The 288,358-nt window shown below is 41.9% G+C and overlaps 5 protein-coding genes and 1 pseudogene across 5 annotated transcripts; 2 read left to right on the top strand and 4 right to left on the bottom strand.

The window, feature by feature from the left end:
- Window positions 1-162,431: 162,431 nt before the first annotated feature.
- Krr1 (KRR1 small subunit processome component homolog) lies at window positions 162,432-173,906 on the top strand. The gene is made up of 10 exons (XM_041677221.1): window positions 162,432-162,558; window positions 165,332-165,504; window positions 166,950-167,084; window positions 167,329-167,454; window positions 167,536-167,619; window positions 168,729-168,785; window positions 169,609-169,779; window positions 172,329-172,406; window positions 172,489-172,582; window positions 173,404-173,906. Exons 1-10 carry the CDS (start codon window positions 162,477-162,479, stop codon window positions 173,544-173,546), a joined length of 1,143 nt encoding a protein of 380 aa, XP_041533155.1. The 5' UTR covers window positions 162,432-162,476; the 3' UTR covers window positions 173,547-173,906.
- Window positions 173,907-174,312: 406 nt separating this feature from the next.
- On the bottom strand, window positions 174,313-204,681 carry Glipr1 (GLI pathogenesis related 1). Its single transcript, XM_041677234.1, has 7 exons — window positions 204,616-204,681; window positions 193,575-194,075; window positions 183,910-184,149; window positions 179,124-179,236; window positions 177,258-177,343; window positions 174,582-174,608; window positions 174,313-174,495 (listed from the first exon to the last, which is right to left on the bottom strand). Exons 2-7 carry the CDS (start codon window positions 193,746-193,748, stop codon window positions 174,338-174,340), a joined length of 798 nt encoding a protein of 265 aa, XP_041533168.1. The 5' UTR covers window positions 193,749-194,075; window positions 204,616-204,681; the 3' UTR covers window positions 174,313-174,337.
- Window positions 204,682-210,160: 5,479 nt separating this feature from the next.
- On the bottom strand, window positions 210,161-211,320 carry LOC121464435 (annotated as a pseudogene).
- Window positions 211,321-212,243: 923 nt separating this feature from the next.
- Window positions 212,244-226,414, bottom strand: Glipr1l2 (GLIPR1 like 2). The gene is made up of 6 exons (XM_041676059.1): window positions 226,181-226,414; window positions 222,120-222,371; window positions 220,135-220,238; window positions 218,429-218,514; window positions 212,602-212,628; window positions 212,244-212,518 (listed from the first exon to the last, which is right to left on the bottom strand). Exons 1-6 carry the CDS (start codon window positions 226,412-226,414, stop codon window positions 212,244-212,246), a joined length of 978 nt encoding a protein of 325 aa, XP_041531993.1.
- A 6,990-nt stretch (window positions 226,415-233,404) lies between these two features.
- Glipr1l1 (GLIPR1 like 1) lies at window positions 233,405-243,533 on the bottom strand. Its single transcript, XM_041676045.1, has 5 exons — window positions 243,342-243,533; window positions 242,857-243,099; window positions 235,486-235,586; window positions 233,844-233,929; window positions 233,405-233,412 (listed from the first exon to the last, which is right to left on the bottom strand). Exons 1-5 carry the CDS (start codon window positions 243,531-243,533, stop codon window positions 233,405-233,407), a joined length of 630 nt encoding a protein of 209 aa, XP_041531979.1.
- Window positions 243,534-248,902: 5,369 nt separating this feature from the next.
- Window positions 248,903-282,159, top strand: Caps2 (calcyphosine 2). Its single transcript, XM_041672230.1, is given in 17 exon segments — window positions 248,903-249,001; window positions 250,926-250,975; window positions 253,361-253,406; window positions 253,493-253,618; window positions 254,823-254,996; window positions 255,561-255,683; window positions 259,449-259,516; window positions 262,774-262,893; window positions 267,499-267,573; window positions 268,235-268,330; window positions 268,428-268,521; window positions 270,096-270,214; window positions 271,041-271,117; window positions 272,972-273,126; window positions 276,540-276,665; window positions 278,485-278,581; window positions 281,144-282,159. Coding segments are annotated over 17 exon segments (1,821 nt in total). The 3' UTR covers window positions 281,320-282,159.
- Window positions 282,160-288,358: the final 6,199 nt, after the last annotated feature.

The following is a 288,358-nucleotide window of genomic DNA, read 5'->3' as shown; positions in this document are numbered from 1 at the left end:
CCTGACATTTTTTATTGTGAGAGCTAAAGACAGAAAGACATGTTCAGCTTGATAGAGGTCCTGTGAGTCCCAAACCTTAGCTCCTCTATAAAAACCAAACTAGAACTTCTATGAAATAACTCATTAAAAAATGTAAAACCTTAGACAAATAGTCTGAACTCAGTGTTTTTGAAGGTGTAAGTCCCATTAGTTCTGTATGATAAGGTATGAAATTCATGTTGTGATCCAGCTCAAGCTGGATCAAGCATATATACCCAGGGAACTCTGTGCCCGCAACGGAATGGGAGGGGCCAGAAAGGGGATACTGTCAATCTGGGGGCTACATAGAGAATGCACTCATCTCATTGGCCCGAAGGTTGGATCACACATCCTACAGTTTTGCAGCTGGTAGAACGCATGGCGGAAGCATACGTTACATATTCGTTGGCCATATGTAGAGGACCGTCCTTTAAACATAACATGACGCTAGTGAGTGGTTCAGATCCACTAACCATAGGCCTGCGTTTGGCTTTGTTTGTCTAACAATGAAAATAAGTGTGCTGGCCTGGGGTCCTACTTCCACCCTAAAGGGTGAGTTGCTCAGTTGCCTGGATAGAAAAAGCTTTGCCGTTCGACTGTATAACAGAGGATGCCCAGGTAGGCGGAAATCCTGGACCCGATCGCATTATTGCTGAGCTCCTGCCCATGAAAATAACTGTGCAGGGATTCTAACCTCCATTTGATCCTTATCCTGGGATGGGTCCAAGTCACCTACTCAAGGCCGCAGAAACACAAAGCAGTGGATGTTCTGAAGTCCGCTCCTTTCTCCTATGTGTGAAGCTCATTCCTATGCAGCATAAAGATTTGGACCCTAGCCTCACCTCCTGATGTCCCCTCTCTTCTTCCTTTTTTCCTAGTTTCTTCCTGGCTTTAGGGAAACATAATAATGTTGTTGCATAGGGCAATGAGTATGGAATTGCGAAATCAGAATTTGAGGTTTAGCTTAGCCATATGTTCAGGCAGATTTCAATGTCTTGGGGCCCCTTGTAGTAATAGGAGTGGCGGGGCTGCGTCCCCAGCACCCCGGCCGCCTGCTAGGTTATGCCCCGAAATAATTACACAGACACTGTATTCTTTTAAACACTGCTTGGCCCATTAGCTCTAGCCCTTACCGGCTAATTCTCATATCCCGATCAACCCATCTCTAATAATCTGTGTAGCAACAGTCTTTCCAGGAAAGATTCTAACCTACATCCATCCTGGGTCTGAGCTTCATGCGTCTGCCCAGGAGAGGGAAGCATGGCCTCTTCTGAGGCGTCTGCTCCCGAGAGGAGAGCTGTCGAGTCTGAGCTCACTTCCTCTTCCTCCCAGCATTCTGTTCTGTTTTCTCCACCCACCTGTGTTCTAACCTATGAGGGCCAGCCAAGCAGTTTCTTTATTTTTTTAACCAATGACCTTCCTCCATCAGCCCCTGACTATGCATCTGTAAAACTGGAGTAAAGAGTGTGGGATGGAGAAGAATAATTAGCTGTAGAAATAGAGGGACTGGGTTTGAATACTGGTTCCTTACCTCCAGAGGCAGAAGACGAGAGGTGAGTATCCATTTTACAGGAGGACTGAGTAGTCTGTCTCGTGAGTCAGAATGCTTGAATGGAGAGGTGTGGACCTATCTAGCAACAATGTCTATAGTGCTGCAAGGAACACATGAATATCGTTTTATTCATGCGTCCTCTGTGCAGTTTAATGGGGGTCCAAATGCCTTTGATTTTTAGGAGCCAAGGTCTTCTCCTTGTGTTGCCAATAAGCTCTTTGAACTGAAGAATTAGGAGTGGTCAGAAAGCATTTACTTGCCTTGCTCAGTGGGAGGGAATTCTATGGGGCAGACACCTAGAAAATCTTGTACAAACAGCTTATGGATAGTACCTCATGTTCACTTTCTTGGCTTCATTCACGGTGTGCAGTGCAAAGTTGCAGTGAACTCGGTGTGCAATGCAGCTTCCCCATTGGTCTCTGCGCAGGCATCTGATCTAAACCCCTGTGCACACAAACCACCCTGATAGAAGCATCCGGTACAAGCTTTTCTTAAAGCCCACCCGCTTCAAGCATCATCTAAGACTTGGCAAGCCTTTACCTGGGTTCTCAAGTTTTCTGGGCACTCTTTGGTGAAATTCCAGTGTTTAGTGAGATGAGGGCTTCCTGGGGGATATTTGCCCTGCTTGCCCTACTGCACAGGGAAGGCAAGAAGAAGCAGGCTGCTGTCCTGGAGACTTGCAGCAAAAAACAGTTAGTGACTTGTTTTCAAATGCGGGTTCTTGGAGAGATCCCTACCAGGAAATGGCTCCCCAAGCGTTCCTAAATTGCACATAATTATTGTTTTTCTTAAGCTGGTGAACTACTGAGCACTCCTACCAAGGCACTCTGATGCTTAGGGGTGAGGTGAAAGACAGATGGAGGGATAGTAAGAAGGGAGAGCTCTGGAGACAGTTGTTCCTAGAGGAGGAACGGGGAAAAGAGTAGTTCAGGAAGGAGAGGATGCTCAGCTGTGTCAGATACTGCAAGGAGCAGTGTAAAGACTGAGAACATAGATCCGGCAAGGCAGTCATGTCCGTTCCTCAGTGTTGGGGTCAAGAGTCACTGGGCGAACTTCTGAGAGAGTGAGCAGTCAGGACACTTATCACAGACAGCTCTCAAGTTGTGCCGCGCTCTGACTTAAGCTGTACTCGGTGTACAACAGCTTTTAACATCATTCTGTCACAGACAGTGACTTCCTGATCGAGAGCTGGCGTTATCTCTGGTTTTGTATTCATCATTTCTTGCAACAAATACAGGTCCGCAGGAGAATGTATGAAAACCAAACATAGAGCAGGAGAGATGGGTATTTCAGTGGCTACAAACACCTGCCACTCTTGCAGAAGACCCAAGTTTAGTTCCCAGCAACCATGACAAGTGGCTCGGAGCTGCCTGTAAATTCAGCTCCAGGGGGATGGCTGTCCTCTTCTTAACTTGGCTGGCAGCTGTGTGCACATGCACATGTGTGAGCATGCACACACACACACACACACACACACACATAAATAAAAAATAAAATAAATCTTAAGAAAGAAAGAAAGAAAGAAAGAAAGGAAGAAAGGAAGGAAGGAAGAAGAAGAAAGAAAGAAAGAAAGGAAGGAAAGAAAGAAGTAAAGAAGGAAGAAAGAAAAAGCCAACTCAAAATGGCTCCAAGATCTCTCTCCTAACTGACTTATTTTGGTGAGTTCCATTTCCATCCACTTCCTGCCTGATTGTCCTCTTGGCAGCTATTATTTCTGTCAAGCTGGTACAGGGACAGATCACAAAATCACGTAGGAATGTATTATAAGACTCTGAGGGCCAAGGGACTTGATACAGCTTTTTTAAAAAAGTACCTTACCCAAGACATGCGTCTCTAGCTGCCACCACATCCGTCTCTGTGGAGTCCTATTATACCAGCAGTGGAAGCGGGCAATCTAGAGGCTGCACCTGGGATTTCCTCTCTTTCAACACGGGAGACCCACATTAAAGGTCTTTGAGGTGTACCTTCAGGCATTTGCCCAGGAGGTGATGATGCTACCTACACTTACAAGATGTTTTCCAGGCTGAACAGTTCTTCAATTCCCCGGAAAATACGAGTAATAGGCTGTCATGTTATAGAAAAAGAACCCATTTTCCTATTTATACGGCACTTGCTGATGTGTATTTTTTTCTTTTTTGAGCATTTCAATCTCTTTCCCTGCTGAATTCATTTTTTTGAGATCAGCCTTTCTAAAGTACAGTTCCCCCGTGTCCTGTTTCGTGTCACTGCCTGCTACGGAGAAGCGCGTCCTACATGCAGGCAGCCTGTTTATCATGGACAGATCACTCCGTTTGCAGCAAACTGCATTCCACAGCAGCCCTGGCACAGCTGACTCTCAAATGGTCTCTTTGTTTGCTCCCCAAACAGAAGGCGGCCAAGTCACCCAGTGTGTTCTTCCAGCGCTGCAAGGGCATTCCCATGCACGTCTCCAGCTTTTGCTTAGAATATTTTTTTTTTTTTCCCTTTGAGCTGCTGTTGTAAAAGTTTAGTGTGCTTTGGGATGTGTCAGCTCTTATTTTTTTTTTTTTATGGGGTCAACTGTGCTGAGTGAGAGAAGGTCAGCTCACCCAGCTTTGGGATTTCATTTCGGGAAATTCCAGGCCCGCAGCCCAGCTTCCTCTGTGTGCGTCCACCTATGGAGTCGCAGGCAGCGCTGTTGTTGCAGCTGTCAGGGAACACAGGGCTCATTTATTTCCCCTCAACTGGCGCTTCCTGTATGTGCTACGAAGCAACCCAGATGCTTTTCTTATTGCTACTCAACTGAGGGGTTTTTATGCCCCTGAGATTTATCACAGCGGCTTTAGCGTTACAGGGATGTGGGCTATATACCTCTAAGGTCTGACCACTCTAAAACTCAGGCGGAATGCTTGCTGCAAACTCCAAGACAACAGCCGCCCCTCTTAGCCCACTCTCTATCACTCGGTGGGTAGTTCCATGCAGAATAGGGAAAGGGGGTGAGGATCTGAAAGAACACACACACACAGTGCCTTTCCTTATATCCTGATCTCAGCTGTGCCTCATGAGAGACAGAAGGCGAGTTCAGTCAGAACCTTGACACCAGTTCTGTCGTCTTATGATCAGAACTTCAATGGTCATGTGTCTGATCACGCTTTTACCCTCATATAATGCTTTGGCTACGTTTGATCATGAGTTATAAGTCTCAAGACAGCAAACAATACACAAGGAAGAATTTCTATCACAAGGGGATATTTATTTTTATAATTGTTTATTTAGGGGTCTGGGAACATTATGTTTAACGGCAATAGCTTTCATATGATCTGTTCTTTCCGATTTTGTCAGAAGTCTGTATTTTATAAAGATAAAAATTCACATTTCTATTCTAGCTGCATGAACACTCATGGGCACACGTTTATATTTGCTTGTATCATTTGTCTCTATATAGTTCATTTGTCTTAGGGGCAGGAGGCAAATGTATCCGGGTTCGCAACATTTAACAACAAAGTAGTAAAAGAAATTATTCCAGTGCACGCTGAGGCACTTAAGTTTTAATAAATTAGGTCTGTTGCAAGCAGCAAGCTCATGCAATGCCCCCATTAATCTTTGGGAAAGTTGGGGCAAAATGGTTACAATCTAAAATAAGAAAGAAGGCCATGGAAAAGCTCCTGCTTCCCTCCTGAGCCCATCTTTCCGCTTTGCCCAATAACATGCGTCGCCATGGATGGGCGTTTTGCTGTAAGTCCTGTGAAATAAAAGGTCTCTGTTCTTCTCTCGGGGTCACACACCATTTCTTCCCATCATCCCTTAGAGATGTTGGAGCTCTTGGCCAAGTCTAGCCCCAAACTGACAAGCCACACCCTTTGCTTATTGCCCAAACACTATCTGTAAGAAGGGCAGTTGCACTTTAGAGAAACTGCCCCACCCTAGTGGTGATCTGTTTACTTACCAGAGTTTAGAATTGTATGCTCTGGAGCCAAGATATCCAGGTGGGAATTCAAGCTTCCCTCTGGTTCTAGCTGGACCATCTGGGACTATTTATCTGGAGCCTCAGCTTTTACATTTGTGACAGTCTGAATACTAATGACTCCTCTCTCACCTTGGGATTATTGGGAAGTGCAAATGAGATATAAAAGCCTTAAAAACCTGTGGAGATGCTTGCTTTCTGTATCTGAGGATAAAGTTAAGTCTTTTTAATTTGAGAGAGATGCCTAGATTAGTGGTTCTCAACCTGTGGGTCATGACCCCCTTGACAAACCTCTATCTCCCCCAAATATCTACATTTTGATTCATAACAGCAGCAAAATTGTAGTTATGAAGTAGCAGTGGAAATAATCTTATGGTTGGGGGATCAGGGGTCATCACAGCAAGAGGAACTAACTGTAAGGGTTGCAGCGTTAGGAGGGTTGAGAACTACTGCATGAATGGAACCAAAACCCTTAGGCTGTCTGCACACGTGTTCGGAGGTGTTCTGAGGGCCTGTCAATCATGGGGCCGTTAGTCTGTCCTGTTTTCTTGACTTTTAAAGGACCAAAGGAGAGCACCTTGTTATCCACCTGAGGATATCCATTGGCCAGAATTGCTGACCTGGGTCACTTACTGAACAAAAGCCATCTTTCTTTATTCATATCCCAACTTCCTCCCCGGGAAGGAAAACAATAGTGGTTTGTCAGCACCTTTGTCTGAGGTGCTCTCGGCCTAGATAAACAGATCAACAGAGCGATGCCCGGGTTTCTCTTCCTTTCTGCCCTTCAGATGAGTGCAAACATTATCCCTCCCAAGGCCCCATTTCTTGGACTGATAGCCCTTCCTGTGGACGGGATGCTCACTCCTGTGTTTTCCCAGGAAGCCAGCTGCCTCCTCCTAGATGACCACTCCTAGAGTTCTTTTTCCTTTTAATAAGGTTTCTTGATCATCATATTAATTACCCAGGTCGTGGCTTCTTTGGCTTTTAGGGGTGGGGAGGGGTTTAGTTTCATGGAAGCTACTCAGTGCATAAAAACATTTGCTGTTCTTGCAAAAGACCCAATTTTGGATTCCAGTACCCAGATCAGGTGGCTCCTGACTGCCCTATCTTAGCTTCAGCAGATCCTACACTCTTTCTGGTGTATACACACACACACACACACACACACACACACACACACCCAAAGGTCTTAAAATATTAAAGTTATCTGAATCAAGGTAATATGACTAGCATAAAGGAGACTCATTGATTTCATGGCAACTAATTTAGTGTAATAGAAAATTACAATACTTTTAGGTAGCTAAAATATTTATAATTATGCCGGGCCAGGTGGCAACTGCTGTGAATTCATTGGTGTGGTACCCATGTCATATTCAGAAGACTGCATCCCACAGCACCCCTACCGATCCTTCAGCCTTCTCTTCTACGATGATCTCTGAACCTTGATGAGGATAGGGGATGATAACGATGCTCCATTTAAGGCTGAGCACTCAGTACTTATTCTTAACGCCAAGTCCATTTTCTGAGGGTAAAGTTTATATGCTTTGAAAGTGCACACGTTTGGAAGCTGGAGATAGCTGTAGAGTTCCTTAGCGCCATTCAAAGGAACATTGTCATCTCCTGAGAAAATCCTCTTGTGTTTGTTCCTGGAGTGTGCCCACCTCACTTCCCCAGATGTGGCCGCTCTCCTGATTTCTTTTTATTTTAAATTGGCTTTCTAGGACCTCACATATGTGAAATTGTACAAATTTACTCTTTCGTGTCTAGTCTGTTTTGCTTCTAAAATGTCTGCAAGATTCATCCAGTGATACTGGGAGACTCAACTGGCTTGCTTGCTTCTCAGCCTAACGTGGGTCATGGAGAGAATATTCCATCATGAAAATTGTCAAATATTGCTTATCTTTCTGTTCTTTGCAGTCAGCTGTCAACACGCCACTGCAGACCTTCATGTGGTTGGATGAATTGATAGTACAGTCCTTTATATTGCCTGGTAGCATTTCTTGACTCCATATGCCTTTTCTGTGTATGCGTATATGTATGTGTGGTGTATGCTGGTCTCACTGTTTATATTTGGGGATAGGCATTTACCTTTGTCAGTCACTGTAAAGAGTTAGTGTTGTCCTTGTCAATGGGGCCTTTGAAACTTTCATTAATGTTATTGATGAATAGTATTAATTATTAAATGCTAATATTTAAGATAAAATATTTATTTTTAATGTATGTGTGTGTACACATGTGTGCACATACTTGTGTGCACACCATGGGTATTCAGGTACTGAGGAAACCAGTAAAAGACATCAGATTCCCTGGATGTAGAATTACAGGCAGTTGTAAGCTTCCTGATGTGTGTTGGGAACTGGACTCAGATCCTCTGCATGTACTACAAGTATTCTTAACCATTAAGCCATCTCTCCAGCTAGTAAATGTCATCATATTACTTTTAGTCTTACCTATCCTTTCATCTTATATCTTCTTTTATTCGAATATGTTTCTTATATTTAGAATCCTGCTGAGACTTGCTATTTAAATCCATTTGAATAGTTCATCATTAAATTGAAGCATTTAATACTTAAGTTTATTGTAATTTAGCTGCACCTGGATTTAAATCTACCATCTGATCATATGCTCCCTATTTGTCCCGTCTTTTATTTCTTCTCCCCTTTTTGGATGATTTTTAGTGATTTTTCACTTATGCATTCATTACCTTGGATGTTAAATAGTGTTCGTGGCAACCTTGGGATTATAAAGGAAGCCTTGGATTATCAAAAATTAACTGTTACTTTTAGTGCATTTTCGGAAGCATGGTAATCTTAGAATATCTTAATACTGTTTACTTTCCCCCAAGTTACTTTTGTTGTTAGTTTGAAATATTTTATGTAATCAAAAATCAAGGACATTTACTCCCTAATTTACCTCCCCCTTTCTCATCCCTTCTCTTTTCTCCTTCCCTCTTCCTCTCCCTTTTCTCTCTTCTCCCTTTCTACCTCCCCCTCTTCCTCACCTTCCTCTTCTTTCTCCTCTTCTTCCTTTTCATCTTTGTCTTTTAACTTCGTCTGCTTATTTTCTTCTGCCCAAAATGCCCTTGAGTATTCCTTAGCATCAGCCTGCTGGCAGTGCATTCTCTGAGTTTTTATTTCTCTAAAAGTATTAAAATGTTACCTTCACTTGGATAGCAAATTGGCCCTGGTGTTAGCTTTTCATTGCTTCACCAGGTATCTGAGATAGCGTGAAGAGAAAATGTCTACTTGGACTCTGAGGTTTCAGTCCCTGGTTGGATGGCTCTGGCATATTTGGGTCTCTGGTGAGGCTGAACATCCTGGCAGGATCTCCTGATGAGTGTAACATCTCACCTAGTGGTGTCAAGAAAGGGAAAGAGAGAGAAGAGCTGGAGGGAAAAACCCCCTATGACTGGAAGATCTTCCCCTGGGCCTCAGCTCTTTAAGGCTCCACCTCCCATCACTAGCAGCCTTTAATGGATGAGTCTTGGAGAGGGTGGTTTAGGCGCCAACCATCACAACACTAACATTCAGTGATGCTCAAGCTCAGGTGCCCTTAACAATATACCAGACTGAGGGAATGCAAATATTCCTTTTCTCTTACTTGTGGGCAATCAAGCCAATGGCCGATGGGTTCCTGAAGAGGACTTGTTTTCCCGGTACAGAGAACGCATGCGCTCTGATGTGGCAGCAAAGATTCTGGTGTTTCTTCATTTCTTAAAAAGTATCAGCTTGATCACAGCCGAACACATACGGCTCACAGTATCGTGTAGAGTCCTGACCCTCTGTTCTTGCAGAGAACCCAAATTAAGTTCCAAGGATCCAAATTCGGTTCCTAGCATCCACGTGGTGGCACATAACCCCTAGTAACTCTAGCACCAGGCTATCTGATGCCCTCTTCTGGCCTCAGGTGGCTCTAAGCCTGCGCATACAAGCACACACATGCTAGACATATATATGTGCAGAAGAGCATTCACATGCACAAATAGGATAATCTACCTTCTTTAAAGAAAACCTTGTGTTATTCTCTTAATCTTCATTAGATTTTAAATTATTTGCGAAAATTTCAGGCCATATTAAATGATAATATCCCCAAATTTCTGACCAATTATGTAAGCTCTTTATTCCCGAAGATTGGGTAAGAAATGCTTACTGATCCTATGGCATGCATCTTATTAAATTTTTAGTGAGAACTAAATAATATATAAGTATTTTAGATGACTATATATTATATAGAATTTTGCTAAAATGCAACATCTTGTAATTTCCCTTAATTTCTGTTTTATGAATTAAGTAAACTTTTATTGAAACTCACGTTGTGAAACAGAAATATATTTCAACTGGTTAGAGAGAAATTTCGACACCAATTATGTTTTCTTTCTGAAGAGAGAAATTTTGACACGCGAATTTTTCCTAATCTGTCATCCTAGGGTATTTCGCCATTCAATCTACAATTTTCATTGATCTGGGCTTTGTTCCATATAAATTTGTCCAAGTTTCAACATCAGAATTCTTGATTCTACTAGAGGTCAGGAGAAACAAACTAATAAATATCATAAAAAATACTGGGGATACTGTTCAAGAATAAATGGTACCTTAAATGTTGGTCCAACTATCAGGTACTCAGCTTATACAGAGTCAAATTCATGACGCTGATTGACATTTCCTCAGTGAAATATTCAATCAGTAGCATGCTTAAAGTCAAAATAGTATCCAAACATCTAGTCTCAAAATGAGTGGATTCTTTATTTAGAAACAGAAAAAAGGCATTTATTCCATTTATAAATACAGAAGGGACAAAATGTCAGTATATCAATCCAGAAAGTGTCAAGAGAATATTGTGATGACAAAAATCATGTTGAGTCAACTCTGTTCTTTCCTAAGCCGTCTAAACCTCACAATCTGCAGGATAACAACTCTTGAGGGCCCTTATGTCTGGACTATTCCTAGGGAATAGCTTCAGAATGTTATATCTCATCCATTCATACATTCTGCTACATGGTATCTGAATAACCTGAATGGGTATCTGAATAACATACAGTTCATTTAATTTAGTGATGCGATGTCATAATGAAAGGAAGACCAGGGCCTGGGATGTAACTCGGTTGGTAGAACACTTGAATAGCATGCAGAAAGCCCCGAGTTTCATCCCCAGTGATATGGTGGTATTTGCCTGTAAGCCAACAATCCCAGCACGTGGGATTTGGGAGTAGAAGGACCAGAAGTTCAAGGACATCCTCAGCTACATAGTGAGTTCAAGGACATCCTGGGTGCATGTACTATGTTCAAGACCATACAATAAGATATAAACTCAGAACAGCTCAAATGCATCACAGTTTTTAAGACTTTAAGACACAAAATGGAAAGCATTTGATCAGCTGTGACCTGAAGTTTGTAGTATTTCATTGGTGGAAATTAATAGCAAATGGTAATGAGAGCTGGAAGGGAAATACTGAGGGGAACGTCAAAGGTGCCCGGATTTACTGAGTCTAGGGCATGGACGATAACTCCCCAAACTTAACCCTGGTGTGAGGAATCTTTTCAGAGTACCACTTAGCATGTTAGTAAAGACGTGACACTCCATCAGAGGCTAACTACTGAGGAGCATTGCGTAGCCTTGCTTCCCATCAAGGCCAGCTTCTCCTCCATCTATAATTCTTAATGGGTTTTCTCTGCTAATCATTACTAGAGATCTTTAGGTTTTTTTCATTCATTCATTTTCTTCACTTATCTTCCAAAAGCGCCTTTACCAATTAAAAGAAGGCCACATCTTCATGCCTCTGAAAGAAAAATAAGCCTAGGTACCTTCTCTCCGCCTTTCCCTATTTGGAGTATAAGATTAGTATATAAACCCACATGTGCCAATTGAAAGGGATCTGGGGAAGGAGACAGCATCGTGAGGGAAGAAACTAAGGGACCAGAAGTGCAGGGATGATGGAGAAACTAGTCCCACCCAGATGATGCCTGGGAAGACAAAGGATGACAAGGGCAGGGTCGACGAGCAAACTCTTCCCACACAGATGATGACGGGGATCATTTTCTTAAAGGACTCTACTTGAGGAAGAAAAACTTTAATTGCTGTTGCAGAAAACATTCATACAAAGTAGAATCGGTTTTTTGATAACATTAAGTAAAGAATATATTGCAGAATGTAGAACTAACTGCTGGTAAATTCCTGTCAGCAATTTGATTGAGTAGTCCCAAATAGTTAGCTCAGGCCAGTATCTAATGAGGACAAGAGCCTCGTCTCTGGGGAACTCTGCAGAAATATCAGCCTGCCCCACACGGGAGCACCGGACAGAAATCTCAAGGTCCAAATCAGGAGCAGAAGGAGACGGAGCACGAGCAAGGAACTCAGGACCACAAGGGGTGCACCCACACACTAAGACAATGGGGATGTTCTATTGGGATCTCACCAAGGCCAGCTGGCCTAGGTCTGAAAAAGCATGGGATAAATCCGGACTAGCTGAACATAGCAGACAATGAGGAATACTGAGAATTCAAGAACAATTGCAGTGGGTTTTTGATCCTACTGCACGTACTGGCTTTGTGGGAGCCTAGGCAGTTTGAATGCTCACCTTACGAGACCTGGATAGAGGTGGGCAGTCCTTGGGCTTCCCACAGGTCAGGGAACCCTGATTGCTCTTCGAGCAGATGAGGGAGGGGGACTTGATCGGGGGGAGGGGGAGGGAAATGGGAAGCGGTTGTGGGGACGAGGCAGAAATCCTTAATAAATAAATAAATTTAAAAAAGAAAAAAAAAAAGAAATATCAGCCTGCACAACCATATTGAATTTTCCCGCAAGTGTAAAGTTTCATATAGTAGAAGGATTTTTCTTACATACACTTCAGTTTCACTGCAAACCTGGCATAGAATACCTGAACAAGGAAAAGATCATTTGTGCAAGATCTGGAATCCCTTTCAAGATCAAACTCCGCTCCAGAACAAGCGTGAGGCTGGCCTGGGAAATATGAGACTGTCTCCATATAAATTACATCTCAATATAAATTAAAGCTCAATGTCATCTCTTTCTGCTGCTGCTATGGATTAATCCAATCTTTTCAGGTTCCCCCTTTGTGTTAGAATTTTATATTATTTTTAAAAAATAGGATTAACACTATTTAATTAGATTATATCAGTGATATAATTATATAGTCAATATAATTCGATATACTAATGATATAATGATGCTATTATATCCTTGATGTTTAAACTTCAAATTGGTTACACTGTCTCTACACTCAGGGCTTTCTGCAACTACTCCTTGATGGTAATACAAAGCACAGGCTGAGTATCAATGTTTCCAAAACAGCCAACCCTTCTGTGGTGGTTTGAAAGAAAATGGTCCCCAAAGGGAGTGACACTATTAGGACGTGTGGGCTTGTTGGAGGAAGTGTGTCACTGTGGGGGTGGCATTTGAGATCTCTATTTCTCAAGCTTCCCTCAGTGTAATAGGCAGTCAACTTCCTGTTGCCTCTGAGACAAGATGCAGGGGTCAGTTCCCACACCACATCTGCCCGTATGTGGTCATGCTTCCCATCCTGATGATAACGGACTGAACCTCTGAAACTGTAAATGAGTCACCCCAATTAAATGTTTTCTTTGTAAGAGTTACCATGGTCTGAGTGTCTCTTCACAGCAATAAAAACCCTGACAAAGACAAGTTTTTATGTGTATTCTAGTTTTGTGCTATTGGGGTTTTTGTCATTGTTGTTGTTTTTGTTTGTTTTGTTTTTTTCCCTAATCAGTTCTGCTCTTTCTGGTTCTTAGAAAAACTGATAAAAACAAAAATTGTTGTTTTTTTGGCAAACTGAGATATTTAAAACCTTGTGTCTTGCTGGGCTGTGATGGTGGACATCTTTAGTCCCAGCACTTGGGAGGTAGAGGCAGACAGGTATCAGTGAGTTTGAGGCCAGCTGTAGTCTACAAAGCAAGTTCCAGGATAGCTAGAACAAAGAAAACCTGTCTCGAAAAACAACAATAACAACCAAAAACCAACCAAGCCCAAACAAACAAACAAGCAGAACCACTGAAGTTTGTTTCCTTTTTTTGCTACAATTTTTACTAATTTAAAATAATAAGATATAACAAGTTATCTTTTTTGTGCATGCGTGGAAATTGAACATGAGTCTATTGGAAATATAGACAAATACGGTTCAGTCTCTTGCTGCCATCCATTGTTTCCCAGGTGAGACTAGACTCAGTGCAGGGCCAGCTACACTGGGTTGGCACACGGTTTTTAATTACTTGAAAGATTATCATTAAAAGTTGTGAAAATAGTTGTCTTTATGTTTTATGAAATGCCCAGTTCACGAATTATGAGCACACTCTCTTTCAGACTTACTGAAACTCGATTTCAGTCTCCATCCCGTTGTCCCTGTGTGAGCCAGCACATCTCAGAGTTCAGAATGCACTTCTGAGGACATAGTTTATGGACTGTCTCCAGAGAAGGCGAAGGACACTGACCCCCGTCTCTGACTAGAGAAGGAGCTGCCTGAGGATAATGAGAAATCAGTCATGTGGAGGAACGAAGGCAATGCATGCTCTTGTGCCGTTTTAACCCTTTAATATTTTTTTTAATTGGTGACAGTGGGCATCCTTGTTCTAGACTGCCAAAAAGCTTTCAGGTGTCCCTAGTCACTATAGCATTAGCTCTTGCCTTATTCTATGGCTTTTTTGTGTGTTGATAAATCTAACTTTTATCATTGATATGCTCAGAATTTTTGACATGAACGGTGTTGGTTTGTTACCAAAGCCTTTTCTCCATCTATTGAAATAGTCATAAATGTTTATCGTATCTGATAAGTGCATCATATTTATTGATTTGTAGATGTTTGATCATCCTCATATCCCTGGGATGACTTCCTACTGATCATGGTGAAGACCTTTACATGTTAGAGTCAGTTAGTGAGTACTGGGATGTCTTAAGATGCTTTAAGCAGAAAGTACCAAGGAGTATTCCCCGTCTGTTAGTAACTAGAATGTGAGCTGACTCAGCCTGGGTCTGACCTGAAGAAGTGGAGCTCATACACTTTGTGGGAATTGCTCATAGAATTGATGTGACCTTGTGTTCATTAATTCTGCTATTTCTCTGGAAGCCTTTGCCACAAGCCATTGAAACATGGTAGAGAAAGTGACAAACACTACTGTGTACCTGTGATGATCGCAGATTTTCTCAGAGGTGATAAATCAATACTAAGATGAAGGTATGGGCTGAAGTAGTGGCTGGCAAAGTTGGTTTTCATTGTTTCATACTCAGCACTCAATTCATACTGAGATTCCATGGTTAAGATGTATTTTTAGCACAAGGATAATATTTACATTTTCATTTTGGAGGCTTACAAGAGTCAGTGAATAGGTGATAGTAGAAATAGTGGTGGGCAGACCCCCCCAAAAATGGATATGAAATTGGGGTGACAGGAGAAATGGGTAGCCTATCCTATTTTAAAAGTTTGCATCCTCAGGGGTAACATCTTTTCTTCCCGTAGTTAATAAAAGCTATAACTTTCATCATAAACTCCTTACTCCATGGGTTTTTAAAGGATGGAGCATCTTGTGTTTTTAATCATTCATGCTCTCTCTCTCAAATTATAATTATGTTCTTAATCCCTGTCCTGTGAGCTGGCAATTTTCTGATGGATTGAGTTTTCCTTCTTCTCCATTTCATTAATTGCATCTTGTAGAGCGGGTAATAATAGAACCTACGGAGAAGCACTTTGCCAGCCGCAAAGGTTATGAAATGCCAGCGAGCTCTTTTAAACAGCTGTCAGCTCATTACCAGACTTCCCAGGGTTCCATGGTCCGTTTTAATACTCTCTTATTTTCTACATGGTCTTATGTGAGAAGTATTTTCCGAGATGATCTTGAATGTCCTTGGAAACGAACCGTTCTGCTGGCTTGCTCTATGTGAGCATGCTTGCTAGTCGTCCTTTTTATTTCAACAGCTGAGTATGGTGTTCCAGGTCTGCATTCTCTCCAGGGCAGCCTTCCAGTGGCTGAGCCAGATACTCACAGTAGAAGCAAAAGAAACCAAGGCAAGGAAAACTACTCTAAACCACAGTGGGAGGGCTTTCCATTGGACGCCACGATTGGCTACTTTGTCACGATTGTTGTGTTTCGCCTTTTTTTTACGATTCCTCTTACTTTCTTCTCTTTGTTCTTTAATTAGATACAATAGAGCTCGCCCCCACCACCGTTGTTTCGACTAGTACACTGCAATTATGCCATAATCATTCCATTGTCCATGTAAATGCTCTGTGATGCCCAGATTTACTGCTTTCCTTTCTGTCTTCACTGTATTAGAAACGCTCTCGCGGAGGAAATGAGTATATCAGTTGAGAATGGACTTTATGAAACTGCTATAGATGAATCTCCTCCATCAGAGGTTCTCTAAGCCATATCACCACCCTGAAAAGGGTCGGGATGCTTTAGGGGGTCAAATGACCCTTTCACAGGGGTCACCTAAGACCACCAGGAAACAAAGATATTTATATTATGATCCATATCAGTGGCAAAATTACAGTTAAGAAGTAGCAATGAAAATAATTTTATGGTTGGGGGAGTCCTCATACTATGAGGAACTGTATTAAGGAATAGTAGCAATAGGAAGACCGAGAACCATTGAAGACAGAAGCATTTTATCTTTTTTTTTTGTTTGTTGTTGTTGTTGTTGTTGTTTTGAGACAGGATTTCACTATAGTTTTAGAGCCTATCTGGAACTAGCTCTTGTAGACCAGGCTGGCCTCAGGATAACCTTCCTGGCCTTCAGTAGTATAAGCTGTGTCTTCTTGTATAGACCCCAATGTGTCCCTTCTCAGTTGCTAAACACGCCTGTATTAGAGGTTTGTCCTATTTGCAAGTAGGCAGAATGAGAATGGAAGCGGAACCGGATGCTAGAGATCATTGTGCCAGCCACCTCTCAGTGTCCCTGCTGCAAACGCTTCCTGCAGAGCAACCATGTTTGGTTCACGGCTGTAGATTGGCTTTTCTTGCCTCTCTTTTGGGTCTTTGAGATGTGAACACATGTTTATAACTCTTTCAGTGCGGTCTTCCCAACCTAGTCAAGGATGCTTATGTGAGTTATCGTGCCGCGGGCTGGGTGGCTCAGATTTTGTTGTGTGAGAGCCTGCCTTTCTTATTACCTTCTAGATAGGGAACCATTTAAGTTACTAACTGCCCAGGTCCACAGTCCAGAAGTTTCTTTCGCACTTCTGATGCCCTTAGCAAAATTGGTTCTGTGAACTGATATGATCCAAAACCCTTAAGAATATTTACAGTGAGCATTATTATTATTTAAATATTTTGCATTTGTGTGTATGTATGTGCGTGAACACACATGTGTGTTTGTGTGTATGCATGTACAAGTATGCCATCAAGGTCAGAGGACAATTTTTTGATGGAGGAAGGTCATTGGCTAATAAAGGAACTGCCCTGGCCCATTTTATTGGTTAGAGGATAGGTGGGAGGAGTAAACAGAACAAAATGCTGGGAGGAAGAGGAAGTCAGCTCAGAGACTACACAGCTCTCCTCTCGGGAGCAGACGCCTGAGAGAGACGCCATGCCCCGCTCCCGGGATGAAGCTCCGACCCAGTATGGACAACCCAGTATGGACATAGGCTAGAAGACGCCTGAGAGAGACGCCATGCCCCGCTCCCGGCATGAAGCTCCAACCCAGGATGGACTAGGCTAGAATCTTCCCAGTAAGACCGGTTCTCACAGATTGTTAGAGATGGGTTGATCGGGATGTGAGAATTAGCCTGTAAGTGCTGGAGCTAAAGGGCCAAGCAGTGCTTGAAAGAATACAGTGTCTGTGTAATTATTTCGGGGCATAAGCTAGCCGGGCAGGCGGCTGGGGTTCTGGGAATGCAGCCCCGCCGCCCTTATTACTACAGTTGGCGCCCAGACGTGTGGACAACTAAACCCATTTAAAAAACCTGAGAAGGCTTAAAAATAAGGGAGAGAGAGTTTAACACAGATTTTTGCTGTTTGTTGGTGGCATGCTGTAGAGAGATTTCCTGATTCGGCAACAGTAGCAGAAAAAACGCTGTGTCATTTTAAAGCGCGACTTCCTGGGGCTGTGCCGCCATTGCGATCTCTGTCTGGCTCCTGTGGGGGACAGAGCTTTTGAATAGAGCATTTGGAGTAAAGTGCTACGATTTGTTTGATGGCAACTAGACTCGCTGTGTTCTCGGGCCTGCTCTGCTTGTTAGAGGCAAGCATGCGCTTTCATCTAAGAGAGGCTTCCTGACTCAGCTTTAGCTGCAAAGCCTGCAGCTCATTAAGAGGTCCTGCCACGAAACACTTAAACAGTGTTGACGAAAAGCTGAACACATGCTTTTCGGTTTTTAGCCGTAGCAGGAAAAAAGCTGCACCGTTTAAAAATGCCGGCTTTCTGGGCCATCCTGCCAGGGCAAACTCTGACTGTTTGAGGCAGGAGGGCCGGCTACCTAGAGAGGACTTGAGTGTTGTCTGTTGTAGCTCGCTGGCTGGCAGGGACCTTGACATGCCATACAGTTGTTGCAGTAAACATGGCTACAGCCTGTATATCCGCCATGAGGCTGGAAAGCTAAGGAATGGACTGAATCTAGCTGGCAAAGCCACGCCTTTAGTCCTACTGAGATTGCTTGGTAAATTAAAGATTCATGTGGTCAGAAAAAGAGAGATATACAGTAAAGAGAGATTCAAAGACAAAGAAAATTTCTAAATGGTTTACTGTGTGTTAAAAATATATGCAGACTAAAAGTTGAAGTTCTTAAAGTAAAAAACATAAAAAAAGGAAGAGAGTTGTTGTGTGTGGTAGCACACGCCTTTAATCCCAGTGCCTAGAAGGCAGAGACAAACAGATCTCTGTGAGTTCAAGGTGTAGTAGTATACACCTTTAATCCCAATGCCTGGGAGGCAGAGACAGGCGGATCTCTGAGAGTTCAAAGACAGCCTGGTCTACAGAGTTACTTCAGGTCAAAGATACAGAGAACCTGTCTCAAAAAGCAAAGAGTTAAAAGTAAAAATAAACAAAATAGAGGTTAAAACACAGCTGCACAAAGATGGAAAATACACAGAGAATTTTGATACTGTATGCTATTATGCTCTCTTTGAATTGTTTGAATGCTGAGGAAGGACAAACAACTGCTAAAAGATATTTGTTTATAAATGCTGCTGAACTAATCCAACATAGATACTTTGAAAATGCCTTAAATTTGAAATTTGGATCTAAGGACATGATACTTTGGAAAGGAGTTTCTTATTTTGTTTTCACAGAGGATGAGACGCTGTTCATTTCTTCTATTCCGATTTGGTATGATGGACCACGCCCTCCTGAAGGGTTGGTGTGAACGCCTTCAAAAAATTGCTTCGCTCAACTGCCAACTGAGATGAAACTAGCACACAGGTTATACCATGAAAGACCAAATTAACGACGCCCCCATTCAGCAGGAAGCAGTTTGGAGAGAAATAACTGCGCCCAAATTCCCAAAAAATGTTTATAAATGTTCTTTTACATTTAAAGGGGGATATGATATAGATATGAATAATTTACATTAGTATAGATTTTGCTTTATTGATAGCGATTTAAGGTCAATTTTGTTAAATGTATGTGTATTTCTGATATTGATTAAGGTATTGTGATTGTGTAGTTCATTTAAAAATGTAATGTATATAAGTAGTTAATAGATAATCATAATAGTCAAGTTTGTAGTCATGTTAGTTAGATTTTCTAGATATATAGAGATATATTTTAGATAGACATTCTTCATGTCTTTCAAAGATTACAGAATAGGACATTTAATGTTTTAATAACTGAGGACTTTTCATGACAATGAGACACTCTGCTCCTGGCAGCACCAATCTATTTCAAGAGGAAGATGGGCATCGAAGAGGCTTGTTATGGAGTTTTGATAGCCATTTGGGCAAGAAACTGCTCTTGCCTGGACTATTGCATAAACTGGACACAGAGAACCCGCAGAGAGAGGACTACTGAACTTGCCTAAGGTGAGATGATCTTTCGGGGTTCCTGATTCATTTTGAAAGAGTCTGCGAGACATTCTGCAGGACACAACAGATAGTGACTGAACTGACTTTGAATTTTCCTGCTTTATGGAAATGTCTGCTGGATACCATGGGCCTGAAGGCTGAAGATGGATGCCCCAACGGTACAAAAGAACTTTGGGTGACTGTCCAGGCAGCGAGATGTCTTTGTCATTTCTAGAGTTTTAAAAGTTGCTTTTTTCTTGTTTGCTTAGGTCGTATTGTATCTTTCTGGAGTCTTTGATGGAGTTAAGAATAGTTAGTTATAGTTATAGTTTTCCTTAGTTATGATAAAGATTATTGTAACTTTTACTTGATAACTGTTTTGTTATATGTAATTTTGCTATGTTAAAGCCTTTTTTTTTTTGTTTAAACCGAAAAAAGGGGAAATGATGGAGGAAGGTCATTGGCTAATAAAGGAACTGCCCTGGCCCATTTTATTGGTTAGAGGATAGGTGGGAGGAGTAAACAGAACAAAATGCTGGGAGGAAGAGGAAGTCAGCTCAGAGACTACACAGCTCTCCTCTCGGGAGCAGACGCCTGAGAGAGACGCCATGCCCCGCTCCCGGGATGAAGCTCCGACCCAGTATGGACAACCCAGTATGGACATAGGCTAGAAGACGCCTGAGAGAGACGCCATGCCCCGCTCCCGGCATGAAGCTCCAACCCAGGATGGACTAGGCTAGAATCTTCCCAGTAAGACCGGTTCTCACAGATTGTTAGAGATGGGTTGATCGGGATGTGAGAATTAGCCTGTAAGTGCTGGAGCTAAAGGGCCAAGCAGTGCTTGAAAGAATACAGTGTCTGTGTAATTATTTCGGGGCATAAGCTAGCCGGGCAGGCGGCTGGGGTTCTGGGAATGCAGCCCCGCCGCCCTTATTACTACAATTTTTGGGAATCAGTTCTCTCCTTCCACCATGTGGGTCCTGGGAATCAAACTCACACAGTCGGGCTTGTCCACAAGAGCCTTTCCACGCTGAACCATATCACCAACCTGAAAACTATTTCCCATTAATTTTATTCAGAGGGTTAATTACTTGACATTTAGTTGTCAGAGCTTTAGCAACTAACCTTTAAAAGCTATATTCCAGCGTCTTGGTTCACTCTTCTAATCAAGACCACAGAGAGGGCACCTGCCATCCAGAAAACAGCTGTAATTTCAGGGCACAATAGTTTCCTCTCATATGGTTGCTCTATTAGCTTTCTAGTTCAATGACACAAGAGCTGAGGAGATTAAGAAAGGACAGGGTTTGTTTCTGCATGTTGACGCAGAGGCTTCAATCCATGGTCACTTGGCCCTTATGATTTTACCCATGACAGTGTAGGTCATCGTAACTGAAGTACTGGGAAAGGCTGCTCATCCCATGATGGATGAGAAGTAAGAGAGAGACTGGGGTTCCAATATAGCTTTCAAGGGCACATCCCTCCTTCCACTAGGACTCATTCCAACAGATTTCACCTCTCCAATATACCACAAGCTATGGACCACACATGTGACATACATGCTTTCAAAGAACATTCTAGGTCCAAACTTTAGCAGATGCTATTCATCACTCATGACATTTAGAATGTTTAGTTTTAGTATCTTCATTTATGAAGGGATTTGATTTAAATAACATAATCCACGTAAAGTATCTCTCACCGAGTTTTTTTTTGTTTAAACACTTTCCACAGTTATATGTAATTTCATTATATATGTCATGAAACTAGTTATAGAAATAGTGCTGCTAAGGGTCCAAAATTTAAAATGAAAAACTTTAATGAACGTTTACTTGGAGATTTCAATGTGCCTTAAATAGGAAGGACTATGGAGAAGGGTAACTTACAAGAAAGACCTTTTGAAATAACCATATGGAAGTCTACTAACTATGGGCTTCCTAAATATATACATATATTAAAAAATTTAAATGTCATTTTCCTATAATGGGGGAAGAACACCTTTGATTAGATGCCACATGCTAGCCAAAAAGAAAAAAAGGAAAAAGAAAGAAAAAAAAAGAAGAAAGAAAGAAAATACCAGTATCAGGAATGGTTTGTCTCTTATGGAGTTGTTACCAGTGGGGTTCCACAGACTCCTAAACATTCCAGACTGTTGGCAAGTCTCTTTATTATCATAAGACCCTATTGCTGAAGACACAACATTCATGAGTCATAGAACATGTAGAACATAGACAAATCAATTTGGTACTGACCTGAAACTTTTTTTCCTATGGTCCGACTTTCATAATGCCGCATGGTGCTATGCATACTCCAGGAAAAGACAGGCAATCTAACAATCTCACCCAGGTGTGACCACAGAGAGCTACCACAATGACTGGTTTAATAGGCGATCTCTGCTCGTTCAATAGTGGCCCAAATGTTATAGGAGTAACCAACCATTTTATGATTGAGTCTTAGGCTCATTGCATGATATAGAACTCACATGAGGCACTGTTATTAAGGCCAAAAAGCCTGGGTCTACCTATGTCATAGGCCCTATGGCCTAATACTATTACTCTGCTAAATGGATATAATATTCAAATGACTCCCAGTGACTTCTTGCTACACTTGATGTATCAGTGCCTCTCTCAATGGCGGTTAACATAAGCTCAACTGGTCAACGTATAGAGAATAAGAGCTGTAGAGGGCTCAGCCCTAAGTGGGATATACAAATAACACCCCTTTCACCAAGAATTGGGAGTCATTGCAGAAGAGGAGGCAGAAAGATCGCATGAGGCACAGTGGTAGATAACTTGAAGAAAGCAGTACTTTCCAGACCTAACAGGTCGGTTGCGTACATAAACTCAGAGAGGTTGTGAGAACATATACAAGACCCGGGCAAGGTTAAGCCAGAAGAAATGCCAACATGGAAGAAGGAGGCATCGAGTCCCACACCTTGCTGAGGAACTGTTGATATTTAGTAGCTGCTAGAAGAGGGAGAATCCATTTTCTTTAATGTTGTGTCCCTTGCTAGTTTAGCCACACTCCAAGGCAGGTCCCATGACCATGAGTAGCTGGGCAACACACAGTGGATTTGATGGGCTTGGGGAAAAAAAAAGAAAACTCAGAAGTTAAGTGGGTAGGGAGGTAAAGGTGGGGGAGTTGGGTCTGGGTACAGTTTGGGCAAGGTGAGGTTAATATTGATTAGAATTAATTGTATAACACTTCCAAAGGATTAATAAAAATATCACCACATCTCAAAAAAATATAGATATAAATACAACTATGTGTGGCATTCTCATCAAAATTGGAAATTTGCAGTTCTTGCGATTTTCCTTTGAAAACTGTGTTTTATTTGCACAATGTTTATGTTTCTGCTCCTAAAATACAAGCTGTGAGAAAATAATAGTAATTCGCCAGCATTTATTTTCAAATAAAACATTTTGTTGGGACTCGTCCTTAATCCTAGTAAACAAAAGACAAATATTATTGGCAAAATGTTTTCCCCTTTAACAAGATTTTCTAGAGCTGGAGTCTTCTCCGTGTGTCCTGTAAATATTTGAATTAGTTAAATGCAGTCTGTGAATTTGGGAAATAAAATGCTGAGAAAATTTATAGGCTTATGTTTTCACCATTTCTTGTAAATGCGTATTTCAACATCACTGGGACTCATGATTCCCGTCTTTAACTAATGAGCCGCCCCAGATGTAAACTAAACAATGGGTAATAACAAAAACTACTTCAAACTCCGTAAGGGTCCAAACCACCATGATGATGCGCTGTGACTCAGCACCCTTGGTACAAGTGCATTAGATATTCTAGGGAAGACTCTGAGATCATCCTCGCTGCTTACTACATGGAGTCTCAGGGCAGGGGCATCTATAACGACTGCTTCAAGATGCAGACATGCCCAGAATCTGTCTGCAACCAGTCTATGCCTGCCGCACTGATTTTGTGATAACGTTACATGATGGATACAATTTCTGCCATGAAGTTCACTGTTGCCAAAACCATTTAGGCCTCGGAAAAGGCTGGACAGCTCCACTGGTCATAGGCATGCTACAAGTGGACCTATTCTTTTCTTCCGTTTGTCTTCTCAAAGCAAAGTCCTTGCAGAACATTTTCTCATTTTAAGAAGATTTGGGGTTGGAAAGATGGCTCGGCAGTTAAGAGCCTTAGCTACTTTCCCAAAGGACCCTGCTTCAATTCCCAGCACCCATATTGTGTTCACAACTACCTGTGACTCCAGTTCCAGGGTATCCAATAGCCTCTTCTGGCCATCGAGGGCACTACACACACGTGGTGCATAAACATACATTCAGGCAAACACTTATACACATAAAAAGAATTTTGAATGTTTTTGAGATTGTGGCAAAAAGAAGGGGAATGCTACCTGTGTGGCCCTTCTTAAAATTCCTATCGCTATTCCAAATCCCTAGAGATTCCTTTTGTCATACCTCCTTGCTTCATTTCTAGTAGCCGGGGATAATCGACCTTTACACAATCACTTGCATTAGTGTACCAGCATTTAGGTTCTTGTGATGTTAAGTCCCTGATTCTAGAAAAAGGACTAGATACTTTTATCCTTAGGGATGGAGATAATCTCCCAGCCTACCCCTTCTTGTGTTAGAACTGACCTCTCTGAAGACTGACAGTGGGGATGCCATTCTTTTCTTCCTTAGGGAATCACTCCCCTCCTAGTTTCTAACACGAGCTCTCTGCTGACACAAAATCCCAATCAAGCCAAATCAAAGCAAACTAAATTAAAAGATATCCAGGTTTAATTGGACTCCTGTGCTTTCTGGTGACCTCAAGGGGAATGGGAAAGCTGCCAATGGGACCACCAGGGAAAGAACATGTGTTTATCTGGGGGGGGCAGTTTAAATAGCCTGGGGGAGTGGTCTTGTCCTTTCCTGGGAAGGGGTCAAGGTTTGGTGGGCTACCTTGACCCTCCTCTGGGAGGGCTCAAGGTTCAAGGGACACAGGAGCAGGGCCTCCAAAGATGGGCCAGGATTTAGACCACTTTGGGGTATATATCCAAAGGATGCTCAATCGTGCCTCTGTCATATTTATAGTTTAGACAAAGTAAAATGATGTGGAATAGAGAGGGTTGGGGGACAGAGGCAGAGATAGTGTAGTGGTGCTCGGAGGGGGGACTTGGGAATTCACTTTTATATATTTCCAGCTGTGTGCCCACTGTCTGTCTTTAATGTTTATATTTGCTTGTCTATCATGGGCTTTTTTACTACATAACTTGTTTGGAAGGACATAATTTGGAGACTGGGGAGATAGTTCAGTGGGAAAGAGGGCTAGTTCCACAAGAGTGAGGCTGAGTTTGAGCCCCCAGAACTCATATGAAAAGACTACACATGTAAGGTTAGGGTCTGTGATCCTAGTTTCCCAACTGGGAGATGAGGGGTGGAGACAAGAATCCCAGGAAGCTTGTGGGCCAGCTTGCCTGGCATATGCGGCAGGGGAAACAATAAAGAAACCCTGTGTCAGGCAAGGCACAAGATGAGGACCTACACTCAGGGTTGCCCTCTAACCCATGTGAGAACCTCCCCCACACAGCCACACACAGGAATGCACTCATTCGCACACACACAGCATGTGTGTGCATGGGTATCATTTATAGTACATGACATCACAAGTATTTATACTCTGTAATAGTCAGCAGACATACTCAATGAATTTCTGGAGACACACACACACTTACAAAATGTAAAATATCTTTATCTGGGATAGCTAAGAAAAATATAAAGCGGGAGGCCTGAGGTCTGATCTTGCTTAGATCATTACCTATGTATCTAACAATTAGACCCCAGGCTTCCTTTGCTTGCTTGCAGTTATACCAATAAAGGCTTCTTACAGAAGAAGTCAAACATATCCTATGAAAGACTGTCATGTTCCCTAAGAAGTAAAGATGCCGAAACCTATAAGGAAGAGTAATAGCCCGAGCTGGATGTCTGGGAGGCTAACATTCCCAATATCATCTACCTTACCTTCTGCCCTCTCATCATCTAATAAAATATAAAATAAAGAGGCTGTGCAGGAAGTTGTTTTTAGATTCCTTCATTGTATCCTACCAATGTAGGAGCCTTAACATACATATACATTGCCTTGTTAAATTTCCAAAGGAATCCACTAAACAATAATTCTTCCAATCCATGGATTGCTGTGGCTCTGTGACTATTACTTTCTCTCTCTCCTTTCTCTCTCTTTCTGTCTAGTCAATTTTTGATTGTCTCAGATGTGTGCCTTCTGCTTGGATGTATCCACACAGTGTTTTAGAACAAACTGCTTAAGATTCACCCAGGAAGCAGTGCTTGCTCGTAGCTTTCTGTGCGTTGTTCCTCTGCTCCCCAAGACATTTCCAGTAATAGTGTTCTGTAGGACTCGGAGACTGCCGTGCTGCCTGAAATGTCTTCTCTTGGCACTTGGCTTTTAAGTTGCTACCCAGAGCACCCATTCCCCAGTGCTGGGGCAGAAAGGAAGACAGACTTCTGTCTCCTTCCTAAGGCTAAGCAAACAAGGCCAAGTTCAATGAAACAACCGGGGAGAGTCAGGCTGAAGAGGAGCCTGGGTGTCTTTCAAAGCTAGACCACCTGCCTTTAGGCAATGCACAGCTTTCTGTTCTCGTGCTGTGTGATGGATAGATGTCTGGCAGAACAAAAAAGGGATATGGCAAGTATGGACAAAACATAACTTCTTTTCAGGGTGAAGCATCGCTTTAGTGGAGGGCCTGCTTAGTCTCATCTCATTTCAGCCTCCTAGGAGAGAAATACAGGGCTGTTTATCCACAGCCATACCGTCTGGGGTTGGCGTGTTGAACACGCTCTTTTGTGCATATGTGCGGTTTCACTGAGACCATTAATCACCACTTGGCGTACGTGTTCTCAGTCTGATCCAAATTGATAAGCATAGCGGTAGGGGAATCGATGTGGAAATTCAAATTTCCAAAGGTTTGGCAGTTTCTCATTAATTGGTCCTTGGAGGACCTCAGGTTTCTCTAATTTATCTTTAACTAGCTGGGTAAAATTCTGGCAGTAGAAGCCGTATTGTCTGGCTCCATACATCAGAGAAAACCAACACGCAAGCACCTAAGTAAACCTCTTGAAAATGTAGATCATGATATATCCCCTTCCAAACAGGGATGAGCCCCAAAGTGCCCCCAACCACAGACACAAAAGTCATTCTTCAAAGATAAAAATACGCCAGCTGTGTTTTTGCTCGCTGCTTTGACTCTGCTCTTACAGGCAAGAAATCACACTTCTAAGCCAAGGAAAACAGATTCTAAAAGGAATTACGTTCAAGCTGTGATTCAAGGGGCCAAATGAAAAACGATGTTACAAAGTATCCAGAGTGCCTTCTGCATGGGGTCACAACCAAGGGTGATAGTGCACTTCCTGAGGGGTCATTGTTGGAAATGTGCTTTTCTGGGTGGATGCAGGTATTTAGAAAGAGCCATGGCAAAGAACTGAAAACGACGACGTCATTTATAGAGACGTATCCAGGTTACAAACTTGGACTCCAGAGTTGGACAGACCTTTCATATCCTTGGCTATGTCATTCAGTAATTTTATGACGTAGTTTTCTTGTTTATAAAATGAGATCATAACGAGCCCCCTTAGTCAAAAAGCTGTTCTGAAGAATTGAGAAATACGTATAAGGCACTTGGTGAGTATTCAACAGCGTGTCAACAGTCTGTGCATGCTATTGCTGTTGCTACTAGCAAGATGTTCTGGGCCTGGACTTGGTCTAGTTCCAGAATATTCAGCACTTGGTGAGTATTCAACAGTGTGTCAACAGTCTGTGCATGGTATTGCTACTAGCAAGATGTTCTGGGCCTGGACTCTCTCCAGTTCTAGAACATCCAGTCATGGGCTGAGCAAATCTAAATACTGCAGTGAGCTGTACCCCACAGGTGGCTATTTTGTGTTTTTCAAAGAACGTGAGCATTGTCGAGTTATACTTATCAAAGATGCTTATAGTAATATCTCTCCTCTTGTGTGCTTGTAAGAACATGGCCTGTAGACGACACCCATAAAGAGGATTCTGACTTTGGATGGACTTGTGACTGTGTCAACTAACAGAGAATGGAGGTGACATTGACTTGAGAGATCAGGAAGGGCTGTCACTTGATTGACTGGGAGTGCTGTCTGTCTTCCCTGAAGATGCCAAGTCACACAGGGGCGCCTCCTGCCAGTGCTCTACACAACGGTCTTAGCCTCTGAGTCATTCCCGCTTGAACAGGATCCATATGGGTGAAATCAGATAATCCTAGCTGGGGCAAATGATTTTGTTACAGTCTTCGTCTTCTCATTAGAGACTCCAGTCCTCATGGCACAAGGCCAGCCCCAGTGTGCCCTTTCAAACTGCTGATCATCTGTTGGGTATAGCGGCTGGTAGAAGGTACCAAGTTCTGGGGTAGCAAATATAATTGGGGTAGAAAGTCTTCCTTATCTGGCCAGGTCTCCATGTATAAATTTCCCCAAGTATTCAGTAAATCCAGTATCTACCATGCGTATAGTTTGCAAAATGCCATGCTATAACAAGTATAATACGTGAACCACAAACTGAAGCACAGGGCACACTGGTTACTGTTTCTGCCGTTGAACAGAATACCCATCAGTAAACAGTGTAAGGAAGGAAAGATCTCTTCTGGCTTACAGTTTGAGGGATCCATTCCGTGGTGGAGGGGTAGGGGTGGGAGCAAGAGGCAGTGGTTGAAGCAGAAAGTGAACAGGAAGTAGGCAAGGCTGCAAAACCCCAGGGCTGCCCCCAGTGCTCACTTCTTTCTAGCAAGGCTCTGCCCCTAAAGGTTCCACAACCTTCCAAAACGATGACACCAGCTGGGGACCAAGTATCCCACACATGAGTGAATCTATGGAAGACATTGCACATTCAAACCACAACCCAGAGGAAATGAAACTATTATAGAAATTGTGGGATAGAGAAACAGATAGGCGTTGGCATAAGCACATAAGAGATAATCATAGACCTTCACGGTAAGGAGGCTTGCACTGGGCTCTGAAGAACAAGCGAGACTTGGGTAGCTAGGAAGGAGAAAGAGACCAAATCCGGGAGGAGGGGAAAATAACATTTGAAAAATGAGGTTTGGTATTATGTCTTAAGATTCATCTTTGAGTCACATTTATCTTACTTGAAAAATAATATTTACAAGGAAGAATGCTTTTAGCTGCATTCCTAATTCTTTAAAGAATTTATTTAGCAATTATACTTTGTACAGCCTAAATTGTATCACCAGTATTTTGAATTAAGTTTTGCAAGATTGATGAGCAAACTCTGCCTCTTCTAAAAAATAAAATTCCAACTATGCTCTGAAAGCTGAAATTTGCAACAAATTCCTAGAACTGTAAAGCCATACTGTCAATATTCACTGGTTTAAAGTTATACATTAAGTATGTTATTATTATTAAGTATATATATATATATATATATACACACACACATTAACCATTAAGTCATACAATGCAATGACAATGTTGCTTTTCTCTCTTAAGCAAAATACTTCCATATGACTACAAGCTAAATCTGATGGCCAATAATAGCTAAGCAAAATATTCATAAATATTCATACTTTGCACACACACACACACCCGAGCAACAAAGAATTGCTACTAACTTCAGCCTGTTGTTGTTGCTGTTGTTCCTAATGTCTTAATGACACCCCTCCCCACCTCAGAATCATCAAAATGTATAGATAAGCTCTAGATTTAAGTATAATTTCAGATTTTGGAAAGTGAACTTTTTCTGTTTTGAACACAATTTATGGTGGGAGTTCATGACTTCTTTGGTAATAAATTTCTCTGAGCTGCTCAACTTCTTGCTTTTGCCTTCACTGGGGCCATGTGGCTGCCTTCAAATTCTGCCTCTAGATTTTAGCCCTGCTCTTTGCAGTAGTGGGGAATAGCCTGGTTCCTTCTCCCACATGGCAAACACTAAATGACTTGAAGGCAGCACCCATACGATCGTTCTCGGCTAACGATTTCATGGTCTTTCTCTGTTCTGATTGTTGTCTTCAGAATTGTTCTGTCTTTCTTAAAGTCTTGCCTATGTCAGCATAATGTTCTAGCTGGTGAGGAAGATGACCTGATTATCAGAGAATAAATACTCACTTCAATTTTTTTTGAGACTCATTACTAGGATATATTTTAATGCTGAGAAGGTGTGTGTGTGTGTGTGTGTGTGTGTGTGTGTGTGTGTCTGTCTGTCTGTGTCTGTGTGTGTGTTGGGGGACCCATACATACATGAGTGTGTTGAAGCCATAGATTGATATTGAATCTGCTTCTATTATTCCTGGAGGTAGAATTCTCACTAGACCTGGTCAACTGTTCCCGGTGATCCTTCTGTCCCCGCCTGCCAGTTCTGGGATTACAGGCACGCTATGCAGTGGATGACTTTTTCTGCCATGGGTGCTTAAGGATTCTAAGTCAGGTCCACATGTTAATATAGCAAGTACCTTACCCACTGAGGTACCTACTGAACCCCCCTCTCATGTTTTAAACTAGTTCAATAGTGAGGATATGTTCATCTGCCAAACTTCATGAGGACATTCCAAAATGCTGAAAATTCTTAATTGCTGAATCAGAAAGAATCTCGGAAAATCTGGCAACACCCTAGATACTATGGAGATTTTCTTGGGCTTTTTTTGTTTGTTTGTTTGTTTTGGCTCAAATGAGTCAACTCATGACTATCTAATCTAAAACTTTCTCCTTCAGGTAACATAGAGTCTCTACAATGCAGCCTGCAATTAAAACCCAAAAGCTGGCAGATAGACCAAGATAAGACTGCAACATAATATTTGATGATTCCAAATACTGTAGCCACTAGCCACTTAGGGCTGTTTGAATGATATTTCAAATTAAATTACAGTTTCAGACCCTGAGATGTAGGAGGCACATTTAAGTATTCTGCAGTTCTGTGGCTATTGTCTTGAATGCCACAGTTCAGGACTTTTCTGTCACTGTTAAAGAAGAAAATTGTCTTCTTATCGGGTAGGTAAAAGTGCTGATGTGACACTTTTAATATCGTAAAAAGAAAATAGTGTGATAAATGGCCATAGGATAGAAAGATATAGATGCCAAAACATTACATACTTTATTATTCTGAATGATTCCTAGTCCAGTATTCTGCAGGGGAAACCTCTCGGTTAAGAACTTAGGCTTTGGAGATTGATTGAGTTCAGGTTTTACTTAGCTGTCTGGCCGAGTGAGTTCTCTGTAAAATGGGTATAACAAGTTTCTTGTGAGTATTAAGCTCAAATGAGAACACTTGTCCAAGTATTGAGTGCAGAGTCTGTATATACAAGCTGTCCATATAAATCGTGTGCTGTTGCTGCTATTACAGTAGAGATGAGCATTCTGTGCCTGAAGTACCAGTCTCAGACGGTTCACACAGCAACAATGTAACTCTATGTCCCACGAGAACAGCAACAATGTTACTCCTTATCAGATGAGAACAGCAACAATGTTACTCCTTATCAGATGAGAACAGCAACAATGTTACTCCTTATCAGATGAGAACAGCAACAATGTTACTCCTTATCAGATGAGAACAGCAAGATGTATCTCCTCATCAGAAGAACTCCACCTGAGGGAGCCGAGCTTCTCCACCCCTGGCCCTTTCAGTTTGTCCTCTTGATGTTTGTCTGTCCTTCCCTTGAGTATACCTCAGGCCTGCTCCATGGTTTTGCAATGCCGTGTTCATTATCACCTCTAAGTGGTGAAACAGTCGTATCTAGTTTGGTAGAGTTCTTATCCCCCCATTCTCACCCCTCCCCTCTCACTTTTGGCTGCTTCTTAGAATACTTGCCCTTTTGCTCCATCATGTGCGGTGGGTATAATTCCTTCCCTGGTAGCCCTCTCTTCTCACTCCGCCCTTAGGGACATTGAATTAGCTTCCGTAGTCAAGCTTTTTTCACGATTAAGTCAGATAGAACAGAGCATGGCACAGAACATTTGGAGTACCTGGGTACAGGGTTCTGGATGGTTCTCCGGCACATTCTTCATTCAGGTACGTTGGTTGGTAGGGGGAGTACACACGCCTCCTGCCTCTAATATCACTGTGCTAAGGGATCCAGAGTCCTGATTCCCAGCACCCACGTGGTGGCGCATTACTCTCTGTAACTCCAGTTCCATGGACTCCAACACATTTTCTTGGCCTCTGAGAGTACCAGGCACACACACATGGTACACAGACAAACATGTAGGCAAAACACCCAACACATAAAATAAAAGTAATAAAATTTTAAAATATTGTATAAGAAAAAAAGTACAAGTCGTGAGCCCAGCTTTGTATCTGGATGGTCCAAGGCTTATTTAACAAGCAATCCAGGGTCCCAGCTCCGAATTAGTGGTGTCTACTTAACTGGCTTGTACCTCACTGAGCTCGGTAATTAGGCTTCTACTCATATTCTAAGATACCAGAGAAATCCACTTAATATTTTGTAACCATGCTTCTCATGGATCCTGGAAGATTAGCTTCTCAGTGGACAGCATGGAAGAGAGCTGATTTTCAGGCTCCCAGGACTCAACGCTTTGAGCTGAAGGATCTAGCTGGACTAGACTTCCGGTGTGCTGCCAAGGACCAGGAGCAGGGAGGGTTTGGTGTGCAGAGGTCCCAGACACCGAGCCACCAGAACAGTGGCGCCGGCCGGTCTTCCTGAGCCCCTAACAACCTTTCACACTGTGCCCTTTTCCTGCTTAAGAAAGACACTGTTCTTGAGTTCTCAGTAGTCCTCATTGTCCGCTATGTTCAGCAAGTCCGGTTTTATCCCAGGCTTTTTCAGACCCAGGCCAGCGGGCCTTGGTGGCAGTTTGGATGCTCACCTTACTAGACCTGGATGGAGGTGGGTGGTCCTTGGACTTCCCACAGGGCAGGGAACCCTGACTGCTCTTTGGGCTGACGAGGGAGGGGGACTTTATTGGGGGAAGGGGAGGGAAATGGGAGGCGATGGCGGGGAAGAGACAGAAATCTTTAATAAATAAATAAATAAATAAATAGTAAAATAAAAAAAAAAAAGACACTGTTCCCGATCTCCAACTTTTCATTTGCAGCATTGGTCAGGACATTCATCTCTGTTTCATAGGAGGCATTAAAAACGTTGATCAGGCAACAGAGACAAATGACCTATTCTATTCCTCAGCCATAACAGAGCTTGCGAATTCAACAGCCCTGCTGAAACTGTGCTAAAACAGCGTTTTGCAGTACCCCCCGGTGAGCACAATGCCATGCCCTCCTGAGCCCATCTAGCCATTTTCTCCTGTCTCAGGGACACAGCTGGGACTTAGTAATTCCCACAAAGGCTCTCGTTCTGAAGCGTATGCTTCTTCTAAGTGTTCCTCTGAGTATACCCTGCTGTAATCTGCTAAATACGGTTGTCTAGAATGCATTTATCACTGACGGAATTTAGCCGCAGCTTAATACAAATGAAGTTTGCATCTTTTTCTAACTCAGACCTCATTATAAAGAAGGTAAACACTGTTAATATGCTGGTATTGGAGGAAACTTGCAGCTTCACTCGCGTTCTGAGAATTCCTTTCCTGGGGAGTCATAAGCAATGTCTACCCCCCCTCCTTGTAAGGTCAGTAACAAACAAAAGTACATTCCACCGAAGTTGGCTCTGGGGGATCGGGACTTTCTTATAGAGCATGGATAAAAGGTTGCTTCCAGGAGTGTGGGTGACCCCAAGGCTGCTGAGCCAGATGTCCTTTACCCAGCATGGATTCTGGCTTCCCTGTGGCTTCGTCGATGAGGCTTCCATTTCAGTTATGCTTCCTGTGATGACCAGTTTTATGTCAGCTTGACACAAGCAAATGTCAGCTGAAAGGAAGGAGCCTCGACTGTGAAAACACCCCAGAGGATCTGGCTGAAGGACATTTTCTTAATGAGTGACTGATGAGGGAGGGCCCAGCCCATTGCATCCCGGGCTGATGGTCTTGGGTTCTTTAGGAAAGCAGTCTGAGTAAGCCATGAGGAACAAGCCAGTAAGCACTATCCTACCATGGCCTCTGCATCAGCTCCTGCCTCCAGGTTTCTGCCCTGTTTGCGCTCCTATCCCGACTTCCTGCACTGATGTACAACAGTGACGTAGAAGAGTAAGTCAAATAAACCCTTTCTTCCCCAACTTCTTTTTGGTCATGGTGTTTCTTCACAGCGATAGAAAGCCCCAACTGAGACATTTCTCCAGCCCATGGTACTCCATCACCTCCTATGACCTCTAGGTCATGTTAATCAGGGCAGAACTGCATACAAACAGCTGGGAGATACAGAATACAGAAGCTGGAATCTCTGGCGAGGGAGCGATGATTCTCCCACCTCCTCTTTCTATTATAGAATGTTAATATGGAGATGGTGTTGAAATAAGAGCGGCTGGGCTGCGTCCCGCACCTGGCCACCTGCACGGCTAGCTTTACCCGAAATAATTACACGGAGACTGTATTCTTTTAAACACCGCTTGGCCCATTATATCTAGCCTTTTCTCGGCTAACTCTCGCACCTGGACAAGCCCATTTCTTATAATCTGTGTAGCCCATGAGCTGGCTTACCAGGAATGATCTTAACCTGCATCTGCCTGGAGTGGGAGAATCATGGCGACTCCTTGACTCAGCTTCTTTCTCCCAGCCTTCTGTTCTGTTTACTCCTCCCACCTATGTTTTAACCTATGAGGGCCAAGCAGTTTCTTTATTGCTTAACCAATGAAATCAACAGATTGATATATGACACTCCCACATCAAGATGGTCTTTTAAAGTAGGCAGCTGCCTTAGATCAGAGGACAGTTCTACAACAATCCACTATTCATGAACTTGGGAGAAGTCTTACTAATCAGGCACTTGAGGGGCAAGCAACCACAAGTTTTGTTATCTGATTCAAATAAACAGGGAAGAAAGTCATCTCAAGAATTTGCAGGTGCTATTTATAGTTCTCAGAAGAGCTAACATTTGGAGGAACAGAGACCATTTGACTGCTGGGTAAATTAAACTCTTGATTCTGGAAGGCCCTGTTAGGAAAAAGCTCCCAGAGATGACCTGGGAAGTGGCCCTGATAAGAACACTGTAGTCTCAACACAAGTTCCGTTATAGATGCAGATTTAGGCAGCTTTCTGTGCTTCAATTTCTCTACCCATAAAAACAGGACCAATGCTCAGTAAAGATTTGATAATTATTAATATAGTACATATAATGTAAGCTAGTTACTCTATAAGGTTTTATGAATGGACCGGTCACTGTTGGAGACCCAAACAAGACCTAATCTCCGTCCTACTCTCATTAAGATATCTTGACAAGTTGATTGAATAAAGCTGTATTTTAATTTATAAGTTGTCTTGCAGAAGGTGGTGTCTGCCTCTTTAGACCTGCAGAAAATTTTCCCCGAGCTGAGACTCCTAAGCCTTCTTCTCAAAGATTTTCCAGAGTGGGCTCAGTTGTCCTTCCTCCTGGCTTCCATTCAACTCCAGCATTTACACTGTGTGAATGCCAGCTTGCTCTCTGCCTTGCGCAGAGACGGTTTGATTCTGGAGAGGACCATTCCCGGTGTCCTCAAACTACTAGCCGTCAAAAAGCAGTCCTCGGCTTCCCAAACTCAAGACGTAGTGGTACTTTTAGCTCTTGGTTACTTCAAAATCCTACCCAAATGTAGCGCTAATGGCCCAATTGCCATGCCCCCTTTTCTAGATTAGGGGTGCTTTCTAAGACTGAGTCATTTTCAGATCTGAGAGTTAGTGTACAGATAAACAGCCCCATAACAGCCATGGTTATGAATAACCATGGAAGCCATTGCTAGTCCTGGATGCTATACTCCCACTCTCTAACTGCTGAATTACAAGAATGGGGAATTATGCCATGACACTCTATGCCAGGGCAATCTGAAGCCATCATCCAAGAAACTTTTTAATTAACTATATCTACATAGAATCAAATATTGCCCACTAGGGCTATAAATGATTGCTTTGTCTTCTGTGTAGGAATATTGCTGGTGTCTTCTGTGTGTTGTGACCTTCTAGGACATTACTATCACAAGTGCAAAGCAATTTCACGGCTTAGTAGCTATTGGCCTTTAGAAACTAGTGCCCAGTATTGGGGTTCTTGACTCTCAGCCACAGGGCAACATTATGCAATCTACAAAGAAACCCACAGTGCAAGATAAATTTGAGCTTTTGCAATGAAAATTCACCACACTCTTGCCTAGAAAGAAAAGTATTTAGGCTCCACTGTCTGTTGTCTTGGAGATGAAGCCGACTGTGTGCTGAGTGTTCTGACGTCCATTGCTGCGGCTTGGCATTTGCTGCAGAGGGCTCCTCTGATGTGCAAAGCCAGCAGTAAGAGCACAGTATCCATTTGACTTTCCTTCCACTCTTTGAACCGGACCCTCCATTGTTCCTATTCTCTTTCTGCAAGCCTACAGTTACAATGCCTTAGAGAAAATGTCCATGTGGATGGCTCCCCCCCAAGGTCTGGAGTTTAATGTTATAACTCTACGAAATAAATTATATGATATAAAGCTGGTCTTTGAGATCCACGGATATTATATTATTTTATTAAGTATACACAAATAAATATTTTTTTTCAGTTGAAGTATTGGAGTTGGAGGAGAGGACAAGAAAGGAGTTGGAAGGGGGAAAGTAATGCAATTATATTTTAATTAAAAGGTTTTTAATAAAAAAGCAGAAGCTCAAAAAAGGAGAAGAAAACGATCAAATTATGGTCCTTCAGAGGAATTATTAACACGAGTTATTCTTACATCAGTCATATCGTGATGTCCCTTTAAGTCCAACTGTTACTCTTTATGATTGCTTTGAGATGAAGTCTCTTGACAAGCTACAATAATTTAAGAAGATAAATTCATGTTCTGTGCCTATACGTACATGAGAGTCAACCACTCCCTGAAGAATGATAGTTTACATTGTAAGCAGTGCTTTCGAAGGATCCTTCTATATGCGCTCCACATCTCTTGTTTCTATGGAATCTTCAAGCCAGTAAAAGAGCCGACTTCTTTCAGATCCTCAGGAGACTTCAGGGCTGCCCTCCTCCTCCTCTTCCTGCTTTTCCTCCTCATGTTCCTCCTCCTCCTCCTTTCTGGTGTGGACACAAAGACTAAACTAATTAGATTCCCTCTCAAGATGGAAAAGGCTACAGCCCGCAGATTTCAATTGCAAACCCTGGTTAAGACGGTGGCCTTTGCTGAACTACATTAATTCTCCCAGCTGCTTAAATAACATTAGTCAAAGTAAAAATCGAACTGTGACGGCAAATTGTAAGCAAGCCATTTTTAGCAGGGAACACGTGGGAGACGGTTAATGTGTTTGTTGAAGAGGTCAGTGTCATAGGTTCTCGGAGCTGTAGTTGTGTTTAGATACCCACTGTACAACACTGAGAATGGCAAGGTCAAAAATATTCTTTGCTGATTCTGTAAAAGCCTGGGGGAAGACGTAAATGTGTGTTGATCTAGGCACTGGGATGGCTGTTAAAACACAATTGCAAAGGATCTCGGGACTCAACTCCAATCAGTGTTGCAGCTGTCTACCCAATTGCCCGGAGGAATTTCAGCATCGAGTAAGGAAGGAGGTAAGCTTGCCCGGTTCTCTGAAGTAATACATGAAAGACTGAAAATCGAGGCGTATCCATCCTGCCGGGCAAACACAGAGCTTTTGAGACATCTTGAGAACCCGTACAGAGTTTTGTACAAGCTGGAATTATGTGGAGAGTTGCAGTCAAGATTAACATCAAGATGATCTTGAACGGATTTCCCAAGTGATTGCATGCTGGTAAAAGTACAAGAGGAAACTGTCTGTTCAAGTACCATAGTAGCTACCTTCTGTGAAGCACCAAGCAAAGACTGCGTACAAATTAGACATAAATACGTATTTCACAGCCCTGTGATCTACCTTCAAACTCTGGTGAATTAAATGAGATGACTCCAAGCAAGTGACAGCTGAAAAATGGGAGGAATAAAGGAAGGGATTCTTTTCTAAACAAGAAACAAGTGAAGGCATTGAACAAGCTGGTTCATTCATAGCAAAAACACAAGCAATACTTTATAGATGCTAATCTCTTGATTTCGGCGATGCTCGAGTTTTCAAATTGTATCATAAAATGCAGCGAGCGTCTCTGGAGAGCTGGTACAAAATATTCTTGAATGAACTGGGACACGATCAAAGTATAGGAAGTTTTCCTTTTGGCTCAGTATCTAAAAGTATCGGCACTGGCATGAGGAAGGTTTCATGAAGGAAACGGTGACTGTATTATTTTTGGCAATGGAGTTTGAACGATGTATTTTCTAAAACTGTGCCAACTCTTAGCCCTTTGCATGGAGTTCTGGGAGCTTCATAGTATGAACCAAACTTACTTCTCCAGTTCTCTCTTACCTGCATGTACCAATACTCGGAATGTTTTCTTTTCTGTAATCAAAGGAATCATTGTCTGTTGTAGGCACACCACAAACCCTCCCGTCTGTGTTCTGGTTTATCCTGTTGCCTGTATGTCCAACCCTGATACTCTGCACCCAGCCCATAAGCCCCTCCACCATGGCACATCTCCAACTTCTCCAGTCCTTTTACCTTTATAATAGTTATTAATCTGCACACCTCTCTTTCCCGTGAAGGTCGAGAGTCTTCTCTGATGGCTCTGCCTAGGTTGTGTAATAATTCTACCACTAATAATCTCATAAAGAAAGCTCACAATATTTATTAAACAAATGTTCAGATTACAAATTAGAAAGTTTGCTATAAAAAAGATATAGGGAATCATTTTTTTATTATTCTCCAGCTGAATTAGTTATTTCTTGCCTTGTGACAAATGACGCCATGACTTAGCAATTTATAACATACACACTTATTGCACTGTTTCTTTGTGCATATCTGGAGGCACTCTGCTGTGTCCTTGGAGGTATATTCCCTCAAAAGGACTGAAGCCTCACCTGAAGGCCTAACTGGGGGAAGGATGACAGATTGAGGGCTTTACCTCTTGCTTTTTATCGACTAGACACTCACCGGTTTCTCTAACACAACAGCCAGTTTCACCAACACACATGAACTGGCAAGGCAACAGATGGTCTGCTAGCAAGATAGATGCCACCATCTTAGGTAACCTAAATAGGAAAGTAGCCTACCTACCTGTATTGGTCAGGGTTCTCTGGAGGGACAGACTGATAGAATGTATCTATAGTAAAAGGGGATTTATTAGAATGGCTTACAGGCCGTGGTTCAGCTAGTCCAACAATGGCTGTCTCTGGATGAAAAGGCCAAGAATCTGATAGGCTGGATGTCTCAGCAGGTCTTCAGGATATGCTGGACCCCAAAAGGAGAAAATTCTAACATCAGCGAAAGAGTGCTTCCGCATCGGGATAGATGAACCTGCCAGCAAGAGTGAGGGTGAGCGGACAAAAAGCAAAAGCTTCCTTTTTCCTGTGCCCTTTTCTGTGGGCTGACACCAGAAAGGAGCAAAGCGTGGTTCCAGGCAAGCAAAATTCCTCAGAAGTCTGCCCAGCTGCTTGGGTTTGAGCCGATTTCAGGTTGTCAAGTTGACAACCAGCATAAGCCATCACCTTACCTCTGCCAGAAACTATTGACTGGAAATAAGCCATAGGCGACAATCACATTCAGATGAAAGTGGTACACCAGGGTGTATATCAGCAGGTGGGATGGGAAGGGTCTCTTATGATCTTAGACCAGAGGTTCTCCACCTTCTCAATGCTGTGACCTTTTAATACAGTTCTATAGGTTGTGGTGACGCACGATCATATTTTATTCTTTTCATTGCTGCTTCATTATTGTCATTTTGCTTCTGTTATGAATTAAAATGTAAATACCTGATATGCCATGCCCCAGGGGGTCATGACCCACAGGTTGAGAACCACTGTCTTAGAATGTGTCTACGATATCTGCCTGAAGATTTGCTACACACATGCCTTTTGATAGAGTTTGTCATTAATCATACATTAATTCTTGTCTTATAACAAATTTCTTCATTATTGTGCACATCAAACTCTTACCTTCTCCTGAAGGTAGTTGATGGAGGAAAGTCATTGGCTAATAAAGGAACTGCCTTGGCCCATTTTATTGGTTAGAAGATAGGTGGGAGGAGTAAACAGAACAGAACGCTGGGAGGAAGAGGAAGTGAGCTCAGACTCGACAGCTCTCCTCTCGGGAGCAGACGCCTCAGAGAGACGCCATGCTCCTGGCTCCTGGGCAGATGCATGCTATGAAGCTCCGACCCAGGATGGACATAGGCTAGAATCTTCCCGGTAAGCGCACCTAGGGGTGCAACACAGATGATTAGAAATGGGCTAAATTAATATGTGAGAATTAGCCTAGAAGAGGCTAGATAGAAATGGGCCAAGGAGTGATTAAAAGAATACAGTTTCCGTGTAATTATTTTGGGTAAAGCTAGCCATGGGGGCGGCCGGGTGCTGGGGATGCAGCCCCGCCGCCCCTATTACTACAGTAGTATTTGATACCATACACTGAGAATACTTCTTTCTTTCATTATCTACCCCAAATATATCATCATACCCTTGTTCATGCTTCACACTGTATTTTGAATTCCCCAGGATTGGATATGGTCACCCTCTTTGGTTTTTTTTTCATAGCAAAAAATGGAAATCTTGAAATGGATATGAATGGATATACTTTCTGAAGTCTCAGTCTCTTGGACACTCCTTCTTGGGTGAAAAGATAGACACTGGGAGCTGAATTCCAGCGAGCACAATGGAGCTGAGCCAAGATCGTCATGTATGTTAGAAGTTTCGGATAGTAACAACTCCTAAGCCGGTCCCAGTACAGTGCCTGACAAGCACACAGTGCGAGTCCTGTCAACAGTCGGCAGCTTCCTTTTCTACTTTTCTCCCCCCATTCCCAAACACACTGTAATCGAAAATGCTACTCTAGGTAAAATGTCGTGAAAATCTGAAGTGGAGCCCACAGGATTTGCTGACGAACTGGGTGTGGGTTATAAACAGGAAGAGGCAGTAGATGATCACCTGTAGGGTTTTGCCTGCGTGACTAGAAGAGGGAAATGAATCGGAGATGAGCTGCTTCAGCTGGTTGCCTGGTGATGGAGCAAATAACTGGTTTAGTTTTGCAGATGCTAAATTGAGATGTCAAGTGGGAGGCTCTCTGGAATTCGGGGGAAGGGGTGGGGTGGGACTGTGCTTTCAAAGCACAATTTGGAACGCAGACAGCTCCGTCCCCATTGAAGGTGAATGCATCTGAAAACAGTGTATTTCTTGCAGGCTGGTTCTCAGGTAGAGAGACCTACAAGACTTTTGTTTTCTGGAATAACGGTCACTCTGTTGGCTGGGGGATGGTTTCTAGAGTGGGTGGGAGCAACAGCTGGCTTCTGCTCCTCCCGGGTAGAGAAAGAACCTGAAGGAAAATATCTAGTAGAGGAGCCCCTTAAAGGGGAATCGGATGCTCCTCTATGAGTTTCTTTGAGGCCAGAGGTCCCTACTTACCTGTAGGCAGGTCCAACCTTTGGCATTATGACCCAGGGTCATCATCAATAAAGTTTATGCTCAAGAACTCTACAGTGAAGTTACAAAACAAACAAACAACAACAAAACCCTCAATATTTTAAGTAAGTTTACAGTTTTGTGTTGGGCCATATTCGCAGCCATCCTTGACCACATGTGGCCAGAGGAACACAGGCCAGACATAATCTGTTGAAGCACAACTAATGGGAGATGAATTCCCAGGAGCACTTTCTACAGGAGAGAACCCATCCTCCCAGCTGGACTCTGGCTACATTTAACTTTCTCTGATACAACCTCAGAGAAGCAAACATCACAGACAAAAAAGAGACAGTTAAAAATGGCCTAATAATAATTTATCAGAATAATACAGTTATAGACAAAACAGTGTAAAATAGCCAGGTGGTGGTAGCTCATGCCTTTAATCCCAGTACTCAGGAAGGCAGAGACACATATGGATCTCTGTGAGTTTGAGGCCAGCTTGGTCTACAGAGCAAATTCTAGAACAGCTTGTGCTGCACAGAGAAACCCTGTCTTGAAACTCCCGCCCCGTCCCCCAAGTAAGAGACTAGTTTGAATGATAACTATGTCTACCAAAAATAAAAAAGAAAGAAAGAAAAGAAAAAGAAAAAAAAGGAAAATAAAGTGAACCATAAACTAAGATCATTATGATAACATATAATTTAAAACTAAAGGTCAGAGAGAACAAAAGAACAAACCAACAAGCTAATGTGATTAAGGAAAAAAGTAAACAATGATTTCAAAGCCCAGGAGGTTGGCTAATCAACACCAGCTGAACTAAGTAAGTCACACATGGTCCAAAGACTAGTGGGGAGTGTCCTTGGGCTCCAGCCAAAGAGCTGGGTGCTCCTGCGGTGGCCTGGGTTCCACTGGCCACTGGCTGTCCTCTGTGCTGAGCAGAGGCCCTGACTGCTCACCAGTAACCTCAGCTCTCTCCTTCCTGGCTTCCTGTCCCTAGGGCTCTGTTGCGGATAGTCCCTACTTTTCCTGGTGCAGGAATGTCACCCTGTGCTCTTACCTCTGGCTTAACTGAGAGAACTGTGTGTGACCCCGAAATGGGTATCTGTGATGAAAACTTGACTCCTGCCTGGCTGCTTTTAATAATAGTGACAACATTAATATGAAAGAATGAATATTTATTGAAGACTTTTGTGCTGGGTATGAACTTTTGTCTGTCAAGTGAAGTTACGACAGACGAGGAAGCTGAGGCTGCACTGGGGAAGTACTGTGCCCAATACCACGAGTCACTTTCAGTATTTGGGCTGCGACACAAAGTCCTTTGAACAGATTTGCGGGTTGTGGGGTAGTCATCTTTGGTCCATCGTGTTAGGAGAGAGCAAAGAATGGATTGACCGTGAGGTAGGCACAGGAGTCACCGTGGTTACATGTGTGTGTTCCATTCCAGAGATGGAGACTGAAATCTTCATAGGCAGCTATCTGTGAGGAGGTAGAACCCCATACAGACCTCTGTCGAGCCTTGGTCTCAGCCTTCTCAGCTAGAAAGGAGAGAAGCTTGTTTCTCCCATTTCTGTTCCATCTGGCCAGTGGCACTGTGTTACAGTATTCCTAGGGGGCTAAGACATCAGAAAAAGAAAGGGATATTTCAGAATTTTTCTTTGGCTTTTGAGCTCTGTCCTCTCTACCGTAGGTTGTGAGCCCTACCTCCAGCCCCATAAGGCATCTCTCTCCATCCTAGGGCTAAGCTGATCAATTGAGTTTCTAGAACATGGACAAACCCTAACCAATACTAATCTCATTCTTTGATGTGGACGTAAAAGCATCTCACTGTTCCAAACTTCTCTTGTATGTCACACCCTGGCTGCTGAACGGTGATTAAAACATGCTTTGCCATATGTGACTCTCAATCCCCATATATACAACACTCCACTAAGACAGATCTTTGAGTCAAGTCAGTTAATAGATATTTTTTGCTCTTAAGGCATTTTAGATGTTTTGCAAATGAAAAAGCGTGTTAGGTCAATTGATACAAAACTATGTAATTCATTATTAAAATGTGGCTGCCTCCTAAAGTTAATAACGAGGAATGATTAATAGAATATCTTCCCAGAGTCAAAAGGCCAAGTATTACATATGAGTCCATTTATACTTAATATCCAGAGGAGATAAATCTTTCGGCACAGAAAACTCACTGACAGTTGCCAGGAACTGGGCAAGTAGAAGATTATATTTTAAAAGTATAAAATGTTTTTAATCTAGGCAGAGGTGATGGCTGTGTAATATTATGAACATACTAAATTATCTGAGTTGCTGCTTATGTAATGGTTTATTTGGAATTTTACTCCTGTTATTATTAACAACAGAATTCTAAATTGAAGGGAGAAGCTTCCTTTCCATTGAGGTGTGAGGGACTGAGGTCATTGTGTTGGGGACACCAAGTCATGTCTGTGCATCAGGGCAGGGACTTCTTGACCGCTGTCCTGTTACAATGACTCCTTCATCCACAGTGCAGGCCACAGACAGCTCTCAGGAGCGGAGCATGGCACAGCGAGGCTTCCTTTGCTCCGTTGTCACAGACAGTCTGTGAAGGATAAGGGAGGATCTGAAGAGACTGCCACCATCCTCCAGCGTCCTGAGTGACTGTATCTTTCATGACCTCATGTAAATGCTGGGGGCTTTACTGATTTGCAGAACCCTTAGCCTGGTTGAGAAAGCATGCACGGTTCCAAGTGTATGTTTTTGTTTTTTTTTAATTTATTTATTTTACATATATAGTGTTCTGGGCACCAGATCTCATTATAGATGGGTGTGAGCCATCATGCGGTTGCTGGGAATTGAACTCAGGACCTCTGGAACAGCAGTCAGTTCTCTTAACCTCTGAGCCATCTCTCCAGCCCCCAAGTGTATGTTTTGACGCCACTGAAAGACACTGAATTGTAGCCTAGGAAGCAGGTTTGCATCATAGAAGGATCAGACGGTGTCCTCAAATGGTTGAGATCAGCAGTGTTCTCATTGGCCCTTCTAGAAAGTTCTGCTTGGGAGTTTAGTAGTGAAGGGAAGCAGCTTTCCCATCAAAGACTAAAGAACTAGTTCAGGCAACTGTGGAATGACACCTTGTGGGCTCAATACTGACCTTCCTTCCAGGACACCACCACCTTGGATACCTGTCACAGGTCCTGAACGTTTTACTCATCCACGTATAAAGTGGATCATTTAGCAATCTTCGACTTTGGCAGGAACAATGACCACCCCTGACATTTGGACCAAACTCCTGAGGTTGTTTCCTCCTTAGTGACCTTAGAAAATTCTTATTTACAAAGTTCCGGTGGTTTTTCATTCCCTATTAAGCTCATATTTATCAGATAGAATAATCTAGATGACTCATAGGCTTTCATTCTCGAGAAGGAGATGGAAGGTGGAGTTCGGAGAGTTTGATGGGCTCTTGCCGGGGCAAAAGAAAGGTGGTGAGCAGAAGTACTCATTACCTTATCCCACAATGCCCCATGGAATCATAAGGTCCAGGCTTTCGGATCTCTTGGGATGACATATTTTCCACTGTTCTAACGGGGAAGAAATGAAGATGCTGGGGAGCCTTGGCAAGGTTTTCATGTAGCATTTTGTGTTAGCACAGTTCAACAGAGCAAAGACTGGGACTTTGGGATGGAGTCCTGTCCAGGCCTTCATTCTGCCTGTGTTCCTTTAGCACATGGCCTCACTCACGCTGCTCCTCCTGATTGCTTGGGTGGCCTCTGCTCCAACACCTGGAGAAAAGGGGAAACTTGCATTTCATCGAGCCCTGTGCTTCGTTTGTGCTGGTGTTGTGGTTTTACTCTCCTCTCTCTCTCTCTCTCTCTCTCTCTCTCTCTCTCTCTCTCTCTCCAGGCTTTGTTTTGTTGTTTTGTTATCCTGTTTTTAATTGCTCTCTCTGTCTCCCCATAGATCTCTCCCTTTCTCTCTCTCCTCTCCTTTTATCTCTCTCTTCCTCCTTCCACCTCTCCCTCCTTTCTTCTCTCTCACCCTTTCTCTCCTCTCTTCCTCTTCTCCCTACCTCCTTCCCTTTTCTCCTCCCTCTCAGACCAGAGAATATATGCATCTATTTAATGGCCTACTTCTTTTGCAATTGACACTACATTTCTAAACATTTAAAAACTTAATCCTATTTATTGTTGCTGTGTGTATAAGTACCGGCGGCATGCTTGTGGCATAAGAAGGCAATTCTGAGGGGTTGGTCCCCTCCTTCCACTTTTACAAGAGTTCTAGGTGTCACACTCAGGCTGGTGGTGTCGATCAACCTGGAAAGCAAGAGCCTTTCTCACTGGGCCATCTCACTGGGCCTACACATAGGTTTTAATATTTGACAGAAAACCTTATCATCGCCATTTCAAATGGCTCTCTGTAATTTCCTTATTCAAACATCATGGAAACCATCTCTTAAGATGTTTTTATATTTAAAGAGAGAATTCACTTTCAGTTTGATTTTGGACAGTTTGGCTGTTAGGACATAAAGAGTTGGCTCTGGTGGCATGTTCTAGAACAATATCAAATCTCTCTAATCCCTCATCTATAAAGGAACACTTGGTAATTTCTTTCAGCTATCATATTCCTCTTAAAAATGTGTCTTTTCCAAGGCAAACATCCTCAGTTTGTTCATTGTTCCTCACAAGTTGTGGCTTCCAGATCCTTCACTAGACTGTTTGTTCCCTTCTGGATGGGCTTCAATTCGCCAGTGTTCCGTGTGAAGTGTGGAGCCAGAATTAATTACTGTAGTAACAATAACCATAATAATACCACTGTTTATTCATGGTGCACAGTGTTCCAGGAACCGGGCAGAAAGCTTAGCTCACTTAATCCTCACAGAGCTCCCTAATGTTCTGCTTATTATCCTTATATTTCTAGATGAGGAAATCAGTTTAAAATGCTAACTGGTTTGTGCAAGGTTGTGCAGATAGGAAGCGACAATGCTAGGGTTAAAATATGCTCCATGTTGTGAACAAAAGTAGCCTCTCCTCCTCCTCTTCTTTCTCCTCCTCCTCCTCTTCTTTCTCCTCCGTCTTCTCCTCTTCCTCCTCCTTTCCCTTCTCTTCCTCCTCCTAATTCATCTCCTTTGCAATTTTATTTTTATGTTCCATGTGTGGGTGTTTTGCTGGCACGCGTGTCTGTGCACCGTGTGTGTGTCTGGTGAGCATGGAGGCCAGGGGAGACTGTCAGAGCCCCTAGACCTAGAGTTATAGATGGTTGTGAGCTGCACTATGGGTTCTGGAAAGTGAACCCGGGTCATCTAGAAGAGTAGCCAGTGCTCTTAACCACTAAGTGATCTCTCCAGCTCCTCTCTTATCTTTCTCTGTGTGTGCTTGTTTGTGGTGTATATTGTATAAGCTTGGTGCAAGCTTGTGAGTGAGTGTGTGCGTGTGGAGCCCAGAGGAGGACACTGAGTGTCTTCCCCTGTCAGTTTCACTTTGGTGACTAGACATCCACCAGAAGCTTACCACTTCTGCTAGGCTGGCTGTCCAGTGGGCTTCTGGTGTCTCCCTGCCACTGGCCCCGGTGCTGGGATTGCAGGCACGCTCTGTCATGGCCAGCTTGCAGAATGAGCACTCTTACCACTGACCTGTGTCTGTAGTTCCTGTGTTGCTCCAGAATTTTCTGGCCAGGCAAAATTCACGGTCAAGATACCAAATTTTTATGTGAACACCTTAAGAGTTTTGGATCTTTTCTGGTGCTTTCAATTTTATGGAAAAGATGACAGAGCTTGATTCGTCTAAGACATGTCTCAAAATTCCTATTTGCCCATTTGTAAAATATCTACTGAATCTTTGTTTCGCGTCAGATACTACTTTAGGAGTTGATCGTATTGACGTAAGTAAGGTAGATGGAGTCCTCCTTGCTGACATTTCGTTGGGAGAAACTAGCTAAATGGTTCTCAAAATTAACTAAATGATTTCAGATGGTTCCACAGCATAAAGAAAATAAGAAAAGCATGTGTTAGAGCAAGATGAGACATGGTAAGATTAGGGGGTAGGACAGGCTTCATGCGGGGCAGTGCCATTGAGTCATAGACAGGAATGAGAAGGAGGGACCAGTTATACGAAGAATGGAGAAAAGAGAAAGTAGGCTCAGACATGGCAAGGGCTAAGTTCCCAGGCATGGAATAGGCTTAGTAAATCTGAGAAACAAAGAAGCCTGTGTAGTTAAAGGCTGAAGGATGATGGGAGTGTGTGGAGGAGGGAACAAGATACAGGCAGAGATAGATGACATAAGGTCCTGTGCTCCATGGTAAGGAGTCTAATTCTTATACAAGGGTATAGCCCGATCTAATTCATCTTTTAAAAGGTGGCATCATCTATGAGGGGCAAGGACGAAAGCAGGAAGGTGAGGCAGGAGGCTATTGGAAGAGTCCTGTGAGAAATGAGGGTGCTTTAGTTCAGGTGGTGGCTAACCCAGGTGTGATCACTGGAAAGAAATGGATGAACATAGAACAATAACAACACCACCAACCAAAAAGGTGGATAAGGAAGTTCTGGCTAATTGAATGGAATGGGTAGGTGGGCATATCGAACCTACTGTGCATACATGTGGGTGTGTGTGGATATACACAAATCGACAGATAGATCATTGATATTAACTAACGCTTACAAACACTCTATGGTATAAGTAGTATTTTCTTTGGGCTATTTCAAAAAAAAAGAATCTAAGATTGAGATAGGCTAAAGATCTTGCTTCGAGTTAGTTAGATAATAGATAGGGAAGCTGTGGTCTGAACTCAGGAGTGACTGGCATCCAAAATAGCTCTTTTTTTTTTTCCGGTGCCACCCCTGGAGCCTTGATAAAGATTACAAGTTGCTACAAGCTTCGATGAAATTAAAGAATCCCACAGTGTTTCTATAGAGGATACATTCTATTACCAGGCCACCCCGGTGTGTTCTGGCCTCCCTCAGGGCCCCCAGTTTGGGGACAATGTTTAAGGGATATAGGCACACTGGTGAAGTCAGAAGTACGTGGAATGATTAAGCAGATGGAGAAATAATTTCTGGGGAATGATAAAAAGATTGCAGCTCAGCCCAGTCCTGACTAAAGAGGACAAAGGCCAGGAGTGGGAGAAAAAAAAATAGGAGAGAATTCTGCTGCTGCTGGAAGGTAGAAAGAAATATCATGACAGGACAAACAAAGACCTGACTTTATAGTCCTCCAATCCATCCCTTCCTCTATGACGGTGGTGGGTGGTGTGGCCGTGTGTATCTGAGTTTTCATTTCACAGATTGAATGCAAACTAAAAAAAAAAAAATCCCAGAAAACATCCCTTCCTTCCTCCAGTCCTTTGTGTGATGGTGACCTTGGGGGCCTTCAGCTTTGCCTAAGACCTGAAAGAGGACCACCGAGAGATAAATGTAGGTGTTTACAATTTGAGGGCTCATTTGCAACGAAATCTGTTTCTGTGGAACAGCGATGGTAGGGACATTTCCTCACAGCCATCGTCTAGCTGGCAGCAGAATTCCTTCCTCCCTGGACCACAGGAGCACTTGTGGCGCTCTGGAGGCTGGAGAGAGGGGAGAGCTGGGGCCACTGCTCACTGTCGCCTGGCTGCGGCTCCACCCAGAAGCACCGGGAGGCTTGGGTTTCAAATGCCGCCATGTCTGCACATTTGCTAGTGAAATCAGAGAACGTGGCTGCTAAAGGCCACAGGCTCAACTGGCCAACACAATGGGTGCGTTATCTTCCCAGAGGCACGATGAAGATGATACCGGGACGCGAAGGCGGAGAACCTTGGGGAATCAGCCACATCCGGGTTGGACACAAAGCTCCCGCTGCGGAGGGAAAGACTTCCTGAACCGCACACCTGTCCTTTTGAGACATCTCTCCAGGGTCGTGTTCGTTTTCCTGATGTTTTTGGCCTTGTGCTCTCTCGCTTCTCTTGCACAGTTGGAAGGCTGTCCAGTGTTCTGAAAGTTACAGCGAAAAAAAAAATCCAAGAGGATGTGTTTTCTTAACCTAGGCTGGGATGCATCCCCACAGGATGGGCCTCCCTGCTTTCAGTCTCGCATATGAGAAAACACACCTGCAAAAATGGGACTTGGTCCATCAAGGAAGGGCACAGCATTTTGCTTGAATGTGCAAAAGATGAACTGGGTGTTGTCTGTCCCGCGGCTCTGAGCAGTCTTGTGGGTAAAAGAGAGCCTTCCCTTCCTGTGCGCCCTTTTGAAACAACATGAGTCACACATGCATGGAGAGAATGGGGCACCCACCTTTGTTTGGTTCTTTGTGGTTTAGGGGTTGCTGGATGTGTCTTAATGGAAAGCTTGATTGTTTCCCCTTGTGGGGCAATTTATTAGCATGCGCTTTTAAGCTAACTACATCATTCTTAATTCATAAATCCATAACTGGAGTGTATAAATAGAGAAAATTTCTACGGGCAAAATAATTCTGGTCACCAGGAAGCACAGCTTGTTTGGAGAGTGTGAACGGGAGAGCTAACTTTGAAAAGGGCGAACATGACTTAATAATGCTTGCTTTGTGTCAGCCACTGAGCTGGGTGGGTTTTTTTTTTTTTTTGAAGGTGATTTCTTGTCCATTTTAACATCCCCTAAATGCAAGCTTCTAACTGCCTATCTTTATAACACAGCAGAGCAAGGGCCAGAGACATCAAAAAGCCAAGTCACAAGGCACTGAGCAGGTCAGGGAGCGGCTTCAATGCATTCTCATTTCTGGGTAGCTGTGGAGTCTGAGTTCCCTCCATTACAACTTGACGCTCCAAAAGTGTCTTTTGTGACAAGCAAAGTAAGAAGGGGAACAGCATCCCCCCAAACCCATATTTATAAGGAAACCATTTCATAGTTCTGAAAACGGGCCTAGGTCTCCTTATATGTACAGAGATGGAGAGGCATTTGGGTGCTGGAAGGTCATCCACGATGTAGGGGACTTTAGTGGTTGTTCCTTCCAGCTATGCGGGCTGGCCTTGAGACTCCCAGCCCTCCAGCACCTGGGAGGATTTTCTGTCTCCTGCCAGGGCCGCACAGCCCATTCTGGCTCAGTTGCCTTTCTTGAGAAGTGAAGGGGTAATTTATTAGTCAGATTCTGATGTAGGCTTTCCCAAGAATCCCCAGGCTGCCGAGGGGAAAGGAGACATATTTAATGGCAAAAAAGGGAGGCTTGTCGGGAAAAGAGCATCTGCCCGATGCACTGGGATCGGAAATGATGGCTGTACCGACTTGCAGAGCCGGAGATGGAGTCACGTGGCTAAGTTATGAAGGGCAGGTTCACACTTTGTCCTTTCATTGCCTCTTGAAAACCGGAGGGACCACACTTATGCCAAATTCAGTGTGATGTTCCAGGGCTTCTACATATTGTACAGTCTTTGCTTTCTTGCTGTTCCGTTTGCGGTTTCATGCTCTCATGACGGGGACCACCGTGAGCCTTGGAAAGTAGGTCCTAGTGGAAGGAAATTATTTTAACACACTTTGAAGGAGATACCAGGACTCTAGCCCCTTTCTCTCTTTTTTTAATACCTGTTTTTGAACCTGTCACACAGTTGCTTCTCCAGACCAAGGAGTTTAATTGATTCGCTGAATACATCAATCATGCCAGACTGGCCTTGAATTCATGACCCTCTTGCCTCTGCCTCCCGAGTACTGGACACAGGAGTTGATCATGCACAGCAGTGTCTAGACATTTTTATTAGCTAATTATAAACTACCAAATCAAAAGAGAAAGCCAGATGGATTTCTCAAATGAAGCTGTTAGTGATCCCGAATACTGTGCTGTCCCGATTCATTCACGTCTCTATCTCCCAGCTGCCCTGGGTGTCCCCAGGTCCAGGTTGGAGGGCTCTTGCCTTTACCCGGTGTTCTGTTTTCATAAGCTGTCATAATCGATCTCCCGACCAAGAGACTCAGCAAGATGACACAATACTAGGGCCACCATTCAGCCCGAAAGAAAGAACTGTTTTCCATCGGCAATCTTGTATGCAGTCGTTGCTAGGTCTCCCGGCCTTCCTGCCCTTCAGCTCCCCTAGTTTCCCCTGCAAGTTTGCCGGTTTCTGTTTCCGGCCAGCAGATGCCATTTTTCAATGAGCACGTACTTCGTCCCTTTTAGGATTGTAGCAGTCATGGGTGTGCATGCTGTCATAATTCACAGTTCAAACTGGCCTTAGCCATATGATTTATAAACTCGTTGGAAGCTCAAAAGTTTGCAAGATTTGCTCCCGCGGCACGACTGCCCCAGCAAAGAGCCGCTTCATTCCCCTTTCTCTGACTTCCAGAAGGGCAGTCTCATGCTAAGGCTTTCGTGCCCCTGTCCCTGCAGAGCTGACACGTACCAGGTCTGTACACTTCTGCCACCCAAGCAGTCAGATACCATTTACTCCACCGCCCCAGCAAACCTCTTTCCTCCCTGTTGGCCAAACACGTGGATCCAGACAGTGGGAATAATCTAATTCTATCAGTTTCTAAAAGTATGCCTTTTAGAAAGAAGTCAGCATCATTAGAGCTCTTGTCTTCCCCTGTGGCAAAAATGGGGGTAAGGAAAGCAGCCTGCCTGTTGGAGAGGCAACCTCAAGATCCATCTTGTCAGTCAAGTCAACCTGACCTTCCCTGCGGGTTCCAATCCCTACAGCTGTGGGATTAGCTGTAGCCCTGTCTGAGTGGATAAGGCTATCTATCTATCTTTACATTAAGTTCAGGTCTACTTGAAAGTGGGTTGATCTCCCTGCTACTCACTACCTCCTGGTGACACTTATTCCTCACCTATATACATCCTGTCTTCATGGCTTTCTCCCAAATGTGGCTCTGATAACATCATGCCCCACCACTGAGATCTCCTGGAGGCCCTAAGACAGAATCTGAAATGCGAGAATATTGAGACCTTAATCACTCAAGAGTTAGGATATTGAACAACACATTGTTTTCTTTAAATGGCTAGAAACTGGATTGTTATGGCAGAGAGTGGAGTCTAAACCACAGTGGATTGACAAGAATATATATGCTAAAGGTGGTTCAGGCCAGATTGCCAGGGCTGATCATTGAGTTTTAAAGAATTTTATGAGCAGGTTGGTTAACAAGCCATTATTAAATATTGAAGCATATTAATGTACAATGAAATAAATTATATGTATTACAAAATTATTAGATGCTTCGAAATCTTCCTTGGTCTGCTGCACCTCAGTATGTGTGGCTGAGGCTGTGGAGTAAATACTACATAATACTATGCCCTGGTGCACCACTGTGACACTCTCTTCAAGTCTGTATTCAGTGACAGAAGGCAGTGAGCTGGATGTTGCCCAGTGAAGGAGCAAGGCATCATGGAAACTGGTAGGAATTATTAATTAAGGTTTTATATACATCAGAAATGATAACAGTATATTCATTGTTAGCTTTGTATGAGAAGCTCTGTCTTGAAAAACAAACCTGTTTCTTGGGCTGGAGAGATGACTCAACCGTTAAGAATATTCACTGTTCTTGCAGAGGACTTGGATTGTGTTTCCAGCACCCACATGAAGTAGTTTTCGATGTCCCATAACTCCAGTAACTGATACCCTCTGGCCTCTGAGGGCACCCACGTAGGCATATGCACACATGAGGTGCACTCACACAGAATTCATTAATTGAAAAAAAAAAAGAACAAAAAGAATCTGGTTCTTAGTAAACCAATAAATCTTGGCTGTGACAATCTCCATATCTGCCTAATTAATATAATGCCTTATATTGATAAGAATATATTAAGCGTCAATATAATCTTGAAGTGCTGACTCAGCAATCCTTAGAGTATGAGGAAACATTGCACTGAAAGTTGGTATGAAACCAGGGAAAGATAAAGGATATGACAGCATCTCCTAACGCCTGTCCAGGGCAAGTGTGTCCCATCCCGTCATCTGAAGACTCTGAAGATGGTAGCACTCACTCACTCACCCAGAAGTTTCTACTGAACCTCCGTCTGCTGTCACCGCTCTGTTTCCTTTTGTTTCTTTTCCTCTTCCACCTTTCACCTACAACATGTGCCAGATGTGATCTGTGCTTTGAACCTCAAAGGCTTTCGAGGTGCCACTCTGCTGTGCCTTTTGCCTCTTATCTCCCTTCCCTGAGAGCCGGCTCCTGCCTCTCTTTTATCACTGGGGCTGTTGTGTTCATGCCAAGCCCCCAGGGTTGGTGCTGTATTGTTCCCACTTTCCTCTCTTCAGCTTTCTGTTTTCAGTCCATCTTTTCTTCTTCCCTTCTTGTCTGCTTTAGCCATGCAGGCTTTGCTTAGGCTTAGCACAGAAGAGGAGTCATCTGGAAAAGCTGGTTTTTCTCTCCTACTTGTTTGACTGATTCCCCAGAATTATTTCTTACTATCATGCTCACCTCCAGTATGTGGACTACAGGCATAGGGTGCATGCCCAAATTGAAATTTGGTTTGGACAAGTTTGACAAGGAAGTTAAAGGAATGAGATGTCCTCAGTTGGTAGACTGCGTACTTAGCTCGCTCAAAGCCCTGGGTTTGACCCTCAACACACACCAACCTGTACATGTCTATAATAGTAGCACTCTAGAGGCAAGTGCAGAAAGATCAAATGTTCCAAGTCATCCTCACCTACAGAGAGCATTTGAGGCTAGGGTAGGCTATGGAAAACCCTATCTCCAAAGATATTTACAAATACAAACAGAGAGAGGATCACAGATCATAAGGCAGTGAGAAGGGGAAGGCGCCAGTGAAAAATGATCACTCAGGTTGTGGTTTAGGAAACTTGTTAGAAGGTTGGTAATACTGAGAAGTCAGAAAAGTAGAATTTTAATTTATATCGTATCTTATGCATTAGTTACTTTTCCATTGTCGTGATAAAATATCATGAACCAGGCACCTTACAAAAGAAGGAGTTTATCTCGGCTTACATTTCTAGAGGGTTAGAGCCCATGATGGTGGAAGGAAGATGTGGTTATCAGGAGCAGGAAACTGAGGGCTCACACCTTGAACCTCAAGCATAGAGAAGAGAGAGCAAACTTGGGATGGAGAGAGGATTTGAAACCTCAAAGCCTGTCCCCAGTGAAACACTTCCTCCAGCAAGCCCACACCTCCTAATCCTTCCCAAATAATTCCACCAACTTGGGACCAAGTATTAACACCCGAGATTATTAGGAACACTGTCTTTTAAACTACCTTAGCTTATGTGCTCCTAATTATTTCTTGGGCATCTGATTTTTGCAAGCATACTGTCGTATAATTTCATTAAAGAAGGAGACAAATCCAGCAACCTAGCATGATTTCATTTTTAGTAAACACATACACTGAAAGGTAACTTAGAACCTCATGTATTAAGAGTTTACCATAGATCTTTGTTGGATGAAGAAGGTAATAATTGATCCATGACTCAGTTTGAAAATGATAGTCTCTAGGGAGGTAAAAATCCCAACTACCTTTTAGAGATTCATATAAACACAGGGATGCAAATGCCTTGACTTATATGACTAGTGTTTCTCAGTTGTGTCAGAAGAAAATGGGGTCACACTGCAGTAGTGTGTGTCTTGTGAATTTTGCTGAGTTGTGAGGTTTGGGACTAATGAAACCTGACTTCCTTAGTGTCTGAGAACTCTTTGAACAGATTGCAACAGCAGTATCTTTGTAAATGCTGATATGTTGCTGGTGGTGGGCGACTTTCCAAGGCTCCAGCTTCCTGACCCAGTGGAAGGACTGTGCACTTTCTTTACATTTATGAGCACCCGAGAGGCAAGTTAAACTTGTCTACATCCTCGATACTTGAGCCTTTTCCTACCAACTCTTTAGATTCTTTATTCTGACCCCCAGTCTCAGAAAGTTGGGTTACTGGCTTATTAAGGACTGGGGCATTTTATCCAGCAAGTATGTTTGAGGAATTGTTCTACGCCAGGAAATATATCAAGGACAAAATGCAAACAAGCGTAAAACATTAGATATAAAAGTTACTGATTGATACAGAGCTTATTCGTCTAATATCTATTGAAGATGGTATGTATCATTACAGCTGAGGCAGACAGGGCATCCAGGGAAATTGTAAGGGACAGGCATTCTACAGAAAGAGTAATAAAATGAACTGATTTGTTTTGGATGTTAATAAGAAAGTAAGGTTAAGGTGTGTAATATATATACACACACACACACACACACACACACACACACACACACACACACACGACTAAGACCCCTGTGATGGAAGGTGAGAACTGATAAGGACTATATGCTATTGAGCTCAGAGAGAAAGTAAGAAAGTGATGCATCATGGGAATGGTGGGGAAGATGATCCAGTAAAGGAGAGGGAGAATCCAGGAGAGGCTGGAGAAAACTTAAGACAGGGCCATCACTCCTAAACCTAGGGGAAAGAGAATTCAAGGGTGGCAATGATAAATGCCTTCGGTAAACTGCTCAGCTTGGGTAGTCTCAATGGTGAGGCGGGATGAGTGACATATTGAGATGGCAGAGCAGATGCGGGAATTTGGGTTAAAGAGCCATGTTTTGCATCCTGGAGAGTGAGGAATGCAATGATTTGGACAGAGGCAGACAAATCGTGACAACCTAGTGCCTACCCTGAGCCTCAGCTGGCAACTGCAGTGACCTCACATTTCCCAGCTCCTTCCATTGTGGAAAATGTATCTCTGGAGGCTTTCTGCTTGACTATTACTGCTGGCATGCTGCCCTTGAACACCAAAAGACCCTTTAAGGATACTGCTTTTGGGTGACCAGCTAGGACCACCTCGTAACCATTCCACTACTGGTTCCTGATGAAGTTGATGCCCTCATGATCCAGCACCTCTCAAGGCCCTACCTTGGAAGAGTGTATTGGAGATCAGGTATTTGTGTCTTCTTATCCAAGCTATAATGAAATCTAGTCTTAAAAAACAAGAGGCTTTGTTTAAAATACATTTATTTGGTCAACAACAAAGCTAGGAAGAATCACCGACAGGGTCACAAGCCCGTATTTGGTTTATTTCTTCCTGTTGTCAAATACAGCATCTACAGACATTCAAATTTTACACCTTCAATTTTGGTTTGAAGGATTCTAAGGAAGCATGGCTTTGAAAACCCCAAGAGGGCCTAACTGTGTCTCCACAATGCTACTGAACCTTTATGTTTTGCCCAGGTTGTAGTTTTGCTGAGATTCCATTGAGCCCACACTGTGGTGGGAAGTGCCAAGCTGGCTTAGGATATAAGACATTTGAGAACTGTTTTTATTAAGGAAGCTTAATAGGCCCTTCCCTGGGTAATACCAGCCAGAAACAGCAGGATGTTCTTACTCCTACGTAATGAATATTAATGCAGGAAGATCAATACTAAGTGCATCTGCTTCTCAGCTGGCATTGTACCTTGTGGTGATTGGATGCTCAGAGCTGCAAGCAGGGGGCGGGGCCAGCTATAGGTTTGCTCTCTTCCTGTAGTACTAAAGAGCGAAGTTGAGGAATGGTTTTCTCTTCCCCATTCTCTGCTTGCACAGCAATCATGTGGGCAAAAAATCCTTCCTGAGCTCTCCGGAGCCTCCCCGGTGGCACTCCATGTAGGAGCGTCGGCAGAATAGCGGACGTCTCAGCGGGCTGCAGTTTGCAGATATGCAGTGCGCGCCTAAGAAAGGAAATTTAGCCTTTGCACTCTGGGAATCGACTGACCTAATTAGCGGATTCAGACCTTTCATCGTGAGAGAACAATTCAGCCCCACTTACAGCTAATGGAACAAACGAGAGAACGGGAGCTCGCGGTGAAGAAGCCAAATGAATGGCGCTGGGGCACCCGCCTCCATGCCGCTTTGCACTGATGAAAGACTGATTTTATGCAGTAAAAATTATGATTAAAGAGAGAAATGTCACATTATATTCAAACGTGAATAACTTTCATAACGAGGAGGAACAAGCAGAGGTCTCATCAGAATAGACAATGCTCTCTCTAAATCATACATAACGCTTGCTGGGTTTGCTGCTGAAGTAGCAGATAAAACTCCCCTCTAAACCAGCCAGAGAAACTCGATTCTCTCTGGGACATGCAGAGGTAGCTGCTGCATTTGTTGCATTTGTGCCTTCTTCACCCAGCAGTGCCTCGGTGTCGTGTAATGCACTGGTTTTGGTGATGAGGTTTCAATACCAAATAAAGAAGAAAATAATCCTTGTGGAGCTTCAGGGGCAATCTGTGCAAAACAAGGAAAGTATATATATATATATATATATATATATATATATATATATATATATATATATATATAATTGAGGATTTAAAAAAATAGAAAGAGAGCAAGGAGACATTGGAGGAGAAGGGAGAGGCCAAGATTGGAGGTTTGAATACAATGGTTGGCAGAATGATTTTTGAGCGAAGGCTTGAGGGTCATCAGAAAGCGAGCTTTGTGTACCCCTTAGAGAATGAGCATTTCAAGCTGAAGAAAGAGCCAGTGCAAAGACCCAAAGACAGGAACACACTTGGGAAGTTCCAGGAACAGCAAAAACACTGGTGTGGTTGGTTATGGTGTGTGTGCCTGTGATCTCAGCACTCAGAAAGAGGAGCATACAGGTAAGCAGGGAATTCGGAGTCACGATGAGCTGCATAGCAAGACCCCATCTTTAAAAACCAAGGGCCAAAGAGATAGCTCGGTAGCAGAGGCTTGCCTAGCATGGACAAGGGCCTGGGCTCCTTAACTAGCATCTCCAAAAAGAGTAAGAATAAAAATAAATAAGAATAAGAGGAGAGGGGGAAGAAGAATGAGGAAGAGAAAGAGGACAAAGGGGGAGGAGGAGAGGAAGAAGAGGAAAAATAAGTTACCGGTGTGGGTAGGATTGGGTAAACAAGGGAGAGGTCTTGTGAATAAGAGAAATAGTAGGAATGGGGCTCCAGATTGAGTAGATGATTCTGAGGAACCCCAGTGATGTCCTGGACCTTGACATGTATGTAGTAGAAGTGGGCTTATGAATTCTGTAGATTAAACATGAGATCTGGGCAAAGCCTGTATCTGTTAGCCAGTCCACAGCATGCTAAGATGAGTCCTTAAATACTCCTGGCTGAAAGAGGTGATAAGGGGAGGCCCGCCTGGGTATCTGCAATTGACAGCCTCATTCCCGGGCAAAGCTGCTCATCAAAAGTGACCTGATTAACGGAGAATACAAACTCCCCACCCCAGGGAGAAGCAGCAGGAATTATGGGAAGAATTTCAACTGATGGGAGAATGGCAAAGATGATCGTAGTCGTGGTGTTAATATTATACCAAAGTATATGTCGTTTCATACATTTGAGGAAATCTGTTATATTAGAATGGCGAGCTTATAAATTAAGTTTAACAAAATAATTTATTATAGTGACTATTACTATGGATATAATATGGTCACCTCTCTAGAAGTTGTGGGACCTGGGAGCTGATAAATGAGGCAGACTAGAATCTCATGCTGTAGCCAACTTTATTTAGAGCCTGAGACGGTTTATACTCTGAGTGTTAAGAAGAGTCACATGGATAAAGTTCTCATGAGTCCAGGATCAGGAGAACCAGTCACACGTGACAAAAGTATAGTTTTCCACACAGGCCTATAAAGAATCGTTTAAACACTTAACTGAAAAACAGCAGCAAGCAATAATGAGTATCTGAAATAAACTCACTCCTATCCGCTACACCCGTGAGGAGCTCGAAACACATTCCAAGTCCAATTCTGTGTTTTGACGAAACGGGGGTTCCAAGACTCTTGTTTCTTAGAGTGTTCTCACAAGCACACAGAATTCTCCTTCCACGGCTCTGTTCTAGACCGTGTTCTGATGATATATAGCACTAAAAAGGAACTCAGATTTCATAGTCATACAGTTAATTCAATTTATCTGAGCTGTATTGTATTTCAGAAGAGCTTGTCAATCAGACGTGTTGACTTTGTAGTGAATGGAATGTATTGCGTTTATAAACAAGGTCTGCAGTATTTGAACATGTCAGATTGCAAAATGTGTATACCAACGACATTCCAGTCCCTTTCTTGCCTGGTTCTGTCAGATCGATTTTCTTTTAGAGCAAGCTGAAACCAGGTGTGATCATGCATCCCTGTTGTCCCAGCATGGAAAGAGGGAGAGCGAGGAAGGAGAATCACAAGTTCAAGACCATGTTCAGCAACATTATAAGTTCCAACTGATGCTGGGCTGTATGAGGCCCAGTCTCACAGAGAAGAAATGGAAAAGGAAAGGGAGGGTGGGAGGGAGGGAGGGAACGAAGGAGGGAATGAGGGAGGGAGGGAGGAAGGAAGGAAGGGAGGGAGGGAACGAGGGAGGGAATGAGGGAGGGAGGGAGGGAGGGAGGAAGGGAATGAGGGAGGGAGGAAGGGAGGGAGGGAGGGAGGAAGGGAGGGAGGAAGGGAGGAAGGGAGGGAGGAAGGGAAGAAAGAAAATATTAAAAGAAAGGAGACAGGTAGGCAGGTGGGAAGGGAGGCAGGCAGCAGGAAGGAAGGAAGGCTGTCCGGAAGAAAGAAAAATACTTAACATGAGAGTTCCATGAGGAACTGGGGTTCCATTTATCTGACACTTTCCTGTAAAGGGCAGTAATAAAATGTCCTGAAGCAGAAAGGTGACAGACAAGCGAGATCTTGCATCTCCTTTTCTCCACTGTAAACCACCCTTATGCTTGTCTAGGGCTCAAAGCCCTCAGCAGCCTGAGGAAGGGGATGGTTCTAGAAGTCCATTTTCTCTGGGACTGTCTTTGCTCCTTTGGCTCCCACTCAGCCTTCCGACTCAGCATGTATTTTAATGAGATTGCTATGAGTAAAACACTTGCCAAGGGGCCGGGGATGTTGCCCCATGGTAGGACATCACCCTACATGGGATCTGAGAACTCTGGGTCACTTCTAGGGCGTGTGTGATGACACTCAACATTCCCCATCCTGCTGTTGGGGGACTTCCTTTGGGTAACTGTGGATCTGGAGTACTGGAACTCAGCCCAGGCGGATTCCTTCCTTCCTGGAGTTATAAATTTTACAATCTTTCCTGGAGCAATTACTTTCCCATTATGTGTCCTATTTCTTGAAATGTATCAATTTCCGGCCAAAAACTGTACCTTGGGTAATTAAGAGCAGCACGCTGCAGCTTATGTCAGGTTAATGAGGCAGCAATTAAAGGATAGGATTCTTCCACCTGAATTAATCAGATAATCTCTTTACGCCACTAGCAGTGGTGGGCAGGGAGTCTTCAAAGTCCTGGAAGTTACATTTTAATGTGCACGGAGAGTTTCCTGTTTAGGCGCATTTAAACCACGTGTGATAAATCCTTTATTTTGTTTGTACTTCAGATCCACGTTTGAATTACCTTTTGGGTTTTTTAGGATTTGCTTGTTTTCTTCTGCATAGCTATACCCCCCAAATATAGGGAAAAGGATTGTAAATGCCCCCAAAATGAGCTCACACACAGCTTCAAGGTTTCATGATCATGTCCTGTAGTTCTGCACGCAATTCATTGTTTTTGTCTTAGGTTTCGTGAGTTGTTTTGTGTGCTGTGGAGGTCACTCCCTGTAATAAGGGGAGGTGTTTCTGCTGGTCTCTGGAGAGAGTGGTGAAGGAGGCAGCAACTGGAGGGAGCCCTGCTTTTGTTCACCCAAGTGAAAAAAACCTGAGTGTTCCGAATGCCTGTTCTAGTTATTTAGAAGTTCATTGCATTGTAGAGATGTTGGATCTAATTGATTGTGGCGTGTAATATTTAATTTTTTGCAAGTTTTTTTTATAATAAAGTATATAGCAATTGTCAAATACTACCAAAAACTTGGAAGTGCTTTTTTAACAAACAAATAACAAAAGGATTAAAATATTTTTCTAAATGGAAGGTTTTGGGTTTTCCTAAGTTTTTACCTATGCTCGGTTTGTTGTTGTTATTTTATTTTGTTTTGTTTTTTGTTTGTTTGTTTGTTTGAGACAGGGTCTCACTATGTCTCCCTGACTGGCCTGAGACATTGGGTAGGCCAGGCTAACTTCAAACTCCCATAAGTCCACTTGCCTCTGCTTCCTGAGTGCTCGGATTATAGGTACACACCACCATACCTAGTTGATAGGCTCTTTTTTTTTTTTTATTTTCCTGGTAGTTTATTTGTCTAAATTGTACTTCTGTCAATTGTCTCTACCTGCAGCATCCTGTTTTCTTTCTTATTTTTTTTTAAATTTATTTATTTATTTATTCTTAAAGAGCACGACCTTGAACCATCCAGATTTTCTCCTGGGGAAAGCACATTTCCTTTATCAGAGTCCTGGTGGTTCTCCTGCCTCACCTCCTCTCCTCCTAAACCAGGCAGAGTCGCTCCATCATTACATTGCTATGGAAACTTGAGCCTGTCTGCTAGAACACAACACAAAATATCACTATTGAAGTGTTTATTTATAATTCTCTATCCGATGGGGAAATCTCTAAAGGTGAGAGCTATTTAAGCACGTGAGAGGGTAAAAATGATGTGGTGTGGGCTATAAATATTATGTGATGATTAACTGTTATTAGCCATCTGTTCCAGAAATTTGTACAGATATCCCTGAACTTGCTTAACAAGCGTTTTTTTTTTTTTTTCCCCTCGACATTGAAATCTGTGTTTACAGGCCTGAGATTTAGTAGTCAGGCAAAAACTTTAGCAATGACTTAAAATCATTTATTTATCTATCAGTGAGTACATGTAAGTGCGTGCGTATTTAGAGGTGCAAGCACGGAGGTCAGAGGGCAGAATCCTGTTCTCTCCTTCCAGGACTGAATTCTGAAGCCTGAACTCAGGTCATCAGGCTTGGTGGCAAGCACCTGTACCTGCTGAGCCATCCTGTTTGCCCGCACAACCTTGGTTTTACTTTTCTTTCTAATCAGGCAAGATGTTGGATCCCTGGGAGCCCATAACGTAGACAACTTGATTTAATTTCATGTTATTTTTCTTTGAGTTATTTACAGATTATCTAAACTCTATATGATTCTCTTCTGGGGGTGGTGCAAACGGACATATATATTTGTTTTCTTAATACTAAGAGGTGAGAGGTTTTGCTAGCAAGTTCATTGGGAGTCCACCCAGGGAAGAGGCAATAAGAGACAAGTTTCGGACTACTAGGCCATGTAGAGAACTGTGTACTTTCTGGAAGCTTCCTTTAGTTCGGGACGAATAGGGTCACTCATCCTTTAAGGTCATTGTGTCAGATGCTCTTATTCTCATAACTGAAATAGCCCAGTGAGAAAAGAGGGGGTGGTGACAAGGGCAGAGTGGAGGAGACATATAGAGACTGAAGAAGAGAGGAGGAGCCTAGGATAGATGGAGCTGGGTGGGAGACACCGAAAACAAACATAGTCTGCTGAATTGTTGAAATCAGGATTGACACAAAGGTGAATTCTCTATTTACCGCCTACTGGCCACCTACAAGACCTCAAGGTTTCCACCTTCACACTCTCAACTGCCCCAGAGGCCCTGATTAGTGTGGACCCAGGCTCATTAGCGAGAACTCGTGTCAAAGGGTTCCAGCGTCAAAGGTGTACGTTTGGAATTTGTATTTCAGAAGGTTCATCACTTTTTCTGATTTAGGGTAACACTACCCTCGCTCTCCTTGAATGTTAGGGTTTACATACTATTCTCACTTTTCGTTCTCTAACCCACCTCTCCCTAATACCTAAATCGGAGTCCTGAGGAAGTTTCAGAAGACTTCTAGCCTTTTTTTATTTTTATTTTTTCTTATCATAGTTGTTGGCAGCCGACAGTGAGTCCATCTGGGCTACCAAACAACTCCATAATGAAAATCTGTGAGGGACAGATGCTTCTTGTTAACATTCCCCCTGCAATATCATAACCCTTTCTCTAAGAGCCTTCCACGACACCTTCTTCGACACTCAGCCTAAGTTTTTCAAGTTTTGAAATTAGGGCGCTGTTTTGGGAGGGTGCAGAGACAGACATTCGTTTGGAAGTCACTAAGCCAGATCTGGCAGCATGTACCTATGCTCTCTGCCCTTGGGAGGCTGAGCAGGAGGATTGCTGAGAGAGAGAGAGAGAGGCCAGTCTGGTCTACAAGAGTACACTGCCTCAAGGCCAAAAAAGAAAAAAAAAAAAGTCTCTGACTTCTGGATGTTTTAATGTGTTTATGACACACATATGGTTGAACCAAGAATCAGCCAATCAGCTAGAGTTATTTAGATCTGTTTGTTGATGCTGGCCTTAGTGAAGCCTGATATCCAAGGACAACTTGGATTAGGGGCTGATGAATACAGTGCTTCATAGTTTAAGTTAAAAACAACCCGACAGAAATTACCAGGGTTGTGTGAACGATGGTGCTTTAAATCCAGTTGTTTGAAATGTCCAGCCGTCTCTTGTGCTCTGGCTATGGGAACAAAATGGGACAATGTTGCGGCATGGGTTAGATTTTATTCCACGTGATTGGGGACTATGCTTTTTTTTTTTTTCAGAATGTTCACATAACTTACACCATTTGTTTGATAGTTGCAGAGCTCAGAGCAGCTTTTCTTCCTAGATAATTTCATGCCCAGTTGACGACACTGCACAGACTTTACCATCTCCCAGAGTTCCAGCTGTGGTCAGCCTCACCTAACCCACAGGGATGCAAGAGGGTAAACAAACGGTTTGCCCAAGGAAAAGTGGATTCCATGTAGAATGCCAAGACTGAAAATGTCCATTTCTTTTTCTTCCTTTAAAATTTTTTCCATATTTTCCCCTCCCCAGCTCCTTCACGCCTTCCTACCACCTACTGACTCTCTGTTAAATACCAATAGTATTATCAGTCTGAAGGTTGTAGATACACTGGGCCCTGTGTTTGCATTCTGGTTCGTGTTGGGGGAACATTCGAAGGAAATTCTGGGCCTCCCATTGTATCTTTGCTCTTGTCATCCTGGACCCCAGAGCAGGAGAGCTGATGTTTGGGCTGCTGCTAAAAGCTACCAGAGACTGCAGGGATAATTTTGGTAGGCCATGTGACCTTTCAACATGAAGTTTACTTTGAATGACTTAGGAAGATACGATTCTATAAGAAATGATGCACTTCCTAAAAAAAAAAAAATGGAATTTGTGTATAAAATCACTGCTGTGGTATAGATATGTAAAGTGTGATGTTTAAAATTATCAAAGAGGCACAGCACAGCTTTAAAAATATTAAAAGGAATCAAATGAATGACATGACTCATCTATTTTATTTAACTGGTGCATATGATTTCAGCATATGTTAGCTATAAAATTTATTGATGAGCTTTTCTCCCTGTATCAGATCTCCAAATCTGACCTATATTTTCTCCTTCTCTCCAATCCTAACCTGGACTCAACAGTTCTCAAGAGTTTACTAGCTGTGTGCTCCCAGTGGCCACACCAGCACAGACACAAGCCTCATCTCAGCGATAATCTCCAGAGAGCAACTGCTCATACATTCCTACATCTCAGACTGCGGTGTCTTCACAGTTCATGTCTGGGAAGAAGGACCACAAATTACTATTCCTTTCTTAAAACAAGTCATTGAATGTCAGGTTGAAGTTCAGACTTCAGAGTTGCATGCTCCTCCCTCTCCCCCCCATGTGTGTCTGTCTGTCTCCGTGTCTGTGTTTTTCTTTTAAGTCTCACATCTTTCCATACTGTTTTCATTTTGTTTTGTTTGGGGGAGCTGAATGAGTTTGATACCAGTTTCCCTACTTTCTTTGCAAAAATGATAGCCTGACCTACCTGATATGAGCCAATAGGGAGGGACTCTGGCCATCTTTGCTTTGTAGACTTGGGCTTCTGTCTTCCCGGATGTCGCTAAAGAATCTCTTAAGGAAGAAATAAAAGACATCTTTTCCCAAACAGGACCCAGTTTGCTTTTTAGCCTCATGGTTGATAAGATCATTTAACGAGACTATAAATGTTCCTAAAGCCATGTGATTGATTATTTCATAGTCAAAACGTTGATTTAGCCCCCTATAAAGTTGCTCATCCTCCATATTTCTCCAAGAAAAATATTTTGTTGATAAGTATTATAATGTCAAAATTAGATTTAAGTTTTATCATAATATATAATTCTTATATAAAAATATTTATATAACACATTATAGTAAAAAAGAAAACCAAACCATTAAATAACTGGGCTTTTTGTTTGTTTGTTTGTTTTTTCTCTAAATCTCGGTGTTTACCAGATAGTGATCATTTGGCATACAGGCATTAAGAGTAGTTTTCAAGTGAAAATAGAAATTCTTTTGCTACAATTATTTTGCCCTTTGGAACTGCTTACCAAGACTGTTAATGATTGACCACCCCAGGAATGATACGTGATACCTGGGCAAGCTACCTGTTCTTGCTGCCCATATTCATTTCCCATGGCCGAATGACAAGTTGCCACAAGCGTATTAGCTATAAAGTAAGCTATTATCTCAAAGTTCAATCGGAAGCCAGGGCAGGTCATACCTCAGTTCTCTGTTCAAGATCTGGAGAGGATAAAAATCAAGATCTCAGCTGAGGCTGCTGTCTAATCTAAGACTTAGAATTCTTCTCTCTCTCTCTCTCTCTCTCTCTCTCTCTCTCTCTCTCTCTGTCTCCCTAACTCTCCTTTTCATTTAATTCTTTTTTTAATGCTGGGAGTTGAAGCTGGGCTTTGCACATGCTAGATAATCCCCATATTCCACTTTTTCCTCAACCCTAGTTTTACATTAAACGGAGTCTTGCCAGGCGGTGGTGGTGCACACCTTTAATCCCAGCTCTCAGGAGGTAAAGGCAGGCAGATCTCTGAGTTCAAGGCCAGCCTGGTTTACAGAGTGAGTTTCAGGACAGCTAGGGTTACACAGAGAAACCCTGTCTTGAAAACCTAACAAAACAAAACAAAAAGACTGAGTCCCACTGAGTTGCCTAAGCCAACTTTAAACTCACTCTGTGTCCGAGACAGGTTGTAACTAGCAAACCTTCTGCCTCTGCCTCTCCAGTGTCTGGGATCCCTGACTGTGCTACCGGAACCAGCTTGATGTTACCTGTCAAGCGTATGTGATCATTGGCAGGGTTCATTTTCCTCCAGTTGTCAGACTTAATATCTTCCACACGAAGGAAAACCTCTTTCTACACCATGTCTTCTCTCAGGAAGGGTACATCCCCTCTTTCAGGATCACCTATGAGGTCAGGCTCTTTTGTGAACTGAAAGTAAAGGATTTAAGAGTTTTGATTACCTTAGTCTTGTGTCACTGTGGGAAGTGGCGATGTGAGAACCATCTTGAATTCTCCCTGTCAGGTTCTCCTCGTGCTCCGAACCATCTCTCTTCACTGACGTTGATTTTTGGAGCCCCATCTTACTGAGGTTGTCTGAACAGAACAAAGCCAAAAAAGTCCTTGTGGTGAGACTTCAGGGCTGAGTCAGAGGAAGGGCAAGAACTTGACTTCCCAGATGAGCTGCCGGAAGAAAGCATTTGGGAATTGTGAGGTGAGGTGTGGGAGCCGTGGGAACTTCTTACTCAGTCCAGTTCTTTGCTCTGATTCTGGGAATTGCTCCTGAAGGTGAGTCTTGAGCCTGTCTCCCCGGCCCCCACAACTGTTCTCTAAACTAGCTATTCGGTAGTTACAACCTGCTAGTTATGCCTATTGTTTCTCAATAAATCAAAAAGAGCTGTGGCAGAATAGGCCCAGTTATCATAGCTCCTAATATTCTTTGGAGGAAATACTACCTTTCTGATAAGATGGAGCTCAATTAATTTTCCCTGGTGAGAAAAATTAATCTCTGTGTTACTAGAAAGGGTTGTATGTATATTTACCCTTTATTATTGCTCAAAGTCACAGACACGGTGCCTGCTAGGACGTAGGGGTGACCTGGCTCCCTGGTCATCACAGTGAGCTGATATGTCAGTCTTAGCAGATCTCAGACACCTAAAATTGGATTCACAATCTCTTGATTAATTAAATTGCTAAGATATGTTTTTTTTAATTACTCTAACTAAACCAAGGTTAACAATTCTTCAGAGTTTATTTTCTGATTATCTATGTTCTAGGTACAACCTCTTCCAAGGGCATCCTGGACAGTACTGTTGAGCAAGGGTGGCCTGGACAGTATTTATGAGCTATCTCAGTGGTTGAGGCAATATGGTTGAGCAATCTTAGTGGCCTGGACCGTATGGGTGAGCAATCTTAGTGGCCTGGGCAATATGGTTGAGCAATCTCAGCATCGTGAACAGTATGGTTGAGCAATGTTAGCAACCTGGACAATATGGTTGAGCAACCTCAGCATTGTAGACAGTATGGTTGAGCAATCTCGGCATCATGGACAGTATGGTTGAGCATTGTTAGTGTCCTGGGCAATATGATTGAGCAATCTCAGTATCATGGACAGTATGGTTAAGCAATCTCAGCATTGTGAATAGTATGGTTGAGCAATCTCAGGATCGTGGACAGTGTGGTTGAGCAATCTCAGGATCGTGGACAGTGTGGTTGAACAATCTCAGGATCGTGGACAGTGTGGTTGAGCAATCTCAGGATCGTGGACAGTGTGGTTGAGCAATCTCAGGATCATGGACAGTGTGGTTGAGCAATCTCAGGATCGTGGACAGTGTGGTTGAGCAATCTCAGGATCGTGGACAGTGTGGTTGAGCAATCTCAGGATCGTGGACAGTGTGGTTGAGCAATCTAAGGATCGTGGACAGTGTGGTTAAGCAATCCCACAGTGTCAGAAGCTGGCAGGTGACCTCCCCACTTCTTTTTTTTGGGGAATGGCTGGATCACATTTCTATTCTCTTTGCTTGTTAGTCAAGGCTGCCATTTAGTCCTTCAATAATTAGCAGAGATGATACGTGTGTCTTCCTATGATAATCGATAAACATCTCCCTGAATATCCCTGCACTTTTCTCTTCCCAGTTTGTAGGCTAAAGAATAATTTCCAGATTATTGACAACTATATCTTGTACTTGGAAAGTCATAAAGGATCCCAAGTCTCTGCAATCTCTAAATCAGAAGTTCTCAACCTATGGGTCACAACCCCTTTGAGCTCACATATCATATATCCTGCATATCAAACATATACATTGCAATTCCAAACAGTAGCAAAGTTACAGCTATGAAGTGACAATGAAAATAATGTTATGGCTGGAGGTCAGCACAACATGAGGAACTGTACTGAAGAGTCACAGCGTTAGGAAGATTGAGAACCACTTATCTGAACTATTTGAAAGCAGCTAAACCAGAAAGGCTCATGGGAGCTTTAAGTGAACAAAACATTAGGGAAATGAAACTTGAGGGCATCATATATTATAGCAACTCTTGTTACCTTTATTCAGTTAACTTACACAAGGCAATAGACGCAGCTACCACGACAATAGCTACTATAAGGATCTGCTGAATATTTATTTAGCATATATCCATGAATGAGCCCTCTACAGGGGCTGTGATACCTTAAATAATGCCTCCATGTCCTAATCCCAGATGTTCATGTATTACTTTTCATGCTAGAGGGGAAATGTGGTGTCACAGACAGAGGACTTTAAATGAAGAGACTGCCCTGAATTTTCCAGGCTCTGTGTACTTATAAAGGATCTTCCGAGTGGAAGAGAGACACAAAAAAGAAGATCAGAGTGGAGTCACTTTAGAAAGATTCACCTTCCTTTGGTTAGTTACGCAAATAGAAAGTAGAAGGCAGCAAGGTGAAGAATATGAGCGGCCCCTAGGAGTTGGGAAGGGTGAAGAGATAGCCTACCCAGTCTACAGCAAAGGATTCAGGCTCTTGCTGTCTTAATTTTAGCTGATGCTTTGGATGTGATGTGTTACCTTAATCTTAACCAGATTGACCATTTACATAGGATAATAAGATAGGCAAGCACCACCAGGCTTGACTCTATTCTCCCTATTATAATATATCCCCCTTCCTCGACAATTAATCTTCATTGCCAACTCAAGTGGATTTAGCTCCTGCCTTGCCGAAGAAAATACAGTATACTGTTTTAAGGCATCGTATTTATGATAATTTGTTATAGCAACAAGAAAAAACAAATAGAGCGACCTCTTGCATATTTGGAAATTTATTTTAATTGTTAGAGTTATAAGAAAAGATTCGTTGGAAAGGAGACAAGAATGAAAATAAACAAGTTCACAAGATACCTGGGCTAGTTCAATTTTTTGATACAAAAGTAGAGTCACTTGGGAAGGGGGAACCTCACCTGAGACTATGCCTCCATCAGATGGGCCTGTGTGCATAACTGTGGGAGAATTTCTTGATTAGTATTGATGTGGGAGGGCCCAGCCTGATGTGGGCAGTGCTAGCCTTAGGGATTCTGATTCTTGCAGGAGGTGAGTCAGTAAACAACGCTCCACTGTGGTTTCTGCTTCTAAGTCCTAGCTTGGTTTCCCTCAATAATGGACAGTAGCCTGAAAGAGGAAAAAAGTGTTTTCTGCCCAAAGTTGGTTGAGTCCGTGCCCCATCACAGGAACAGAAACCTAACTGGGATAATGCCCAGCTGAAGGATGAAAGTAGAGGAGTAGAAAATAGGAGAAATGAAGGTAGCAAAATCTTTCCAGAAGAAAGCATGGTTGATACAAGAAGCCCAGAAGTAACAACAAGCGTTGAAAGTATTTAAAAGCCGAATGGAATTTGAGATAACACATGAGTGCTGAACAGGGGTAGGATTAGTAAGAACTTAGACTTTCTACAGGTAATGATGGGGCATCATTGGTGGGTGGACAAATGAAGAAGCTGGGGTTTAAATGTTGTGTGGCTGGGCTCAAACACCTAACAAAAAGCCATGGGAGAAATATTTATTTCAGTTCGTGGTTTACCAGGATGGTACTCAGCATGGTGGGTAATTAAAAACAGGAAATGCTGGTATTCACGTGTCGGCTTCCATGTATGTCGATCTATAGGATGGTGCCTCCCATACTCAGAGTTGGACTTCCCACGTTCACAGTGGATTCTACCTTCTCAATTAAATCTCTCTGGAAACTCCTTTGCAGACATTCCTAGAGATGTATCCCCCTGATGGTTCCAAGTCCAGTTGAATTGGCAATCAAGGATGAAGGATATGTTATAACAGAGGGGATAGAGTCAAACAGGGCGACTTTTGCCGACGATCCTTGGAATCATAAGATGCTCTGGTACTTGGGAGTCTGAGGCAGGTGGATTGCTGTGAGCTCAAGGCTAGCCTGGAGTACAAAATGAAGCTATGTCAGAAAATAGAGAAAAGTATGGTAGGCAGGATGGATCTGGCAGTAGGAAGGTCGGTTAGGAAGCAGTCTTCTGTAGGACTTAGGGTGTGCGGTAATGAAGAGACAAAATGTGAAAAGCAACACAGAGACAGCAGGATACAGAGGACATGAAGTCCAAAACCAGATCCCGACGGCTGGATCAGAGGCTCCGGCACGGACACAATCTCAATAGTGTCGAGATAGAAATTTAGGAAGGCGGTGTGTAGGCAATGGAAGCGGGGAAGTGATATGTCTATTGCTGTTACTTCAGCCTCCTCATGACCGTCATCATATTGATTATGACACTGACTATGACGTGGTTCTGATTGAAGACATCTCCCAATGCACGTGTCTATTAATGGGACAAACAGGACAAGCAAATAAACGAAACACTTATCACGTTCATCAGCTCGGGGAGCCCTGTACCCCAGTTCTTTCACGAACAGCATTGCAGGTTCTCCTTTCTGTACTATACAGCTAAGACCTCTCAAAATTGCCTCGTGGCCGTCGAGGGCAGGAAGAGCTTGGGACACTCAAGAGGGGAGAGCTGAGCTGCTGACCCCAGCAGGAAGAAGGTCATCCTTGTAGTCATGAGATGAAGAACTTCAAAGAGACTATTTGAAAGCCATCCCGATCGGATGCGTCTTAAAAGCATGGCTGCGTGTCCAGCAAAACATAAAGGACACATTTTTTTTTTTTATTTCAACTTCCTTTCCCAAGCGACTGAATAGCAGCACTATGCTGAATGGAAGAGCCAGGTTTTCTCATCAAGAGCTGGAGGCTGCAGCAAGACCTGGAGCATGGTTCTCGCTGGAGCAATGCCTGTTTGTCTTTTTGTGCACATCAGGCACTGTTTTAACGCCAAATTCTGAAGGCCTCTTTTAGACAGTCCATTTATCTTGATTTTCAGGATGAGAAAACAAATGGAGAAATCCCCAGGCTCAAATGCAGATGTGTCTGATTACCAAGGACATTATTTTAAGAGATGAATCTTATGGGTTCAAAAGATGCTTTTAATTTCTTTCTCGAAACCTCAAATGCATGACTATTACTTTGCTATTACTTTGTGTTTTGACGTGTCTCTTACACACACACACACACACACACACACACACACACACACATTTGGTTCTTTGAGACAGGATTTCTCTGTGTAATCCTGAAACTAGCTTTGTAGATCAGGTTTGTCATGAGCTCACAGAGATTCACCTGCATCTGCCTCCCACATGCTGGGATTAAAAGCATGTACCCCCACCTTCATCTTATCTTGTATATTTTTACAATTTTAAAATTTACTCTTATGCAAAGTAAAAAAAAAAGAATTGTATCTTAGTGTATTTATGAGTTCTGTGGAATAGTTACCTGATAATTTCCAGGAAAGAATTAAAAATGCAGGGCTGAAGTTCAAGAGGAAAATCTTGCCTGCAGATATGCCTTTAACCATCCCTGGCATTTAAGTCACAATTGAGAGTAGTAGAGTGTGATAAGGCCATTTGGTTAGTGTCTCGGTAGCAGTTCATCACTGAGGGAAGTCAGGGCAGGAACTAAACAGTGCAGGAACCTGGAGGCAAGAGCTGATGCAGAGGCATGGAGGGGTGCTGCTTACTGGCTTGCTCTCCATGGCTTGCTCAGCCTGCTTTCTTAAACATCCTAGAAGCCAGGGCAGCCTCACCCACAATGGACTGGGCTCTCCCACACCAATCACTAATTTTATAAGCGTCCCACAAAGCCTGATGACAGGCCAGTCTTACAGAGGCATTTGCTTAATAACTATGTTTCACTCTTCTTAGATAACTCTGGTTTGTGTCAAGTTGATACAAACAAACAAGCAAGCAAGCAACAACAAAACAGGACAGGCGATGAACTTTAAATCCATCAAGAAAAGATACTTTCATGGTGACCGACTACGCATTTACATGCCTATCAAACACAAGGCATTCTATTGTTTTCAGTTTTATTTTCTCCTTAGGAATTCTACTCAGTTTTTAAATGACCCTTAGACTGGTTCCATGATGCCACAAAAGACTCATCTGTGGAACTTAACTCTCACTGTCTTTAGTCAACTGAAGCAGAACGTGCAGAAAGGTGGCCACTAACGATTATGGCAAGAGAAAGGTTCTCTTGGCAACCCATTTTGGCACGTACATGCGCTATGCTTAAGTAAAACTTTAGATCACACATATTCCAAAAATCTGAACTTTCATATTCTTTTGAAAAATGGGTAATCTCTGTTAGTAGCCGTAGTCTCTACTGGCTGCGTTGACTGAGCCAGGAAGAAGTTGCATCCTGCTTCCTCGTGGTCTCAGCCACCCTTTATCTCGTGACACTAAATATCAGCAGCTACTTAAGACTGGCCTTATGGGCCGGAGAGTTGGCTCAGCGGTTAAGAGCACTGACCCTTTTTCCAGAGGTCCTGAGTTCAGTTCCCAGCAACCACATGGTGGCTCACAACCATCTGTAATGAAATCTGGTGCCCTCTTCTGGGGTGCAGGTATACATGCAGTCAGAATATTGTATACATAATAAATCCATAATCTTTTTTAAAAAAAAGACTGGGCTTATGTGTTTGCTAGTGAAAAGTACTTCTTTACTGCGTGCATGATGGGAAATTAAAAAGAGAACCTTGTGATTATTCTCTCATATCAGTAGGATCCTGAAAGCACTGGAACCGTGCGTGACAGTGAGGACGGGAAGACAGTAACAGTTTACAACAGAAGGTAAAGCTGCCTAGAAAGATACTAAAACTATTAGCAGCAAATCCATAAGCCTATAATATTAAAACCCCAGGGGTCAAGAGCATTCAATACAGGCCGAATGGTTTATTTAAGACAAAGGACTATGTGAAACTAATTAGCAAAACTGTCAAAGAAGATCCTAATCTCCTCTGATGACTCATCTCAGTGCCTGACCCCTGCTGACAAGAGGAAATATAAGTAAAGGATTAGAGAGAGAGAAAGATGTCTGTGGAGCGAAGGGTTAGCAGTCAAGTATAATGGAGGGAGGTGCTAGCTATAGTATCCATACATGATTTTCCCAATGGCACCTTTTAGTTGATTAGGATAGTGATCCCTCCTCTTTTGTTAATCTCATGTGGGATACTGTCCATGGGACAGGATAGCCGTGGATGCCCTGAGAGGCAGCTGGGATTGAGCAGTCTGTTGTGAGTTTATCCACCCACTGGAAGATCTCAAATTATTTCCCACGGGTGGAGCTGGCTGGCTGGCTGGTCCTAAATTCAAATGTGACATGAACTGGATGCATGGCAGCGCATGCTTTTAATGCCACAGTTCAGGAAGCTGAGGTATCACGACTGTATATATTCAAGGACAGTTTAGGTTATAGCCCTGATACTTACAAACAAACACAACCCCATAACCCAGACAATCAAATAAACTAGGTATGACAATATTTTTTCCCCTGAGCCAGAGTCTCACTATGTAGCTTTGGCTGTCCTGGAAATCAATATGTAGACCAGGCTAGCCTCAAACTCACAGAGATCTGCCTGTCTCTGCTTCCCAAGCACTGGGATTAAAGGTGTGTGCCATTGCACCCAACCGTAACATTATTCTTAATCTTGCAGTCTGACCAAGTCTTGGCTACTCATTGTAAATCATTAAAGTAGATAAATCTTAGTCTGTTGGTGTTGCTAATAAAATATACCACAGGCTGGACAGCTTATGAAAACAGAAATTAATTTTTCATGGTTCTAGTGACTGTGAAGTCTAAAAAGCAAAAGCATGAGAAGAATTGGCAAACAGTCATTTATTGATTTACAGTTGCTTCCTTGTTCCTGGAGCCCTTATGGTAGCGGTGGGAAGCCATCTTTTAATTGGGCCTCTTTTATTTTCAAGACCTTGCCTTGCCATTGTCTTGGTGGTGCTGGAGCCTGAACCTAGTGCTTGGCCCACACTGAGTACTGGCCCACTGCATCCTGGCCCAAGACTTTGACTTTATTTTATTACTCCTTTTAAAGTTCTTGCCTTTTTATTCCATCTCTTCAAGGATTTGAATTTCAGTGTCTACATTTTAGGGGAGTAACCACAGACGTTCAGTTCATAGTAAAATAGGAGTTTGAAGTCCTAGGCATAAACCCTTGGATATGTTAGGTTAGACTGGGAAGTCATTTAATATTCTGCATTAATTAGGGCTGTCCTTACAGCATTGCCAATAATATCTCATTTGAGAAAACTAGAGGTGCTAAATTTTAATTGCCGCGTGAGGGGGAAAAAAAGTCAGTAAAATATTCCTCAGGAATTAACAACTGAATTTCAAATTAGACGATTTGATGGAAGGTAACAAAATAAACCCTCTTGCAATTTTTACTGAAATACTAAAACTCTTGCCGCAGACGAAAACTCATTTTTAAAAGGATTTCAACCTTCCCAGTAATCTTTTGGTTTACTAAGAAAGACAGAAGAAGAAACAAAGAGAAAGACAACTCTTCTACTTAGATGTCTTTCTTGGAAACAGGAGATGGGTGACTTTCTTTTGTTCCCTTCAAACCCCAGGAGCCACCACGCTGGAGCAGCTCGGCTTTTCATCTGCCCGGAAACTGCACACAAAGGAAGGCTTCTAGCCAGGCAGAGGCGATCTGGTCTCTTTTTTCTATTCCCTGATGAGCTGAGCTTTTACAAACCATCTTCCCACCGTGGTTCTCCTGCGCCCTGACCGCCACAACCCGTGTTTATTCTTTAATATGTGGCGTTTTTTCATGTTTTACCGGGTTAGCAAATTAGAATGAAGGCTTATTAGTTTCAGCTGTTCCCAGATAGATTTAAAGGTTTCTGATCCTTAGGCCGTAGATAAAAGTAGAAGTACTAAAATATTATAAGAATACCTTTGCTGAGAGTTAATATGTATGAAATACCCTGTGCGTTAAATAGCTAGGATTAATAGAAACTCCAAGACTTAAAATTAATCAAAACTTCAAGATATATTACAAAGACTGAGATAGGGCATATAGATAATTCTGTAGATATACTAATTACAGGAAGAATCGATTTTCCTACAGAGATATAATCAAGTAATAAATAGCACAAAATGACCAAGGTGGTATTTAAGAGGAAAATGTATCGCTAGCCTATTAGTCTAAAGGGCGTCTCTCTCTTCTGCTCCAAACGCATCAAGCGAATCCCCCTATTCTGTGAAAGCAGGCCTGGATTGGGTAGTTAAATTGTAAATCCTTTCCATATGGAGCCTGCAGTCGAGAGAAAGGGGAGGTCCCTTGGGAGAACCCAGAAGATGAGTGACGTTTATTTCTAAGCAGCCAAGAGACCATGACAGTTAGAGCACACAGCGAGAGGTACCTGGCAGCTGCTATGGACCTGAACGTGTTCTCCCCCAAATTCAGGTACTGCAACTTAATAGGCTGTGTGATGTCGTTAAGACAGGAGGCCATGGGGAGATGAGGCTTCTTCTCTGAATGGAATTAAGGGCTGTGAACATATAGCTCAGATAGTTACTGAAGGAGGGCAAGTAGAGAAGGAAGGACAGCAAATATTCAGTCTGGTGATGTGTCCCCTAGCATCTAGCATCTAGCGATGGCAGCAGTAGTTGGGGCAACGCTAGTAGGATATCTGGTGGCCACAAAGGGATCATTGTTCTGGCCAGGCTGGGCTTACTCTTCTCTGAGCATATCTCCAGCAATCCTGGCTCTTCTGTGAGCCCTTGACAGAGAAGCCGCTGTGTGTGTGTGTGTGTGTGTGTGTGTGTGTGTGTGTATGTGTGTGTGTGTGCCTAAGTGTGTAGAAATGGAGTTATACAATTGTGGAAGCTAGTCAGTCCCAATCTCTGCAGGCTGGAGACACAGATAAATAAGAGTTTTAGTCTGAAGCCTAGGAGGTTGGAGCCTCATGAAGAACCAGTATCCAGCCAGAGTTGCAAAAAGGGCAGAAGTCAGTATCCCAAAGATGTCAGATGGGGAGTCTTTTCTCTCTCTCAGGTCAGGCCAGACTTTTTGCTCTTTTTGCTCTATGGACACCTTCATCTGATTGGCTGAATCTACCCATGTGGGAAGGGCAAGCAATCTGTTCTGATCATTCTACCAATTAACACATTAGTCTCATCCAGAACCACGCTCAGAAATGTGGCCAAATATCTGGACCCAGAGTGGGCTATGCAAATTGGAATATAAAAAAAAAATAGCATAGCCGTCATTATCTTCCAATAGAGTCCTTTCTGTTTCAAATGGCTAGAATTGATTTCCATTGCTTGCAATAATGTCCTGGTGGATCGTCACACGAATGAACTTAATTTACGTAAAAAAAAAAGTATTTATGGGCCTCGTTCTGTGTGTTATGGACGTAGCAGTGAGCATGATCCACAAGATACTTGTCTTTATGGAGAGAAGTAAGAAATACAAGCCCAATAGAAAAGACAATAAATGAATAAAACGATGTCAGTGGGTAATAAATGGAAATAGCAATGGGCTATGGGAAGAAACTAGGGAACAAGGCAGAGCTACCTTGTATTACCAGGTTAGAAGATCTCTCTGAAAAGAAGCTATGTGAGTCCTGAATGTGGAAAATAAGGCAGACGGGGGAAAGAGGATACAGGCAGAGAGCAACAACCAACAATCCTTCAGTGGGAAGAGATGGGAGTGTTTGGCAGTAAAAGGGTACTACGGTCTGTTTAGGTATGGAAGAGGCCTGTAGCCGAAGATGAAGTCAGGCAGACCTGACACATGAGCATCTTGCAAGCTGTGAAGAGTTCAGAACATAGCCACTCGTGGGTTTTAAGAAAGGGAATGAGACTCCTATTCACACGGAGAAAGAACAGCTCAGACATCTGTGGCGGTACGTCGTCAAAGAGCGAGGCAGAAGCTGTCTGGTGCATGGCGCAGGAGTCCGTGTGACCCGGAGCAGACACTAGGGTTTTCCGACGGGACTTTTTGTCTCTGTTAGACTAGGTGGGGACACAGAGCAGAGACAGACTGCTGAAGGCAGCTCATCTGGCCCCTCAGCAAAAAAACAGTTTATATTAATTCAAGGGCACCAGGCGCCAGAGCCGCCATGTAAATGCTTGGATAAACACTTCCATTTCCAAGCAATTGAGAAGGTCAGCGTAGTTTCTTTGTTCAATTTTGTGTAATTTTCCATTCCATTCAGCTGAAATAAGCAAGCAGGAAAAACACCGCTCAATTTTTTTTTTTTTTTTTTAGCTTTGTGCCAGCAAGAGAATATAACGCCCTCGAGAAACACAATTCATTTTCCTCACGCCGAGTTTGTTTTCTTGGTTAATTCAAGGTTTTATGACAAAGAATGTTTTCTTGACACGATTAAAAAAAATATGCCAACAGAAAGCCACCATGGAAGCAGCTGCCCTCATCTGGAATACTTAGGCGCAAGTGTGCAGCGCCTAAGTGGGTTTTTAAACAAGCTGTGTGTGTTTAAACAGGCTGATATTTTGGAAACACGTGCTTGGCGGTTCCCTCCCGTTCTTTTATAATAAACACAGTAAAATCAACAAAAGTTATCAAGCCCAAATATTGGTTCCATATCACTATTTATTTGACCTTGCTAATACCTCTGTGAAACTATTTCTGATCTTGACGAAAGGAAGAGCACGTGAGACCAGCTCCAGCAAGAGTTCTTGTGGTGCCCTTCATAACAATCCAGGATATTTTGGTCCTGTTTAGAATCCTTAATGGAGAAGCAAGTGAGGTAATTAGGGCATTACCTAGTTAGTAAAGCGACTCAGTTTTATCGTCTCCACATATGGCTGCTTTGACGTCTAAGAGGAATGGTTAGTTGTATCGGTCAGATGGTTCTCAATTCAGTTAACAGTTTTCAGTCCACTGGAAATGAGTTATTTCTTCCTTTAATATAGGCTTCAATTAGATGTACTTTATATTCAAGTGTGTCAAATGCTTTAAACTCACCTTACTTGTTAGGTCCCTGCAGAATCAAGTTTTCATTGTTCACAGTTTAAAAATAAATCATGGCAATGTCAACTCAATCTTAGGCAAAAGATTGATTTCGGGCCTTAGCAAAGGGGCAGATCTGACTTCATAGACACCTTATTCTGTGTCAGATAGTCTATCAGGCCCATCAAATTTATTAACACTTTGGGGTCAGACTGGAGTCCTGCAGGGAAAGATCTGTAGCCTGCATTGAAGAAGCTCCCCAGGCTTCTCAAATGGTAAGTGGTTTAACCATGGTTCAATTTGCATCTCCGGCCCCAAATTGTTTGTTTTTTTCAATACGTTCTTGCTAAGTTTTCTATAACAGAATGAGAAATGGGAGATTCCCCCCACCCCGTTCTGCATCACCTAACTTCTCATAAATGCTACACTCCACAGATATATTCATTAAGTCACTTAGAAATATGTACACAAAGAAAAATCAGTATCATTATTAAAACTTATCTATATGATATGTAGTTGTAGAAGACTTTAGGAAAAGAAATGGAAAATATTAAATATTATACATATTCATAGCAACATAAAAATGGTATCTAGGATTGTTTTGGTTCTCTCATTCCTTTTCCTTTAGTGCTTTTTATCCTCACTAAATTCAGATTAAGTTCTATATCCAGTTTTGTAGTCTGTTATGTCTCAGTAATATTGTATTATTGTCATTTTTCTCGTCATTATGTGTTTTTCAAAGGTTTCAATTCTTTGTATTATTTATATGGTGCAAACGAATCTTTTTTTTTTTTTTTTTTTTTTTTTTTTTTTTTGGTTTTTCGAGATAGGTTTTCTCTGTGGCTTTGGAGCCTGTCCTGGAACTAGCTCTATAGACCAGGCTGGTCTCGAACTCACAGAGATCCGCCTGCCTCTGCCTCCCGAGTGCTGGGATTAAAGGCGTGCGCCACCATCGCCCGGCCCGAATCTTTTGACTATACATACTATAATATATTTAATCATCCCCCCCACCTATGGATAATTTAATTTTAATCAGTAAGTCTTAGTTTTAACCATATTATAAAACAGGTCCCTATTTTCCTACATTTCTGATTATAAAAATATATTTCTATAAGAAAAATAATTAGAAATACCCATTTTTTTTAAATCTATGTTTTGTGTGCGTGTGTTATATATGTATGACTGTAGGTGAGTATTACCATGTAAATAGAGACCAGAGGACATTTCTTGTCCTTCCCCACTCCCTATCTTACTCCTTGAGATGAGATCCCTTACTGAAACTGGAACCCTACTTGCTAACCAGCAAGCCCCAGGGAGCCTCATATCGCCACACCACCACAGAGCTAGGACTTGGGCTACACTGACCTTCTACATGGGGTCAGTGCTGGGATCTGAACTCAGGTCCTTGTGCTTATACACCAAGCACTCTTACCCTCTGGGCCATCTCCTTAGCCCCAACATATGTATTTCAAGGCTCTTGCAATATTGTGCCAACTTCATGTAGGTTTTTCCCCCATGAATGCTGTAACAGTTTGTTCTCTTACCCGTCTTCAGTGTATCACCCACAAGATGACTGCAAAGTTGAGAAGCAAACAAACAGCATCTAATTGTGGTTTTGATTTAAAGTTTTAGAGACTGGAGTGGTTAGCACTTTTTAAAATATATGCATTCTTACTAGCATTTCCTCTCTGGTTTATCTTTCCATGTATTTTGGAATTTCCTGAGAATTCAAATTAGAGATTTTTGGCAAGACTGGGGCAATCCAATGTTTGAACATTTGGTAGAGATCATCTCTAAGTTGTTTGTAATAATTTCTATGCCCCACCCCCATATTTTTAAGTCTCTTTTAAGACAGAGTCTTCTTATATGACTCAAGAGGGCCTTGAACTTGTTATGTAACCAAGGAGGGCCTTGAACTTCCACAGCCTCTACCTTCTCCTAAGATTACAGTCCTGAGCCGCCATGTTGAGCTATGTGGTGCTAGGGGCAAAACCCAGGCCTCAGGGATGCTAGGCAAGCACTTTACCAACATCCACAGCCCCAGGATTTTAAAATACAAATACAGCCTTTAGAATCATAATATTTACAAGTCATTTATAGCGAGGTACAATCTAAGAACACCAACTTTACTATTTATTAATATAAAGCTACATTTTAAGATTTCTTTGGAGAATAAAATGTCATAAAATGTCCAATGTGTTTTTTACTTTTGTTTTGTTTTGGTGATTTTTTGGGGTTTTGTATTTTGTCTTTTGTTGTTGTTGTTGTTGTTGTTTTGAGACAAGGTCTTACTGAGCCCTGGGCTTACTGTTCTACTATACCTGGCTTAGTTTTTCTTTCCTTTTAAAATAGTGAATATTTTATTTATTGTAATTGTTTAGCTTTGAGTAGTTTAGCTTACAAATCTTATTTTGTTTTTGTTGTGGATTTTGGTGGCGGTGGTGGTATTTTTGACTACCAAAAAGAGAAACAAAACAGCATGTTTTAATCTGGTGGCTCTTAACTCTCTCTCTCTCTCTCTCTCTCTCTCAAATTTTTGGTACAACCTTGCACATTCTACATATTGTGGTTTCATTTGAGGGAAAAGCTTCTCCAGTGCATTGCAGGCTATGGAAGTCTGTATTCCATTATTGAGGTGTCTGGCCTGGAAGACATACATGTGGACATTGCCCTGAATCTGAGGACTACTACAAGAGAAGCTGGAAACTTCTGCATAAACGCACAGGAATGACATCTTCTGCACCATCGTTCATTGTAGCCAAAGCTTCTGTTTTTACTGCTCCATCCAGGAATGCACTGGTGAACTCAGTCTCTTACTGTAATCACCTGCAAGTCTGTGAGGACATGGGGAAGGTCCCTTTATTTCTAACACTGTGATACTATTTTACCAAGAATATACCTTTAGTCCGGTAATGATACAGTAAAACAAAATCTCTTCTGAACTTTTTTTCGTGACTACCTCGTATCTTTGCAATCTATGGATACTTGTCTGTTTTGAAGATTTTGGTGCATTTAAAAATGATGGACAGCTCTAAGTGTCTTCCAACATGCCCAGTCCTGTGCTGGCTAGCCATGGAGTGCCCTTGGGTGGTACTATTTATATCTTCTCTCTATCTGATGTCGTCGCCTGTGACTTTTTCTATCTTGATATTCAGGACTATAAAACTCCCCCAAATCTTTGCTAAAACTCTTCCTTCCTTTCCCCCTGACTCAGAAGTTATTAAGTCATGCCTAGATTCTTTTTGTTTTTTCCTCCCAGTTCCCAGAGCTCTGTTCTGGAATGCTAACTGAGGATCTCTGGGAGGTGCTGAGGATCTCTGGGAAGGGCTAGTAAACATTGTTTTGGGAAGTAGAGGAAATGCCAGACCCACTAATTATGTTTATTTTTATCTCACCTTAAATTGTTTTTTGTTTTTGATAGAGTTCATAATATAATTACGATAATGCAGGTATAATTTTGTGATAAATAAATACTCGTATTTTATTAAGTGGCCCATTTATTAGGAGGTTCCAGAGGTCCAGTGGTTTCTGCACAGGAAGTTTACTGGGACTGCTCTTTGGATCAACACCTGTGGGGAATAAAGCAGACAGGATTGCATCATGATTTGCAATATATTTAGCAATGTCTCGAGACATACTGGCATCTATCTGGTAGGTGGGGGCCAAGGTCACTCCTGAATACCCTATAATACACAGCGTGGCCATCATAATAACGGATGAGCCCGCTCAACGGATAATATAGTGCTGAGTCTGAGAAACTCCGAGGTCAAAGGAGAAGCTGGGGGTGGAGGGAGTCGAGACAAGACCCGAGAGCTGCAGAGTTGGGAGGGTCTTCATGGTGTCTTGCAAGGGTGTCCTGGAGTCAAGGGGCCTGTCATACCGAACGCCATTGGTGGGCATTGGATATCCCTTGGTGGGAGGAGCGACATCAGAAGGAGGGCTGCCTTTGTTCTGCAGCAACCCCAAGAGAAACTGAGCTATGTGCGGTTAGCCATCAAACAGCACACAAGAAAATCAGGACTGCCACTCTGAAGAGCTATGGAGGGAGATGCTGAGTGGTACCCATGGTAGCCATGGTAGCGGAATCGTTGATGAGCTTCCCTGCTCTTTCAGCAGCATCTCTTAAGTGTTGCTATTTTTATTTTTCAGTGTTTTAAAGCTGGCACAGGGTCTCACAAAGTCCAACCTGCTGCGTAGCTGGCCGTGTAGTTCTGATCCTCCTGCCTCTGTTTCCCACATGCTGAGAGTACAGGTATACTCCTGTACACCCAGATTTTTATTGTATTTGTATATCTTTTAAAGATTCATTATTTTTAATTATGCATATGTTGGGAGTAGGGGCTCGATGCAGACAAGTGCAGGTGCCCATGGAGGTGGCAGAGGGTCAGAGCCCCTGGAGCTGGTGTTACAGGTGACTGTGAGCCCCCTGATATGAAGCTGGAAGTCACCATTCAGGTCCTGTGCACGTGTAGTATGAACTATTATCCACCGAGTGGTCTCTCCATCCTGGGGCATTTATATTTTATGTGTGTGTGCCTGCATATGTGTGCATGTCCCTGGAGGGTGGTTGCAAGTGCGTGCGTGTGTGTGTGTGTGTGTGTGTGTGTGTGTGTGTGTGTGTAGACTAGAGGTCAACTTCAGCTGTTGCTCCATGTTGCTTTAAGAGCTGTTCTCCATGTTCACAGGCTCTCTTCCTGGCCTGGAACTTACCCATTTGGTGAGGCTAACAGGCCAGCTCGCCCCAGGGATCTTTTTGTTTCTACCCTTCCATCACTGGATGCCAAGCATGCAGCACCATGCCTGACTTTGTTCATGCATCCTGGCATCAAATTTAGCCTCTTGTGAGGCAATATCTCATGGCAATAACTTAACCAATCAAGCTATCTCCCCAGTCCCTTTTATTGGATTCTTAATTGACAACTCTACATTTATTCAGTATGATGTGATGTTTGATATATGTTCATGAAGTGATTAAATCAAGCTAAATGATAAATCATACTTATTGGTGGCAAAAAACATTTAAATCTATTGGAAATGATTTGGAAAAACCAATGCGTCAGGATTCATTACAGCTACCGCTCAGCACAAGGGATTCTTGAAGCTTCCTCCTTCCATTTGCCCTTCGGGGTTTGCTGGATGTCTGCCTGATCCTTCCCCCAGTGCCTCATTGTTAGTAGAACTGTTGCTTCTTACCGCAATTCCAGGTGGAACCAAGACATTCCCCATCCAAACCTTCAACTCTCTAGTTCGTGCATTTCCCAATGTTAATCTCTCATGCTCGGTGAGACTGTGCCCCTCTGCCTCCTTGGTACGCCAGCCTGGGAAGCCTTTGCTAGGCTACGCAAGCCGTGCTTTGTCTTGGTCCTTTTGTTTCTTTCATTTCTACCTCATTTCCCTCCTCTTCTGCTTAGAGTTGGGGAAAGCACAGGAGGCCACAGCTGGGGTGGAAGAGTTGGACCATGGCAACGCAGGGGATATTAATCCAATAAACATCACTTTACTCCATCGTAACCTTCAGATTTCCTTTGGACTGGTTCATTTCCTTCACTCGCAAGTGCTGTGTCAGTCCCTGTCACTCCAGACATGGCCAAGGAGCAGAATTCAAGCATAGCGCCACCCTTCTTGCTCACACCTCCCTTTTCCTTCCTTCCCCTCCAGATTAGGTGACGATTCTAGTTTCTTTTCATCATACTTGTCGCTAATTCTTGACCCCTGCTGGCTTGACCTCTTGTCTCCTTCACGTCTCCAAAGTTGCTCCAGAGGCTGCCTCGGACCCTCAAAGGTTACCTTTTGAAGGCTGATCTTCTTACTTCTATTTGATCTTTCTGTAGCATTTGAAAATGAATGGATAGACTTCCATGTCCCCTTCCTTAAAAATAAAATCTCCCAATATTAAATAACACAGAGAAGAAAGAGGTTGAAATGAAAAAAATCAAGTTCATATTTCTATTACAAAGAAAACCTATGGAACCATCATCTTGGGCATGAACAGTGTGATTTCCTATATCCACAATCCTCTTCATCCTGTTTTGCTACCACTGTAATAACTTTTATGGTAATTTCTCCTTGTAAAAAATATTTAATTTTATTTTCATGTGTATGAGTATTTTGTCTACATGAATGTTATATGTTATACCATGTGCATGTCTCGAAGAGGACATCCACTACCCTGGAGCTGGCGTTACAGACAGTCGTGAGCCAACACGTGGGTGCTGGGAACTGAACCTGGGTCCGCTATAAGAGCAACAATTTTCTTAATCTGTAAGCCATCTCTCAAGCTCTGATTATTCTTTTGTTTTTTTTCTTTTTATACAGTTTTATACATAACAATATATTCCTAAGCATGATGGTATCATTATACGAAGTTTTAGAAGCTGTCCTTTGATGAGTATATTCATGACATTCTTCAGAATAAGCTGAGGTTGATTAAATTTTACTAACGTATACTATTTTATTATATGTATATTGAACATTTATTCATTTTGCAGTCTATACATACTGGAGATGCTTTTAGCTTTTGCTTATTATAGGTTATATTGAACTATATAAACTCCTTGTGTCCAGCTTTGACAAATGGTGCATGCATTTGCATTGGGCACACAGCTAGGAGCAGAAGCGATGGGTCATTGGTTCTGGGTTTTGGATATTTTTAACCTAGTGTACAATCGTATTCTAAAGGGATTCTGCCAAATTATATTGCATTCAGCAATATATCAGAGTCCCTGTGTTCTGTTTGCTGATACCTGTAATAATCCTCTTGAAGCCACTGAGTGGCTGTATAATGGTATCACAACTAAGTGCTAATTTTTCATTTTCCTAAGGAAGATGATTATTTTTGTTGGATTTACATATATTTAGAGATCTACTTCTCTTGCTTATCTTTTTACCATATTGCCTAATCTTTGTCTTACTTTTTAAAAATCACTTTTATTTTACAATTATGTTTTGGCCACATGCCTGTAAGCACACGGTGTGCATGCAATGCCGGTGGAGGCCAGAAGATGGCGTCAGGTTCCCTGGAACTGGAGTTACAGACAATTGTGACTCACCATGTGGGAACCAAATCCAAGAGCAGCGACTCCTTTTCGCTACTTTTCTCCAGCCCCTCTTTGCCTTAGTGGTCTGAGGAATTTTGAAATATGTATTTTAGATGCCATCCTTTAATTAGTTATGTGATCTGCAAGCAAATGCCATCTCCAATTTCCGTATTCTAAAAATGTCTTGATAAAAAGAAGTTTCAACAGGAATGTCAGCCCAACGTTGGGTCATCTTTTATCTCTGGGAAGGTTCTTTCATGTCCTGTTTAAGAAGCAGCTTAGATGACCAGGCTTGGTAATGTTCATTGTAACTGTGGGTCCAGCCAAAACCTGGCAGTACTGAGATCTTCTCAATTAAAGAGAGGAAGGAGAGGAATGGGGGGTGGGGGGGCAGGGGAGGAGGGGAGAGGAGAAAGGAGAGGCTAGGAGAAACAGATAGGAGAGAAAAGGAGGAGTGGGAAAGGGGAGAGGAGAGGAGGAGAGAGGGAGAGGGGAGGGAAGGAGGGAGGAGGGGAAGGGAGGAGAAGATAAGAGAAAATAAAAGAAGAAGGGGTTGAGGTGGGAGAAAGGGAGGAGAGAAGAGGAGAGAGAAGGAAAAGGGAAGGGGGAAGGAGAGGCCAGGTGAAACAAGGATAGGAGAGAAGAGGAAGGATGTAGGAGGGGAGGGGAGAAAAGGGGAGAGAAGAGTCTAGCTCCTGAAAACATCTTCTATATGTCTTGCTGTAGAAAGTTAAAATTTTGTTTGTCATATTTCAGTTGTGAGGTCTCCCGGGAATTGATTTTGTGTGTGTTCGGAGGCAGGGAATTAAGATCCTGTTTGGTTTCCAACTGGATGGTCAGAGCCATTCATTACTGAGTTTTCTCCCGGCGTCTTCAGTACCTAGTTCATTGACTGTCAAGCGTTCCGCACACAAAGTCATTTATTTTCCCTCTCCACTATGTTGTGTTGGTATATTTGTTTACTTCTATTCCTTGATTGCTCCCAATATCTAGTAAACTTTGATATGAATGCAAGCAAGTCATAGACCTGGTGTTTCCTTTTCGTACCTGTATTGACAGTTTGGGCCCAATGCCATGTTCATCAGCAGCTTGCAAAGCTACAAAGGTCGTCTTGGTTGTTGGTTGCATTAGGTACCTTTGTCCCTATGCCCAAAATGCATGGCATGTGATGCATGTAATGCCGGGGTGATTGCTGCATGCTACTGCATCCTGCTTTTTACATGGCTTCTGGGGATTTGAACTCAGGTCTTCCAACTTGCATGGCAAACGCTTTCCTGATGGATATTAGGCATGTCAGCATTTCTGCTTGCAGACTGTTTTTTTTTCTTCCTACTCAATGTTACCCTATCTGCATCTTCGCATGTAAAATGCATCTTACATTAAAAGAAGATAACTTGATCTTGCTTTTTCTTAGTCTTTGCCTTTTGACTGTACTGTGACTTTGTCTGAAATTTTAATGTAATCGGTGACAGGCTTCTTTGGGGGCATTCCTTCTCTGCTTTATTGTTACTCTTTCTCTCTCCAGAATTTTACCATTGTAGCTCGGACTAGCCTGGAATTCACTACGTTGCTCTGGCTGGACTCAAATTCAGAGATCCTCCTACCTCTGCCTTTCAAGTGCGGGGATCAAAGTCCTGTGCCACTGTTCCTACCTTGGCTTTTCAGTTAGACATTTTGGTGTTGATTTTGCTGGTTGGCTATTGAAATAAAAGCATATACCTAATTTATCACACCTCGACTTAAAGTCCCTATGGCTATGAGACTGTCAAATTAAGGTAGGGTGTCAGACGGATGCCACCTTCATTCACCCCCCCCCCCCATTCATTCCTCTACTCTGTAGTTTTCAGATGTATCATGTATCCATACTGGACTCCAGAAGACAGTGCTTCTAAGGCTTTTGAAGTAATTATGTACATTTTTAATTAAGGGGAAAAACTAGCTTTAAAGTTGAACTAAATGGCCAATTAGTTATTGAAATCTTTCATATCTTACCTTTTATTTTTATTTTTTTAATATTTATTTCTTTATTATGTATACAATATTCTGTCTGTGTGTATGCCTGCAGGCCAGAAGTGGGCACCAGACCCCATTACAGATGGTTGTGAGCCACCATGTGGTTGCTGGGAATTGAACTCAGGACCTTTGGAAGAGCAGGCAGAGCTCTTAACCTCTGAGCCATCTCTCCAGCCCGCCATATCTTACCTTTTAAAAACGTATGTTGTGGTGTTGGTTTTCTCTTTATCCCTGCTCACTCCCCCACCCCACTCCTCACAATTATTCCACCGTGTTTCTTAAGTAAGCACCCCTCCTTTGGACTGCGGGGGGCCCTGGCGTTGTGACTGGAGAGGGGTGGGCTTCTCATTTCACTGCCGCCATCTTGGCCCACGTTCGGTGTGAACGACTGTTTTTGGGGGGAGGATGCTCTTCCATCCCGTTGCCCTACTCGCTATAACACCCCTCCCTCGGTTGCTGAGTTGGTCACTGGAGGTACACCCCAAGGATTTCCACGTCCAGGCAGTGCAGAGTCCCCAGATTAGGAAGAATCAACACACACGGTTTTTCAGTCATCCCGAGCTGCCAGAAAGTCGAGCCCGTCTTCAGCGGGTTTTCATTCCACGCAGCGTCTTGTCTTAGGCCTTTCACGAAGATGATGTGCCATGAATATTCATTCGATTGTTGGCTGAACAAAGAGACTCTTCAAAAACCCACAGCAAGGGAGAACTTGTGTTACCCGGACCAAGTAACGAGAGAGGCACTTGACGGTGTGCTCGTGTTTGTCGGCAAAAACGAACAAGTAACTGTACCCAAAATAATGGTTCCAGCCGGTTAGGGACCCCACTGGAGAAAGGATGAAAAGTTTGAATCATCTAAACTATCATATTGCACCATCTTCTTAATCAGGAGGCAGACAGATTTCAGAGTGAAGACAGCTGAAATTAACCTGTATTTACAGCCTTAAAGTCATTTATGAATATTAATACCACTGCCACCATGAGATGGCTCTAAATACCAGTTTTATTTTCTGGGAGAAAAAAAAGTAAACTGAGATACTAGTTTTAATACTGACCTTGTAAACCCAAAGGGAAGTTTCCTGCAGTGACCACAGGGAGCAGGGATGTCAGATTAACTCCACAGTTGGATTTCTACAGTAACTAGGACCTGCTGAGAAAACTGAGCTACGGGACACGAAGAGCAAAGGAGCATGGTTTAATTAAAATTGGCTCAAGATGAAAAACCTTAATGAATTGCAGTCTCGGGGCAGAATGCGAGACTCAGAATTCCTCGGGGAGCTGTCAATAATAAAGATGCAATTATCTGAACCTATTGCTCATGAGATTCAACTTGCCTTGGGTAAGGTCACGTGCCGTTTCCCAGAGCGCAATGATCTGGCAGGGAAATAGCCTGGCAGAGGGTGCTGAAAAGGGCTGTTTTCTAATTGCGTAGCCACCTTCTCTAAATCTGATAATGAGTTAAATATCTGATCTGCAAGAATTAATCATGCATTCCAGAGAGTGCTATATTAGATGTCACGCAAGTGAAGTCTCTACTCGGTGGATGCAGCCTAGTCACAAAGCCTGTGGGTAGCTGAGTTAAAAAAAAAAAAATCAGGCTTGGATAAGAGAGTCCAGATTTGCCAGTATGCCTACACTGCTTGTCTCGTTGGATCACGGAGGAAATCTACCAGCAGGGTATATCCTCCCGATTGTCCTGCGGTGTCTCAAATGGATTTAGGAGTATTTAGAGATTGTGTAATTCCTTGGGGATTTTTGCAACAATACAGCTGTGTTAGTTTCCTACACTCCCTGTAGCAAATTACCATAGGCTTTGCAGGGAAACGGTTCAGGTTTATTATTTTGACATTATGGAGGTCAGAGTCTAAAATGGGTCCTCTTCTTGGGAGTGCTGCGGAAGACCCGGTTTCACGTTTCAGTTAGCACTGAGCCTCAGACTGCTCGTCTATGTTCAGTGTCAGGAGTGGGCCATCTGCTCTTTCTTCTGAGTTCTGCTTCCGTTTCCACGTCTTCTGCCCCTGCCTCCCATCTTCCCATTTGCTTTCTATGAAGCTTGTTGCGACTACATTTGGTCTCCCCAGAAGAATCTTCCATCTCAGGATCCGTAACTTAATCCACCCTCAAGGTAAGGACCTGAAGTTGACATATTTTCAGATCCCCTCAGAGGGTCAGTATCCTCCAAAGCAACTGGAAATTACATATGTATGTATTATCTATGATTATCTAAGTCGAAGTATGCATGTATGTGAGAGAGAAAGGTTTGCCCCTCGTGGGTATAGAGACCGAGCATTTCCGAGATGGGCAGTGAGTGGGTTCATGATGCCACTCCAGGTTGAGTCCAATGCCAGCTCTTAGCTCTCAGTGTAGGCGTGATGGGTCTTTAACCCTCTTAATCTGCCCCTTAGTTCTATTCTGGTTTGTAGATTTTTGGATGAGGGTCACCCTTACTAAGACAGGCTAGCTGTTATAACCAGCGTATGCACTCAGCAGCTCTTCCAGAAGTGTCCTTGCAGAGCTTTACAATAGTGTTCAATCAAGAACCTGGGCATCTTGCAGACCTGCTGATGTTATGATACATAACATCAGCCCTTGCAAGGACCCAAGATTTGCAGTAAAACTTAACTCCTTTTAGGCACCTGGGCTTAGCCTTGCATTTCCCAGTGTGCTGAGTTAAGAAGGCCATACCCAATGGGTTGTGTCCAGGTGATAACTCCAGAAGAATACCACAAAGTGGCTCCCATGCACGAACGAAGTCATTTGCCTGTGCAACAGGAATTCTAAGCTTAAGCAGCATGTGGCTTTCCATTTCTCCTTTTGTATATCATCCTTCAAGCTTTCCAGACACCAAGGGGACAGCAGAGCCAGCACCAATCAACTGTTATCCACTTATATCCAGACTTGAGCAGCAGGGTCTCCAGTGGCTTCAGGGGGCCCTGGAAGATGAGTTCTCTCCGTCTGGTTTCTGCAGCGGAGGAACACAAACATAAAGGTGCTAAGTTAGTGATTCAACTATTTTCTTCATCAACCAAGAATCTTAAGCTTTAACTTTCCCTCCATCAACCAGTAATTAGCGCAGACCACATAGCTTGTGGTTTCCAAAACATGTCCTCCTGCTCACCCGCTTCCCCCATCAAGTCTCCTGAAGCTAACCAGAGTGCTTCACCTCACCAAGATAATGATGGTTTTAATAAAAAATATTCAAGTAGATGCAAATAATAGTTATGCTTGTAGTTCTTAAAAGCAAATTAAGTTTTTTAAGTCTAATTGACCTGTGGCCAAATCTGCAATAGGTTTACTACTCGGCAGACTAGGTTCTCATAGCACATATAGCTCACCAACATGCAGGTCAGAGGTTATGGTCTCTGCGTTTCATGTGCTGACTCAAAGCACAGAAAGCTAAGCTTTGGAGAAAAGAGTGACCAACTGTATGCACAGAAAGGGAAATGGGTAAAGTCTGGCTCATTCTAGTTTCTTTTCTGAGCCCATCTACATTCCTGTGCCTGATTGGGCCACTCACCTTTACGGGGAAAGGAGAAGGGCTAATTCAACACAGTGCTAACTGGTGATGACCAGGTATAGCTCTGGAAAATGAAGGCCATTGCCTAGGCATCAGAATCATGTCTGTGAAAGAAGTACTTCTATTAAAATAGAAAAGACATTATTATTACCTCTGGACTATAATTAATCAAATCATAGTCTTATTTCTCCAGTTACATTTATACATTTATAACGTGTCTTACAGTATAGTAAAATATGATAAAGTGCTCAAAGCAGCGACAGTAAAATTCAGGACACAAACATGAAAATGAAGAAGAACTGTACATGAGGTGGATGTTGGACTTGTTGTCCAGAACTGAACTCTGTTAATATCAAGCATTATTTCAAACCTCTAAGGTATACTAGGGAAGACTCTGTTCTCCTCTTGAGATGTGTATAGACAAGTTTGGTTTGTGACTTGCAAAATTTGAAAATTAAGAAAGTCTGTTAATTTTATCTTTAGAGAAAAACCATCTGGATGTTTGAAGTGAAGACAGGTTTTTTTTCAGCTTGGGTTTTAAGCACAAATATTAATATGCCAGAGCCTGACCGTTTTGACACCATATATCACGCTTAAAATATGGCTGTGTTGTCATACAGTAAATCCTGACTCTGCAGTTAGGAGAGATCATACGCCACAACATATTGTACTGCTAATTCACGGGTTTTCCAGAAAACTGCACGCAGGGCCATTCCAGACATCTTGCTAGTGAGCTTTCTTTGTTTCTTCTGGGAACAGAAATGGGCTTTGCCCTGAGTCCATCTGGAGGCAATAGGAAGTCAGACTGACTAGGTTATAAATCCAGATGAAACTCCCTAGGAAGAGTGTCTTGTCTGTGCCATCTGTTCAGGCTGAGCTGGATGTGAAATATAAGATGTCCCTGGCCCAGTCCCTGGAGGACCATCACCAAAGGATCCTCCTTCAAATTCCCTTCAATTTATCACTGGCTGCTTTAATTCCTTTCCACTGTGTTCATCATCTTGTCATCTGCCTTCAAATTCCCCTTGGTCTTTAAACACATCGCTGACCCAGCTGACCTGCTTGGCACACTCACCGAATAGCAGTAGGCACTGCTTTCTCCCATGCCTACGCCTCCCCGCTGATAGGTATTTAAGTATTTATGAAACATGTATTCTCAGCTACCTAAGGAAGAGCAAATCTTTATACCTTCTCCTTTGCAGAACACATGAAGTTCAGTGTCTACTGATATCTGGGTGTAAACACCACTATTGTTTCTTCAGTTTTATTTTGCATCTTCCATGCACCAATGAGACACTGGTTTGAACCCTCATGTCTCTAAAATCAGAATCCTAGCCCTTCTGTGGCTCTCCTAATTCTCTGTGTTAGTAATGGCGCTGGAATATTTACTATTTCTTCAGTGCCCTAAGGAAAACAGTTTTTGATTTTCCTTCTTTTCCCTTCCACTTTGAAAATGGACAATGTTTTTTTCTTGTCTTTCTTTGTAACATTCTCTCCATTTGCCCCTTCCTTTTTAATTCTCCCTGAACTGTGGTCCTTACACATTGCCTTACATGTAGGCAATGGCTTTTTTAGGGTCTTCCCACTGTATGGCCCTGTGCACCATAGCGTTGGAGGCTGGACTGCGCCTGTGCATTGGTTACCAATGGTTCTGTCACTGAAGCTGTACTCAGATGCTTTCAGAGGCCAGGGCATAAATTCCAAGAGACTTTCACCTTGACAAAACCCGAGCATGACATTTCAGAGGCCAGATCCAACAGCACAAGGGATGCAGAGTTGCTACTGGCCTTCTGCAAGACCGATGAGATGATCTGTGGCCTTTTGGGAACTTGACCACCATCCCAATGTGGGGCGGGACAATGGTCTGTACCCTGTCACTTATATTTTAAATAAATGCTGATTGCCAGTAGCCAGGCAGAAAGTATAGGCGGGGTGACCAGGCAGGAAGTAGAGGCAGGTCAACGAGAATTCTGGGAAGAGGGAAGCACATTCTGCAGTCGTGATCCAGACACGGAGTAAGTAAGATGTGACTGCCTCTCCAAAAAAGGTACCGAGCCAATGTGGCTAACATAGACAAGAATAATGGGCTAATATAACTTATAAGAGTTAATAAGTCTGAGCAACTAGACCAATGAGTTTATAACTAATGTAGACCTCTGTGTGATTTCTTTGGGATTTAATGACTGTGGGAACTGAGCAGGACAGAAACCTGGGTCAACAAATGTTGAAAACTCTGACAACACCAATGAACGTTCACTGTTGTAAAAAGACTATTTCAAATGAAGCAAAGATGCCAGCTACTTTAAGCTTCAGAAACGTTCTTGTCCTTTCTGCTTTTCTATCTTCTTCCCTGTTCTTGTTACACTTACAAAGCTGTGCTAGGTGAAGTGTAACCTGTGAAGTGTGCAGCTCAGGGTAAGGACATTCTGTGCATCCTTTGCGTCTAGCCTCTGTCATCTGGTGTGGCTGAAGAACGGTTCATCCCTCCACCCGTGATGGGGGAGTGTCATATATCAATCTGTTGATTTCATTGGTTAAGCAATAAAGAAACTGCTAGGCCCATTTGATAGGCCCACCCTTAGGTGGGTGGAGTAAACAGAACAGAAGGCTGGGAGAAAGAAGCTGAGTCAGGGAGTCGCCATGATTCTCCCACTCCAGGCAGATGCAGGTTAAGATCATTCCTGGTAAGCCAGCTAGTGGGCTACAGCAGATTATTAGAAATGGGCTAGTCCAGGTGCGAGAGCTAGCCTAGAAGAGGCTAGATAGAAATGGGCCAAGCGGTGTTTAAAAGAATACAGTTTCCGTGTAATTATTTCGGGTAAAGCTAGCCGTGAGGGCGGCCGGGTGCCGGGGACGCAGCCCCCTGCTCTTATTACTACAACACACCTGGACCTATGAATGAGCTAGGCAGTGGCACACTCGTAGAAGCAGCTGATGGGATAGGTGGAAGTTGTCAATTTGTGGATGTATTCTAAGGTTATGACTGTGGCACAGACCTTTCCAATGTCAAATAAACTTAAATAATTTCTAGTATTCACTCTAGTAATAGACAACTCTATAGCTGGTGTCTAATAAATACATATCTATCTTTTGATCAATGCTGAGGTTTTCACAAGTGTGAAATTCATAACAGTAGCAAATACAGTTATGAAGCATCAATGATATAATTTTATGGTTGGGGGGCCACCACAAAATGAGGAACTGTATTAAAATATTTCAGCATTAGGAAGGTTTAAAACCAACCACTGATCTAGACAAAGAAAGTTACACTTTGATTATTTAGTTATTTTATGCCTCTTTAATTTAGAGAAAAATGGACAATATAAAGAATATGCTAATTATTTGTACAAGTATGTGTGATGAAGCCTGAGGCTGCAGAACACTTACCTCAAGTGATTGAAGGCTTGGGTCTCAATACTTAGCACTACAAAAATTAAAAGAATATCACTAAATGTGATACAAATAACAATTTTATTAATTCAAAAAACTTACCCTGCTATCGACATAATAATAAAGTTTATTTTATTTTAAAATTCTATATAAGACACAGTTCTCCTTTTCAGATAAATTCAGCTAATTGTAGTCATCACATACCAGCATACCCATTAAAATGTGAAACTGGGACTTAAAATTCTAATTCTAAGATTAAGATTTTTGTTCATTGCAAGATAACCTTTTTATTTTTCTGCCTTAAGTTTCTGGATGTACCTTTTTATCAATCTCTAATGAGACTTGCCTGCCATCCAGGAGAACAGTTTATACACAAATTCCAAAATGTAGTTTATCGATCCTCTAATCAGCATCTTGATTAAGATGTTAGCGTTTAATCATACCAGAATCTGGTGAACTTTCAACTAACTCATATCTCAGTTGTGTAGAGTTTCTTCTAAAATTGATAGTAGGATGACGATCTGAATAAAAGCTGTTTTAGGATGCCAAAATTGTATTGCTCCATGAAATGTACTGAGACAGAATTGAAAGCTCCAAATCTGGGCAAGGCAGGAAATTCTCTTAGACAGCAGAGGTTGTTACAGATGATATAAACATAGTGAAAGCCAAGGACCATGACATCAAGCATCTATCCTCTGACAGCTCCCAGCTGGATGGTAAGACAAGCTATTCCGCTCCCTGGGGTACATGATTTAATTACCAGAAACAAAACTACACATTTAGCTAAACAGAAAGCTCAAATGAATCCTCGTTGCTCTTCAGGGGGCCTCAGGATTGTGATCAAGGCCGTGAATTGCAGCATGTCACTTTGGATGGCGTACCTGACTGCTGTGAGCCACTGTGGTTTGGGACAGCTTTTGTATCTGAAACATAAAAGCAGGCTCAGACCAGCCTCTCTGAAGATGTGTTGGTGGGCTGAATGTGTGGTTTTACTGAGATCTATATCTGGAACATTCTGAGGGTCTTCTGCCTATCCACACAGTCATCACATGCAGAGCAGGGTCAGCAGGGTCAGGAATGTTCCTTGTCCCACGCTTCCAAGTGACTGCCACTCCCTCCTCCAGTCTTTTGTTTTGTTTTTGTTTTTAGGCTAATTCTGTATTTAGAATAAAAAACAAAAGAAGAGGCTTAGTACTGTGGTGCATACCTTGAGTCCTAGCACTCTCAGGGGCAGAAGCAGATGGATCTCTGTGAGTTGCGGTCAGCCTGATCTATAGAGTGAGTTTTAGGACATCCAGGGCTACATAGTTGGATCCTGTCTCAAAGCAAACAAGCCACCACCCTCCCCAACCCCGCTCCCCCCAAAAAGGGGAAACAAGAATACAAACCCTCTTTCCTTTCAGTGACAAAGCACAACAATCAACAAAGAAAACAGGGCAGGGGAGAACCAAGTTCTGATGCTTCCACCGAAAACCATTCTCTTATGAAAGTCAGCCACGTCTGAAGATTGAAATTCATTAAAGGAAATGTGTCAGGTGGCAGAGAGATTATAAAGACAAAGAAAGATGAGGATGGAGGATGCACCTCAGTTGCTAGAGCATTTGCCCGGCACACAAGATGCCCTGGCCTCCATCCCTAGAAGTGCATAAGCCAGCGGTGGTAGCATTTCATCTATTTATTTATTTATTTTATTTTATTTTTTTATTTTATTAAGCAGAGACTCATGTCACCCACTCAGGTTGACCCCAAGCTTACTATGTATCTGAAGATGATCTTGAAGTTCAAGTCCACCTGCCTGCCTCTACCTCCCAAATACTAAGAAACGGGGCAAGAGAAACAGCGATACATGGATGTGTATAAGCTCTTAAAGATACAAATCTCTTAAGGGGAGATTTGTTTGTGTTTTCACTCCAGGACCACCCATAAAGTGGACCGTAGAGTTTTCTGGTTGACTCAAAGGAGATAGAAGGACATAGGGAAAAAGGAGGGACTAAAAAGATGCGCGGTCTTTTTGATCAGAAAGTTGGGGAAGAGGGAGGGTGAAGTGATCTTTGCTCTGTTGCTCCATGGATCAATCAATTTGACTTCTGGACTTTATTGAATGATAAAACATGAAAAGAAGCCGCGATACCTCTGCATCCAGGGCTCTGCTCCTCTGACCAGGTGATGTGATTTCCTGGGTAAACAGTGGTTCTATGTGAGAGTAAGAAGATGGGGGGAGGGATTTCTGGCATTCATGAAAGCTTTCAACAGATTTATATTTTTTTCTTTCCACCCCTCCCTCCCTTCCTCCCTCCCGCTCTCTTTCTTTCTCTCTCTCGCTTTCTCCTTCTCCTCCTCCTCCTCCTTCGTTTTTTGAGACAGTGTTTCTCTGTGTATAATAGTCCTAGCTGTCCTAGAACTCACTCTGTAGACCAGACTAGCCTCAAACTCACAGAGATCGGCCAGCCTCTGCCTCTTGAGTGCTGGGATTAAAGGCATGCACCGCCACCACCCAGCCAGAAGACATTATTTCATAGCTATTGCTCTCAATGTCTGACTCTCACAAACGTCCTACTCTCTCTCCTTTGATGCTCTTTGAACCTTGGGGATAAAAGGGTGTGACATCAGTGTCCCTTTAGGACTAAGCACTCTGCGGTCACTCATTCTCGGCACTTTGTCCGATGTGAGTCTCTGTATCAACCCCCATCTGCTGCACGAAGAAGCATCTCTGATGAGCCGTGAGGGTGGCGTTAGTCTATGGGTACAAGGATATGTGTTCCCATTTTATGCTTTATAGCATTGACTGTGAAGTGTTCTTCTTGGCTAGTACCGGTTTACATGTTTATTGCCCATCCCTAGCACCCTCTCTTTGTTCCAACTGTCTTCCCAGTTCTTAGACCTCTCCTGCATTGCAGACACTTTTTGGATGATTGGACAAGTAAGTGGAATCCACTCTTTAAACCCAGTGTTTCCCAACCTTCCGAACTCTGTGACCTTTTAATATAGTTCCTCATGGTGTGGTGACCCCAGCCATAAAATCATTTTTGCTACTACTTCATAACTGTAACTTTGCAACTGTTATGAATCATAATGTAAACATCTGTGTTTTTTGATGGTCTTAAGCAACCCCTGTGAAAGGGTCTTTTGACCCCCCCACACAAAGGGGGTCACTACCCACAGGTTGAGAACCATTGCTTTAAGTAATTCCTGAGATTAAGGGGAATGGATTGGAGTTTATTCAGCAATATAACAATCCCAGGTGCTCAAAAGCAGAGTTTTCACAACTAAAGGGATAAGCAATCATGCTATCTCTTATTCCGATCTCGTTCTTTAAAATCAAGGCCTTAGTGAAGGATGTTAAGTTGAATAGAAAGCTTAGGATATTGCACAGGTCCATTTTTCTGAAGAAAACATTTTGATTAGCTCTAACAAGATGTCTTCATGAAGCAATACCAAGATTGTTTACCGAACACACCCGAGATGGCTTGCATGGTGCAATTACTGAGGAATTAGCGGCCAGCAGGGGAAGCACAACCTTAGCCCTTAATGAGCCTATAATTTTGTGGGGGATCCAAATAGGAAACTGTACAAAACACATGTGGTAAGTGATAATGACAGACTGAAGACCAGTCGGGAGTGCTCCAGGAATCTGTGGGAGTGGCCTTTGCCCAGGGCCACACAGCCTAAGAGAAGAGCTGGGCAGTGGTTCACAAATGAAATCCTATTACTCAAGAAACTGAGGCAGGAGGTTCATGAACTCAAGCCCAGCCTGGGCACCATCGCACAAATGAAAAAAAAAAAATCAAACAAAAATCCAGCCAATGAGAGGACTCACTGGGTAAAAATGTTTGCCACAAAAACATAGCAACCGGACTCAGTTGAAATCCTTAGTGGAAGAGGGAGAGAGATTGACTCTTGAAAGTCGTCCTGGGACCTCTATGTGGGTATAATGACTCTGGCGCACAAGCACACAGAGAAGCTTTTGTGCATGCGCACTAACAACAGTGATAATAAATTATCTTCTGACGCTGAGGGAAAGAGAAAAGTCAAGACTGCCCACTGCAGCATCGGAACAGGGGGCTGGAAAGGAGTGTGCTGTCGAGATGAGGTCCAGAGGTGCAGACTGAGGGCGGCTTTTGAGGGAGAGGCTGTGATGTCAGATACGTCCTCTCTCTGCGTCCTTTCCAAGTGGAAAGGACTTCTCCTCAGCCAGAAATCATAACTGATCTTTCAGGCAAAAGAATCTTCTCTTTCATTTGATACCATTAAAAAAAAAACTTAATAAGCTTTGGCTAGCCTGGAACTAGCGGATATACTGGATATATCTCTTTGAACCCACAGAGATCCACCTGCCTCTGCTTCCCAAATTCTGGAATTTAAGGCATGCACCACATACCCAGCTTCCTTTAAAGAAAAAGGTTTCATTTACATTCATTTCCAGTCTGTCCTAGAGGGCCATACTGTATAGATTACTCAGTCATCAGTGGTAGTACCACCCATCCTTATGAACTTTGGAAAACCTGTGACTTTCCCACTAGTCTCAGAGCAACTTGAGGCCACCGTTCCCGTTGGCTTTTTCAGATGCTGCTTTGTGTCAAAATCATTTGTCAGGCAAGCAACACGAGTTTGAAATTTCTGTGACACATCTGTTTAAAAGAAGCATCGAGGTGTGTGGGGGAAGAGAGAGAGAGAGAGAGGCAGAGACAGAGAGAGACAGAGATGGGTGAGAGCTCTTTAGAGGTTGTCACAGCGTTCGGATGTGGTGGAAGTGAGTGACCACTCTGGTCCTGCTCCCGCCCTGTTCCAAAGCTCAGGCTCTTCCGCTGTTATCTTTTGTAGTTTCTGGGCTTCTCTGTGTTACTTTGTATGTACTTCATGAAGACAAAGAATTCAGGAGAGCTCTGTCTCTTGAAGGGACCACTGGGTTTATTTTGGGAGTAACTACAGGCGTGCGTTATCCTTTGTTTAGTTGCTCTGAGCCGCATGTATCTACAACATTGTCACATTGTCAAGATTGCTTCCACTGAGAGCCTGTGTGGCGGGCCCTGCCTTCTTTCTCTTGTCAACAGTGACGTGGTAATGTAAACTGCCCATCTGTTAAGCAGAAGGCCAGCCCGACTTAGACTATGATCTGCCTTTCTGATGACTGTGTTGAAAATCTATTAGCTGTCATGATTATTAGCTGTCGTTAATATCTGAAGACTTTTGAAACAATGTGTGTTAAAGTATGAGTGTGTGCGTGCACATGCGTGCCTGTGTGCATACATGCATGTGTGTGTGTGTGTGTGTGTGTGTGTGTGTGTGTGTGTGTAATTCAAAATAATTTGTTCCCACTGAAATTGCTTTTAGTAATTTAGGACAGTTTAAATTATATCCCTCATCTTCTTCACTGTGCCGAGTTTCAGGGGAGTAGGATTGTAAACTGGGTGCCTTTACAAACTGCAGAATTGCAATTCCCCTCCTTCCCTGCACTGCCTTTTACACACAGTTCATTCTTTCCACCACAAACCTCTCGGAATGTGCTTTGTTGATGTGTTGAGAGGCTCCGGTACCCTTTCCTTCAGCAAGACCTTCTTGGCTCCGGGTAATTCCCACTCCTCCTTCAGCTTCGAGGCCCCAGCAGGAATGTGACCACAATAACGTGAACGGAAACCAGGAGCAGCAGAATGTTAATCCTGAGAGCTTTGTTTAGTTCATCCAGGGAGGATGGCTGAGGGAATGAGAAGCCTCTTGTTTGGCACTGACGGGAAGAAGGGAAGAAACAAACGCTTCAGAGTGGTCCCCGCGAAGTCTCTAGACACTCAGCGAAAGCAGGAAGAACCTGAGTGACATTGGGACTCTGGCTAGGCTTCCACATCGCTTTCTAAAGTGTGCAACAGGTCCTATGGGAGCTATCAACCAAAAATGTTTTCACGTTTCCCCCAGACAGGTGATTGTTTCTCAGATAATCAAATTTCCTTCCTTATTGCTGCAGGACCGAATCCACTGCCTCCACAGAGAGATGGGATGCCGAGAACTCAATAAGTGCTTTCAGGCTTAGCAGCTGCTAAATTAAAAGTCACTTTTATTAAATTTGAAGAGGTGTTATCTGTGTTGGAGAGGGGAGGGGCACAGGGGCAGCATGGAAGATAATTTACTGTGCTGTGCTCTCCTCTCAAGGGGAGTGAACACCTTATCAGAGTAAAGGCAGCCTTGAAAAGGACAACAGTGGCCAGCTTCGGGTGTGGAGTCTATTCATCCATTTTATTTATATAGTCACATATATATTAGATAGCACATATATGATATATATGATATGATGTGGGTGATGAGTACATGTGCCAGCACTACTCTTGACTTTCTGTCTTTTTCTTTCCTTCTTCCCTTCCTTCTCTCTCTCTCTTCCTTCCTTCTCTCTCTCTCTCCCTTCCTTCCTTCCTTCCTTCTTCCTTCCTTCCTTTCTCTCTCTCTCTCTCTCTCTCTCTCTCTCTCTCTTTCTCTCTCTTTCTTCATTCATTTATTTATTTAGTGTGTGTACCCCAGCATGCACATTTGTGTATACACGTGGAAGGAAGAGGTCAGTGTTGGCTCTCTTTCTTCAATAGCTCTACATTGTTGGTTTTTGTTTATGTTTTATTTTGTTTTGAGACAGTGTCTCCCTGAATCTAGGGCTCACCAACTTAGCTAGACTCGCTGGCTAGCAAGCTCCAGGGCTCTGCCTGTGGAGGCCTTCCTGTTACTAGGTTTTCAGATAAACATTGTCAGCACATTGGCCTCTGCACAAGTGTTGGGGATCAAACTTGGGTCCCCTTGCTTGCCTAGGCAACAATTGACTAACAGACTACTCCCCACCCCTGCTGTTAGGCCTTTGAACAGGAGAATGGCCTGGTCAGAGTCATGTGAAAATAAGTTACCAAGTTTGCTTTAACTTACTGTCATCTCAGATTGGCTACTCAAGCTTCCTCTAAACTGGGAGCTGGGATGAGAGTTGTCACTACCAAAAGCAACAGCAAGGCATTCTCTAGTGGAGGGGTATGTATGGTACCCTGTGTCCTTGGCAAGAACTTGTGCAACCCTAACTATGAGATGTCCTATAACAGGTGTGTTTCAATGGCGAAACCCAAATACTAAGGCAGTCCAAAATTGGAATGATTATCTCTTGCAAGTGTGGCAATTGCTGATGAAGTCCTTAGTTGTTATAAAAGCTATGAGAGAGGAGAGATCAAGCCATTCTACAAGGTTAACAAGAATCTCTGTCCAGACTCGTGACACAGGCATGCTTGTGTGTGCACACACACTATGTTTATAGTGTACCAAAACCAGTCTCAGTTTTCTTCTTTGTTTGTTTTTTTTGCACATGTAGGTACCTGTGCATGAGCATTGTACATGTGAGAGAGAGTGAAAGAGAGAGCACACCCAACACACATTTATTTAAACACTATTATCTGTTTACTGTAGGCATTTAATGTCCTCGATTTTTCCATAATGTTTTTTATAAATATGACATTTTTTAACATCATGGTGGAGATGACAAGCTGTCTGTGAATGCTGAAAATACCCTGAATCAGGCTGCTGTGGTGCATTGTGGGATACTGAGAACATCGAATGTGGGACACTGAGCTGCGGTGCGCGGCGGGACACTGAGAACATCAGATGTGGGAACTCCTTCAGGTTAAGCCTGTGACTCACCAGTTCACATTTTAAAAGACTAGAGGCTTAGCCCAAACCCTAACTGGGGAAAAAAAACTGAGCAGGGAGAAACATTTACTTTTCTGACATTCTGTGGTAGCTCAGGCTGACCAACAAGGGGGAGGCAGATCTTCAGAAAGCTTAATTAAAAGAAAAGTGGGGGAAAACAACTGATAGTTTGAACTTTCTTCTATTGAGAAAAGCAATTGAGTAGTTTCCTTTATTTTTCAACCCATCAACTTTTTGCTTTTATTTATTTAAATGATTAAAAAAAAAAGAAGTTCTCACTGTGTAGTCTAGACAGGCCTGGAGCTCGTAATTCTCCTGCCACAGCCCCCTGTGTTCTGGACTGCTACCTAATTTGATGATAACAGACCTCTCAGGGCATAATCAAATGCTGGCAGATGTCTGGGGCTCTACGGACAGAGGAGAGGGAGGTATATTCCAGACAGAGGCTGCTATAAGCCAAGATGAAGAGATGCCTGTCTGTCACGCTCCCTGTGGGAGGTGATGGTCTTGTTGGGTTATTTCTACCAAATCTAGATAAGGAGATATCTGTCATTTTCACTGTTCCTTTAGAAAGCCTTTATTTTCCACTCACACAAGACCCATCAGCTGGGAAAGTGGGAAGGGCGTGACACACCTGACCGACGAAAATGAGCGAGAGCAGCGGGGTGTGTCATAGTTCAGACTTCGCTGTGGTTATGAAATGCTCTTCTTTATGAAAGGATACGACATTTTAATATTTACCATTTGTATGCTGTGTGGATGTGGATGGACATGCATAGCTACACATGTATGTAGACGCATGTGGAGGTCAGAGGTTGACGTTGGGTGTCTTCTTCGACTACTCTTTACCTTACTTTGAGACAGGGTCTCTCGTTAGCATGGATTTCATTGATTCAGCTAGGCATCCTTCATACCCGGCTTTCCTGGTGGCAGAATTTTACAGGCATATACAGTTGTTTTGTTTTTAAAACAAGGTCTCACAGTGTAACCTTGGCTGGCTTGGGATTCACTTTGTAGACCAGGCTGATCTCAAACTCATTTAGATCCTCCTGTCTCTGCCTCTCAAGTGCTAGGATTAAAGTCGTGCACTACCATGCCTGGCTCCGTGCTTGGTTTTTTGTTTGTTTTTAATATCTGTTCTGGGGCTTGAATTCAGGTCTTTCTTCATGTTGTGGCAAGCACTGTATTGACTGTGTCCCCTCTGTACCCCAAAACCCACATGTTTTTTCATTTGTTTTTCTAGAATGATTTTAGGATTCTTTGTATAGAAGTGATTATCTTATGAACCCAGCAATAAAATTGAACTAAGTAAACACACTGGGGCGTGCCGCTGAGGGTTTCATTGCCTGAGATCCCAGCAGGTCTCGAATTGGATCTACCCTGGTGTTCCTGGAGGTAAATGAAAAGGACAAAGAAGGCATTGGCTACAGTAGGAGTATAGATATTTCCATTGCCTTGCCTTGCACTGGGGATGGAGACCTTATGAAGAGCCTCAACAGCCAAATCTAAACTGGTCTCCTTTCTCATAGATAAGCTCAATGGGAACTTCTCAACACACACACACACACACACACACACACACACACACACACTGGCCTCCTTTCTCATAGATAGGCTCAATGGCACCTCCTCAACACACACAGAGACACACTCCCTACGGAAAGCAGAATCTGTACTGTCCCATGGGCTCTCAGTCATTGTGTCCCTGTTTTTTATAAGTGCTAGGGAAACCAGTACTCAGTAGTTATGGTCTGATCAGTACTCAGACCCAGTGCTTCTTGGCTTTCCCTGGCGTAATGATCTAATCATAAAAACAAGATACAGTAGACTCTAGTACCTTTCATTTGTAGAGCTTAATAAATACCTTTTTATGTCATCTTCTTTAGCCATCCCACTTTTCTCTTACGACATTTCCTTATGCTCACATTTCCTGTGAGCAAATCGGGGGATGGGACTGGTAATGGGTTGTCTCCAACCAAAGTTTATGACAGCCTCAGCCCCATGAAGAATTCCATAGGCATAGGAGCCAATATGAGAATGTGGGAAGAAAGGACAGGAGCTGCTGTGTCTTAGGAGAGGGGCAGCGGGGAGCCTGGCATTTGGAAGCAGCTCGTGGGCTTCTGAGCACGACGCCTGCGCAGAAGTGAAAGGATGTGCCCACGCAGCTCGCTGAGCTGTCAACCGAACCCTGTGAACCGAAGCAGAGCTCGGAGGCTCACGGAAATCAGATGGGCTCCACTCATTATTAAACCTGGGGTTCTTGACATCACACTTCAGGATCTAAAACCCTCCACCTACTGCCCCCAAATTATATAAAAAAAAAAAATACGCTTTCTCAGACTACTTACTTTAATACTTCCTGGGTCTCAGAAAGCACTCCTGTTGAAGCTGATGGTAAAGTCACCTTGTGCTATGATTGGGTTTTGCTGCAGTGTTGAATTTTTCATGCGCTTTGCCTGGCTTGCAGTGGTGGACGGAGTGAAAAGCCAGAAGGCTGGGGTCATGGAAGGATGCTGTACAAGCTCCTGCTGACCTTGAGGCGGCCCCTTATCTTTTCCGTGCTGTCGGGTGGGAATGCTACAGATTTCGTATTCCTTCAGGTGCGTAAGGTCGCAGATCTCTGCTACAAAATACCCCCTCTCATTTCCTCCTAGAATACGTTGTTCTTTGCCCGGTACGCTGAAAGCCTAGCTGTTGCTATTTCAAGCAACGATTTTGTATATTGGCAGTCTTTCAGCACGGAGAGAGATGGCCCTGAGACTCATTGTGGTAGTCTCATTATCCCAGGATATGCAAAAACCTTGTTTAAAAGGCTATTCAATGCTCAATCAAAAATTCGCCTCTCATAGAACATGCCTCTGATTGTTCAATCAATTCATATTGTAGCAATCCGGAACCTCTTTCTGAAACGCACCCTTCCCAAAGGGACTTGAACTATTTTCCTTCTATATTTTCATTATGAGCTGTGCTATGCGGATTCTCTACAATGAACCACACTTGGTATCTTTGGCTTGATCATAATTCTTATAGTAACCTCTGGGATAAAGACATTGACATATTCTATCATTATTTCTTATATAATTATATAATATTATACCTTATTATCATTATGTTGCTGATGGAGATGTTGCTATTTAAAAAGGCAGAGTAACATGTTCCCATTCACAAGGCTGAGAAAGGACTCTGGTCCATCCAGTCACCAGGCCGATGACCACAATTAACCATTAATAATACTGTTTTTGGAAAAAGGACTTCATTGTCCTGGAAAGGAAGATGCTTAGGAAGTAAAAATACTGTATCAGTTTCCTTCTGAAATGACAAGGACAAGTCTTCATCTTTGCTGCGGAAGAAATGTTGTTTGCTGCCAAATTTAGGTCGAAACACAACCCTTATGGTCAAGTTTTTGGAGGTAGAGATTTTAGTGATACGTAGTATCGTTCAATAGGACTCTATAAAAAAGACTTTAAGAACTCCTTTACCCCTCCTCGATGTGGAAACACAGCAATATGGCTGCCGTGAGTCAGGAAGCAGCCTTCACCACACACTGAATCCTTCACTGCCTCAGCCCAGCAACTCCAAAAGTGTGGGGGAACACGTGTTTGTGATTAAAACTGTCATCTATGATCAGTCTTTTTGTGTGTGTGTGGGTCTATACAATCACATGTTCACGTATTTTCTTCCTCATATGCAAACTGTATCGAGAAGATAAGTACAGCACCTGGTTCATATTTCCTCTGAGTTTTAAACAGGACAATATTACAAGATTCTCGTCAAGAAAAATACAGCATCTTGGAATGATCCAGTACCCTTAAAATGCCTCATGTTTTTTGGCTATTTATTTATTTATTTATTAAAGATTTCTGTCTCTTCCCCGCCACCACCTCCCATTTCCCTCCCCCTCCCCCAATCAAGTCCCCCTCCCTCGTCAGCCCAAAGATCAATCAGGGTCCCTGCCCTGTGGGAAGTCCAAGGACCACCCACCTCCATCCAGGTCTAGTAAGGTGAGCATCCAAACTGCCTAGGCTCCCACAAAGCCAGTCTGTGCAGTAGGATCAAAAACCCATTGCCATTGTTCTTGAGTTCTCAGTAGTCCTCATTGTCCGCTATGTTCAGCGAGTCCGGTTTTATCCCAGGCTTTTCCAGACCCAGGCCAGCTGGCCTTGGTGAGTTCCCGATAGAACATCCCCATTCTCTCAGTGTGTGGGTGCACCCCTCGCCGTCCTGGATGTCAATCTGTGGAAGAATGAAAATAGATCCATATCTATCACCATGCACAAAACTCAAGTCCAAATGGATTAAAGACCTCAATATCAGTCCGAACACACTGAACCTGATAGAAGAGAAAGTGGGAAGTACTCTACAACACGTGGGCACAGGAGACCACTTTCTACGTATAACCCCAGCAGCACAGACATTAAGGGCCTCATTGAATAAATGGGACCTCCTGAGACTGAGAAGCTTCTGTAAAGCAAAGGACACTGTCACTAAGACACAAAGGCAACCCACTGACTGGGAGAAGATCTTCACCAACCCCGCAACTGACAAAGGTCTGATCTCCAAAATATATAAAGAACTCAAGAAACTAGACCGTAAAAGGCTAATCAACCCAATTTTTGGCTATTTTTAAGTTAAGCTTTTTTTTTGACTAATAAGATGTGAGTAGTGATAATAAAGTAATAATCATAAGAGTTGAACACATCTAGAAAAGCTTCCACTATTATTGCTGTTCTTATGTCCTAAAGGATAAGACATCTGGGAAGATTTTAGTGCCAGCTGTAGAGTAGGGGTAGGTATTTATGAACAAATCGGAGGTAATGTGCTATTTAATCTTCATAATAAGTCTGTGAAGTAGATACCCTCATAGTACAAAAGATAAAGTTGAGGCAAAGTTCTATAACTTTGCACAGACCAAACACAGGGTCAAAATGAAAGTCAGCCATCCTCTTACTGTTTTTATTCTCCATCATCCTTCCTCTCTGCAATCTTCTTTATTTACACATTAAACTTGCTGTCTATTGATATTATGTCAAATTTTATCTTCTGTTCATTTCCTGAAGTCACTTTCCAGAGCCACAAATGTTCATAACCCTGGTTCACATTTTAAAAATTACTTTCATCATTTTAAGATTCACTTATTGGATGTGTGTGGTGTTTTGCCTGCACGTTTACCATGTGTCTGCATTACCCAAGGAGACCAGAAGAGGGAGTAAGGTCCCTGGAACTGGAGTTAGAGATGGCTGTGAGTCACCACGTAGGAGCTGGGAATCGAACCTGGGTCCTCTGGAAGAGCTGACAGTGCTCTTAACCATTGAGCCATCTCTCTAATCTCTGGCTCACATTTCTTAATTTAACCCCATTTTGTAGCATTGTTTTTTAACTTGTTGCCGAGTGATAAAATATCGGGAACCTCTGAGTGCCAGTTTCAGTGTTCCCTTCAGGGTCCAGAAGAAGATGCACAGCAAGCATGGGACTTAGATCTGAGGGCAAAATGAACTCTCCACTACGTTCTTTTCTGCATCAGTTCCTTTATTCTTCTCCTGCTGTTCTCCTCCTGTTCTATAAAGTTTCCAGTTTATATGCACAAGCAAAACAAAGGTAATTAATTCTCTGAGCTTGGACCTCCCTTATCTTTGAAGGTCCCCAGTGTGGTCTCTATGACAGATCCCTTTCCTGACTGCATATCCTGCCAAATGGAAGAAGACAGTTGCAGGGAGGTGGCCTCTAATGTATCTCAGGGAATGGAGCGAAGATTAGACTGTGGGAACCGAGGTTATTGAGTGCTTGAGCACTAAATGTCCCACTGGAAGCCCCACAGAGTAGAGGGAGATGACACAATATACCAGTACATGGGAAAGGATTGTGCCCAATAATCCATATTCTGCTGAATCTTGCACCAAGGGAGAGTGCTTATGGCTTCACCTGATATCCACTGTAAGAATCAGTCCATGTGCAAAAGATGGTAGGCTCAGCGCCTTGTGAACTGGGTTTGCCTCCATCAGAACGCAGTCATTCTGGTGGATCAGCCTTCTGCCTGATCAGTTGCAATCTCATTGCATGATTCCTGCAGGCCGCAGAAAATTATGCTGCCACATTTCTTTCGGTTCCTTCATTCTTTCGGTCAACAAATAGTTATCGTGTAGAGAACACACTATCTGCACTCTGGGAGGTATTTGGGAGAGCCAATGGCTCTGGGACCACTTTTAAGAACCCACTGCAACCGGGCGGTGGTGGCGCACGCCTTTAATCCCAGCACTCGGGAGGCAGAGGCAGGCGGATCTCTGTGAGTTCGAGACCAGCCTGGTCTACAAGAGCTAGTTCCAGGACAGGCTCCAAAACCATAGAGAAACCCTGACTTGAAAAACAAAAAAAAAACAAACAAACAAAAAAAATAACAAAAAAAAAAAAAAAGAACCCACTGCGACAGAAAAGGGCTGTGTAACAGAGAAACACACAGCTCAGTGCAGGATAGAACACGGCACAGGGCAGGGAAGGAAGGGGAAGGTAAACACACTGTAGGACCCAAAGGATTCCTTTCTGTCAGGAGAGAGGTCAGGAAACAGCACAGGAAAGAAAGGCTTGCTGTGTGAGATGCCCTGTTTGAGTAGGACTTAGAGATGCCGTGCTCAATTCTCTCCCAAAGGTGGGAACACCAGGAACCGGGGAAGGAGAGCAAACCTCCTAAGGTCACATTCTGCCATCTGTAACTTCCTAAATCTGAGTGCTCGTTTTAGTGCCTTTGTGCCGAATGGTGCTGCCATAGTGTCCTGATTCAGTATTGGTTACTTGGTTCACACTTCAAAGAAGTTCTTGGGAGGCAAACACAAAACAAAAGAAACCAGAAAGTTGGCAATTAGTAAAAACCACTAAGGGCAAGCAGTGCTGACTAGGCAACTCTGCTGTAGAACCTAACAGATTTCTGTGTCAAATCTCGCTTGGAAGAGGAGAGGTAGCAGATGGAGTTTTGTGGTGGTAATGACAGCAGGTGATGGCAAACAGATGGGCCCCGTAACGTAGAAAGACCACCAGCATCTCCCCGTCCAGGCTCCTGTGCGCATGTAGTCAGAAAATAACATTCAGTTTGTTGTAGAAATTGTGTCGAGTTCAAAGTACATATGCAGTGTCTTGCTCGTCAAAACACAACAGTAAATATCCTAGAGACTTCACAAATCAGGCTGTTTCTGCACTGGAGCTCAAGAAGTGTAAATATCAGACAAGGACAAAACTAACAGCCAGGACAGGCTGCAAAGCTACAGAGAAACCTTGTTTCCGAAAAAAACAAAAACAAAAAATAAACAAACAAAAAAACTACCAGCGGATAAAGCAGAAGGGCAGAAGTAAAGGCTGTAACAGAAGCTTGCAACATTTGCAGAGAACAATGTGTTTGAGATGCAGCTGGTATAAGGGCAAAAGAGCCAGACAGCAAAAGACATGTTTGGTATATCTGGTAGCCTCGGAGGCAGGTAGATAGCTCCAGTGGGGTGAATGGCAAACATGTTTATCCTGTGTTCAGTGCCATGGAGAGGCTGTGAAGAATGTAGCTGAGGACAGGGAAGATGGCTCAGGTCATCCTGCCTACTGCAGGAGCATGAAGACTTGAGTTCGAATGCCCAGAACTCTTTATATAAAAAGCCTGGAGTACTGGTATCTGAAAGCTCACACCCAGGTCCTCCAGGCTCACTGTAGTGTAGCTCACTGATGCTCAGCCAGTGCAGAGGAGTGGATGAGCTCCAGATTCGGAGAGAGACCCTGTTGCGGAGCATAGAAGTGGAAAGACACCCGACAGGGAGCGCTGGCCTCCTCTTGCACAGACCTGTGTGTGAACACACTGTGTTAGAAGTGCATACCCCATATGCACACCACACCACTCACACCAATCAATCAATTAATTAAAGGGGGGAAAGAAGGTGGTAGAGGCCCGTCCGCACCAACTTGTAGCTGGAAACAAGCCTATTAAACCCCTTTTCAATTTCCCACTTATTTCTTTGAGCCAGTTTTCTACAAATCTCATATTAGGTTAAAGAGCTGGCAACCCTTCATCTAGATAAAAATCTTTATAGAACCAAATTCCCTAAAGTATAGAATTTGTGTTAGGAGTAGAATGCAGATTTAAAATGGAATGTATGTGATATGTGTGTCAATCATTACATCATTCTGCAAGGTTGGCTTCTATTTATGGCAAGTCATGCTAATTTGCATTTTTAGAAGGTAGTGGCAGTTGTACGCTTATATGCCTGGAAGTATGTTTAGAGGCCCGAGGTCAATGGTCAATGTCGGGTGTAGTTTCTCCCTTGCTCCCAGCCTTCTTCTTCTTCTTCTTTTTTTTTTTTTTTTTTTTTTTTTTTGGATTTTTCGAGACAGGGTTTCTCTGTAGCTTTTTGGTTCCTGTCCTGGAACTAGCTCTTGTAGACCAGGCTGGCCTTGAACTCACAGAGATCCACCTGCCTCTGCCTCCCGAGTGCTGGGATTAAAGGCGCACGCCACCACCGCCCGGCTTCAGCCTTCTTTTTTGAGATAGATGCTGTCTCTGTCTGTCTCCACCCAGCCCACCTCCACCCTCCCCTACAGCACTGGGTTACTGGCATGCTTTCTAAATGGGTCCCAGGTATTTGAACTCAGATTCTCAGTCTTGAATGACAATCACTTTATGAACTAAGCCATGGCCCCAGCTCCTGATCTGCATCTATATTGCCCTAGAATTTTTCCTTAACTTCTTTTGTTTAGATGAAAAATGTACACCAAGTTACAGGGGAAAAATTAAGTATTTTTCACTGATGTGTGACACCTTCCATTCGTAGAAGCCTGCGGTTCATAACTTTCATTGCTATAAAATTCCTCCGGGGACTCATTTATTCACTGAACAAATATTTGCATAAGTGCCAACTGTGCCTCTTGCTCTGGGAAGTGGCGAGAAACTGTTTGCATGGGGAACAAAAATCTGGAGCTGAAATTTTTCTGAAAAGATTGTAAAACGATGTGTAAGTCAAATACATAGGTTATTAGTAGGACACGAGTACTCAAGAAAAATGAATAAAGCCCGGGGAAGAAAACTGGAAGGGCCAAGGGGACAAATTAGATGAGATGGTCAGGCTGCCCGTTAGGGAGCTGGCATTTGCCCAAGATCCCGAGAGGCAGGAGAATGACGCATAGAGCATCTTAGAGAGGCACTTGATACTTTACTGTTGGGTAAAACTGATGTTCCCACACACACAACCAGACCCAGTAGGAGAGACTCACATTAAGCAGGAAAAAATAGCTTCAGTTTCACCGTGGTACTATCAGTACAAGAGAACACAAAGAGGGTGTCTTGGGGGGCTGGGGAGAGCAGTGTGTTCTATTTGGGTTGCTGTTTGAAACTGCAGGAGAGCCATTCATGGAGAAAGCAAGCAATTGAGGGTGATTTGGGTTTTGAAGTAGTTTTGATGTGAAACTCATTTTTTATAACTATATATATTAAACAGTTGTAGAGGTAAAAGAGAAGAGGTGACCAGGGGACTAGTAACCCTCAGTTTGTAAGGGACAGAGCACTGACAGTTACGGATAGCTCCTCGGTACCAGCCAGCCGGGCAGTGTACGCATCCTGTATCCTGACTGCAAAGGCAGCAAACAGTAGTAATGTCCTTAGCATACTTGTCTTTCAGTATTCTCCAGCCAAGACAAGATACTGCCGGTTAAATGTGACAGATCCGAGTCTAAATATCTACAGAGTGGCTTCCAGTGAAATCAGCCTCTGTTGCATCCTTTCTATGGAGCACCAGGGCAGTGTTAGAGTCAAAAGGACGGCGTGACTGGCGGCTGGGGAGCTTAGAGACACTGTCCAAGGAAGTCCTCAGTAAACGCTGGCTATTATCACTGAAGGCAAGGTAGATGAACAATGGGGTGGGTTTAAAGTGCTAGCACATTTTAATAGACTATAGAGCTGTTGTTTAGAAATCCAAGCGACTTAAAGAAGCAGCACAAGGAAGTGATCTCACTAAAGAGAGCTGCCAGAATAAAGCAGGTGTGTCTTGTTTTTGCAACGAGAGTTTGGCTGGGATCCATTATATCTTATTCTTTTTGATCAGAGGTACATTGTGTGTGTGTGTTTATTTTTAATTTACAAAGCTTTTCAGTATAGAATATGGCTGTTTCCTTCAGCGAATGCATATACATATTAAACACTACCCCCAAAATTAAGAAATAAATTAAAAAAAGACAACAGTGTCTCTGGTGGTTTGAATGAGATGCCCCTTATAGGCTCTGGCATTTGAACACTTAGCCAGCACTTTGGGAATGCCTAGGAGATGTGGCCTTGTAGAGGAAGTACACCACTGGGGTGGTGGGCTTTGAGGTTTGAAAGCCTCAAGCCATTCCTAGTCCCTTTCTGTGTTCTGCTTGAAGTTCAAGAAGTGTGACCCCAGCGTTCATTGTCAGGCTGCTGCAGCTATGCCTGCCGCCTGCTGCTGTGTTGTTCCTACTGTTAGAGACTTCCTGGAACTTTTAGTCCAAATAAAACTCCCTTTACCAGTTTCCTTGGTCATGCTGTTTTATCACAGCATTAGAAAGTCAACTAATATAATCCAATATCAAAGTTTTACTAGAGTAGCGTTTGGTAACTCAAGAGGCACAGGCTCCTAGCGTAGTGATTTCATCTACCCTATTATTAACCATTGACTAGAGCCTGGGTGGTGTACTATTCTTCACTGGTTTACTATTTTTATCAAGTTGAGATACAGATGATGTTTTTCTAGAAGGCTGCTAACTTGAAAGGCTGTGTTTGATTGTCATGTGATTGGCTGAACGGATGTTATCAGTCACATTCTGTCATTCTTTCTTTTACTTCCTTTTCATCACTTGTCTTTGAATCGTTACCATCTTTTTAGTTCCCTCATTAACAAACTGTGTCATTTCTTTCATCTTTAAAATGTATGATTTATTTCATAATTTTATTCATATACATAATGTACTTTATTATAGAACCCTCCCCCAGTTATTCCCTTTTTCTTTACTTGAAAACTTCTATGAGAATTTTACACAGTAATTTTTTTTGTTGCCATTTCTGCCCCTCCCTTTCTCCTTCCAACTCCCCAGTGTCCCTACTTCCTCTCGAGTCAATGATCTCTTCTTCTTTAATTGTTATGGTTATACCAGTCAGCATGCCATGCCAGCATGGAATGGAAAAATTTTACAAGACTGTAGCCCTAGGTGAAGAGCTACAGACAATAACTTCTGAGAGAGGGAGAGCCGATCTCCTTCAGGAACAAGCCACCAAGAGCTAATCCAACCCCAAGTCGGGATGTCCATTTTTTACATTGTACTATAATGGGAGCTGCTTAAGAACTCATAGTAAGGATGTAAAGATCTTGCTTCTGCTGGCACCTGAAGTCAACAGCCAGTTGATGAACGAGAAGCTGGTATTTTCCATCACAGAGCTAAAGATGCATCTGGTCCAGGATTCAAGGGAGCTGAGCCAGCAGGAGGAGCTGGCAGGCACCCAGGTGCTGTCCTGTGCCAACAAGGTGAGCCTGCAGATAAACGGCAGTGTGTACAGCTCCAACCATGCTCAATACTCTGCACCCACATTCTAAGCATGAAGAAGGACAGCTAAGGGCTGCATCCCCATTTAGAAATATTATTTAAAATGGTCTCAAAGCCCATGGTATCATAGAATTCTGCAGAGAATTGGTTTCTGGGAAATACATTTCCAATTTAGCCAAACTGATCAATACAAATGTATGTAGTATTTAGCGTAAAGTTTGATGAGGGATGGAGTTCACAGGTCACCCGAGAGCAAACTGCTCGCTAGCCTAGGGCTTCAGGAACCTCAGATTATTGACATTTCTTTTCCAAGTCGCCGTGGTAACAAGAATGACTCAATGAAGAGAATCTCGCTTTTTTAGGTGAGGCTTTAGTTTGTGCCAGCGATCCAGAACTGGAAATCTTGTCTCTGATTTTCATTGCCTTTCTAATTTATTCTTTGGAGTAAATGGTCTGAAAAGACTGTGTATTTTCTTTAGACACCCACGAGGTTATTCTTTATAATATTCTTTTTAATGTAAATGCACATAGTGTTAGACTTGTTATACATGCCAATAATTTTAGTTACAATTAATCATCTAAAATGAATATTTTTCTTAAAATCAAAATTTTCCATCAGTTTTAACTTGTAAAATTGATTAAAAGATTTTTTGGCTATTTATTTTGGATGTTAAGCTTCCTAAAGGGCATTCCTTTATTATTACCATTTATTTTCAGTTTTGCCCTTATCAATGTTTTAAGTCATTGGGAAACTTTTTAATTAGAATGCCTCTTGATGGTTTGACTGACCGCCAATTCCTTAGGAAGACGGTAGCTTTGAGCATTTTCCCATGAGTATGACGGAAAAGCCTTTCTAGGACAGAGCCAGGTAACAAAGCTGACAACCTGGGGAACGTTATGCAGAGGTACGTTATTTCTGTGGGAACTAGACAACTAGACTTCTGGAAACAATTATCACAGGGAAATTGCTTCACGGATTGTCACCAAATGTGTGTTATTCCATTGTCAAGAGGTTCTCAAAATTCTCATATCTTATGTGATGTATGTTTTATGAATAAAATTTAACATGCAAAGAATTTCTTGTCTTTTTGCTTATGTTCAAATTTTGCATGAGACACTTTTTGATATTATAAACATAACACCATGGGAGTGGGGGATAGAAACTGACGGGAATATAGCATCAGTCAAAAGGCTCTTTTTCAACATAGTCATTAAAAATTCTCTGTTCGTTGAGAAAAGTAATTCTTACACAATATGTTTCATAGGAAGTAAACAAAATTCTTTGATTATAGCATTGTCATCGCAGCAGAAAGCTATATTCCCATATATCATAAATAAACATAATTTCTTAATGTTCACAGATTTTTTTTTCTAGTTTTACTTAGATCTTTATGGACCTACGCATAACATGGTGTCCAATAGCAGACTATACTCAACAAACACTTGCTCTGTAAGAAAGGAGAGATCAAATGAGTAAATAAATTGTATGTGTAGCAGACCTATAATTTCTAACAATGGTAGGTCAATATGTTCTATGTCACCTTTTAAGCCCAGAGCCTTCTTTCTCCCCCAGTAGGGCATCTAGATTTATCTGAGAGAGGTAAGGCAGTCAGGACCCTGTGGTGAGTCTACAGGCATCCACAAATGTCCAGAAGTTCTGATCCATCCTCAAGAATTTTGTGACAATGCAGAAACATAACAAAAGAAAAATGTGGTACTGCAGATATAGTTCAGTTGGTATAATGCTTGCCGGCTGTATGTTAAGCCATGATTTTAACCTCCAGTGCTGCATGAACCAGTTGACGTTGTGATATATGTCTCCACCTCCAGAATTCTGGAGGTTGAAGGACAAGAATTCAATGTCATCTTGAGCGATATAATAAGCTCTTGGCCAGCCTGGACTACAAAAGATTCTAGAAAGAAAAAGAGAGGGGTGGGGAGGAAAGACAAGGGAATAGAGAAAAAGAAAGGAAAAGAAGAGGGGGATGGAGGAAGATAGAGAGGGATGGAGGGACGGAGAAAGGAAGGAAGGAAAAAAGCTAAAATTGTATTGGTGTCTTGATTGACGGTTCAAACTGCACTCCAGAGCTCACCCTTGTCTTACTGTTCATTCATTCTCCCTTCATTCGAGTCCTCACTGTGAAGAACCACAGACACCTGTATTGCACACCGAGCAGGCCCTTCCACATGAAAAAGTGCACCTTCTTTCCTCTCTTCTACTTTTACATATTAAAATAATTTCCCACAGTGTACCACATATCTAAGTCCCAGCTTCTCATCGCTCTGAAACTTCCTCCCTGGTTACACTAATCTCAGCCCTGCCATATATAGGTCTATCCACCGTCTACCTTCCATATATAGGTCTATCCACCGTCTACCTGCCATATATAGGTCTATCAATAGTCTGCCTTTTATATATTGGTCTATTCACAGTCTATCTTACATATACAGGTCTATCTCTTTCCTCCATTCCAAGAGCCTGGTAACTATGAATCTGACTTTTAGGCAACATTGGGAATGTTCTGAAATTCCATCGAGTTGTCTGTTTTAAAATGCTTTAAAAAGTGAATTGTATGTCTTGGTATTTGACTTTTTTTTTTTAAAGAGCAGTATATTCAAAGGTTTTCCTTTTGGCAGAGTGAACACAGTGCCTTCCAGGAACTGTGAGGCAGCAGTGTAGAAAGACAGCCAAAGCAGTGGGGAGTGAGAAACACAGTACCAACCTACCAGTAGGTAGCAGCATGGTAGCCCAGTTAGGATCTGGCCTCTAAAAAGAGTCTCGTGTGTGTCTGTGTGTGTGTGTGTGTGTGTGTGTGTGTACACGCATGTATGTGTATGCATGCGTATGCTTGTGTGTGTGTGTATATGCGTGTGCTTGTGTATGTGCCTATGTGTGTGTACAAGTGTGTGTGTGTATGTATGTATGCATATGCTTGTGTGTGTATATATGCATGTGCTGGTGTATGTATTTGTGTGTGTGCTCGTGTGCATGTATGTGTCTATGTTTATGAGTGCACATGCAGAAAGAAACATTATCATCTAAGTATACAAACAAATCATTTTTTTTGTCTCTCTGTTTCTTTATTGGCAGTGCTGGGTATGGATGTTTGCATCTGCAGAGTTTCCCAATAGAGATATTGAATTTAAGTAAAGTGTTTGCCTCTCTGGCTTTTTACTTAGCAGAATGTCTTCAAGTTTCTCAGCAACCCGTTCCTTCTCTAGAAGTAACACTGCGCTTTGTCGGGTACTGAACATACTGTTGTCTCGCTCAGTGATTTTTCTTTGGTGTCTTCCCCTCATCTCCTGCACATCCTTCCACAGTGAGCTCAGTGACCACTCCCTCTGAAATCCCCAGAGACCTCAGCCTAGATGATGTCATACACTTTTTAAGCCCTGCTTTTCCTGTGCACTGCTTTTACCCTGGTCTATGGTTACACATTCATCCAGGGGTGATTCGATTAATGCTCCCCCCCCCAACTAAATCCCAAGATCCACGAGACAAGGCATCACCCCGCAGTTAGCTTCCCCGGTTCCCCATAGCTACCTCAGGGCCCTGGTACAGAAACCTTGCTCACGCAAATGTTGCTGGAATTATTTTCTTCTAAGGAACTGCTCGGCAGCTGCTTCCTGGTTTATCTCCCCCTCCCCACGGTATTTTGAGTCTGTATAGAAAGTGCTCTCATGGAGAAATTCCACCACGGAATTTCCCTGACCGAGAATAAAGGCAGGGTTGTTTGGGGGTGGGGGAGGCTCTTCCTGCCGGAATTGCGCCAGCCAATGTGGTGCACCTGTGGCCCAGCTCCCTTAGGCCCTGCTCCATTCACTCTGTGTTCTGTTCTGCCTCCATTTCTGAAACGGAGAAAGAGGCTAAGTTGCTCCCATTGATTTCCTTATCTCGCCACTAGAAACACAGTGATGGCTACCGGTCATTATCTCTCTTTCATCTTCCCAGCCTTTAGAAGGTGACCCTGATTGGAAGCTGCTGGGTTTCTCTGAGGTGTGCCATGTACCGATATTTTTCTGTGCCGGTGAGATGTGCTCGCGGGCTGGATGCAGCCTTCCTTGGTGCAGTGGCATCGACTTTTCTTAATCTTCTCCTGATATGTGTAGCAGGGTTGGAAGTACTTTTTCCTCATGCATGCCCTTGCTTTGCCTCACGCGTGAGCCGTGTCCTCTGTGGAAGCATTTGAGATCCACACAGGGCTGTCCTGTCTTTGAGTAATTCTGTCTGGAAAGCTGCCAGCCATTATTTTCTTAGAGTGATGGCAAATTCTTCTGTAGTGTTTACAGACAGATGACAATTAAGTTGAGCCTCCCAAACCACGGTTTCAGGACTTTCTTTTGGGACTGTGCATAATTCCCTATGAGAAGTTTCTCCTATAGAATAGGTTTTATGCTACAAATGAGCTGCCTGGAATTTTTCTCAATGAGCCGCAGATTAAGAGACAATTGTGTCTTATAAACTATCATTTGCATGCAGAATCACTATTGTCTTCATGTGTTGTTTATTGTCTAACTTATCAATGCAATAAAAACTGCATTTGTTTTGCTATCTTGGGAGGAGACAAAGCCCTGAGCAGTTTTTTTTTCATTTCTTTTTTTTATTATTTTGTTTTACTTTTCCATTCAAAAATTTACACTTCCTCCCCTCCTCCCAATCCCCTCCCACTCCCCCACTCACCTTCTCCCTCCCCCTCCCTGCTTAAGAGAGGGCAGGGAATCCTGCCCTGTGGGAAGTCTAAGGCCCTTCCCCCTACATCCAGGCCTAGGAAGCTGTGCATCCACATATAGACTGTTTTGGGCTTCTTCTTCTTCTTCTTCTTCTTCTTCTTCTTCTTCTTCTTCTTCTTCTTCTTCTTCTTCCAGGTATGCTTTCCTCATCACCATCACCATGACAGAAACATTTAAGGGACAAAGATTTTATTTTGGCTCATGATTTCAGAGCCGATCCATCACAGGGAAGACTTGGCAGTCTGGACAGTGTATTCTAGACTGGCAGGATGTGATGTCATAATCCCTCACATTTGCTAAACAAAGAAGAAGAGAGTTTGAGTCTGGACTTCCAGTCCTCAAGGCCCAATCACAGTGGTCAATGTTAACCAGTAAGGTCCTTCTGTAACCTCCTAAAACAATGCCAATTGGTTGTGGATCATGCACACCCATGAGCCTGTGAGGACAATTTATCTCCAAACCACAACAGGAGGCTTAGGAGGCTCATTTGGGATAGAGTAAATGCCCATGATCTGAAGGTAAACTTACAGTGGTTAAACACAAAAAGCTCTCAAGAAACCTAAAATAAATACATCAATAAATAACAAATAAATTAGTGGCCTCAAGGCTTGTCAATAGTCTAATTAACTGTGCTAATGTAGTAGATTAAAGAGGATTTTCTAATCAAAGAAGCATTAGTAAAAAGAACACCAGAGGCAAACACTGACATTAGATCTTAGCACTTAAGATTGACTTGGATCTTAGTGGGCTGGCTTAGTATCAACTCCTCATTGTGAGGTCTGCTGTTGGAATCTGATGCAGTATTTGTTTAAACAATATACAAAATCATGCTTATTCTGGTCAGGATTCTGTGTGGTGATGTTTATCTCTGTATAGATAGGAAGAGGATGAATCGACCAGGTTAACAATTATTCTCTCAACTTGAATGTGATCCTTATTGCCAATTTCAAGTTTGGGGCTTGGAAAGATGGCTCAGTTGGAGAAGTATTTGCGTTGCCAGTCATGATGACCCAAGTCTGATACCGAGAACCCCATGAAAAAGTGAGACATGGTGGCATACATTTGAAATCCCAGGGCTCAGGAGGCAGAGACAGGAGAATTACTGAGATTTTACGGCCAGCCAGACTAGCCTACTTAGCTAGCTTCAGGTCAGTGAGAGAGACTGTATCAAAAATCAAAGTCGACATCACTCAAAGAACAATATCCAGGGCTGACCTCTAATCTACACAACATACACACACTCACACGCAGAGAGAGACAGAGACATCACTCAAGGAACAATGCCCAGGGCTGACCTCTGATCTACACAACACATACATACACATGCAGAGAGAGACAGAGACATTATTCAAGAAACAATGTTCAGGGCGGACCTCTGTTCTATACAATAACACATACAGAGAGAGAGAGACACATACACACCCATACAGAGAGAGACAGAGACATCACTCAAGGAACAATACCCAAGGCTGACCTCTGATCTACACAACACACACACACACACACACACACACAGAGAGAGAGAGAGAGAGAGAGAGAGAGAGAGAGAAAGAGCGCAGAAATAGAGAGATATTAAAGATTGTTCTCGAAGCTATGTCCGGGACAGGCCCCCCCGCAAAAAAAAAAACTGTTCTTGATTGTGTACGCATATTTTCAATGTCTAAAGGAAAAAGATACACTCAGATGTGACTAATTTTGTAATATGGATCATATTAAGATTTTGAGTTTATAAAACTGAGAGCCAGTACCTAACCAGTAGTGAATTCACAAGACCAAAGACAGAACAGAAGCTGCATAAAAATGAATTATGATGATATGGATGTGTGGAAATGTCATGATCAAAGCTCTTCTGTATGTTGAATGAAAAATTTAATCAAAAAAGAGAAAAAAAACAAAGTAGAAAAAAAACACTAAGAATGTGGCAGGTATTTCTAGTCTGGCCTGGGAGGGGACGATTATAGACTTATATTGATAGAGTACAGCTGACTCGGGGACAACAGATGGGTTCACGTGCTCCGTCCCTGGGTATCCCCTCATGTCTAGACTCAGATAATGAGGGGGTTTTGTTTCTATGACACTGTACTCTGAGAGAGTATAAAAACAGCCTCAGAGTGCGGGCATGTACCAGCCATCTCCGGACACCGAGCAAGTTGGGGCAGGGGAGGAGGGACAGAAAACCAAAGACAAATACTGGCAGGAGAAGCCCACTGAGTCCCTCAACGGCTCTTCCAAGGCAGCTGAATGTCTGTCTGTCCTGGAATAAACATGTCATCTAGTTTCTATCCTGTTCTTTTCTTTTAATGTCTAATCGTTCTAGATCTGTTACCTGAATAACCGCTTATCAGAGCAACTCTCTTCTAGCATGCCCGTTCTTTCAGCTTGGGTGAGCGTGTTAGGTTAAAGCATCACATTAAAAACCAAGCTTTCATAGATGTCATGTGTGTCCCTTCCTGCAGGCACGTTGTTTGGACTACGTGTCTGTCTGTTTGCTGTTCGTTTGTTTGCCTCGAAGGTGGGGTGTCCTTCCACCCCAGTGAGGTCTGTGTCCTTTATACTTTCGAACAATTTGTGTATAAACCAGTGACCAGATCCTATCTAAATGAGCCTTAGAGAAACCTTTGTCCAGCCAAACAGCCCACAGAAAGTCAATGGAAATACTAACGGCATCAAGGCACTAAGTACTCCTGGCAGGTGACACCTGGGCTTATAATAGAAGAGCTGGTGGGGGGGGGGGGGCTTTACTGGTTCCCCTTCTTCCTTCCTTTACACACCTCGCTGGTTTTATTATCTCACCTTGTCTGAAGAGGGGGGGAAAATGGAGTTTTTCAATCTCAGTGCATCCTTGGAATCTGGGGTTTTCAATTCCCTAATTGGGACTTTCGGGAACTTGCAAAGGAAGAACAGCAGACCCCCTTATTATCCTAATGGCTGTCCTGCACTGCTGGGGAGGCCTGGGCTTTACTATAGCTCCGAGCCTCTCTGTGGACTACGCAGGTGCCCTTTTGAAGTCCAGGCGGGCAGGAAACGTTGTGTGGAATGCACCCCGGAGCAGAGCCGTGGTTGATTCTCTCCAGAGCTGTTCTCACTAATGGATGTGGAAGAGCACTTGGGCTAAGTCTGACCGGAAAACGATTGGCTGTGTGTGTCGGATGTAAGGCATCACGACATTTATTGTACGCATGGTAACAATCCAAAGTTTTAAAAGAATTAAACCTATCACCCAGTGGGTCTCACACTCGCTGGCATTCTTTGGATCCTCCCCCTTTCCACATCGCTGCTAATTTTTGATCCATGGTCAGGACTACCTCATTTCTGGGGGTAGGGTAGGATTCCATGGGGTGTCTGTGAGTCCGTAGGTGTTGCATGTATGCTTCTGAGCATGCATGTTCTCTATTAACCCATCATCTCTTTGTATTTTTATCACGGAAACCAAATGAGTTCTCTCGGCCACACAGTCTCCTGGGTTCTGCAAACTGAACTCAGCATTGTGGCCTCTCCGCTCTTTCTGGATTTCTAAGGGTTAGGGGTGCAGCTCAGCATTTGCCTGGGGTCTGCAAGGCTCTGGGATCCAGCCATAGCATCGAGCACTGTCCAAAGTGAAACAGACAAGCAAAACGTGGCAAGTATTCCTGTCCGGTATCCAGGTTTCAGTGCAGAATGGTCTTCTGCTCAACATTTGTGCCTCATTCCCTGCTCACCCTCAAAATCCCACTGCTGACAGCTTGGTATTTTCCCCCGGTAAACGCTGTTTTGCTCAGCGATTCCCTTCTGAGCACTGACTTCTGATTCGTGTGATTGAGTCGGTTTCTTGCTAGCTTTGCTTTGCCTGTCTCTTTCCACTAAAATATAAACCCCAGAGAAGCTGCCTTCTTCTTGCTGCGAACTGACAGCAGCACCCAGAGCATGGTGGTTGTTCAATAAAAGTTTATTAAACAAGAGAATGAGTCAACAACAAACCCATTGTTTCTACAATTGCAACATCTTGCAAACACTTTTGAAAAGCCCTGCTGCTGCCCCCTTGGTTCTGGGCACTATAATTTCTCTTACTGGTGCCTGCAGGAGCCTCTGGTTTCTCTAATTACTTCTATTCTATTCTGTTCTCACTCCCTGTAGGTCATTTTCTCCTTCACAGTCTGGGGTCTCTCTAGCCTGCAGATTGCCTTCCGTCCTTGGTCTACTTAAAACTCCCAAGCAGCTCTTCCTCATAATGTTTTTCTGCAAGGATGTGCCCTCATGCCAGGAGAGTCCGCAGGCCCCGAGGTAGAACCCGAAGCTACCCACCTCCGCAGAAAATTGTATTGTGTATCGCACAAATGGGGACTGGGCAATGCGAGGAGACCAAAGCCTGAGAAACAGGGATGTTGATGAAGGTCAGGTAAAGTCATTTGGTTCAAGAACCTTAAGATTCTAGTGCTTCGTTAGCTTTTCTCCACACCTCTTGGCGGGCTCACGACCACCTCCACCAGCTCAGTTCTGTCTCCCAGCTTCCCTGATCTGTTCCCTTCAGGACCCAAGAAGTGTCTGCCCAGGGGTCATTCCATTTTATTTATGCTTACCTGTGAGCCGTCCAAACTTGGCTCAGTGCCTGAGCCTGGAATTCATCAGACCTCAATAGACATCTGAGGGAAGAATTACTGAGGTGAAGAGATGGGGGCTCTGTAATGTAGAGTACTTGCTAAGCAAGCTTAAGGACCTGTGTTTGAAGTCCAGCACCAGCATAAAAATTCTGGGCATGGTGGTGTTCACTGGGGAGACAGACAGGAGGGTACTTGGGCTCGTCAATTCACCAAACCAGCCATGTTGGAGCTCTTCAGACTTAATGAGAGACCTTGTTTCAAGAATTATGGTGGAGTCCAACATGGTCAGTGCATCCTTAATCTCAGCACTCAGGTGGCAGAGTCAAATAAAGTTCTCTGAGTTCGAGGCTAGCCTGGTCTACAGAGGGAGTTCCAGGACAGCTAGGGCTCCATAGAGAGTCTCTGTCTCCAAACAACAAGAAAAAGAGAAAAAAAGAAAATAAAGGAGGAGGAGGAGGAGGAGGAGGAGGAGGAAAAAGAGGAAGGGAAGAAGGAAAAAAGGAAAAGATAAAAAAATTAAAATTAAGGTGGACATCCAGTAAGGAGCTCTGGGACACACACACACATGCACACGCGCGCGCGCACACACACACACACACACACACGCACGCACGCACACATGCACACAGTCATGTATACACAATTGCATCCAAAACCAGATAATTGTTGAACAAATGAATGGATGACCAACTGTTCTAAGTAAGTGCTCATTTAAAACTTGAAGGTGTCCAATGTCTGAGAATAATTGCTATTCTATTTTAGTAGTCTCTCCCCCTATCCTTTATTGCTTCCTTCTCAATATGTATAAATTCAAGAGAAATTCATTAAGTGTTAAGCTTACTGCTTAAAGATTGAAAACTCGTTTTGGACCTGGGACTATAAAGCTCCGATATAAATTTACTGAGATACAGCCATCTGTCATTCTGCATGCAGAAAGCACAGGAATCTAACCCTGCCTTCAAACCCTTCAGAGGGATGTTGACCCCCCCACTGAGGAAGATACCAACCTGGCTGTTGCATTGTCATAGAAAATCAGTTTTCCCATCCACTGTTTCCTCCCATTCCTCACGATTTTCTACAAAACGCTACAGCTTGGACTGTGGAATCTGTACAGCTAGGCTTTCTTACAATGTTCTGTTACCTTTAAGGGAAAGAGCATCTTTAAAGAAAGGAACATCTGGGCCCCTAAGTCTTCAGAGCGCCTTGGAACCCTTTCAGCGAAGATGAGGAATCCTCTCCATGGATTTGATTTGCCATCTCGTGTGACAGATGTTCCACGGGAGAATTCTGCATGTGGAATCTTTCTAGGGAGGAATGCGGTTCGGTCATTAAAAGTTCTCAACGGGGCGCAGAGGGAAAACAAAGAGGAAAAGGAACCGGAACCGGTGAGAGAGGCTCTGGCCCCAAGGACATCCCTGCACACCTGATTACAGCAGTTGACAGAGGATTGAATTGAAGCAGCCCTGAGTCCCTGCCTGTGAGAGCTTCTAGTCCCTAACCAGCACTGACTCAAATATGTGATTCAGTACTTCTTGGCCAACTGTATGACTGGACGCCAGTCAGAGTAGGTTTCTTTATACAATGTAGACTCAAATAAAGTCTAGAGTAGTGGTTCTCAACCTTCCTAATGCTAAGACCCTTTATTATAATACAGTTCCTTATGTTGTGGCAACCCCCAACCATAAAATTATTTTGTTTCTACTTCTTCACTGTAATTTTGCTACTGTTATGAATTGTGATGCAAATATCTGATATGCGACCCACGGGGTCATAACCCCCAGATTGAGAACCACTGGTTGAAGGGGCTAAGAATAAGAATATAAAAGTGTAAAAAATATAAAGCCTAGGAGAATGAGAACAGACTGTTGGTAGCTTTCTCGGCGCTGTAAGGATTAACTATTAACAGCGGGTTACTCTGCTTTCCAACCTATAGCTCTATTTACAAGGCTGAAATATCTCTGCAAACTGAGAGCCGAACACCCTCCCCGCCACCGGCCATTCTTGATTAAGATAGGAGCTGGGTCCACTTTTAGGAGACAGTTATACGGTCTCTGGATTATGCATTTTCCCTGCTATGTGGAACTGGCAGCATCAAAGGGGAGAGCAAGGGCTTCAGTAAACACCGCCTGGAAGTACCAAGGAAGACAATAGATTAAGTACAAACTCTAGTTTAACAGAAAAGCTCTGTGAATGGAGACTGTAAAGTAAGGCAATCTCTATCTGAGTTTTACCTTGAGATTGTAAAAATTCCTTTGTTCAGACCTAATGCTTGGTGTCCCTACTATAAAAAGGTGGGTTCAGAAACCAGCCTTTGCCACAGCCTTACCGAATTCATCTCTGGCTGTTGTCTCAGCTAGCTGATAAGCTTTTTGTGACCCATGGAGATTTTTTATTTTTAGTTTTTAATTTTTCTTGTTATCTGGTTTTTGGAATAAAGTTCGCTTCTGGTTTATTAGACTTTGGTGGTTTGTCCCCATCTTTGCGTGACCCCCCCACCCCAGACCCAACACTGGTCTAGGTTATAAATGGAAGTAATTTCTTCACAAAGGCAAGTAGTGAATTCTTCCTTAGTTATACCCCTTGCTGCCTTAGAAGGTAGCTCTTACTATGGGCTAGGGGGTAAACACATATAGTTAACAGTAGATTAATTATTTAGACTGTTTCTAAGCTTGCTACAGTTTTGGTCAGCAAAGTTTAAAAGGGGATTACATATTTTATTATAACCGCATCATGACATTTTTTTCCCTCACTGGTGTTGCTAAAGGCTGGATCAAGGCGCTTTGTGATTGTCGCACAAGGTGGTCTGCGAGCGTTTTCCCTTCGCATTGCCAAATGTGATCCCACAAGATCACAGCCTGCAGCTACCACAGGTCCTGTTGCACGCAGTGTCTCTCTCTCTCTTAGCTCCCACACGGGGGCAAAGTGGCTTGGATATGGGCTTCTCCCAGACACAGTCAAAATAATATCTTCGTCTCATGCTGCATTCTTGGAGAAGGTTTAAAAATTGTTCTGAGGGCTTATAGCCATACTTTGTGAAGAGAAAGCTCGGCATGTGGGTTGGCATGTGGACAAACTGGTAAGTAGAAGGCATATATAGTTGTATAAACCTGGACGCTTCCAGCCAGGGGGATTTGTGATTGGTGGTTGTAACTCAGCTTACACAGTGAATACGTATCTGTGTATTTCAGAAGAATTAGTCCAAAACATTTGTTTGTGCCACCCCAGTGATTTTTCGCTTATTTTATGGATGAAATTAAGAGCTGTGACTTCGGCATGTAAATGCACAGAAATGGGTGCATTGCCATGGTCTTTTCCAAAACTGGGGTCATCAGCTAACACCCTGTATTGCGAGTCCATTTCCCAACCATCTTGATTGTCAGGCGAGAGCTAGCAGCGGTTTTAGCGGCTAGTCCTCTGCATGCTAGAGCACTGAGAAAGACAACGGTTCTGAGGAGAAGGTAAGCCCACTTTACGCTTGTTCTTGCCAACTGTGAAATGAAATTCCCACAAATTACGTCACCCCAAACTTCAGTTATTAACTGGTTTCTAGAGGAAGCAAAACCGGGAATGTGCAGAGGACTTTGAGGTTGCTCCTTTTCCACCCTTGCTGGCCCTCTGCCACCACAGTTCTGGGGACCCCATCTCTTGTTACTTGTCAAAGCTTTTGCGTTGGCAGACAATCATTTATGCCTTTAACTTTTGGTCTGGGAGGTCCTTCTGTCTATGTGTTGCTTTTATTGGTTAATGAATAAATAACTGCTTTGAGCCTATGGCAGGGAAGAACAGAACTAGGCGGGGAAAGCTAGGCTGTATGCTGGGAGGAAGAAGGGCAGAGTCAGAGAGAGACATGCTGAAACTTTGCTGGTAGGCCACCACCTCATGGTGATGCACAGATTAATGGAGATGGGTTAAACTAACATGTAAGAGTTAGCCAATAAGAAGCTAGAGCTAATGGGCCAAGCAGTCATTTAATTAATACAGTTTCTGTGTGATTATTTTGGTTCTTGGTGGCCGGGATGAACAAGTAGCCTCCTTGCAACAAACTTTAATTACTAAATTTCACACATACTTATGTATATTCTTTTACATTGTCATCTTATTGTCTTTCAATTACAATTACTTTCCATGAAACATTTTAATTTTTAAAAATTTTTGTATATTCCATTCAATTTTTTTTAAAAAAGTATTTTATTTTATGTGCATTAGTGTTTTGCCTTACTTCTCTTCCAAAGGAAACATTTTAATTTTAAAAACTAAGTCTCATATGCATGGATTCCATATTCATCCTCTCTTGTACCCCAAATTTATTTCATCTCAGCATTTTTTCTCCTCCTTAGCTTCTCCTGCTGTTTTACATTTTGCTGATAAGCAATTTGTGTAATTAATAACCTTATCTCTCTATGTATGAGAAAAACAAATTTAATGCATTTTAATAAGGAGGTTGGAAGGACAAGGAGACATTTTATTGCCATGTTGATTCCGATAAGACAAGGAGTAAGCAGGTTACTCAGTGACTACCTATAATAAATAGTATTTGTACACATACTTTTTTTATTACTTCTGGTGTCAGAGCTTCAATATTTCTTATAAATATATTTATGAGCAGCTCTACAGGTTAGAATTCTTTAATAAGCCACTCTCACTGGATCATACACTGGTTTTGAAGTCACTTTATCTTGATGCCTGATCTTAATCTTGTGTTTGTAGTTCTCAGTTAACCCAGCTGCAAAAGACCTGCTCCTCCAAAAATTTCCTGTTAACTCCAGGAAAAAAAGAAGATAAAAGAAAAAAACTATTTCCTTAGCTGCATGGGGTGTACAAGAATAGGAGGGGTTCTAGAGGGATCACTGAAGCCTCTTCCAGTCACACATTCTACAAATGCAGCTTATACACTGTCCGGATGGGAACGCGTTCCTCATAAAAGCAAAGCAAAAACTGTTTGAAGGTTTGTTTTTTTTTTAAGTCTGAGGTCCTTTAGAACTTGAAGAAGTGGGTCTCTATTATCTGTGGCTAAATTTTATATCTTCCACATGGCAGCCTATTCCTTTGAAGTCGGCGAAGCCCATGAGATCAGGACCGGCTAATGGCGGAGCTCTGTAAAGATCGCGAGCTGCCTCTGCCCTTATTTTCTGCCCATTGATCCCTCGACACGCGTGTCTGTTATCTCATTCCGCAAAGAGAATGGTGTGTCACCTAATGGCTAGCCCCAGGCGGGGCCACACTGGGTCACACGGCTAAGGAAGACTGGGAAAACAAAACCTGATCATCCAGATGTTCTAATTTGTTTGTTTGTCTTGTTCGTAAACTCGCTTTCCACCCTGTTGTTAAGTATTTTCTTAAGACAACCTCTCCACCCACGCAAATAATCCCAATCAAACCAAATCAGACTGAATTAAAAGATGTCCATGTTTAATGGAGTGCTCCCGGGTGGCTCCAAGAAAACGTGGAGAGGGGAAGAGACCATGTGAAACTCGGAGACCACGTGTTCATTCTCTGAAGGGGGGGCGGGATTTAAGTAGCCTGTGGGAGTGGTCTTGACCTTCCTTAGGGAGGGGTTACCCTTTGGCAGACTTTCTTGACCCCCCCCCCCCATTTGGTGAGCTTTCTCGGAGGTAGTTTGGAGTGAGGCAACTCCCAAAGGAGGGAGCTTATGCAAGGAGCTGGGGTGAAGCCCCCAGCCAAACAATCCGGACTTTTTGTATAAAGGGGTGCCAGGGAGCTGAGGTGACACTTCCACCCAAACACCTGTCCTTTAAAGTCCAAGGCAGAAATGAGTGGGAATGAACCACAACGCTTCTCACATAGTGGTGTTATCGACTCCCTCCTAGGGGAGTTGAGGGTGAAGTGAGGACCAGGGTCTGTTCTCCCTAGTTAATCGCCAGCTCTTAGAGCAAGGGTGCCTGTTGGGTTGGCTTGGGGTTAAAGTAGCACCCTCTTTTTAGACGGCCATCCACTTTCCATGTACCCTCCGGCTTCACCTGTGTGGTTGACTATGTTCATTTATTCTTACGGGAGAAAAAGAAATATTTAACACATTCATTAGCACACAATACTGCTCTAGCTTCTCAACGCTTTCCTGTTCTGTAATTCTATACGCACTCAATAACTCCATGATGACGAGGGAATTCCATATGGACTGGCTTTAGGAAAACTAAGAAATTTTGAATCGGGCAAAATCTCTCTGTAGTCTTTCTTTCTCTCTCCCACCCCCTCTGGTTTCTTTTGCAAAGCAAGAATAATCTGCTGATACTTCCGCCTTCCTGGACTGTGGGCTTTAAAAGACACAATGCTTCCACTCTGGTAGTCTAATTAATGACATTCTTGTTGAAGTTTGAAGCAGATAAGCGAGGGATTTATAGCCTTTATGTCTGTATCCACTTCCGTCCAATATTCCTTTCTTTCTTCATAGAATCACATGTTATTACATGTAGATGGCGCCTGTGTTTTGTATAATGCAGCATGTGTGACTGTTATATATACAAAAGAAGGAAAACGTATTATTTATTAAATAAAGTGTTCATCATAGCAAATTTTAATAGTTTCCAAACCAGAATAGTATTTTTTTTTTCTGACCCTTAGGCATAGCTTTGACAAATACCTTCCCCTTAAGAGTTTGTTATGGAAAGATTTCGCTTTTACAAGCACACTTTCTTTTTTTGTTTGTTTGTTTTCAAAGTAGGGTTTCTCTGTGTAGTCCTGGCTGTCCTGGAACTCATTCTGTGGACCAGGCTGGCCTTGAACTGAGAAATCTGCCTCTGCCTCCAGAGTGCTGGCGTTAAAGGCGTGCACCCTGCCTTTAAGCACACTTTCCTTCAAGAATGTTTCAGTGATCCTAAATATGAAGTGCTACTGGCATCTGTCTCTGAGCGAAGACAGCGTCATCGTTAATTTCTGCCACAAGTTAGAGCAAATGTCTTTTGTTCCTCTTTTCTCCGAAGAAAGAAAATCTCTGTGTTCTGTAGGTGGGTTGGGAAATAACAAGGAGGTCATTGTTCTTGGTCCCGCCTAACCTCAAAGGTAAGGACTGTTATTCTTTCAAGCACTGCCCCCTAGTGGGGAAAAATATTAGCGTTCTCAGAGTTGGCATCTCTGGTTTCGGCTCAAGTGCCTTCCCTTGACTCACTTGGTGCGGTTTCTGGAGAGACACTGACCCTGTTATTTCTGTGTATAAAAGTAACTCTTAGAATGAGAATTCCTGAAAGCACAGGGACATTTATCTAACAGTTCCATGAAGCAGGAACACTGAATAGACGAGAGGAACTAGGCTGTAGCTTCGCATAAATCTGGGGAGCCTAGTGTTAAAAGACAGTTATGAAGGGCACCCAGGGCTCAAGAGTCTGCGTCAAAAACGAGCCAGAAAGATCACAAGAGCCAGAGCTGGTTCTGACTCCACGGAGCCGTGTCTTCCTGATACAAGGGTTGAAGCACAGATGAACTCACAGAGATTGTGGTAGCATACACAAGACCCACCAGCACAGGTTCAAACCGGATGAAATCCCATCACGGAGCAAGGGAAGTGGGTGCAAAGTCCCGTACCTAACCAAGAAGCTATTTCCAACTGGTATTTCCCAGGAAAGGCAAATCAGTTTTCTAGAATGGAGTAACGCTGGGTATCTATCGGCCACACTCCAGGGCAGGCCTTAATGCTCAGTAGTTGACCAGAGCAGAACAGGTGCATGCGTGCGTGAGTGCGTGTGTTTGTGTGTGTGTGTGCGTGTGTGCGTGTGTGCGTGCGTGTGTGTATTTGTGTGTGCGTGCGTGTGTGCGTGTGGTGCTTTTTCGTTGTTGTTATGGTTTGGTGGTTTTTTGCCTTTTTAGTTTTTGTTTTGCTTAGTTTTCTTTTTTCTTTTGCTTTTATGTTGTTTTTGCTGGAGAGAGAGAGAGAGAGAGAGAGAACATGAAGGAAGATATATAGTGAGATGGGGCAGGTCTGGGAGGGCTCAAGGGAGGGGAAAGAATATGATTAAAATACAATATATAGAAATTAAAAGTAATTTCATGGAATGCATAAAAGTAAGGGCATGCTGCTTGCAGTTTCGAAAATTCATATTTCAAAGGCAGCACTGTTGAGTGGACAAAGTAGCCATTCTGAAATTACTTCTGTATGTGAAGCAAACATGTAGACTGCCCTGGCTTACTGTGTCCTAGTGCCCGGCCTCTCAGCGGACTAGGCCTCACGCTTCGCATTCCCATCATGATTATTTATTAATTTTATTGAGTATGCAGCCTGTTTGAACCTATGAGTGAATTTTTTTTTCCTGAGCTGTGTTTCGAATACTGGATTTTGTTCATGTTAAGCAGCCACTCTGCCTGAGGTGAGAGCCCTTCCTCCCTTTTACTTTTAAGACACGGTCTTGCCAAGTTGCTCAGACTGGCCTTGAACTCACTTTTTGGCCCAGACAAGTCCTGAAGTTGTTCTTTTTCTGCCTCAGCCTGAAGTAGCCGGAATTACCTGCCTATGCCCTCAGGTTCAGCTGTGTGTATATTTTCAACAGAGACAGAAAGTCCTGGGTCACCCGTTCTTTATGTGGTCTTTATAAATGGGTTTCTTTTGTGGTAACACGAGGCCCATAATAGCTCCTTCCTGTAATAATTTAAAATTGAGCCTATGAGATGTTGCTTGAGAAAATACTGAGCCGTTTCTAATTCTTCACAAACGCTAGATGAACATCAAGTAGTCTGTCAAATAATTTTTATAGTATTTTGACACAACCCCTAGAAGAGTAGCCATTTTCCAGCGGAACCACAAAAAAAAAAATGATTCTTTCAATGGAACATATGGCACACTATTCAAATTTAATTCCAAAGTTTCCTTCGCTATACATAAACAAGCCTGCACTCCACACGCATGCTCGGCTATGGCCACACTTCCTAGTCTGGGGGGGGGGGGTGGACACTTTTGTGTTTCACACCTCCTTAGGGGACAGTTTCATATCAGGTGTGATTCCATATTAAGGAGCCAAATTTTATGGCTGCTTCAACGCACTCAAGAGCCATGAAACATAGCCAAACCGAATGCTTCTGCATCAGTTCCCAGAATAGCCAAGCTGACCTCTATGCCCTCGGGAGCAGGAAGCACAGAGAATGTAAAAGAAGATTCCTGGGAAGCTGAGACTGGGGGGGATAATCTGTGAAGCATTTGTAGTTTTCATTGCCTCTGTGTTATGTCTTAAGTCCTTCAAGATTATAATATAGGTTCCAGCATTTGTCCACCGCAATGTGCCCCATTCCGCCACAAACCGGCTAATTGCACAGCTGGGCATGTGTTTACACATCTTTAGGAGACGCGCTGATGGGAGCCTTACACAGCGTGCACTTCTGCTCTTCTTACCAAAGGTGCCCTTGAGTCTTCCTTCTGGCTCAGTGTCCTGTGACAGGGACTGGAGCTGCTGCCACCTGCTCCCGGCACGTCATTACTGCCTGACTCTGTCGGTTGACTTCTTCATGCTCATTCCTTTACAGATCTCTCTGGGCTGCTGGTGGGGGCGGGGAGGGGGAGGAATAATAAGCAGGGATCTTCTGGCATAAGATCCACCGGAAGTCACGTGGTTAGTATTTATTCCTATGGAGTCAAAGCAGTTATAAAGATTGACAAAGGACTATTTCGTAAAAACAGTTTGTTTTTATTTGCATCGGTGTTTTGTATATCTGCATGAGGGTGTCGGATCTTGGAGTTGCAGACAGTTGTTAGATGCCATGTGGGCGCTGGGAATTGAAACCCGTGTTCTCTGGAAGAGCAGTCGGTGCTCTTAACCGCTGAGCCATCTCTCCAGCCACTGACAAAAATCTGGTTTTAAAGAATCGTGATCTAACGTTTCATAAATAAAAAGGGGGAACAATCTAATGGTTCATACGATGGTGGATGGTGATTGCTCAGAGGGTGAGTTACTCAGGTGTGCAAACTCCATTTCTAGTTCCAGGTCACCTTAGCATTCTCGCCTTCACACTGGCAGCTTGTCGGTTTCTGTTCATCAGCAAGCATCATCCTCAAAGTCACCTCAGAGGCTAAGAATTAAGCCAGATGTTTCTGTAAGACTAGATTAATAGGAGGAAGTATTCTCGTTTTTAATTCTTGCGGGGCAGGAGAGATGGCTCAGTGGTTAGGAGCACTAGCTGCTTCTCCAGAGGACCCAGGTTTGGTTCCCAGAACCCACATGGTAGCGCACAATTGTCTGCAACTCCAGTTTCAGGGGATCCAGTGTCCCTATTCTATCCTCCATGGGCACCAGCCATGGGTACAGTATGTGTGGTGTGGTACTCAGATACGTGAGGACATTCTTAAAGCCTGAATTAGCATGGGAAAATTGCAATGTCTTATGACCCCCCCATCCCCCTGATGAAAAATGTAGAGAGGAAGTGATCAGCTGCACATTTATGGCTATATTTTAATTTTTCAGGGCAGCCATATTAGATCATTTCCTGGCTGAAAAAGAGCCAGAAAGATTCGGGCACTCAGAATTAGGTGTTCTAGGGAATTCTGCATGTAGATGTCTTGGTTCTCGATAGAGAATTTGGGTCAATTTGCTGCTATCCTCTTAACCCAGCCTTTGTGCTTTTTATAATAAAACAAGTGAAGGATTTCAGCAAACTTACAGGACTCCTGCAGTTCATATCTTCAGCTTTCCCTGAGGTCACATGCACTGTGATTGTAGGGTATCTCTGATGGCATTCACATTTGCAAAGACCCAATAAAGAACACAGCTAAAGCTGCATCTGACAGAAATGAATCTAGGGCATACTTCGGGGGCTGGCTTTCTATCCAGTAGTCCATTCTCTCAGCAAATTCTTACTGTGTAATTCCAAGCTGCCCATCATTGTTGTTTTTCAGGATGTACTCCAGTAAGTAAAACACAAGCAAATACCCTTTCCTTGTAGACTTGTGTTATAGTATTGTAGTTTACTCTTAAACACACACACACACACACACACACACACCATGATTTAAGCAGTGGCTATAAGCCAAACACTGCACCATGCCTGACAGCTGCAAACAAAAATAAGACAATGTATCTACTTCCCCAAACAGAAATGATACAGCTCAGAGAATAAAGGCTCTTGCCTCGCAATCCTGAATACCTGAGTTCAGACGTCAGGACTTCCGGTAGAAGCAGGAACATACAAGAAAAGGAAAAGACCCAAATGAACAGAATCAGGAATGAACAAGGACACATTATAACAGACATCAGAGAAATTCAGGATATTATAAGGGAGTGCTTTAAAAACGTATACTCCATTACATTGGAAAAGAAGATGGATAAATTTCTTGATTTATCCAAACTACCAAAGTTAAACCAAGAAGAGTCTAACAACATAAACAGACCCATGACCCATAACAGAGGAGGAGATGGGAAGGACAGAGCCAACTGCACACAGTTGTCTTCTGATTCCCACGTGTGTCCCATGGCATGTGCGATGCCCCCCGAATCATATACACAAAGAATAATAATTAATAATAAAAAATTTAGAACGATTTCTGATCCTAGAACAACAGATTTTTATTTTAGAAATTCCATCCCAAAGGCCATCATAGAGGCTACATTACATAGGTATTAGCAATACAAATGGAAGAAAACATGCATGTTACAGACAATAACTTGGTAAAACGCAGTGCAGATCCTGGGAGACAAGAAGACAGATGGGAAAAGCTGTTTCCAAGAGTGAGTAGCCTCCCAAAGGCCACACACTTGCCTTGATGCCCTACAGAGTCCGTCTTCAGATCCTTGGTAATTTTTAAGCAAGCAGCTAAGGCTTTTTCTTTACACCCAGCTCTGCAAATGCAGCAAGCACTGAGAAAGGAATTCCCCAGCAGCTGAGCATCAAGCTGTCAGTGCCAGGAGGTAGAAGGAAGCTGACCTGGGAAGTTATTGATTGTGGCAGCTCTAAGGTGTGTAGCTGCGGGCCCCTTGGGGTTTGCTCAGGTTTCTCAGCAGCGGTGAGGTTTTGAGTGCCCCTGTGTTCAAGTCAGTGGCTGTTCCGCTCAGTGGACACACAGAGAATAAGAAAAGTGTTTCTAATCTCTCTTCTAAAAGCTCCCCGAGTAGCCTCGAATGAGTTAAGCCTCTGCAGCTCCCTCATTCATGAAATAAGGTGATAATCCTGGATCCACACAGCTTCTGGAATTGTGGCAATTAGGCTGACAAGAGAATGAAGCACTTTAAATTCCCCGCAAAGGAATGCGTTCCACTAAATAGAAAGACTAAAAATAATTCTATTGACAATAGTCCTCAGGCAGTGTCCTTAACTCAGGTCCTCCGGAGGCAGCTACGGCTACCTACTACCCAGGATCTGTCAATCAAAGTCGCTGACATTTATCTGAGATACAAACAGACAAGCATTTGATGAGTAGGTATTTCTATGTGTTAAGACACCACAACTTCTTTTTGTTTGCTTACACTACCTCAGAGTTCATTTTCTGTATATATTCATGCATTTATTTAAATGTCTTTTTTTTTTAAATTTTGAGACAGGGTTTCTCTGTGTAACACTGACCAGCCTGGAACTCACTCTGTAGACCAGGCTGGCCTCGAACTCAGAGATCCACCTGCCTCTATCTCCCGAGGGCTGAGATTAAAGGCGTGCACCGCCACTGCCTGGTTTATTAAATGTGTCTTCGACATACTTTATTATGTACTGACTGGACTCTATGGTAGGTGCTAGAAAAGGGGGAGGTATAGCGATCCGTTTCCTGAATGACTTCACAGTGTGTACATTGGAAATGGGCAGAAATAAATCAGTCACAAGTGATGGTCTTGTTTAAATGTCTTAAAGGTTCCTTGATCCCACAAGAGAAGATTTTGAGTTCACTCGCAGTCAGCCTGGGAACAGAAAATGACCCTGTCTTTAAATATATAAATAAATAGATAAAACTAAACAAAAATAAAAAGTAGTCTCAGATGGTTGTAAATGAAGCTCCCGTGGGAACAGGAAAGTGCGGTTTATAGGAAGCAGGGAGAGCAGGCGCGTCTCTGAAGTTACATCTGCTTGCGAGATGTTCTGTTTGTCACATTAGGAACCCGTACACAATGGGCTGTGAGATGACTCGGGGAATAAAGGCATTTGCTGCCAAGCCCCAGAACTCCCAGGTAGAAGATGAGAACGGAGTCTCAGTTCCTCTGACCTCCACACGAGGGCCATAGCACATGCATGTGTGCACGTACACACACACACACACACACACACACACACACACACACAAATAGAAACATACACAAAGAGACATACATACACATAGACACACAAATAGAGACATACATATACATAGACACACACACAAACTAGATAGATGTATAGATAGATATGTAGAGATATAGATAGGAGATAGACAGATAGATAGATAGATAGATAGATAGATAGATAGATAGATAGACAGTCTTTACAGAAAAAGAAACCATACTACCAGCTCTCCTCTACTTCTGTGTATTACCTTAACAGACCAATCTTCTTCAGCCTCCATTATGGTAGCCCCTGAACTATATATGCTAAAATAAACCTCTCTTTCTTTAAGCAAAGTATGAAAGTAATAAGTCAATGTGATATGGAGTTTAAAGATGTGGTATAGGACCAGAGTTTGAAAATAACCTAACACTGATGACGCCATGTCCGTGAGTGTGCACGCATTCGTGTGTGTGTGTGTGTGTGTGTGTGTGTGTGTGTGCTTTAGAGAACTGCTTTTGGGAGGTGGCTTGTTTCTTCTACCATATGGGCCCCAGGGATCGAACTCTGGTCACTTGGTCTTGGCAGCAAGCCCTCACCCACTAAGCCATCATGCTGACCCTCATCATTTGCTTTTAAAACCACCATATTGTTTTTGTTTTCTAAAAGGTCATATGGGTTCACTGTTTATTTCTTCCTAGTTGCTATGTAACGTTGGCAACTTGCCCAAGGAAAAATGACTAGAGTTCTCTAAGTCTTCTGAGCCTCAATGTCTTCTGAGAATGAAGTTGTTGGACTGTGGTACACCGACATTTGCTTTAAGAAGACATTTCATCAGGACGTACACTTGTAAAACTGCACAAGGCCCTTGGTTTGATCTTTAGTTATGTACACGCGCACACACACACATACACACACAGGCATACACATACATAGACACATCTATACATACAGAGACACACAGAGACAGACATAGATACACAGAGACATACACACATACATACACATACACAGACATACACTTGTATATACACCAATGCATACACACAAATACAGACACACACGCACACACAAATACACACATATATAGAGGCCATGCAGACACACACTCACATACACATATATATACATAGACACATGTATACACACATATACAGACACATGCAGACACATACATACCAAACACGTAATAGTGATACTAATATTACAATCATGACTTATAGTGTTTCATATTCACATTTTATGATTTTTTTTTTCAGAATTACCAGTGATGGAGATCAATGTAACAGTTCACTTATACAGAGGAGTTGATTCCAGAAACTCACAGTGATTCCTGTGGACTGATTGTTTTTTGGTAAGCACTTTGCACAGAGCCCCTCAGGGGAAGCTGAGAAGGCTGTGGGGGTGGATTTGGATCTCGTTCTCAGTTTACAGATGGGGATTATGTGTAAAACGACCCTGGGCTCATTGTTAACCTTCCTGAGCCTTAAATTAGCCACAGGGCAGAGTCACAGCCCCGCAGATCTGGAATCTGAAGTCATCCCAAGTGCGCCCACATATTTAGAACACTGGACATCTTCATTTCACTGAGACTTGACAAACACCATGCCGGGCTTGTCTGGGTATCCAGAACTGTCTAAACAGCGTGATTCTTCTTCCTTGAGTTTGCCAGTGTTCTGGGTTCAGGACACCTCTGAACTCCTTTCTCTGGGCCCGTGACTTGGCTAGGCCTCTTTTCAACCCTAAGGATTCCCTTGGTAGCCATGTTGACTCATGATTGTGTATGGCAGAGGCTATGCCACAACTAGAACAGTTTGACAAGCCAGATCCTGACTGGCCTCTTCTTTCAATTTTTGCTAATCCTCGGCCTTGAAATAAGGTACCTGTTGGTACTGGCGTCATGTGCCAGATAGCCAGTGAGTTCCTGTTCCTAATGGGCTTGGAGCCTGGGCTGTCGTTCATTTGTCTCTGACTTGCTAGCCCCACCTATAACGCCTCCTGTCTTCCTTCCCACTCTTGTTCCCTTCCTCCTTTTGTCACACACTCTAAGTGTCCACAGATGTCAAGTGCAGGGAAAGACAGGTGGCATTAACGTTCTAGTGCTACCCCGGGGATACTTCCTGAAGAAGATAGGGCCCCTCGCTGGGTCGCTGAACAGGCTGCCCCTCTGGATTTATCACAGCTCAGGGCCTATTCTCGATTCAGATAGCTTGACAGCTCTCAAGCTGGCGCGATGCCACCCAGGGTGCCAGTCAGCGGGCCATCTAGCCATATCAAGCGCGGCTGTTCAGGGCAGGAATCCTAGCCAGGAATTTCTAACCTGCTGTCTGTGAGAGGGTCGGCGCATTTTGGCTGGGGAGGACTTCCAAAAATAAACACTAGATACTGTGGCCATTTGTTTGGACTCCGTAGAAGTGTTATTAGTCATGGGGGTAAGAAAAGGACGGTGGAGACACCAGGCGGAAATGAAGTCTAAATAATCATTCTGACAGACAGAGGGGGAGCGGAGCCCACTCTTCCCACAACAACTGGAGGGAATTTAGGAAATGCCCAAAACAACACTTGGTCTTACCCGATTGTTTTTATTTCTCCAGCAATTGAAAAAAAAATAGCAGATAGAACTAAGATAAATACTCGGAAAGTAAACAACATGGGGATCCAAGGAGGGAGCAAATAAATACCTTCTTAGAATTCAGTTGTAAGAGACTCAAACTAAAGGCGTCTGTTTCCATTTTAGAATCTATTTCCTCTATATGATATTTGTGTGTGTGTGTATGTGTGCGTATGTCTATGAGAGAGATACAGAGATATAGAGACAGAGACACACAGAGAAAGACAGAGAGAGACAGAGACTGAACCTACGGCCTCTTGCATGCTTTTTATTTTGAAATAAGTTGCCTTGGTTGGTCTTAAATTTATGATCCTCCTGCCTCAGCCTACTGAGTAGCTGGGATGTACAGGCTGATGCTCCCAAAGCAGCTCGCTCATAGCCCCTGTTAGAGGATTCAGGGTATTGAACTTTCAAGTTCAAGGCTGACGCAGCTTTTTTGGACTACTGAGGTCTCTCACCCTAGTACTAGCACTTTTTTTTTTTTGTGTAAAAACATCGGGTTTTGATCCAAACAAATTAGAGTTAATCCCTGCTTTCCCACCGAAAACGCTGTTTTCCCCGCTGTTCCCGTTTGTGTATATAGTATAGAAGTATATATGGAAGGTTCATAATAATATAACTTCACAAGAATACCACGAAGAATAAATAAGAAATTTGGCAAAGATGTCAAGCTTAAAGGCACATGGCTATAACCCCAGCTACTCTGGAGGCAGAGGCAGAAGGATCACTGGGTCAAAACCTGTGAGAACTACAAGGTAAGTTCAAGGTTGCAGTGAAAAACTTTGTGAGACTTCATCTCAAAACAAAACATCTTTTTTTAAGGATGGAGGATATACTTCAGTGGTTGGGTGTTTGCCTTCTAAGCATCGTGAGGGCCTCCTTTCATCCCTGAGTGAGGAGGGCAGGGGTTGGTAGGAAGGCAGGAGGGAAGGAAAGAAGAGAGAAGGCAAAAGGGAAAAAAACCAATCGGGCAGAAGTCTCCTTAGCATTAGTAAGTTCTCAGAAAATACTATTACCACGTTGATCCACTATATTGATTGTTGTGGGATATTTGTACACTGAGTGAGGGTGTGTTTCTGTGATTGGTTTAATAAGAAGTAAAATGGCCAAGAGCTAGGTGGGAAGTCTGGGTGGGACTTCCTGGCAGAGGGGGAGGAAGGAGGAGGAGGAATCTAGGTGAATGAGAGATGCACGGACACACGGAGGAAGCAGGATGTGATAGACTAAAGATTAATAGAGATGGGTAATTTAAGTTATGAGAGCGAGTTAAAACCAAGCCTAAGCTAAGGCCAAGCTTTCATAATTAATAAGTCTCCTTGTCGTAATTTGTGAGCTGGTGACCCGAAGAAAAATCCGACTACATTTGAAATTCATGACTCACATGGGCTAGAGATTTGTTTGTCTAGCCTAAATGTGTCTTTGACTTTTTATACCTGTTTTCCCCTGGACTCCAGGTGGTGTGATGAACTTAATTCCTATTAGTTTGTAGGAGGCTCTTGTTCCCCTGTAGAACTTTTGCGATACTGGCCATGCTAAAAATATGAGCAAAAAAAGAGGGATATATAATCAGATAAGCGATACCGACAATACTTGGTCAGTACCAAAGTCAGTCCCTTCGTCATTTTGCTGCTCTTTGCCGCAGGTTACCCGTCTTCTGACTGTGCCTCGCTGAAGGTGCTGTGTGTCCGTGTGTCTGTGCACATTTCTTCCCAGCCATTGTCCGAGAAACCCCTTTCAGTGGCTTCACAACAGTCAAGGGACTTGAAAGTGGGTGGCCCTCTAGTGGTCACTGAAAGTCATTACCCTCAGGAATTGGTGGATGCTGCCTTTCTCCGGCAGCTTCATCCCAACTGATAAACACCTATCAGTATGTGACTGTCCCAGGATAGTTTGAATACCCAAGGTGACTTTTGCAGACAGTGACCATAGATGTCAATGGATAGTTTGAAATAAGAGATTTACATACATTCAGTCAGCCGAGATGTACTCACCCACTACATCTCAGCATCAACTCTGCTTCGTTTGTTTATTGTACCTGCATCCTTATGTAGTTGATTGGCTTTCTTCTCCCAGCCCAATTTAAAATTGTTGTTGATAAGGGTCTTCCTATGTACCTCAGACAGGTCTTCGATTCAAGAACCTCTGACCTCAATTTCTTGAGTGCTGGGATTACAGGTATGCACTAATGTGCCCAGCTCTCCAAACTCCTAAAGGACTATTCTTTTCATAGTCCAGACTACAGCACAATCAATAAAAACTCAGAGTCAGATACTGGGGTTCAACCTGAGGGCCAGAAAAGCAAACTAGCAAGTCATAGGCTCTCATCTCTACCTCAGTCTGCAATGGCGATCCTGCCTCCAGGAATCTCAGAATGAAACTGTGCCTGAGAACTGTCTCCTCCCATCTTATATTCCTCTCTAGGGCTGGGATTAAGGGCATGCACCACTACTGCCTGGCCTCTATGGCAACTAGTGTGGTTACTGGGATTAAATGTGTGTGTTACCACTGCCTGGTCTGTAAGACTGACCAGTGGGGCTGTTTTACTCTCTGATCTTCAGGTAAGCTTTATTTGTTAAAATACAAATGAAATATCACCACACCAGACCCACTTCTGTCTTGAATGTATTAAGGGTTTAGTGACTATTTGTTGACAGAATGGAGCACACTCTCTGCATGGTTTTATTCCTGTTAATTCACAGTCACCAGAAGTGGGTTTGTTAAGAGACAAAATTACAACAAATTTAGCATAAACGTCTTGTCTGGGTTTCATCAGCGACTCCAGACTTGGGCAACCCTCAGAACCAGGATAGGTTCGGAGAACTCTGGGCCTGAAAAGAACGCCGAATACATTTCCAGATAAAAGCAGGACTGGGGCACATAAAGTAGAGAATTATGAAGGCCTCTGACTGGTGGCCACTCCTTGTTTGAAGGCAGCTTGAGCAACAGCTGCCTCCAACTTCATGAGGCAAAACTTCTGTAATGGGCTCGGGTACCGCTGCTTGGTTTTACCACTTTGTGCCGTTTTAACTTTTTCCTTGGTTAAAATGGTGTATGTGCCTACTTCTACATACGTCTCTGTCTTTCACTTTTCTTTTCTGTCAAATAGAAAGCCTCTGAAATAAAACCCGTTTCCTGGATCTGGAGAGATGGTTCAGCAGTGAAGAGCACTTGCTGCTCTTCAAGAGGACCCAGGTTGGTAGCAAGCACCCACAAAGGGCAGCTTACAACCACATGTAACTCCCTCTCCAGGGCATCCAATGCTCTCTTCTGGCTTCTGGGACACTTGCACACACACATGCACACAATGAAAAACAAATCTTTTAAACTCTGCTGCTTTTCCCTGCTCTTACTCTGTATTTTGTTAGTTTAATTCACAAGCTCCCTAGCACTGACCCTTAGGGGGCAGAGAAAAAGTAATGCCTTCCTGACTTTAATGTACTGTGAGTTGTGGGTGTTCTAAGCCAGAGTTTGAGATTTTCAACACATACAAACATTTATTTGAGAACATAAACCGAAATGAGATGGTTATTGGAGAATCACAAAGTAGGCAGAGGAAGAGATCAAGACAAATGCTCTTTGGAAGAATTTATTTCTCTAATTTTCTGTAAGTAAGACCTTTTGCTATCAGTGAACTGGGTAAAAAGTCAATCAACGTGGATGCATTGATGGCCTCATGACAGTGAAGTCCCTAAGGGTTTCGGTTACGTGAAATTCTGTTGGCTACCCAAAGTCTAACACTCTTCATGATACACTCACTCATCCACATGGCAAACTTCAGGCTCTCTAGTGTGTGACGCCCAGAATGGGGCTTTCTCTTTCCGCAACTCGTTTTTCCTTGTTACATTTTTATACTAGGCTTAAGAGGACAACTGAAGTCTAGAAGTTCAGTATTTCAAAAGTTCATGGCTTTCATGGACAACAAAAATATCATGTCACATAAATTTAACACACAGTTGCTAAAACTTGATGACAGTACAAGATGAAAGATGTTTCCCCACCAAGATAAAGCATGCCTTCTGCTTAGAGAGAAGGTGCTATGGAAAAAACAAGTCTAAGAAAAAATTTGATAAGCCAATTTGTAATCACATATCTATATAGTTGTTTCTATTTATAAATAACTAGTAATATGTTAATTCCAAAGGTTTTTGAAATTGAGGATGGTCTCAATTTAGTTTGAATGAATAAAAGAATATCTTTGTAGTAAAAATAAGACAACTGACGTTTTAGATTTTTTTCTATACAGTTCCTCATAATAAATTAGAATAGTTGGATAGGAGTGTCAGAACTCACTAATGTCCCCAGCCTGCATCTAGCTTCTGCCTGTCCTCTTTTTCCTAGAGGACTTACTTTTCAGGTCCTTTTCATTTTAGGCCATGTGGTCATCTTCTGCTCATCAGTCTACAGAGCCAGCAGGAAGTGTTGGAATTAAGATAGGAAAACCAAAGGATGTTCCTTGCAGCTGACCTTTTCTTTCTCTCGCTATTAACCCTAAGAGAATCCTCCCAGAAGTGCGGTGAAAGCATGGCTTGTGGTCTAACGATGAACTCTGTAGAAAACACACGTGCCGGGACAGTAAAGGAAGCCCTTGAGGGCTTCATTTGGTCTCCTTTCTCTTCCAAGGTCTATGCCTTACACACAGCTTCATGAATCAAGGCACAGATCACGCTCCTAAAAGTTTTGTGGAAGCACAAACCCCAGTTTTTATAAGAATTTGCAGGAAAAAGGGAAGGTAGTATAATCAAACTGTGACCAGCTTTCGACACGCAAATTTTGCCATCGCAAAGTGAGCGGGTCTGTATCTGTAATTGATGATCCTCCCAGGATTTGGGGGCCGAGAGGAAGAACAGCCACTTGTGCTGTGCAGCAGTTGATTATTCTGCCTGGTCTGATTAGCAAACCATGAGCATTGTCTCACACAGCGGCTTCTAAGTGGTCTCAGTGGAGATGTCCAGGAAAAGGTGACAACAGCAGGTTCTCTGTCACTGCCGCTGAAACCGCCATCCCAAAAGCTCTTATTTCTACTTTTGCCTTCTACTACAATAGATTGAATCAAACTTCCGAAACAAGTCAATTATTCTAAGCGTATAAGAGAAATAACAAAAACTTAATTCCTTCTGTTTCATTCCTCTTAATTTTGTTTTCCTGCTTCCCCCTTTAAAAAAATTAATCAGTTGCTTCCCTCTCTTAGGAATTTCTTGCAGTGACTTCATTTCTGTTTTCTACCAATTCTTGGCTAATTTAGCATGAATCTCCTCTGGCCCACTCAGGATACAAATGTGGATTCTAGTCTATTTCTGCTCCTGCCGTGTAAAGTTAGTACAACTTAAACGCAGGAACTCGAAGTTGGAGAAGATAATCTGATGGGGAAAAGGCATTTTAAAGTGGGTAGAGTCTCTTCTTGAGAGACGAATAATGAAGCCATGACATTTGTCTCCGGAAGAAGAACCTTAGTTACAAATATAATCCGCGAGGTTAAAACTCAAGCTGGAGCCCAGGTGGTGGCACAGGCCTTTAATCCCATCACTCCAGAGGCAGAGGCAGGTGGATCTTTGTGAGTTAGAGGCCAGCCTGGTCTACAGAGTGAGTTCCAGAACAGCCAAGTCAACATAGAGAAACCCAGTCTCGAAAAACCAGAAACCAAAACCAAACAAACAAGCAAAAAGCCTCAGGCTGGGTCTTTGTGAAATTTGCTCTAAGAAATCCTTGCCTCAGATTCGAGTTACAGGATCAATTGCAGTCTCTTCCAGAGAATGGCTTATTCACTCTGGTCCTCAGGCACAATTTCAAATGTCATTTCATTTTTAAGAGATCGCTCAGAGCCGGGCGGTGGTGGCGCATGCCTTTAATCCCAGCACTCGGGAGGCAGAGGTAGGCGGATCTCTGTGAGTTCGAGGCCAGCCGGGTCTACAAGAGCTAGTTCCAGGACAGAAACCAAAAAGCTACCGAGAAACCCTGTAAAAAAAAAAAAAAAAAGAGAGAGAGAGATCGCTCAGAAACATCATGTTTAAGCATGAATGAGGAAGAAATCTGTCTTGAAATATCTTTTATTGTTTTTTCTTTACAAGAAAAAGTAGAATAATTCATTATTTTTAAGTCATACATGTAAAACATATATGTATGTATATGCATATATAACCCAAATATATTATCAACTCAATGGATCTTTAAAAGTTCAATTCATGAGACATGTAGATAATACAACTAAGAATCAAGTTGAATCTGACATGTCGTTGAATTCCATAAATGGTACTTTATTTTAAATTTTTTTTAAAGATCTGTTTTATTATTTCTTTTTGCTTTTTTGAGACATGGTTTCTCTGTATAGCTTTGGAACCTCTCCTGGAACTCTCCCTGTAGATCAGTCTGGCCTCAAACTCAGATATCCACCTGTCTCTACTTCCCAAGTGCTGGGAATAAAGGCGTGTACCATCATCCCCCGACCAAGATCTATTTTATTTGTATGAGTGTTTTGTGTATGTGTATGTGTGTGCACCATGCATATATACCTGGTACTCACCAAAGTATGAAGAAAGTATTGGGTGACCAGTACCTGGAGTTATAGATGTTTGTGAGCTATCTGTTGGCTGTCAGAAATGAACATCTGCAAGAGCAGTAAGTGCTTTTAGTTGTTGGTTCATCCATCCCTCCAGCCCTGTCTTAGCCGGGGTTATTGTCGCTGTGATGAAACACCATGACCAAAAGCAAGTTGGGGAGGAAAGGTTTATTTCACTCACAGGTCCACATAAGAGTTCTTCAAAGGCAGTGAGGACAGGAACTCAACCAGGGACTGATGCAGAGGCCATGGAGGGTGCTGCTTACTTGCTTGTGCCCATGGCTTGCTTAGCCTGCTTTCTGATAGAACCCAGAGCCACCAGCCCAGGGTGGTACCACTAGCAATGGTCTTGGCTTTCCCCAAGGAATCACTAATGAAGAAAATGCCCCAGAGTGTCATCTTCTGAAGATGTTTTCTCAGTGAAGCTCCCTCCTCTCTAATGTCCCTCGCTTGAGTCAAGTTGACATAAAACAGTCCAAGCCCCCAAATTAAAATTTGTAATAAGTGAAATATAGACATACATAGTGGTTTTATAAAGAATTATACCAAAGGAATTCTGAAAACATAGAAAACTGTCGGTTTCTGGGTACTTTTGGATATTTGGTCTGTTAAGATTTAAGTTTTAAGTTTTAGCTGTCCTGGGGCTTTAATTTGTTATTTTAGTCTTCTTGACCCTATCAACAGGATCGCGAATTCTGTTTGGATTTGTTCTTACTTCCTAATATTTCTTCGTACCTCATTTTTGTTCTTGCCTGATCAACAAGACAAACAAACAAGAAGGGGCAATTTGAGCTGACTCCTTGACGTTCTACACTCGTGACAAAGATGTGGTTAAGGTTCCCGTGTGTTTAAGAACAGGGTCCTTTCAAAAGTCATTCTTTTAGCTCTCCCCGCTTCCCTTTCCTCTCACCCTCTTCCTTGTTAGGTTTAATGTTGTATTTAAAATGAGTATGTTAGCATAGAAAACGGAGACACTTTAAGGAAATAAAAAAGGTGTCCAAGAATAATTTATCAAGTCATGGTGTAGGTCTCTTAAAAATCACTTTAAGATTTCGTTACCAGTATGGACTACATACCACATGGGCACTAATAAGAATGTCCCCTGCCTAATGAACAGCTGTTATTATCGGTTGGTTAAGCTGATTGGAATGGGGGAACTATGGCCAGCTGCAGAATGCATTCGGGAGCCGTAAGAGAAACTGGCAGCTGCTCTCCCCAGTCTATAAATATTTTTAATTAAAATTTGCCTCCTGGTTCTCAATTTGTGTAATAGCCAGGAATGTTCGTTGGTAACTTTAGGGGTAAAAGGATATCTTTCTCTCCCAAAATAAAGCCTCTTAACTCTTCCATTAACAATAACTATTAGCAATAATGGTGGCATTCTGCTGCCTGATGGGAAAACAGACTGCTTAAGGAGACACTTATCTGTATCCAGGAATTTCAAAGTTTCTTTGCTCTCTTTCAATACCTGCACATTTAGAGAAGAGTCCACATTTTCCACCAGACATTCTTGGGGAACGTAGAGATAGTGGATGGAGTTATCTTTGAAGTTTCTAAATAAGATGAGCAATGAAACAGCCACCACCAACGCGTACACATCCTCCATGTGTTTTCTCACTAAAATTCTGCACTTGCAGCTCATTGAGCTCTTCATCCATTGTGACAGTCTCCCTTCATCTATCTCATCGACCATTTGTGCCCATGGTCTCCGCAGCTGAGTTCCCAGTCCCTTCCCTGCATATTCTCCTTAGATACACTCAAGTTCTTTTTGTAGTTTTATCCTAATGATGCAAATTATCCTTCTATAGCTCTGCCTCTCCCCCAAGCACCAGATTCATCTGGATTGCTCTCGGTGCTTACTCTCTTTCGGATCCACATACCTGCTTCTCTGGTCTTGCTAATCTCTGTTAGTGGCTCCTACATCCTCCTTACTGAAGAGTTGCCTGAGACTTCTCTTCCCCGCTCATCATCTTGACTAAATCCTTTCACTTGCCAAGTCTTCACAGTTTTACCTCCTAAATATTCCTCACCTGTATCACATCCACCTTCATCTCTAGTGCTAACCTGTTTAGGAGATCTGAAAACATGCTTCTTAGCATCCAGCAATGACCTTCTCATGGGCATCTCTGTCTCTAGATTCAGCCCTTCACATGCCCCATCTTTATAGAGTAAAACCTTGATGGAGGAAGGTCATTGGTTAATTAATAAAGAAACTGCTTGGCCTCATAGGTTAGAACATAGGTGGGTGGAGTAAACAGAACAGAATGCTGGGAGGAAGAGGAAGTGAGCTCAGGCTCGATAGCTCTGCTCTCCAGGGCAGACGCGATGAAGCAAGCCACCAGATCAGACATTCTGAATCTTTCCCGGTAAGACCGGTGCTACACAGATTATTAGAGATGGGTTGATCGGGATATCAGAATTAGCCAGTAAGGGCTAGAGCTAATGGGCCAAGCAGTGTTTAAAAGAATACAGTTGTTATTTCGGGGCATAAGCTAGCTGGCGGCCAGGAGCCAGGTAGCAGGAAGCGGCCCACAGCTCCTTCAACAAAACCTGACCACATTGATCCTTCAATTAAAACTTCATTGGCTTTCTACCCTCTCTAGAATAAGTTTAACTTTTCCTCATGGGCTGCAAGTTTCCCATGTACTGAGGGAGTTGTGAGGTTCAAGCTTCCATGCCAAGAAAGGAGGGTCACAGCAAGCTGGTAAAAAGAGTTTGAGGAGCCATGGACAAATAAGACATGTTCTACTTGCCTTCATACAGGCCACTAGACAGGTAGGTGAAATAGTCAACCAGGCCTATGCTAGAACATGCAGGCTACACACGGGTGGGCACATGCACACAAGTAGAACAGCATATAGACTACTTGGATGTAGGCATACAGGCCTATGGATTAACATATGTAGGAAGACTAGTAAAGGCACCCATTATATTTATAAAGAATCATATAAAATCAACCCATGGCTACAACTAGTCTGAGGAATCTTACATCATGAATTACAACACTAATTGCCCTTGGTTCCCTGTATATATAGTCTCTGCCATTTTGTCCTGACTCATAGTCCTCTGGCTAGCCAGCATTACCTACTTTGGCCCGTTCAAGATATCTATATCAGTCCCATGTTGTCTAAACATAAACTGGCCCATACAGTTTTCTGTTCCCTTCTAGGACCTTTCTCCTGCCACCCTTCCCTTTTATAGTTTGTGCCTAATGGCAGTGTGCTTTAGTAGTTCCTCATACAATAGCTGGCCTGTGTAAAAATAGCTTAAAGCTCACATTAAGTCAGGTCTTCCATAGATTCTTCGTACCTCCAGGCATAAGATTCTATTGCTTTTTATTTTTATCTTATTTTTGTGTATGTATTGTATGCAAATTTGCATGTCCATACATAAACATGCAGAGGCCAGAAAAGGATGCTCGATGCCTTCCTGTATTGCTTCTATCTTAATTTTTTAATCCGAGGTCTCTTACTAAACCCAGAACTCAGCATTTCAACTAAATTGGCTGTCCCAGAACTTGTCTTCACCCAGCAACACTGGGGATACAGGCATAAGCAGTCATGCCTGGATTTTGCAGAGATGCTGAGTGTTCAGACTCAGGACATCTTGTTTCCATAGCCAGCATTCTTACCCTCATCATGTATGATCATTGTAGCATTTACCAAAGACTATTATAACCATTTCACAAGCTCACGACTCTAGTCATGATGCTCTTTGAACAAAAGCTATGTTGAACTTATAATCAGTCCCCACACTTACCATCACATGGACAATAAAATGTTTCATTATAAAAATAATTAAAACAAGGGGGCTGGAGAGATGGCTCAGTGGTTAAGAGCATTGCCTGCTCTTCCAAAGGTCCTGAGTTCAATTCCCAGCAACCACATGGTGGCTCACAACCATCTGTAAAGAGGTCTGGCACCCTCTTCTGGCCTTCAGGCATACAGACAGAATATTGTATACATAATAAATAAATATTTTAAAAAAACATTAAAACAAAAAAGAGTTTCAAATAACAAAATCAAATCAGCATTTTTGGAAGTTTTAACATTAAATAGGCAATTTAAGAATGTTAGGATTTTTTTAAAGTACCCATTGGTTTTATTTAATGAGAAAAATACGTTACTGAAGGCTAGAGAGGAATTGTGTCTTTTCTTTACAGATTATTCTATCCGGCAAGTCCTCACAGCACATTAGCCTTACTGACTCTCCTCTAGAGAATGCTCACACACCCCTTGTGCTGTGTGAGCACAGGGTGTGTAGGAACCAGTGGAAGGATAAACAGAGAATGAAGAATAGAGCACTGAAAACAGATGAGTACAAAAAGTGGGGAACCAAATAAACCGTCAAGACATCAAACGGATTTAGCTCACCTGAAGTGTGGGAGACTGCTATTCTGTGTCTTTGGGGGTTTCTGTGTTCCACCGGTTTCATAATGACAGTATTTGACATCATTCCCTATTGTTTCCTTTCGCCAGTTTCTGGTAAGATTCCAGAATGTCTACGGCAATTAGGGACACCTATTGGGTTCACATTGCCTAGCAATTTGCATTTTCCTCTGTAACCATAGTTACTTTGTCTTTATGTGTTAATTGTGGTCAATTATAGTCTAAAAGTTCCAAGTGTTGCCTGTTTACAAAGAACACTTTTGGTTGCGGGAAGATGAACATAATTGGTAGAGTGTCAATATAGTGTTAAAACCCAGGTTCTATTTATGGAATTATCAGAAACACAAAATTAGCTTCTCGAAACTGGGTAAAAGTTTATTTCTCTCTGGCTATTAATCTCTCTGCTAGAGAAATATTAATTTTAATAAACAATTCAGTGGCTTCAATTTAATTCTAACACCACTGCTAACTGCCTTGAACAAAACTAGAAAATAAGTAAACTTGGGCAATTTGAGTTTTATTTTTATTTCTCATAATGCAAATAATAATGTAAACAAAACAGGACCCTGTGTGGGTGGGTGCCCAGAGGTGCTAGGGACTTTATGGTCGTAACACAGTTCTTCCAGCCGTGCGGTGGCGGTGTGCACCGCACCGTTAATCCCAGCACTCGGGAGGCAGAGGCAGGCAGTCTCTGTGAGTTCAAGGCCAATCTGGTCTACAGAGTGAGTTCCAGGACAGGTAGGGCTGTTACACAGAGAAACTCTGTCTCAAAAAAACCAAAACAACAACAAAAAATTGTTTTTCCACTTGGTATTAAGAAGGTGGAGGCTTTAATTCAACTATGTTCTTTAGAAGTAGGGTTTTGGAAAGGGGTTAAATCTAGATAGTCATTAAGATGGCAGCCCCAGGACTGGAAGCTGACGGCTTTATAAGAAAGTGGAAAGAAACCTTATGAAAATGTGCCATCCGGTGTCACCTTAGGGATTCTGCCCTCGAGGAAACCATCACCTTGAACTTGAACCTCCAAACAGAAACTATTTTCTTTATAAAGTGACCCTGCCTGGATTACTTTGTTTTAATAATAATAATAATCTAAAGCAAAAAAATACATGAGGAAACGGAGCCTCCTTAAAGGACCACATTCAGTAAAGACTTCAGCTGGGCATTTGCCCTTTAGAGTCTTGGTTTTATATGAGGCAAAGAGTCTCACAGATAATACACATATCTACATATCTGAGAGCTTTTTTTTTAATCCAAAGTAGGAAATATGTTCCATGGTAGGCAATTTTAATCAGCCGTACACTTTTTTCATATGTGTGCATACATGTACATGGGTTTGCATGTGGGCTGCCATGCATGCGTGTGTATGTGGAGGGTGGAGGGTGGCAGAGTTCAGTATCTTTCTCAGTTGTTCTCCATCTTCCCTGTTGAGTTAGTCTTTCTCTGAACCCAGAGCTTGCCAGTGCTGCCAGCTTCACCAGCCCGCTTGCTGGAGGATCTCTGGCCCCTATGAACTGGCATTGCAAACAGGCAGCCATTCCTAAGCAGTACTGGGAATCCAAATTCCTCTCTTTCCTGGGTGCCTTTCCCTTTGACCTCTCCCCAGCCTCTAACTTTGCACCTTTAAAAATCATGTCATCTAGCCCAGCAGTGGTGGCGCACACCTTTAATCCCAGCACTTGGGAGGCAGAGGCAGAGGCAGGTGGATCTCAATGAGTTCGAGGCCAGCCTTGTCTACCAAGCGAGTTACAGGACAGGCAGGACTGTTGCACAGAGAAATCTTGTCTCGAAAAACAAAACAAGCAAACAAATCACATCATCTCAGTTCCAGACTGTCTCTGAATGAGACATAACTGGTCACCATTGAAGCTATGTCCATGTCTTCACCATTTCAAGTGGCGGATTTCTCAAAATAAAAAGTACTTTCTTCATCTTCCTGTGGAGAGGGGATGGTGCTGGCAGATTTATTTATTTATTTATTTTGGTCAGTCTATTCCAATGAGTTCAGCTAAGATGGCTTCACACCACGCAAACAAGTATAAGCATCTTCTGACCAATTGTTGTCAGCTGGAAATTTCGATTATGACCTTTCTATAAAGTCAGGCAGTGGTGGTGTAGAGTCAGGCCATGGTGGTGCATGTCTGTTTAATCCCAGCACTCGGGAGGCAGAGGCAGGTGGATCTCAGTGAATTTGAGGCCAGTCTGGTCTACAAAATGAGTTCCAGGACAGTCGGAGGTACACAGAAAAACCCTGGGTCAAAACCCAAAACAAAACAAAACAAAAACCCAAACAAAAATCCCCCAAATACCTTTTTATAAATGGGCATTATCATTATTACTCTAAATAAAATAAATGTGGCAGGTTTGATATAGGTCCTGCAAGCCTGAGACAGTTTTTTGTCTCTAAGGTATTATTAAATACGTCAGCCCAACTGTGGTGGCACACACATTTAATCACAGCACTCAGGAGGCAGAGGCAGGTGGATATTGGAGTTTGAGGCCAGTCTGGTTTACAGAGTGAGTTCTGGAACAGCCAGGGCAACAACACAGAGAAACCCTGTCAAAAAAAAAAATCTCACTTTGTCTGTTCTTGCTGTGTCTGTTTTTGACACAACTTTCAGCTTCATGGTTTCATGATATCTGGTAGAGTTCCAGGCTTCACAGGCGTATTCTAAACAGGACGACTCAGGGAAGGAAGGCTCAGGGAAACACAGCAGAAGCTTTGATCATAGCTTCTTGGTGAGAAGTAGATTGCACAACTACCCTTCCCAGAGAGAGGAGAGAGAGAGAGAGAGAGAGAGAGAGAGAGAGAGAGAGAGAGAGAGAGACTGGGAAGCATTTCTGGCATCTTCTTTCAGCGTTAGCAACAGAGTAGAGTCATGGAGGGGCACTGGCAGAGTCAGCTGCTGGGATTCACCCTGCAAGTTACAGGAACCAGCAGGATGCTTCCATATGTGTGGGCATGTGACACAACACCTCTAGGAGGTAGTACAGGGGACGATGAAGGGGACAGTTTTCTGAGGTGCACCTTGACGACAGAGGCAGCTCGGAATGAACTGGAAGGGCAGTACCAGCCGTGGTGATGGAGGAATAGGAAAACAGGGCTTGGCTTTGGGGGATGGATGTCACAAGCCTTCTCAGGGTTTTTCCGGCATGATGAGGACCTTAGGATTCCAGTGTTGATTGTCGTTGTTGGTGCTGTGGGCACAATCAGACAACTGCTGTCTCTGTTGATTGTCCAAAAGACCTAAATATGTTCTCACATGGAAGACCCTGAATCTGCCAAGGGGAGTATTCAGATTTAAGTACAAAATGTCTCCCATAGGTTCATGTGCTGGACATTGAGTCTTTTTTCATTTTGTTTTGTTTTAGATTTATTTATATTATGTTTATGCATGCTTTGTCTGCATGTGTGACTTTATGCCATAATAAGTCATCAGATTCCACTTTAGATGATTGTGAGCCTCCATGTGGGATCTGGGAATTGAACTCAGGACCTCTGGGAGAGCAGCCAGTGCTCTTAATCCCTGAGCCATCTCTCCAGCTCCCCTCTGACGCTTTTTATGTTGCATTCATTAGCAACACAGTTAAACATATTTCTATAATGAAAAAAGAGGTCACCCTATAATTTGTAGAAAGTGTGTACTGAAAGTATGGGCACCTTTTTAACAGGTGGATCCTAGCCGGAAGTTGCCAGCGTGTGTCTTTGTGGGTGCTATGTCTAATGCTCACCTTTTTCTGGGTTTCCCTTGTTCCACTTTCTCTCTACCGTGAGACCCACGGCTCTGCTCTGCCATTCCTTTGCCACCCTGAGTTGTTGAGACCTCTGAAACCCCGAGCCAAAATATGTAATTCCTACCCATAACGTGTTTTTGTCAGCTGTGTGGTTGGAAAAGGAATACGTGACCTTTGAATCGGATCCCATTGCCTCAGCATTGCGAAGAACCTGCCCATTCACATCAAGTCCTGCTTGCTGTGTGTGGGAAAACTAAAATCTAGGAAATCAAGTCGCTCATCTCAGCAGATCAGGATGAACACCATTGGCTGCTTTCTTTCCCTACTCTTTGGAAGACGTAGAAGCACACTGAAGCGTGTTTCTGTGTCTGGCTTTATGTTGAGGTCTTTGATGCATTTGGACTTGAGTTTTGTGCATGGTGATATATATGGATCTGTTTTCATTCTTCTACGTGTTGATATTCAGTTATGCAAGCACCATTTGTTGAATATGCTTTCTTTTTTCCTTTTCTTTTTTTCTTTTTTTGCTTCTTTGTCAAAAATCAGGTGTTCGTAGATGTTTGGATTAGTATCCAGGTCTTCGATTCAGTTCCTTTGGTCCTCCTGTCTGTTCTTATGCCAATACCAGGCTGTTTTCAGTACTGTAGCTCTGTAGTAGAGTTTGAAGTCAGGGATTGTGATGCCTCCAGAAGTTCTTTTATTGTACAGGATTGTTTTGGCTATCCTGGTTTTTTTGCTTTTCTATATGAAATTGAGTGTCATTAAAAATCTACAGATTCAATTCAATGCCTATCAAAATCCAAGCAAAATTCTTCACAGACCTCGACAGAATACATTTTATAATTGCATCCTAAATGGAGATGTTGCTTAAGATCCAGGGGGAAATGCCCCGACTGAACAGACTGCCCGGTGAGAAAATCATGTGAGGGAGTGGACGGACAACAGGCAGCAACTGGTTACTCAAGGTAAGAATGTGCTCGAGAGAGAGGAGGCACTTGTTGCTATTTCTAAGTCTAAGTGTAAACCCTGCTCAGTGCAGGGTGAGAAGCCAGAGTTAAGAGTGGTGATCTTCCCAATAGAACATCCCCATTGTCTCAGTGTGTGGGTGCACCCCTCGTGGTCCTGAGTTCCTTGCTCGTGCTCCGTCTCCTTCTGCTCCTGATTTGGACCATGAGATTTCTGTCCGGTGCTCCCATGGGGGTCTCTGTCTCTGTCTCCTTTCATCGCCTGATGCTGGCCTAGGTCTAAAAAAGCATGGGATAAATCCGGACTAGCTGAACATAGCGGACAATGAGGAATAATGAGAGCTCAAGAACAATCGCAGTGGGGTTCTTGGTCCTACTGCACGTACTGGCTTTGTGGGAGCCTAGGCAGTTTGGATGCTCACCTTACGAGACCTGGATAGAGGTGGGCGGTCCTTGGGCTTCCCACAGGTCAGGGAACCCTGATTGCTCTTCGAGCAGATGAGGGAGGGGGACTTGATCGGGGGAGGGGGAGGGAAATTGGAAGCGGGTGCGGGGAGGAGACAGAAATCCTAAATAAATAAAAAAAAAAAGTGGTGATCTTGAAACATCAGTTATTTTAAGTTCTCCTTACAACACATAAGGGCTCCCTCTAGTGGTGATAAAGAGAATATCAGAAGTGGTGTTAAAGAGAATATCAGAGTCCTTCCACCCACAGGCTAGCATTCCTATCACAGGTAGACTTCTTAACTGAACATAACGGTTTTGTTTCCCTTTAAACTAGGGTCTAAACAGGTGGATCTTGACCTTAAGGTGATTTTCCCTAACCGTCATCTTGCCTCTGTGTCATTCATTTTATTTTATTTTATTTTATTTATTTTTTTAAAGATTTATTTATTAAGCATACAATATATTGCTGGCAAGGTGGTTGTCAGTCACCATGTGGTTGCTGGGAATTGAACTCAGGACCTCTGGAAGAGCAGCCAGTGCTCTTACTCTCTGAGCCATCTCTCCAGCCCTGTGTCATTCATTTTAAACCACCAGTCAAGCTCAGCCACTGTATGCTCCCGTCAAATCAAATTGATATTCTAAAAATCATCTCATTGAATACCTGTTGAATTAAAGATCAATAACTTCCCATTTCTTAGTTCACAAACATAGATATTATCTAGTTATAAACATAGATAATGATGCAATCTACCCAGATGTGAGGTTTTTCTTCTTACCATTTTACCTTTTATTGAATTTTGCTTTTCAAAATTTCTAATAGCTTTGTTTCAGGTCAGAGCTCACAGTGTTCCTCCAAGATAGCGTGGGATATTTTGATGGATTTTCCATAAGAGACATGGCAAGAGTGGCAGTTACATCTACACAATCATGTATTCACGTAATGTCCGACATTCCATCTATAAGTTGTAAAGTAACTCAAGATCTGAGGTTCCCCCCTTTTTTTTGTCAGTCTCCCTCTTTACCTTTAAAAGACTTCAGTCACGCTCTTAGTGTATTCAAACTGTTAAGTGTCGGCATTGGTGAGACCTGGAAAGCTGTATTAGATGTTCAGTTATCATCAGTGAATGCTGGCCAAACATGAAACTTAATTATTTTAAAAGCGCAGAATTTGAAGTCACTATTGAAATGAAAACACATTCGAATTGCATTATAATCATTGTTATATTCACTATCCCAGATTTACCTGAAAGCAAAAAGCTTTTGTGGTAGAAGAACTGCATTTTATCGATCTCAGGTGCATTCAGCCACTATTTCCAAGATGCTCGTATTTGTATACACGCACACACACACACACACACACACACACACAAACACACAAACGAGAGAGAGAGAGAGAGAGAGAGAGAGAGAGAGAGGCAGAGAGGCAGATACAGACTGACAGACAGACAGAGGGGTGGTGAGGGGAGAACACACTGTTTGATTGCTGTTTGCTTTCTCATGGTTTGTACATTAGAAACTTGGTCTCTAAGGAAAAGGTGAAAGGTCCCACTCCTTTCAAGGAGTGGGGGCTTCAGGGAAGGGGGTTAGGTCGTTGGAGACACCACCCTCAGAAGGGATTGATGCAGTAATTGTGTAATTTTTATTATAAGCAAACATGTCATTTACCCTTGTCCTTTTTCAGAAAGGTAGAACAGTTAAGTAACCTGACCAAGGTCGCATTGCTACTAACCTGCATAGCTGGGGTTCAATTGATTACATCTGTTTCTTTGCCCAATATTTGCTCATGCAGGAAATATTTACTAAACCTGCATTAAGGACATGATACTATCTGAGAAGAAGAGAGAATGGGGAAAGGGAAACAGAATTTATTCTTTCAGAATCACTGATAACTTTAAATGAATATGGAGAGAGCTGCATACCACACTGCATGGCTATAATCCTTATCCTTGGGAGGCTGAGGCAAGAGTATCCAAAGGTCAAGGCAGCTGCCTGCCAATCTGTAGTAGAAGTCTCAGCTCCTTCCCCAGCAGCAGGTCCACCTGCATACCTCTATGCTTCCCACTATGATGACAGTTAACCAAAATTCTGAACTGTAATCTGCCCCAACTAAATGCTTTCCTTTACAAGAATCGCCTCGGCCATGGTGTCTCTTTACAGCATAAGATATCAAGGTAGCTTTTTTCCCATTACCTATTGGATTACTGTTGATGAACCCAGGAGGACTCTGAACTATGCTTTGCATTCCCTCTCTTCTCAAATGCTCTGGCACTGGCTGAATGACTGGATCGATCTCTCTCTCTCTCTCTCTCTCTCTCTCTCTCTCTCTGTGTGTGTGTGTGTGTACAAGTACAAGCAAGCAATATGTGTGTGTGTGTTATAGTTGTTATTCATCTTGTATTTTAGGATACACACAAGTTCCGGTCAAGAACTGAAGAGAAGACGTAGAGTCAGGGGCTGATCATTCAATTGACTTTTTTTCTCTGAGGGAGCAGGACTTAATTCCCTGGGGCCGGCAGGAGGGCAAAACTTAGTTCTCTGAAGCCATTGAAAAAGTGGAACACACACACGCACGTACATACATGCGTGCACACACATATCCATCTTCAACATGTCAGGGTTTCTCGTCTTTTTTTCTCTTTTCTGCTGTTTCTTTTTTTACATCTTTTTTGATGTCTTCCTTCCTCTTCATTTTATTTTCACCCTGACAGCTTATATAAACAATTTACAATGTGATTACATCCCATTTTTGAGTGAATGATTGTGAAGAATACAATGAAAAAAACCACATGTTACTCATTTCCCTTACATGACTAAATGTTTTATGTATTACAGGTGAAAACAAACTATTCCCAAAGACCCACATACGTTCATGTCTAATCAACTTGTTATAGGTTATCTAAGTACAAGCAAGCAATATATTTTTCTTAGCCAGTTTTTGCTGGCAGGCTACATTTTGTGGTTACAAAAAAAGGATCAACCATTTTATTATTTATCCCTAAAAATAATCATATAAAAATCTTAAAGGAATCACAAATCTAATCTTATTTATTAACGTAAATAAGTGTCCCAATTTATCCCAGGGAGCTCTAATATCAGAGTACTCACTGATCACAGACCCAGGCTCTCAAGACACTCCTCCCATGATGCTTTGGACACATAAACTTGACATTGACTTGCTGGGGCTTCTGGGAAGGGTGCTCTTATGTGTTCTTAATTGAATGTGCTTTTCTAGGGAACAATCTGGAGACTTATCAGATCAATAAAGGGACTAGCAAAGAAAAGCAGGTTATAATCACCATATGTTCATAAAGTATAATTATGAAAAGTTTGAGTTATCACTTCTCCCAATGGGCCTTGGGCAGCTAGATTTTTTTTTAAATGGAGAATTTGCAATAATGAGGTTACAATGTTTACTAATACCATGAAGTGGCTTGCTTAAATGTATATCCATTAAGTGTTTAAAACACTTTCTGTAAAAATTTTATTTCATTCCCAATCATCTGCAATTACCACCATCATGGAGGGGGGATGCATATAAATTGAACAATTGACAAACGACCTGCTTTCTCAGATGTTCAAATATTCTTCCTGTGTTGTGTATAGAAATAAAATTCTGTAGTTTGCTCTCTTTGCGTAAAATAATTCTCAGCAATATCACTATGTCTCATGTGCCACTGATTAAATCTTGAATATTCATGCAGGCCTTTAAAAACCTTCTCCTGCTATGCTCCAACCTAATACTAAGAAATGAGTTCTAGCTCTTAGGGAGGAAGAATAACTGCCAATTAAATCAAAGCTGTTGCTTATCAATAAGAGCAAGCATGAAGAAAAAGATCAAACTGAAAGAAGCAGGCAAAGGTAGAATAAGTTCCCAGCGACATATAAATGTTCTGTTGGTCTAGAGCCCAAAGAGACTAATATTCAAGAAGTGCTGGATATCTTTAGCCACCAAACATCCCCTGTCCTTACAAGTCTTACTGGGTAAACAGGCTACCGAGTCCTGGATGATGGAGGCAAAGATGAAAGAAACACAGCAGGGTTGCCCATCAAGAAACCCAGAAGATAAACAGACATGTTGTCAAACTGCCTTCTAAATACTACGGCTATGCATAGATTAGTGCTCTCTCACTTGGCCAGAGAGAGCCCCTGAGTGGTACGTCAAAGTGGAGACACTGATAACTGGTCAACATGGTGAGGATAAGTGACTGTTGGATGCTCAACCCGAATGGGACAGCTACACCAACCCCCTCCTCAGGGGCCAGGGAATGTCACAGTATGGGAGCAGAAAGAGTATCAGAGCTGGAAGGTCAGCATGACTGCTGTGAAGCACTGTCTGCAGATAGGCCGTGTCTCTTCCACTAATGAAATTGCTGCAGCTAGGGTTTCATGCACAATGCTCGCTCAGGGGAAGCCAATGATGTTCTAGCAGGAAGCACTACTTAGACTCAGTGGATTACAACAAAATGTAAGGACATGAAGGTGAGAGAGGGGCATGGAGGGATGTCCAAGGGGAGAGAGAAGGGGAAGCTGGGGTTGAGTCTATTGGAGACACAGGGTAAATACAGGAAATTGTCAAAGAAGAAGTAATAGGCTTTTGGGATGAAACCTAGCAGAATAACGAACAGTTTCCTGGACTTGGTTTTGATAAGTTCTTCCTCCACAGACAGAAGAATGGATTGACTTGACTGCATGGCATGCTCGCTCCAGACCAAAGCATTTCCTGTCTCTTTGTGATGGAATCAGACAAACCCCAGACCATAGATATACCGGCCAGTGTTTCTCAATCTTGGGACTATTGACATTTTAGATAAACAGTTATTTGTTGTTGGGGCACAAATTCTAGGGCCTTACCCATGTACAATATAAATTGGGCCGATAGTTGAAAACAATTTCTTCTTTGGTGTTCTTGCTTCTTTTTGTTGTTTTCCTGGGGGGTTAGTGTGGCAGATATGCACACTTTATGTTGCTACATTGTTTTCCAAAATGCTGGCAGTTTTGCTCATTTCCACTAAAAACATTGGAAAATCATCTTTCTTCTAGATGTATTAATTTTGTTATGATTTCTTTCTGTTTGCCAACCTGGTGGGGAAGCAGTGATTTATTTATCTGTTTGTTTGTTTGTTTATCTATTTAGACAGCGTTTCTCTGTGCAACAGCCCTGGCTGTCCTGGAAATCTGTAGACCAAGCTGGCCTCAAACTCACAGAGTTCTGCCTCTCACCTGCCTCTGCCTCCTGAGTGCTGGGATTTAAGGTATGTGCTACCACTGTCCAGCCAGAAGTGATTTTTCATTGTGACGTCTGTACACTGTCCCAGTAGTAATGAAGTTGAGAGTCCTACATGCAACAGCCATTCGTGTGGATTCTCATAATTAATAAGTATGTATTTACATACAAAAAGAATTGTAAGAGTCTAAAATGGTGAGGGTGAGATGGTTGGCTGCCCCTGAGAAAAACAGATGTAGTTAAAGCTTGAGTTCAAGGGCTTATTACTGCAGAATTCTTTCTTGCGAGGGAATGGTCAGCTTCATTGTTCTATCCAGTCCTTAACTTATTGTGTAAAGCCTGCTCACTACTATACAGGTAAACTTCACCTAAGGATCACAGAAACATCTCAGGAAGTGTGTGGCTATATATGGGCACTTTGGCCCAGTTAGGTTGCCTATTAATATTTTTTTATTGAGTGATCTATATCCTTTTATTCATTCCAAGCCAAGAATATTAGCCAAATCAGTGTGTTGAAAATATCTTCTCAAATTTCATATCGTTAATTTTATGACATGGTTTCTTTGATATAAATTTCCTTTGGGTGCTTGTTTGGTTTTTGAAACAGGATCTCACTGTGTCGCTCAGGCTGGCCTGGAAATCACTGTTTAGACCAGGTTGGCCTCAAACATGAGGTGTTCCTCCTGGCTCAGCCTATCAAGTACTGGGACTGTAGGCCACTATGATGAGCAGCATATAACCTTTCAAATTATTGATTTAATATTTTACGATAAATGAGTAACGGGCTCACTAAAATTTAGTTGAAAAATTACACAGAACATGTGGATGCCATCAATCTGATAACCACTTTGGATTTCTAATCTTCTAAGTTGACCTCAGATGACTTTGTGGTATTTATTGAAACCGTTCCTGTGCTTTCAATGCTTAAACAGTTCTCGGAAGAAGAAGCTTTCAGGAAAGGAACCCAGACCAACATCCCCATGTGTGAAAAGCACAGTTGAGGGGGTCTTCGAGTTCAAACTCATTCAAACACATGCTACATGCTATTATGCTTGATTCTTAAAACTAGTTGAACGCATTTCAGTGGGTCATGTTCTAAGGGCTTACATTCATTATAAGGCATCAGTCTGTATACAGAAAATTTCATTCAAATTTGTTTAAAACAGTCTAAGCCAATGGTTCTCAACCTTCTGGTTGCTGCAACCCTTTAATAAAACAGTTCTTCATGTTGTGGTAACCCCCAACCATAAAATAATTTTCAGTGCTATTTCATAACTGTAATTTTGCCACTGTATAAATCATAATGTAAATATCAGTGTTTTCCGATGGTCTTAGGGACCCCTGTGAAAAGGTTGTTTGATCCCCTAAAGGGATTGTGGCCCACAGGTTGAGGAACACTTGTCTAAAGCAGTTTCACTAAACATATGTCTGCACTCTTCTTTAAGTTACTGTAGAAAAGCGTAGTTAATTTTTATTTTAATCGGACTGAAAATATGTACATGTATTGAGGAAAACGTTCTGTTAATTTTATGTAAAGGCTTCTCCATTTACTTTGATAATACTTATTATCATATCTAATATCATCAAGTTAGTATAGTTCTACATTTAATCATATTATTTTCATCAAGGACAAAAAAAAATGTGTAACGTAAGTTCTATAGCCTTCGTCGGGCGGTGGTGGCGCACGCCTTTAATCCCAGCACTCGGGAGGTAGAGGCAGGCGGATCTCTGTGAGTTCAAAGTCAGCCTGGTTTACAAGAGCTAGTTCCAGGACAGTCTCCAAAGCTACAGAGAAACTGTCTGTCTTGAAAATGCAACTATATTAAATGTTACTTTTCAATTAATTTATTCATCTTTGGTGCTAGCTTTGTTTTTAAATGGAGGCTTTCATTTCTCATGTGGAGTTACTTCCTCCCTACTCCTCTATATTTATGGTGATACCACTTTCTCTATCATTGGCTCCTGAATGCAAGTAAAATATTTTTAAAATTCATTTGCCTTCTAAACATATAGGTCTAGTTTTTAACTTGTATTTGAAGACTGATTAACAGCATGATTAGGCAAGAGAAGGAATGGTGTGAAGCGGGAACAATTTTATTGTTGGGGCCTGATAAATCTTTTCCTTAATGGACAGTTTTGGTATGAAAGCATCTATAATGGGGGACCTGCAGAGCCTTAGGGCCTTAGACTTAGTTGTTAATTACTCATGTTCTTATATTACTTATAATAATATTTAATATTTTAAAAGAACGTTCTTTTTTTTTTTTTTTCGAGACAGCGTTTCTCTGTGGCTTTGGAGCCTGTCCTGGAACTAGCTCTGTAGACCAGGCTGGTCTCGAACTCACAGAGATCTGCCTGCCTCTGCCTCCCGAGTGCTGGGATTAAAGCTGTGCGCCACCATCGCCCGGCCGTTCATATCTTTTAAAAGATGAGTAAATTCCAGGACGTTGGGATTAAAGGCGTGCGCACACCTTTAATCCCAACGTCCTGGAATCAGAGGCAGATACATCATTGTGACTTTGAGGCCAGCCAGGTGTACATAACAAGTTCCAGGCCAGCGGAGGCTATATAGTGAAAGATCACGTCGTGTAAAACCAAAATAAATAAATCCATGTTGAAAAGTCACCTAAAATCAATCTGGGAAGTGAGAGCCACACAATAATCCTCCTCAAATAAGAACCTTTCTGTTTTGTCTTGAGACAGGCCCCTCTGCGTAGCCCTGGAACTCGTTTTGTTGTAGGTCAGGCTGGCCTCGAATTTACGGAGATCAACCTGCCTCTGCTTCCCAAATGCTGGGATTAAAAGTGTGCGCCTTTAATCTTTCTGTCTCTGTCTCTCCTTCTTACCTCCCTCCTCTCTCTTCTCTCCCCTTTCCCTAGAAAGAAGTTCCTAGCCTGTTGCTACAAGCTGCTACGAAGTAGTTTGGTCCTACAGAACTACAATTCCCAGCATGCTGTGGACCACCGCGGTTGCAGTGCACCCTGGGAAGGAAGTGTACCGCTCTTTCCCCCCACCCCCACCCCACTGGCGACGCGCGCATGTGCGCTGAGACTAGGCAGACCTCGCCCGGATGCTCCGGAACTCATTTTGTATCTTAGACGTAGTAGCCGGCGGGATTAGAGAACATTTCTACTTCCGGTGCCGCCGGAAGCAATTTTGCGATGGCAACTTCTGCGGACGAGCCTGGGAAAGCAGCTCGAAAAAGTGACTCTCAAAAGCCGAAGCAGAAGCGCGAGAACCAAGGTGAGACAGTGTGAGAAGCGAAGCCTGGAGCTGGTGGATCTTAAAACAATCGTCTTTTGTTTTCTTAGCTGTGGACGTGGGTTAACTCCTTTAGACTGTGACTGCTCTCAGTTGGGATTGCTGATAATTGGGGGGTGTGGACTGCGCCGGCCACGTGTTTCTAACCCAGTGCTTTTAGGGGCACCCCTGACAAGGAGAGCTGATGTGTATTCTGTCTCCGGTAAAAACACGGGGGTTAGGAAATTGTGGAAGGTAGCCGGGCGGCGATGGCGCACGCTTTTTTCCCCTGCACTCAGGATGCAGAGGCAGACGGATCTCTGAGTTCGAGGGCAGCCTGGTCTACAGAGTGAGTTCTAGGACAGCTAGAACTGTTACACAGAGAGACCCTGTCTCCAACAAACAAACAAACAAAAAAGAAGATCTAAAGAAGTCGTGAAAGGCGACGCAGTATTTTGTAGCGCTCTGCGCAGAGGCAATTAGGAGGATACGAATCGGGATCAGGTGGGATCAATAATCCTATGTACAGTGAGCACTGATGACGGAGTGAGGAGGTCGTTAAAAGGTTGGGGCTGAGCGAGCTGGGAAGTTTGTCAGAACTTTTATCTGATTCCTAAATTACTAGAGGACACAGCTCAGTCATTAGCTTTGACTGGTAGTTTGATTTTTGATGCCCGAGTTTGGTTACTCTCTTGCGTTATTGTTTTTTTTAACCTACCTTCAATATGAAAATAGATCCTAAAGAAATGTATTTAAAAAGTTTTTTAATTGTTACGTTTTAAAACTAAGTACGTAAAGCACGGCAGGGACTATAGGCATCCGTAAAAGATGAAACTAACGCTTGAGGAACCGACAGACTTTTAGGAAGAGTTCACGTTTTCCACGCGTCAGTCACAGGGGATATTTTCCTTCTTGGTACCCGGAGTAACTAGTCTGACTCGTTCGAGCTTGCTGTTACGTTTCTCCAGCCGGTTATCGTTATCATTTTCAACACAGTGCTTTGGTTTTGCCTCAGCAGAATGAAAGGAAACTCGTATGCCTGCAGCATCTTAGCTTCTCCTTGGTTATTAACCAAGGTGATGTTTGCAGGTGTGATTTTTTTTTGTTTTCTTTTTCGCTGTTGCATAATACTGCCTTATATGAAACACCTTTGAATTCTCCCGTTAATGGACATTTGGGTTCTGCCCACTCTTTGCTATTGTAAACACCTTTGTGCATGTCGTCTGGGAATGCCCAAGGATTTCTGTAAGGAACATAGGATTGGAAACTGAGTTGCAGGGTGTGTTCAGGTTATGCTAACACTGCTACAGGGAGCTGGGCCAGGTTTTTTCTTTAAGGGAAGGTTTATTTAGGCACACTGTGAGGGTATAGTCAGCCATGGTGAGGAAGCTCTCCCAGTATGGCTCACTCACAGGTAAGATTTTGATGGCTGCAAATTTACAGTAATTTTATCATTTCAGTCTTGAAAATGCACTGTTTTGAAGATAAGAGATTGTATCTGGTTGTTTTTAATTGGGCATCCCTGTTGAAGTCGCACCGTTTCACATGTTTTGGGGCTATTTATGCTTCCTCTGTTGTGCAAACCTCCTCCGTTTCTTTTGCCCTTCAGTGCTTTGGTGCGTGCCCATTTCCCATGGACTGACTGGTAGCGTTTGGCGTGTTTAAATGGAACAGGGACGCACACATACATTTTACCAGTTCTTGTAGCTTTTAGTTCACATTTTAAAAAAGAAGCTACAGGAGAATGGATGGTCTGTGAGGGCTTGTTCTTAGGATTTCAAACGAAAAATAGCAAAGTGGGTGTGAGGAGAAATGCGGAAAGCAAATTTTCCTAACTGGGGCTGATAACGTGGACCAAAGACCAGCTCTTCAGGCTCAGTGGTTTACAGAGTGCCAGATGAGATCGTTTAAGTAGAGGTTTCTGGCCCTCACCCAGAGATTGTGATTACTGTGTCTCGATGGAACCCCAGACAGCACTTCCCGTGAACTCACACACGTGTGCTGGTGCTGCAAGTTCACGTTGATGGTGTCTTTGAGTAGAGTCAGTGTGTAGCTATTAGATTGGAGTGGTTTTTAAAGATATGAGACAGGGAGTTCTAAGACGTCATGCAGGACTCTCTGGAGGCATTTTTATTTAGTTATCAGTGTGCTAGGCTATTTCAGCTTTTGGCCCTTTGGGTCTGGTAGTCATTTTGGATTGAATATCTTTATAAAGTAGAAATAATAATAGTGGTTCTTTTATTCATAAAATGTGTGTTGAAAGCTCTTTGGAAAATTTAAAATTCTATCACAGTGATTGTTAATTGATGGTATACACCACAATCCAGTTTTAAAACATTTACACACACACACACACACACACACACACACACAGAGACACATACACAATCTACATACACGGGTGCATGCAGATATTCTATACCAGGAAAGTCAGATTATTAAAATGATAGAGGGGTGTTTGAACCATAATCCAGTGCTGTAGAAGTGTCGTATTTGCTGTCTACTGATACATCCCAGTTAGAGTGGATACAAGAAAGGGTGCCCCTGTCCATGAAGAATTTGTTGTGATGAAGCAACTGCAGTGTGTTCACATGGTCTGATGTGGTGTGATGATGATATGATGATGATGATGGTAGAGTCGTGGTCATGATGTTGAATAACGTGAAAGCTGGAGGGGAAGAAATGGAGGCGTGTATGGGGGGCTTATGAAGATGTGCACAGAATATGCACTCAGTGTCTGAAGGACCATTATGATGTGGAATTCTGTCTTCTGCAGATGAGGCGGAACTCCTCACTGTCCCTGATGGTTGGAAGGAACCGGCTTTCTCCAAAGAGGACAATCCCAGAGGGCTCTTGGAGGAAAGCAGCTTTGCGACCTTGTTCCCGAAATACAGAGAGGCTTACCTGAAGGAGTGCTGGCCTCTGGTGCAGAAAGCCTTGAACGAGCATGTAAGCAGGCTTTAAAAGTTCTTTTGAGATTTTGGTCTTGCCTTTGCCTTTACTTTTTGGTTTTTCAAAACAGGGTTTCTCTATGTAATACTTAGCCCTAGCTGTCCTGGAACTCGCTCTGTAGACTAGGCTGGCTTGGAACTCACAGAGATCTGCCTGCCTCTGTCTCTTGAGTGCTAGAATTAAAGGCATGCACTACTACAGTTCAGCCTGTCTTTACTTTTTATGAAATTTGCATGTGCTGGTGGATTTTGGTTTCAGAGATGCTGACATATCTGGTTAGTTTGATTCTTTTTGTATTTAAAAGAACCAAGGTAAACTTAATTCTTAGAGTTTATTTTTTGAAAAAAAAAACTTTGTAACTTTCTTATTTCTTTTTATTTTATGTGCATTGGTGTTCTTTTGCCTGCTTGTATGTTGTATGAGGGTGTCATATCTTAGCGTTACAGACAGTTGTGAGCTATCTTGTGGGTGCTGGGAATTGAGCCCTGGTCCACTAGAAGAACAACCAGTAGTCTTAACCACTGAGGCATCTCTCCAGCCACCTACAGTTCATTTTTAATTTTGTGCATAATAACGTGAGAAATTCCTATAATTTTCATAATGTAGAGGTGTCTCAAACTGTCTGAAGTCACCCGTGACTTCTAGAATTCCAAATGCCTTTTTCAGGTGGTAATGGTTACCATGTACTTGGCCAGGTTGAGCCTGGCCATGTGTCAAGTTTAATTTTAAACAAGAACTGCTGATACCCCAGTGTTTCCCTATTTTTTTCCTGCTGACCATGATTGAGGATTCCTCTGAATGTGTCACAAGTCCGCAAAGAGCATTTTGCTTTGTTCTGTTCAACTGTAGTTCTTGGGGCTGCAGAGATAGCTCAGGTGGTAAAACGCTTGGCAGTCAAATGCTAGGACCGGAAGAGTTCTATCCCCGGAACCCTTGTAAACAGCCAGGCAAGGAGACAGAACCCATGAGCAGCCATGCTAACTTAGTTGGGGGGCTCCAGGCAGGGCCTGGGGAGCAGCACAGGGAGTTGAGCTCTGGGCTCTACATGCTGTGTATGTGAACGTGCACACTCCCTCCGCTCATACTCCCATGCGCACAGAGGAAATTATTTGCTGAACATCCCGTTAATGCTGTTGAGATCAGTGCTCTTCTTTACTGCTGCCTGCTTCTCTGTAACCTGTGATTTGTTCTGTATTTAGTCCCTTAATAATGTAGAAAGAAATTTGAAAGGAAAATCCTTTGTCAGTCTTGGTTCCAATTGCGTCGGTTTCTTATCTCTTGTCAAATATGAAATTAATCCAGATCTCATTATTTGTATTTAATTGCCCGGCGTCTTCTTAAGTGGAAGTTGAAAATTCGTTAGCTCAAAGGCGGAGCGATTGGTAGGTGGGTGGGCGTGGCCTATAACGATGTAAAAGTGAACCCTTTCCTCCTTCTCGTAGCATGTTAAAGCAACGCTGGACTTGATCGAGGGTAGCATGACTGTGTGTACGACCAAGAAGACTTTTGACCCGTACATCATTGTCAGGGCCAGAGACCTCATAAAGCTCCTGGCGAGAAGTGTTTCCTTTGAACAGGTGTGTGTGTACACAGCTAGCTTGGTGAGCTCCTGGCCAGTGAGAGACTGCCTAAAAAAATAAGGTGGGCGCTGCCTGGGAGGAAATGGGGGGGGGGGGGGGCTTGTCAGCAGCTTGGAGTACTCTGTCTTTCCACCTCTCTCGCCCTCCCTCAACTTTCATGTTTGTGCTTAGATTTTATTAGCCTGGGCTTATAGAAAGAATGAGAACAATGTTGACGCAGTTTTTTTTTTTCTCCTGAAAGGCAGTACGGATACTTCAGGATGATGTTGCCTGTGACATCATTAAAATTGGTTCTCTGGTGAGAAATAAAGAGAGATTTGTGAAAAGAAGACAGCGCCTTATTGGTCCCAAAGGATCTACACTGAAGGTACTTGTCATCAGTGGAGCGGGAGCATCTCTGTAATTGACTTCTCTGTGCACTGAGCTTGAATTTCCTGTTTTGATGCAGGCGTTGGAACTCCTAACAAACTGTTACGTCATGGTGCAGGGGAATACTGTTTCAGCCATTGGGCCTTTCAGTGGCCTGAAGGAGGTGAGGACTAGGACCTGTTATTTTTGCCAGACGAAAATGAAATTACTTGGTAGTAATATAATTGTTCCTTGGGTGATAATCATTTTGTATTTTTGGAATGTGCTTTGATTTCTCGTTTGTAAATTGTACACCACTTCACTCCTGGAGTCCAAGGTGTTTTGGGGGAAACCTTTGACAGCTGTGGAGACATCCATTCTGAGTTAGGTCTGTGCATCTTCAGCCGCCCCGTTAGAAGATTTTAAAGGTAGTTCACATCTGAGTAGCTCATGTGGGCATATTTGAAGCACTGAGCAGAGGCCTTGATTTGTAGTGACGTATGCAGCCAGTAGAGGTCAGACTCTGAAAACTTCCCTCAAGCCACATTTTCTTTGGTTTAAGTGTTTTCATGAATGTTTTCTGTACTTGTCAAATGTTTTGAGAATACCCTTGGAGCACATCTTTCTGTCAGGTCTTCACACTGTTTTGAGCTGGAGCTGGCTGTTCAGTTGTTTCCCTCTTGGGGCTCTTTAGTAGTAATTCTGTTGGCCTCTCTTCTAATGGAGCAGTAATATATCAGATATTTCACAGTTTTAAAAGTTTTTGAAAATTTTACATAATTATTAAAAGTAGATCTGAGATATAGTTTTATCTCCATTTTGCAGAAATAAAGATGAAATGGGAATATTAATTGACTTTTACATGATGTGGCAGACCCAGGATGATGATGATCAAATGTCATCAAATCATCAACTATTTTGCAGAGCAGGCAATCAAACCTAAGGCCTTTTGCACCACAGGCAAGCACTCTTCTCCTGAGCTATAGCTCCTGTTCCAGGATTTGAACCCTCCTTACCTTTTGACTCTAAATCCAGCCCTTTTCCTTTAAAGCACTACCTCTGGGGTCCTGGCTGTTGTGTTAGTTGTTTACTATATGGTCACAGTGATGAAACATCTCTTTGAGAAGGTTGACTCCTGATATAAGAGGTCTAGAAGCCGCTCAGAACAATTGAGAAGCTATATCCAGTGTCGCGATTAGTCCCTGACCCATAGGATGTTTTACAGTAAGTTAGTCCTTCTATCCAGTTTATTGAAATCTTTGTGACTGCTTCATTTTCCTTTGTAAATTTCAGGTTCGAAAAGTTGTCCTTGATACCATGAAGAACATCCATCCAATTTATAATATTAAAGTGAGTGCTAATTGTACATCACTAATTAATAATTGTCAGGCTTGACTGCATAAACTGCTTTTGAAAATGAAGCATTCTATGAAAATATAATATGCACAGATAGGGCAAAGCTATTTCGGGTGATTTGGGGGTAGAATTCTCCCCACCCTTTGGTGCTTGTATAACCCTTGTACAAACTAGGGAAGGAGATACTGTCATTTACTGTAGTGTTCTAATGCATTGAAAATAAGCCTCTCAGAACTGACTGTAGGTGATGGCAGTCGCATGCTATGTATCTTTGTCTAAATGTGGGCTCTCGGGTTGCATTAAGGCTTCCTTTGGGATTTAGTGTTCGCATCGTTGCCCCCTTTGGGACAGGCCTGTCCTGCTCCTGTGTGTGCTGTGTCACTGATGGGGCCGGCACGCTGCTGTAGCACAGCGGTCTGTGGTGAGAGCCTGTGGGGAGTGCACTTAAATGTGAAGTTGGAAAGTCACTAAGATTGGGGTAAAAGTTAAACTTTCCATTACTGGGCTTTTCCCCATGCTCCCTCAGTTACTCCTGAAGCATCTTGCCTGCAGGAAGCCCCGCTAATTAAGACTTCTTTTATCAAGTTGAACTTCAGTGAAATGCTGGCAGGGAAGCTAAGCTTCATTTTCATGTTTACACTCAATCCAGATCAATTTCTGATGTTTGGCCAGCTGTGCAGGTTTAAAGTAGACATCCTTGCCATTGGTTCATTCTCCTGAACACACTAGGAGCTCCTCCTTTCTTTTCAGAAGCAGTGTGTTAACAAATGTATGAGTTTTAAAATTTAAAATTTTATTTATATGTATGTGCCTAAAGACCTTGATGATTAAACGGGAGTTGGCCAAAGATTCCGAGTTACGAACCCAGAGTTGGGAAAGATTTTTGCCACAGTTCAAGCACAAAAATGTGAACAAACGCAGGGAACCGAAGAAGAAGAGTGTTAAGAAGGAGTACACACCATTCCCTCCTCCGCAGCCGGAAAGTCAGGTGAGTGTCGTGGTAAATGCCAGGACAGACAGAACTGACCTGGTTTTGGGCATGTTACTGAGAGTGTAGGCTGGGAGTAGGTGTGCAGGCGTCAGGACGTGAGAACTTGACAGCAAGGGTCTGGGGAGTGATCGTCACTTGTGGTAAACTATTGGGGGCTGTGTCAGGCAGCCAGTGTTCTGTATGTAAAAGGAGCCCAGGGAGTTAACGTTTTGTGACCATGTACTGAATCATTTTAGAAGTCTTAACTCCCATCCATTTGCTTCTAAGTTATGGATTCCTTCACTTTTTACCTTCTCTCTGGTTCTTTACGCTCATGGCCAGGACTTCTGTTCCTTTCTTCCCCATCTCTCTTTCATGCGCCTTTGTCTTTCAGCCACACCCTTTCAGCAAAACCCAAAATCTTAAAGTTTAGGCCAAAAAATTAAAGTGGAGAAAAGTCCTATTTTTGGATTGAAGTCACTAAGAATTCGTGTCTCCAAGCTCTCGGCCTGTGTGGCTGTCCTTTGTGTCTCTCCCTCTCCAGCTCCCTCCGACACCAGGCAGACACAAACACTGACATTTTACGGACAACAATTTTTGAGGCCATCAGAAAAGAATGATCTCCCATCACCACAGTAGTCCTTTCTTCTTGCTTGGATTTTATCTATACTTACCTGGAATTTTGTTTCTTTATTCCTTCCCTCTTTGCCTGTACCGTAAAATATCCAGTCTTTACTAGGTTGTTTCTGATAGGAACATCTTCCGTTCCTCACAGTCCTGTGTTGTTTCCAGGGAAAGTCTAAAGGCCAGGGGTGGGAAGTATTAGAGTGAAGATTATCATGAGAAAATGGGAATGCCAGGCAAGGGCATCTCCTCTGGGAAAGGAGGAAAGTGCGACCAGATGGGAGATTGGAGCGGGGGTGGGGTGCCAGTGTGCCATGCTGTGACTTCTATGACTTTGTGGGAAGTCCTGACATTAGGAATTGTGATGTCTCTGACTTTCTCCCTTTTAAAGAGTGCTTTGGCTCTTTAAGATCTGTGCTTCCATGTGGACTGTAGGCTTGCTTTTTCCATCTGAAGAATACTAATCGCTGTGGGTAGCATGGCATTCATCAGTACTGACTCCTTGAGTCCATAGGTTGCCTGGATAGCATGGGCGTTCATCAGGACTGACTCCTTGAATCTATTAGCAAGGAAGAGGCTTTCATCTTCTTTGTTTCTTTCATTAGTGTTTTATCGTTTTCATTGCAGAGGTCTTTCTTAACTTTCTAGTTCTGTACGAACATGTGTACTCTAACGAGTAAGATTGCTTCCAGTCTTGCTGGTCATGTTTTCCAGGACAGCCATGTATGTAGCCCACTGCATTTGTAGATGAGTCATGGTGTAATATGAAAAGATTGGACACCCTTGAACTTAGCAAATTGTTATTGGGGCGTAGAAAAGCTAATGGCTTTGTGTGATCTTTTCCCAAATTCATTCAGCAGTTCTAATACTGGTGTGTTAGAGTCCTTAGCTTTTTCTACATAGTTACATCTGTAAACAGGTCATTTGATTTCCTATTTGCCTTTTTTCTTACCCAATTGCTGTGGCTACAGCTTCTGATGCTATGCTGAATAAAAGTATTCAGAGTGGACATCTTTAGTTCTTGATCTTACAGAACATTCTTTAAGTGTTCTAGTGTGATGCTGACTCTGGGTCTCTCATTTATAGCGTTTATGTTGAATTTTATTAACTCCTTTCACTGTGTCATTGAGGTGACTATGGATTTTGTGTATTGATTTGTGAAGAACTGTCTCTGCAAATTTTAATTTACTGGCCGTTCTTTCATCCATACCCCTGCCGAGTAGGAACATTGTCTCCCCTTGCTCAGTAGAGAAATGTTTTTCTTGGGCTGCTGTTATGGGCTTTTTAATATTATAATACTTACTCTATCTCTTGGTGATACCCCATGCTTATTCACCCCAAAACAGTGAATACGCCTGTTACTTTGACTCTCTGAGGAGGGAAAGGCCCGGCACCTCCATTTTTCTGGCTTAGAAGTTTTTTTGAAACAGCAGTGCCTCCTTGGACCTGTCCTTAATGCTTTCTGTGAGCAGCGTATTTTATCTGACGTGTTCGTGGGTCGGTGTCCTTGTGGAGCTGTTAACAAGGATTAAACCTCAAGAATTAAGACAGTGACTTTGTGTTTCTTCTCTTCTTCCCTTTGAGACAGAGTCTAGCCCTGTCGCCGTGGTTAGCCTCTCTAGGTACTATGACTGCTCAGCCTCACCTGGCTTGAATCCTCATGGCTTCTGTCCGTTTTAAGTTCCACCCCTCTGCCCTGAACCCGTCTGACTCCATTTTCTGAAACCCTGACTTTGGTCCTGAGTTAATGAGCTTGTGTTTCATGAACAGCAGCTTCTGTCCTATCTCCATGCTTGTATTAGCCTCAGCACACACTTCCCTCCTATGTGACCAGCTAATTAGAGTGCTGATTCCACACTGTTAGCCCAGGACGCCGTGGCTTCTTAGGAAAGCACCTTCATCTGCATTATTTCTGATCTAACTGTGAACCCTGTCTCTGATAGATTGATAAAGAGTTGGCTAGCGGTGAGTACTTTCTGAAGGCGAAACAGAAGAAGCGGCAGAAGATGGAAGCAATCAAGGTGAGGCTCCGAGGGTTGCTCACAACATTCCCAGCAAAGTTTGGTGCCACTTGTGTTTACTAACGTGTTTCTCCTGGTGTAGGTCAAGCAAGCAGAAGCTCTTACGAAGAGGCAGGAGGAAAGAAACAAGGCGTTCATTCCACCTAAAGAAAAGCCGGCTGTGAAGCCAAAGGAAGGTAAGTAACTAGATGCATGTCCATCTCACACACCTAGGCAAACTGGTGCGTAATCAGGGCTTTTATAATCTAGGGGTGTTGCATGTAGGTCCCCGTAGCCTCTGCCCTGGGCTGTAAAGATGTAAATTGAGAGCTGTCTGTTGCCTCTATGAAGACAGCTGCCAGGCCGCAGGCCTTTGCCAGCTGTGGCTTGGAAGCTGATATCTGTGTTAGCTCGCACTTCACCTTAGCTTAAAAGCAAAGCCACCGCAAGACTTGATCAGCCTTATTCTGTCCATTTTCTTTGCCTCTGGTGACACTTGTCAGAGCGACCCTCCAAAGGCAGCATTTTTCTTTAAAGTAAATTTCAGTAATTATAATTACTACTACAGTAATGCAGTTGCTTCAGAGTGGAGGTCTAAATGTCTGTACCTCCAGTGACTGGTACATTTTGTCTTTCGAGTCTCTCGTGGTTGGAAAACTGGAAACTACCTTTATAAAAGAAAGTTGCACCCTTTTAAAATTACTTTCTGTATTTAGTTCAGCCTTTTGACACCAGCGCTACAGTTTGGCCTGTTAAGACCACCAGGTGCTCTCACATAACAAAATCATGTTAAATAAAATAAGCCTTGTTAAAATTACTGAAGCTAGAAGGACTACACTGAATACTTTTTATGGAATCTAATTCTAAATTATTTTGTGTGCAATATAGAAAATTATATATTATCTTGCCATTTTATCTGTATGATTTGTTTTATCAAAGTTCTTAGACGAGTCTCTTAAGATGATCTCTTAATTGTTAAAGAAATAATTTGAAATTTGCATATTTTAAAATTTTGCAGCTCCTGCTGAAACTAAGATTGATGTGGCGGCTATTAAGGAAAAGGTTAAGAAAGCAAAGGGCAAGAAACTGGGAGCTCTTACAGCAGAGGAAGTTAAGCTTAAGATGGAGGCTGACGAAAAGAAACAGAAGAGAAAAAAGTAACACTGGAAAAAAACCTGGAACTGAACTTTGAAAGGCGTTTCCTTTTGTAAAGGATTTTGAGACGGCTTTCTCTGCCTTACCTGGCTGTGGTCATGCTCAGGAAGTCATGACCAGAGTGGTGCCTGTTCATGGACAGTCTTTGTAAATACGTTCATATGTATTCTGAAGTTTCTGCGAGACGATAACTACCCATGTACATTGTGCCCAATCAGTCCAGACATTTTAGGAATACCTCTTTTATATAGATTTTTGGAACAAGATTATTGATTAAATCCAATGTCTTTTGCCATTGGTTAGTCTTTATAAACATACCCAAAGCGTTTGGTTTTGAGGAAAATAAATGCAAGATTTCCACTGCTACTGGCAACTATTTTGGCTTCTTTCTCTGTAATTTTATCCAGGATAAAACAACCCACAAACAGAAAAGCCAAGACTCTAAATCAAACATCTCACTTTTAACTCTGAGCCAGAAAAATGTCTATGGGTGTCTAATCTGCATGTGCCCACAGAGGCCAGGCCCTCCACAAGAGCAGCAGGTGTTTTTTTACCTCTGAGCCGATAGGGCGATGGGACTTAGAGTTACCAAAGATGTATTCTGCAAATCTGAACCCCAGGGAATCTGTTTCTTGCTGAAAGCCTACCTGTGGCAACCTAGACAGTCCTTATTCATAAAGAAGAGTTTAACCTCTTTGTACATTTAGGAAACTAAGCGGTTCTTCTAAGGCTTTATTGAAACATTTTTCTCAAATGTTTTACAATAGCCACTTATAAGTTGCCTGCCACCGATGGCATTAGTAGTCCAAAAGAACTAAATTAGGGTATTTGTGCTTTCCCAAAATGGTGATTATAACAGACAGTAAGAGAAGGACCGCCTTAACAATGAGGAAGAGAGATGTGTATCTGTTCCGTAGATATATGGGCCTTCCTGGGTAGTCGCCAGAGTAGTAACCTGTGAAACAGAGTGTGCTTTAGTTTCTCACGTGCTGACCCCAGTCCACAGTGCCCAGTCAAACAGTTTAAAGTTTGCATACTTACGTGAGACACCGTCTCTTCGTGGGTTAACTGTAAAAGCAGAATTAAAAGGTTAGGTTTTGATTTACATCTTTATAACCATGAACTTGTTATTGCTTTAATTACAGTGATGGTGGTAGTTTGAAAGAGGGTGACATGCATAGAAGGTGTGGCTTTGTTGGAGGAAGTGTGTCTCTGTGGGGGTGATATGGGAAGTCCTTCTGTTATGTGTTGCTTTTATTGGTTAATAAGGAAGCCGCTCTGGCCAGTGATAGGGCAGAGTAGGCTAGGAGGGAAAACTAAATTGAACACTTGGGGAAAGCAGGTGGAGTCAGTGAGATGCCATGTAGCTGCTACAAAAGGAGACAGACACCCGAGAGCCTCGTGAGTTAATTTAAGACGTAAGAGCTAGCTAGGAATACGCTAGAGTCATTGGCCAAGCACAGTTGCAAATAATACAATTTCTGTGCGGTTATTTTGGGTCTCGGCCAACAGTGGGAGTGGGCTTTGAGGTTTCCTATGCTGAAGCTACTCCCGGTGTCATAGACCATTTCCTGTTGCCTTCTGGTCAAGATGGAGCTTAGCACCATGTCTGCTTATATGCCACCATGCTCCGCACCAATGGACTGAACCTCTGAAACTGTAAGTGAGCCACCCCAATTAAATGTTTCTTATAGAGTTGCTATGGTCATGGTGTCCTTTCACAACAATAGAAACCCTAAGACTGATTGTCAAAGATCAAGTTTTTGCTATTAATTCAACTTATTCAGTTCATATAAAAAGACTGAAAAAATATGTGAATTTTTGTTTTCTACCACAGTTAATGGAAAAAATATTTACCATGCCACAGCCACCAGATGAATCTTATTTTGGGCTGTGGTTGAAACTAAAGGTTAAAGCATGTTTTGTTTTAAATAATGCAATTAAAGTTACTTCCTAAGCCCCTCCCCAAGAAGAATGATAGATCCTGTTTATGATCCAATGCAGTGGGCCATCTGACTTAGAGAAAGAGACATGACTTTTGCTGAGCTCCAGATTTTTATACTCAGCACTGGGAAAGAAAAGTGCCCTAATTGCTTTGGCATTCTAGAAGCTTTCCTCTACATGGACTGCTATTAAATGCCTGGATGGAACCATCTGGAATTTGTTAGGGCACTCGCCATCACCTTTCTCTCTCTGGCCATCGTACCTGAGCCACCACTACCCTAACATCTCCTGACAGCTGTACCCAGGAACTTGCTGAGCGCTTGTTCTAGTTCTTCCCTGTGCATCTGCAGAGTTGTAGGTCTACTTTCAACTACAGAAACAAATGGACATCCGTGCCCTGGCTAAGACCACCTAATGCGTGACAAGCATGTCCAGGCATTCACACAGTAGTCTTGCATAATGAATGGTAAACAGTGGATTTTAGTTCTTCATCTAATACTATAATATGTCCATTAGGTTAAATAAGAGCTCTTACCTAACAATTTTTACCCCCTAAAACCTCACTGTAAAAGGTGGGGTGGTTTTTCTTTTTTCCAGTTGGAAAGACTCTTCATTCAGTATTGGTACAGAAAAAGTGGAGTGCTTCCAAACAGGCCAACATTTCCATTTAAAAAAGTGTAGAAATTAAACTTTGTAAATAGAAAGATGAGTGACAGCCTAGAGGTTAAATCATCTAAAGTAAATGGTCTTGTATGTACCATGCAAGTTTGTCTCTCTCTCTTGAGCCCAGGGATTTTTGTGGTTGGACTACAGGCCTAATCTGTTTTGCCAACCATAGACACCGTCTCCAGTTAGAGCTCCAGAAGCTCTGACATCAATAGCATTTCCGTAGGGTGGCAGATATGGAGACAGAGGGTGTGTAGTCATTCAGTGAGCTATCAGGTGGTAGTGTCATTTTACTCTTGAGGAGATGGGTACAGAGTGACGGTCAGGGTCGCAGAGATAGAACTGGTCATTAGACTGGCACTTTTAGCACCTTGGTTCTGAGAAGAACTTAACCGCACATAGGTGCATGTTACTAAGTTTCCTGGTGAGGCTGCTGCTATGTATGAATAAGATAATAATAATAATATATTAGGAGAAAAATGGGTTAGGTGCGTATTTCATACCTGAAAATTTTAGTGTTTAAATGGGGGAAAAGGGGAGCAATTTACCAAAATTTAGGTCTGGAAGAGACCTTGGGAATTGCAGTGAGAGAATGCTGCTAATCTTATTTTTTTTGTTTTTAGTTTGGTTTTTTTTACTTTTATTTAATCTTGATTTTGTTTTTCATAATTTGCTAAGGTTATTATTCACTGTTTATATTGTCTGCCCTTTTAAAGCCCCTTTTGAGAAAAATTTTTTATGAATAAAAAAGCAATTTCCAACTGTAAAACACACACATTTTCTGAGAAGATTAATACAGTGAAGCTTGGGCTACCAGCCCCCTCCCTCCTGAGCACCCCTTATCCTGGCCTTGCACCCATGAGGCAGTTTGTCACAGATAGCACACAAAAGAACTAAAAGAACCGCGGGGTTGGCATAACCGTGGTACTTCAGGTTCCTTTCAGACCATGGGACAGTGGACATCTTAAAGGACACTCCCTTAAGCTTATGTGTGGTCCTAGAACAGTAAGCTGTTGACTTGTTACAGCTCTCTAGAAAACAGCTACCAGGATAAAACACCACCTATACCTTAATTCTGAGGTGAGATTTTATTGTTATCTTACTTACTGCAGAGATTGTTGAGACACCTGTCATCCTTTGGGCAATCACTGCAAGTGGTTCCTTGCTTGTATGGCCACGTTGGGTAATTTCCTCTGTGAAGCAGAAGACGGTTAGTGGAGGGCCCTCGACACAATTGTGCTTTACTCTGAATGCCTGACCAGGTCCAGAATCAGATGGCTAAGAAGACGGAAGCAAGCAGAAGTCTGCTAATATTTGGAGGGTGTATAATTTATACCATCTCATTTAACTATGATCACTCTGAGAATGAATTCGTTTTGTTTCTGTTTAGCAGGTAAGGAAACGAGGTCTGGAAGGTTAATAACTCCCCCCAAAATCTCAGATTATATTTATATATATGAGTCAGGAAGAAATCTAGAAATGTCTTATGTTGGAATTTTTTTTCTACTTAACCCAAAGCCTCTATGATTACTTCCATCCAAACACTGCCTATCCTAGAAAAACAATTCCATGTTCTCTATATTTTCAGTGTACCAGGACACTATAGTTTATACTAGATACATTATTGGGCTGGGGTAATGAACACCAAAAGAAAATGATGGGAAAACTAGAAACAGTTCACTTGCATATAAACAATGATGTGACTAGTAACTGTGATAATTACTGTAAGAAAAGAGCTAAGGTACGGGGAGAGCTCTGGAAAATGCCTGCCATGCAACCACAAAGACCCCATGTTCATTCCCCAACTTTTTCTGAAACGCCAAGAGTGGCAGTGCTTGTTTGAAGCGCTAGCTTTAGGGAGTTAGGCAGGTAGGTCTCGAACTCACTGAGTGACCAGCGAGCCCCTGGTCCCAGCGAGTAATATCATCGAGAGATGGCTCAGTGGTTATGAGCCCCTGGGTTCAGTTCCTAGCACCCACGTGTTGCTTCACACAACAATCCATGACTCCTGACCTTGGTTCCAGAGGATCCGACACCCTCTTCTGATCTCTGAAGACACCAGGTACACACATGGTACACATAGAAACGTGTAAGGAAACCAAACACATGAACAAGTCTAGATTAAAAACCGCGCATGCCAACACATACATGTGTGCCGGCACACGTGCATCTCCTAACCCCATACCAACACATGTGTGCCTGCACATGTGCATCTCCTAACCCCCACATCAACATGCATGTGTGCCTGCACATGTGCATTTCCTAACCCCCACATCAACATGCATGTGTGCCTGCACATGTGCATCTCCTAACCCCCACAACATACATGTGTGCCTGCACACACATACATCTCTGTACCCCCTCGCCAACACACATGGGCACCTGCACACATGCGTATTGTGCCCCCCACACCAACATACATGTATACTTGCACACATGTGCATCTGTTCCCCCAACACCACTGTTTTTGTAATTATTAGAACCAAGCAGCAAAATGTCTATCTCTGGTCTGACCACAGGCTTCTGAGTATGTAGGACTCACAAGCACAGTAAAGTAGAATTGCTTTTCTCATTGCCAGAGGGGACAAACTGTTTCCACCTGAAAAACTCAACTGGCAAAAGAATTAATATGAATTGAGCAATTCCACCTTATCTATTTTTAAGTGTGGGAAGTATTCTATTATTTTAATAAAATAAGTTAATATAAATCCTCCTTTCTTGTATTATATATCAATTTATGTCCCTGGTAAGCATTTTGATCTTGTTACTCTTAAAGATGAAGGCCTTCTGTAGTGTTAATAAAGCTCACACACATACACATACACATACATACCGGGAAAATGTATTAGAATATTAATGGAGTATGTCTCCAGGTAGAGAATTTAAAGGCCTTGCGATTTTTCTTTATACATTTTCTATATTGAAGATGCATACCTGTAATAATATATATCTGAATTTAATTCAGGCACTTACGCTGGTCCATAGTTGCATATAAAATGTGCTCCATTGGAAAGCTTTTCAAAGTTACCAACTCTAGGGCAAAATTGCACCGCACAGCCAACCTTGTAACTGTCTGCCCAAACAACCTGAAAGCACAGGAGAGTGTCTTAGCATAGAAATGAGCTATTGATTATCGTCAGGGCTTCGTAATTATGGGAAGAAACTCTAAGGGTACAACATTCTTTACCAGGGAAATTTTGGGTGCTCAAAATTCCAATGAATTCTCTGAGCCAGAAACTCTCAACTGTGGTCACAACCACTTTAAGGTCACATCTCAGATCTCCTACATATCATATATTTATATTAGGATTCATAGCAGTAGCAAAATTACAGTTGTGAAGTAACAAAACAGTTTTATGCTTGGGGGTCACCACAACACAAGGAACTGTATTAAAGGGTCACAACATTAAGAAGGATGGGAACGATTGCTCTAAGCCATGCTTCCTATAGGAAGCTACAGCAATAAAATAAAACAGGGTAACCTGACGGATTGAAGAAAGCAGCTGATTCAAAGAGGTGTTGAGGGGAGCCCTCCGAAATGCCTTTGAAGTGAGACACAAGTGATGAGGATGTGGACTGAGAAGAAACAGAAGACATGACAATGGACAACATCCATTCTCAGAGATTAAGCTTACTGGGGTGCAAGTCCCTAGACATGTTAGAGTTGCAGAAAAAGAAAAAAAAAACGCAAAGTGGAGCCTCAAGAGAGGACCAAACCAAAGGAATTTGTTGTTAAGTAACAAAATACTCTTTCTGGTATCTTAGCAAGGTCCACTTAGTGCTTAGGAAGTGAACTGAGGCGAGCAAGGGAAGGAGGAGGCAATGCTGGAGGCTGTTTCCACTGTGAAGAATGAACACACGCTGGGCGGTGGTGGTGCACGCCTTTAATACCAGCATAGGACAGGCTCCATCACTACAGAGAAACCCTGTCTCAAACAGAAAAGAATAAAAAGGGAAGGAAGGAAGGAAGGAAAGAGAGAGAGAGAGGAGAGAGAAAAGAAAGAAAGGAAAGAAAAAGGAAGGAAGGAAGAAAGGACATAAGGCAACTCACTCTTGGGTAATGAAATTCCTAGAAACTGATGGAGGTCACACCTGACAGGTGTAACTGAAAACATTTTGTTTTAAATATGGGAAGCATTTGAGTTTGGGACCCAAGTGATGTTTATTGAGACAGACAACTAGGGAATATTCAAGGTGGGTGGGAATATTGAAGGTGGGTAGGAACATGGGCACAGGGTTCTGTTCAGAACATGTTTGGGGCTGCCCGGTAAAGGCAGGCAGAGCTGCTGGCCTTAAACATCTGCAGTTCAGAGGATGGGTTCGCAACAGAGATAGAAAACTGGAGGGCACAAGGCTAAATCAGACCATATAGGCAAGGAAAAAATGGGGTAACTGCAAACCTGGGTTAAAGAAGTACAGTCACTTAAACAGATGGAAAATGTGGTCCCTGGTGTAGAGGAAATGGAGAACAGAGCTGGTTCCCAAGGAGACAGCTGTGCTGTCAAACTGGGTCTCATCCTCACAGGAGCTCCAGACTTAGTTTATTATGCTGCTGCATAGTTAGCACCTTCGGTGGTCCTCCCTCTCCCTCTCGGTTTTTCAAGACAGGGTTTCTGTGTGTAACAGTCCTGGCTGTCTTGAAACTCACTCTGTAGACCAGGCTGGCCTCGAACTCACAGAGATCCACCTGCCTTTGCCTCCTGAGTGCTCGGATTAAAGGCATGCGCCACCACTGCCCGGCTCTTCTTCATTCCACCTCTTCATTTCCCACCTATTCCCGTAAATCATGTGGCTCATCTTGACTAAGAATGATCCTGATAGAACATCCCCATTGTCTCAGTGTGTGGGCTGATTGCTCTTCGAGCTGATGAGGGAGGGGGACTTGGTCGGGGGAGGGGGAGGGAAATGGGAGGCGGTGGCGGGGAGGAGGCAGAAATTTCTAATAAATAAAAAAAATATATGAAAATATTACAATAAAACCCATCACTGTGTATAATTAATATATACTAATAAAAAGCTTTACAGTGGTCTGAAAAAGAAAAGAATGATCAATTATCAAAGATTGCCAAAAACATTTGAAACCCTAACTAGCTCTTTAAGACAAACCAACCATTTATACAAAAATATACTTTAAAATTAACTTTTTGCCATAATTATCAAGCCATTTTGTGCCAAGGATTGTGCCAAATATGGGGGCACAGTGGTCACCTGGGACCTGCAGGAACTGGGCCTGCAGAAGAGGCCATCACGGAACTGTTCCATAGAGCTCTATTCACTATTACTGGTTCTAATACATGGGCTAGGACCACTCCTCTCAGGAAGTGGAGCTGAGCTGGAGCTTCTTTGGGGGCCACAGACATGTCTTTAAACACGGAGCTGAGTCCTGTGTGAGCATTTTCTTTCACAGTGTTTCACACTAAAGATCCTTCATCTTTGGATGTGCTTTTTCAGAAATGGGCAAATATTGCTTAGCATGCATGGTATGCTTTAGTTAGTATGTTAGCTGTTAGTCACTGACACAAAATTTCAGAGGGAAGGCATGTTGCAGACCATGATCTCAGGATGTCCCAGGTCATATAATCTGTGTTTTATGTCATGATCTCAGGATGTTTTATGTCATGATCTCGGGGGGGGGGGGTTCTAGGTCATGATCTCAGGGGATTCTAGGTCATGATCCCAGGGGGTTATAGGTCATGATCTCAGGGGGTTCTAGGTCATGATCTCAAGGGATTCTTGGTCACGATCTCAGGATATGCTCAGTTGTCATCATTACCTTTAGGTCTGTGATGAGGTTTATAGAAACCAGTTACATCTTGTGGTGTCCAGTGAATCAAAGAGAGAAAAGAGGGTAAAGTCCCTATATCTTTTTCAAGTGAATACCCCTATCTTCCTTTGCCCGAACCCCACCTAAGTAAAGCTTTCACTATTTCCCTACAGTGCTTCAGGCCTTCAGGAGACCTTGATGATCTCAACCCTTACAATTTTCAAAGTTGGGTTAACTGGATATGGTACTTCACACCTGTAATCCCAGCACTTGGGGAACTGAAACAGGAAGCGCACTGGGAGTTCAAGGCCTACCTGGGCTACACAGTGAATCTCAGGCCAGTCTGGGCCATAGAGTTGGTCCTGTTGTTATCTTTACCTAAGAGTCAAAGCAGCAAGCCAGGGTCACACAGCATCAAGGCAGAATCTGAACTCAGATCCAAATTGAATCTGGAACTTTTCCCCTAGTGAATCCATTAAACAAAAATGGGAAGTTGCTAGCCTGTCTCCAGTGACAGGTAAAATGTTGAAGTAGAGTCAAGAAATACTGTGCTGTTCACAGAGAGATACTCAATTGAACTCATGCCCCATACTCTGTACCAGCTATCACTGGGCCACGGATGTAAACAACATCATTTGCATAAAGATGAGGGTAAGGAGAGGTTACAATCCCCACCTTAGGTAACTTTCCAGCAGGAAGCTGGAGTGACTGAATTGTCCTGAAACCCACAGCACAGTCTCCTCGAAGGCTGAAGCAGGAATTGTAGCCAAGATATGGCAACATCCTCTTCCAACGTGATTCATTAGAAAATTAGATCCTGATAGCTAATCTTTGCTAAGTGCTTACCAACAAGTACTGGCCCAGATTCCTCCACATCACCCTCTGAGAAATGAACTTATGGGCCCATACTTTATTGGGTTGCAGTCTCAGAGATATGAGTCAAGAGAAACAGGAGTGAGGCAGGGAAGGCAGGATATGGTTGGAAATTGTTTCTGGCTCCCAGGCTAGCTCCTGCTGATTTGGGGAGACACATGTGTGCATGACTAGCCCAGTGCAAGACACCTGACATAGGTCATGTGTGCAAAGAAGACACAGAAACTATATAGCCAAGGGCCCACACAGTGTCCCACACTACAAGAGATGTATGACTTGCCTCTTGAAAAGTGGAATTTGTCAAATGAAAAGAAAGGCTTTAGGATCAATTAACTAGGTATAGAAGGTGTACAATGTATATGAATAAGCCTGGTGCTTTAGTTGAATTTTAAGTAACTGAGCATGCAAAATACGTGGCCCTCAGAAGATGGCTCACTTTATAATAGACTTGTAAGCCATACTTGTATGCCCTTATCCTAGGGAGTCAAAATAAGAGGAGTAAGGTCAGGTTCATATCATATAGACTAGAGGCAGCGGAAATGCCCCTAAAATGTCTCCCTTTACACCCATAGGGGAAAAGGAGGGCTTGTACTTGGGACATGAGAAAACTGACTTCCAAAATCATATCTATCTCTCATATAGATATGAGATCAAATTAGTGGTCCTAACCGCTTCAGTAGAGGATGTAACTCTGGACAACCATTTTATAAGTGAGCATGGGCTTTACACCTTTCTAGGCTGATAGACTCAATCAGTTCTTACCAGAAGCATAGAAGGGAGGTTCTACCATCCATATGTCAACAAATCGAGTTGGAGAGTTTACGATGCTTCCCTAAAGCCACTTAGCTAGCGAGGAGAGTTCAGATTCGCTTATCAGAGACATTGCAAAGCTTTAAGTAACATAACATTCAGGCTATCTCATACGGGTATCTCATACTGCCTGATCTGATGGCTCTGGCATATGACCTTTTCCATGTAACTAATTCTCCAAGTACATTTACCTCTCATAATTTATAATATAATCATATTTATAATACTAGCCCACTATATATTTTCTCAACTCCGCGTTCAGTTTTCCACCTTTAAAAAGATGATTCTAAGAGGCTGTAGGGATGTACTTACCTGAGTGTAATGACCACAGACACCCGTGCATCTCCTAGTCCTGAAGTCGTAGTACTTGACTTCATCGTACCAGGATGAGATGGCTGAAGATACTGAAAAGAGGCTTAAAGATCCAGTCCAGATATTTTCTCCCACTGCGGTAAAGTTCGGGTGCAGCCGTGATTTCAGCCGTGGATTGTGTTCAAACTGACAAACTTTTGCCCACGATTTTGCAATGCGGGCTAGGTCTGAGTCCCAAGACTGAAAAATAATTAAATGATATACGAGTCAAAGAAATTTCTTCCTCAAAACTGTGACGATGCAAGGCCCTTTGCCTGCTCATCCAGATGTGCAGAGCCCACTGGATACTACTTACTTTACCAACTGGTTGTGCTTCCTTTTGGAGTGGGAGTCAAAGCAGCAAATGAAGAGTGGCGAGAATTGCGGAGGAGCTACAGCCTAGAGTAACTAACTAGTCACAGCCCGCTAACTAGGGCAAGAATATGAGGTCATAGGTCAGAGAATCTGACTAGGAGAGGAGAAGCAGAAGCATCCATGTCTGCAGGTGACAGAGGCGCTCAGAGCTGGAAAAGTCCAGTGAGGAAGCGGGGCAAACAGATTCCGCAAGCTACCCTGTGGTAGCTTCTGTATGACATAGTAGTGAACTTGCTAAGAAACAAACAAACAAAAAAAAAAAAAAGAAACCTCCAGAATAGTTCCATTCCGGTAGTCCTCTGACAATAAATTATGTAAGAATCAACCTTACTACAGCGGTGAAAGACCTCTATAATGAGAACCAAACACTGAAGACAGATATTGTAGAAGACACCACAGCGATGGTTTTCCACCTGGGGCTCATGACCCTTTTGAAGGAGAAGGATCCTTTCACAGGGGTAGCATACTAGATATTTACATTATGATTCATAACAGCAAAACTACAGTTATGAAGTAGCAATGAAAATAATTTTATGGTTGGGGGTCACCGCGGCACAAGGAACTGTATTGAAGGGTCACAGCGTTAGGAAGGTTGAGAACCACTGCACTAGAGAGTGGGAAAACTGTTCCTGCTCATGGATGTTTTTGTTGTTGATATTTTCAAATGGCAGTACCGATGAAAGATGTTTGCAGATTCACTTCACTGCCAATGCTTCCTTCCTAAAGCTACAAAGAAGAAAGTCAGAAAGTTAACACAGAAACACAAGAGACTCCATATGCCAAAGGACTTCTGAGCAAAAGTATCACCGATAGAAGAATTGTCACTCTGGACTTCAAAAATATAAAGCGTGGTCAGAAAACAGTCTACTGGAAGAGGACACTAGACAAATGGTGTCTGGCTGGGGACACTGGATAAGCACACATGGAAACATGAACCTGGGTTCTTCCAGTGTGTAAAAAACCAAGTCAGAATGTGTTACAAAAAACCTTAAGACTTTTGTCAGCGAGGTCCCTGGCCAGCAAGGGGCCCTGATCCTGTACCAGAAGATCCATCAGAGGGGTGAGTGTGTTCCTGACCCGTGGCAGAAGACTGGGAAATGGAGCACAGACATTCCTCAACCCCCTAAACTTCCTGGTCATTCTGCAGGGTCTACTCTCTCCTACTACTGCCTCTCTCTTCCTGTCCCATCCCAGCTTGCTCTCAGACACCCCCTCCCTTCTTCCTCCCTTCCTCAGGGCCATAAGATCCCCCAGCTCAGCCTGCTTGGGTGCTGGGACAGGGTGGTGAGTGCAACCAGGCAGGAGTTCCTTTGCTTCAATAGCCTGCCGGCAGCAAGGTAGGCCTTTTGTCAGCGAGGTCCCTGGCAAGCAAGGGAACCTGATCCTGTACCAGAAGTTCCATAGGAGAGCATTTGAAGGAAGAGATGGGCAGGCACCAATGCAAGAATTCCTCTAAAAATCTGAAAAACAACATGAAAACACCAGAACCCAGCGATCTTACAACAGGACTTGAACATCCTAATCCAGAAGAAGTAGAAAAAATTGACATTATGAAAGTGATAGAGTCCCTTAAACAGGATGTGAAAAACTCCCTTAAAGAAATGGATGAGAAGAATAGCAAAAAGTTTGAAGAAATGAATAAATCTGTAAAAGATACCCTAGGAAACCAAGAAAAAAACAGTCAAACAGATAATGGAAACAGTTAAGACTTGAAAACTGAAATGGAGGCAATGAAGAAAACACAAGCCGAGGGCCTGCTGGATATGGAAAATCTAGGTAAATGAATAGAGACTACAGAAACAAGCATAACCAACAGAATACAAGAGATAGAAGAAAGAATCTCCAAATCTGAAGACACCATAGAGAAAATAAATGCACTGATCAAAGAAAACAGCAAATCCAACAAATTCTCATCACAAAACATTCAGGAAATCTGGGACACAATAAAAAGACCAAACCTAAGAACAATAGGGGTAGAAGAAGGAGAAGAATTACAGCTTAAAGGCCCAGAAAATATATTCAACAAAATTATAGAAGAAAACTTTCCCAACCTAAAAAAAGATATTCCTATGAAGGTTCAAGAAGCATACAGAACACCGAATAGACTGGATCAAAAAAAAAAAAATCCCCTCGCCATTTAATAATCAAAACACAAAACATACAGAATAAAGAAAGAATATTAAGAGCTGCAAAGGAAAAAGGTCAAGTAATTTATAAAGGTAAACCTATCAGACTTATACCGGACTTCTCTATGGAAACCATAAAATTCAGAAGGTCCTGGATAGATGTACTGCAGAAACTAAGAAACCATGGATGCAAGCTCAGACTACTGTACCCAGCCAAGCTTTCATTCACTATCAATGGAGAAAACAAAATATTCCAGGATAAAAACAAATTTAAACAATGCGTAGCCACAAATCCAGCCTTGCAGAAAGTAATAGAAGGAAAATCACAACCCAAGGAATCCAACGTTGCCCAAAATAACTCAGACATCTAGCAAGCCTTCACCAGCACAACTCAAAAAAGGGAAACACACACATTCTACTACCAAAAACAAAAAAATTAAAAATAACTGGAGTTAACAACCACTGGTCATTATTATCACTTAATATCAATGAACTCAATTCACGTATAAAAAGGCACAGGCTAAGAGATTGGATACAAAAACAGGATCCAACATTCTGCTGTTTACAAGAAACACACCTCAACCACAAAGACAGACATCTAATCAGAGTAAGGGATTGGGAAACGGTTTTTCAAGCAAATGGACCTAAAAACCAAGCAGGTGGGGCCATACTAATTTCTAACAAAATTGCCTTCAAACTAAAATCAATCAGAAGAGATGGAGATGGACATTTTATACTCATAACAGGAACAGTTCATCAGGATGAAGTCTCAATCCTGAATATCTATGCCCCTAATATAAAAGCACCCACCTATGTAAAAGAAACATTACTGGAACTCAAGGCAGACATCAAGCCACACACACTAATAGTAGGAGACTTTAACACTTCTCTCTCACCAATGGACAGGTCAATCAGACAGAAACCTAACAGAGAAATAAGAGAATTAATGGAGGTAATGAAGCAAATGGACTTAACAGACATCTATAGAGCATTCCACCCAAAGAGGAAAGAATATACCTTCTTCTCTGCAGCTCATGGAACCTTCTCGAAAATTGACCACATACTCACTAACAAAAGCAAACTTCCACAGATACAAAAAAATATTAGTAAGCACCTGTGTCTTATTGGATCACCATGGAATAAAGTTAGAATTTAACAATAATTCTACCCCCAGAAAGCCTACAAACGCTTGGAAGCTGAACAGTCAACTACTGAACCACCCCTGAGTCAGAAAACAAATAAAGAAATTAAAGTCTTCCTTGGATTCAATGAAAATAAAGACACAACATACCCAAACCTATGGGACACTATTAAAGCAGTGCTAAGAGGATGATGTGGGAGTGATTTCTTTCTAATCTGTTGCTTTCATTGGTTAATTAATAAAGAAACTGCCTTGGCCCATTTGATAGGCCAACCTTTAGGTAGGTAGAGTAGACAGAACAGAATGCTGGGAGAAAGAAGCCAAATCAGGTAGTCGCCATGATTCTCCCACTCCAGACAGACGCATAAGATCTTTCCTGGTAAGCCAGCTCATGGTGCTACACAGAATATTAGAAATGGGTTAGATCAATATATAAGAGCTAGCCAATAAGAGGCTGGAACTAATGGGCCTGGCAGTGTTTAAAAGAATACAGTTTCCATGTAAGTATTTCGGGTAAAGCTATCCGGGTGGCAGAATACAGCCCCGCCAGCTCCTAATGCAAAAAGAGGAAAGTTCATAGCTCTAAGCGCCCACTAAAAAAAAAAAAAAAAAAAAAAAGACGGAGAAAGCTCACATTAGAGACTTAACAGCACAGCTGAAAGCTCTAGGAAAAAAAAGAAGCAGACTCACCCAGGAGGAGTAGAAGACTGGAAATAATCAAACTGAGGGCTAAAATCAACAAAATAGAAACACAGAAAACAATCCAAAGAATCAATGAAACAAAGAGCTGGTTCTTTGAGAAAGTCAACAAGATTGACAAACCTTTATCCAAACTAATCAAAAGGCAGAGAGAGAACATGCAAATTAACAAGATCAGAAATGAAAAGGGGGATATAACAGATACTGAAGAAATTCAGAGAATCATTAGATCCTACTACAAAAGCTTATTTGCCACAAAGTTGGAAAATGTAAAAGAAATGGACTTGTTTTTAGATAAGTACCACTTACCAAAGTTAAATCAATACCTGGTGAACAATTTAAACAGACTTATTAAGTCTTGAGGAAATAGAAGCTGTCATAAAAATCCTCCCAACCAAAAAAAAAAAAAAAAAAAGCCCAGGACCTGATGGTTTTAATGCAGAATTTTATCAGATCTTCCAAGAAGAGCTGATACCTATATTCCTTAATGTGTTTCACATAATAGAATCAGAAGAGTCATTGCCAAACTCTTTTTACAAAGCTACAGTCACCCTGATTCCAAAACCATACAAAGACCCAACCAAGAAAGAGAATTACAGACCAATCTCACTCATGAACATCGATGCAAAAATTCAATAAAATTCTGGCAAACAGAATCCGAGAACACATTAAAAAAATTATCCATTACGATCAAGGAGGCTTCATCCCTGAGATGAAGGGCTGGTTCAACATACAAAAATCTATCAATGTAATCCATCATATAAATAAACAAAGAAAAAAAACCATATGATAATTTCATTAGATGTGAAAAAAGGATTTGACAAAATTCAACACCCCTTTATGATAAAGGTCTTGGAAAGATTAGGGATACAAAGGTCATGCCTAAATATAATAAACACAATATATAGCAAGCCAACAGGTAATATCAAATTAAATGGAGAGAAACTCCAAGCCATTTCACTAAAATCAGGCAAAAGACAAGGCTGTTCACTCTCATCATATCTCTTCAACATAGTTCTTGAAGTTCTAGCAGTAGCAATAAGACAACATAAGGAGATCAAGGGGATTCGAATCGGAAAGGACGAAGTCAAACTTGCGTTATTTGCAGATGATATGATAGTGTGACCCCAAACCTCTACCAAAGAACTCCTACAGATGGTAAATAACTTCAGTGAAGTGGCAGGTTAAAAGATCAACTCAAAAAAATCAGTAGCCCTCCTATATACAAAGGATAGAGAAGCAGAAAGGAAATTCAGAGAAACTTCACTTTTACGATAGCCACAAATTGTATAAAGTATCTTGGGGTAACTCTAACCAAGGAAGTGAAAGATCTATTTGACAAGAACTTTAAGGCATTGAAGAAAGAAATCGAAGAGGACACCAGAAAATGGAAAGACCTCCCATGCTCTTGGATGGGTAGGATCAACATAGTAAAAATGACATTTCTACCAAAGGCAATTTATAAATTCAACACAATCCCCATTAAAATCCCAACAAAATTCTTGACAGACCTTAAGAGAACAATAATCAACTTTATATGGAAAAACAAAAAACCCAGAATAGCCAAAACAATCTTATACAATAAAGGAACTTCTGGAGGCATTACCATCCCTGACTTCAAACTCTATTACAGAGCTACGGTAATGAAAACAGCTTGGTACTGGTGGAAAAATAGGGAACTTGACCAATGGAAGAGAATAGAAGACCCGGATATTAACCCACAAACCTATGAACACCTGATTTTTGACAAAGGAGCTAAAAGTATACAATGGAAGAAAGGAAGCTTATTCAACAAACGGTGCTGGCACAACTGGATGTCAGCCTGTAGAAGAATGAAAACAGACCCATATCTATCACCATGCACAAAACTCAAGTACAAATGGATTAAAGGCCTCAATATCAATCTGAACACATGGAACCTGATGAAGTGGGAAGTAGTCTACAACATATGGGCACAGGAGACCACTTCCTACGTATAACCCCAGTAACACAGACAATAAGGGCAACATTGAATAAATGGGACCTCCTAAAACTGAGAAGCTTCTGTAAAGCAAAGGACACTGTCATTAAGACAAAAAAGGCAACCTACTGACTGGGAGAAGATCTTCACCAACCCCGCAATAGACATAGGTCTGATCTCCAAAATATATATAAAGAACTCAAGAAACTAGACTTTAAAATGCTAATTAACCCAATTAAAAAATGGGGCACTGAACTGAACAGAGAATTCTCAACAGAAGAAGTTCAAATGGCCAAAAGACACTTGAGGTCATGCTCAACCTCCTTAGCGATCAGGGAAATGCAAATTAAAACAACTTTGAAATACCATCTTGCACCTGTCAGAATGGCTAAAATCAAAAACACCAATGATAGCCTTTGCTGGAGAGGATGTGGGGTAAGGGGAACATTCATCCATTGCTGGTGGGAATGAATCTTGTGCAACCACTTTGAAAATCAGTGTGGCGGTTTCTCAGGAAATTTCGGATCAACTTACTCCAGGATCCAGCAATACCACTCCTGGGAATATACCTGAGAGATGCCCTATCATACTACAAAAGCATCTGTTCAACTATGTTAATAGCAGCATTATTTGTAATAGCCAGAACCTGGAAACAACCTAGATGCCCCTCAATGGAAGAATGGATAAAGAATGTGTGGAATATATACATATTAGAGTACTACTCAGCGGTAAAAAACAATGACATCTTGAATTTTACATGCAAATGATGGAAATAGAAAACACTATCCTGAGTGAGGTAACCCAGACCCCAAAAAGACGAATATGGTATGTACTCACTCATTAGTGGATTCTAGCCATAAATAAAGGACTTTGAGACTATAATTCATGATACTAGAGAAGCTAAATAGGAAGGTGAACCCAAAGAAAAACATGTAGTTATCCTCCTGAACATTGGAAGTAGACAAGATTGCCAGGCAAAAATTGAGAGCTTGAGGGGTGGGGTGGGGATAAGGGCAGATGGGAAGAGAGAAGGGAGAAGGGGAGGGTGGGGAGAGCTTGGGGGAATGGGATGGTTGGTATGGAGAAAGAGTGGATATGGGAGCAAGGAATTATATATCTTGATTAAGGGAGCCATTTTAGGGTTGGCAAGAGACTGGACACTAGAGGGGTTCCCAGGTGTCCAAGAAGATGTCCCCAGCTTGTTCCTTGAGCAGCTGAGGAGAGAGAGCCTGAACTGGCCTTATCCTATAGGCACACTGATGAATATCTTGCATATCACCATAGAACTCATCTGGTGATGGATGGAGATAGAGACAGAGACCCACACTGGAGCACTAGACTGAGCTCCCAAGGTACAAATGAGGAGCAGGAGGAGGGAGACCATGAGCAAGGAAGTCAGGACCAGGAGGAGTGCGCCCACCCACTGAGACGGTGGGGCTGATCTAATGGGAACTCACCAAGGCCAGCTGGACTGGGACTGATGGAGCATGTGATCAAACCAGACTCTCTGAACGTGGCTGACAAGGAGGGCTGACTGAGAAGCCAAGGACAATGGCACTGGGTTTTGATTCTACTGCATGTACTGGCTTTGTGGGAACCTAGTCTGTTTGGATGCTCACCTTTCTAGACCTGGATGGAGTGGGGAGGACCTAGGACTTCCCACAGGGCAGAGAACCCTGACTGCTCTTTGGTCTGGAGAGTGAGGGGGAGGGGGAATGGAGTGAAGGGGGAAGGAAATGGGAGGAGGGGAGGAGGTGAAAATTTGTAATAATATTATAAAAATAAAAATAAAAAATACCCTTAAGATGAGACCTGAAACTACCACAGCCAGTGCCTCAGTTCCACTTCCCTTTTTTCTATCTGTAGCTTTTCTTTCTTTTTTGACTAATTGCTTTGGCTAAGATTTCAGTATATGAGGCCTAGGTGATAATTTTCTGAGTAGGGCTTCAGTAGCTCTGGCAGAGAAAATGGCAATAGTAACGGCAGTGAGACTGCATCAACTAAAAACCATGGGCATAGTGGTGGCACTACCACAGCGAAGTGGCATCCTGAAGGAGGCAGAGAAATTGAGTATGATGGTACACACCTTTAATCACAACACTGAAGGTGGGATGCAGAGCATCAGGCTGATCTCATCGACATAGCAAGTTCCAGGCTAGCCAGGACTGGTGAGCGTGTATCTCAAAAAGATAAAAGGCAGAAAATATTTTCCAGATACTCATCCACCAATGGATTAATCTCCAAAATGAATTAAAAGTGTCGAACACGAACAGAATGAAAAAGCCAACAACCAACACAACTGAAGTGAACAGAGTCCTCAGAAGAAGTGTGGGTCAACATCCTTAGTTATTAGCGGTATGCAAAGGGAAAGAACAGTAAGAGCACATCCTACCCGAGTCAGTACAATATCTAATTCAGAAAATAAATGGCGTCAAAGACGTGGGTGGAGAAAAGTCCTAACAGGAACACAAACTAGTTCAGTCACTATGGAAATCAGTATATAGGGTCACCAAAAAATAGAGATGTAAGACTAACATGTGATTCCGCTATAGCATTTTTGGGCACATCTATCTACAGGAATCTACACTTTAGGGATATCTGCATATCCATGTCTATTGTGGTACTATTGGCAATATCCAAGCTCTGGGTTACATATGATTGTTCACAGATAGATGAAGGGATAAGGGAAGTGTGTGTGTGTGTGTGTGTGTGTGTGTGTGTGTGTATTTCTATACATACTGTGGAGTATTGTTGAGTCAAACTCAGGACATTCGCAGGAGAATGGATGGATTGGAGATCACCAGGTTAAGCGAAATAGAGCAGATTCCGAAGAGGCACAGGATCAGAGGGCCAGAGGACCAAAAGGCCAAAAGGGCAATAATCAAAGCATGATGTAAGAAATTATCATAATGAAGTCACCATTATTTTATACAGAACACGATAGAAAGAAAAACAATCCTTAAGACACAGAAAGAACCGTCACACATACTAACAGGAAAAGAAGTTGCAGCAAGGAGAAGTCTATGGCTCGTGGCTGGTGAAAGGGAAGTATCCAGAAAGAACTGAACCATGCTGCCTATGGCATTGCTTAAGACTGAGTTGGAGGGAGGGAAGGAAGGAAGGAAGAAGGAAAGGAGGAAGGAAAGAAGGGAGGGAGGGATCCATTGTGTAGGTTCTGATCACATGCCAAGTGTACTGCACACAGCAATCACAAGCAAAACAACAACAACAAAAACATTTGGGATTACCCAGAATTCACACCCAGCTAAGCACAGGCAGGCTGCCTCTGATGGATGCATGCCACAAACACTGTTCGCACACTCACCATGTACAGCATGTTCCTTGCTGTCGGATTCACTTTGGACCGGTGCTGGTTGTGGATTTGAACACATTGTTGGATGAAATCCTCATTGGTTATATCTGGCAAAGTACTTGCGGTATATGAAGAACTAGAAATGGAAGAAGCCATCCAGACCATCATAGCAAGGGTGGCCTGCATGCTGCCTCTGGCTGCGGTTGGACCTAGAACCCAGAGCCCCTGGGTTCTGATAGAATGCTTGGTTCTATTTTCAGACCTTTTCTTCTGTGCTTGAAGGTTGAACCCAGGGGCGATTGTGTTGGGCAAGGGCTCTGCCCCTGAGCTACATCTGCAGCACTTGGGTTCTTTGTGACCGGCCCCACCAAGCACAGTTGACCTCAGCTGGAGAAGTCTGAAAGCAGAACGTTGAGTTGTTGTGAAACTCAGAGCTGGATTTCTCCATATATGGCTTGCAGCTCAGTTTGTTGTTAACCCTGTCCCCGTCGGTGCTTCTCGGTGACACAGCACCTACAAAATACAGATTCTTGTTAGGCGGCATCAAGCTTGGAGCTGAGGTATTTCCAAAGGAATTTCTGTGGGCTCCAGAAATACGTCCTGTGTTAGTCAGGCTTCTCTAAAGGAACAGAAATGACAGACTATATGTATTCACGGGGGATCTGTTACACTGGCTTAGAGAATGTGGCCTGGGGGGTTCCCCAATGGTTGACTCATGCCAGTAGAGGCGAGACGCTGGTAGATGTTCAGTCTCTGAGGAGGGATGTCGCAAGCAGTCAAATTCTGGAGTTGGCACCCTGGGGGATTCCTGAAGAGCTGCTGGCTTTCCGTCTACACTGGACTCCTGAAGGAGCCGAGTTTAACACCAACCACAACAGGAAATGAAGGAGCTTACCAGTCAAGAGGGGAGGCAGGCAAACCAAAAGCAATTTTCTTCCCGGTCCCCCTTTTACGAATGTGAGCTATCACCAGAAGGCAGAAGGCGTGGCTCAGATTTAGAGTGGGTCGCCCTGCTACAAATGATCTGAGTAAGAAAATTCCTCCCAGGAGTGCCCAGCTGCCTAGGTTTTTGTTGGTTCCAGATGTAGTCAATTTGACAACCAAGATTACCATCACGAATCTCTACCAAAGGACTTGCAAATGGTTTTTGCCAAACCTTTTTTGTTGGAATCCTCTGTGCAAACAGTGGTGGGAATACAGTGGTCCCTGCTTTACAGTTTATTATGAGCGCTGAGAACAGACAGTTTCCCATCCGGGCGTAGTGGTAAAGTCGAAGTTACAAGGTATGCACAGTTAGGAGATAACAGTAATAATAAATGCAAACAATTAAGGGTATTTACTGATAAACTTGCCAGCATCACCACTATATGTATTGAGACCATTATTAAGTAAAATAAAGGTTTTTAGGACATGGACAGCAATACCTAAAGTTTATCTGGAAAAAAAAAACTATTAAGTGACCAATAACTAATGACCCAAATGACAGTATAAATATACTGGACTAAAGTGGGGTGACTTTCAGCACGAAAAGCAAGTTCAGTGCCAAATTTAATGGTTGTTTGAGCACCCACCCCCCTTGCACACATGCAGCTCCCAGGACTTTTTATCTTAAAACTTGCCCTAGAGTTTTCTTTCCGTTGCGAGGACCAAACACGGGGCAGAAGAACTTGCGGGAGGAAAGGGTTTATGATGTGGTTAAGACTGTGAAGAATTCAAAAATAGAATTGTGAGACACGTACACACACAGGCATGCTTGGTGAAGGAGGCAGGGAGGAAGCCGTGGGGGGTGGCGTTTGAGTTTCGTTCTGTCATGGGTAGCTACTAGCTGTGAGACCTTGAACAACTTAGTACACTCCTAAGAACTTTCATGCCACACCCAGTTAGTGAGGGCAGTCCAGGCAGGGACTGAAGCAGAGACTAGGAAGAAATGCTATTTACTGCCTTGCTTGGCTTGCGTTCTTATAGTCCCCAGGACCACCTGCCTAGGGTGGCACTGCCCACAGTGGGCTGCGCTCTCCCATGCCAATTATGAATCAAAACTATGCCCCATGGACTTGCTCACAGCTGGTCTGATGGCTGCACTCTTTACTGGAGGGTTCTTCTCCCCGGTGAGTCCAGTTCCTGTCAAGTTGACAAAAACCTGGCCAGCATAATACCGAAATGATTCGTGCCTTTAATCTTTGCCACAGTGGTTGTTTTAGCAAATTCTGTTTCTAATTTTCTGCATTTTTATTGATTATTCGTTTTCTTACAGTGGAAATACACTATCTCTTGTAATAAGAAAACAAACGTAACAAGGTGAACAATGAGGGCTGATGAGACGCCAAGGACAATGGCATGGGGGTTTTGATCCTACTTAATATGCTGGCTTTGTGGGAGCCTAGCCAGTTTGGATGTTCACCTTCCTAGATATGGACGGAGGGGGGAGGACCTAGGACTTACCACAGGGCAGGGAACCCAGACTGCTCTTTGGACTGGAGAGGGAGGGGGAGAGAAGTGGGGGGAGGGGGAGAAGAGTGGGAGGAGGGGGAGAAGAGTGGGAGGAGGGGGAGGGAAATGGGAGGCTGGGAGGAGGTGGAAACTTTTTTTTTTCTCCTTTTCTCAATAAAAAAATATCATTCTAAAAAAATAAAAAAAAAACGTTATTTTGGAGAGTCATATGCAAATGAACACAGACAGGGCATGGTAAACCTGTACACAACATGAAAGGGTATTAGTACCCTCCTGTATCGTAACTGTCACTGCATGGGAGGGTGGAGAAGAAATGACTTAAGGCTCCATTATACTCTTATCCTCTCTAATTGGATTCTGGAAAGCCCTGGGCTCAAAAGCCTCCAGCACACCGATTCTCAATCTGTGGGTCATGACCCCCATGGGTCATTTGACCCTTTCACAGGGTTGCCCTAAACCATCAGAAAAAAAACCACATTTCTACTATGGTTCATGGCAGTAGAAAAATTAGTTATGAAATAGCAATGGAAATAATTTTATGGTTGGGGGGGTCACCACAACATGAGGAACTGTGTTCAAGGATGGCAGCCATCAGGAAAGTTGAGAACCACTGCTCTAGAGAGAGACTGTCTCTTCAGCTCCCACGTTCATTCAGTCACCACCCTTTCAAGCTGGGCAGTTCATCTTTGTAACCAGGAATTCCGACTTTGGGGGTCTTCCCGTCTGATGTAAGGTCTTACTCTCTAGTCGAGGCTGGCCTCAAATTTGTCATCCTCCTGCCTCAAGGGCTGAGATTACAGGCACGAGCTACCACACCTGGCTTCTATCTTTCGTTTTGAGACAGGGTCTCTCTAGTTTGTAGCCCTGGTTGTCCTGGAATTTACTAACAATCCAGACTGGTCTTGAACTCACGGAGGTCCACCCACTTCTGCCTCCCCAGTACTGGGATTAAAGGTGTGAGCTACCATAGCCAGCAAGATTCTCTAACATACTGCTGTTAATTCAGTCATGTGTATACATGCACATTTGAACACATATCTGTGTTTTAAAAAATACGATTTAAACATTCAAAGGTTTCATGGAGGCCATAATTTTATGCATTTTGTATCATTTTTTTTCATAGCCATAGTTTAAGAATGCTATTGGTTACAATAACTCTTTATAAATACTTCATGATCTGTATTCTCTACAGATGAATGCACCATAATTTGTGTGCTATTATATATACATATTCAAATTCTTTTAAATTTTTTCATAAATAATGCTGTAGAAATCTTTATAGAGAGAGAATAATGTGAAATTTCCTTTAGAACTACACTAATTTATATTAGTGTGTACTTATAAGGATGATATCTTAACAGACAATAAAGATACTTGTATATACATCATATTGGAAGGTAACAGTAGAGTGAATAGAAGCACCCAGAATAAATTTTATTTGGGAACAACTAGAGGTGTAGAACTTTAAGACAATTCTCAAGCCATTTCTGACAACTCTCAGTACTTCCCCTCCTCCCCTGGGAACCAAGGACAGAACAGCTATACATGCACGTACTGAGATGTTGGGAACTTTCCATCTCCCTGAATAGGGGCAAGATAAGCCTTAGGTGTTGTCTCAGTTACTGATGTTTTGACTCAGTCCCTGGGAAGGGGCAAAGTGACCCTGAGAAGTTTCCCCTTACCTCATCTGATCTGGCAACCACTCTCTAGCCAATTATTGGTAATAGCCTTTTTGAATAAGCTAATCATAATAGTTAAAGAACAACTCCCAGACACCCCCTTCCTTCTGTGGGTTTTTCCCTTTAAAAATAGCCTGTACAAGACATTCAGGGTCTTCTAGCCTCCAGACTGCTGGAAGACCCTGTCATGACAGAATTAATAAAATCCTCATGCTTTTACATCAGCTGTGATATGAGAGATGGTCTCTTGGGGTGACTCCTCCTCGGTGATTGGACGCTAGGGTCCAACAGAGGAAAATAAATCTCAGGATAGAACTAGGCTCAACTTCAAACATAATAAAGACCCCTGAGGAATTAAGAGTTATGAAGTGGAGGACATCAAGGGGACAGCAGAGTTAACAGTGCTGACGTCAAGACAGGAAGTTCAGATATCAAGATAGGAATGATTGACACACTCTAGACTGCCAGAAAAGCATTTTTTTGTAAAAGCTGGTCTGTTCAGGCTTAGCAAAGGGCCACAGATGAAGGCCTACCTAGCACAGCTGAGTATTAAGCGTGTCCCTAGGGGTTTGGTCAAGGAGTCTTGTCAATACTTAGCATCTCCCCCTTTTTGCAAGCTAGTTTTAGCTTATCACTTCCCGACTTTAGCTGATCATGGGGTACAGTTTTTCCAGAGATGGGGCTGACCTGGAACTTCCACATTCGCCCTGGGATTTGTGAGGTTATACCCCAAGAAGAAACGCTCCCAGATCAACATTATGGGTGCCAGGACCAGCGCTCACACTTGAAACAGCGGCTTAAAACACGAATTTGAAGGTAATTGTATCAGCCAGGGTTTCCATTGCTGCGACAAAATTCCCAGGAAGACACCTCAAACGAGAGTTTTAGGGGTTCAGTCCACGTTGTTTCTAGGCCAGGATAAGGTGACGCGTGTGGACACAGTATTGAGGAACAGTGCTGCATACCATTTGTGCAAGCAGTGAGCTAGGAAGAGGGTCAGGGGACAAAAGTGTATCTTTCCCGGGTGTGACCCCTAATGACCCCCTCCTCCCTGGGTGGTTGTCAACCACCATGTAGTTGCTGGGAATTGAACTCCGGTCCTTTGGAAGAACAGCCAGTGCTCTTAACCTCTGAGCCATCTCTCCAGCCCCCCTCCAATAGTTTCTTATGAATAAGTTTCCTGAAATCTATCAACTGGCTATCACATCCCCAATACATAAACCTGTGAGATATTTTCTTCAGACTATGCTGAGGGTGAATAGCAGGCACACCTAAACTCCCCAACATGGCTATAATTATTACAAATATATTCTAGACTTTCCATAGCACTGGTATGTTTTAGGTATTTAAAAGGCGTTTGTATTGTCGTGTCTCTCACTTCTCTGTGAATCCTTTGAAGCTGAAATACAGGTAACCAGGTTTCACATCAACATTGGAGGTTTTCTGTCCTTCTGTAAGAAGAGAATCTGCCTGTGGGTGCTGTCAAGTTTCTCCCGTGAAATCTACTGGGGAGACTTAGGCCTTGGCAGTTACTTTATTCTCAGTGGCGGAGAAGACCGCTGCACAAGTGTAAAACCATACAGGAAACTTAGCTCTCCTGCTAAAGGTGGAGAGCTGCGGTAAAGTTACCATGGTAACATAACATCCTCTTTCTCTAAAACCGTGTAACCACACACTCATTATCTTCCCAGCTCTTTGAATTTACCTAGAAAGACCTAGAAAGACTAACTGGTGAACGATAGAATATTCCACCGAATCAAAAGAAGATGGTGCAGCCATCTTCTGCCAGGTCACCACAAAAATCCTCTTGTATTTGTATCCACACTATAGCCTGATATATGCTATTAATGTTTTCTTCCTTATGACCCTGGAATTACACAGGTACATTATACTTTTTAAATGCTTATCTGTTGGGGACTGTGGATTCCCCCAGACCCTGAATTTCCTGTAAACAACTTGTTTTCCTCTGCTCTGAGCAGATTGCAGGGGAGTCGTTTCTGGTGGGTCTGCAGATGAAAGATCCCGAGAGCCGGGGCGTGGCCAGAGCACTAGATAAACTGACAACAAAGGGGATATTCTTGTTTCAAAGATGACCCATGCCTCTCTCTCTCTGCATTTGTATGTTTCAATCACCAGCCCCTTATCCGGCTCGTGAATCGTACTGTAGCATGTAGAATAGGTGTAGTGTTTTACGTTTATCTAATTTTATTTTACTTCACTGAGATAAGGTCTCTGTAGCTCAAGCTGGTCTTGAACATGCTAGGGGGCCAGGATGACTTTTAGCTCTTGGTTCCCATATTCTCCAAGTGCTAGTATTTCAGGCGCTCACCAACCATACCGTGTGATGGGCACATTTTGGATGAAGACTCTAAGGGCCAGAGTTAGAAAACTAAGTCACGTTCACACAGAAAAGAAAGGAAATAAGTAAACACAAGTTGTCCTTTTTCATAGCAGAAATAGCTTTCAGACCTTGGTACTAATACAGAGACTGGTGGCTTTCTTCTATTCTTCCCAGTGTTTCTGGGCTATGACATTGGGAAGCCACTACTTGACATCTCTGTGCTAAAGAGCTAGGCTGAATTGTGTTATCTCATTATCTGTATCTTGGGCTTCCAACTTCCCACTGCAGCTTCCAGACCACCACAACCAGGCCTTCCCTGGGAGTGTTTCAGATATGTGGAATTCATTTCATACCAAATACTACACTTAACATCATTATCCACAGGTCTCTTTTATGGTCCTGGAAGACTTCGGCATTGGCCTATAAAAATCTTTCTATTTGAATTATCTAGTGCTCTCCTGGTCCAACTCTATTCTATGGTTTAACAAATGAGTTGTGGAGATGTAGCTTGGGCCTTACCAACTAGACTTGCTTCGCCTTCAATTTCTATCATTTCATTGTAACATTCTCCTCCTTGGTGCCTAACGTCTGCCCTGCCTGCCACCATACTGGTGGTGGCTTCAGGCGTCTCAAATTATTTTTCAACCTATCATCATCAACTCTAACCTATTTTTTTCATTTCGCAAACCCGAGAGCTAACATGCAAAAATTATTAACATGTCATACCAGTATTTTCACGCATATGCGCATGCACACACATGCACACATAAACACACAGAGAGATATGGAGAGATGGTTAAGTGGTTAAGAGTACTGGGTGATCTTTAATCCTGGCACCCACATGGTGGTTGATACTACTGTCTGTAACCCAGTTCCACGGTATCTGATGCTCTCTTCTGGCCTCCTCGGGCACCAGGCACACATGTGGTACACATGTACACATGCAGGCAAGATAGCCATGCACAGTAAGTGAAATTCAAGCAAACTTAGAAACAGGAACTGAAGAACAACAGAATCCGGGAATTTGACATATGCCGAGTTCCACTCCGGGACTAGACATCACTGTCCTTAGTAGTGCCCCAGGTAACTAGGCCGTTTCTGTGGTTCCTGTAACGGCCTTTCAAACAGAAATGTCCCGAAGTTTCTTAGTGAAGATCCCTCCAGTTAAGGCCAGTTTTCCTCTATTTCCAACAACCGAAAGAGAGAGATTCCCTTAAACCTATTAAATTAGTCCAGCACCACCCTCTTACTAAAACCACAGAAAATCACATGAGGAAGCTGTGGAGGAGGGGTTTCTCAACCTTCCTAATGCTCCAACCTTTTACTACAGTTCCTCACGTTGTGGTGACCCCCAACCATAAAATTTTCATCGCTACTTCATAATGCTAATGTAAAATATTTGGGTTTTCCGATGGTCTTAGGCAACCCGGGAATGGCTGATTTGAGTTCCAAAAGGGTGGCAACCCACAGGCGGAGAACTGTCGCTGTAGACCAATATTCCTGATAAAAGATGCCAAAATTCCCAGCAACATTACTACCAAATCAAACTCAGTAAAACATCAAAAAGGAACGCAACACGACCAAGTTGATTCATTTTTAGGGAGGCAAGAACGGCTCGACACAGTACAGCACCTCAACTGAATGGACACAATCCAATCTCAACAGACACAGACGAAGGGTTTGTTAAAATCCAGCATTCCTTCATGATAAAAGTCATGAACAAATTAGGCATAGAAAGATCATACATCAGCATAACAACGGTTTTACATAATAAATTCAGTCAAAACTGTACTGGGTGTGTATGTGAGGGAGAATTGAAATGTATACTAACTATTTTTAAAAAGCGGTCATCTGCTTCTTCGGAGCTCACAGGACATGCCATATTGAACTGTTAATAAGCACAACTGACTTTAGAATGTTTGCATACGAAGTTACACCCGGGGCATACTTAAACACGAACACAGTCTTCAAAGTATAGACAGGTTCATTTTCACGTTCGTTCTTTAGAAGCTGTTCTCAAAGGGAGAAAAAGTGTGTTAGTTGCAAGAAAACGTATTCGCTGTGGCTAAATGACAAGCCAGAGTAGAAGTCGGAAGCCTGCCGAAGGCAAGCCAGAACCAGCAATGCAGGAATATGATACCAGCAGCGTTTTCAGCTCCCCTGGTATCCTGACTTCTTTATTACAGGCCTGTGACCTTTCCATTCCTGTGTTTTTATCTCAGGGTCACCTGACTCACGGCAGGCATACAAAAGGAAAGAGTTTACAACAACAGAGAGTTTCTGCTTTGTGTAGTGTGTGGAAAAATGAGTTATTTGCAGAACAGTTATTCAGAGAGACATCGACATCCCGAGCTAAACCCCGTGGTAGAACTTGGCTTTCTGTTGCTGCGAGAACACCGTGACCAGGAGGCAATTTGGGTAAGAAAGTGCTGTTTTCCTCAGACAGCTAGCTTGCAGTCCATCACCCAGGAAGATAACGCAGAAACCTGGAGGCCCCAACTGCTAAAGCAGAGACCAAAGAGAAATGTGGCATGCTACTCTCTTGGCTCAGCTTGCCTTTGATAATCCAGGAACACCTGCCAAGGGGTGAGCCCGCCCACATCAGTCCTTAAGAAAGTGCCCCTGCAGGCATGCACACAGGTTAATCTGATAGAGAAGGCAGTTCAGTTGAGGTCCCTTGTTCCAGGTGTCTCTAATTTGTGTCAGCTGGCCAGAACTAACTAGCAAAATTTTCAAAACTTTGAAATCCTGATCTCTTCTAACACAGAAGGACGAGGGGCTTGCAGGTACAGTCAAGATAAAAGGAGACCATTGGGTTGTATTGCCCAGTATAACTGCTCTCTTTAGGAGTACAGACCCACACACACTCACATAGACAGAGGGAGGGGGAGGGGGAGGGGGAGGGGGAGGGAGAGGGAGAGAGAGACAGAGAGATATAGAGGTAGAAACAAAGACCGGAGAGGGGGGGGAGCGGAAGGGGGAGGGGGAGGGGGAGGGGGAGGGGGGAGAGGGAGAGAGAGGCAGAGGGGGGGGCAGACAGATACCAGAGTGAGAGACAGAGAGAGAGAGAGGAGCTGAGAGAGAGAGGCAGAGAGAGAGAGAGAGAGAGAGAGAGAGAGGCAGAAAGAGAGAGAGGCAGAGAGAGAGAGGGGCGGGGGGGCAGAGAGAGAGAGAGAGAGGCAGAGAGAGAGAGAGGCAGAGAGAGAGAGAGGCAGAGAGAGAGAGAGGCAGAGAGAGAGAGTGGCAGAGAGAGACAGAGAGAGAGGAAGAGAGAGAAGGAAAGACAGGAGGAGGAGGAGATACACAGGAGCAGCAGGACAGACACAAAGGGAAACAAGAAAGACATGGGGAGGAGAAGAGAGCCAGGAAAACAGACACAGGAGGAAGGGGTCATGGGAAAAATGGAGGCAGAAAGTAGACACTTTTGCCATAAGGCAAGTAATTCCTGGGGCTAGCACCAGCTGGCAAAGTAGCTCCGGAAGGCGCATAGTCTGGCCAAGCCCTTGACTCCAGGGTTCCAGCCTTCAGGAAAGAGCATGAACACACTTATCTCGTTTGTTGTACTTTGGTTCAGTAGTTCTAGTAAACACTGTACCTAGTCTTGATTTGGAGGGTGAGGGCGATACCTCCTTATGATAGAATGGAGAACAGGGTTTATTAAGAGAAAAGACTTTCTTGGGCTCCACTCAGGACTCCAGGAGGTAAAACAAACAAAACCAAAACATTCCTCTCCCTCTCTGACAGAACAGAGACACAGCAGTACAGAGATCACTTACAGTCCAGTGTTGGGGTTTTATGATGAGAAAACGTTTTCTCATTTATCTGCAAAATTATTTTCTTGCTTTTAAGTTACATAAACTGACAGATCAGCTCACACTAAAACTGAAATTATAGTCTACTTGTAAAAGAATAGTTTAGTAACTGTTAGATGCTTAAAATAATGATTTTCAATTTTGTTTAGGATATCAAGTTTAGTATTAGAATAGAGGAACTCTTATGCAACGGGCACTTTGATGTTAACACATCAATTGGTGCCATCAAGCATTTACTTAAGCCCTAATAATTGTATAAAATATAAAAAAATTATACAACTGTTTAAGATACAGTCCTGGCTAGGATGAAAGAATGTTTCATGCCAAGGGATGGAAGGGAGAGTTTCAAAGTGTCTGGGAAAAGAACTTTAAGAAACAAACACCAAAACCAATAGCTGTGAAAGAGAGGTTGCAGGCCCGTTCCCACAGAGGGAGCAAATTAAGAAGTGAGTGACAGCTGGGTGTCAGCGGTGGCCTGCTTTGCTTCCCATGCTGGGTTTGATGGCCCAGAAACCAGTTGAATAAATAAGGAACCAATTTCCTGCACTTGGAAGCTGTACTGAGGACTAATTGAGTGATTTTTGTTTAAGGCCAATAGAGAGACTTCCCTAAAACCCTTGGAAGTTACTACTCCTCCCTCAAAGGAAAGAAGCTGAACAGACTGAAAAGCCAGCAGCTCCTTTTGGATCTACAAAGGAACAGAGGACAGGGGCAGCCAGTTTTGATCCGCAGATGAAAGAGAACACCAAATAGAAAGACTGAGAACTTACTGGAGCGTGGAGAGCAGCCACAGGGTGAGAAAGCTGTAACGGGAACCAAGGAGTGGCTTTAAGTGACTACACCTTCCTCAGCCTGCAGGAAATTGGGCCTGTCATTAGTCACAGGCTGGGAGAGGCTTACAGGGCCTGTCCCTCCCCTCTTCCCCCTCCCCCGGATGAACTATAAGCTACTGGTAGATTCTGGGCAGTCAAGAGGTGGGTGGGGGGGGGGGGAATCAGCAATTGTTTCCAGTTGTTTATACTCTGGGGCTTGGGTGCGAGGATGGGGAGGGACCCAGGGCCAACGGCCAGGTCCAAACTCATGATCACAGGATAAACTCAGAGGGTTGCAAAACGGAACAAAACATCATGAACGGGAGAAGGGGACTTGTCTGGAAGAGGGAAGTTGATGTTGGTGGTAGGAGGGAGATAGGAGAGGGTGGTGGGGTGTGAGTTACCAGAATGCTGCTTGTAACATTCATACAATTGTCCAACGACATAAGGAAAAATCGTAGTTAAGACGGACAACCTCGGCGAACCCAATCAAGGGAGCCCAGGAGCCAAGCTTTTCTCTGCTTATCTCCAGGAATGCTACCAGATCCTCACTGTAAATACCAGGACCAAGAAAATTCCTTGGATTCTGGGGGGGGGGGGGGGGAGTTGTGTGTGGCAGTCATGCTGACATGCCCTGGAGCACTGCCATTGGACAAGGTCTTCTCTCAGCAGAGGCCATTTCAGAGAAATCTCAACTCCTGGGTCTGCTCAGAACCCGGCAGAAGTGATTGAGGGAGAAGACCCAATCTGAGGCTTCTTTTACTGCTCTGTCTGATCTAAGGGCGAAGGGGAGCTGAGAAACACTTAAATCATCGCCCAGAGACGTCAGCTCCTGAGTCACAGCGTTTTCCCTTCCTCGTCAAAGTGAGCTGAAATTCCCCGAAGCAGCTATATCTGTGTTGACACCCCTGCATACTTCTCCATAACTGTGGAGAGACGAGATGCTGAACACTCAGGGCCCAATCGTGCTGGACTCTCTCTATTCCCCTTACTAGGCATTTATTATCAACCTCTGTACTGGACTTATGAATATCTTAGTAATTAAACAAAATGTTTGTAATATATTAACTTAGCAGATGCTGGGGGGGGGGCATAACCCTCCATCTAAAATCTCAAGGACAAACCAAAGCAGGATTCCACCAAAGTTCACCCTGGGGATCTGATAATCTTATTGGACTTCCTTAATTGAGCATAGGTGAGGGGTTACTTGCTAGAGGGTGGGAGCTCTCCTCCAAAGCCACACCAGAACTGTCAAGTAGAGATGACTTTCCCATAACCGTATTGATGTATCCCTCTTTACGCTAATCTCTTCTCCGTCCTGCTATCTCTAGCCCCTTTCCAGGGCACTTGTACAGTTAGGGCAAAGAAACATACAGCACGTGATAGGGAGAGGACAGGGTACGCAGGTGATTCTCCTGACCCTCCTCACCCTCTAGGAGGCCGTGTAACAAGTCAACAAGTCCAGCTGGGATGACCGTTTGCCAGCAGGTGGAGATGAACACCTCAAGATGGTGGCTGTTTGATTGCGGAGAGTCCTGCACTGCATCCAACATCCCCACCATTTTTCCCTGCTCTTGCATTCTCTCTGCCCTCCTCTTCCACAAGGTTTCCAGAGGGCGGTGACAGAGATGTTTGTTCTCTAAATCCAATGAGGGAACAAACCCTTGGGCCCTTTCCTTTTGCCTTCACCTCACCGCTGTTAACAAGTTAGAGTAGTAAGGAAAAGGATGAAAATTAGGAACAGAAAAATTTCCAAATATTTAGACTGCAGTAACAAACAACCATTATAAACAAATGTGGAGAAGGACTTTAGGTGGCACATACGCTTCTCCACGGAAACCTATGGCTTCCTTGGTCACAGACTTTTGCCTCTTGCCTCCCTGTACCAGGTACCAGATGTGACGTTCCCCCGTGATGCTGTCCTGAAGCCCAACCAGAAATCTAGGTCTACTCAGAAACACCCGGGCCACCATGGTGCTATTTGACACGCAATGCCTGGCATTTTTGTTGTGAAGTATCCAGGACCCAAGTCGAACAGGACCTCTGACCTTGATTCTCCCAGGGTCCTTAGCAACTTCTGGTGTCACAGGAGCTAGCTAGGAGGAAGGCATTTCGATCCCAGTCCTAGCTTTTTCTCTCCAAGTCTGGCAGCCAAAGCATGCAATCTCTTTAGCAACGGAGTCTTACCATGACAGCTGTGGCAAGGCCTTTACTGTTTCAGCCACCACTAAGGCCTCTGTGGTCAGCAATGCCGAGGAAAGTAACTTACTCCTAACACCGAGGTTCCCAATGGTCTTACTTCCGTGACTACTGCGGCGGTGAAGCCCCACAGCCAAATGTGACTAGGGGAGGAAAGGGTTTGTTTCACTTCCAGTTCCATATCACAGGTCATCCCTGAAAGAAATCGGAGCAGGAACTCAGGCAGATCAGGAACCCAGAGGAAGGAGGTGCTTACAAACTCCGCCCCTCGAGGATTTGCTCAGCTTGTTGTTTTATTATAGAACTCCACCCACAATGGGCTGGGCTGGGCTGGGCTGGACCGGGCCCTCCCACATCAATCAGTAATTAAGAAAATGTCCAACAGTTGAATCTTAGGGAGGTCTATTTTCAATTGTGGTTCTTTCTTCTCTGATGACTCTAGCTTGTGTCAAGCTGACATAAAAACCAGCTGGCATTCTAACTCATCTCCTCTCGGCTTCTAGGAGCACGCTTTTACCTTTTACATAGCCTTTAACATCTGCAGGCCCAGGCTGCTGTGAACTTCCCCCAATTACCTTGATGGCTATCACTTGCATCTTTCCCAACCACGCGGAGAATGCCACAGCAACACCTGGCCTGGCCTTTTGGGCTGGTTGTGAACTAAGTCCCCATGCTTGGTTCTTCCACTTATTCACTGGCTTGTCTGTCTCTTAACCGAGTCTCCGACTCAGGAAAACGCTCCAAGTTTAGCGTTTATGCCAGCCACATGTAAGAAGACCTTTATACAGAGGCTGGGCAGAACAATGATGAAAAGTCCCAAGCCACCCCAAAACGAAGAGTGGGAGGGTGGAGCTAATCCTTGGTGAGGCAATTTAACGTCCATTGGTCCCTGGGAATGTCAGGTTATTACAGAAGTTTAAAACTACCGGTGACCTTGGCCATTTCTTCATGGGAGTAGCCAGGAAGAGTCTCATCTTGAGAGACCTGCTGTGGGACAATGGTCTTTCAGCCTGTCGCTTGTATTATTTTTAATAAAACGCTGATTGGCCAATAGCCAGGCAGAAAGTATAAGTGGAACAACCAGGCAGGAAGTAGAGGCAGGGTAATGAGAACAGGAGAATGCTGGGAAGAGGAAAGGTCAGTCTGCAGTTGTCACCCAGACCGAGAGGAAGCAAGATGAGAATGCCTTGCCAATGAAAGGTATGAAGCCACGAGGCTAACACAGACAAGAATAATGGGTTAAGATGTAGGATGTAAGAAATAGTTAATAAGAAGCCTGAGCTACTAGGCCAACCAGTTTTATAGTTAATATAGGCCTCTGTGTGTTTATTTGGGCCTGCATTTCTGCAGCACTGGGTGGAACAGAAACCTCAGACAACAGGGGGAGAATAGGGACTGCCTGCACTTTTTGATCACCTGTCCCCTTTACTCTTGGAACGAATCGCTGACCTGGCCTTAGAGCCCTCCATAAGCTAACCAACATGGTGTTCTGTTACCCACCAGTTTTTTGTGGCTAAGGATTCTGGCTAGGTGCAAGTCCAGCTACGTCTGTATTTGGAAAATGTGAAGGCACACTTTGCCTGGCTTCCTCTCCTCTCAACTTGCTCCTATGGCCTTAGCACCTCGTGAACATTTTATATTTTTGCATGCGGATCCGAAATGGTTATATTGACCCACTTCATGCAGATCCCGGTAAATTCTACTGAGACCCATGTCTTACACCGTTCTCACGGTCCTGGTTTAATTTCTTTCTTAGTCTCCCATAAATACAGTCTTGACCAGGCTTGTGACCTGGCCATCAAACACCACTTCCCAATACTTAGTTCTTTTAGTAGTGCCTGCCCTTTTTCTATTGGTTCCTGCCTCTGATATTCATGAGGACCTCAGCTAAGATAAGCACTCGTCCAAAGGCTTGTATGAGCCTTGTATGCGGGACTGGTTGCCTTAGATTGTGAAGCCTTTTCCTCAGGAAGGGACAGTTGGGTTATATCTCTCAGCTTTCAAACTGACCCTCTCAGCCCGCATGTCCCACAGCGTCGCACGGCGGGGCGAGGGGCTCCTCCACTGCTTGTTTGGAAGTCTTCCCCAGAGCCAGCAGCTCCTGGCATTGGATGTTCTGATTACTGTAGTCCCTGGCTCCAGACCACTGCTAGACCTCTGTCAGCATACTGGACCTTATGCTTTCTCTTTCTCCTGATGAAAGGTAGGTATGACGGAGGAGGAGAGCCTTCTGTTACTTCTAGGTAACTCTCTTCCTCAGCTACCCGACTCTGCCCACAGGTTTTGCTATTCCAAGAGAGGTTCTATAATTTGGGCCGTCTTCCGCCATTGGCCCCCAGCTGAAAGAGGCAGCAGGCAAATACCTCCATTTTCCCTCTGCTCTCATCCAATTTACCTGCAAAGTCAGAGGCCAGGAGTTGAGAGTCTGACCGTATATCCGTTTCTGGCTCCAGTTCCCTCCTGACACCTGCATTGACCTTATTTGAGAAAGCGGCACCCAGGCTGCCTCCGCAGTTACTTGCGGGTAGTTTTGCCCCTGATGTGATGCTCTCAGGCCTTGCAATGTCTGTCCCAGCCCTTCGGTTGTTCTCAGAGCATCCCCATACACCCAAGGCAGACCTCATCCGCCAATCAGGTATACCAGAACATACCTATAAGACTGTCACCCTAACATTTCCCCCACAGAGGGCCTCTGCCCAGATGGCCTGATTGTAGTGACATTTTTCCATTACTCTCTACCCTGTTCATGTCCCAACTACTATCCTCACTAATCCTATAGGGACAAACAAACCACCATGTCAAAATTTCTCCTGCAATTGTCCCCCAAATTAACTTCATTTCACTTGTTTATCTCATTCCCTGTACGAGGGACAACACCATATTGCTCTTACCAAACTCATTCTTGAGTTTTGTCCTATCCTGATGTCTAGCCAAGCATTGTCCGATCCTGCTCTCTAAGCTGAGTGTTGCTAAAATTACTTTCCATGGGGAGACTTAGGCAAGGCCTACCCCTCCTCTTATGGTCCCAAGGACAAATCAAGGTAAAATTCCACCAAAATTTACTCTGGGGGAACTAAGGAATTTATCGGGCTTACTTACAGAGGATACTTACAGGTGAGGGGTTACCTCCTGGAGAACAGGGACTCTCCCCATCCACAGGAAAAAAGGCCACTATAGAAGCTTATTTTTCTTTCTCCCAGCCTAGACACATGTGACCAAATCACCAAACAAACCCAGGATAGCTGTTGTCCACTTTCATTGGCAGATACAGCACAGAGGACATTGTCTGCGAGTGGGGAGGTCATCAAAGAGGAGGCGGTGGAGGCTCATTTTCATTATTACTCTCTTTTAAATTTAGGTTTTCTGAAGCAACATTTAAAGGCATAATATCTACACAGCCCATAGCACCAGAATCCGGCATCTCCTCCCGTTCGTCTACCCGACCCTTGACTACAAGCGTCCTCATGGGAGGACGAGCTCCCTTCAGGCACCAAAAATAAAAGCGGGCAGAAAGGAGATCCTGGACAAACAGGCTGCGGTCTGTGCGCTCGCTTTCCATGGGCTGGCGTTCTGCTGCAGACATTTTGGGATCATTCAACCTTGTTAATAGGGACTGGGAGTTCTGGAGTGCCTGCTGGCTGTTCTCCTTCCTGGCTGTGTTGGCTGTGGCCGTGGACTGTGTGATTGTGGTGGTGATGCAGCTTGTGTTAGTGCACCGGCGGCGTTGCGAGCTGTCTCCCCGTTGTTGCCCTGCTGCCTGCGCATGCTGCTGCTCAAGTCACGGCTGCATCTGCAATTGTTGCGACTGAGAAGCAGAAGGGCCCTGAAGAGTTAAGCTGTCCTCCTTCAAAACATCTCACTCCTGATAACTGAGATAACCGCTCAGCTATAGGATCCATGGCTTCCTTACTGCTTGGAGAGTAGGAAATCGGCGAAGAGGAGAGCCCGCCCGTGGAGCGGTAAAGTGTATGTTTGATCTGCAAGGGCGAGGGCCTCCCAGCCCCCAGCCAGGGCAAAATACCACTCAATTCATCTAAACCTCTAGGGGCTCTGTGTTCAAGTGTCAGAAGAGCTGCGAAGTCACCTGTGAGATGATTAGGATCGCCTCCAGGTAACGCCGCACATATCGGACAAATCACTTCTGTTGATGTTTCCGCATGTTCAGAAGTAACAAGTTCTTGAAGAGACATTTCCGTGTAGCCCATTTTTTCCACCATAGGGACAAGTAAATGACTGTGGCTGCTGTACAGAGAAAGCTTCCCCACCATAGTACAAATCAAAATCTACCCTTGTTAATAATATGCACTGCATTGGGTGGTCAGTTGTATGCCTTGTTGCTGTTGCCCCGCTTTCATAACAAGATGCACAAAGATCGTAATCGTAGCAAATTAAACCCTTGTATCTGCGACCTCGAAAGTTTCCTTTTAAACATGCATCACAGCTGACACCTTCATGTCGGGACATCCTAGCTCAGATGGTGGTGGTGTGGCCCCTCCCGGGCCCAGCCGGCCAATAGTGTGTCCCCACGGCGGGCTCCTATGGCTGCTCTTGGGCCCAGCAGCCAGCTCCCACTCAACTCCTAGGCTCGGCTGGGCTGCAGGGGCGGGGTGGGCAGGGGAGAGTGCTCCCGCAGCATCCGCGGCTGGCTGTGATGGGGCGGCGCGGGTCAGGAATCTAAACATTCTAACTATAAATAATTACTTGAAGTGCACTTTATCATATAAACTTAAAATAGTCATATTGCTTATTTACAATGAATTGTTTTTGGATTTATTAGACCTATAAGACAAAAACTGCAGAAAGTCTTTGATGAATTACTGACCACGAAGTAGGAATTATACATTTATCTTCTAACTGTGTCAAGGAAACTGTTTCACAAATATACATAAACACCACTTTATGTTTTGATATCACATGGGAATATCACATACACTACTACTGTTAATTATAATAATAATAGTAAGAACAAGCTAATATTTATCAAATGACTATTGTAAACTTGGAGTGGTTCTAAGCACCTTATTTACATGGGTAATTTCATTAACTTAATACTTCAGATACTTGTTAACACATATAAAAAGGCTACACAGAGAGATGGAAATATAAATATTCCCTCTTTTTACCAGATACCATAAAGAACTTTTAAGTCAACCTTTTGTTGTTGTGGTTATCTGTCTTGAAGAGCTTAATATTTTCTGTGCAATGCACGCTTTCAATTCACACTGTTTGTGCTTTCCAACTTAAATTTGTTAAATAAGTGTAGAAAAATGGAAAACTATTACAGTTGAGGTTTGTATATTTTCTTCTTAAAGTTCAGCATTCTATTTTCAATGCTTTGGTTTTTTTTTTTTCTATTGGGCTTTGGCTTCTGTTAGGTGATCCTCTCTCTAGCCTTCATCTTCCTCTTCCTCTCCTTCCTCACTGGTCCTCTCCGTCTCGCCTTCTTCTTCCTTGTTTCTCATTTCCTCCTCTGTTGAGAATCTTCTACTGTCGGAGAGCATCTGCTTTTCGGCTAAGACATCTGGAAATCGAGACTGTATGACGAAGACAACGATGACGCACAGCATGAAACACGCCCCTCTCAGGAAAATGGTGAACAAGCACAGAGGATCGCACACAAGTGGGCGGGGCACTTCCCAAGGTGGGTACCAGAACTGGTAATCTGTAAATACACAAGAACTTGAAGAACACGAGATTTCATGTGGAAATGGCTAATTTGTTTAAGAAATAAAGGACAATACGTACATGTAGCTTGGTCACGATCTGCGTTACCTAGAAAGAAAAAGAGTCTGTAAAGAAATGCATACATTTTTTCCCCCTACTTCTATAAGAATATTCCCAACAGCACTGCAAACATCCTTCATGCTCTTAGACTCAAAGGCAGTGGTTCTCAACCTGGGGTCGCATATCGGATATCTTACATAGCAGATATTAGCTCAAGATTCATAACAGTAGCAAAATTAGTTATGAAGTAGTGATGGAAATAATTTTATGGCTGGGAATCACCACAACACGGGGAACTGTATTAAAGGGTCACAGCATTAGAAAGGTTGAGACCCATGGATCTAAAGTCTTTGATGTCCTGTTCTGACTAGTAGCCAAGCATACTACATTATTCTTTCTGTAGAAGCCAGCCTGGTTGGATAGAGAAACACAGAGCTAAGGAGATATGGATTCTAGGACTGACGACACCTCAAAGCATTGTGTCACCTTAGCTAAACACTTCACTTCGACCGGCTAAGGCCCCCCCCCATTTATATAATTCCAAATTAATATGGATCTACTCATTTCTCATGTAATTCTCAGTTTTCTTCATGTTTCATCTTCGTTTCTGAAACAGCAAGGTCAAGTCCACCACCTGGGATTCACTGACTTTAGTTATTTTTTTTTTTCAGTGAGATAATTACATTTGAAAGTAGACCAATTCCTTTTCTTCTGCTTAACTGGGTGGAGAGGGTCAGATCATCATTATTTTCCTTCTACTGAAAACAGATTCTTTTCTCACATAATAACCCTGATTCCAGTTTCCCCTCCCTGTACTCCTACTTCCTCCCCGCCTCCCCTCCCACCTGGAGCCACTCTCTTTCTAGACCAATCCTTCTCGACTTGCAGTGAGAGGGTCACTAGTGGGCACAGGGGGACAGCGCAGTGCCAATGAGGGCTTTGTCTTACGTTGGTAGCACCTCCACGGTGAAGTTTAGAGTTTATTTCTTAGGCTCCTGAACTCTGCTGTGCCTTCGCTGTCATTTTAGCTTCTTGGTGTTTGTCCTTCACAGTTGAAGAGGCGGCTCCTAATCAGATTATCCTTAAAAAGGAATCCTGCTCTAACTGGTGTGCAGGTTCTTTTCAGCCGCACGGGTGATGCATGTAAAGACCCGTTAGCAGAGGCAGCGATGTCACAGCGTCTTCTTCCTTGCCACTGTTCTTCATTTGTCGCCGTTAGTTTCCTTTTGTTACATTTTTCTTTTATTTTTGTATTTTGTTAAATACTTAGACAAATTAAAATTTATTTGTAGATACACTGTGTATCTGTTCTTGAAGAAAAGGTTTTAGTAATGTGGGTGAGGGAGGCTAGAAGGTGTGGTGTCTCATGGAACTGGAGTTACTGGTGGCTTTGAGCTATCTGACCACTGAGCTTCATGACCTCTGAGCTGCCTGACCACTGAGCCACCTGACTGCTGAGCCTCCTGACTACTGAAACGCATGACCACTGAAACACATGACCACTGAGCCACCTGACCGCTGAGTCACCTGACCACTGAGCCTCCTAACCACTGAGCATCCTGACCACTGATGCTCCTGATCACTGAGGCTCCTGACCATTGAGCCACCTGACCATTGAGCCTCCTGACCACTGAGCCTCCTGACTACTGAGCCTCCTGACCATTGAGCCTCCTGACCACTGAGCCTCCTGACCATTGAGCCTCCTGACCATTGAGCCTCCTGACCACTGAGCCTCCTGACCACTGAGCCTCCTGACCACTGAGCCTCCTCACTACTGAGCCTCCTGACCACTGAGCCTCCTCACTACTGAGCCTCCTAACCACTGAGCTTCCTGACCACTGAGCTTCCTGACCACTGATCTTTCTGACTACTGAGCTTCCTGACCACTGATCTTTCTGACTACTGAGCTTCCTGACCACTGAGCTTCCTGACCACTGATCTTTCTGACTACTGAGCTTCCTGACCACTGATCTTTCTGACTACTGAGCTTCCTGACCACTGATCTTTCTGACTACTGAGCTTCCTGACCACTGATCTTTCTGACTACTGAGCTTCCTGACCACTGAGCTTCCTGACCACTGATCTTTCTGACTACTGAGCTTCCTGACCACTGATCTTTCTGACTACTGAGCTTCCTGACCACTGAGGCTCAGCCACCTGACCACTGAGCCTCTTGACCACTGAGCCTCCTGACCACTGAGTCACCTGACCACTGAGCCTCCTGACCATTGAGGTTCCTGACTACTGAGGTTCCTGACCACTGATCTTCCTGACAATTGAGCAAAATGATCACTCAGCCTTTTTTAAAGCCCATGTCTATCACTTTTTAAGTCTTAATTTTGGTCCTTGGATATAAAGGATATGAACATCAAAATCTGTATCTTCTCCCATTTTATTAATTACATAATTTTTATATTTTATTTTTATTTTTTCACAATTTCATATATGCACACTGTGTTAATTATCTCTCTCTCCTTTTTCCTCTTTATTTTCTTTCTTTTGTTTTTTTGAGACAGAGTTTCCCTGTGTAACAGTTCTGGCTGTCCTGGAACTAGCTCTGTAGACCAGGCTGACCTTGAACTCACAGATATCCACCTGCCTCTGCCTCTGAAGTGTTGGGATTAAAGGTGTGCGTCACCACATCTGGCTTAATTATGCCATTTTCCATCTTGCTATTTTTTTTAACCTTCTCTTGGTAATGACAATGGTCAGTTTTCTTAAAAGTCTATTAATTATAATGTAATTCTTACAAATGTCTTTCACTGCAACTTCTCCCACCCCCACCATCTTCAGGAGTTTGTTGGGGAAGCACTCATGTGAACTGCGTACCAACAGTTCCTGCTGCTCCCAGAAAAAAAATGTTTGTCTTTAAATTGTATACAAAGTTTAGCTATGTATAGATTGTTGGTTAGCTCTCTACATGTAAAGGCAAAATAGGCCTCATTCCACTGTTTCTTTGTTCTGAACGTACAGTACGAAAGTTGAAGACAAATCGATGTTTTCCCCTTAAGTGAGAATGTCACCTTGTCAGTGTGGAATTACTGCAACACCTGTGCAAAGCCCAATCTTTACTGTAGAGCTGAAACCAGAAACAAGCATTCTACGAACGCTATCTTCTGCGTAGTTTTAGAATTTGCCATTCGTTAGAACAACTGCAATATTTGGAAGCTGTAGGAGAACTAGATCGCCTAGTTCTGAAGACATTGCTGCAACAGGAGCCTCAGTGGTTACTCAAGAAAGAGAGAATTGCTGGTTTTGTTGCCCTTTCTCTGCTCTTAGTAGCCACACAAAACCATAGGCATCACCCCCATCTTAACCAGTAATTAGTAGTAACCATTTTTGGTTAATTACTGGCTTACCTTTCCTCAGAAAGGAACATCTTTACATCCTGGATAAACTTAAAGCTGAAGAGCATTACTCTCTGGACTGCAGGTGGGCTCTTGTGTTTCTCATTGGAAAAATGTTGACGAGAGGTTGAGTCCAGGCTCTGTGTTTTGGCCCTATTGGGTGAGAAAAGGACTTGGGAGTTGTGTCTCGGGTCTTCTACCTGAAGCTTGAAAATGTCTTCCTTTGGATTTGGGATCTACAACTGCAGACACAGTCTTGAAACCCAATTGCCTTTGGACATATGTAGGACAGTGAGAGAAATAACTCAGTTCTAATGAAGACAAAACATACTTTTTTCTTCCTTCTGATTCCCAGTGGGTTGTTTTTTTTTTTTTTAAATTTTTCGAGACAGGGTCTCTCCATAGCTTTTTGGTTCCTGTCCTGGAACTAGCTCTTGTAGACCAGGCTAGCCTCAAACTCACAGAGATCCACCTGCCTCTGCCTCCCGAGTGTTGGGATTAAAGGCGTGCGCCACCACTGCCCAGTTTTCCCAGTGGTTTTTAAAGGAAAGCGGAACAGTGGAACTTAATCACTGCTTATGAACTGAACTTACAGTTGTGGTTCTAAAGAAGATGGTAGAAGCCATATTTTAACTTTTCTTGCCCATTATAGAATAAATCTATACATGTAGCATAGGATTCATGGGAGAGCATTATGATAACTCTGATGAGCAACTATCTGAAGGCAGACTGAGAGAGAACCTCAGGCTTCAAAGTGCCAATGAACTGCTGTGTCTACTGGCTTTCCCATCTCCAGTACTTCCCCACTGAAATGCAATACTTCCTCCAGCGCTGTGGACTCTCTGGTTTGGGCAGAACCCGGAAGAGGACTCTGGTTTTGGCTGAAGGAGTAGGAAACCCTAGACAAAGAACTAAGGAATGCTGAAAGCAGGAGAAAACAGTCTTCCTCAGGGAAGATTCCCTCAATTTTCTTTATCAAAATCAAGTGGCCAGTCTTGAAATCATATACATACAAGTAACATATAGACTGAGGAGACTATATTTAAGTATTTAGTAATATACACACACAAATATACATACACACACACACACACACACACACATACATATTTGTCATGACAAAGCTAATAGAGGCCATGGATTTGAGAGCGAGCAGGGGTGGATGGGGCTTGAAGGAGAAAAGGGAAAGTATAAAATAATATAATTATATTTTAATTTCAAAATAGAATAATATTAATATCCTACATAAAATTTAAGTAAGAAACAAATATTTTATAATGAACTATTCCAAGTTCTGGGATATAATTTGGTCATGAAATTTTCAACTCAAATGAGAAAGGTATGTAATAATCACCAATGACAAGACAAAACAGATATTGAAATTATTAGAAAACACCCTTCAAAGAAAAGGTCAGGCGGAAAATGTCAGCTGTATTTTAGAGAGGAACCAAATAAAATATTTAGAACCGAGAAATACAGTGACAACCGCGACGATGTAACATGGGAGGACTCAGTAACAAACTAGAAATGACAGAAGAGTCTTTGATGTTGGAGGGGTAACAGAATGACCTTTCATCTCTAAAGACTAAAAACAAATGCGCGGTGAAAAGTCACGAGCGCTTCGAGGAACCGAGTGGAAACAACACAAACTCTCCTGTCTATGTCACACACAAAGCCAGAAGGAGAGCTATGAAGTGATCTTGGCCATTCTTACAGGTGTAAGATGGAATCTCAGAGTTGTTTTATTTGTATTTCTCTGATGACTAAGGATGTTGAGCATTTCCTTAGTTGTCTTTCAGCCATTTTAGATTGATCTATTGAGAGTTCTCTGTTTAGGTCTGTACCCCATTTTTTATTGGATTATTTGCTCTTTGATGATCAATTTCTTGAGTTTTTTTTTTGTATATTTTAGAGATCAGCTCTCTATCTGATATGGGATTGGTGAAGATTTTTTTTTTCTCATTCAATAAGCTGCCATTTTGTCTTGTTAACTGTGTCCTTTGCTTTACAGAAGGTTCTCAGTTTCAGGAGGTCCCATTTATTTATTGTTGGTCTCAGTGTCTGCTACTAGTGTTATATTTAGGACATGATCTCCTATGCCCATGTGTTCAAGGTTATTCCGCACTTTCTGTTCTACGAGGTTCAGTGTAGCTGGATTTATATCGAAGTCTTTGATCCATTTGGACTTGAGTTTTGTACATGGGGATAGATATGGATCTATTTGCATCCTTCTCATGTTGACAGACCACGTGAAGTTCTTTGAGAGAGTAACTGTTAGCTCTTTTTCCTTAACCCTGAGATACCTATGTTTCCTTACAGGAAGCAATGGGGCCAAGGAGAGCAGAGAAGGCTCTGCAGGTGGAAATACCTATAGGTGCACAGTATAGCGAAAGAACAGTGACAACATTAGAGTCGGGATCAATAATAACAGGACAATAAAGTGAGTGTCAGCCACTCTGCTCTCTTACGGTCTTACATCTTACGGATTTATTTTATCTTACTGCATAGAAAGTCTGTGCATCTGTCGGCATTGTCACACCGAGAACAAACTGACCCTGCTTGATAAGGCCTCCTTGTCAGCGTTCCTCTAGAGAAAAAGTAGAAAGTAAGAAAAGACTCAGTATTTAATGCTTATTAAATTTATGTTACATTATTAATTTATGCTAATTGAACAACATTTTCCCCATATTTTACTATTTGAGGAAGATGACCTAGTTAAGAAAATAGACTCAACTTTGAGCAGATATACGGCAGAGATATTTGCATATCAGTGTTCATTGAAGCTTGATTCACAATGCTGTTAGGTGACTAACCTCGGTGTCCAATAGCGGCCACCTAATTGGGCTGCAGCCCTGATTGACAGGAAGGAGTCCAGGCCGGAACTGTGCACTGAGTGCCTATGGCTGGCAAGGCCATGGAGCTCAGAGGACAGCCTGCTGCTGTCACTTGCCTAAATCAGGGTAGTTTCTCACCGCAGTCTAAAGATTTATTCTTACACACACAGAAAAGTGCGGTTTTCACTCTTACCAAAGAAGCTTTTCTAGGCAGCAGAGACTATGATGCCTGTGCTTGGTGGTCAATATGACTCCATCCAGAATGAACTAAATCCAGAAAGGGCGGCTGCGCCTGTGACATATATATATACATATATATACACGTATATTTGTGTATATATACACATATATACGTGTATATATGTATATATACACATATATGTATATATTTATATATATATAAAATATATACATATATATATATTTTTTTGCTTGGCTTAAAGTGGGGGAATCCACTTCTAGTTCGGACCTTTGAGGTAGGGAGATGCACACCTTTGATCTGGACCCTGGGATGGGATGGGAGATGCACTCATAATCTGGACTACACTTTCTGCTGGACATGGAAAAGGGAAGCTTTTGCTTTTTGCATGCTTGCCCTCTGCTTGCTAGCATGTTCATTCATTGGCTGACATTCAGGAGGCAAATGGGAACCTTGAGTCCAACAAGCCTCAAGGAACTGAATTCTCGATGAATTCAGCTTGAAGGAGTTTGGAACAGATTGCCCCCATTGATAACGTAGTAGACACACTGATTTTTGTCTCGGAAGCCCTAAGCACTCAACCCAGCCATTATGTGGCAGAACTCATGACTTAAGAGTTGATAGCAAGGGAATGCTGTTCATAAGCACTGTGTTTGTGCTATTTAGTGTGCAGCGGTAGAAAACCAGTCCATGCGCTAAGCCCCTACTCCAGATACCACCGTGTGTGTCTGCACTAAGGGGTTACCCTGATTGCACATGCTCTCTCTGTAGTCTACGCTTTACGGAGCACCTAGAGTAATAAAAATAAAACATTCCTTACAAAGTATAAATGAGATCATGGCAGACAATTGCTTATGAGCTTCCAATGACGTTGCCGCTCCCCAAATCAATTCCAGGATCTTTAACATGGCATCGTTTTTCGGGTTTATCTACTTACACCTCCTCTTCACCTCAGCCTCTAACCATAGTTACCCCCTTCTCAGATGTGCTAAGTTCACACAACTTCAGAGAATTTTAAACATTAAATTTTGCTTATTTAGTTCTTGCTGTGTGCACGCACATACACACATAGATGGCGTGCCCTGGTGTACCTGTGGAGGTCAGAGGGTGACGCTGCGGAGCTCTTTTCAAACACACATCACAAGTAAGGATTATTGCTTTAAAAATCACTCACCCTGGTGCATAGTTGCATATGAAAAGTGCTGCAAAGTGGATATTTCCAATTCTTCGGCATGGAGTAACAGCACAACCAACTTTGTAGGAGTTGTCCCAAACAAGCTGAAATAAGCATGTCAAAGACAATGTAAAATTCATTTAGCAGTACTTACACTATACATACTATATTCCATCCACACAGACTCTTTAACCAAGAAATTCAAGCATGATCCAAAATTGCTTTTCGACCCAAGCAAAGCACTGTCATGTTCTCGGGGAGCATTTCCCAAATGTTGTTACATCAACATCCTCATAGTTTTTTATGATGGAAACAGCTGAAGAACACTGATGCAGGACAATGCTCTAAGCCAGTGGAAATCATCACTGAAGAGGCAATTTGCCAATACCCGATTAAATTGAACAGTTTTACATCTTTGGCAGTCAGGAAGAAAGATCAGAGTGAGAAGAAGAAAAGTTTGTAGAGGTGGAAGTTTCTAGCAGAAGGGAGAAAAGAGAAATAATAGGGCTACAGGCAGGAAGAAAGATGTGAGAGTAACAATGCACCAGCACCTGTCTTTCCTCTTATAGAGGAAGCTGCACCACAAAATGAAAGAAAGTATGGGCTTTCCATTAGGAAAGACCTAGAGGATATCTGTTCCCTATTACAGAGAATCAGACTCTGAATTACAAGGGGAAAGGGACTGGAATAATGAGAGACATTCCAGAAATTCTCTGTGTAATCTCAATTATTAGTAAAATTTCAAGTAAGAAGAAAGTTCTTTTGGCTCATAACTTGTGGGGAAGGGGAACCATTTCTATCTCCTACTTAATTTTTAACCAACTTATGTTGTTGTAAAATTTTAATTATTGAAGAAATATAGTGATATATTAAAGAAAAGAGACAAAAATCTAAACGAGACCACTTGCCAAGTAACATGTGTGAGGCCCTGGGGGCTATTCCCACTACTGCAAAAATAACAAGATAATATAATAAAATATAAGAGTTAAAGCAAAGTCTAGCAGGTCCAATATAAGGGACAAGAATGTCTTAGCAGCTTGAATCACAGAAGAGAAAACAGTATAGTAACAGGAAGGGGATTAAAATTATATTAAGGAGTCTAGCCTTGCTATGTATAATAAGGAGGAACTAATAAAAAAGAATGGATCAAAAATTCTTAGAAGAATTCATTTGTTAAAAAAGAGTGGAGTTCAAAGCCATAATTTCAAAATTATGTTTTAAATGGAATATGATGTAAGCTGATTGAGATCATGTCATGTTTTAAACAAATTCATGTTCATTCAAAATCTTTTTATTTTCCGACATAAACTGAGAAGAAACTGAGCAGAGTCATGTTGTTGTGAGAATATGTGGGTAAAAAGACAAGGTCTCTGTTCTCCGTGTTTTGGTTACTGTGTAAAATAACAGAAATGGGTACATAAAATTAAAGGTGATTGAGACTTTTTAGAGGGTAAGGAGGACATCTGGAGTTCTGGGCATGGGTGGTGGAAATAACACTAGAAGTCAGCCAATTAGATCTGTGGGCATTAAGACATCTTTTATGCTTGCTCATGGTCAGCAATTTGTAAACTATGTTCTTTAAGAGTCTCCCCAGCATTTCCACCATGTGCTAGTTTTGGAACAACCCCTTGATCTTCAGGTATGCAGACAACACTTATTTCTTGTATTCTTCCCATAATAGATGGAATGGCGGGGGTTTAAGACAAAGGAGTAATTTTATCATTTGAGTTTATAAATTTATTTATTTATTTATTTTGATTTTTCGAGACAGGGTTTCTCCGTAGCTTTTGGTTCCTGTCCTGGAACTAGCTCTTGTAGACCAGGCTGGCCTCGAACTCACAGAGATCCGCCTGCCTCTGCCTCCCGAGTGCTGGGATTAAAGGCGTGTGCCACCACCGCCCGGCGAGTTTATAAATTTAAAGCAGAAAACTAGGCAAAGCAATTTAGAAATCTACTAATTTAATGACAATATACAAATCGGATACCTGAATATAATGGGAACAGTTTTCGTCCTCAAGGCAAGTGTTATTTTGAAAATTATAACTTTTCTTTTCTTCATGCCAACTTCTGATGGCGATGCTTGCGGTAAATTCATTTTCAGGGCCAACCCACATGTTTTCACCGATACCATTAAACACGGGATGGGACTCGTAGGCTTTGTCTAAATGAGTATTACGCTGATACAGACATTTCTTCCCCCATGCCCTAGCCGTCCGTGATAAAGCTACATCCCAAGTCTGAAAATAAACACATACAAAAACGGGAGAAAACAAGATAGTTAAAATTCATGTTGTTTTAATGCTCTAATATTTTGTCTTGTTTTCTCTTTTGGAACAACTCTTTATTATTTACGTGTTTTCTGCTTTTTGTTTTCTGAGCAATACTTGTAGGAAAATCTTCTTTTCATGCCATTAAAAATAAAAGGACTACTTCCTAAGACAAAGGCCCATTAATAATACATCTATAACTGAAATATTCAAGTGAGAGATTAAACTATTCATTCTAATACTATCTTCTATAGTCTTTTCAGGATTATATACACTTACAGTTTGATCACAATACACGTTTTTAATATTCTGGTTTTTGTGCCTGGTAAATTAAAATATCCATCTAATAACTATTTGGTGAGCATTCACTATATATAGAATATTCTTTTCAGATATAAAATGAGAGGTCAGTGTACATTTGGTCCTCAAGATGCTGCACTTCCAGTGCTGAGGAGGCAGAGATAGGAACTGCTAGGACTTCCTGGCTTCCATTCAAGCTGAAAAAAATCCGACACTAGATTCAGGGAGACATCTCATCTTTAAGGAGTGGAGAGGAGGACACCTACTGCCCTCTGCTGGCCTCTGTTTGGGCATGCACTTGCAGGCTCACACAGAAGCATCACACATGTACGTGTGCACACACACACACACGCAAATACACACATACAAACACACACACATGCATATACACACATACAAACACACACACACTCTAGTTTGTGTCAAGCTCTTTTGACATTTTAATTTATTCATACAGCATCTTGTTGATAAATACATCCAATTGCAATCTACCTATAGCATACCTGAAACTCCTTTCCTACGAACTTTCTGACAACTTTCTCTATTCATTAAATTTTCATCGTAAAATTTCCTTTCTCATCTGGGGCAGCCAGTCATTTTACTTGAGAACACAATTACGACTTATCTCTCGAGCACCACAGAGTGAGACTATGAACTGAGAGCTATCTCCCCAGCGCCGCATATTCTACACGCCCTCCTCACTGTCCTCAGTCTCTCGTTTCACTGGTAACTCTTACTTTACAGACAGCTCGAGTTGACAATCATCAGTGGACATCTAAAACTCAACCTGCAAAAGTTTTAAGGTAAAATGTTACTAAAAAAAAGGTTTTGGAAATTAGTTTTTAGAAACATTTAAAAAATTGGACATCCTTTCAAGTTATTTTCCTATTAGTCACCTGCTGGCTGCTAGAAAAAGAGAATAAACTTTGAGCTTGGTGAGAGAAGCTGTCTCAAAAGAATTCGACTGATAGCATCCAAAGAAGACACTGTGCGATCTCCTCTGGCCTCCATATACTCACAAACAAATATGCACACGCGTATACCTGCACACGTATGTACAAACACACATATACCGCCAATGCGAAGGCTTTACAGAGTGAGAAATGAAGGTTACCTTGGATGCAGAAATCTGAAACTCATTATTCACACCCTGACTGAGAGAATTATTAAAGAATGTATTTTGATTACAGCGAAATTTAGAAATGATTTGAGTGAAACAGGAAGTCATAAAATTAGTATACACAATTACATGATTATACATTAGCAATGAACAATCTGAACAGAAAACTTGGGCACATAATTCTGTCATGATAACATTAAAAAATAATAACAACCTTAACCAAACTGAACTTTTTTTTTTAAAGATTTATTTATTATGTATACAACATTCTGCCTCCATGTATGCCCGCAAGCCAGAAGAGGGCGCCAGATCTTGTTACAGATGGTTGTGAGCCACCATATGGTTGCTGGGAATTGAACTCCGGACCTTTGGAAGAGCAGCCAGTGCTCTTAACCGCTGAGCCATCTCTCCAGCCCCCTGAACTTTTTTTTTAAAGCATAGAATGTTGCTAAAGCAAATCAAAGAAGACAGTAATGAAAAGTCTGGTTTCTATGGCTAGGGACTTGGAGACTTAACACTGAGATGCCTTCACCACACCAAACATTCTGTAAAGTAGTGTGACACCCACCAAAAGTAATGCCAACAGAGTCTTAAGGGACACTGGAAAGAATTAAAGAAAAAGTCCTGAAAGAAAATAAACTCAGAAGAGGGCTTGGCAGACTGTGGGATGAGATAAAGAGCTCCACAATAAATTTCTGCACACACACAGGAAAGTGGTTTATACACAGGCTGTCAAGACCATTTAATAGGCAAAACAAAAAACAAAACTAAACTAAACTAAACAAAAAACAAAACAACAAAAAAACCCAGTACTTTAAACTAAGTCTTGGGAAAGTTGGATATCCAAGCAAAAAGAACGGAATTAGACCCTTATAACATATCAAAAAATTAATCACAAATAGATCAAAGACCTAAATGTAAGTCCTGAAATTCTTCATTGTTGTTGTTGATTTGGAAATGTGGAGGAAAACTTAATAAATTGGATTTGGTAATGCCTTTTCTAAGCCAGTACCAAAAGCATATGCATGAAGGAAGTAGACCTCATCACAGTTTCAATACTCTGTACAGATGTTTATTTTTATTTTTACATGTATGTTTCACCTGCATGCACATACGGGCACCACCCGCATGCCTGACGCCCAAAGAAGCCCCTTGGAACTTGGGTCCCAGTAGCCTGCAGAAATCAAACCCAAGTCCTCTGCAAGAGCAGCAAGTGCTCTTAACTACCGAGCTATCTCTCCAGCCCCGCATTTAACATTTTTACTGCCAACAGATAGGCAACCCGTTGGAAGTATAGGAATGTTAAGCACACAAGATTGTCTATCCAATGGGAGAGCCGACAGCCTGTGTTCAAGGGGTGAGAGCGGGCAATGCCAAAGGAACCACTGTGCCAATCTACCTTTTAGAAAGGCTCTATGTACTTCCAGTCTTTACAACAAACACCTTTCCTGAGGGGCGTTTTCCTACCCAGATGATCGAGAGGCCCATTTAGACTGGCAGTGAGCAGTCAGAAAAGTCCTTTTCTTTTATCATAATGTGTCTTTAGATAATAATCAGTTAATCACCCTTTGGGCATTTGAGGAATCACATCTCTTCCCAAGGCTAGGTATGTCTCGGGTCCCATCCCTCTGACTAGCAAGTAGGACCCCTGGAAGTATCCAGGCTAACAAGGGGGCCAAGGCAAGCCTGTGGGAGCAAAAAGCAAACCAGTGATAAAAACAAACAAACAAAACCCCTGAAAACCTAGAAGGAAAGAAAAGGAAGAAAAAAACCTAATAAACAAGTTTTTTTTTTTTTTTTTGGTTTTTCGAGACAGGGTTACTCTGTAGCTTTGGTGCCCGTCCCGGAACTAGCTCTTTTAGACCAGGCTGGTCTCGAACTCACAGAGATCCGCCTGCCTCTGCCTCCCGAGTGCTGGGATTAGAGGCGTGCGGCACCACCGCCCGGCACAAGTTTTGTTTTTTAAAGGCAGAATTAATGGGAAAACATTTACAATGGGCAAAAGATCCAACCTTTTAATAAATTTCAAATAAAATAGGATCTGTCCTACCCCGAGCGTCTCAGTTTCTACTAGTTCAGATCCAAGGAGTCTCTCTTTGTTTTGTTACTTGGTTGGATTATTGATGAGGTTGCACCGATTCTTAATGTTTTTAGAAAAAAAAACCCAATTGCATTAAAATAGCATTTTTAAATTGTCGTCCCTTAAAATTTGCACCTCTAAGGGGTACCCCTACTTCTTCCACACTTGGGCCTATGTAAAACCAAGGAACTAATCATATTATCAGAGCGACAGTTTCCCCACGCTTTAGAGAAGGGGCCTGGGTGGTGGGAGGTTTGGGAAACAGCCTTCCGGCCTCACCATGAAGCGCAGGTTAGAGCCTGCAGGGAAGACGGAGCCTCGGATATCATTGTGGAGATCCACGTACTCATTGATAAAGTCCACATCCTCTTCATGAGGCAGGAAGTTGGCGTTCAAACCAGAGCCCATCAGTAGGAGCCACAACTCCCACAGCCACAGCTTCAGCACACCCCCTAGTGTCAGGGGACGCAAGGGAACACTCCCCACTAAAGACAAGGGCAAATGCGGCTTCATGCTCACCCACCAAAGACCAGCCAGTGCACATGCGCCAGGCCGCCCTGGTGACCTGCCAATCTACGGGTCGGCAGAGGGCTCTTAAGTGGGAAGGGAAGGAGAAGGGGGAAGTGGGTGGGGAGAAAAAAAAAATCATGATCAAGGTCTGCTTTTTGACCGAAGTCAGACTTGAGTTAAACGAGTACGTTTTTTCGCAATGCTTATTGAGCATTATCTAGAGTTCATTTTGGACACTGAACGGCGTGTCGTCGTTTCCTGGTAAGACATTAGTCTCTACCCCAAGTGTTGAGTGATTGACAAGTCCGAGATACCTTATAATTGTGTAAAGGGAAATAGTCATTCTTCACGTGTTAGGGACGAGCATCCAGCTCATTTTTTTTCTTATCTATTGAGTTGTGATTGTTTTTATTGTTGTCTCTGTTAGGGACGGAAGATTCTCTTTAAGTCTTATCCAAACATAACTATAAAGAATTGTTAAGGGGCTGGAGAGATGGCTCAGAGGTTAAGAGCATTGCCTGCTCTTCCAGAGGTCCTGAGTTCAATTCCCAGCAACCACATGGTGGCTCACAACCATCTGTAATGAGGTCTGGTGCCCTCTTCTGGCCTGCAGGCATACACACAGACAGAATATTGTATACATAATAAATAAATAAATAAAAAGAATTGTTAAAAATTATCTTTGATTCACGTGATAAAAGGCAGTAAGCCTACACAGGATGATTTTGGTTGTACCTTTATTCTTTCAGTGTATGTACCGAGGCAGCTTATTAAAGGAATGAGAAGGACCAGTATACAACACAGTCCTTCCTCTCAAATATGAATGAGGCGATTTTCTTTTTGGAAGGTGTTTTGACCCTTGCATTCACCCCGTTTGTCAGCAATATTCTCTAATGTAATAAAAACGGTTGGTGGTCAAATCCTATGATCAATTATAAAGAAAAGTGCCCATTTCCTTGGCAGCTCTGCCATTACTGGCATCTTGCTTATCTTGATAATTTTTTTTAATACTTCCCATATGTTAGAGCCATGATGCCATAAAAGCTGAACAAAGTAGGAACAAGTCTACCCAGTGCTACGAATAATTTATCAAACAGTAAATTACAATGCAGTTTGTGAATATTATTTTAAATTTATCTCATCAAATTTGTCTATCGCTATTTTAAATAGTTGGAAAATATGAATTCAGTCAGATAATAACTTTATGAAATGCTTCTCATTTGTACCTCCTCGAACAGATGGAAAGTCACCGTGTATGTGTGTGTGTGTGGGGGGGGGGGGTAGTCAAGTAATTTGCCTGAAGCAATCTTGCCACTGAATATTGAAGGTAATTTTTGGCTTTATTTAGATATTTCTTTAACAAAAAATAGGCTCTTTAAGAGGGAATTTGTAGGTGAAGAAGTACAGATGTGTCTTATGTGATCTCTGTCCTTGCTGTTTATGTGTCTGTGTGTTCGAGCACGTGTGCCATGGCGCAGGCACACATGTGTAAGTCAGATGACTTTGGGGGGGGGGTAGTTTCTCCCTTTCTGCCATTCTTTCTTTCAGGTTGCCATGCCGTGCAACAGGTACCTTGACCCGAGGAGCGACCTCACAGGCCTCTATGGTCAGTTGCCTCGGGAATTGGTGGACTGCTTTCCAGTGTGTTTGTACCCTTTGTCTTCCTGCCAGGGTTGAATGAGAATTTCTGCTTCTCTATTTGATTTGTTCCCATTTGGTGTTGTCAAGTTCTGGAGGTTTTTAATAGATGTGTGGAGTTGTTCCATTTAGTCTTCCTTTCCCTGACGATTTAGGATATAGAGTGTCTTTGAATATGCTTTCCTTCCTCTCTTATTATTGAGGCTAAGGTCTTTGGCTCATTTTTTTTCTAGCAAGTTTAGCATTAATTCTTGAGTTTGAAAGGTTATTTGCATATTTTGGATAACAGTCACTATCAAGTATGATTTTTCAGAATACTTTGTCTTTTTCTTGCTTGTCAGCAACTTGGGAGTTTTTTTTTAAATAATATTTATTTATTTATTTATTTATTATGTACACAATATTCTGTCTGTGTGTATATCTGCAGGCCAGAAGAGGGCACCAGACCTCATTACAGATGGTTATGAGCCACCATGTGGTTGCTGGGAATTGAAATCAGGACCTTTGGAAGAGCAGGCAATGCTCTTAACCACTTGAGCCATCTCTCCAGCCCCCGGGAGTTTGTTTTTTAAGCTTATCTCAGTTCTTTCTGTTATGGATCATGTCTTTGGTGTTGTGTGCAAAAATTCAATGCCTAATAGATTGAGTTTGAAAGTATTTCTTTTTGTCTTCTACAAAAGATGTAGACCACAGTTAAAATAACACTCTGTTTTGTTTGTTTGTTTGTTTTTCAAGACAAGGTCTCCCCGTGTAGCCCTGGCTGTCCTGGAACTCACTCTAGAGACCAGGTTAGCTTCAAACTCAGAGATCCAGTAGCCACTGTGTATGTACAATGGCACTCTTCAATGTTAAGTTTTACTAGTGAATTTATCTGAGCCTGTTTCTTTCTGTTCGGGTAATTAATTATTTCTTCAATTTATTTAATAAGCATATGCCTTTTCAGATTATCAGTTTTTCTTGTAGGAGTTTAACTTGACAATTAAAATTTTATAAAAATTGGAAAATTTAATTTTTTATGTTTGTTTAAGGAGAACAAACAAAGAATAAAGCTAAAAATACACAAATGTATGACTTTGTCCTCTGAATCGTAGGAGCATACTTCAACTTTGTTGACTTTTTTCTCAGTCTGTTCCACTTTCTTTTCAGTGCATGTGTGTTCACATGTGTGTGGATGTACATTTGTGGTGCATGTGCATGTTTGTTGGCCCGACATTGGCTAAGATGTCTTCCTGTGGTGTTCTCCATCTTCTATGTTGAGGTAGGGCCCTCAGTTAAACTCCTAGCTTGCTGACTGGAGTCTATCTAGTTAGCCAGCATGCTCTGAAAACCTTAGTCTCTCCATCCCACATGGTGGGAATAGGTGGACTTCCATACCGACCCTGGCACCCATGGGTGTTGAGGATCTCAACTTCACATGTGCACACACCTACTCACAGACATACACACACATGTGCATTATCAGCAAACAACCCCAATAAAAACACAACCTTAACTTCATTCCCCTGCTTCCCAATTTCTATAATACCTACTATCTATATATTCATATATTTCATATGCTATATAGATGTGTATATATATATATATATATATATATCCTTTTTGAATTGAAAAGTAGATGTTGAATTTAAATTTTAGACAAGAATGTAGAAAATGTAACGGGGAATGAAACAGATCTTGAGTTCTAATTACTCAGAAAATAGTCTTTATTGTAGTATTTAGAAATTTCTTCTGACTAGAAATAACAATTAAAGTAGTCTATAAAGAATAAAACCTAGCGTGAGAAGATGACCGGCTCTGTGCTGAGCTGCTCTCTCAGTCACGTGATCTGTCAATAAAACACAACAATTAAGAGTTCAATTTAATTTCAAAAAGCAAAAAAAACTGAAATATTTATGCTCACGTATAATTTATGGAGTTTTAATAAAAGGGAGAAAAGTTACACAAGATGAAAACATTGATTGGTTTTTCTAGCTTTTAAAATAAGGTAATCAAAACTCTTGAACTTCAAAATCAAAACTCTCAAATTTGACTGGACTTAAAACCTTGACAGTATTGCCTAACAATAGTGTCATGCCAATACATATTTTTAGAATGCCTCTTGGGTTCGAGGCATAAATATCTAAAATAGGAAAAAAGCCACAGAAAGTTAACTTTGTTTTGGCATTCTACTATGCCCAGTTTATGCTTCTGAGGAAAATTCAGTTCTTTTAGGTGAAATTTTAAATATGATTTTAATTGCTGTACTGCCCCAAACTCTTCCTTCCCACATGTAAATATTCTCCTCAGTTTTGAATTTTAACAGGACCGTGTATGTGTTAGAAATTCATTCTTTTAGTTTGCTCACTGCCCCATTCACTGAATGGAATGGGTAGAAGGAACAAAAGAGGTCAGTTCAGAATGCCTCGGACTGTGAAAATATGTACTGAGTCAGTAAAGTATAATGAGGGGCTTCTAATGACAGCTAAAATTTGTTGATGCCTTCCTTTGTTGGAGTGGGTGTGGCCTTGTTGGAGGAAGTGTGTCACTCTGGGGGTGGGCTTTGAGGGCTCATAATATGTTCAAGCCCTGCCCAATGAGACAGCTCTCTTCCTGTTGCCTTCTGACCAAGACCTATCCAGAACCATGTCTGCCTGCTTCCTCCCATGACGATAATGGACCAAACCTCTGAAAGTGTAACCTGTGACCTCAATTAAATGTTTCCTTTATAAGACTTGCTGTGGTCTTGGAGATTCTTCACAGCAATAGAAACCCTAACTAAAAAAGAGAATAAAGCAGAAAATAAAAGATAGTCATTAAAGAAATTCATTCAGTAGCTAACACATACATAATATGAACATGGTGGTTTTATAGAGATTGTTTCACAAAACTAATTTTAAAACATTGAATGATCCACATTGTATACATTGAAACCAAAATTTCAAAAGAAGGCCCCAACTTCCAGTTTTCTTTGTAGCTGTTATAACCCGGAGCCAAATTTATATACAGAGGAAGGAAGATGGAAAGTTGTGTGGCAGTTATAGCCCTTAAATTCAATGCAAGAATTATAAAGAAAATATTCATAAGTATCTAGTCATTTATTAAGGAACCTTCACAACCAAATTGGGCTTGTCATAGACAGGAAGTGATTAATTGTTGAATCACTGGCTTATCACAACCCATAGAATCTTTGAAATTTTACAGTGTGGTTGTTTTGTAGTAGAAATTCTTTGAAACATTTTCAACATTAATGTACCAATGAAAGCATAGAATTCTTTTTAAAGATGCAGGAATAAAACAACTTTAAATTAAGCATCCATTCAAGTTAAAAACTTAGCAGAAAGAGTGTTTCTTTCATCCCACAGCAGGTCAAATGAAAAACAGTCTAAAGCACAAACATATAATGTTGAAATACTGTTTTATTTAAAGTCAGGAAGAAGAGAAGGTGTCCACCATCACAGTGTAAGTTCAGTACTGTAGGGAGATGGACTGTTTATTGCTTTCAGCGAAATGAATAATGGATATAAAGATTGGAGGAATGACCAAAAGTTACGCTGATTTCTACAAGTAACAGAATTGTCGTGAATCTAAACAATATTAGAAGTGGATAAATTTGGTGACTAACTCAGAGGAGTGGTAGACTAAAATGTAAACATATTCAAGATCCGAAAAAATTAGGAAATGTAATCTAAAATATTTATAATAGCGACACATGTATTTCAGGGAGGAATCTAATTTGATCAGCAAAGCCACTACTGTGAACATCTCAAAAGTTAACTAAAAGACCTTAAAACACCCAAATCACTGTTTTCAACGAAAGTACTCCATGTGACAATATTTCTCTCCAAATTTATCACTTTTTAAAAGATTTTTATTTTTAATTATGTGTTTACGTTTATGTCTGAGTGTGGGTTTGTGCAGGTAACCTCAGAGGCCTGAAGAATGTATTGAATACCCTGGAACTGGAGGTCCAGACAATGGTGAGCTGCCTGGGTACTGGGAACTGATCTTGGATCCTCTGAAAGAGCAGTGCACACTCTTAACCAGTGAGCTACCTCTATAGCCCTCAACTTATAACTTCTTACTGATTTTTTTTTCTTCTTACTGATTTTTAAGAGAACATGAAAGTCCAGTTTTCTTAAATCCAATGTACTTACCAGAGTTGATTATATGGGATGGATAGTCTTCTCTAAAATGAATTTGCAAAGCCAAAGGGACAAGAACACTCAAATAATTTCTCAATAATTTGGAAAAAATGAAAATGGAGAAACATCTCCCAATCGGGCATCAAATCTTAGCATGCTCTCTGGCCACACACTTCAAGGTTCAGTACTATATCCCCTTTGTCAGAGCGATTGGATCTCTCGATGGAGTAGTTTGTGATAGACAAAGGCTCTGATCAAGCACAACCATGACATCATAATCATACACAACAAAACAATGCTAAGGAAAGTAAGAAATTTACTGAAGCAGCAGACTGGAGGAATGTGGATCTCATGGCAGGAGACCCACAGAGGGATGAGCTGATACAATACAATAAACTGTATTTACCCTGGGTCTACTTGTTGATTCTAGGCTCAAGATTAAGGCTAAAAACATTTTGACTTTTGTTGTTGTTAGCCAGAGGCTGATGGTTGGCTGGAGAGAAGTCAGTAGAGCTTTTAAAATAGCATTCCAGTGTTAGACAGACAACCTCAGAGGACTGAAGGATAAGATCCAGGTGAAAAGACAAGGGGAAAGATGCCCATATTATAGCCAAGTGACTTGTTTAGTTGTGAAGGGTAAAAGAAAAGAGAAAGTTAAGTGGCTAGGCTCAAGTGCTCTGGAGAGCAAAGTTTTCAGCAATTCTGAACTGCTGGGTATTTTCACATTAAGAACCCTCCACAGAAAGAGTAACAGGAAGTACACGCGCCCAGAGACCCGTGGAAGCTGGTGAAGCAGAAGTCAATTCAGCCTTGTATAGATCCTACCCAGATTTAATTAAGTTCTCTATGATTGAGTAACACATGACATGAGTCTATCTTCTCGGCATTGTGAGCCATTTTTGGCTTACATAAGAACGGTCTTTTCAACACTCAGGAAGAATGGAGGAAGGAGCCAAGGGACCCCCTTACGCCTTACCCCTGAACTATCTTCTATTGGTAGTTTCAGGGAACGAGGAGTCACTGCCTTCAATTGTGTACCCACTGATGACCTCATTGGCTCCAATGAGCATTTCCAGTCCAATGGCCACATATGACTCTCGTTAAAGTAAATGGCTCACAGAATAAAAGTGCACGTCCTGAGTGTGAGGAAGGAACTGGTAGGAATAATGGGAGTTTGATAGGGATGAGGGGGAGATAATGGGGATGTAGAGTAATGAGAGTGGATAATATAGAGCTAAGAAGCTGTCAAACAGCAAGTAGAATTAACAAAAAAGCTGATGATGGAAGATAAACATGTTTTTAATAACAGTTCGGATGGGGCCTGGTATTTACTTCTAAATAATTGAATATTCTAGTAATAACAAGTAAGTGACCATGGTTCCAACAAATGCAAATAAACACTTTAACCAATAGCTACTTTGTGCACAGCAGCAAACTAGATCTCAGTGGTACTTAATTTGCTTTTGTCTTTTTCCTTGAAAGGGGAAATAGTGAAGGGTGTAATTATCTGAACTAAATGTATTTATATGTAATTTACAGAAAATGCTTTATATTCTCATAGAAACAATCAAGTCTTATAGAAACTGGAAACGGAAGGGACCACATGTAAAATTGTAATGAAGTTATGGAAACACATCTGTCTAAGTACGATACTATTTTTCTTTTTTGCTTACAGCAGAGATTACTGACGCAGTCTTCCACTTTACACATGGAGCAGAAGTCCCCTTTGATGTAAGGACTGGTGTTCTTCTCATTCCCTCTGCAAAAAGGGAGAGCACTCATGAGTCAATGATGCTTTTAAATTCTCACCTACATTTACGCAAGCTGCTTCTGCCTTTCATTCAGTCACGACTTGACTGTGAGAAAGAAAAAGCAGCAACAACTCTTCTTCAATAGAAGACCTGTTTCCTATGTACTAACAAGCCATCAAAATGTTCCCTGTTCATTTTTCCTTCCCTTCCTTCCCTTTTTTTCCTTCCCTTCCTTTCTCTCTCTCTCCCTTTTCTCTCTCTTCTCCAATCCCCTCTTGCCCCTTCTTTCTTTTCAAAAGCCTGAAGTATAGGAAGTGATACTGCCCTTTCGTGATTTTCATCAATGGTTAGTCTTTCTTGATTTCTTCTTAAGAAATATGATGTTGCATGGCAGCCATCTTTTTGCATTGGGAGAAAGTGTATTTGGCCTGAGCTGTTGGGGCAGTGTTGGTCCTTCTTATTTTAGCTGCTCAATGAACGGCAGAAGGAAGAACAGCGGTAGATCACATTTCTGTCTCCTCATACCATGTCTTACCTTCTTTTTATCATTTCTATATATTTATTCTTTGTGTTTTTATTTACAAATATCTATCTTTAAATTTTTGTTTCTTGAAGAATCACATTATCACCTGTTTAAATATTCCTTTTATATTAGTAGATATTTGGGTTAGAGTTCTAAAATTTCATTTTTAGACCTCATTGCATTTATATTTTCATTTGAGCAAGAATCCACCCATAGCACATTTAAAAATGACATTCTTTCTTCCAAAAGAAAGAACCCTTAAGAAAACAATATCGCTCTTTTTCTTGTTCTTTTGCTAACATTCATTAGAGTGGTGTTTGCTGACTTTTTAGTTTTACATTTCAGTAATCTTATGGCAGTTTATATTATATTACCTTTGCCTCTGTTCATGTATGTGTGTACATGTGTGTAAAGACCAATACTGGACGTCTTTCTCAATCATCTTGAGCATGCTTTCTGAGACAGTCTCTCCATGACCCTGTGGCTCATTGACTGGCTAAGCCAGCAGGCACCAGGCATCTTCCTGACTCTGCCCTTGGTACTGGGAGTGCTGGTGTTTTAGGTGTGCCCATAGTGCTGGCCTTTTACGTAGGTGTCAGGGACCAAACTCAGCTTCTAATGCTTTCAAGGCAGACAGCTTACTAGTTGAGTCATCGTCCCAGCTTCTACTATTTAGAATTAAGAAATAACTTCTCTGACAGGAGAGGCTTTTCATTTAGGCAATACTTTGTCACTCTTCTATTTTCACTTCTAAAATTTGTTTTGCTGAGGGAGATGTCATCAAAAATACTTTAGGGTCTAGTGTAAGACACTGTTTGTAAATATTTGTGCCATTTTGTTGTTGTTTTGTTTTGAGACAGGGTCTCTATGTAGCACTGACTGGCCTGGAACTCATTATGTAGACCAGGACTGCCTGGACCTCACAAAGATCCAACTGCCTCTGTCTCCTGAGCTCTGGAATTAAAGGTGTGCTCTATCACACACAGCTTTTTAAACATTTGTTATCAACTTAGGACTTTTTTTTTTATTAAATCAACTTACGCTGGTGCATAATTACACACAAATAGTGCAGCTGATCTTCCCAAGAGATTAGGACAATTTGAAACTGCACATCCAACTTTAAATGTATTGGCCCAAACTACCTATAAGAAAAGGAATTAAGAGTTATGTATTAAGACAGTCCATGTAAAGAATTCATTATGCTAATATATATATGTACATATATATGCTTATTACATTTTTCCTAATATCTAACATATATATTAGATGTATCTAATAGATCTAAGTTATTTTCTGTTAAAGCAGCTTTCATAAGGGCAATATAAATGGTTTTCTTTCATAAATAATCATCATAAACCAAAAGGATATCTTAATAACTAAATCATAATGTAATACACTGTTAAAAATATTTTATTCTAGATAACTTAGAAAATATATTTTAATTCTCTCCAGGGGCATATTACAAGAAACATCAAAATCAGACTAGGAATGAAAATAATGATTTACTATTTTTTCAGAAAAAAAAATGTTCCTAAATTGTGCATTTTGAAGTTTCCGACGATAATGTTACCTTTGTCAAGTCACAAGATAGATATGGTTTAAGAACATGTGAAGTTTATTATAAGGTCAAACATAAGAATGTCAAATTTTAACATTTTTCTTAAGGTCAAACATAAGAATGTCAAATTTTTATATTTTCTAAGCTGTAAGAAAAACTATTTTCAAAAGTAAAAGCTTTGTTGGGAAAATGGACCATAAGCAAGAGCTAAAGAATGATGAACATTTCCAGTTTCCTCAGTCAATGATAGAACTGAATATCTTCTCTTCTCCAAATGAAGACATTTTACATATCCTCCATAGAAAAGAAATAATCAGTGAAAAAATTAACCAAATAGACTTTCTAACTTTTTAAACTTTCTAGTTTCGTTAAGAAAATAAATGACACTATTTCACAGATTGAGAGTCCAATCTCTTTTTCTCACGGCTGAAGTAGAGCTGTAATTCATTATTTTGCTAAACATATTTGAATGGATATTTGGCTGCCTGGAAGACAGCAAAGCTCAGGAACAGGCATGGATAGCTGAGGACCAAGAGATAAACTTTGCTTCTCAACACATACCTGACTCAGGATGGCAGATGACTTCTGAGCTAGTTTCTCATTTAATAAAAATAAGATTAGGGTAAGTATTAAAGGATCCTGTTCATTTTGAATATTAAGAAGTTCTTGAAACAGAACACTGGCAAGTGTATATATTTTCAAGGAATATTTAGACTCTGGTTTCTTAGTATCTGTACTACAAAATTCTATTTGCACGGTGTATTTGTGTGTGTGTGGTGTGGTGTTTGCTTGTGTGTATGTTTAGGTGCATGGGTTTCTGCACTCATGTAAGCAAGAAGAAGGTATTAGGGTCCTGATTTACTGTTCTCTACCATATTCTCTGGAAGCAAGGCTTCTCATTCAGTCTGCTGAAGGCTGTCTGGCCAGAGAAGCCAAGGGATCCTCCTGTCTCGCCTATACTTCCCCCCAAATCCCTGCTGGTCCTGGGATTCTAGTCATAGATGGCAATGCCCAGATTTTTACATGGGACCCAGGGATTCAAAACAAAGTCCTTCTGCTTGCACATCAGAGTGCTCTTAAATATTCATCCATCTCCACAGCCCTGCTAAGTATCGTTTACATTGTGATATTGTTAGGTTTGAGACAGAAAGACATATTGATAGCACATAGCCTTAAACTGTGGTCCTTTCTTGGAATGGACTAGATAGAAAACTTATACGTATGTTGTATTCATAAAATAAGTGAATAACAAATGCAAGGCACCAGTTTGCCTTAAGCATAGAACGTTTATTGAGACATACTTTTGAATGAGTAAAAAGAATAAATTTATTCCCAGTTATTTAGTAGCATTCATCACATATTGGTGAAGAAGACCAATTAGCCAGGTTCAATGCCGTTATTCTGTTTACATTTACATGGCAGTGAAGACTAATCCTCCCTGCCTGACATAACAGTTTTAAGACGTAAAGGATATTGGAGAACGTGTTCTCTTTTCATGACTACAGGAGAAAGTACAAAAGCTCATTTACAGACTTTTAGGTGTCTGCCTTTTTTCTTTTTATCAGGACATTTGACATTGGATCTCTGGAGAATATTCTTTTACACTGTGTGACTATATTGAATTAATAAATAAGCTTCCTGGCTAATTGCTGGACAGATAGAGGCTAGGTGGGGCTGGAAGACAAAAAAGAGAGCACGAAGAAGAGGAAGAGGCGTCTCATGAGTCCTGAGGAGATGCAGAGGAAGCAGGAGATGAACTTGCTCTACTGAGCCATGTGACAGAGTGTAGATAAGAAATATGGTTTAATTTAAAATGTAAGAGTTAGCTAGTAACAAGCCTGAACTATTGGTTGAGCACTTATATTTAATAATAAGTCTCAGTGTGGTTATTTGGGAATTGGATGGCAGGGGAAAAAAAAAAGCCCGAATACAAATCCCATTTTCCCAGTTGTACGAGCAATAGAAAAACTCATCTTTATCAACAGAATCTACTCTGGTGTCCTGGAAAACATCTAGACATAAAAGAGCATCTTGTTGTTGAAGAGCAAATAGAAGTTCATAAATCATGGCAACTGTGAGCTTCTTCTTCACTGAATCAGTGATGGAAACTATTTGCTCGACATGGTGCTGATACTACTACTACTACCTATTCAGGATATTCCTGGGCTTATTGAAAGGACAGTTACAGAGCAGCAGATAAGAGTCAGTCACTGTGCTCCACCCTGCAGATACCCAGAGGAACTGCTTTGCCTTAACAAGGACATAAACAATCAAATAAATGATATAACCTAACAAAGTGATTTTGGTAGGACACCAAACGCTAATTCAACTTAGATGCATGAGTGAGTTTGGTCAAGCAAATTAGCTTCTTCCATTGCTTTTGCAGCCTCTGGAACATGCCTAGATGTAAATGCAGAAATCAGGACAGATTTTTATTTCTATGTACAGACTCAAAAATAAGAAAAAGTAAAAGAAATAGTGTTTTCAAGATTTTGGGCATCAGATAGCAAAAGATAATGAGTTAAACCATTCAAAAAAGATACGACCTATGCAACTGCAGTCAGCTTATTGCCTTCTGACTCTTGAGATCATGGTGTGGGAGGGGAAATCAGAAATAAGTTGAAGAATTCACATAGGATATCTGAACTGAGAGTCTAGGAAGAAAAAGTAGGTAGAGATTTTAGATGGAACAACACTAGAGTAGTCAAAATACTGTTGTCATGGGATGAGATTCTCATCTACTCACAAAAGTATTAAACAGCATATGTGTAGAGAAGATACTCCAGGCTCAGAATAGAATAATCCATAAGAATTAAAGACCAGTACAAATCAGAAAAGAAGAAGTCAAATTTTCACTACTAGCTGATGATATGATAGTTTACATAAGTGACCCCAAAAATTCTACCAAGGAACTTCTACAACTCATGTGCCTCTTCATTAATGTAACAGGATACAAGACTAACTTGAAAAAATCAGTAGCCTTCCTTTACATAGATGATAAATGGGCTGAGAAATAAATCATAGAAACATCACTCTTCACAATAGCCACAAATAACATAAAATATCTTGGATAATTCTAACCAAATAAGTGGAAGACCTGTATAACAAGAACTTTAAATTGTTGAAGAAAGAAATTGAAGAAAATGAAAAGATCTCCCATGCTCTTGGGTAGGAAGAATTAAAATTGTAAAAACAGCAATATTATCCAAAGCAATCTAACAGATTCAATGCAATGCCCATTAAAATCCTAGCAATATTCTTCATAGATCTTGAAAGAACAATATTCTACTTTATGTGAAGAAGACTGAGAATTTTTGAAATTGGATTAAGCACACTTTGTATTGTGAGATGGCACAAACATGGGGCCGGCTTTCTGCTTTGCGTTTCTGTGAATGGGATGTGAGCTCTCAGCCGCTGTTACAGTGCCATGTCTACCTGCCTGCTATCATGCTCCCTGCCATGAAGGTTGTGGTCTCTGACCTTTTGAAAAAATAACCTCCTCAACAAATTATTTCTCCTAAAAAGAAAGAAAGAAAGAAAGAAAGAAAGACAGAACAAGAAAAAAGAAGAATACAAGTAAACAGCTTAATGATGCAACGCCAACATTTAGGAGAACTAAGAGCAAACCAAACCCAAACAATCAGATAACAAGATATAATAAAAATCAAAGCTAAAGTTAGTGAAATATAAACAAAGAAAATAATACAAAGAATCAACAAATCTAAGAGCTATAGTTCTTTGATGACAGACACAAGATTAACCATCACTTGGCATAACTAATCAAAAGAAAGAAAAAAAGGGATTCTAATGAAAAGAAGCAGAAATGAATAAGGAAACATTATAATTTAGAATATTTTAAGGAAATATTATAAAAACTTGTGCTCCATTAAATTGGAAAATATAAAAGAAATTGTAGTAATAAGGGGGCGGCGGCGGGGCTGCGTCCCCAACACCCCAGCCGCCTGCCCGGCTAGCTTATACCCCGAAATAATTACACGGACACTGTATTCTTTTAAACACTGCTTGGCCCATTCTCTTCTAGGCTAATTCTCACATATTAATTTAGCTCATTTCTAATCATCTGTGTATGGCACCCCAAGGTGCGCTTACCAGGAAGATTCTAGCCTATGTCCATCCTGGGTCGGAGCTTCATCCCAGGAGCGGGGCATGGCGTCTCTCTCAGGCGTCTGCTCCCGAGAGGAGAGCTGTCAAGACTCTGAGCTCACTTCCTCTTCCTCCCAGCGTTCTGTTCTGTTTACTCCACCTACCTATATCCTAACCAATAAAATGGGCCAAGGCAGTTCCTTTATTAGCCAATGACCTTCTTCCATCAAGAAATGGGTGAATTTCTAGATTCAACCAAACCACCAAACTTAACCCAGAGATCAACCATCTATACAGACCTATAACCAATAAAGAAATTAAAACAGGGAACAAAAGTCTTCCAATTAAAACAGTCCAGGTGGATTCCAAGCAACATTCTATTAGATTTTCAAAGAAGATCTAATGTAGTCACATTTCATTTGTATTTTAATAAATAAAATTTGCCTGAAGATCTGAGAGTAAAACTGCCCCACTGGTCATCCTAATAGACCAGGCAGTGGTAAAACACAGTTTTAATCTCAATAACCATACCAGTTTGCATAGAAACTGGGTGGTAGTGGTGCATGCTTTTAATGACAGCTCTATAGAGGAATATAAGATGGGAGGGTGACAGCTCTCAGACAGTCTCATTCTAAGATTCCTGGGGGCAGGATCTTTGCTTGAGACTGAAGTAGAGGTAAGAGCCAGTGGCTGGTTGTTTTGCCTTTCTGATCTTCATATTGAACACCAACATCTGTCTCTGAGTTTTTATTAATCACGCTACATTAAGCCAATAATTCTTAAACTGAAAAATAAACAAACAAAAACAAAACAGAAGGGATATATCCAAATTGTTTCTATGAAGCCAAAACTGATGTAACATCAAAACCATGTTTTAAAAAAACATAGATACAAAACATAGATTTAAAAATCCTCAACAAAATACTTGCAAATGGACTGCAGACATACAAAAGCAACGAAAGGTTTCTACCATGACCAAGTTGGCTCCATTCTGGAAATACAGGGATGGTTCAACATAACAAGCCAATAAGTGTAATATAGCATATAAATAGACTTAAAGATAAAAATAATAGGATTGTATTAATAGATACAGAAAAAGGCTTTGACAAAAATCCATATTTTAATACAAAAATAATGACAAAAAAGGACTAGAGAGAATAACATTAGAGGGAACGTACCTCAACATGATAAAAGGCACAAATAGGAAATGTATAGCCAACATCATCGTCAATGGGTAAAAACTTAGCACCAAAATGAAACCAGGTATGAGACAGGGATGTCCACTATCCCCTCTGCTTTACAACATCGTGTTCAAAGTACGAACTGGAGCAGTAAGACATGGAAGGAAATCAAAGGGAAGGCAACAGGAAAGATGTCAAACTATCCTAATAGCAGGTGACAAGGTATTATACAGAAGAGATCTCAAAAATACCTTGGCAGCAACCAACAGTTCTGTAATCGTGCATAAGGTGCTATCAACAAGAAGGAACTCACAGAGATGTCACAGAGAGTGACATCATAAATTTGGAGGAGAACCTCCAACTGCCACTTTACTAAAGCAGCGTAGTTTTTGGCTGCATTCTGTATATTTATCTTAATATCCACAGAAAAGCATAGGTCTTACCCTTTATCCGAGAAACGTCTTCTTGCAATAGATGGATATGGGTACAGAAAACTACAATGCCCAACCTCAGTTGGTACATCTATACGTTTACACAAGGGTCCTGTACACAATGTATAGGGGTCATAGTGGGAGAGGGAGTGTAAGCTAAACCCATTAAGCTTCATCAACACGGATGCCTAAACCAGCCCTGAAGAAAGAGGACACCAATAGATTGCTAACAAGGAAATAAGAAATCTCACTGGACTTCAATTCTAGATCAAGATCTACAGGCAAGTGAGGAACACTAGGAGTAGAAAAAATAAGTCTTCCTGAGAGAAGAATCCCAAATTCGTTATGCAATACCAAGTCTTGACATCATATACGTGAGTAGTATTTTACAGACTGTATTTATGTATTTAGGAAAACACATACATATATAATAGCAATTAAAGACATGGAGGGCATGAATTTGAGAGATAGCAAGCAGGGGGACTGGAGAAGTGATTGAGAGGAGAAAGGGATGGGGGAATATAATATAATTATATTTTCAAGTCTAAAAGAAAAAGAAAGTAAACTAAATCATATTCATGTGACATTGGCATATGGAAGAAATGATTGTGAGTTAAAGACACAGGAATAAAATTATCAAAATGATCACAGAGAGAAAAATTACATAAACGTAATTGAGGCGCCAAACCGGCTTGGATCAAGCACACTTCCAACATTGGTAGCGGGGTGCTAGGCAGAGGGAAGGGAGAAGGAATTATTGTAAGAAACAGCAACCTGTATTTTGCAAATGTGTTTTAAACTATAGACTTAGTATGGTAAGATCAAGATTCTAAAGCCCAAGGAAGGTGGAGATGACCCCGGCACCTCAGGGAAAGTTGATCAGGACTGGAAAGAAGTAAACACAGTCGTAGGTGTGGAAAAGCCACAGGACTGAACAAGAGGGTTACAGTAGATTTCTTGTAAGTAATGTAAAGAAAATGACAGCAGAGTAGCATTTTTTAAAGATCATAAAAGCTACACTCAATTAATGGGATGCGCAATAAAATGGAGTGTTTTTTTTAATGAAGAAAATACCCCAAACTGTTTCTTGTAGCTAAAATAAACACAAGAACTAATTAATAACCCATTAAGTACCTACTTGTGTATAATTGCCACAAGTTTTCGAACAGGTCATATCCTCAAAATTATAATATTTTCTTTCACTATACCAAAAAGAGATAACTTCCTTTGGTGTACTGTTGATTGGCCCTAAATACATATTTTCTCCAATAAAGTCAAAATCCACAGTGCAGCTATATCGCTTTGCAGTACAGGGATTATGTGAATATTTGCACTTCCTAGTCCATGATTTGGCCAATCGTGCTAAGTCCTTGTCCCAATGCTGGAAAAAAAAAAGAAACAGATTAAATTGATTAATACATATTTCTTTACAATAAAATCATCCTAATTGTAATAAATTTCAGCTATTTTTAGCTCTTTACTAAAGACATCATTTTTAAAAAAGCAATTAATTGGGGATCATATGAGATGCAGTTGAAAGACAAAAAAGAACAAACGGTTGATTTAAGAGCCCTCTCCTGCTTAAACGCATCGTTCTGGACAGCACCCCGCCTCCCGTCTCACCAGGTATTGCATATTGGCTGCCGAGGGCGACACCTTGCCTCGCATTTCATTATGGCGGTCGACACACTCGTGTATAAATCCCGGGTCATAGATAGTTGGCACATAGGGAACTTTGACCAGTTTGGAAAGTTTGCTGACTACCAAACATAGGCCTAGGGTCCAGAAACACTTAAGTTTCTTCGTCAGGGCCATGGAAGGACGTAGAGTACGGCCCTGGTGAATATGCCTGAACAGGGATTAAACTCTACCCTGGCTCTGCCTTCTGATTAGGCTGGCCTGCTGTGGAGTGATCAACAGACTGCTTCCCTGCCTTCAGTGTTGCCATGGAGACGGACGCCCAGGGCGTTCTGAGCCAGTAGGTCTTACACTCTCAGGGAAAGCCTGAAGCGCCCTCTGGTGCACAGTTCTAATCAACTAACTAGATTGTGAAAGAGGATGTTACAGGGTGCTGACAAAGACTCAGGCCCATGCAAACAAAATATCAGGACTTTCCCGCACACGTTGGAGCAGACGGTTTAATCACTGCACTCAGGAGGCAGGGCAGGAGCAGGGAGATCTCTGTAAGAGTGTTTGAGGCCAGCCTGATCTACACATCGAGTTCCAGGCTAGTCAAGAGCTGAGATCCTGTCAGACTGGGGGCATAAGAGCAAATAATTTATGAGTTTTTTAGAGTCTATTTCCATGATTAGATTTTATATTCTTTTAAAGTAAAGTACATATTATTTTGTCCCTTTCTTCAGACACTGGAAACATAGACTAGGCAACTGGCGAACGCTGTGGCGTTCAGTAATCACCTTGTCAAACATTCAGGATTTTGCTTCAATTTCCTTTCGAGTGGTTAGCTGGAAAAATGAAAATTCTATAGGCCATGTGAAAATTACAGCCAAAGAGTTTCTTCTGGCAAAACTCTTACCTTCTGATAATTTAGAACCTACCTATTGGATGGATGCTAGCAAATTCTAGATCATCTGTGTTGTGACACCCAGGGCTCCAACAGTGTATGTTGGTTGCTCACTTCCCTGAAAACCAAGCATAAGTCTACTCCCTTTGGCTTTAATGCTTTAAATCTATTTGTCAGTTGCTTTTATTTGGTGATAAACCACAAGTTTTCTGTAATATTTAACGGTATTTTTCAGTATTTCTAGGTCAGTAGTTCTAATACTCAGGTTGTTGAATGAAATATTTAGGTTATTTACAGGGACATTTAGTTCAAACAAATGCAGGTTGATGCTCACTGAATGTTCTGTCCTAATCAGCTAACCTCACCAGCCAAACAATTCACCAAAAACTTATTTATATGAAACCAGTTACCATTTTTTTTCCTTTAGCAGAAAGCAGAAATTTATGTTATGACAGGAACACAGAAACAACATAAACTCAAACAACAACAGCAGTAGCAATAAATCTGAGGATTCTAACAGAATTTCTATGGAGCGAGAGAGGACGTGTTTCTGATTTATTATCTGCTGATGAGGGCTCGCTGCGTGCACTGCTGTGACGTCACACACACGGGCAAGCTGGGTTTCTCACATCCCACACTCCGGTACAAATATACGGATGTGTGTTCTCATGGACTCAGACAGACTAATGGTCCACGTGCATGCTTGTGTATATACCTACATGCCTCTGCCATTATATAACTCAACTAGGAAGATACACTGATACCATTTATGTGAATCTCTTTTTTTTTTTTTTTTGGCTCAGTGACATCTATCAGCTTGACAAGGATGCTCCTTTCTCTCTCAAGTCTCCCCCTGATCTTTCTTCAGTTTGTACATGAAGGCGTTCATATTTCTTCATTGATTCAATTGCTAATTGAAATTATATTCATTTCTGTAGCTCCTGCCTATCAGGCTGTGCCTTTCCCATAAACAGTGGCCTTACTTTCTCCATTCATTTTCTCCAAAACAGGTCCTTTGCGCCTTCAGTAAAAGTTTGTTGACAGAATAAAGGAGCGAGCACGCTACTATTAGGTTGTCTGTGTTTAACCTTCTGGACCACCGAAACTGTATCTTATTCATCTTTTGCATGCACAAAGGGCCTAATAAACATCACTGATTAGGTCAGTGATACAAGGCAGTGATCCTTAGGCTCATATAGCTTTACCTTTTCTAATCTTCGCACGTTAGCAGATTGTGTGTGTCTGGTGTATGATGAATACGTGAAAGACTGAGTGGTTATGAAAATAAATATCGAAAGCAACACATGAGCTTCAAGTGAAATTTTTCTAGGTGCTGGAGATGGCCCAGGGAGTAAGATTGCATACCTGCGCAATACAACCCCAGCAGTGGGGAAAGGTAGTGAGACAGAGGGATCCTTCTAAGTTTTGTGTTTGCTTTTGTCTCCTATAGCCCATGCTGTTGTTCTTCAACTCACTATGTAGCTGAGACTGATCTTAGACTTGGGAGCCTTCTGCCCCCGATTCCTGAGTGCTACACTTAACCATCCCATTAGGTTTTTCAAGTGTTGGGGATCAAATACCCTCCTTATTCATGCCGGGCTGGCTGCGTCGCCACCAGTGAGTAGAGTTTCCGTGCCTTCAAAATAGATTTGAATTTTTAATCCGAAGCTGTTTTTAATGTGCATATTTTGACACCCATGTTTGGAAGAAACTTAGCTTTGAAAAGCTACCGCAGTCAGCAAAAGCCAAACAAAGCGAAGCGATTTTAAGCCTCAAGCTTTGCAGTTCTGACATCGCATTAGTGACGATACCACCAATTGTTATCGGAGTAGAATTTTATCAATATGTCCTTGTTCCTTTATGGCCAGGTAGCTGTGGGCCAGACATGGTGCAGAAATAGCTAGCATTTGGGTAGAAAATTGGTGATAGGCTGGGATACAGGATGCTTTTATATTGTTTTCTCCTTAAATATTAACCTGGACTCTGGACATCTGGTAGTTGCTCTGTGAAACCCTGTTCAAACCGTGGAAATGAATAATCCACCGAGGATTGTGATCCTTGCCAGGTTTTAGCGCTCTCCTGGTGCAGGAGACGCTTGCTTGAGTGAGTCCCCTCCTGCGCTCTTACTCCAGTCCAGGGTTTAGGGCAGAGCTGGGTTCTCAGACCTGGAAAGTTGTGTGGTAAAGCAGAAATCCTTTAGACTTTGGGGTGAGTTCGCCCCAAAGTGCAGGGTGTGGAAGTGGTGGGGTGGAAGGATGGGAGGCACAGCATGAGACCCGGAGGCGGCCAGGCAGAAACTAAGGACGTAGCTTTGAGGCCTCTTTTTTACTGGGAAGTTGAAAAGGGCCGGGAGGAAGCTTAATGAACCAGCTCCAGTTGCCTAGCAACTTGAGACGCTGGCCCTGTTTGCTGGGAACTGTCCTTTGGGCTGGCGACGGGGAGCTCCCAGAAGGAAGTTCTTGGTGGAATCTGGTTTATACTCCTTCCAGCCCTTCTTTTCCGGGTCTGGGCTTTACAGAACTAACATTGTTAGGTCAAATCAACTTGGCTTGTTCCGTGTCCCCCTTGAGTCCTAGGTGAGGTGGAAGGTGGATTCCTTTTGGCACACCCCAGGTATGGTGAAGTAAGATTTGAATTGAATTAGGAACAACTTTGTGTTCAATCTCAGATCTTGGGTGGGTTGTCACCACGGATTCAAGGTGGGGTCTGTGTCCCTCATGGAATTTAAGTACTAAACTGTATTTATTAATCTTTTCCCTCTAGTTTATGAACTAGATTAGATGGGGTTAAGCCAAGTGACGGTCACCTGTCCGGGTCTCAGCTTGCTCAGTGTAAAAATCAGAGGCTTGGGCGATTTTAGCTTTTGAAGCTCTGTCCAAATTGTTAGATTCTCTAACTGGGGGGGGGGGGGGGGGTTGTAGGCAGGTGCTAATCCTTCAGACTCCAGTGTGCCCCTTATGGCAACATTTCCCTTTGAACCCTCTTATTTGCATTGGGATGAATCACTTTTGTGAATGAATCACGTCTCCGCCCTGCCATTCTGAGTTAGCTCATGCCTAATTGACTGAATTTGCTCATTTTCTTGACTTCCTCCTAAGTCTTGAGATATAATGTGGGCATCCACTGGAGTTATTGATTTTATAAGCTTCAACTCAGTTTTACTGAAGAGTACTTGGCGCTATTTGGTGCCGCAAACACCTTACTGGATTGTTTCCTGAAAGACTTGTATGTTGGCATTGCGATGGGTGTAGTTAGGTATAGAGAAATGAATTTAACATGGGTATATTCCAAGTGTATATGGACATTTATGATGCATTAAATTATCTATTGACTCAACAAGTATTCATTAAAGAATCTATGTTATAAGAAGGGCAGTAACTACCAGCCTTTGTGGTTGCGATACCACACTAAAAACTCAGCGGAGAAGCACAGGGGGCAATAGGAACAGGACATTCTCGCTTTTTTATTTGCTCTTGTTATTAACTGCAAACCAAGTCTAGTGGTCTAAAATGTCATATGGTTATTTGGAATGGCAACCATAGTTGCTAAGGTATGAAGCTGGGAGGCTGGCAGTGTGTCAGAGAGAAAGTCATATATTGGCTGCTCAGTGTCTCCATCTTAACTTTGGCTTGTGTTTGAGTTACTGATCTATTGCTGTGAAGAGGCACCATGACAGAGACAACTTACAAAAGAAAGCATTTAACTGCGACTTGCTTGCAGTTTCCGAGGGTGAGTTATGACCATCGTGGCAGGGAGCATGGCAGCAGGCAAGCAGACATGACCCTTGAGCAGTAGCTGAGAGATTATATCAGGCTCAGCCTGATGTGCTCTTTTGGAACTTCAAAGCCCAGCCTAGAGGCGTACCTCCTCCACCAAGTCCACCTCCTAATTCTTCCTAAACAGTTCACCAACTGGGGACCTAATATTCAAATATGCAAGCTTATGAGAGAAGTTCTTATTAAAATCACTACAGCTTTTCAGTTGCTAGCCATCACGGTGAATACAGTAATTTGTTCTGGAATTGAACCCATGGCCTTGGAGGTGTTAGACAAGTGCCAGAACCAGTGGGATACAAACCTACCCTCCAAATGTAGTCACTTTTCTAATATGACCAAATAAAGGAGCTTGGCTTAGAGCATTAGAGCATCCAAAGTTGCTTCTTTTGAAAGGTTCCTGAAAAGAAACCCATTTGAAGTGTCTTCAGGATTATTTTCAAATCTGATGATTTGTGCTGTTTCTGGATGGCAATTTACTCTTAGAGTAGGATTCCTGGCCTGAGGTGAGTGATTTTTTTTTTAAGAGGAGAAGGATCTGGAGTGGGGAAAACACAAAAGATAGGGCACAAAAGAATTGGGGTTCGATTACACTGGGCGTGAAATAATAATCAGAGTTGCTGTCTACTGAACCTTCCCTCCCTCTACCAAGATGAGGACTTCTTTGGGCATACGTCATGTCATGCAGGCTTCCATGAAGCACGATGTATTTGCATCACCAAAACCTGATTTCAGTTTATAAAATCAAAAATGATTCATTATTAGCCATGGCAATTAAACACAACGGCTTCTCTGTATGGACATGTACTGTGTATGGATTATTTAAAATTCGAGTAAGAGTGACCATTTTGCATTTATTTTATCTCTCCAAAAGAGCCGCACATTGCATGAGAAACACATACATTTGAATGGATTTAGAGGTCAAAGGAGTGGCTGCATCTAGGAACCAACCTCGCCTAATTTCTCAACGAAAGAATTCACTCCAAGTATGTATGCCATAGGATTTTCCTCTTATAAAATGATCCCTTCCATTGCTTCCACCGTCTTTCCCTCCTGTTTTCCCTCACAAATATTTACCCTCAGTGTTCCCTAGATTAGGAAGCCTGGGGCCACCAAATTTGAAGGTAATCATTGTTTTAAAATAGATTGATTTAGCTTTAAGTTTTTTAATTTTAAGATTATTGCTTTATCATTGTTATTTTAAAAAATCCCCACATATTAGCAGAAAATATAAAGGAAGAAGAAAGTATCATTTTCTTCTCAGTGTTGCCACTATTCCATGCTAGTGGATTTATGGTTAATTGGCACATCATTTTAACCTGCATACTTAATCACACATCCTATAATCGTTTTATGTATTAAATTCACTAAAAGTATTAGTATTCACAAAAGATATAGTGTAACATATACAAAAGATTTAAAATATCATAAACTAAACTTTCTCTACCTTGTACACTATTTAAAATGGAATTTCAATGACTGAATCCCTTGAGTCTTATTTATTTTATTATTATTATTATTATTTTTGATTTTCGAGACAGGGTTTCTCCATAGCTTTTTGGTTCCTGTCCTGGAACTAGCTCTTGTAGACCAGGCTGGCCTCGAACTCACAGAGATCCACCTGCCTCTGCCTCCCGAGTGCTGGGATTAAAGGCGTGCACCACCACCGCCCGGCTGAGTCTTATTTATTTTGTGCTCATAACCCACTTAGCATAGTACTGGGTACCAAAGGTCCAACAATCAATGAAATGAAGACTTAGCTCAAGGAACCTCTCATCTTATAGATGGGATTGATATTCCAACAGTAATGAATTCAACTAGGAAAGATATTTAAAGGAAAACCATGACTCCCTAAAGCAGAAAAGATGGTGAACTGTAGGCTAAAAACCTAGTGAATGAGACCGACACCTCCACTCTCTGTGTTCAGGGCTCTGAAAGGCAAAAAGGCGAAGACATGAATGACATTAATGACACTGGTGATGGATAGAGTCAAGCCACAGAGCTGTGGCTCATGTAGCCGACACCAACTTGCTATTTTTGTATTTACATCCAAATGCAAGTATTTGAAGAGAAAATCTTATGCTTTTATGTTAGTAGTGTAGAAAGAGTATCCAGATATCCTTCTTAACTCTCAAGCCACTGCTGTCTATGTTTCATGGAGCAACTAAATGCAATTTCTCTCTCTGGTATTTTTATTTGTTTATTGATAATTTCATTTATGAGTACTATAATTATATTGGTTTCTACTCCCTCAATTCCTTCCAACTCCTTCCATGCTCTCCAAACTTCCTCCTACATGGCCTCTTACTCTTTATTGTAATATGTATGTATATAATTTATAAATATAACCCGCTGAGTCCCTTTAGAGTTGTTCATATGTCTATGTCCTTAGGACTGACTACTTGGGATTGGTTAACTCATCCGGGGCTTTTCCCTGGAGGAGAGGGCTCGCTCTCTCTCTCAACCAGCCATTAATTGCCTGTAGCTCTTTATGTAGGGGTGGGGCCAGGAAAGCTCTCCTCCATCCTCAGCGTCCTGACAGCTGGTGATGTTGCTTTTCAGGTCTTGTTTAAACAACCATGTCGTTGAGGTCTCATGGGTACAGCTTCCCTGTCATGTATACACCTAACAGGAGCCATCCCAATTTTCTGTCTGTCACAGTCTTCCTGCCTGTTTTAGTCTTGTCATTGTTTGAGGACCCATCTTCCCAAGCTGACAGTGCTGGGCAGGTGGTCATTGTCTTAGCCATCATTTCCTTCTCGTCTTCATTACAATGATGAGAGTCGCGGGAGGCACATTTTCTATGGCATTTACAGGGGGGAAAATGTAATTGTCTCTACTGCATCCAGTCATGGCTTATCTTTTAATGTATAATGCACACTGATTCTCTCTCTCTCTCTCTTATTAAAGCAAGGATGGACTTCCAGATCATGGGCAATCCAGAATCCCTGCCTACCTGTGTGAGCTACATTTCTTTACATTTCCATTGCTGAACTGGCACATACTTATGATACTTTTGAGTAGTTAAAAACTACATATGCATATATTTTATTGTGAACTGCAGAAAAGTCTGCATAGAGAAAGCCTGAATATTATCATTTCAAATTTTTTTTTTTTTAAAAACAGCCTCTTTCAAAGGGATAGTAGGGATATGGGCAATATTCTGCTGTTCTTATTTAATGCTGTTCTCACAATTTCCTGAAAAAAAGAAATTCTTTCTTAAAAATCATTTTGTCATTTTAAGATTCAAGCTTAATTTAAAATGAAACATAACATCACAAAACTATGAATTTAGGAATTCTTTAGGGCATTTTGATACATGTAGAAATCAGAATAAGTATACTTATTCTAAAGAAATGTATGACATTCTTCTTTTTATGATTGGCATAGTAAAAGTTACCTAATAGTAACTATACCTGTATTTTAAATTGTCATGTTGACGAATTTGAGAATGTAATTGATATTAGTAAAGTTTTCTTTTTTAGAATATGTCATATATATTATAGTTTCATACATTTGAAAAGTAAAATTATTTTTCATGTAGTTTAGATTACATGACATGTAACTTGGTAGGTTGAATTACACCATAGTACTACTTTTAAGGTCAATAATTTCATCTGTTTCTACATGGTAGATACCTTTATCTTCAGCTGGATATGAAACTTAAGTTACGTTTAAGTTAAAAAGCTATGCTTATGTACTGAATACACAATATAGATAATAGTAAGGGGCATGTCAGAGAGAGTGGTCTTCCAGTTGTGTGCTAATCTACAGTTTATAGTGGATGTGAAAAATTATTAAATATTTACTATACATTTTCATTTGCTCGTTATAAAAATTAAATGCATGTTGTTGGTCAAAGCTTTTGTTACATAAATTATATATAGCAAGAAATTTTCACAGCTCATAAAATATGTAAACTATCATAAAATCCATTTAGGCAACTCGTACCCACAGAATGCTTTGTTTGTTTTTCTCTGGATATCTATAATCAGCCTATGGCTGTAGTGATGGGCCAATTCCAGTGTAAATGTTGGGTGATATTTTTATTTGCTATAAAATATTATGAGTGGTTGCTTGGTGAGACCAATTTTGAATGCTTAAAATAATATTGCTGAACATTCTCTTGTGCCACTGTACTGGCTGGTTTTGTGTGTCAACTTATCACAAGCTAGAGTTATCTGAGAGGAAGGAGCCTCAGTTGAGAAAATTCCTCCATGAGATTCAGCTGTAAGACACTTTCTCAATTAGTGATCAGAGGGGGAGGGCCAGCCTATGGTGGATGGTGCCATCCCTGGGATGCCCATCATGGTTTCTTTAAGAACATGGGTTGAGCAAGCCATGGGAAGCAAGCCAGTAAGCAGCATCCCTCCATGGCCTGTGCTTCAGCTTCTGCTTCCAGGATCCTGTCCTGTTTGAGTTCCTGTTCTGACTTCTTTCAGGGATGAACAGCAAAGCTGAATTTTAAACCAAAAAACCCTTTCCTCCCCAACTTGCCTTTTGGTCACAATGTTTCATCACAGCAACAGAAACCCTAATTAAGACAGTAACCCAGCACTAGACAGCTACATATGTGGTGTATTACATTTTATTTGCATTATTAATATTTTCTGCCTCCACTTTTTAAGTCTCAGAAGTCAACAAAATAATAAGTCAAATCTTGATTCCTAGTATTTGCTAATTTCCATGTAAACAATCCAGTGCTAGCTGACTTAAAGTGAGCAGATTTGGAAAGGGACGTGTGCATTTATACCATGACACAGATATAGATCTTACTAACCATGCTCACCTCAACAGCACACAAGATACCCTAGGGCATTGCAATAGCAGAGCAGGCAAACCATTAGGACAGTGGACTTTGAATACTTATTGCCTTTGTTCCTTTCTTATGTGTCTGTATATGTTTGTGGTGTGCACGTGTGCTTTATACTTTGGGGAGCCCTTCTCATCCTCCCGAGTGCTGATGACAAGCAGCTGCCACACCTGCCTAGATATTATGTGGGTTCAGGGCATCTGAACTACTGTCCTGCCTGGAAAATGCCTCGGTCATTGAGGCACCTCCTTAGCACCACCCTTGTTCCAAATATAATTTATTTAATTATACATTTGTATACGTTCATTATTATATTTCATTTACTATTTTATAAATAATGACTATTTCATAATCAATTTGAAAAGTTACTAAACATTTATCAAAATCTACAACCCTTCCTGCTATGCAGGGGTAGACAACCCACCATTAGCTTAATTGTGACTTTGTATATAGATAATGTATTTGAAAATGATTTTTCTGTCATTACAGACTCAGTTAAATTTTTATGAGCTGCATAGATTATTTCTTTTAGGGTTCCACCACTTGATTTGGGAAGCCTTGTTGACTCTGATGAGGAGGTAATTTTAACTTTTTTTTAATGCAATAAATATTTGACAACAGTAGCACCTATGAGCATGTACTATCATTCCATTTTATTTTTTAGGATAATTTTTCAGAAGCACCATGTGGTACAATGCATGCTCATCTCAAGCAACCACAGTTATCTTCGACTCTGGCTTGGATTACGCCATGTCAAAGACCATATACACAGTATCATCTGAACGAAGTGGTCAGTATGCATTTAGTCTGTATGTTACAGTGGCCATTGCTCTAAATTTGGCCTCAGTCATCTTTTGTGTTATACTTGTACTGTCTCAAAACTCTCCAAGAGTTGGACATACATGTATATTCCCAACACACACATATATATGTACACACACACACACATAATATATTGGTATCTGTGCCCATCTAAGTCAGAACAAATACCCACTGACTCTATTATCTTTTGCTACCACGAAAATTTGACAAGCAGCCACAAAATAGTAGGGAATAAAATACGGTGATACTCTGGAAATGGCAGCCGGTTCTTTTAATTAGTGTTGTTAATCTCTAATTCCTAGGGCTGTTTTGATCAAAAAAATCAAAGACCTACATAAAATATCTAAAAAAAAATACCTTGATATTAATTCTTTCAAGTCACTTTTGGAGCAGACCTTCAGCTGAGCAGAGAGTAAAGGGTTCCCAAGGTCACGCTCCCATTCTGGTCAGGTCCCCTGTGGTCTGTGCTCTGTCAGCTGGATATTTTATTGTCCCTCCTGTTTGGAACACAGACTACAGTAGTTTTTCTTTAGAGCTAAGAGCTAAAGTAAATGGTAAGCCTGGTAATGTCAACAAGAAAAATACTACTTAAAAAAAAAAAAAACTTTTCTAGACTGTGGTGCTCGTGCACTTGGGAGACAGAGGCAGGTGGATCTCTGTGAGTTTGAGGCCAGCTTCATCTATAGCATAAATTCCAGAACAGTCAGGTCTGTACAGAGAAAGCCTGTCTGGAAAACAAACAAACAAACAAACAAACAAACAACTAACCAACCAACCAAAGAAACAAAAATCCCAAAGAAACAAAAAGCCAAAATACCATTTTCTGGCCATCAAAGAGAGTTCTGTGAGAAGAATGTTGAAGTGTAGGTCACCACGACTGATGGCTTCCCGCGTGGGTGCAGGCGTGGAAGGAGTCAAGGGGCTGGTCGCTGGGAGTTTGACCATGCTCCAGTATAAATAGCACAAACTGAACTTGGTTTTCTCTTTCTCTCTCTCTCTCTCTTTTTTTTCAGGGTTGGAGGAGGGTGTCTCACAAGGGTTGTGGGGAGGACCTGGGAGCACTGGGAAGTGAGTTTGGTTGGTTTATGAAGTGAGATTCCCAAAGAACCAATAAAAATATTATGAGAGACCCAGCTTTCTGGTGCACAGCATGCCTTGTGTGTTGCCTCTAGGAACAGGACATCATCCCAGAGGATTTGCCAGCACCCACAGGCAAGTACAAGCAGAAATATGAGCAATATGCGGCTGAAATGAAGGAGGGCTACAAGCAGCACATTCGGAGAACTGCAGAAAAGGCGAAAGCTACCAGCCGGCAAGACCTGGCAGGAAGCAAGATGAATGAGAAGGTAACGTGGGAAACTTGTATAGTGTGCATGAAACTTAAAGCGAGCAATGCCCATGTCTTAGAAATATCTTTTCTGCTGTCAATTTAGAAAGTTTAACACTGAACATTTATTTTAATAAGTCAGGGCTATTAAAGTATTTTATGTGTATCCACTAAGTTAATTTTCAAGACAAACCCAAAGCCCTGCTGTCAGTATCTTTTGTACAGAAAACTTTGTTCCTATACTTTTAAATATGTGACCTTCCAAAGAACATGGGCAGTAAGAAGAAATCCAAGAGGAGAAACTCTTAAAGCCTGGCAGGTTCTTGACTAGCTGCTTTGTTGGTTATGATCATTTCTGTCTTTTACTTAATGTCTACTGTATATCAGGTATATATAAGCATTTGTCATTTTTTGATACAGTATCGACAGTTATTCCCAGTTTATGACAAAAAGGAGGCTCAGAGAGGTCATCTAGCTGAACACATGGAAGCCTGCATCCCAAGACTGGCTGGTACTCTGAATTCTCCAACAGCCTTTTTGGGAATACGTGCCCGATGGTTTGTGTTTTGCCTTCCTTGTGTAGTGCGATCAGGGGGAAGAAGCCTGCGTGGATGACCTTCTGACTCTGGATAGGAAAGCCCTCCTGCAGCAAGATTATGCAGATAGCCCTCACCATATAAGGAGCAGCACAAGGAAATCAGATGCTGTAAGCCACCAGCAGTTTCCTTTATTTGATAAGTCATTAAGGTATTTATCCTCCCAAGATTTTATGGTTGTAGTTGAATAAAGAGTTATAGCAGTGAATTTGGACTAGGAGGAATACACATTAATATCTAAATTTAGCCCTTTGTTTTTATAAACAATTTACTTGTGTTAGGTATGTTTTCTGAGGAAAAAATTTTTGAATCATTGAATTTGTGAAAATTTAGTTTATTCTGCTCAAAATATTAGTTGGCCACTATGGTAGTATGCTTTGAATTTGGCACCGCTTTCTTGCCGCAAAATAAAGCCTAATATTTTGGTTTAAGATTATGTTTTAACTACATTTCTCCCTTTGCCTTTCTCCCTCAAACCTTTTCTGTGTGTATATATATATATATGCATATATACACATGTATATAATATATGTATACATGTATACACCCAAATATACATAATACATACACACAAATATATGTATATATATGTATGTGTACACAAAAATCTATATAATACATGTATATGTAAATATATAACACAATACATAAACAAAAATGTATGTGTTTTCACATATATATATAAAGTTCATTAGCTACTGATATTATACAAATTTAGGCTGGCTATGGAAAAGTCCAGGAGTCAAGTTGGTTCTTTTTAAATAAAGTTAAGGCTCTAGACTTTGTGGCCAAAAAAATGGCTTAGTCAGGAAAGTACCTGCTTTGAGATCACAAGGCCTTAAGTTCAACTCAGAACCCACATAGCCAAAGCTGGGTGTGGTTCCAGGCACTTGTTATCCTAGTTCTAGCAGTAGGGCTGCATTGATCCTGGGGCACAGTCGCCCGGCTGTGTAGCCCAGTGCACCCCCTTGGCAAACTTCTGTCTTCAACATTTACATTGTGATTCATAACAGTACCAAAATTACAATTATGAAGTAGCAATGAAAATAATTTTATGGTTGGGGGGTCACCACATTGTGAGGAACTGGATTAAAGGGTCACAGCATTAGGAAGGTTAAGAACCACTAGTTTAACTTAATTGGGGGGCTCCCGGCCAGTAAGAGACTCAATAAATAAATAAAACAAAACCCAAAACAGGTAGATGGAATTTGAAGAATAATACCCCAGTTTACCATCTTACCTGCACAATATGTTCCTGTGAACATGCATATGTGCATACACACACATTTCAGGCTATTAATATTAAACCTAAATTTATTTATTTCAAAATGAGTTAGGCTGATGAATATGACTTAAGCCAGGCCTGCTATAAATAGGTAATTATCACATTTCTCTGGGGTTCAGCAGTACTGGAAAAAGTTGCTGACAAGTGAGGCCCTTGGGTCCTCCCCAACTGCCAGGAGATTAACATCTCAGACATCCCATAAAGGCAGACAAAATACCAGCATGGCAACTCACAATGTGGGAAGTTGTGGCTTGTATGGTCTAAATAATAACAAAGCAATAGGCTTTACCCAGCTACACAAGTCTGATGATTTAAGGCAGAGGTTCTCAATCTTCCTAATGCTATGACCCTTTAATACAGTTCCTCATGCTGTGGTGACCCCAACTATAAATTTATTTCTATTACTATTTTATAACTGTAGTTTTTCTATTAGTTATAAATCATAATGTAAATATCTGATATTCAGCATTCTGATATGCGATCACCCCCTCCCCCCCAATATGGTCATGACCCACAGGTTGAGAACCAAGATTTAAGGGAATACATAATCAAGCTGTAGTCACTTTGTTGCTGTCATCCACAACCTGTATGCAATGTATTTCACAGTGGCATGGGGAGACTGGTTTTGTTGGTGGATGTGAATCTGTTACAGTTCTCGCTGTATGTAGAACCACACAGGCAATTCTCTGTGCCTATTTACGTTTAGAGGGATAGGGAGCATTACCAAGGTTATCATCTAAAAATAACAAAAGCTACTCACAAAGCCAAATTCTGTCCCCGTGAGTCCTACTCTGTTATCTCCGAAGCTGTGCTTGAAAGAGGTGTCTCCAGTACCTAAGTCCCACGGAGACTGTACTTGCCCTGACCCCAAACCATCTGAATGGCTATGAATGGATTTCATTTCTTTAACAGTGGCGTCATCAAGTAGGCCGGAGGTTTACTTCCTCCCGCTAACACTCCTTTTTATCTGTTTTCATTCTTATTTGCTATTTTATGTCTGCTTTAAATAAAACTAAGGTTGCAAAGCCTCTCTTTAAAACAGAGCCATCATTTTTCTTTTTATTTATCGGCGTGAGCAGTAGAGATGCAGAAATTGCATTCTGAGATCACAACACTCTTCGATTTGACTCCTTAAATTGAGACTCTTTTGTCTGTCTCTCAAAAGAAACACTTTAGTGTTTGCAGTTGCTTGATAAGCTAACTGGAATTGAACAAATCTCCCAGTTGGATATTTCCTAAAATGTAGCAAAACATATTTTCAGGTGAATTAGAAAGTGAAAAAATAACAGGAAGACAATTTTTATAATTTTTAAATAAATTTTTCTTCAAGAAGTTCATACACAGACAATGAAATGTGATCATATTTGCCCCTATTGATCCCCCCAACTTCTCTCCTTATCTCCCACTATACATCCCTTTCCCAACTTTTAATGTGTTATATGTGTGTGTGTGTGTGTGTGTGTGTGTGTGTGTGTGTGAGAGAGAGAGAGAGAGAGAGAGAGAGAGAGAGAGAGAGAGAGACCACACTAAGTTTGATTCGTGTTGTCCATATATGTATGTGGGTATGGGAGGGTGAGGCAATCGATTGTATTCTTTCTATGATATGAGTTTTCTTTCCATTAATCAATTAGCATATTTGAGTGTGTGTATGCGGGCATGCATATGCCCCTGTGAGCATCTGGGCGTCAGGGACAACTTACAGGGATCGGTTCTCTCCTTTCATCGTGTGGGTCCCGGGGATTGAACTCAGATTGAACAAGGCTTGACAGCAGGTGCCGTTGCCCGCTGAGCCACCTCATCAGCTGCCTTTAGTTTTGTGATGAAAACTGAATGGTTTCCATTGTTTGTCTTCTCTGCTGTGACTTGTTTCGATGAAGTTCTTGTTCTCTCTCTCTCTCTCTCTCTCTCTCTCTCTCTCTCTCTCTCTCTCTCTCTGTATGTGAGTGTTCATGTTGAGGATCTCCCTACAGCAAGCTGAGATAGGGTTTCCAGGATGTTCTGACTGAGAAATGCAGGGCAACTTGTTGGAACTAGATCATGATGTGTACTGAAATTTTAGTGCGTTCATTTTAGCGAAGGTTAATTTAAGATTTAATGGGGCTGGAGAGGAGATGGCTCAGAGGTTAAGAGCACTGGCTGCTTCTCCAGAGGTCCTGAGTTCAGTTCTCAGCTACCTTATGGTGGCTTATAACCATCTATGTTGGGATCCAGTGCCCTCTTCTGGCATGTAGGTGTACATACAGATAGAACATTCATATACATAAAATATATAAATAAGTCTTAAAAAACAAGCCGAGTAGTAGTGGCATATGCCTTTAATCCTAGCACTTTGGGGTCAAAGGCAGGTGGATCTCTGTCAGTTAGAGGCCAGCCTCGTCTACAAAATGAGTCCCTGGACAGCTAGGACTGTTACACATTGAAACCAGAGAAAGCCTGTCTTGAAAAACCATTTTTTTAAAAAGGTTTACTAATTGGAATTTAACATCTATACTTATGGGAAAAAATCAGAAAAAAACATTCATATTTTGTAATATGTGTTAACTGTTCTGCTTTGTGGGTAATGAAGTTGTTTTTTATTTTATCTTCCCAGGAAACCGTGGCAGCTGAGAAGAAGAAGCAAATGGTTACGGAGCAAATGATGATAGACCACTTATCCAGGTGAGACTAGCTACTCATACCAAATCTGTATTCAGAAACTGACTACAAAATATCTTTTTCATACAAAGCACCTATATTCTTGTCAACCAATGTCTAGCTGATAGCAGTTCCCAAACTTTCTGTTCACAGCAGTCTTGTCATTTTAGTGACTTTAAAAAAAAATAAAAACACTCTGAGATGAGTAGAAATACTTAACATTCAGTCTGGGGAGACAGTTCAGCCTGTGAAGGGCTTGCCATGTAAGCGAGAGGACCTACTTTAAATCCTCAGAACCAATGTGAAAAATCCAGGCGTGGGAGCAAGTGGGCTGTAGTTTCCATGCTGGGAAGGAGACAGGTGGGTCCTTGGGCCTTGCTTGTTAGCCAGTCTAGCTTACTTGGTGAGCTCCAGGCCAGTGAGAGACTCTGTCTCAAAAACCAAGAAGTGGCCGGGCGGTGGTGGCGCACGCCTTTAATCCCAGCACTCGGGAGGCAGAGGCAGGCGGATCACTGGGAGTTCGAGGCCAGCCTGGTCTACAAGAGCTAGTTCCAGGACAGGAACCAAAAGCTACGGAGAAACCCTGTCTCGAAAAATCAAAAAAAAAAAAAAAAAAAAAAAAACCAAGAAGTGTTCTGGGTAGTGGTGGTGCACGCCTTTAATCCCAGCACCTGGGAGGCAGAGGCAGGTGAAGCTCTGTGATTTCTAGGCTAACCTTGTCTACAGAGCGAGTTCTAGGTCAGTCAGGGTTGTAAAAAGGAACCCTGTCTCAAAAGTAAAAAAACAAACAAACAAACAAACAAAACCAACCCATCTCCCCCCAAACTGGGAGGGTGGATCCTGAGGAATAACACCAGAGTTTGGTCTTTGGAGCACACTCACATGGGTACATACCTGCACCCATGTGCTCACATGATCATGTAATTACAGGCATGCAGGCCCAGATGCTCAAGCATGTGTGCTCGCACACACACACACAGTTAAAAATTCTCCTTATTGATTTTATTAAGTATTTTTATTTAAACAACTTAATTATTTCCTTCCAGCTAATGAATATTTGAATTACATTATAAATTAGAAGATGGCATTTTTAAATTTCAGTCTTAGATTTTTGTATGCTCCTTTTGGGCACCGTAGAATCATTTAGAGTTACCCTCTGATCGATATTAATTGTCACATGACATTGGTTTGTTGTCATAGCACCCGTAGAAAACGTGCCTTTCAAAGTTGTGATATCATTTAAGGAGATTAGTAAGGCATCTTTCTGAAACTAGGACTCACCCTTGAGCCAGTTGCTATGGTTTCCAAATGGTGATGAGCATCTTATCTTTATATTCATTAGAAATGAATATCCCACAGAGTCACTGTGGTAACCGAGATGACTGGTGTAGAGTTGGGAACTGTGGCTGTGACTGTCAATAACTTGTAAATCCCTCAGAAAGCAGTGTGAAATATACATAAAATAAATTGAAGCGTGACAAAAAACATGCTTCATTTGGGGGCTATCCACATTTCTTTAGCTTATTCCTTTTCTTCCTTTTTCTTTTCTGCATTTGGTGCTGGAGTTTGAACCCAGGGCCTTCCCTATGTTGTCTGACGTGCTGACAAGTTCTACAAAGTCACTGTCTGCAAGATGTCTCTTTCTTTTCATAAGAGAAGTGGTGATGTCATGTCGTTGGTTAAAGGACTTCTTAGTTCTCAGTGTCTTCGCCCATCATCAGTGTTTGTCCCCATTGAGAACGTTAATCTTTTTGAAGCAATGTTCTTCTATTTGCCTGCCTTGTGCTCACCTCACTTGGCTGTTCTTGTTGCAGCCACTTATTCTCAGTTCTTGTTCATCCATAGTCACTAGATATGGTCAATGAATTCCATCTCCAACATATTTACCTTCTGATTTCAAACTTCTTCTATATTCCAGTGCATCATTAATCTTCAAGATTGTGATTTCCCTTTTTTCTAATCTAAATTTTCTTACATGACCAGCTCTTTTAATTTTCCTCCATGGCAATTCCATTCTTGAAATTATTTAGTCCTCAGTCCCCAAGTTTTAGTGATGCCTTTGACCCATTTTTTTTTTCTCAACTCCAATATCAACTTGACAAAGACTCAGTTCTAGGAAATTAAGTTCATTTCTTATATTGCCACCCTTCTTCTTGTTGCCACTTCTTAGCTCTTGGATAATTTGTTTCAGTTCCTACTGGCTTTCATTGGTTCTTTATTAACATCTTATTTATTTATTCTCAACTCACTCACTAGAGTGAAACAGTTGGAAGACAGGCCAGATTAAATCATTAATCAATTACCTAGCTCAATCTCAGGAAATTCAATAATTTCTTGATTATATAAAATGTCAAAATTTAGTAGCTAAAACTAATTTTTTTTCCATGTGTCTTCAGGCTAGACTTGGTTGGTATCCTATTGAGGGTTTCTATTGCTGTAAAGAGACTCCATGAACACAGCAGCTCTTATAAAGGGAAACATTTAATTGAGGTGGCAAGTTACAGTTTCAGAGGTTCAGTCCATGTGGTAGTTTGAATGTCATTGCCTTCCAAAAATCTCATAGGGAATGGCGCTATTAGGAGGTGTGGCTTTGTTGGAGTAGGTATGGCCTAGTTGGAGGAAGTGTGTCAGCTGTGGGGGTGGGGCTTGAGATTTCCTATACTCAGGATACTGCCCAGTGTCTGCACAATGTAGGACTCTCAGCTACTTCTCCAGCACCATGTCTGCCTGCATGCCACAAAGCTCCCTGCCATAATGGACTGACTGAACTGCTGAACTCTATGCTGCCACCCCAATTAAATGTCTTCATTTATAAGAGTTGCATAGTCATGGTGTCTCTTCACAGCAGTAAAAACCCTAACTAAGACAGTCCATTATCATCTTGGTGGCGAGCATAGTGGCATGCAGGCATACATGGTGCTGGAGAAGGAGCTGCTACATGTTGATGTGCAGGCAGCAGGAAGTAGACTGTCACACTGGGAGTAGCTTGAGCATAGGAAACCTCAAAGTCCACCCCTACATCCCTATGGAGGCCATATTTCAAACTACCACAGCAGGTATGATGTCACTGATTACTTAGACAAGTCATATATGAACAAAAGAAATGATATAAGCTCTGAGCTTAGGCCTTAAGAATCTGCATGTATTTCTGTTTATACTTTTGTGTTTTTATGACAACAGGACAAATGGCCATCTGGTGGCTGACATTTTCCAACTGCTTGAAAATAAGTGAGCACACATTTTGTCATGCTAGACACTAGATTTTGTGTCTTCCTGCCTAGGGCTGTCATCAGTGATCCAGAACAAGGTTTAAACACTGAGGAACAAGAGAGTTCTCATGTCCCTCCAGACTCAGAGAGGGCGCCACTTCGAGTTAGGAGACGAACTCTGCATGAAACGAAGTAAGCAAAGTTTAACGATGCATTGTTGAAATACATTTCTGTACACGTCCCTGTTTTTAAAACCATATAAAGAGCAGTAAAAGTTTTGAGACTTCAGATCTCAGTGCCATCTCCTTAAAATTTTTATTCTACCTTCTGTCCTTGCATTCCGAGTTTCTACATTTATAGTTTAGAAGGAAAGTCACAATTTTTCAGGATAGTGTATACGTGAAAATGAGCAATATAGTAATTTAGACACCTCTGCCTGGGATGATACCCTGGCTAAATCAGACTTACGTAATATACAAAGGACCATCATTCCAGACATGCCCTGCCTGTTAACTAGTTCATTTCGTTCTAGATCCCTAGGAGGGTAACCATGCCTTTGACACATACTCTAGGGGTCTTATGAGATCCTAACTGTAGCCATTAATGGGAATTTTTCCAGTTCTTTGGCATAGCCCACTGAACTTAATGACTTTGCTGACAATTGACATTCAGCCTCATATTTGATAGGAAATCTATTGTACACAATAGCTCTTCTATCTTTTCAGACTGCTATAAATGTTTTTCTTACCATTTTGTCTCATTCTTAGCTTATTGTTTATACATTCAAAAGTTTGAGGGATAATGTGCTAGATTCCTGTTGTCACAGGAACACATTCCTATGAACAATGCATTGCTGTGAACAGTATTTTAAGACAATGAAATTTATTCATATACATCTAGAGATACAAAGTCTAAAAACAAGGAGCTGACTTAGTCATGTCTTTCACAGCTTCTGAGGTTTTCTTTATTCTTGGACTCATGGCCCCTTCTTCCATCTTCAAAGTCAGAACTTATGATACCACACCACTTTGACACTCCATTGTAGATAAAACTTTATCGCATGCACCACACACACACACACACACACACACACACACACACACACACACACAGAGAGAGAGAGAGAGAGCTGTATTGAACCTGCCTGAATAACACAGATAATCTCCCTATGGTAGGATCTTCAACTTAGTAACATATTCCAAGTTTCTTTCATTATGTATGGGTAACATTTCCACATGTTCTGAGTGTTAGTCTATGCTATCTTGAGGGGGTGAATCATCACTTATCTACTGTATATCTAATATCCATACTGTATATTTAAGTGGTTTCCTTTTAAAGTAAATTGCAATGAGGCATAATTTCAAACAGTGTACACATTTGAAATTATGATATAGGAACCATGACAAACAGATCAGTATTCATGTGTCCAACTCCCACATGGAGACATGAACAATACCCCCATAAGTACCACTGCCCTGTCTCATTCTTCTCCACTTCACTGCTGTGTCCTGTTCCTACTATGTCCTAACCCTATCGATTAAAATTAAAAAAGAGAAGTCAGAAAATTTGGTCTCTACGGTTTAAAGTTTTTTAAATTTTATTATGTGGATATGCATATCTCTGTCTGAGTATGTTTACTTTGGTGCCAGTGCCTGGGGGAGGTAGAGAGATTGGATCCCCTTGGTGCTCATAACACACAGTTATGAGAGATCCGGCGTGGGTGCAGGGATTCAAACTTGGATCCCCTATAAGAGCAGCTCAGGTTCTTAACAGCTGAGCCATCTCTCTAGCCCTGGATCGAATCCCCACCCCCCTGCAATACTATCTATCTGTTTGTCTGTCTTTCTTCTTTACTGTCGTCATCATCATCACCATCATCATCATCGATATAATATGATGTTTTATAAAGATTCTCAATGAAGCATGTCTGATGCCTTTTCCCCAATATTATCTTTAGGAATGTCATCCATGCTGTCATGTATAGTTGTTTTTCTCATTCTATCCATCATTCCATTATATGAATATATCACAACGTATGACTCACAGACCTTAACATGCCTAGTGAGTCATAAATTATACCGCTGAGAACTTGCTTGTGCATGCCTCCTGGTAAAAACGAACACTCCCTTATGCTGAGTGAATACTTTGCCTTTATGGACCATTTAGTATGCCCACGTTCAGCTCTACATGACACTGGCAAATAGTAACCCTGGAGCCGGAGGCAGGGTGAGTGGTCTAATTGCTGTCTGTCTTGGCCAGCCCTTGGTATTGCCTGTCTTTTTCATTGTCTTTCTCATTCTAAATGCACCTTGGTGATTTTATTTTGCATCGTATTGGAGACTAATGATGCTGATTAATTTTCACGTGTGCATTGTTCATCCAGATGTCCTCATGTGGAGTTTGACCAGTTTTCCAACCTATTCTTAGATTGTTGGTACACTTTGTCGCATCTGTTTCCTTGCACCTCTCCAAGTATTGCTTCACACCAAATACACGCAGCTCGTTTAAAGGCAATCTGGTTCAGAAAAATCCCATGGGGGTTGTTGATTGGGATTTTCAGATCCATGGCTTCCTAATCTTTTGTTTTCACCAGAGAAGGAGGAAGAGGAGGAGGAAGAAGAGAAGGAGGAGGAGGAAGAAGAGGAGGAGGAGTGTCCCCTTTTCTCTGGGGACAGCCTCCTGCAAATGCATACGTTCCATTGTTGTGCCTAACTTTATAGGTTTTTCACCAGTAAAAAGAAGCAGCTAGTCTGTGTAATTCTAGGGCCAAGCAGTTAGCCTGTTGTTGCTGCATACCTGAACCATGTTTTCCACCAATGTTGTCAAACAGTTATCTTTAGTTAGCGTTCAATGTGCTTAATTCTTCTTTTTGAACGGATTCAGAACTTACATAGAGAAGCATGTGTGCTATTTAGTGGGCACCTCAAACCTAATGTGGCACTCTGCATTTCATAATATAAATATGTATTTGCTTATATCCTTTTGCGATGACTCCAGGCTCCTTGTTGCAATTACCTCACCTCTCTCACCTTTGCTCATGACTAAGAAATAATAAATTGTAATGATAAGAGCACGGTTGTTTCCAAATCTGTCATGTAAGCAATGACCTATCCTGTCTTCCATGATAAATAGGTTTATTAAACAGGGATAGTAGCACTTACCACACAATTTTATTTTTAAATTTTATTGCAAGCATTAAATAAACCACTGGATATTAAAGTGATTTGATGGTGACTAGTGTCTACAAAGTCCTCAATAAATGGCAGCCAGTCCTGCTGCCGCTGCTCTTTTCCCAGCATTTAAAGTCATTCCAGGAACGTAGCGAATACTCTATGACTTCATTAGTTCCAGTGGGTTACACTGAATTGAGATGCTGCAGCCTTCAGGGCTCCTCCCTGTGTTCCCAATCTCTCTTTGAGTTAGCAGACTTTTGTTTCCTAGCTCCAACTTCTATTCTGTGGGTGTTAGAGGTGTTAGAGGGCCAAAGCTTTAACTGTTTCCAGTGACTGTAGTCTGCATTCTTACTATTATACCGTTGCTATTTCATTATTCCTGCAGTTTTCATAGGGCTAGATGAACAGTAATGGTACATCATTAACTTTTCTTCCTTCCTTCCTTCCTTCCTCCCTCCCTCCCTCCCTCCCTCCCTTCCTTCCTTTCTTTTTTGAGACAGGGTTTCTCTGTGTATCTCTGGTTGTCTGGAACTCACTTAGGAAACCAGGCTGGCCTTGAACTCACAGCAAATCACCCGCCTCTTCCTCCCTGAGTGCTGGGATTAAAGGTGTGCACCACCCCCACCTAGCTATCATTGACTCTTATCCCTTAAGGTAAAGGACATCATTAAGTATAGGGTATCCAAGGGCGTCCATTCTAGTTTTGCTTCATATTTTAAAGACTTTTAGGGCTAGGAATCTTTAGAAGGTCAGCAATTCTCTACAGCAACGTAGAGAATGAAGACATACAGTTGATAGACCCCAAAGCTTGAGCTTGGTTCATTCATCCAGCACGCTTTCTCACCATTTTTTTTTTCGAGACAGGGTTTCTCTGTGGCTTTGTTCCTGTCCTGGAACTAGCTCTTGTAGACCAGGCTGGCCTCAAACTCACAGAGATCCGCCTGCCTCTGCATCCCAAGTGCTGGGATTAAAGGCGTGCGCCACCAGCGCCTGGCTTTCTCACCATTTTCTGGTGAGGAATAGAATCAGCTGTTACAGACAGTTTGAATGCTTGGGCTCAGGGTGTCAGCATTTGCCCTCCTGTGTAGTAACGTAGTGACTTGGAAGTAGGTATATGTTGTTTTGGTCATACGGCTCATGGTGCTACAGCTCTGGCTGTAGATTCTGCCATCTTGCTCCCCTTACTGTTCACAGGCAGGGAATTCTACCCATCCTCCCATCTCACAAGGAAAAGAATCTTTCACGTGAGGTTAATTCTGCTTTTGTTGGTCACAATTGCAGGTGGTAAGAAACCCAGCACGATGCTGGGAGGAAGGCACGAGAACAGGGTTAGAAATGGGTTCTGAGCTGGTGGGCAGACTCAGGTCTGTAGCCCCAGCACATGCCAGGGTAGCACAGATTAGATAGTAAGGGTGTAATAGCAAAGAAAGGAAATGAAGGAGAAGACAGTGGCGTAGCTCAGGGCGCAATGTCTTCTGTGTCTTTATATATTCATATTCTGAATTTTCATTTTCATTTTTAATCTGTGCCCTTTCAGAATCTTGCCACGACCCTTTTGTGCACTTGACGTTTGTATCAATTGCGATTGCTCTAAAACAATGACTTACACAATGTATTTTGGCAGGATAAGAACCACCTCCACATTAACAGAGAATGACCTTTCTCAGAAAGTAGAATTTGATGGGAGGGTCTTATCAAGGTAACTGCCACTTTATCAGTTTTTTTTTTACTTATAATAATATATTCTCTTCTTTCATAGAAATGTCAAGATTAGATAAATTTATACTAATACTGAAATATGTGAATTTTGGGGTTATAAAAATTTAAGCCATAGCTTTATGGTTATATAAAACAGGACACTGTGAGATAAATATTTTAAGTAAGAATATTTAAAAGTAAGACTTTTGAAAAGATTGGATTAATAAGGGTATTATGAATTGATGATTCTAAATCATTTAAAAGTTAATTTTTATGTCCGATGGTTAATTTAGTTTTAGTTAACAGATTGCTGATAGAGCCAATGACAAAGAAGATGGCTTTTTAAAATTTTTTTACCTCAGTCTTGTAAATTTTGCAAGCTTAACGTTTTATCTTAAGTCTCTGTAGCTTAGCAACCTGCGTTGTGACAGAGCCGGACGCTCCGCTGTTCAGCTTATGTCTTTTCATAATAGACAGATCCAAACCTATCTCAGTCGGGGCTTTTCACAAACTGTGGTGTGTTTCCCACAAACCCGTGTGACCCGTACTCACTGCCACACATTCAAGAGACTTAAGTAATTGCTGCTTGAGATGAATGCTCTTAGTTTCCTATTTAATTTTAAAATCACTGTATTTTAAAATCATTGACATCGTTTTGCTAGAAATGGACGCGATGCCTGCAGAGAACTGATCGGGTTTTTCTTTACCCATGACCAGTCCCTAACCGTGTATGAATATCGAAAGTTCGGGAAGAACAGGTAGGCTTTGAAACACTGTTAAGAACCCTAGGGAACTGCTTTCCAAGAGGAACTGGATGACTTCATTTTGTTGCCGCTGTTGTTGTTTAACTTCTAGAACAAATGTGCTTCCTTTCATTAAGAAAGACATTTATAGTCATCAGTGTGGACGCAGAAAAGGAAAGCAGTACCGGCTCGGCGACTTCTATACTGTAAGTTTGAGTGTGCGCTGGCACTTCGCGCCTTGTGTCGGACTATGTGCATCGCTCTGGTGTGGAGCAGGGGTGCGGGTCCAGTTTATTTTCGCGAGCAGAGACATTTGTGTGAATGGCGAATGGTTGTTTCCCAAGAAGGTTCTGCCTCCCAGACAAATCCCAATCATAATCGTAAGCATAATATTATAAGAAGTTATATGTACCTCAAATGGAGAAGAAAGTGTCTATGGCAATTATTAATTTTCTAAAGGAACTCTTCCAAGAAGGAGGAAAAGAAAACAGCCCCTTTATCCTTTTTTTCCTTATTTTTCTTCGTAGGAAGAATGAAACCTCTTTTATTGAGTTTGTATTTGCCCTTACATTGGTCACAGGTATAGGAGAGCAATTCTGAAATTGTTACAGTAATTCTGTTGTTTGGGTTAAGAATTTTTGGTAGGAATTTTGTCATTGAAACTTTGATGCTCTAATCAGGTTAAAAGTTGGTTTTGTAATGTCTATCATTCAAAGACCAAGCGAAAGAGTACTACAATCAGTCTACCAGAGTTCCCTGTTCTTTTTTTTTTATTGATTTTTATTGAGCTCTACATTTTTCTCTGCTCCCCCAGAGTTCCCTATTCTACACAGCATCTTTCTGTGAACCAAGAGGTCTGGCTTGGGGATTGTCTTATGTTTTTTCCCCTGGCTGTAGCTGTGATGAAATACCATGATGTCACGTCCACAGCCAGGCGCAGAGAGCAATGCACTGTCAAGGCAAATGTGATTTGCTCAGCTTACTTTCTGCAGTCCTAGACATCCAGGATCCCCTGTCTAGGGAATGATAACACCCACAGTGGATGGGTCTTCCCAACTCAATGTTAACAAGATAGTTTCCCCTGCCATCCGTGCTCATTGTTCAGCCTAAGGTAGTCTTGCTTTGAGACTCCTTACCCAGGTGATGGGGAAGCTCTGTCTACCAATCACATCTAGTTAAGGTGTGGCTACCTGGAGCCCAGGAAGAAAAACTATGAGGACCCAGGTGTTCTCTCTCTCTCTCTCCTCTCTCTCTCTCTCTCTCTCTCTCTCTCTCTCTCTCTCTCTCTCCTGCTCCCATCAGACAGATAGAAAGTCAGACCTCCCACTCTTATAGCGTGAGTTTCCCCTTATAACCATTAAAATATAATTGTTATTCTCGAGCTGGCTTGGTTGTTTATTGTACCAATCTAATTTGCAACAACTGTGCATTATGTCATGTTGACAGAACTAACCACCACAGGGATGGCCACACATTCAGTGGAGTTCACGTAATATTTTCTGTGGTTCTTATTTAATATATGAATTCTCCTTTATTCAGGTGGATTATTATATAGGAGTAAGTATACTGTTTTAGGTTATTTTTAATTAGCTCATGTTTCTATAGTATTAGCTGGAACCATGTAGTCCTTAACTATTCTTCAAATCTACTATATTTTGGTGACTAATAGAATATCCTAAGGCAATTATAATAAAAAATTAAATCCCTTCAATCAGAATGAGTTGTATTTTAACTTTGGATACCTTCTAGCTTTAAAAAATCTGTTTGTTCATTTCCTCAGGGTGCAACTTTGACATTTTTGAGCTGTGATCATCCCAGCCTTCCAAAGAGCATAAAAGAAAATACATTATTTAGACTTCGAATTACAAATATTGATCAGATAGCTTTGAGTTCTCTGAAGTAAGTCAAATGCATTTGTCATTTTGAAAAAAGTGAAATCACTATAGTTTTTGTTCCCATTACAAAACACTCCTACTAAAGTTAAGGTTTATATCTACAAATAATAGCTGCATATATCTATTTTATGTTCTGTATTATAATCAAATTCATTTCCATGTTTGGAAACAGTTATGACCAGTAAAATTAAAATTGTTTTATTTGTTCATTTGTTTTTGCTATTTTACTAAATGCTATCAAAGTTGTGCTTTCAAAGACAGGGTGTCAGACCAACATTAAAACTTACTTCCTGCATGGTTGGTGTGATGCCTTTGATCACTGAAAAGCTATGGCCCCTATGGTGATGCTATTAATTGATTGACTAGATAGTGAAAAAATGCTACGAACGAACAATGACATCAAGGGTTATTTTAAGTAATAGAAATACACACTCTTCTTGTTGAATGTTTTCTTGACCCTACATATAATCAAAATGGTAATAATTGATGTATTGTATATATAAGAGAACACAGTCTACAGTCTAGTTGTAAGAATATTTGTCACTTATTATTGCACTTTCATGCCTATAAAAGTGTTTTTACAGTTTATACTTTGCAAGCTACAACTGCTTTTAAAATGAAGTTACAGTTAAGTATTTGAAAACGTTAAAGCAGTTGTAAACGCTAATGTCCTCAGAGATTGTGGCCCTTTCATAGCTCTGGACTTAATTCTCCATAAAACCAATAGCAGTGGACAGAGGTGGGATTTCCTCTAGCTTGTACTTCTCCAGGTCTGCTGAGAGCATCTTTGGAGTGGGGAAACACGGCTTAGAGGTCTGTTCTCATTGCAGAACTGCCTCTGTGGAACACGAGGAAGACACGGCCAGCCAGGAGGCACAGGATCGGCAGGTGCTGCTGGCCATCCAGGGTATGCTGAGTTCTTCTCCACTCTCAAACACTGTTTATAATTCTCAACTAGTTTCTGTGTTATCAGTTCAAACAGCATTTTTATTACTTCCACGTTTTATAGACTTTAATTTATAATTCTAGTTTCTTAGAAAGTATATATATTCTAAAAAGAGTATATCTTTTCATTATATGTAATATATAATATTTTTTTATGGGGCTAGGCAGATGACTAAGCAAAAAGAAGACCTTGTTGCTACTCTAGAGGACCTTAGTTTGGTTCACAACACCCACACTGAGTAGCTCACAACCTTCTGTAGCTCCATCTCTGGGAGATCTCATGCCCTCTTTTGGTCCCTGTGATCACCCATAAGCATGTGTACATGTACCCCACACAGACAAAAACATTTGTAAATAGTTAATAAAATATATCTTGACATGCAAATATATGACTAATAAAATAGCTATTAAAATATGTTCATGATTTTTCTGTATTAATGATACTAAATAAAAAGCATGTGTATTATAACAGTAATTTTAGAAATATTAGATACTATGGTTTTAATCATAAGCTAAATAAAGTCTGAAATACTATACATATATGTATAGACACACACAGAAACACAGACACACACACACACATACATATAGGCTCATACTGTAGATTAGGTGGTAAATTGGTACTCACTTATTCACTGCAGACCGGGCTGGCCCGGAACTCATGGCAATCCTCTCACCTCCACTCCAGAGCTCTTGGATTATGGGCATGAACCACTATATGCCAGTTTTATGCCTCAGATGGCATCCTGAAGGGACTCCTGGTTCAGTGCCTGACTGTATGTCTCCAGGTCATGATCTACAGAATGGGTTCTGATGTCTGTGAACAGATCTCGCTGTCCAGTAGATATGCAGCTTTGTGTCGATTCTTTGCAGCTCTTCCTTCACCATTTCTTCCCCTACTGCTGTGTCATAGACGAAACAATTTTTGTCACTACTGAGGCAAGAGACACTTTTTCTTTTCTTTTTTTTTCTAGTGTATTCATTGTAATAGGATACAGATGGCATCAAATGAAATAGCTGTGCTACATGGAGAATTTAGGAGCCAGAACATGTAACCTCTAAGAATTTCCGGGAAAATAATGGTTATTGTGAATATGTGTGGACAGCCTAGTACTCCAAAACCTAGATGCACATCATGATCCAGTTTGAAACTTTCAAACTACTTAAAAATTTCTGAGCTGTTGTGTGTGCACATGGGTGTGTGTGCGTGCATGTGTGTATGTGTGCGTGTGCATGTATGTATGTGTGCGTGTATGTGTGCATATGCACTTGTGCGTATGTGCGCCCTTGTGTGTATATGTCACACATGTGTGCGTGTGTGTATGTGTGCGTGTGTGTGTCTGCGCATGTATGTATGTGCATGTGTGTGTGATTTGCCTGGCATCAATTTTGTAATTCAGTTGGTGTAAATAAAGAAATAAGAAAGACAGTGAGGATATGGGGCAGTTAGATAAAGGGGTCTAAACAAGAGAAACTAGAATTTCATTTGTAACATTTAGATTATTCTGAGTAAAGACTTTTTTTTTGGCGACGAGGATGGGATTAAAGACAATTTTATCTGTATGTAAAATGTAACAGTTTCACCACATGGTGGTGCTGTAGTCTTGGCAGATTATGAACGTATAGTACTGGCATTATCTTTACTAAAACATTCTTCTTTCCAAAGTCCCTTTTCAGTCCAATTTAAAGTTTTCATTGAATATCAAAGTTCCTTATTTTCATTATTATTAACTTGCTTTATTAAACGAGAAACAACTGCATTTTGATAGCTTTGTGCACAGAAGCAATAGTTTCCACGTCTCCGTTTATTAAACAGATAAACTAAAGGAACAGCTACACAAGAGAGGTGTCCGGATTTTGACTGGATTGGGAAAACACTTCCAACACTTGGACAAGGAAGGCAGTGGGCTTTTAGAAAAGGCAGAATTTCAGCAAGCTCTGAAAACCTTCCACTTAGAAGTATCTGAACAGGTATGTACTTTACATTACTTTCTATTGTGGGTGCATTCTTGCACGGCTGTTTTCACTTTTCTAATAAATTTCCAATAGCTCATTTGTTTCCTTTTTAATGCTTTGCCATCAATGTTAACACAACTCCCACTGATTTTTTTTTAAAGAATTTTGACTTTTTGTCTCTTATTGTTTGTGAAGTGTTTAACAGCCAGGCATGTGCTAACCTCTGAGATGACATACTCTCCACTCTCGTAACCTTTAAATGAGGAAAATGATTAATAATAGGTGCGTCAAATAGAGGATGCTTTGGGAACGCAGGTGGTACTCAGTTCTAAGCCAAGCCAGCCGGAAGGAGAGGGAAAGACCAAGGCAAGACCCCCGGAGAAGGATGCTTCCAGGTTGGGCTTTGAATAATGAGGAAGAATGGATGGATGAGGTAGAGAAGAGAGCCAAGAGCAGATCGTCATGAAGAGTGAGCACGGCTCAGACAATGATCATTTTGTAGAAAGGAGAAGTATGTTCCAGGCATGAACTGTGGCTCTGCCCCAAGCTGCAGGGGCCCACTTCCTACACACTCCTCATTCTGCTGTGAACAGTCTTGCACTAAATATGTGTGTGCTAGAATTTTTTTTCCTCATCATTTAGGCCACGGTTTTTTTTACAGACGAGATCTGCCATCTGATCTCCAATCCATTCTATAGCAACTTCCATTTTGTTTTCTTCACGGCTCTTTGTAGCTGCCTGTAAGTAAAATGGCACATCCCATCCAGATGGGGACCAGGGTGACTCCTGCTCCTGATCTTTCTTGAGGACCTTGAACTGAACCTAGCATAGCAAGCATGGAACCAATAGTTTATAGCTTGAGCAAGTAGATAGAAGAGTGGAGGAAATTAAATGTGGTACACGAACGCCTTGTGTTCTGTACTGGGAAATTTTGCTTGTATGTTACAAGTTTATGAGTGATTCAGATCAAGCATTTCATATACAAGATTCTCTTGCATTTTTCTTTTTTGCTAAAAGTGATCTTGCCACATGATCTATATTTCTGTAATTATGTAAGCACTCTGCCGACTGTGTCATGGCCCCAGCATATACAATATTTATTAATGATGAGAAATACAGGTCACCATAATGTATCTTTGTTAACATAAAGCACAAAAAATTAAATTCCCAAAAAGTCTTCTGTATTTACTCCATGTAACTATCCAGAAAAGAGAGCCACTTAGTTGTGTAATCTTACACAAGTGTTTTGACTTTCACTGAAGGCTTTGCCTGAGCAGTTCTGAGACAATAGCTATAGTTAGGGAGGCATGGGAGTGCAAATAAAAAAATTACATGGGGATTCGCTTTATCAAGTATAAAATTCTGTGTCAGTGTGATACTGTATGACAGTGTTGTGACATAATTGTCTTTTAGTTGGTTGTGATGATGACATTAAATCTTGCTGCCTGTCTAGTGATAACAACTCAGGGGCCATTCACCTTCACAACTTATATTCATAGGTAGAAAAATAAAACAATGATAAAAAATTAGAAATCTGTGGTATATTTTTTGTTAAACAAACAAGTAATCTATAACTGATAGAGGACTGGTGTCCAGATAATCTGGCCCTGTGTATATGGGAAAGTACTGTATTACTTCGATGCTTCTGTAATTGTTTATGACATATTTATAACTTGTGAATAATACTGTAGTTACCCGAGACTTCTGTCTTAGTTGCTTTTCTAGTGGCTGTGACAGAAATCCATGATCAAGGCAATTTATGAAAGAAATCATTTAAATTGAAGGCTCTTAGTTCCACAGAGGGTTCGAGTCCATGGCGCTCGTGCAATCATAGGTACATGCGGAAGGAGGTGAGGCTGGGTCTCACCGTAGAAGTAGATAGAACCTGTTTGTGAAAAGAAAGAGCCATTCTCTCTGATTTTAAATAAAATGTGATATGCTCCACAATGAACCAAGTTTATATAGAAATACTCCAGTGAAGTTAAAAGTCCATCTGGATTAGCTTCCGTTCTGAACATTGTGTAGACTTAGCCATATGCATTTTTTGTCACTTAAGTTATACTTCTTAATTCTTGAAGACATTTTTTTTTCTGAGCCTTTAGAGGTCCCTTTAAGTCTGCAATTCTTTGAGTTAAGTGAACACATTTGTCTCCTGTCCATTGTATTCATGATTTGTAAAAGTTAAACTTAGACTCAGTTTTAACTCAACTGCACATACACATATTTTCTTGGTAATGTATGAGACATTTTTACATGTAAAAACTGTGTAGATAATTGGGTGCTGGGGGGAATGGGGTAATTAGAACCTTAGTTTTCTAATTACCGTTTTATTTGAAAAAACTAGGAAGTGGAAGAGAATAATTTTTGAGTATTTATTTGCCAAGGTGAGTGTTTTAGTAACACTCTCATTTAAAGTTTGCTAAAAACATTGAGAATATATCTGAGGTTCAGGAAAGGAATGCTATAATTTCTTTTGTTGCCAGGATCACGGAATAGAAGGATGTATTAAGTAACACTTTTGTCAGAGAAGCGCTTGGGAATGGCAGTGAACAAACTGACATAATGTGTTTAGTTAGAATTCTGCTATTTAGTGTAAATTGGGGAATACTTTGGAAGTCATTCAAACCTTCTATGCTCCCAAGACCAGATGAAACTCTATGAATAGTCTCAGTATTTCAGAACCTGAATAGGCTTTCAAATTGTCACAGATATAAGTTAAAAATGGAGAACAAAATGATTCAAAACCAAGTACACAGCAACCATTGCACTTTATGTGAAAAGACACTGAAAGGTAAATGGTGGGGAGTGCAATGTATAGAGAGAAAGGAAGAGGTTGACCAGATGACATGAATTAGCATTTTAATAAGAGGATGAGTTTTGTCTATTGCACAGCCTGGTGAATAGTATCACAAATAATGTACTGTATGTTTAAAGATAGCTAAAACTGATTTTAAATATTCTTACAAAAAATACTAAATATCTGCAATGTCAGAGATAATATTTAGCTTGACTTGTTCTTTCTGCAGTGTATATGTACATTGAGATATCATATTAGGCTAATAATATATGCTATTATTTATCAGCAAAAAATTATGATAAGATTCTTAAGAATGTAGACCAGTGTAGACCAGATGGTATGCAAGAGGTTCTAGGTTCAACCCTCAGTAGTTCTTTGCCCTCAAATAACATACTTTTTAAAAGCATATATTGTGAGTTATCAGTCATTCAGAACAGGCCCTGAACCTTGCTTAAGTGTTTACCCCAGAATTCCTTCCACAGTTGATTTACTAGGTTTATCTGTAACTTTTTGAATTTTTTTCCTAAGTAGGTTACCTTGTCTAGGGCCATAGACAACGTTAAAAAAATGACTCTGATCTGTGAATTTCATAGCTAAAACATGTGATGGCATTTTCTGTGGGCATTTCTAGGATTTTGAATCTTCCTGGCTGATTCTGCAAGGCAATGGCCCCAGCAAGAACAAGGTTGATTATGGAGAATTCAAACGTGCCATTTTTGGTGAAATGAATGAATATAGGAAATCATTTGTTCGCAAGGTAACTGTTACCTGACCTCAAACTATTACATTTATTAGACTGTTAGGTCCATTGTTTAGCATCTTTAACGGGTCATCATTTAAAACATATTATATCATTTTAGATGGGTTTAGTAAGAGTTAAATTAAGCAAGCTTATATATGTACAATTCTACCTAGAATAAAACAAAATCATATGTCCTAGAAAAGATTTGATGAAAGAAAAGTAAAAGTAAAATCTTATTTTGAATTGTCTTTATAAATTATTAGTATTGTCCATTACTAGCTATCCAGCTATATTCCTGTGTCCAATCCTAAGCCTCGCTGGCTGTTCCTCAGAGCTAGTAGAGAGATTGCATCTGATGCATCCATTCTTAGCAATTCCAACTATTCCGGTGTGAGAGCTCAGCCTTCCTTTATGAAGATGACTGAACGTGTTCCTCTGGTTTTTCTGAGATGCATGTAAATTGTTAAAAAGAAAATAACAAAGATCATTATTAAGTTGGAATAAGTCCTGGAGCTGGAGACATAGATCATTGAGTAAAGTATCTCTAGTGCAAGTGTAAGGACCTGAGTTCAAACTCTCAGTTCTCGTGTAAATGTAGAGGTTGTAACACATGTCTGTAATCCAAGTACTCTTACGACAGGACGAGAGGCACAGGTAGGAAATCCCATGAGGCTCACAGTTGACTAGCCTGGACATGCATTACCTAACAACAAAGAGACCCTGTCTCTAACAAGGTGCCATAAAAGGACTGACCCCCTGCATGTTTGTGTTGCACACGCACATACATGCACACATTATACATGCATCACATACACACAGATCCCCAAGTTTTAAAATAAAAATTATACTATAACTTAGTACTTAATTGTTCTTTGAATACCATGGTGATAATTTTGAGTATCAGACTGGTCTATCAAATTGCTTTCTTGTAGTTTTTAGAATAGAAATCAAAGAAGGGCGGGCACGCTTGGCTTCCTCTGAGGGCTCTCTGTGGCTGTATCACTGTTTGTCATGGCTGCTCCCCTGTGCATTGTACTGTCTTTTGTTAAACGATTACCAGTCATCCTGGACTGGGGCCTACCCCAATGATTCTATTTTCTCTTAATTACTTCCTTAAGGACCCCACTTCCTCATACAGTCCTATTCTGGGGCATCTAAGTATTAAAATTCAGGAAAGGAATTTGGGGCACAATTGAATCTAGAGCTGGTACAAGGTTGCCGTGAATTAAATATTGTGAGTGATGAGGATGCGTCTGGTTTTAACTCCTGGCAAACACAGGCTGCCGCTTGAGGCTGCCGCTTTGGATAGATTGGAGAGTCTGGGTATCTTGTTTCTCTCTTAGTATTTTTAGTATGTAAAGTTGCATTGGGTTGGAAAGACAGTAAGTGAACCAGAAATCGGAAAGTCAGTGTTATGTTTTGAGAAATAAATGTTTCATCTGTTCATTGATTCTTTTGATACTGAGTTTGTAGCTTCGCTTTTGACCTAGCAATCAAACAAAACTTCACATAACTTCCTAGCTCTTTGTTTTGGTCATTTATCAATTTCATGAGTCCTGGCGCTGGAAGTTGCCAGGGGCTTTGACCCACCTCTTTGGTTCCCGGCAGGAGAGTGGGATCGGCTGTTTTCTGCAGGTCAGGATGCTCAACAGTGACCACATGACATGCTTGAATGAGGCATTCCCAGTTTTTGGTTTAGTCTCCTTCCTCCTCGTTTAATCAAGCACCTGTTTAATTCCTTCAAAATGTCTTGTTTACAGTTCAGAAACAAGCAGCTGCACAATTGCTCCTCATACTTAACGATTTCACAAAGAGAAACCCTGTCTTTCTTTAGGCCTTCATGAAACTGGATTTCAACAAAACTGGTATTGTATCTGTGATAGACATAAGGAAGTGTTACTGTGCCAGGAAGCATCCACATGTGATTTCAGGTAACTATCACATGCCAGATACATTTGGTTTTTACCGTGCTTATTAATAAAAGCGTCTTCTTAAAATTACACTAATCCAAAGCATCGGCTGGATTCAGGAAGGAAATAAAAGAAATTTTGTTTGAGGCAATGATTTTAGAGTCATTTTCCCTTCTCTCGTCTGTACTTATTGATTTCTTTGACAGTTATAATCAAGCTAGAACTCTCATTTCTTGTTTGGATGGTAAGGAATTGGGGTTTAAAAGAGATTTGGTAAAACTTTGGTTAGGCTCCCTTGTAGAACTACTGCATCTTTTGATACAGTTATTCATCCTTGAGGATTGAGGAGGGTTTGCGTCTGATCTAGGGGTGGAATTACATACACAATGGCACTTATGAATCTGTCAAAATCCAGCCTAGTGTGGCTGAACACAGCACTTAGGGAGAGGAAAGAGATGTGCAAATTTGAGGGCAGATGAGGCCACGTACTGAGACTTTACCTCAAAAACAGGAGGAGGGCATATTGAATTTCTTTCTTTTTTTTTTTTAATTTATTTATTTATTAAGGATTTCTGCCTCGTCCCCACAACCGCTTCCCATTTCCCTCCCCCTCCCCCGATCAAGTCCCCCCCCCCCCCCCATCTGCTCGAAGAGCAATCAGGGTTCCCTGACCTGTGGGAAGCACAAGGACTGCCCACCTCTATCCAGGTCTCGTAAGGTGAGCATTCAAACTGCCTAGGCTCCCACAAAGCCAGTACGTGCAGTAGGATCAAAAACCCACTGCAATTGTTCTTGAGTTCTCAGTATTCCTCATTGTCCGCTATGTTCAGCTAGTCCGGATTTATCCCATGCTTTTTCAGACCTAGGCCAGCTGGCCTTGGTGAGATCCCAATAGAACATCCCCATTGTCTTAGTGTGTGGGTGCACCCCTCGTGGTCCTGAGCTCCTTGCTCGTGCTCCGTCTCCTTCTGCTCCTGATTTGGACCTTGAGACTGAATTTCTTAAAGTAATTGTAAGTCCTTATTTCCTAATATAGTCCTTACTCTTTTGTGTAGTTGATTTATGACTACACCTTATCACAGTGTTTGGCCACGAAAACTACCTTAATTTCATTTTTTGTCTTCAAAAGAATAAACCTTGTAGCCCTGTAACATATCTCTCAGCCCTTACTCTTTGATTTTTCATAATCTGCTAACAGTTTGCAAATTTTTTTCTGACTTGAAAGCTGCATTAGAGTTACTGTTCTATAATTTGCTTTTGACTGATCAGTGTGTTTTGGAGCTATTTCCATGTAAATTCACATTGAGACATCTTAGTTTTATTTGCCACATATTATCCACTTAATAATAAACACATTGCAATGTGTACAGACATTCTTCTATTGGTGGACTTTTAATTTCTAATTATTTACGTGCATCTAATGACACATTCATAACAATTTCTGAATAAAAGTTGTCTATTTCTCCCCCTACTCCTCTTTCTTTTCCTCTTCTTTCTCCCCGTTCTCCTTCTTCTTTATTCTGAGACAGGATCTTGCCACGTATACCAGGATGGTCTCCTGCTCATGGCTTCCCTCTGTTTCTGCCTCCCGCATGCTTGGCTTCACAGTTTAAGTTATAAAAAAATACTCTATTTCTTACTTTCTTAAGTAATTTGTTAGAGGAAAAATGCTTTCATAATTTTGTAACTCTTTCTAGTCTGTTAGAGCAAGGAAAACAAATCCTGTCACGGATAATGGGAGACGGGTATTTCCTACGTGGGAGGTTTTAAGAAGTTATATAATTCTTGATATTTGAAGCATAAATTTAAATAAAACTTGTTTTAATTAGAAAATTTATGTTTCCTTATACATTAGATGTTGGTTAGATTTAGCTTTGACTAACAATCGCAAATCTACTTTATTATCTAGTATAATCTTTGCATAACTTTTTTTCATTTTAATAAAATGATCACCTATTTGTCATGCATGTTTTTAAATGACAGCAACATATTTTTCTTGAACTTATTTTTACATGTGTGTATGTGCATTTGTATTTGTGTGTGTGGGTATGCGTAAGTACTGAGGCTAGATGATGGTGTTCCATTCCACAGAGCTGGAGTTACAGGCCACAGTGAGCAATGCAATGTGGGTGCTGGAGGCCAAGCTTGGGTTCACTGGAAGAGCAGCAAGCATCCTTGATCACTGAGTCATCTTCCCAGCCCTCTGACTTAAAAATATTTTAAAGATCATTTTAAAGATCATCAATTACCTACTGCCATCATTTTTGCCTTGTTAATACATGCTTTTATTTGTTTTAATTTTGGATATTATCTGACCATTTTCTGTGACTTTTTATCTTTAAATCAGTGTACTATTATAAAACTTTTTTTCTGTACTAAAAGCTTGAGAATAGATCAATGTATGAAAGAAAGAGGAGGAATAGAGAGGCAGATTGTGGGAGAAATGAATTCTGGTTAATGTTTGGCATAAAAATTGAAATTATTGAAATTATTTCATAAGATGAATAAGTATCCCTTTATTATCATCCATCATTTTGCTGAACTTTTAGGGAAAATATTTCACAGTTATTCCTCTTCCTGCAGGGCATTCAACGGAGGAGGAAATCAAATTATCTTTTCTAGAGACATTAAGAGAGGCCTGCAGCAAGTCTGATGAAGTTTCATATGGTGAATTTGAAGATTACTATGAAGGCCTAAGTATAGGAATAACAGATGATGAAGATTTTGTTAGCATCTTATGTACTCCGTGGGGGATTTAGTCTTTAATAATGCACAAACTTATCGGCACCAAATATTTTATAGAAAGGGTGAATTTTATATGAAATGTGATCATCTTGTAGTATACTTTTCTATGATTCTTTTTATTTTTTTCCAAAAATGTTGAGTCTGGGAAGCCCTACTTAGAAACAGATGTAGATATGTGTTTGTAAGCATAAGTGCGTGTCTACTTGTCCAAATGTTTATAAAGACAGGCTCTTTGTGTTACTCCTTCTGCTTAGATTTTAGAAAAGTCATTAAAAATTAGCCTTAATAGAAAAGACATCTTCATTAAACTGTGTGAGGACTTGTATATAGTAATCAAGTTTCCTATCCTTTCTCAAGTTTCTTATGATCTTTTCCTAGAATATAGTTGCCAACGTATGTAATGACTTGGGATTCAGATCAAGGCTGAAATTGTGCAGATTCTTTGAAACATACAAAATATTAACATATATACAAAACAGTGTCATAATCAGTATGATTATAGGTGTTTTTCTGTGCACTATACTTTGAGCAGTTAGTGTTTACCTCACAGTGTTCGTTTAAAGAGATTTGTCAGGTATATTTTTGTCTATATAATTACATACTACTCTTTTTTAAGTGGTAAAAAACATACCATATTTTTCATTTTGAATGTCATATTATCTGTATACAAATGTTACTTATATATAAACAACAAAATGTAGAAAATATTGGAATGTAGAAATATTTTTTAGACTGTCATGAAGAACTCAAGGACAATTCAATATTTTTTAGACAAAATTTAAAAGCATATTTTGTGTCAAAAAATGAAGACATAGTATTCTAAACACCTCTTTTGGTACAATAAACATTCAGAACATTTTCTTCTAAATATGGTGTTTTATGTCTTCCTGTTCTACATGCATTCTTTGTAAATTGCATTCTTCACTTTTCCCTGGATGGAATGTCCTCAATGTTGGGGTTATGGATCTATAACTTTTAAATTGTTGTTAGTTTCTTATATAGATCTTCAATGATAATTAACACTTTAGGGAAAAGAACATGGAATAAAAATGTCAGTTAAGAAACTTACCAATGAGAACCTTTTTTCTATTTGTCTATCTATCTATCTATCTATCTATCTATCTATCTATCTATCTATCTATTTATCTACCTATCATGTCTGTCTGCCTATCTATCTATCTATCTATCTATCTATCTATCTATCTATCTATCATCTATCTACTATCTGTTTATCTATCTACCTGCCTACCTACCTATCATCTGTCTGTCTATCTATCTATCTATCTATCTATCTATCTATCTATCTATCTATCCATCTATTTCTGTTAGAGTTTCTGATATGGGTAAATCATTCTGATTTTGATTAGCTTCACTGCCAACATTCTTCTTAGACCCTGGCATAGTAAAAATGACTTAGTATACAGTTTAATAGAAGAGCCCTGAGGGAAGTGACATTTTCAAGCATTCATAACATCAACAATTTGTGTTTCCTGTTCCCAATAGTCTTTAAGATTCTGAAATACCTTCTATTAACTTTAAAATGTTTTACATTGTGATTTTGTTGTATGAGTAACGAATGGATTTTCTAATTAACTAGATATTTGTCATTTACTTGCCTAAGATAGTACAGAATCATTTCCCCAGTTCACTACAATAACATTATTGAGCAGTGTGAATTGATTGTACGGTCTCTATTCATATACCTTTCTTTTTACTGAATGTTAGGGAAATGGGGATATAACTAGGGCTTTTTGATTTTATTTTAATGGAAAGAATAGACATTCACAAGACAGAAGAGTCATAGGATATTCACAAACAGAGTAAAATAGGCACATCCCTCAAACTCTCTGGCCAGCCAGTCTAGCCCAAAGTGAGAGACCCAGAAACAGAGGACGAAAGATAACTGATATCTTACTCTAGTCTCTGCATAGGTGCACTGTGCACACTCACATGTCTGCATCATGCAAATATACAACACACAAATACACACACACACATACACACACACACACTTCCTTCACACCAATTACTGCTGCATGTTAGATAAATAAACCATTCAGTGACATAGTCATTAAATTTGTTGAGTACTGACATCAACACAATTGCTGAGGGTGTGGAGATACTCTAGGTTCTTCTCATACTACTAATACCATTCAGTCTTAGGTACTATGAGGTGTTACTTCTGAATCTGTCCTTTCTTTCATCCTCAATGGTCATGTCCACACTCTTAGCACTTTTCAATATATTTACGTGTATTTTTCCACATCAACTCTGTCTCTTCCCATCTTAACATGTGACACACATTGCTGTTGGGGTGACTATTTTCTTTTCCTATATTGGGGATTAAACTTCATGCATATTAAGTAGGAATTCTCCTAGAGAGCCATATGCCTCACATCTTGGAGTGAGTAAAAGTACTCCACAACATTCCACATCTTTCAAAAAAGTTTGATCTCCCAACTAACTCATAAAATCTAAATAATACATGCTCCTGATGCTTAACTACATATACTCAGAGAATCCTGCATACTCTTTTAGCTTTTCTGTATTCCTTAAATTTTTTAACTTGATTTTGACATTTCAAATCCAATACTTTCATACATGCTCTGTTACTGCCATCCAAAATGGTTATCTCTGTTTAGTAGATCCAAATTCATCCATTCCGGACTTTTAGTACCACCTCAAAAATGATGCTGTCTAAGATCCCCATTGCACACAAAGTATATCATTAGTATAGTATCTGCTACTACACACTATAATGCCATTTTGCTTATGTGTTTCTATTAGATGGGTAAATACCTTAAGGGCAGCAACCATATACTTGTGATCTTGGTGTCTAGTCATGTGTCTCCCATGGGATAGGAGTTATGCCAATGTTATTAGGCAACGTGTGTGATTTATTGAGTAGCAGCTGTTTACTGTGGGACAATGGTCTTGTTCTCTGTAACGATTTGTTACTTGTTTTAATAAAACACTGATTAATCAGTAGCCAGGCAGAAAATATAGAGGAAAGGCTCAGTCTGCAGTCGTCACCCAGACCAAGAGGAAGCAAGATGAGAATGCCTCACTGATATAAGGTACCTAGCTATGTGGCTAACAGACAAAAATTATGGACTCATTTAAGATGTAAGAGTTAGTTAATAAGAAGCCTGAGCTAACAGGCCAATGAGTTTATAAGTAATGTAGGCAGCTGTGTGTTTCTTTGGGACTGAACAGCAATGGGATCAGGCGGGACAAAAACCTCCATCAACAGCTAATTTGGGGTTCTTGCTCTTGAACAATTTTGCATTAAAATCTTCAGCAAAAACAATGCAAGAAGTCTAAATGTGCTTGTTCACACAAGTTCCACCTTGCAAATGCAGTAGATTTACAATGCAGAGTGAACTGTTATAGTTAGATAGAAATGATTTCTAGTGAGTTATTCAGTGAATGGTGACTATAATAAATGTGACATCTTGTGCACCTAAAATTGCTGAAGATAGATTTTGAATATGTTTTTAATAACAAATAATAAGTCGTTTGTCACAGCTGTACATGCCTATATTCCCAGCACAGAGAAAATAGAGGTAGGAGGATTGATTCTTCATTAATCTTTGCTATGTAGTGAGATTGGCAGTGAGACTCTGTTACAAAAATAATGAATGAATGAATGAATAGTAAACATGTGAAGTGATGGAATGTTGACTATTCTACATTGTAAACATGAATTAAAATATAACAATATACCCTATGAATATATACAACTATTTGTCCATTAAAATATAATAAACATGCTCAGATTTTTAGCTAGGTATTATGGAACTAAGGTTCCCTTCTCAGAAACCATGATGTTCAGTTACGAGGAACTCAGATTAACTTCAAAGGACTGAATGAAGAGTTTCCTATGTGACGGCAAATTCTATACATATAGGAGAAAGGGCCACGGTCCTTGCTGAATTTGTCATTTCCTTTTATCTTGTTAGAATGAGGTTTCTGAGGCACGGCTAAACTAGTTTAAAGATGAAGTGAAATGCCATTTGCCTTTGCAACAGCACACTGAGTTTCCTGGAATTCGTAGATGATATTAAAGCTAATATGAATCAAAAGGGTGCGTCTCAGGGGACTCACTGTGTCACTTATGCAAGCTCCACACTTACCAAGAAGATGGAAGTAAGAACTTTTTACTAAATATGAAAAGAGTAATTTTAAGAAAGCTTTCAGATGGCCATTCCACCAAGGAAAAGTATGTACTTGCATTAATATTTTAATATAGCTGATATGGTAGGGAGGACAGGCTTAGCAGTTCTGAAATACTGTTTTCAAACTTATGCTCTTCTCCAGATTACCTGCATGTGTTTGGGAAGATGCTCACTGGCAAGTGATGTACGGATTGAATAAATATAGCTATTCACAGATAGACATATATATATATATATATATATATATATATATGTATATATATATGTATATGTGTGTGTGTGTGTGTGTGGAGTGTGCACAGTTCAGCATGCAAAGTTTACTCCTACTTGTTTTTCCTGAAATAATTGATTGATTAAAAACTGTTATTATTTATTTACTGATTATCCCAAATGACAGTGACATGAGTTACTGCCTAAAGTGACATTAAGACAGAGATAATTTGAGACCAATTCCTTCTGAGTCTCTTATAATCCTTGTTATAGGTTTTAATTCTTTGGCAGAACTCATGAAAGAAAATTAAAATTAAAACTTTGTTTTAAGGCAGCCAGGTCTTTCCCTTCAAAAGCAGCAAATTTAAAACAGGTCTACCAGGGAACTACCATAGCTGATAAACTCCTTCATTGATGTGGCTGGATACAAGATTAACTCAAAAATATCAGGCAGGGGAGTAGGGAAAATATATAGTTCAATAAAAAAAAAACCAGTAGCCCTCTCATATACAAATGATAAATGGGTAGATAAAGAAATCAGAGAAACAACACCCTTCACAATGATCACAGATAATATAAAAATCTTGGTTTAACTCTAACCAAGCAAGCGAAAGTCCTGTGTGACAAGAACTTCAAGTCTTTGAAAAAAGAAAGTGGAGAAGATATCAGAAGATGGAAAAATCCCCCATGCTCATGGATCAAAATGACCATCTTACCAAAAGCTATCTACAGATTCAATGCAATCCCAACACAGTTCCTTTATAGACCTTGAAAGAACAATACTTAACTTCATAGAAAAACAAAACAAAACAAAAAACCCAGGATAGATAAAACAATTCTTTACAACGATTGGTTCAGTTAGAGAACCAGGCCAGGAGAGGGAGCCCACCCCTGATACTGTCTGGAGAGCCAGAACCTAGAGGCTGTTTACCCAGAGACCTAGGTTAGAACCAAACATAGCTCTCAAAAATATCAATGTAATGATGCCTAATGACATATATGATATTCTGCCATACGCATAGATTGGTGTCTAGCCCAATTGTCATCAGACTGGCTTCATCCAGCAACTGATGGAAATAGATGTACAGAGCCACAGCCAAGCTAGGAATCCCTAGTTTAGGGAAATCTGTAGAGGTGGGGCTAGAAGGATTGTAGGAGCCAGAGGATTCAAGGACACCACAAGAAAACTCAGATTCAGCTAACCTGGGTTCACAGGGGCTCACAGAGATTGAACCTACAACCAGGGAGCCTTCATGGGACTGACCTAGGTCCTCTGTATGTATGTTATGGTTGTGTCTTTTTTTTATATTCTTGATTTATTTCTTTGTGAACAAAACAACCTTATATGCTAACACTGCCAAGGTATCATGTCTTACAGAACAGCAAGTAGGGGGAAAAGTTCGTAAGAACTTGAATAAAAACAAATATATTAAAAACACCTTTTTCAAATATTCAGGGACTTAAACAAATACAACCTAAAGTTTACAAAATCGGTTTGATTCCTTACAGGTAGAAAATAGGCAGGAAAAGTATTTTAGATAGTAGTTTTGTAGGAGAAAGTGATTGGTACAGCCATGGCTGAAGGAATCAGACAAATTTGTGATTTTGTTATCTCCAAGTCAGAAGCAGAAATTACTGTGAAAAACCGAGCCTCAGCTGTCAGTGAATTGCAACTGGATGTGAATCTGACCCCCCCTCCCGTGTGTCTGTGTGTGTGTTTGTCTGTCTCTGTCTCTCTGTGTGAATGATTGTGTGTGTTTATGTATGTGTGTATGTGATTGTGTGTGTTTGTGTGTGTGTGTGATGTTTGAGTAGGAACTAATGGATAGAGATCTACCTGTCTCAGAATAGGACATTTTTGATAGTTTCTTCTGAGAGAAGGAAAAAAAAGGAACCCACCTCTTTCTGACCCCAAAAGACATGATCTCAGGTCCTGTTCTTTGGAAGCAGATTCCCAGGGAGGTCGCAGGTTCTCAGAGGAAAATATCTGTGACACTGTGCTTCCAGCCTCTGAGTCACAGATAGGACTCCGGGATGTCAGGTTTTATCAACTAATTCATCCAGTTGTTCACCCAGTGCACACATATTGAGTAGGATTGTGGGCAGACCACATTCGAGGTTCAGGAGATACCACTGGGAGCAATCAACACAAATCCCCTGCTTCGGATAGGGGAAAGAGCCTGTGAACAAATAAATGAATAAGGTAATTTTAGTTAAGTCCTTTGAAGAGGACACAAAACAAACAGTGTGGGCAGAGTCTGACAGAGAAAATCTTCTCAGAGGAGATAATTCCACTTAACCTAAATCAGGACAACTGGAAGAGAAAGAACATTCTAGGCAGAAGAAACTGTGGCTAAATAAAACCCTGAAGTGGAAATGAACTTGGTGGATTCAAGGTAAAGAAAGAGTGAGGGTCCTGAAATGTAATTGTTCCCTCACACACACTGAGAGAGAGAGAGAGAGAGAGAGAGAGAGAGAGAGAGAGAGACTGTGAGAGTATGAGGTTCTCTGTGTGTATGTGATTCTGTATGTGTGTATGTGTGTGTGTGTATGTTACTGTGCTTGTATGAGATTCTCTGTGTGTGTGACTGTATGTGTATGATATTTTCTTGCTCTGTGTATGTGTGTGTATGTGATTGTCTTTGTATGAGGTTCTCTCTCTGTG

The sequence above is a fragment of the Microtus oregoni genome, unplaced genomic scaffold (genome assembly GCF_018167655.1).
Source record: "Microtus oregoni isolate MIOR12 unplaced genomic scaffold, Mior012 000001F_ref0000356, whole genome shotgun sequence".
NCBI classification, from domain to species: Eukaryota; Metazoa; Chordata; class Mammalia; order Rodentia; family Cricetidae; genus Microtus; species Microtus oregoni.
Note: the sequence above shows the minus strand (reverse complement) of the source record. Positions and strands in the feature narration are given on the sequence as shown.

Excerpts from the sequence above, each read along its gene's own strand:
- Krr1 (XM_041677221.1), top strand. The coding sequence starts at position 162,477 with ATGGCAACTTCTGCGGACGAGCCTGGGAAAGCAGCTCGAAAAAGTGAC. Across the intron at positions 162,559-165,331 it reads GCAGAAGCGCGAGAACCAAG|ATGAGGCGGAACTCCTCACT; the intron begins GTGAGACAGTGT and ends TGTCTTCTGCAG. Across the intron at positions 167,455-167,535 it reads CCAAAGGATCTACACTGAAG|GCGTTGGAACTCCTAACAAA; the intron begins GTACTTGTCATC and ends GTTTTGATGCAG.
- Glipr1 (XM_041677234.1), bottom strand. The coding sequence starts at position 193,748 with ATGCAGGCCACCCTTGCTATGATGGTCTGGATGGCTTCTTCCATTTCT. Across the intron at positions 177,344-179,123 it reads ATATGCAACTATGGACCAGC|AGGAAATTACCCAACGTGGC; the intron begins GTAAGTGCCTGA and ends TCTGCTTCACAG. Across the intron at positions 174,609-177,257 it reads GTGTCTCAACAATCTCTGCA|TTAACCCACGAAGAGACGGT; the intron begins GTAAGTAAGATA and ends CTGCTTTTACAG.
- Glipr1l2 (XM_041676059.1), bottom strand. The coding sequence starts at position 226,414 with ATGAAGCCGCATTTGCCCTTGTCTTTAGTGGGGAGTGTTCCCTTGCGT. Across the intron at positions 212,629-218,428 it reads ATGCACAGACTTTCTATGCA|GTAACGCAGATCGTGACCAA; the intron begins GTAAGATAAAAT and ends TTTTCTTTCTAG. Across the intron at positions 212,519-212,601 it reads AGATCGTGACCAAGCTACAT|ATTACCAGTTCTGGTACCCA; the intron begins GTACGTATTGTC and ends GTGTATTTACAG.
- Glipr1l1 (XM_041676045.1), bottom strand. The coding sequence starts at position 243,533 with ATGGCCCTGACGAAGAAACTTAAGTGTTTCTGGACCCTAGGCCTATGT. Across the intron at positions 243,100-243,341 it reads CAGCCAATATGCAATACCTG|CATTGGGACAAGGACTTAGC; the intron begins GTGAGACGGGAG and ends TTTTTTTTCCAG. Across the intron at positions 235,587-242,856 it reads CTTGTGGCAATTATACACAA|GTAGTTTGGGCCAATACATT; the intron begins GTAGGTACTTAA and ends CTTTTCTTATAG.